This window comes from Vipera berus (genome assembly GCF_964194415.1).
Source record: "Vipera berus genome assembly, chromosome: 9".
Classification (NCBI taxonomy): Eukaryota; Metazoa; Chordata; class Lepidosauria; order Squamata; family Viperidae; genus Vipera; species Vipera berus.
The window spans coordinates 575,402-844,779 of NC_138212.1; the positions used below are offsets into that span (position 1 = coordinate 575,402).

Sequence of the window (269,378 nt, forward strand, 5' to 3'; positions counted from 1 at the left end):
GAGCCTTTCAGGGGTCTGCAGCAGCTGCCTCCCCCCCTCCATTTCTCAGGCACTTGGTAGTTGCTGCTGCTGTGCTCCCGCCAGGGCATGCACAGACTCCCCTACCCCCCCCCCCTCTTCGAGCAACCCTGGCAGGTCCACCTGTTGAAGGGCTCCTGTGGGAGAGATTGCAGTAGGCAGAGCTTGCAAGGGGGTCCTGGTGGGAGGCCAGACCCTCTGCCAACAGCAGGCTGGAGCTGAGCAACAGCTGAACAGTGAAGCCACAGCATGCCGGCCGGACTGTTTTTCCAGGGGTGATTTCCCCAAAGCTCAGTCCAGCTCCCTAGAGGCGGTTGTGGAAGAGACTACAAGAGGGGCAATGTAGGCACTTTGCCGATGCTCAGAGGCCTGGTCTCAAGGCTTTATGTGCTGAGCTGCAGCAGAGCTGTGTGGCATTTAGAGAGAGCCTGCACTGGTGTTATCCCTGAATGAAATCCCCAACTTTGTGCTCAGCTGCTGCACTTCCAAGAGCAGAAAAGCACTTGTCACATGGTCTGAGCGCTCTTGACAGACTCCTCTCCTCTGCCAAATAACAACAACACCACAACTCGCTTTTGTAGAAACAGCAAGCAGACAAACTGAAGGCACCAACACCTTGTTGTTCTTCCAGCTCAGCCTTTGAAGTCTGGCGGTAGAAGGAGGAGGAACAGGATCAGCCCCTCCTCCCCCCCCCCCGCAAGAGATGGCTCGGTGATTAATGCCATCCTCCGGTTTAATCACAGCCCAATCGCCATGAGAGACGTCTGTGCCAGCAGGGCCCTGCCCCACTTTCCGGAGGCTTTCTGAAAAGGGGGGGCAGGGTGCTGACAGCGAATCCCACTTTGCCCCTTTGGCTGGAGGCTCTGTGGCCTGGCTCAAGGTCAGTGAGGCCTCTTTTTTTAAAGAAAAAAAACACCAAATAAATCCAGCAGAGCATTTGGCAAAGCCTGTCACCAGATCCTGTTCAAAAGGGAACTCCTCGGCCATTTTGCTGTTGAGTCAGCCCTCTGCCCCCCACGCTCACTTCCTGGGGAAGGACAGGTGGAGAGGGGCTGTCACTGCTCATTATTTACAACTCCTAGGCAGGCTGCTGATAAGAGCAAAGCCCTCTTAGCACAACAGGCAGACTCAATGGCCATGGATGGAAACTCACCAAGCAGAAAAGCAACCTAGAGCTAAGGAGAACAATCAGTGGAACAGCCTGCTTCCAGAAGTTGTGGGTGCTCCAACACTGGAGGTTTCTAAGAAGAGACCAGACAGCCATTTGTCCAGAATATTATACAGTAAGGGTGTCCAAACTTGGCTAAGTCTTGTGGACTTCAACTCTCAAGATTCCGCAGCCAACTTTGGAATTCTGGGAGTTGAAGTCCACAAGTCTTAAGGTTCCAGAATTGGACACCCTTGATATGGGCTGTCCTGTTGAGCTGGGGTTAGATTAGAAGACCTCCGAGGTCCCTTCCAACTCCGTTATTCAGGAGTTCAAAAGGAGAGAAGCCCCCAGATGCTTTCCCCCCAGATCTCTGACTGCAGAGTGGGGGGGGGGCATGTCAAGAAGGCAGAGCAGCAGAGAGAAGCTGCTCGCCCCGTCTGGAGCCACGTTGTCCTCTCTCTCCGCCCCACAACTCCGAGTATCCCAGAAAGGGGTCCTCTACCTGCCGTATTCGCTTACCGGGCAGAGGTTTTAAGGTCTAAAAATATATAAAGTTATTGATCAAAATATCTCTGAGCAGCTGCAGACTCTGAAACAACTTTCTGGGCTCTGGACACCCCCCCCCATATACCTATAGCCTGTGCCAACTCCTGTGCCCCAAGGATATTAAGTCCTCAAGGCCACCTGGGTGTGGAGAGGAGAGTTTAGCCGGCTTTGGCCCATCTTCTCCAGATCCTGGGAACGGGCTTGCTCATTCTTCCCACAATCAGAGGGGCTCAGTCCTGACGTACGTGGGATGCACAGACCCGCTCCAGAACTGGCTTTAATGCAGGCAGCCAACTCAGGCTTGGGATCCCTTAGCAATGCACAGCCGACTTCGGCCATTGGCAGGTTAAAGAATGCACCAATCCGGTCTGCGTATTGCAGTCCGAATGATTATCTTGGACCATGAATAGGCCTTTCCTCTGAGATAGAGGCCTGGCTCCGGGCACAGCAGGCTCTCTCTGATGCTGCTGAGGATGCAGCTGCCTCTCCGAGCAATGACCGGACAGCTCCAGCCTCTGGCAGAAATGAACCGGTAGGGCCCGGTGTGCCAGACTCCAACTCCCATCATCCCCTAGATCAGCATGTCTCAACCTTGATAACTGGAAGAGATGTGGATGTCAACTCCCAGAAGCAGAAAGGAGCAGGCTGGGGAATTCTGGGAGTGAACATCCACACCTCTTTCAGCTGTCAAGGTGGAGAAACACTGCCTAAGTGGATGGGTTGGCAGGGGAGGATGGGAACTGGACCCACACGAAGTTGGGAAAGCAGTGGGGAAATCAGAACCGGCAAAGAGCATTGCTGGGGGCAAATGTTTTCAGCCTCCCCACAGCACCTCCTAGCCTGCAGAACCGGCTGGCCTTCTTACCGAAGAGCTCCTCCTTGTGTGGCCTCCTTGTGTGGCTGCGCACGGGGGACCCTCCCATCGACGGGAGCCGCACCTTCGACGGGTTCCTCCCTCCGCCCTTTCGCTTCAATGGTCTCCGAGCCGGCGCCCCTTAGACGGCCCGCCGTCCACTCCATCCTTCCCCTAAAGCCACGCCGGGGGACCTTCCGCAAGGAACTTTCCGGGCTCCAGACCGGGATGGGATGCGGGGGGGAGGGGGGTCTCGTCCCGCAGTAACGCCACTTGGAAGAACTGCCCGGCCCATTTCGGCCACTCGCGGGCCCGGCGTAGAGGTGCAGCGCCCTCTGGCGGCTGCTTGCAGAGCCGCAGGGCTTAGGCATAGCGGATCCGGGGGGCCGCCTTCGCCCCGGGATGAAGGCCCAGCGCAGAATCCCCCGGCTGGGGAGGGGGGGCTTCAGGCCTGCAGGGGGAAGCGTCAGAGCCTCTGGGCGGACGGGGTGTGGTTAGAGGCTCTGCCCCAGACAGAAAACACCCGGGGGACCAGGGCCTTAGTGGGCCGGAGGGGGGGGTCCTCCGCGCACTTTCTCCAGAGCCAGCCCGGCTGCTTCGGGGATGTTTCGCCTCTGGCCGATTTCTGAAGCCAGGCAAGTCTTCCTGAGCGAGGCAGCTGACCCGCCGGGAGGCCAGATGCGATGCGGAGAAGCCGAGAGGATTTGCTCAGAATTTACAGCCGGGAGCGCGGCGGCGGAGGGGGGGGGGTGGCTTGGCAGCGTCTCTGCAGCTTTCTCCTCGCCTGGCCAGCCCTCTGTCCTCCCCCACCCCGAATAAATGCCTTTATGAAAAGCGCTGACTGGCCGGCTCTGGCTCTCTGCTCTATTCGCGCCCCAGAGTCGCCCAGGGAAGCGTCCGAGCGGCCAGGAACGAAGGGAAGGCCGCGGGGGGGGGGTCGGGAGTCTTTAGGCGAGGGGAGCCCCGTGGATCCCGGCAGGAGGCCGCACCAGGCCCGCTTTTCCGGGTCTGAGGTTGAGTCGGGATGGGGGACCACCAGGGAATCCCCGGCTTTAAAGGATCCTAAGAGATCTCCTCCTCCTCGCGGTTGTGCCTGGCTTTGTTGGCCCGCCGGTTTGTTGGGTCCTGGCAGTTTGGTTTGCGCCTTCCCACAGGCAGCGCCTGGCCACCCGCGGTCCCCGGCTGTGGAGGCAGCGACGCGCTGCTCCCGCTGGGCCGATGCTCGGCGAGGGAGGGGGCCTGCACGGGACCCAGCTCCCCCTTTGCCTTTCCCTCTCCACCGTCTCTACTGCCTGCCAGTCTCGAGACTGACGTTGCGGGCCCCCGACCCCCCACCGCTCTAGAGCTCCCCCCCAGAGGAAGAGAGCAACTGGGCTGGCTTTGGGCCAGCGCAGCTTTTTATGAGCTAAGCAGGGAAGCGAGGCGCATTCCAAGCGCTCTCTCCTTATACAATATTAAAGCAATTGGAAGAGGCTGCCCCCCGCCCGCCGCCTTCCTTTCCTGCGACTCCCGACCGCGAGCAGCCTGGCAGCACCTGCCTGCCTGCCTCCCCTCCATCCTCCCCCTGGCTCTGTTGCAAAGCCCCCGCGCCCCTCCCCCCAACCAAGCAGTGTCGCTTTAGCTTCACCTTGAAAACCAAGGGCGGGGAACGAAGGCCAGGCCAGGACGGGGACCCTTTATGGGTGGGTGAGTGGGAATCTTCTCCTTGAGACCCCGAGGCACAACGGGAGGGAAAGAAACTTGACCGATGCTCAGAGGAGTTCCCGTTTCACCCCGCGGTCAGAGAGATTTAATTGCAGAAGTTTATTAAATACGAGCAGACCACAACCTTTGCCGTTAGACACACGTTCACAGGAGCGGAGCCGAGGCCTCTTGCCTTGCCTTCTCCCATCTCTTCGGGACGTTCTGCAAACTGGGTTCCTGAGCGCAGAGATCCAGTTTTGGCTCCGAAGATTACAGAGTGCAATTCCGGGGGATGGGGGGGGGGAGGACCATAGGCCAGGCCGAGGTCGCCAGGTGCGCCCGGCTTCTCCATCTCTTCCAATCACGCCCCTCCATTCCAGCCAAGGACCGGAGGGGGAGGGTGCCAGATGATGGCTTTTCCCTCCCTCGGCCAGAGAGACGGAGGATCTGCTTGGCACCGGGGCAGGGAGAGGGGGCAGGGAGAGGGGTCGGGTCATTGCTGGAGGCTCTTCAGCAGCCTCAAGGCCAGGTAAGGGGTGGGGGGTCCTTTCCACCAACATCTATCTTTCTGCGAAAGACCGGAGGGGCTGACCGGGCGAGGGAGCCGGCGCGGGGGGGGGGACGCAAGGCTCCTGCACGGAAAGCAGGCTGCGGCGTTCTTTAGGGGAAAAGCGGCGGGGGGGAGGGGGGCTTACAGAAATTGGGGAGAGCTGCTTTTTGGTTTCAAGAGAGGGGCCGCCCGCGTTGGCGGAGGGGCGTGGCGCCTCTGGGCATGTGCAGAACGCCTTCCAGTCGCGGCCCAGGTAAGCCGCGGCTCCGCTGGGCGGGGCAGGAGCGCCCTTCCTTCCCAGCGAGGCGCTGAGCCCGGTGCGGGCTGCGGAGGCTACCGGGGCGCGGCTAGCGGGTTGGGGCGCGCGGCGCTGGTTCTCTCCTCCTCGGCAGGGAGGAAGGTGAGGCAGCGGCGGGGCAGGCCTGGCCCGGGAGAATCGGGGTGCGCCTTCTTCGCCGCCGGAGCTGCCCTCTGGCTCCCCTGGGCGAAGGCGACGTCCGGGGAAGGGCGGGGGGGGGGTGAGTGGGTGCTGCGTGCTGTGGAGGGGAGGGAGGACGCACCTCCAGACGGCCGTGCTTAGGGGGCCTCCTGGGAGCGACCCAGACCTCCGTCCCATCTCTTCACAGAGCCGGCGGGCCGGCGCAGCAGGATCGGGCCGGCGCAGCTTCCCCCGGAGCTGCCTTTTCCAGCTGCGGAGAGGGGCGAGATGGGCCGGGCTGGGCCGAGCTCCGATCGGCGCTGAGCCGGCCCGCTTATCGGGGCATCCCACTTGGAAGCGTGGCGGGTCCTGCCGAGGCGGGTTTGGCGGAGAGGCCGCAGTGGAGAGCGGGGCTCTGCTTGTGTGTGAGGGACCCGCAAGGGGGAAACGGGAGCTTTGTGCAAAATATTCCCCCAGCAACAGAAGAGGATTGCAGCGAAGTTTATCTTTTCACTGGCTAAACAGGGCCCGAGATAGGAGCCGCTTCCAAATCTGTGAATGGAAATCCACGGGTTGTGGCAGCAGCTAAAGAAGAGAATATTTGTAGCTTCCTGATGAATTGTGGGGTCCTGGGGGCGCTCTGAGCTTGGCTGTTTTCTTGAACAAGTTTCACTATCACATTAGCACTGAAGATGTTCCCTAGTTGGGTCCTGAAATGTCTACAAGAAACAGTCAAGCTCAGAGAGTCCCAAGGACACCCCCCCCATCGTTATCCTTGAAGGAGTTTTTATACCAGACCTTGTTCTCAGAGAGAGGCGGGTGTGTGTGTGCGCGTGCATGGGCTGCCTCCGCTCAGGGCCAGCCCTGCAGCTGTTTCCAGAGGTGGGAGGAGGCTTCTGGAAAACATCCACAAACCAGCATCTTGCCCTGGTGGCTGCAGACATGGGAAGTGCCTCAGGTGGAGGTAACCCACGTGCCGCTCCGCTTGGCAGAGGCCACCTGAGAGAAATGGCCTTTTACCAACCACAGACTTGTCCTGGGGCACATGCACAGCTCTGTCAGACCTCCAAACTACCTATATATTTTTCTTTCTAAAAATCTTGCAAGAAAGCAAATTGAGGGCAAGCTGGAGAACATGATGGCAGGATCTAAAATAATGCAGGGGTAAATTTTGCTTTCTTGTGGCTGTGTATTGACTCTGTAAACCGCTTAGAGAGGGCGGTGAAGCCCTGTGAAGCGGTATATAAGTCTACGTGCTATTTCAAGTGCTGTTAGAACCCAGCCTGTCTAGGGCAGCAGCTCGATGGGAGGGTGAAATGAGGGCAAAGCAGGGGCTTCTGTAAGCAGCAGAGCTGACCAGTAAATATGGGCAGTACTCCTGCCCAGGTTGGATTCAGAGAGACCTAGAAAGGGGGTCGGATCCACGGCTCAGCCAGATGGTGCACGTTCAGCAGAAGGAAGTGGGCAGTGCTTGGGGTCTCTGAAGCAGCCGAGCAGCCAGTCCGGGTGCAGGACAGTCTCAGAAAGCCCTGCTGGCCGATGGGCTGCTGGCACCCTTTGCATGGCCAGGGCTGGGAGCCTCGATCCCGGCCAGAGGAGACTGTCAGGCGAAGGGAGGCGGGCGAGGATTCTTCCTTCCTCAGGCATGTGTGTGGCTGCAGACAGGCTCGGCCGAGGAGCGTGTTGCTGCCTGCTTTTTGGTGGTGGCATCCAGCTGGAGAGACTGGTTTGGGATTCAGCGGTGGATCCAGCAGGCAGCCTTCCCAAAGGCCTGGGCCAGGCAGGGCAGCCTCCCGGCCCCACCTGGCTCTAATCCAAGGGCTCTTGCATTCCCAACATGGAGGGCAGCCTTTTACCAGAGGCCAGAAACATCACATTTACAAATGGTGCCTTCTGCTTTGGTTGAATAAAAATCCTGATAGTTCTCCCCATCAACTTCTCTAGCTGATGTTCCTTCTGATTACTAGATCCTGGGTGAAAAAAAGATCAGGGTTTGCAGATCTGGAATACCTCAGAGTGTGCAGAGGGGTTGGATAACCTTTGTGTCTAGGATTAGGGCAGGGATCATCAACCTTGGCAACTTTAAGACTTCAACTCCCAGAATTCCCCAGCTAGTGCATGGGGAATTGAAGTCCACAGGTCTTAAAGTTGCCAAGTTTGGAGACCCCTGAATTGGAGGACACGCCCCCAACTTTGAGACGCAACTGCCAGAGAGGCTCCTCCTTTGCCTTCTAGGAGACCCCCAGGAGACGCCAGGAGCTCGGAGCCCTCCTTCCTTCGAACCAATGTGGTCCACCATGTCCATTATGGTGGGCCTGAATGACACCCAATCGGAGAGGATGTCGGGTGATGACATCATCCTCCAGACACGCCAGGTGATGAAGGGGCTGGAAGCCCTGCGCAGCGAGAACCGCAGCATCCACCTCCAGCTGCAGGAGGCTCTACTGAAGGAGCGGCAGCTGATGGACAAGAGGAAGGACCCCCTGGCAGCCGCGGACGCCCAGGCCCTGGAGCTGCTGGAGGAGAAGCAGGACCTCGTCTGCAGGAGCCTGGAAGGCATAGAGCTGGGCATTGCTGAAGGCCAGGTACACCAGGAGCCCCAAGGGAGGTAGCCAGGGGGCTGCTCGGCCAGCTATGACATCATGGAGGACAAGGAAGCTCCAGGAGCCCTTGGGGAGGGAGTTCCAGGGGGGAGGACTTTGAATAAGCCTGGCATGTGAAGCTAGCCGGGGCCATCCTGGCAGCCAGCTTCCACTGGAAAGGTTAAGCACATCCATTTGTCTTGGCCTTCCCTGTGTTGTGTAAGGTACTTTATAGGTTTATGAGTAGAGTAGAGAGCGGAGTAGAGTACAGAGTATAGAGCAGGCATGTCAAATGCTGGCCCACGAGCCGAATGTGTCACGTCAAAACCGCACCCATCCTATTGCCAGCAATGGGGGAAATGTCGCAATACGTTGCACATCACATGACGTCACGTGTTTGACATGACTGGCATAGAGTACATAGAATATAGAGTCGTGTGGCGAACCTATCGCATGTGTGCCACAGGTGGCACGCAGAGCCCTTTCTGTTGTCACGCGCACCGTCGCCCCAGTCCTAGGCTGAAGGCTGGGTTTTATAAAATCTTTTCGCTTTCGGCCTCCGCCAACGTGTGCAAAAAATAAAAATAAATGGCGATGTCCATTTTGCTCTATGAATTCATAGTGAGGTAATCCTAATCCTAAGTGGAATTTTTCCCCCAATGGGATTTTCCCATGTATTTTACCAGGAAACATAGATAGGGCAGCCTAGAAAGGTAAGTGCCCTCCTAACCACACCCAAGCACTCCGGGTTTGTTGGCGATGTCCATTTTCCTGTATGGGTTCAGGGCGACCTAACGCTAACCCTAAGTGGCATTTTCCTCCAGTGGGCCACGCCCACTTGGCACCCGATGATACATAAGTGGGTTTTAGGTCGCAGTCTGGGCACTCGGTCTCTGAACGGTTTGCCGTGATTGGTATAGCGTAGAGAGTAGAAAGGGAACTTGGGGGTCTTCTAGAACAAGCCCTCCGCTCGAGCAGGAGAACCTGCACCATCTCAGACAAGTGACTGTCCAGCCTCTTCTTAAAAACCTCCAGCGATGGAGCGCCCACAACCTCTGGAGGCAACTTCTGTTCCACCGGTTAACTGTCCTCGCTGTTAGGAAGTTTCTCCTTAGTTCCAGGTTGCTTCTCTCCTTGATGAGTTTCCATCTGCTGCTTCTTGTCCTGCCTTCTGCTGTGTTGGAAAATAAGACGACCCAATTCCAATATATTGGAATTCAATATAATGCAAACAGAAGCAATAGAACATACAGTATAACATTTATCAAAAAACTATATATAAAAATACTTTATCAAAATATAAAACTTCAATAAAAGTAGTTTATCAAAATATATAACTAATGTTATTGCCTTATTCTATTGTGCCCAAAGGGGCCGGAAGTCAATGCCTTTTTTCCGTTTCCCCTTTCTTCCCCTATTTTCCCATTATCTTCGTTTTTCTTAGTATTTCTGTAGTCATTTGTTCTGGTGCTGCCCTGCAGCCAGTCCCTGCTTTACTCCCTTGCAATTCTCCACAGCTCCCCCCCGTCTCCCGAGTGCAAAGGCTGCGGTTGCTGGAGCTGCCCCTCCCTCTCCCCAGATGCTGATTGCCCTCTCCTCCCACATCGGGGCGCTGGAGGCGGAGAAGCAGAAGCTGCGGGCCCAGGTGAGGCGCCTGGGCCAGGAGAACCTCTGGCTGCGGGAGGAGTTGGCCGGCACCCAGCTGCGGCTGCAGCACAGCGCAGAGGCCGTGGCTCAGCTGGAGGAGGAGAACAAGCACCTGCGCTTCCTGAACCAGCTCAAGCACCACCAGGCCCGGGAGGAGCAGGTGTGGCGGGGGAGGGGCTTTTCTCGGGCGGGGGGGGGAACTGCTTCGGGTGACCACGGCAGTTTGTGGATGAGGCACCTTCTGTGTTTCTCTGGATCGGGCTGCTTGCAGCGAATTCAAGTCCACAAAGAAATTTTGAAGGTTCCTATGAACCATTGACCTTGAATTAAATCTTCCGTCGGAATTATGTGGGTGCTCAGAGAGGGCACTCTGGCTCAGAATGATTGGAACCGTAGGAGGAGGCCGGGGGGGGGGAGGGCTTGATCCTGCATCCCTCGCTGCAAAGCCTCCAATTAGCAGAGAGTTTTCTAAAGGAAAATGGAGCGTGTGTTTGTGTGCGCGCGTGTCCTTCCTGCCTTCACTGACTTTCGCAGGTTCTTCTTGCAGGTGGAGACAGAGGAAGGCTTTCTCAGCACAGATGACGACCAAAGGCCAGGTGTGTTTCCTTCAGCGTCCTTTGCTTTCTCGGTCAGCCCCCAAGTGGAGCTCAGCCTGAGGAACTGCTGCCTGCCTGCCTGAGTGAGGCTGAAGCTTAAGCCCAGCACTGGGTTGCAAAGAGCCGCCGCCGTCTCCAAGAGCAGCACATTAACCTGCCCCAAAGCAGGCCAGGCGCTGGGCAGGGCCTGGGACGAGGGTGGGCTGGACCAGGAGGACGCCCGGCTTCTACCCAGCCTGGCCACCCAGGCTTTGTGTTCACCACCCAGCTGGGGTTTTGTCCTGCAGAGGGGCAGAGTCCGGGTGCCTCCGCTTTGGCAGCTCAGCAGGGCGGGTACGAGATCCCAGCACGCCTGCGGACGCTGCACAACCTGGTGATCCAGTATGCTTCTCAAGGGCGTTACGAGGTGGCTGTGCCGCTTTGCAAACAGGCCCTGGAGGACCTGGAGAAGAGCTCTGGGCACAACCACCCAGACGTGGCCACGATGCTCAATATCCTGGCTCTGGTCTACCGGTAAGATGGCCGAGGCGCCTGCCTCCCCTCCAGCAGCACAAGCAGAAAGACCGGAGGGGGGCCCCTCCAGGGGCCCTTTTGTTCTGACTGTCCTGTGGCTCTGCTGGTGGCCCCAAGTCCTCCGAGCTGCTTGCCCTGGCATCGCCTGCAGGTTGCACCCTGCCACCCCAACTGCCCTGCTTTTCCTCCTGCAGGGACCAGAACAAGTACAAGGAGGCCACCGAGCTGCTCAACGATGCCCTGGACATTCGCGAGCAGGCGCTGGGTGTGGAGCACCCTTCCGTGAGTGCCCGGGCTGTGTGGGGAGGGGACAGGGAGGGGGGTGGCACTGGCAGGGCTGCGCGGAGGCTCCGAGGAGGAGGAGGAGGGGTGCCCCCCCGGCTTGGTCCCAGGTAAGATGCCCCTGTTTCACCCTGGGCTCTGATTAAGCCGCCTTTGGTCCCTGCCAGGTGGCTGCCACCCTGAACAACCTGGCTGTGCTGTACGGCAAGCGAGGGAAGTACCGTGAGGCTGAGCCACTGTGCAAGAGAGCCCTGGAGATCCGAGAGAAGGTAGACACTGTTTGGAGAAGCGTCTGAAAGGCTGTTTCCTGGGCCTCTTGAAAGGGGCTATTTATTTACTTATTTGTTTATAAATAAAACTTATTGGCTGTCCATCTTGAAAGAAAGTAACTTTGGGTGGCTTACCATCATAAAAGTTAAAAATTATCTATCTAAAAACAGAAAATGTTAATACCACCCACCTCTACGGTCCAATTAAAGAGGGAGCAGGGAGGGCACCGGAGCCTCCACTTTCTGCCGGGGGAAATTCTGGGTGACCACCTGACAGATCCTTGGGGAGAGCCAGTGGGTCAAAGATTTAGATCTGGAGGGGGAGGAAGAGCCAGCAACTGAACTCTTCAAATCGGGCAGAAGCGTCCCTGGCACAGGCTGGAGCAGTGAGGGGGAGAAGGCCAGAAAGGGGGCAGGGGGGGTGTCTGAGGTTGTCCTGACAGCCAGAAGGTCTGCCTGAATACGGAGACAGTGGCTATAAACCAGGGGTCTCCAACCTTGGCCACATGTGGAGTTTAGCTCCCGGAACTCCCCAGCCAGCTATCCTGGGAGTTGAAAGTCCACCAGTCTTGATGTGGCCAAGGCTGAAGACGCTGCTGCAAACCAATTTGTGCCTTCTGGGACTGGAGGAGATGCAGTCCCAGAGAGGCAGGGGGCTCACCTTGCCCCAGGCAGCGCATCAGCTGGGCACCACTGCCCTGTCCCCCACAGGTGCTGGGCGCTGACCATCCAGATGTGGCCAAGCAGCTGAACAACCTGGCCCTCTTGTGCCAAAACCAGGGCAAGTTCGAAGAGGTGGAGCAGTATTACCAGCGGGCCCTTCGCATCTACCAGAGACAGCTGGGCCCCAGTGACGGCAACGTGGCCAAGACCAAGAATAACCTGGTAACTTTGGGGAGGCGGGGGTGGCTTGGAGCTGCCCCCCTGGAGTTGGAGGGCTACCGCTGGCTCTGCCTGGGTAAAATACGTTTAGGGTAGGGCAGCATGCCAATGACCAGGCTTTTATTGACAAATAAAATAGGACTGGCCCACTAAGCTGAGATCTGCTTCAACCATGGCATCACGATGGTCAGTTCTCTTCCAACACCCCCCACCGCCACCTCGCCTTCCTACCAACCAAACAGAATTAAAGGCATCCTAGCTTGAGCAGTGGCTTTTTTCCTGGTGTGCTTTGCCCTTTGGGTGGTGGCTGTTCTTTACTGATTGTTGCCGATTGGACCACCCGCCCCGGGGTCCACTGGTTGCGTATTGAGGAGGGGAGGTGCTCAACACCCCCCCCGCCTTGCTTGTTCCCTTCGGCCAGGCCTCGTGTTTCGTGAAACAGGGCAAGTTCCAGCAGGCTGAGCAGCTGTACAAGGAGATTCTTTCCCTGCAGGACCAGGCACTGAGCACCCCCAGGGACGGTAAGAGCTGAGCGCTGGGCAGCCCTTTCCGGGGGGGGGGGACAGGGAGGTGCCCGGGTCCTCAGCATCTGCACTCACCTCTTGAAACCCCCTCCCCTCCCCTGCCCTCCTTCAGATTATAGCTGGACAGGAGCTGGCCACACCTGGGAAGGGCAGGTGAGTCTTCGGGGGATTTCTCCTGCAAGTGGCTCTGGAGACCAAGCAAAGATCATCCCTTTGAAGGGATGAGGAGCGGGGGGGGGCGTGAAGGGGGAGCAAATCTTTTAAGCTGCTTCACCCTGGCACCGCTGCCTCCTCCAAGCCTCATCAGCTGAGCCTCCCCCAGCTGAGCCTCTAAAGAGTGAAGGAGGGCTCTGGCAGGCCGCGACTACCTCTGTTCCCACCTTGGACTGCAGGTGGTCAGAGGGGATGGGGAAGCCCCCCAGGTTTTGAGTCTTGCACCCCCTCTTTCGCTCTAGGAGGGGATGAGACGCAGCAGCTCCTTCTCTCGCTTCCGGGAGTCCCTCAAGCGCAGCAGTGAGAAGCTGGTCTCTAAGCTCCGGGGCCAGGCAATGGGGCAGCCCCAGGAAGCTGCGGCCCCCAGGTGAATCGGAGTGCCCAGAGGCCTCCACTGCAAGTCTGGGCTTTGGGAGGCTCATCCAGGCCGGCCGGGAAGAGCTTAACGGGGTCTCTCTCCCTCAGGATGACACGGGCCACATCCCTCAACCTGCTCCATGCGAAGGAGGGCGCAGCTGTCGCAGCCCCAAAGGTGAGTCAGGGGCCCGGAAGGACCACCACGCTCGGCAGCAGAGCCCCAGGGGCAGACCGGTAGTTCGCTGGGCAATGTGGTTCAGCTGTGTTCAGATCCAGCCGGGGTGCCCCAAACGCCAGGAGAAAAAGCAAGAATCGGCACAGGGAGCACTCGTGGCAGGAAATCACCGATTTCCCCAGCAGAGCCTAAAGGGGACCCCTCCTCTTTCCCTCCTGCAGCCCACCCGGAACCTGAGCACCAGCATCCAGGACCTCCCGCACCGCATCACCCACTAGGCCCACTGGCCTTCACTCTCCCTGGCCCAGGCCAGGCCTAACCTGGCACTCCCTGGACTGACCGCTGCACGCACGGAAGGTCCTCTTTGGGGGGCCCAGCGCCCCTCCCGATGCACAGAGGACTGTTTCTCAGGAATGGAGCAGCTGCTGCCCTCCCAAAGGATCACAAGTGGGGGGGGAAGCTTCTCCCCCCTCGCTATCGCCTTAAACTCCTTGGGGGCAGGAGCAGCAGCCTCTTCCCCCCACCACTATGGCTCTTGTGAAGCCAATCCTTATTCGGTTTATTTATGCACCTTACTTTTCCTTAAATAAAGTCTGCTGGAAATGAAGAATTACTCTTTACTTTAGAGGCAGCAGCAGGGGGTGTGTGTGTTCTGCAAACCTTCCTATGGTTCCCCCAACCCCCCAGTGGCTTTGAGTAAAAAGGATCAGATGCCTCCCCCAGTTCTCCCACTTCAAGGGGATTTTACCCCAGGACCAAAATACACACTTAGCCGCCTTTTATGTTAGAGAAGGGAGAGTTGCAGAACACACAAACGCACGCGCACACAAACACACAGAAGAAAATCACTTGCGTAGCAACACACTAATCCCCTTTATTAAAATCCTAGTCCAGAAATCTAGGATTAGTGGGGGGAGGGGGAGGGATGAGGGGCCCGGCCAGGCCAAAGGTGAAGGCCTTTGGGCAGCTTCTCTTTTCTGCCCCCCATGAGCTCCAGGGTGTGGCCGGCCGGCCGGGGCCCCTGCCCTGCAGAGCACGCTTGCTGGCCTCCTCCGGTGCTACTCCGCTCACACCTGGTGCGCGATCTCCTGCACCCTGCGCAGGGTCTCCTCCGACTGCAGCTGCTCCAAGGTGAGCAGGGACAGGCCCAGCTGGTCTTCCTGGGGAGACAGCAAGGGGGGAGGAGGGGAAGGGGTCAGGATGCCCATGCTGCCCTGCCAGGGCAACCGCAGACACCTCTGTGCCCAGTGCACTGGCAGCTGGTCAGCCTGCCGCTGGGCTGTGTGTGAAGTGTTTGTGGTTGAGCAGAGTGCAGTATTTCAAAACCATAGAATCATTAAAAAAACCCTAAAATAAATCAAAAACCACAGAACACCAAGAGTCGGATTTGAGTGAATGGATAACATCATCGTTTCAAAACCCTGTTTAGGATGCAAATGTTTCTCTTGTTTTCTAAAGGAGCTTTCTCCAGGGCTGTAGCAACTTCCCCCAGAATTCCCACGGCACTGGCACCAAGGCATTATGGGAATTGCAGCCCCCATAAAACACCCACCATTCCCTTGCCTGGCTGCTGGTGCCCAGAAAGTGAGGCTCTGCCCCCTTTTTGCCGAAGGGCACGATGGAAAGAGCAGAGCTGCCGTCCTGGGGAAGAGGGGGGGGGTCTCTATGGGACCGAGGTCCCCTTTCACAGCATGCAGCTGCCTCTGCACCCCTCCAGGCCGAAACTGGCAGCAGCTTCTTGTTATTTTAAGACAGAAAACTGAAACTTTGAGGCCCAGAGAGGCATATCAAAGCGGCCCTTCCTGCAAATGATGTGCCCCCCCAAGCCAAGAGAGCCTCTGCTGGGGGCCAGAGGGTGGGGGCCGGGCTCTCTGGGTTAGCAGGTCAGCCAGGGAGGAAAAGGAGAGGAGGCCACCGCCAAGATCCAAAGAATTTGCTGTGCCTGCATAACTTGCCTATTCCGGGGGTCTCTTAACTTGGCAATTTATGGACTCCAACTGCCGAATTTTGGAGAGCCCTACAGCTGGAGCCCGCCTCTTCCCACGGTGCCTCGCCTGCCCCGAGTCCGTCTCACCTTGCGGAAGGGCTGGGCCATCTGGCGCAGGAAGTGCTTGGCCACCTGAACGGCCTCATCCAGCGTCAGGTTGAGGTTGGCATCGGTGATGTGTTCCTGGATCCAGCGAGGCAGCTTCCCCCGTTTGTCCGCCCGGGCAAAGCGCTGCAGGGGAGACACGGGATCAGCCACTGCCCAGCTGTCCAGGCCACAGCCGAGAGGACGCCCCCTACTGGACTCACCTTGTCGGCGAAGATCATGAGACCATAGTCTGTCTTGCCGCGAATGGCGCGTCCGACGCACTGTGCCGCGTGCCGCATGGCATCAAACGTCAGGAAGTCGTTTTCACGGATCTGGAACTGGTTCCTCAGGTACTCCAGCCGGGCCTGAATTGGGAGGAGGGGCAGTGAGGGTCTCCTCCCTTTTCCCCACCCCCTCCCCAAGGAATCAGCCCAGAAGTGGGCATGCCACGCCAGCTGAGCCAGAAGCTTGCATCCTCCATCAGTAGCTTGTGAGAAATGGCCAAGGCAACAGCGGGTGGGAAAACATCCCATTTCTGTCCCACAGGAGCCCCCCCACCCAATTGAGGCAATGGGGGGGTGTCCCAGGTCTTCCCCCAAGAGGAAGTGAAGGCTCTGTTGCCAGCACCCCTGAGGGAATCGGCGCAGGATTCGCCCAAGCAGAGGCAGGGCCCACCTTCAGGATACGGCTCTGGGTGTAGACATAGGGAACGCCAAACATGATCACGGCCCTCCCGTAGTGGTGAACTGGGGAAGGGAGAAAGCAGATGGGGGGGAGGTCAACCCTGCACGTAAACACGTCCTTCCCCCAGTTTCAAGATCTTTGTGAATTTCAGGCAAGGCACAAACTCAGCCCCAGGCTGGCTTCTGCCTAAACAACAGAAGGGAAGGTCCGGATCCCCCTCAAAGCTTCTCGGGGGGGGGGGAGGGGAGGTTGAGGGCACTCACCAAAGTCGATCCCTTCGGAGACCTTTCCCCTGGCCACCGACAGCAGGATGGCTCCTCGGCCGTTCTCGCAGGCCTGGGGTGCAAACCAATCCTCTTATCACCCACAAGAAAAAGTCAACAAACTGACCTCCTCCAACAGGCAGCAACTCCCACCTCAGGACCAGGCTTGGAGGGAGAAAGACACGGGGGGGGGGGGGAGCTGCTCAACTGAGCCTTTCCCTCCTGGAGTAAGCCCCCCCCCAACCCTCACCTCCTGGTACTTCTCCAGGGCCACACTTGTCTCAGCTCCATCCTGCGTCTCGATAAAGATGAGCTTGTTCCGCTGAATGTTCTCTAAGATGCCCTGGAGGAGCCGGAGGGGAGAGGTGGAGGCCCAGTGGCAGAAAACCCAGCTGGCACGGCTGCCGGGAGAGACCCTGCAGCCCAGCCCAGCTCTCCAGTCTCCCCCCGCCCAGCCTTCTTAAGAGCACGCAGGGACAGCCAGACTCTATCTGAGCGACCGGCAGAATATGCCTGGCCTGTTTGGAATGGGGGGAGATCCAATTTTCATGTACAGGAAACACGGAATAAACTTTGAACCCTCTGAACTCAACTCCCGCTCCTGGTTCTTTGCGCCTGACACGGACACCAGTTCTTGGAGGAAGAAGCAAGAAGCAGCACAAAGGGAGGGAGCTGTGAGGCTGGAGTTCATCAGGGCAGAAGGGGGGGGGACCTTCCCCAAATCCACACGGCAGTCAGGCTGCCCCTCCGCTCTCTTCGCCAGCAAGCTTGACCGAGAAACCTGGTCTTGGACGCAACGCAACCCCCATTTTAGGAGACCTCGAGAGTTGAAATTTTTGGCAGAAGCCCCCCCCCAAGGCCCCGTTAAAAGCGGCCCCAAGCTCAGCCATCCGGGGGCCCAGCGGGCAGGGCCCGGCCGCAGCATCCTGGCATACCTGCTCATACCAGGAGGCCACAATGTTCTCCATGTACTGGTAGCTGGTGAAGAAGGCGACGATGCCATCAGGGACCACGGCCGACATCTCCAGGAGCAGGTTGCCATAGTTGCGGATCACGGCTGTTGGAGAAGCACATTCCCTTCAGGCTCCCAACTGGGGCCAGGAGGGGAGGCAAGGCGGGGGTCGCCCCCAGAAAATCCCAGGGGCCCCACCCCTCCCTTCAACTGCAAGCGGCCTCAGCACTGCCCTGCCCTGCAGCCGGGAAGGGAGGAGGCTCCAGGCTAGAGCTCTGCTGCCCCCTCCCATTCAAAGACCCTCACCAATGTCCTCGCGGGTTTCAAACTTGGAGCTGATGGCCACCTGGTCATTCCCTCGGCCCACAATCTGGAAGGGAAACCAATGAGAGGAAAGGGCCCGGGGCCCCCGGTCTCCCCAGCCAGGGCCAGGGGAACTGGTTGAGGAGAAGGGGCCTCAGAGCCCAGACTGGAAGGGAAGGGAAGGGGGACACAGTCTCTCTCCTCCGGGCCTCTGGCACTCACCATCGGGCAGAGGCAGGTCCGGGCAAGGGTCATGGTGAAAGTGGCCATGGTCACCGGGCGGAAGTCCAGGATTTGGGGGTAGATGTCAAGAGGGGAAAGGGTCTGAATGCAAGGGGGGGGAGAACAGCAGGTAAGGACAGCCGCTTCCCACACCTCCAGTCCCAGAGACGGGGGTCCTGCTGCCGCCCCCAAACGCTCCATCAAGCACTCACTCCTGAGGTGATGATGACCGTCTGGAAGCGCTCAAAGACAGGCTTGATGGCGATTGAGGCATCCATGCAGCTGGGAGAGAATTTATTTATCTATTTAGCATGCGGCAACTGGAGCAGAAAGCGACAGAGCGACGCGCGTCCTCCCAGCGCAGGCACCCAAAGTCTAGAACCGTGGCCAAGACCCCCAGAGACCCTCCACTCTCTTAAGGAGCGAAGGCAGAACCTTTCCCCCTCTACCAGCTCCGAAAGGAGACGTCCAGCGTGGCCTTCCTCTGAACCACAACACCCAGAATTCCCAGCCAGCCAGAGCTGGGAGCCACCCAGGGCGTCTCACCTGAAGTGCAGGATGGGGTTGAGGATGGTGGGGGTCCTGTCATCGAAGGGCTCAATGAGGATGGTAAACCCTGAGGCACAAAATGAGGAGACGCTGGTGGGGGACACAGAGCTGCCCCCCCCAGCCGAGAAGGCCCAGAGCAGCTGCCCGGCAGGATCGGAGAGGGCCAGCCTCAGCCAGCAGTGGACACCCAGATCCTCCGGGGAGCCATGAACCTCGTCCAGGGCTTTTTGAAGATCGTTTTAAAGATCCAAGCCTCTCCCCCCATTTCTGCTGTCTCTCGAGAGACACAATCCTCTGGGTCACAGTTGTCCCAAAGATGCTTTCTCCGTTCTTTTTTCCTTGAAAATGCTTTACTTCTCATCCAAGAAGCTTCTTCAGTTCCTATGAAGCTTCTTTAGAATTGAAGAAGTCTCCTGGATGAGAAGTGAAACCTTTTCAAGGAACAAAATCAAGAAAAGCCCAGTTGCCTTTTGCAAAAGCAACTTTGGGACACGTTTGTGTTGACACCAAAAGACTCCCAAAGGTTTGTCAAAGCAGGGTCGGCCTGCGCAGAAGCCGCAACGGTTTTCCTTCAGCAAAGATGGCTGCCTGCCTGTTTATTTTCCTCGTCCTCCGCTGGCCTGTCTACCAATTCCCAAAAGCAGACCTGTCGTTTCCCAGCGCTCCTTCTTGGCTGCCTTCCAGCTCCCTCCCACGCCTCGTCTTGCCAACTCCGAGGAGGTGACGTGCGCGTGAAGAAATCACAACAGCCAGGAGGCCGGCAGGCTGAGGGGCCGGGCGTGTGCGCCACAGTGGCCCTGCTTACCCTTGGAGTAGGTGCTGACCAAGGTGGCGAAGTTGGAGATGAGGGTGATGGGCGAGAAATCGGAGATGTCCGCGATCTCCAGCGTGCGAAGGAGGCAGCGCAGCCGCTCGGCGCAGAACCTACCCAAACCCAAGAACCGAGGTTGGTACGAGGACGCCCTGGAACAGCTGCCCGGGGGACCCTGGACCGCCTGCTGGACCTGGCCAGGCTCTCCCTCACGTCCCCCTTTTGCTCCTGGCCTTTCCCAGCAACATGGGTCTGGGGGCAGGGGAGGAGGGGAAGGGGGCCTCTCTTCTAGAAGGAGGCCCCGCCTGGGGAAACCTCCTCTCCTGGAGGCGGCGAGGGGCTCCCGCCTGCACTCACCGGAGGGGCTTGCGCTCGATGCAGACCTTCTCAAAGATGTCCTTCAGGAAGGAGGGGGGGCTCTCCTGGACCACGTGGTGGACACGCAGCCGGGACTTCAGGTACTCCAGGAGGCGCTTTAGGAAGGCCACAAAGTGCTCTGCTGTCCGGATGTTTCCCGGCACGGCCTCTGCGCAAAGGGAGGGCCAGTCAGGGCAGGGGCTCAAAGGCAGGCCTCAGGGCTGCCCCCACCACACCTGAGCCCCCCCTCACTGAAGAAGGCGGCCACGGGTTCAGAGAATACGAGCGCATCCTCCCTAAGCGGGAGCAACCAATGCCAAAGGGCAGAGCAGGGACAGCGCAGGCACTGGTGTCCTCTCCCACCCCAGGAAGCCCCAGGAGCATCCAAGCACCAGCCCCACCCCTCCCGCCCACAAAGGGGTCGATGTACCCTTGAGGATTTCGTCTGGCAGCACTGGGTTGGCCAAATAGACGTCTGTTTCCCGGGCAACGTTGGCCTCCCGCAGCCCCTGCACCAGCTGCTGGTACTCCTCCTTCAGCTTCTGCGCATCCGTTTCCTTGATCCTGGAAAGGGAGCAGGTGGGGAGGGAAGGCGAGAGGGCCGCAGGCTACAGGACTGGAACTCGGAGCCTGTCAACCGTCCCACTCAGTCATCTAGCAAAGAAAGACTCCCGGCCCACTGTTTTTGCCAAGAATATATTTTACTGAAGCTTAAGTGATTACAAAAGTAGAAAAGCTGAATTTGAGGTTTTCCCACACAAACAATACAAAGTAAATTTTCCTCCCCGCCATCTCCCTTTTGTCTGTAAACGCCCAATTAGGTGCTTGTTTAGGAAAGAGGCTCTTGGTCCCCAGCTCTGCATTCTGATGGCTGATCTTGGCTGGCTGAAGCTTCCCACAATTCAGCCAGCTCAGCTGCGCTTTCATCCCCCACCTTCTTCCTCCTTCTATTTCAATCTTTCCCTCCCCCCACTGCTGATGTCAGGCTGTCAGCTCATGGAGCTTGGATAGCAGAGGGGCAGCCGTGTCAGAGCCCCCTGGATGCGCCTACCCTACATGTCCGACTGAGAGACCACAGCGCCAGACCTGCTTCCGTCGCTGGAGGTTTTTAAGAAAAGACTGGACGAATAAGGATTTCCTGCCTGAGCAGGGAGTTGGACCAGAAGACCTCCAAGGTCTCTTCCAATGCTGTTATTCTGTGTCTTTACACACACACACTTTCAGGCACCATTTGCGTAAGCAGCACAGAATACCGGCCTTTGGGCAGAGCAGAAGGCCAGGAAGTGGAGGAGCGAATCCTTGCTCACTTTTGAATGGCAGCTTGGAGCGTGGCCACATTCCCTTGGCAGCGATCCAGGATCTTCCGTGTTATGTTGACCCCCATGGAGTCAATGCAGACGTTGTCTGTGGGTCAAGGAAAAGAAAAAGCAGGGTTTTCAAAGAAGCCAACTATAGCTGATGTCAATCACTTGCCTGGATGGGATACGGTTCAATGCGACCCACTTTTAATTTTATTTTTTAATCCCCCCCACAATCCGGGACACCCTTAGCAGTCACAGTAATTAAGGAAGGGGAAAAAAATTATGAACTAGGGGTAAAATTGCAACTAAACATGTATGTGGTTTCCTTACTAGCCGTTTGGCTGAGTTCCCATCCACCCAAATTAAACCAAGCACAAACTGAGTTAATCTCTAAAGCAGAGTTTCTCAACCTTCCCAACTTTAAGATAGCTGGCTGGGGAATTCTGGGATCTGAAGTTCACGCATCTTAAAAGTTGGAAAGGTTGAGAAACTCTGCTCTAAAGGAAGAAACTGGATCTCAACCTATTTTTCAGACAGCCCGACTCACCTCCTGAACCGCCCTTCTCATACATACCAATATTATGAGCCTCATCGAAAACCACCACTGATTTCTTGGCCAGCTCCTTGGAGACCACGTCCGCAATCTTGGGATCCAGGAGATAGTGGTAACTGTAGACCACAATATTGGCATGGAGGATCTGATCCACGTGGGGAGAGAAAGCAGAACAGAGCATGACCGTTCGTCTTGGGAAAGGAAGAACTTCAAAATCCCCAAATGCCAATTGGGGGGCTGGGCTTCTCCATCATGAAGGAAACACAAAGGTTTGTGGGCTGGGATTTATTTATGTACCAAGACGTTTCTACTCTCAAAGAAAAGATAAAAGGACTAATCCCAGTTGTTTGTGTCCAAATACAAGCAGTCCTTGATTTACGACAATTCAGCCCAAAATTTCTGTTGCTAAGCAGTGTTAAGTTTTGCCCCATTTTACGACCTTTCTTACCACAGTTGTTAAATGAATCGCTGCAGCTGTTAAGTTAGTAACATGGTTGTTAAGTGAATCTGGTTTTCCCATCGATTTTGCTTGTCAGAAGGTCACAAAAGGAAATCATGTGACCCCAGGACACTGCGACTGTTGTAAATATGAACCAGTTACCAAGTGTCCGAATTTTGATCACGTTACCACAGGGATGCTGCTACGGTCGTATGTGTGAAAAAGGGTCATAAGTCACTTTTTTCAGTGCCATTGTAACTTTGAATGGTCACTAAACAGTTGGAAGTCAAGGACTATCTGTATGCTTAACTACAAAATGGGTTAAAATGTACTTATTTCTTTTAGCTGCAAAGCTACCTAGGCACTGATTATACAGGGAAATTTCAGAATGAAACAATCGTACTGGGAGATTCAGAGGCAATCTGGATTCTGTGCTCAAAAGCACAGTGAAAAACGTATGAGAAACTTGCATTCATGATGCTGAATTTCCTACTGATATAACTGCTAGATTTAGCTCACTCTGGTCTTTCAGGGGCTTTGTGCCTCCCAATCTTATTCAGTCACCATGCAGCTTCTGATACTCGGCTAACTGACCATTTCAATCTCTACTGAAATTTTTGCAATAACAAGAAGCGGCAGCTTTCTCCTTTTGCGTGCTCAGGGTCTTCTCCCAACAGTAGCTAATCGAACCAAAGAGATCCCTATAAAGAAGAATAAATGGAGACCAAGCCCCTCTCCTTACTAGCACAGATGATTACCTAGTTTGGATCATGAAACATCTGCAAAAAAACCACCAAGCTCAGAGCACACCAAGGATCCTTCAAAGAGATCCCTTTTGCCCTAGAAAGAGGGGAGGGGGCTTGTGTCCACAAGCAAGGCCAGCCAGCCGTCTTACTGAGTAGCGGGCAAGGAAGTAGGGGCACCAGCCTTTCTGCTGACCGTAGGCCTTCAGGTCATCCAGGTTATAGACGCCGTAGGGAAGAGGCACCTGCCGTCCGTGGGCATCAAATTCCTGCAGGGAATCAGAGCTGAATGGTTTTCGGCTGCTCAGATTCTCAACAGAGATTTCTCACATCAAAGATACTTTGAGGAACAAATACCTTTGAACACACGTTTGCATAACTTTCCTGCCCAGTTTCCTGAAATTCCCCCCCCCCGAATGACAGATTAATGGTGAAAAGAGAAGGTCAGAATTGGCCCACCTCCCTTTTCAGTCTGGCCTCTTCCGCCCCTGGGAAGGAGGTCCAGGGCCCTACCCGGCCCTCCTGCCACCCAGGTCCCCCTCCCTAGGGCCCGGGGGCGCTTTGACTCTCTGCCCCACCCCATTGTGCACTTCACCCCTACCTCAAAGAAGCGGCAAGAGGGAACGCTGCCATCCTGCTGATGCTGAGCCCGGATATAGGAGGCAGTCAGGCTGAAGCACTTGCTGTCCACCTCCTTCCCAAAGCGCAGGCTGCTCACCTAAAGAAGGAAGGGGGGGAGGTCTGAGTGAAAGGGGCCTTCCCTGCTGCCAGGGCAGGCAGTGGCCGTGGCCCAGAGCGGCCAGCACTCTTAGCAAAGAGAGCGGACCCAGAGGAAGACGACCACCCAGCCATTCTCTCTCCTGCCACACATGATCGTAGTGAGGAGGCCCTGAGCAGTGCGTTTCGGCTGGAGGTCAGAACCACGTGTGCAATGACAGGGGGCCGCCCCAGATGCCGTCCTCCCCCCCCCCCGCCCTTCAGCCGGCAGAGGCACCTCCGGGTGGACACAGAGGTTCTTCCTGGAGCTGAGGGCCAGGCCCAGGAAGGGCAGCTTCTCCCCCGTCTGCTTCTGGTGGAAGTCCAGCAGTTTCCGAAGCTCCTCAATGACCTGGGGGGGGGAGAGAAGCCAGCAGCAGGCATGGGAGAGGCTCCCAGACACCCCCCCAACCCAGCTCCCTCCCTCCCTGCCCAGACCCCCCCCAGGAAAGCCCTCCTAGGCAGGCCTGCTTCCTGGCACTCCCCCCCCCCCCACGGGCATCTCTCCCGGCACCAGGGTGCCCGCCCCCCACCCGGGTACCTTCTCGATCTCCGGGACGGTCCTGGAGCAGTAAAGCAGCTTGGTCACCTCCAGCGGGTGAGCCTGGGGGAGAGGGCTGGCTTAGAGGGCTACGCTTGGGAGGGGGGCCGCCTGGAAGAAAAGCAGGCAGAGTCGGAGGGGGCCCGCCCAGCGCCCCCCCCGCGGGGCCCCTGCAGTCTTCCCGGGCTCCCCTTGGCAAAGAAGGGCCGCCCGCTGCGGGAGGGGCTTCGCAGCCCCACGCCCGCTACTCACGCGCTGGTAGGCCAGGATGAGCGCCAGGAGCGAGATGGTCTTCCCGGTGCCCGAGGGCATCTCCAGCACCCCGTGGCCCTGCGGGGGGGAGGGAGGGGGAGGTCAGTGCCCCCCGCCGCCGCCTCCACCCGAGGGCGGGCCGGAGGACGGGAAGGAGCCGGGAGGGGGCGGCGGCAGGCTCCGAGTTCCAGTCCTGTCGTCCTTTCCTCCCTCCCTCCCCCCCCGAAGAGGCGGCCGGGACCCACCTTGGCGTCCAGCGTCCGCTTCAGCTCCAGCATGTAGGAGTACTGCTCGGGGTAGATGTAGTCGTGGGGGAAGAGCACCAGCAGCCCGTCGATGTTCAGCCTGCGCGGAGGGAGCGGGCGGCGGAGGGTCCCAACGGGCACGTCTACCCAGCCGCCCCCGCAGCAAACCCGCCCCGGCCGGCCCCCTCCCCGCGCCCCCCGCCCGCCGCCCGAGTGGTATCTCCCGTTTGCCTCCCGCCGCCGCTTACTTCATGGTTTCGTCCGCGGCGTGAGCCGCGCTGCTGCGGAGTTCTCACTCCGGTCCTCTCAAAGGAAAACTCTTCCTTCGGTCGCCTCTCCGCTTCTCCTGTCGCTCTCGATCCTATTGGCTCACCACGCTCCCCGACGACGGCCCCGAGTGGCTGATCTGAAAAGAGCCCGCCCCCGGCCCCCATCAAACTTCCGGCCCCGCGTTCTCCCGCTCAGTGCGCAGGCGTCGGGAGCCACTCAAAAGATGATCGTTCGGCTTCCCTGCAATTTAGGCTGAAGAAGTCGAACCTAGAGAGCGTGGATTTAGCTTTCCGTAGGGCAGGGTTCTTCAAACGTAGCCCTTTTATGACTTCCGACCGAGGAATTCTGGGAGTTGAAGTCCACAAGTCATAAAAGGCCAAGCTTGAAGACCCCTGCCCTAGGCCGAAATCTTGTAGTGGCTTTGCGCTCCGGGGACCGTGAGCCTCCAAAGTGGTTGCAATTCCTCCTGCCTTCTTCACCTGTTGGATTGCCTTCCTTAATTGTATACCGTTTAGACGTGCTGGATTGTAATCACTACCCCCAAAACTCCCCTCCCCAGTTTCTTAGCCCGCAACTCAATCTGAAGTTTCCTGTATAAACGATCCAACGAGAGAACAGACTGTTGTTGTTGTTAGTTGCGAAGTCGTGTCCGACCCATCGCGACCCTATGGACAATGTTCCTCCAGGCCTTCCTGTCCTCTACCATCTTCTGGAGTCCATTTAAGCTCACGCCTACCGCTTCAGTGACTCCATCCAGCCACCTCATTCTCTGTCGTCCCCTTCTTCTATTGCCCTCAATCTTTCCCAGCATTAGGCTCTTCTCCAGTGAGTCCTTCCTTCTCATTAGATGGCCAAAGTATTTGAGTTTTAGCTTCAGGATCTGGCCTTCTAAAGAGCAGTCAGGGTTGATCTCCTCTAGGACTGACCAGTTTGATCGCCTTGCAGTCCAAGGGACTCGCAGGAGTCTTCTCCAGCACCATAGTTCAAAGGCTTCAATTCTTTGGCGCTCAGCCTTTCTTATGGTCCAGCTTTCACTGCCATACATTGCAACTGGGAAGACCATAGCCTTGACTATACGCACTTTTGTTGACAGGGTGATGTCTCTGCTTTTTAGTGTGCTGTCTAGATTTGCCATGGCTTTCCTCCCCAGGAGCAAGCGTCTTTTAATTTCTTGGCTACAGTCCCCATCTGCAGTGATCTTGGAGCCCAGGAAAATAAAATCTGTCACTACCTCCATTTCTTCCCCATCTATTTGCCAGGAATTGAGAGGGCCAGATGCCATGATCTTGGTTTTCTTAATGTTTAGTTTCAACCCACATTTTGCACTCTCCTTCTTCACTCGCAACAAGAGGCTCTTTAGTTCCTCTTCACTTTCTGCCATTAGAGTGGTATCATCTGCATATCTTAGGTTGTTGATGTTTCTTCCGGCAATCTTAATTCCAACTTTTGATTCATCTAGCCCTGCCTTTCTCATGATGTGCTCTGCATATAAGTTAAATAGGCAAGGCGACAGTATGCAGCCTTGCCGGACTCCTTTCCCAATTTTGAACCAATCAGTGGTTCCGTGTCCAGTTCTCACTGTTGCTTCTTGGCCTACATATAGGTTTCTCAAGAGACAAATAAGATGGTCTGGTATGCCCATCTCTTTAAGAACTTGCCACAGTTTGTTATGATCCACACAATCAAAGGCTTTAGCATAGTCAATGAAGCAGAAGTAGATGTTTTTCTGGAACTCTCTAGCTTTCTCCATGATCCAGCGTATGTTAGCAATTTGATCTCTAGTTCCTCTGCCTCTTCGAAATCCTGCCTGTACTTCTGGTAGTTCTCGATCCACATACTGCTGGAGTCTAGCTTGTAGGATTTTAAGCATAACTTTACTAGCATGAGAAATGAGTGCAATGGTGCGATAGTTTGAACATTCTTTGGCACTGCCTTTCTTTGGAATTGGAATGTAAACTGATCTTTTCCAATCCTGTGGCCACTGTTGAGTTTTCCAAATTTGCTGGCAAATTGAGTGTAGCACTTTTACTGCATCGTCTTTTAAGATTTTGAATAGCTCAGCTGGAATACTGTCACCTCCACTAGCTTTGTTGTTGCTCAGCTTTTCTAAGGCCCACTTCACTTCACATTCTAGGATGTCTGGCTCGAGGTCAGTGACCACCTCATTGTGATTATCAGGGACATTAAGCTCATTCTTTTATAGTTCTTCTGTGTAATTTTGCCACCTCTTCTTAATCTCTTCTGCCTCTGTTAGGTCCCTGCCATTTTGGTCCTTTATCATGCCCATTTTTGCATGGAACGTTCCCTTCATCTCTCCAATTTTCTTGAAAAGCTCTCTGGTCCTCCCTATTCTATTGTTTTTTTCTATTTCTTTGCATTGTTCATTTAAGAAGGCATTCTTATCTCTTCTAGCTATTCTTTGGAATTCTGCATTTAATTGGGCATATCTTTCTTTTTCTCCCTTGCCTTTCGCTTCCCTCCTTTCCTCAGCTATTTGCAAAGCTTCCTCAGACAGCCATTTTGCTTTCTTGCATTTCTTTTTCTTTGGGATGGTTTTGGTTGCTACCTGTTGTACAATGTTGCGAACCTCTGTCCATAGTTCTTCAGGCACTCTGTCTATCAGATCTAATTCCTTAAATCTATTTGTCACCTCTACTGTATATTCAACAGGGATATGATTTAATTCATACCTGACTGGCCTAGCGCTTTTCCCTACTTTCTTTAATTTAAGCCTAAACTTTGCAACAAGAAGCTCATGGTCTGAGCCACAGTCAGCTCCTGGTCTTGTTTTTACTGACTGTATAGAGCTTCTCCATCTTTGGCTGCAGAGCATATAGTCAATCTGATTTCTGTGTTGACCGTCTGGTGATGTCCATGTGTAAAGCCGTCTCTTGGGTTGTTGGAAAAGAGTGTTTGCTATGACCATCGTATTCTCTTGACAAAATTCTATCAGCCTGTGCCCTGCTTCATTTTGTACTCCAAGGCCAAACTTGCCTGTTATTCCACTTATCTTTTAGCTTCCTACTTTAGCATTCCAATCCCCCATGATGATAAGGACATCATTTTTGGGTGTTATTTCTATAAGGTGCTGTAAGGCTTCATAGAACCGGTCAATTTCATCCTCTTCAGCACTGGTGGTTGGGGCATAGACCTGGACTACTGTGATATTGAATGGTTTGCCTTGGATTCGAACTGAGATCATTCTGTCATTTTGAGGGTTGTATCCCAGTATTGCTTTTCCTACTTTTTTATTGACTATGAAGGCTACTCCATTTCTTCTGAGGGATTCTTGCCCGCAGTAGTATACCTGATGGTCATCTGAATTAAATTCACCCATTCCTTTCCATTTTAGTTCGCTGATACCTAAGATGTCGATGTTTAGTCTTGTCATCTCTTGTTTGACCACGTCCAGCTTTCCTTGATTCATGGATCTTACATTCCAGGTTCCTATGGAGAAAGAATCTTTACAGCATCGGACTTTCCTTTCACCACCAGACATATCCACAGCTGAGCGTCCTTTCGGCTTTGGCCCAGTCGCTTCATTCTTTCTGGCGCTACTAGTACTAGCCCTCTGCTCTTCCCCAGTAGCATATTGGACGCCTTCCGACCTGAGGGGCTCATCTTCCAGCGTCATATCGTTTTGCCTTTTGGTACTGTCCATAGGGTTTTCATGGCAAGATACTGGAGTGGGTTGCCATTTCCTTCTCCAGTGGATCACGTTTTGTCAGAACTCTCTGCTATGACCTGTCCGTCTTGGGTGGCCCTGCACGGCATAGCTCATAGCTTCATTGAATTACGCAAGCCCCTTCGCCACGACAAGGCAGTAATCCATGAAGGGGGAGAACAGACTAGAGTTGCTCTAAACTTTGGCTAATTGAAGCAACAAATAACTGACTCATGTTTCTGGCATTGAATCCCAAACTGACCAGCCAGCTCTAGATGTGACCTCACTGAGACCCCTCTTTATGGTCCAGCAGGTCCTGTTCACCCCTGGTGGGGGCATTTTGCTCTTTGCAAGGGAAGGCAGGGAGATGCAGAGGCCCCGGCTGCTGTAATTGGGGGGGGGATACTACAGGTGGGACTTTGGGCACCCGTTCCCTCAAGAGAAGCCTAGCATTATTGGTGCAGGGCCGTTTTAATAATAATAATAATAAGTTGAAAGGGACCTTGGAGGTCATCTAGTCCAACCCCCTGCTCAGGCAGGAAACCCTATACCATTTCAGACAAATGGCTGGCCAGTCACTTCTTAAAAACTTCCAGTGTTGGAGCATTCACCACTTCTGGAGGCAAGTTGTTGCACTGGTTAGCTGTTCTGTCAGGAAGTTTCTCCTTAGTTCAAGGTTGCTTCTCTTTGAATCAAAGTCACACAATTCATAATTGAATTTGTACGTCAGTCTGGCTTTTTCAAATCACAAGGAAGGTTTACCCTACCAGAGGTAGAGTTGTATGTTTTGGGTAACCTCTTGTGCTGGATTCACATGCACTAATCCAAAGTGAGATTTTGTTTTGTGGCTGAGAGCCGTGTGTCAACTTCTCCAAGGTGCTTTACTCAGTAACTAGTTTTGTGTGAACACAGGCAGAAAATGTCCTGTGAATGGCAGATGATATGCAACAGAAGCAAGCAACCAGGATAAGAACTAGCAGCCCCTTATTCTTACAACAATCAGTGGGGAGCAAAGGAAGACCGAGTGTCAGCCCAGTGGCTTCGGGCAGCAAGTAATGATTCATTTGATTGTTCAGCTTGGACAGCCTTCCCCATCAGACATAACTTGCTGAATCAACCAAGGCAGACGCTGCCAGCTCAAATACGATGACAGTGTTATCCTATCAGTCGAGACCAAATCTTGGCGATTCTGTGGTCCAGGTCTCTCCACATCTTCTGATCTTGCACTGCTCGAGTTCTTCTGTGCTCTGGCTGGTGTCAATTTTGATGGTGTCCAGTTACCGTGTTCTTTGTGGCCTGGTTTCCTTTTACCACTGACTCTTCCCAACATAAATGCTTTCTGAGTGAATGGTCAAAGTGAGATGAAGTTTCCTGGTTTTGCCTTCTAGTGGCATGTCTGGTGCTACGCGCTCCAGGACTTCCTTGTTGGACCCCTTTGTGTCCAAGGAAGGCTACCTCTGAAATCTTTACCCAGATCATCCAATTGGTGGGAGGACGGCATTCCATCCCACAGCCAGAGGTGTTCCTACCCCTTCCTTGCATTGAACATATCCACCACTTTTGTCCAGTTAGACCATTTTATTATGTAATGCTACATTTTCCAGCAGGGCTGCCAACAATCCCAGGAAGGGATCACCTGGACCCCCAGCGACGCCTCTTCCCTCCCTGGATCTGGGTCTGGCCAAGCCCCAACTGAAGCAGCCTTTCAGAGGCAGGACCTGCAGGCTACGGACCCCCAACCTGCATGGAGCTATTCCTGAAAGGCCCCACCCCCTTAAAGGCACAAAATCACCCTTCCCAGCGCCAACCAAAGGCACCCCAGAAGCATTGGGACAAGTCTTGGCATCCCGTCCCACATTAAGGTGCAGCATGAAAGGACGGGGCCCCTTGGTCAGGCAAAGCTCTCACGGAGGCCCCACGCTGGCTTGGCAGGCAGGCACAGAAACCAAGCTTTGGCACGCAAGTTGCAGCTTCTGCCCAGGTGGGCAAAAAGAAGGCACTGGGCAGGGGGCAGCATCCTCCCTCCCCACCCCCTATCTCATTCCAGTTGTAGAGGATGCACGAGCATGACTGCAACATCAGCAGCTGTGAAGAGGCCGTTGCTGCCCAGCTGCATGGCCTCTGTTGGCCCTCAGCAGGGCAGACAGACTCAGGGTCCCCCCACTGGCAGGGGGCAGCTCCCCCTGTTCCTGCCTCGGGGGTAGGAGTGGGATGCTTTGATTTACTCAGGTTAAGCAGCCGAGAGCATTTGCTTCTCCCCTGGTGAAACGTCAGCTGCAGCCTCAGGGAACCGGGTCCCTGGTGGGGTTCAACTTTAGACATGATTTTAAAAGGGGGGGGGTCAGGCTTCTACAAAGGGGAGGCCTTTCCGTTTCCGCAAAAGAGAAGCTGGCTGCTGCGGCATTAGCTGTCCTGGGCAAAGCTGTCCTAACCTTGAATCAAGATGCCAAGGGGAGCAGATCCCAGCCTTGGTGTCACTGGGGAGTTGTGCGGAGAGGTGAGAAGCCAGGATCACTTAACCCGTAGCAAAAGGACAAGGTGCTCGTCACCCCTGTGTGTCTTGGGTGTGGTGAGAAACAGCACATTTAGAGCAAATGTTCTCCTCCATCGAGCCTAGAGAGCCCGTGACTTTTAGTTCAGCTCCTGGGTGCCATTGGCCACCCCTCCCCCCTTTTGCACTCTGTCCTTGCACAGAGACAGCTCACTCTTTCTCCAGATTCCCAGAAAGAAGATGCAACAAGAGCCAGGGGTGCCCCATCTTTCTTCTTCCTTCACTGTGTTGGTGAGAGTAAAAAAAAAGACGCACCAACTCGGGGGGTGGGTTGGGGTGGAAGCACTGCTGTTCCCCCAAGGATGAAGTCAGGGAAGGCAAAGGCAAACTGTGCTGGTGGCTCCAGAGGAAAGTCAGCAAAACTGGGGCAGAGAACTGGAAGCCGAGCCCCCCTAGTGTAGCTGAGCCCCAGAGGCATTGGGCCAATTCCCCTGGTCAGCCTTTCTATGGGGAAAAGCCGTGTTGCTGCATGAGATGCCGTGGGAGACACCAACCCAAAGCTATCCTCCAGGTTGGGTGGGGGTGGGTGGGTTTCACACAGAGAAGAAAACAGCCAGGCGATTGGGGGAGGGGGATGTATGGCAGGGTCAAATGTCACCCCCTTCCCTTCATTTGTGCTCTTCTGAAAGCGGAGGGTGCCCAGCAGAATCAGGGAAGGAGCCCCCTCCCCTGTGCCAGGCCCCTCCACGTGTGCAGAGGCCAGTCCCACCGCCGGGCTCTTGCTCTCCACTCCGACAGCCTCAGTGGAGCTTTACGTCTTCCGCTGATGCGGCCTCACCCTGGGGAACAGCTGCGGAAGGAAGGGAGCCGTAAGGAACAGGGAAGGCCATGCCCGAGCAGCTAGCAAGACAAAGCCAGCAGCCCCGCATGGCTGGAAAGCAGGACAGCCCCGGCTGATCGGCCCTCGGGTCCTCCTGGGCTGCCCTGGCCTGGGCCCCTCCAGGCAAACCTTCCGGCCCTCGGAAGAGGAGACTCACCCCAAAGTAATTCTTGGGCACGTAGCCCTCCTGGCCGTAGAGAGAGGCCCACCACCAGTCCAGCTCCTCTGGGCCATCCCGGGCCAGCACGGTGACCGGCTCGCCCTCGCGGAAGGAAAGCTCATCGCTGAATTCGGCACTGTAGTCCCACAGGGCATAGACCACCCCATTATTCATCAGCCCCATATTCTGCTCCATATCTGCAGCAAGAGAGAAACACACACCCCCATGGCAAACAATGAAGAAACAGCCGCCCCTGGCCTTTACTGCCCCAGAAACGTCGGTGCCGCCAGTCGGCGCCACCTGAGAATCAAGGGAAAGCTGCTAAGTGGGTCGTGCTCGGCGTGCCTGTCCCTGAGCAGAACCGAAGGCCTTCCAGGACTCTCCTGCCTGCTTGGCAGGGCTTCCCAGTCAGCCGACCTTCTTTCCCCCACCTGCCAGGTAGCTGAAGCACTCGTTGTAGCCCTCGCGGTATGGGTCACACTTCTCAATGGCCAGGCTCCCGTCGCTGAACGTGGAGGCGAAGATGGCAGCCCCATGCTTCACCAGAGCGATGCAGATGGCCGTGTCGTTGCAAGAAGCTGCACAGTGCAGGGGTGTCCTGGAAGGCAAGGAGGCGGCTGGCTCAGGGAAGGGACGCATCGAGTTCAGGCCACAAGCGCACAGGGCGCTTCCCTCCCCACCAACCAGGAGCACCGCAGAGGCCGCCATCCTGCTTGCCGTCTCTTCCCTGGGACTCACCAGCCGTGGCTGTCTGGAGAATTGACGTTGGCCCCAATATTGATCAGGAAGTCCACGATGCTGTAGTTGGCCCCACAGATGGCGTTGTGCAGGGCGGTGATGCCCTCGTCGTTCGGCTGGCTCGGGTCGTTCAGCTGTGGCAGGAAAAGGCCGTCCGAGGCTCAGCATCCCGAATTGCGGAATGGCCTCACGAGCTCATGGGACAGATTCACCCAGAAACCCAGTCAAGTTCTACCTTGCCCCCCCTCCAAGTTTACTTAGCCCTCCCCCCTTTTGTTGCAAAATTCTTGGTGCTCCTTCAGGTTGGTGGGTTGCTGGCAGTGAGGATGTGACTGATGCTAATGAAATGTCTGCAAGGAAACCGCCAAGCTCAGAGAGCACCAGGGATTCCCCAGTCTCCCCTCCCCTCCCCTTTCCTTCTCCTCCACTCTGCAAACCTGGCTTCCGTCTAGCACTGATGATTTTGCCTAGTTTGGTAATGAAACATGTACGAGGAAACCGCCAAGCTCAGAGAGCACCGAGGACCCAGAGGGCAGCCCAGCTGTGGAGATTCACTTCTAGGGTTGCCCTGTTGCTCCAGCTCCCTGCTCTGGCCCCTCTCACCACAGCAGTCACAGTTTCTCGGCCTAACCTGCCTTGTACAGCTGCTGTTTGTTTAGAGAGGACCAGGAACCACGTGCCATAAGAACCACCGCAGCGCATGTTCGCTCAAGGGAAGGTGCCCCTGCGAGGCTGCCAGCCGCCAGCTCACCTCCTTCACTGCCTCCTTGACCACATCCAGCTCTCCGGTCAGGGCCGCATCCAGCAGCAGCACCAAGGGGTTGAGCCGCGCTTTCTTGGTCGTCCGTTTCCGGGGAGAAGAGACCTTGCGCAGCACCGAACGCTTCTCCTGCAGAGCAGCGGAAGGGGCGATGAAGGTTAACCGGCCACAAGCATTTTCCAAAGCCTGCACCAGAACAGCCCAACAGGTCAGGCCGAGCCCCCCCCCATCTGGCCAGATGTTCTGGGGGCCTCATGAGCAGAAGGTGGAGCCTTCGGCCTCCTCTCCATCTAGCACTGGAGTCCCAAGCAAGGAGCAACAGCCTTCAGGATTGCAAAGGGTGCCCTGCTGTGGTTGCCAGCTGGTCACTGCTGGCTGGCTGGGAGGAAGGCCTCCAATCCTCAGGGAACTGGGCAAATGGCTACCAAACTCTCTACTTACCGGGCTGGGCACTGGAGAGTGAGTGGCCGGACTCTCTGGAGCCGGTGGAGGGGTCATCGCAGGGCTGGGGGTAGCCGGGGACCCCTTCTGCTCCACAGCCTCAGGGACAGGCGAGAGGTCCCCCGGGAGCGGAGGGTCACCCATGGGCGCAGTCTCCTCCTTGCGGGGCGGGTGGTGGAACAGGCGGCTGATTATCTGCTGGTACTGCTTCTTGTGGGGGGGCAGCAGGGCAGGGCTGGGGTTCTGCTCCATGGACCCCCGCCGCTTCAGGGGCCGAGGCATCTCCGCCAGCACCCGGGCCACTTCCTCAAACTCGGGCACTTTCTGGGCCTCGGGCGGGAGGACCGGCTGCAGCCGGGTGGGGCTGAGGGGCCGGGCCAGGTCGTCCATCTCGGCCGGCTCGCTGCCTGGGAGGAGATTCTCCAGCTCGGCCTCCGCGTCGCTGGGCGTCAGGACGATGGGCACGATGCGCTCGGCTGGCCCCGCGGGGGCCCTGGGACTGCCACTGCCTGAAGGGGGCAAAGCCGAGCATGGGAAGGGAACTCTGCAAGCCCCCCCCCAGCAAAAGCATTATTGTACAGGGGGTCCTTGCCTTATGATGTCATGTTGCTAAACAAGATACTTGTGAAGTGAATTTTGCCTCATTTTACAACCTTTCTTGCCACAGTGGTTAAGTGAATCACTAGCAGCTGTTAACTTAGTATTGTGAAGTGAATCCGGCTTCCCCACCCCCTTGATTTGGCTTGTCAGGAGGTCGCAAAAGGGGATCACGTGACCCTGGGGCACTGCAACCGTCATAAATACGAGCCAGTTGCCAAGCATTAATTCTGATCACGTGATCCTGGGGATGCTGCAATGGTCAGAAGTGTGAATAATGGTCGTAAGTCACTTCTTTCAGTGCTGTTGTAACTTTGAACGGTCGCTAAATGAACGGTTGTAAGTGGGGGACTGCCTGTGTCCACATATTCAGAGGTAGCACTTTGGCCGAAGAGACTGAAGTCCGGCTCCCCGGGGCCCAGGATAAAGAAACAGGGCCATGCAAGCCCTTCGCCCCAACCTTTGGGACCCCCCCTAGGGGGTCACCGGCTGGCTTGCATCCACCAAGGGGGGCCCTCCCCGCTGCCCCTCCCTCCAGCCCACTCACTTTCGCTGCTGGGCCCCATCGTCCGGAGGGGGGGCTGCGGGGGGGCCGGCGGCGGTTGCAGCAGCAGCTTCTGCAAGGAGCGCAGGGCCAGTGGCGACCCCAGTGGCGACCCCACCGGCCCCGGGGGCAGCCCGAGTTTGCCACCTGCCGCGCCCGACTCCCAGAAGGCGTTCTGCAGCCGGAAGATCATGGAGAGGGGCAGCGGCCTGTGGCGCCTGGGGAGGCTGCCCCCCTGCAGGGCAGGCGGGGGGATGGGGATGCGGGAGGTGGGCTGCCAGTTGCGGGGCAGGGTGCCCGCTTGGTTGGCCACCAGGGAGCGGCGCAAGGAGCTGTCCGGGCGCCTCTCGCCAGCCAGGGCCGAGACCTTGTAGTTCCTGGGCAAGGTGGCGCTGTGCATCCCATAATGCTCCTCCTGCGGGAAGGAAGCCAAGGGAGACGGTCAGCTGCCACCCGCTGTCCCTCCTCCTCCTCCGCCGGCTTCTGTCTCTGCAGCTGCAAAGGCTTTGGCAGCCACAGGGACCCCGGCAGGAACACTGACCTTGCCCGGCCAGCCGCCATCTAGGCTGGACTCCTTCCAGGGAGCCGGTGGCAGCCCTGCCGCGTTCTGGCGAAGGCTTGCGTGCACATCCACTCCTGGGGGAAGAACGTCGTCAGTGTGACCGAGTCCCCCGCCTCTGGCCCCTCCCTCTGCCGGGGACTCTCCTGTTCCCAGCTGTTTTCCTGGCAGATCGGCCAGGCCGCTCCTGTCCTCAGCAAGAGGGATTGGGCCTCTGATGGACCCTCGCTGAGTAGAAGGTCACAGCCCTCAGCTGCCAGCGGGATCCCTCTGGCCCACCAGGCACCAACCCCCTTGGACTGGGATCCACCAGAGGGAGCCAGGTTTTGCTCCAGGATCCTCTGGGAAAATATGCCAGTGCAGAAGTGGGCAGAGCGGCCTCTGATGGACCTCATTGGAAAGACCTGGCATCTCCCCCCAATGAGTGCCAGGTCTGTTTCAGGGAGCTCTCCTCCCCCCCCGGGGCAAACTCACGCTCGTAACCAACAGGGTGAGGCGCCTTTTTCTCATATGCCACGTCCAGATCCGATTCATTCCAGCTTTTCGGCAGTCTCCTGCGGATCACCAGGTCGTCTGCGGAAAAGAAACAGCCAGGATGGTGTCAGAACTGCTTCTCCAGCTGCCTCTGTCTCAGACGAGGGGAGCAACTCTGGGAAAAGCCACTCCAGCCTTCGGGAGACACTCTTGGCCAGACCCCGGCAGAGCTGAGATTTTGGGGAGTGCCTGGACAGCTTCTTGGAGAAGAAAGTGGCCTCATGTTCTCTGCCAGCTCTGCTCATCTCCTTTGCTTCTAGGGCAGCTCCAGCACCCTCCAGCCCTCCAGGTGATGCAGGACTACAACTCCCAGCACCTGCTGCCAAGAGGTCCACGTGGCTTAGAAGGGGGGCGTGCCCAGTCCAACTAGAGATCCCCAGGTGGGAAGGCCCATTTTGCACCAGCTCTCGAATTAAATTCTGCTACTGCTATTTAAAAGCCAAGGCGTTTATCTTTCAAATCACCCAAATTAAAAACAGAAATAGGAGTGTGGGAGGGGGGCAGTTAAAACGGTGCTAAGGGAGACATATTTGTTATTAAAACCCTGAATGCTACAACGGAAATTCTGCAGATTTTCACGTTGTTTGGATTTCTTCTCATCGTGCGCCTAGTTTCCTTTTGTTATTCTGCTCATGTTTCAACAGCACAAAGAAGGGAATGGAACATAAAAGGAACACTGGCTACACACACACACACACACACACACACACAGAGCAGAAATCTGGCTGAGCCAAGGTGGTTTTCAGCATCCATCGAGCCCAAACACGTTTCAGCAGCTCTCATAAGAGCTGAAAACTTGATATTGGGAGCTCGGCTTCCTTGGCAGAGCACATTCCAGCCCCTTCATTTGACACACCCCATTCTCCGCGCCCTGAATGTAATCCATAATTACCCTCTTACGCACTTGGGAGAGACTGAACCAGGTTGCAACCAAGGTGCCGCACAGCTGCATGACAGCAAAACAATCCCAAAGGACCGAACGGCTCCGGCATGCACTTACCTTGTGCCCAGAAAGAGCCTGGCGCCGAAGGATACAGGCTGTGACTCTCGTAGGGGGGTGGCAGAGGGGGGCGTGGAGAGGGTCCTCGCTCTGGGAAGAAGGTTTGGGAGATGGAGCCTTCCCCAGGCAGCCGTGGAGAGCCAGCCCGGGCCCCCCACCCACCGGTGGCAGGAAATGGCCGGTAGTCAAACTGGTGCTCAGGAAGGCCGGCAGGTCGGAGGGAGTGGGGGGACCCGCCGTGGGCCCCGTGGCCAGATGGGCCCTCACAAGGGATAGCCATGACCTTGGGCCTGGAGGGTGCTGTGGGGCTCCACTCCACCTCCGGCTGCAGGAAGAAGGAAGGCCGTGGGGAGGAGGGGCGTCCCAGGGTGGGCTGGGGGGCCAGGAGCTGGCTGGGTGAGGAGCTGTAGGGGGACAAGCTGGGGGGGCCACTTGGCTCAGCAAGGTCCCAGGTGGGGCTCTTCCGCAGAGGCAGCCGGTGCAGGGGGGAGGCAGCCCGGGCCTCCATCTTCAACAGGTCTGGGGAGGAGCTGGAACTGTACCTGTCCACCACCTGCCAAGCAAAATGGGGAAAGAATCAGCCATCTTTCCTTCCTTCCAAGCAGGGTGAAGGCAGCCTCTGCCTGAAGGGGGCGCTTTGCAAGGTTCGCTACCATCGCCCTGGTGGTAGTGGGGATCCAAACCTGAATCACTGTCTTCCTGTTGATTCAAAGGATGGAAGGAGGGATCAGGACACCCTGGGGCTTCATTTCCGACTTCTCTGCCCCAGAACCTTTGGAGCAGATCCAGGAGCAGCAGCATCCTGGCCACACTTCCACCCCCTACCCCCCCCCCAAAAAAAAAGCCCTGCTTGGCACCAGATGTAGGTGCCCGGGGAGAGTCCGTGGCAGAGCTGCAGATTCCCAAGAATAATACCCCGTTCGCCTCCCAGGACCTCCGAGGGGCACCAAGTTAGCCTGGAGCCGCTTAACGGAGCCCCCTTGCCCAGAGGACGGCCTTGGCGTCTCCTTCCCCGCCTCACCAGGGATGGCACAGTGGGTGGCCCAGGATGGTCCGTCCAGAGCGACTCCAGTTGCTTGGAGAGCTCGTCCACTTTGGCCGCAGCCGTGTCCAGCTCCAGCTGCTTGAGGTCCATGTGCTTGCAGGCCAGGGCTGTGGGGAAGAACAGCAGATGAAGAGGGACAGGGCTCCCCTCCCAAGACCTTAGGAACAACCTCTGAGCGTGGTGGACCTCAACACCCATTACCCTTGGCCAGTGTAAGATGATAGGAATCAAAGTCCAAGGCAAGAGGTGGGGGGCAGGAGGTTAACCAAAGGCCCTGGCTTGGCCAGGTGCTCCAGCGAGGGGGTCCTTTTCTACTTCTCGAATTTAAGGCGAACAGCCTCTGCTTTCTCCAGCTCCTGGTGGTGCGGATGGCCGTGCGTCACAGCCAAAACTGGCCCCAGAAAGGATCCCTCTAGCTCAGGGCTGTCCAACCTTGGCCACTTCTAGACGTGTGGACTTCAACTCCCAGAATTCCCCAGCTATCAGAGTGGCAGGAGCCAAGGAAATGAGATGGCAGGTGACGGGGTTGGGTGGGAACTCTTCACCTTGCTTTGCCTCTTTTGAAAGCAGACCTCAAGAAGGGAGCATCTCCTTGGCCACTGCAGCAGGACAGAGAGTGGCCAACCGGTGGTCTGATGCAAAGCTGGACCCTTCGGAGGTTCATCTGAGGAAGCTTCACTGGCTCCCTAACAATATTTGCACTTTACGGAAGCAATCTAACCAGGTGTAAATATCCTGGATATCTGCTTATATTTGTACTATATTTGCATTTAAATTACGTGACGATTGGGACATGAGCCAGTTGGTTACTTCCTAGCCCCCGAGTGCTGAATTCAGGGGTGCCTGCTCTCTGCCAACTCGGGCTTCTACCCCTATTTTGCTCTGATAAACCTGCAGAACAGACAGAAACCATCTATAGGAACCTACGCAACTTTGGATAAGGGTTTCCTACCAAGAAGCTGGACTACAGTCCCCCTCATCCCCAGCAGCCACAGCCAAACAATGGGGATCCCTGCAAAGCAATGGATCGAGGCCCCTCTGGAAGGGGGCAGGAGGACCCTTTGCGGATGAGACATCAGCCCCAGAGACGCTCAGAGCAACCAAGGGCCGTTTAGCCAACAATTATAACCATCTCTGCATATACACAACACAGGCCCCGTGCACACACACAAGCTGCTTTTTGTTCACATTTCTGCCCACAGCTGCAAACTGGAGTTCAAGCTGGAAAAACTTTTCTTTCAAAAGGAGGTTTACCGACTACAGCCAGCCTTGGCAGAGATGCTCTCCTCCCAGTTCTGTCTGCTGTGACTAAGCCACGATCTGAGCCAGGGCACAAACTTGCCCTCTGAGGCACTCTCTTCTCCTTAAGCAGGAATTCCAGGACGGGGTCCCAAGGCCGAGATGCTGCTCCTGGCACCCCACGAGGCCTGGCGCACGTCGGCAGGGCTTCGGCTGAGGATTTCAATGCTCCAGGCCAGCCAGAGGCAGTTGGAAAACCCCCAAAGTGCTTTTCCAAAAGGCAACTGGTTTTGCTCCCCATCCAAGAAGTTTCTTCCAAGTCAGAACTCTAGGAAGTTCTGCTGCCTTTGGGACAAGCGTGACCCGGAGGACGGAGAATCTCCCCAGACAAGCAGTTGGCAGCATCTGCTTTGCAGAAGTGAGCCGGCTTGAGATGCAACTCTCCCTCTGGCCCACGGGAGGCCCCTATTTGACCTGCCAGTCAGTATTTTCAAAGCTCATTCCGCTACAGAGGAGGGCTGAGCGGCCCCTTACATGGAACAGCAAAGGCAGGCCGAGCTGTTTCTTCCCTTCCTCCTACAAGTTGTGCTTGGCTATCGTTTTGCAGCCCCATCAGAGAGAATGCAAAGAAATTTGGATTCAGGGTCCCAGTTCAAGCGGCCATCTCAGGCACAAAGGGGCCACCAACATAGCCACAGGGGCCTGGAAAGAAGCAAAGCCACAGTCTTTTGCAGTGACCAGCCCCATCGTCTGGGGGGTAAGGGGGGGCCTGACAGACTTCTCCAGGATATAGAGATCAGTGTTCCTCAACCTTGGTGACTTTAAGATGGGTGGACTTCAACTCCCAGAATTCCCCAGCCAGCTATAGCGTATAGATGCTTTCCAACTTTAAGATAGCTGGCTGGGGAATTCTGGGAGTTGAAGATGTTCTTGCTTTGACACATCCATCTTAAAGTCGCCAAGGTTGAGGAACACCGATTAGGGAATGTTTAGGAAACCTGCTGCTGTCAAAATTGGGCTCGGAGATGTCTCCTAAATGGAGATCAAACTTGGCTTTCTTCTCCTGGTCCATTCTGGAAGAACAAGGGGGAGAGGGGTCCGAGCAGAGCTGCCAGGCGTGGTCTCTGCCCCTTCCCAGGCTCTCTCTCAGCCACGCCTGTTCCCCTCTTGCCTCCACTGCAGACACCCCCCCAACTTACATTGGAAGGTGAGGTCCAGGAGCTCCTGAGTGCTGGCAAGGTCTTGGCTGGCCATGGCGAGTCACCTGGCCTTCCACTCCGGCAGCTGGCAGAGCTCTGAGGGTCTCAGTGACCTGGGAAGAGGAAGCATCCCCGTAAATGGCATCCAGCATGTCCCTTTGCCCCCCTGCCCCAGGCTGGCACCTCCGCCCCTACTCCTGGCACCCATGCCCTTGCCCAGAGCAGCTCTGCAGCTGCCGAGGAAGCAGCCTTCCCCGTCTCCTGCTAACAAGTTGGCACCGGTGCAGCTTTGCCCAGGGAGGGCTGAGCCCCTATTGCCACCCGCTGCCCTCCAGGCCTGCTTGACCCACAGCTGGAGATTTCCCACGGGGGAGCTATTTCTCCTCACCACAGCCCTGCCTTCTCCCAGCCTTGAGCCGCCAAGGAGGTCCCGTTCCGAGAAAAGGTGTTTTCCTTCCCCCTAACTATCTCCGCATCTCCAAGGCGAAATCTCTGTTGCAAGGGAGTCCGACTCCTCCAACTCTTAAGGAAGCTTCACACGTCTTTCTTTCTCAGCTCGAGTTTCTTTCCAACTCAGGGAAACAGTGAAGCAGAACTGCACCCACCCCCACCTCTGGGGCTCAGAAGGGGTGTGGGTCTCCTCACCCCCACCACGAAGACCCTTTTAAAACTTCACAGAGAGAGCCGCTTTTCAGGAAATGTCTGGAAGATGGAAGCCGCTTCCTTCTAACTGCAAATACACAGGGCCGGGCTGCCAATACAACATTTTAAGGCACCCCTAGAAGCTTTGAGCAGCTTTGAGTTGCCCGAGTTGAAAAAATTGTTTAGGCATCGGGTGGGAGACCACACAGGACCCCAAGTCTCCAGGCAAGGCTGGGAAGCGAAACCAAACACAGGAAAGCAAACAAGCCCCATATTGTTGCTAAGGAAATAACGCGGATGGATCGTAAGTCACCGGGCTTCAAGCTCGACTCCCCGGTGACTTCATCCCATGGAATTCTTGCAACCGGCCGATTTCACGGGCGAGATGACCAGGTAAGTCCATTCAAGGCCAGGTCACCTACTGGTCAAGCTGCCAATTATCCCCTTGGAAACAAGAGCAAAGACTAAAAATATTTACTCTGATTTGCATGCAGGTTGCAATCCGCCCTCAGAAGGCATAGGGTGCGACATCCTGTCGTTCTGCCAACCCAGCCCTGCGGGGCAGGTGCCAACCGTTGCCAAAAGTGCACTAAGGGCCCAGGATCCCCAGCGGGGATGCAGCGCACCAGGCTGAGTGGCAGGTGGGGCCAAGTGGAGCCCCCCCCCCGTGTGCCCTCCATCCCGCCCAGCTGCAGCTCCCCAAAGCCCCTTGGCAGCCCTGGAACAGTCATCCCAGTGAGCGGTGGACCTTTTTTTCAAGATCCCAAGCCTGGGATTACCAAGTGGGAAGGCAGAAGCTTTCTGCTCATGCTCTCTCACTTTGAAGGGGGGCTGCTGCTGAAAGAGGGAACCCCAAAGCTTAGCCGTGGTGGCGCAGTGGTCAGAGTGCAGTCCTTCAGACTACCCCTGCTGCTTGCCAGCTGACTGCGGTTCTGCAGTTCCATTCTCACCAGCTCAAAGTCGACTCACCCTTCTGTCCTTCTGAGGTTCGTGAAAGGAGGACGCAGATGGTTGGGGGCCATAAACCACTCAGAGAGGGCTGTAAAGCACTGTGAAGTGGTATTTTAGGGCTACTGCTATTGCCTACAGATCACTTTAAGGTGCCATATTCAGCTACAGGCCAAAGGATACTTTTCCATTTATTACTCTCAAGAACTGAAGACAAAGTGAGCAGTTTCTAAAGCAGGGGCATCCAACCTTGGCAACTTTAAGACTTGTGGACTTCATCTCTTTCTGTTTTTTAAGTTTATAAGCTAACCAACTTCCTGGTTTATTTACATTTTCAAAATCTTTTTCTGCAGATTTTTTTGTAGTTGATTCTAGCTTTCCAAATTTTCATCGGCAGCTTGGCGGGTCGAATCCCGAGTGCCACGTAGCAGGGTGAGCGCCTGTTACTTGTCCCAGCTTCTGCCAACCTAGCAGTTCGAAAGCACGTAAAAAATGCAAGTAGAAAAACAGGGACCACTCCGGTGGGAAGGTAACAGCGTTCCGTGCATCTTTGGCGTCTAGTCATGCCGGCCACATGACCACGGAGACGTCCTCGGACAAGCGCTGGCTCTTCGGCTTTGAAACGGAGATGAGCACCGGCCACTAGAGTCGGAAACGACTAGCACGCCTGTGCGGGGGAACCTTTACCTTATATTGCTGTCTTCTTTATTTTTCTTTGCCGTGTATGTTACAGCTATGCCTCTAAAATATGCTTTAACTGTATCCCATACATTTTGTAATGTTGTGTCTTCTTTTTTGTTTTCTCTGAAGAAGAACTCCATTTCTTTTTTTGCTAAATCTATAAATTCTCTTTCTTTTAGTATAGATTGATTTAAAGTCCATCTTGGTCTTTTTTGTATTCCTCTCCATGTCACTTTGACAGGGTTATGGTCTGCCCATGGGCCTCTTTCAGTCTCAATTTCCTGTATATTCATCCTCAATTCAGACGTCACCCAAATCATATCAATTCTTGACCAGGATTTTTGACTAATTTGAATAAAAAGTATATTGTAGTTTTTCTGGATTAATTTTCCTCCAAACATCTTGTATTCCAATTTCATCTGTCATAGCAAAAAATGTCCTAGGTAGTCTTTTTCTTCTTGTTTTCCCTGTTTTACTGCTTTTATACTCAATTGTCCCATCTACTATCGCACTGAACTCTCCTACTAAACAAATGTTTTGGTACTCCATTTCTATTATTTTTCTATGTAGGCTTTGGTAAAATTCTTCTTGGTTATTGTTTAGTGCGTAGATTGCTACTAACAATGTTTGGTTTTGGTGTAAATATATTTCTACCATCACAATTCCTCCTTCTTCATCCGAGTAGACCATTTTAGAGTCTATTGTCTCTTTAATATATACAGCAACACCTCTTTTTTTCTGATGCGCTTATGCATAGTTAAGCCTCCCAATTTTTGGGTATTCCAGCAGTTTATGATGTTGTTTTTTTATATGTCTCTTGCAAACAAATTATACCTATATTTAATTTCTGTAATTTCCCACAAATTTTATTTCTTTTTGATGGGGAATTTAGTCCATTTACATTCACTGGGAAAAAATCCATTTTCTTTTTCCATTTCCATTATTTATGTTTAGGTCTAGTCGATCTCGTAATCCTCTGTTCTCTGGCAGATCCTTCACCCTCTTGTTCAAATTTCTCTTTCTGTTCACCTGTTCGTGCAGTTACTTCTTGGATTGTCTCTTCCGTTTGTTTCTATCCCTTACTCTCGCACTCCATCTAGAATTGCTTGATTTCTTGCTTCGAAGTCTTCCACTTTCCAGATTGACTCCAGTCAATACCTTGTATTATTCCAGTTGATGAAAATGCCTTCAGGCATTAACCATCTAAAATTTATGCCTTTTGCAATCAGCTTTGTAGTTAAAAAGTGGTAATGTCTTTGAGTATCTCTTACTCTCTTAAGGGTCTGTTTTAAGACCACAATTTCTTTATTTTTGTATTGTAATGGTCCATCTCTCACTTTTCTCAATACTTCATCTCTTGTTGTTTTCTTTATGAATCTTACATGTACTTCTCTACCTAGTTTGTTTTTCCTTGCGTAGCTTGAATTCATTCGAAATATTTCATCGATCTCTATTTGCATCTCTGCTCTGTCTGCTTTCAAAGCTTCTGCCAGAAGCTCAATGATCACAACTGCTATGTTTTCTTGTCTGTCTTCAGGGATATTTTGAAATCTCAAATAGTGTTCCTCCTTCTCCATTTCCAAAATCTTGACTGCTCCCTCTAAATTTTGATTTGCTTGTTCTAATTTTTCATTTTCTTGTAATAATATTTCCATTTTTTATCAATATCACCTGATTTATTTTCCATTTTCTGAATTCTTTGTTCATTTTTGACAATCGTTTGATGCTGAGCTTCGAATTGTACCTTTATATCCAAGATTTCTTCGCTTAATTTCTCAAAATTATTTTCTGTCTCTTCATGGTTTCTTTGCATTTTCTCTTGAATCAGTTTTAGTGTAGCCTCCATTTCATTTGGGGCAGTGCTCATTTTCTCATGCTGCAACATTGTTTCAATAGATCCCTGGGTTGTTGGACTAGATTGTCCAACAGAGGGTGCAGAAGAGGTCTTCTTCATAAGTCTAGTAATGTTTGATGTACTCATTTTTCAGCCAACAATCTTAGAGTAAGATCCAAAATTTAAAAAGGAGCCAGCCGCTTTAGGCCAAATCCGCCTCCTCCAGCCAAGTCTCAGATGTAAAACATTCACTGTCTCCAAATAGTTCCTGTTTAGTTATAGCCAATGTCAACAAATATAGTTATGAGAACTCTTTTCCCTTGTAGTCTCACGCCAAGGCACTTTTGTTTAAAGCAGGTGTTGTTCAAGGTCAAATATTTCCAGATTTTTTTAGTGTTTAATAATTCTGTAGATTCTTCTTTTGCCACTAGATGTCCTCATACGCTCATGTATCAATGTCTGATTTTAGAAAACTTTCACAAAGTTTTCACAAAGTTTTTCTTTTAAAGTCCTTTGTAGGTTATTTACCCTTGAGGTTATATCTGGAAAATTTTCACCTCTGTAGGTTAAATAGTCAGTCCATCTTTGAATCAATCTAAGTTCAATTTGTATATATTCTTTAAATATTTTCCCCTTTTGTAGTTGCTCGCCGCTTTTAGATCTTAATTCTTCTGGGCTCTTTACTCTTTAGCTCTTTGCCATCAGGGGCTCAACGTCTTATAGTCCAAGAGAAAAAGGTAAAAACACTGGCTCATCCTTTTCCTTTTGGATTATAAGATGTTGAGCCCCTGATGGGGAAGAGCTAAAGAGTAAAGACCCCAGAAGGATCGGATGCAAAAGTGGCGAGCAATTACAAAAGGGGAGGATATTTAAAGAATACAAGAAAAACCTTTAAAAATTGAATTCAGATTGATTCAAAGAAGGACTGACTATTTAACCTACAGAGGTGAAAAATTTCCAGATATAATCTCATGGGTCCCCTTCATGGATTACTGCCTTGTCGTGGCAAAGGGGCTTGCGTAATTCAATGAAGCTATGAGCTATGCCGTGCAGGGCCACCCAAGATGGACAGGTCACAGCAGAGAGTTCTGACAAAACGTGATCCACTGGAGAAGGAAATGGCAACCCACTCCAGTATCTTTGCCATGAAAACCCCATGGACAGTACCAAAAGGACCTCCTGGAGGAACATTGTCCATGGGGTTGCGATGGGTCGGACACGACTTCGCAACTAACAACAACAATCTCAAGGGTAAATAACCTATAAAGGACTTTAAAAGAAAAACTTTGTGAAAATTTTCTAAAATCGGACAAATCTTTGGAAATATTTGACCTAGAACAACACCTGCTGTAAACAAAGTGCCTTGGCATGAGTCTACAATGAAAAGATTTCTCATAACCATATTTGTTGACTTTGGCTACAATTAAACAGGAACTATCTGGAGACAGTGAACGCTTTACATCTGAGACTTGACTGGAGGACGTAGATTTGGCCTAAAGTGACTGGCTCCTTCTTACATTTTGGATCTTACTCTAAGATTGTTGGCTGAAAAATGAGTACATCAAACATTACCAAACTTATGAAGAAGACTTCTTCTGCTGGAACATCTAGTCCAACAACCCAGGGATCTATTGAAACAATGTTGCAGCGTGAGAAAATAAGCACTGCCCAAAATGAAAAGGAGGCTACACTAAAACTGATTCAAGAGAAAATGCAAAGAAACCATGAAGAGACAGAAAATAATTTTGAGAAATTAAGCGAAGAAATCTTGGATATAAAGGTACAATTCGAAGCTCAGCATCAAACGATTGTCAAAAATGAACAAAGAATTCAGAAAATGGAAAATAAATCAGATGATATTGATAAAAAATGGAAATATTATTACAAGAAAATGAAAAATTAGAACAAGCAAATCAAAATTTAGAGGGAGCAGTCAAGATTTTGGAAATGGAGAAGGAGGAACACTATATGAGATTTCAAAATATCCCTGAAGACAGACAAGAAAACATAGCACTTGTGATCATTGAGCTTCTGGCAGAAGCTTTGAAAGCAGACAGAGCAGAGATGCAAATAGAGATCGATGAAATATTTCGAATGAATTCAAGCTACAAACTAGGTAGAGAAGTACATGTAAGATTCATAAAGAAAACAACAAGAGATGACGTATTGAGAAAAGTGAGAGATGGACCATTACAATACAAAAATAAAGAAATTGTGGTCTTAAAACAGACCCTTAAGAGAGTAAGAGATACTCAAAGACATTACCACTTTTTAACTACAAAGCTGATTGCAAAAGGCATAAATTTTAGATAGTTAATGCCTGAAGGCATTTTCATCAACTGGAATAATACAAGGTATCCACTAGATTAAATCTGGAAGGCAGAAGATTTCAAAGCAAGAAATCGAGCAGTTCTAGATGAAGGAATGCAACAATGACAAGAGGAGAGTAAAGAACAAAAACAAATGGAAGAGACAATCCAAGAAGTAACTACACGAACAGGAGAACAGAAAGAAATTTGAACAAGAGGGTGAAGGAACTGCCAGAGAACAGAGGATTACGAGATCGACTAGACCTAAACATAAATAATGGAAATGGAGAAAGAAAATGGATTTTTTTCAGTGAATGTAAATGGACTAAACTCCCCATCAAAAAGAAATATTTTTTTTAGGAAATTACAGAAAGATAGATATAATTTGTTTGCAAGAGACACATATAAAACAACATCATAAACTGCTGGAATACCCAAAAATTGGGAGGCTTTATTATGCATAAGCGAGTCTATTGTCTCTTTAATATATACAGCAACACCTCTTTTTTTCTGATGGCTTCCCCACTGACTTTGCTTGTCAGGTCTCAAAAAGGGATCGATCATTGGACGCTGCGGCCGTCATAAATATGAACCAGCTGTCAAATGTTTGAATTTTGATCACATGACCATAAATGGATGTGAAAAATGGTAATAAGGCACTTTTTTCAGTGCAGTTGTAACTTCGGTCAATAAAGTGTTGTAAGTCAAAGACTACCTGTTCTGCACACAAGCACACACATATACACACACACACAGAGTCTCTGGCAAGCACCCACAGCCACCTTCTCATCCCAAAGCCTGTTAGTTGCTTTTGAGAATTTGCCTCCTTGTCCGTCCATCCGTCCTCTGCTTTGGGAGCCTTCTTCCCAGGAGAGGCCTGGGGCTGCCCCCTCCCCTCCCTCTCGTGGGCAGATTAAAAAGCCCCTTCCGATTCAGAAAAACCTGGGGTCAAATTGCTTCGGCCAAAATGAATCAGCCTGGAAAAAGCTAAAATGACTTTAATCCTGATTTCTCAAACCCAGCAAGAAAAAATTGACTTTTTTCTCCATGTTGTCTCTGCATGTGCATCTGAATGGGATGGTTGCAGGGCCCATCCCAGTTTTTCCCAACCGGGCCCGGCACAACTGGTTAGACCGGAGTTTCTCAACCTCCGTCCTTTTAAGATGGGAGGAATTCAGCTAAGCTGCCTGGGGAATTCTGGGAGTTAAAAGTCCACCATCTTACAGCGGCTGGGGCTGAGTTAAAGTAATATCCATACCAGTCCAAACAGGCTCCAGTTGTGAGGAAAAGAAACAGCAGCTCATCTGGAAGGCAACAACTTGAAACAACAGAAGAGCAGCTGAGATCTCCAAACCAGTTTATTCTGAGTGGGAAGCATTGTGTAACCTTGCAATAGCAATTTCTGATTTGTCATATTTTGCAGGGAACAAGAAAGCCACCTATTAAGTTACCCAACCACATTTCTTCCTAATCCATTATTGACTTTACACATTAATATCTTTTTGTTTTCTTCTGGACCAAGAAACAACACAAAAGCGTCAGTTCAACGCGCCTGGCATTTGTGACCAGTCCTACAGAGTTGTTACACTTAAATCCGTTTTTAAAATGTTAAATGGATCTTTGGCTTGATTTCCAAAGTTAGCCCTCAAGTCTCAGATGGAGACCTTATTTATTATAAAGGCGTAAAGAGTCCTGCTTCATCAGGGCTGGCGCTGCTGCTTATGATTTGAAGCAGAATATGGAGTCCTCTTTTACCTGGCTGGCTACTCAGCATTAATCAGCTCTGTAAGTCACAGGATGCAGACAGCCATACATTAATAGCCTCATCAGCACTTGGTGCTGATTTCCTCCACATTGTAATTGCACGGGAAGAGAGCAAATCCCAACACGGGAAGGATTTTATCCAAAAGGTTAATAGGTTTCACTTCATTCTATCTGGGCAGCTTTTTGGCTCAACAGCTGGCACAGAAGATTGCTGCAAGAGGCACATGCAGCCTTCCAGAGGTTGCAGCCCCAACACACAGGAACAATGTTCAGGGATCCTGGGATCTGCAGTCCAGGAATATCCAGGAGCTACAGGGAACAGATACCTGATCTCCAGTCCCAGCTGAAAGAGCAAAAAGGACCGTTGGGAGTCCTGAGAGATTTTGGGAGACCAGGAATGGACTGGCACATGGCATCAGCAAGGGCACTCAGGTCCTGGTCAGGGACTTCACCCAACAGGATCTGGCAGTCTGACTGCTCCACAGGCCAGCTAGTAGCTTGCCCAGAATGTGCCCAGAATGCCACTTGTCTCAGCCAGTGGCCAATGCAGGAAGCAGCCTCATCTCTTCACAGCCGGGCACCTTCTGTGCCCATGAGCCTGATGGGAGGAACCTGCTCCACCCCAAGGCTTCCCACCCAGGGACAGACAGACAGACGTGTCTGGGAGCATGCCACACAGAGAGCCTGGAATAGCTGGAGACTGACGTGTTCATGCTTAGCCTGAAAAGGTCGCCCGATAAAGCAAGGCAGGTTTAGCAGATCGGCATTCTTCACTTGCTGGCTCATTCATCCTCTTTCAAGGTCCCCCCCCCGCCTTTAACAGAAGATGGGGTTTCCACCCCCCCAAAGGCTCTGAGAGAGTTGGAAAGTCTGAGCCAAGGGTGGAGGGGCCATCCAACAGCAGCCCCTGGCCAGGAGAGCGCTGGAACCTCCCTGAACAGGAGCAGGGTATCTGAATAGTGGGGATCAGTAAGAAGGGAAGACCTTTTAGTTGGTGCCCTCTCAGAGCCACAGCTGGAGGGGGCTGCACCAGGCCAGACCCTGGGTAGGACGGAGCCCCCAGGAGGCTTTCTCAGCGTGGGGAGGGGGAGGGCCCTCCACCTGACTTCTTCCAAGCAAACGGGGAGGGACCTGGGTGGGGCCTGGAGCCCACCTGGAAGGGGCGGGGGACAAGGTCGGTACCTCTTTACTCTCCTACTATCAGGTAGGAGATACAGGAGTACAGCCAGCCATACCAACAGGCTGAAGAACAGCTTCTATCCATGGGCTGTCAGGCTCTTGAACGGGAAATAACTTTATGTATGATTGACTTGCGAGGCCAGTGTGTTGTTGAATTAGCTCTGTAACAAGATGGTGTGTTTGGTGTCTCTTCTGAGTTGGGGGGGGGGGCACGAAGGGAGGCTCACCCAATTTCAATGTACACATGTTGTACTTTGGCAATAAAGGTTCATTCATTCTTTCAAGCGCCACACCAGGCAACTCCTGGGGCCGCCGGCCTGGCGATCGGCGGCGAGGGGGACCTGGCTCTCCGCACAGGGTCCGGCTGCAAAGCGCAGCCTTCGGGGGAAGAGAAGGAACCCCCCCCGCCCGCCGGGCGGGAGGGCGAGGCCCGTAACCCTCGGCCAGGGAGGGGCTGGCGCTGCCCTCGGGCCCGTCTGGAGGGCGGGGAGCGGGCTCCGGGAAAGGCGCCTTCACACGGTGCCGACATCCCGGCTTCCCGGGAAAGGCGCCAAGGCCACGCCCCCCCGTGCCGAGGACACCCCCCAAGACCCAGCCGCGCGAGGGGAGGGGGCGTCTCAGGGCCGGGCCTGCCCAGATGCTGCGGCGGCGGCGCTCCGGTCCCCGCCCGGAGCTTCTTGCCGCGGCGCCGGGAAGCGGGTCCCGCGCCGAAGCGGCCAAGGAGAGGAGCCGCAAGCCCCGAGCCGCGCCGCCTCCCTCCAGCCGGGCTGGAGCCTCGGGGCCGCCGGAGGGGCGCGGCGCTGCTTTCTCCACCGGAGCCCGGACAAGCCGCCGCGGCCCACCCCCCGCCCTCCGCCCTCCGCGGCCGGACAGCGGCGGCCCCGGTGAAGCCCTCTCGCGCCCCGCAGCCCCCCGCCAGCCCCCCCGTCTGCCGCCGCCGCCCCCGCCGCCAGCCTGCCCGCCACCCACCTGCGGCGGGGAGGTGAGCTCCGCCCGCGCTTGCCGGGACCCGCCGCCGCCGCCGCCGCCGCTGCTCCCGAGGGGCGCGAGGGGTCCGCTAGACTCGCCGCCGCCGCGCTTCTGCCCTCCGCCCGCCGGAGAGGCCCCGCCCCCGCCAGGTAGGCGCGCTGCACCCTGGGAGCTGCAGTCCGCGCCGCCTCCCGGAGTAGCGCCCGCCCGGCCAGGTGCCCCGGCGCCTCCCGCCGCCGCTTGGAAGCCGATCCGCAGGCCCCCGCCCGGCTTTCGCCTGGGCGATCAGCCGGGGGCCGCAGCCGCTCCTCGGGGGAGCCAGAGCGCCGCGGCCTCGGACCGGGCACGACGCAGAGGCGGGCTCGGCGACGGGCTCAGGCGCCGCACCTGGAGCGGGAATGGCGCGGCGCTACGACTCCTCGCGTGACGCAGGGCGTTGGAATGCCCCCCGCCCTGCCCCAGAGCGGAGCTGCGGCCTCTGAGCCGGTGCAGAGTGCGTGGCGGAGCCAGTTCGCCCCTCCCCCCGGGCTGCGTCTGCCTGGTGGGAAACGGGCCCGAAACCGCCACTAGGGGGCAACACGGGGATCCCCTGGTGGGAGAACGCTGTGTTTGGGGGCGGCTTTTTTGCAACTGCTTCTTCGGTTGAGAGCGATGGGTTCCGCCCAGTCTCCGCCGACGCCTTTATTGCTGGGATGCCAAGTAAAACGCCTGGTCCGAGTTAGTTCCGCTAATTCCTGCCTGTCGAGTCCGACGTTGCCGGGGCGTCTCTGGTCGCAATCGGGAACCACCGAAGCCCCCAGCAGTTCCTCTGAACGCAGCCCCGCCGAATCCCCGCAGCCCCTGGAGGCCACTGCCGGCGTCCAGTGTTCAAACATGCACCCACGTTCTCATGTGAACGCTTTAAAGGACCTAACGCCCCTAGGTGGAACCACGTGAACCGCTCTGAATGTCAGCAGCCGGCATAGCTCAGGACTCCCTCCCCCCCCCCGCCCCTGACTGAGCCAGACGTCTGTGCCGCCCTCTGGTGCAGGGGTCCCCAAACTGGGCGACTTTGTGGACTTCAGCTCCCAGAATTCCCCAGCCTGAGCAACTGAGCGACTTTGTGGATCAACTCCCAGAATTCCCCTGCCGGAGCAGGGATCCCCAAACTGGGCAACTTTAAGATGTGTGGACCATGCTGGCTGGGGAATTCTGGGAAGTTGGAGCCATGCTTTTGGAGACCCCTGCCCCAGAGCCCCGAGGCAGGGGTGGCCCTGGCTGTCTTTCAAGGACGCGTAGAGCTTCTGACGTTTCTCCACGTCCTCACCAGGAGGGACCTCCAGTAAAGCTTCTCACAAGATTGCTTCTCTTCACGGAGCAAGCTGCCCCTCTTCCAGGCTGGTGAGCACCCCATCAAATTGCTGCCATATTGACAGACCCTAAATAAGAAGAGGGGGCTTCCCTCCACATCTTCCAATTCTTGTACTAAGCTGCTCGCCCAGAACAGAGGTGTTCACCGGTGGGAGTTGAGATTGGGCTCCCCAGGTGCCCTCAGGTTTCAGGGAAACAGATGATTGTGCAGTCAGAGCCACAGCTGGATCGCAAACTACCTCCCGAGTACACAAACCAGGGCCTGGGTTCATGGACTAAACCTTGCAGAGGTGAACACATCAGGAGACAGATACATTGCCAATCTTACAGAATGGTGCCACCTGTTTTAAACAGATTAAAGCAACAAAGCCTCATTTAGTTTACTCCATTTATTCCAAGGCTCCGTGAAAGTCATGCAGATGGGGCTAAAAGACATAATTCCACATTCTTTAAAAGAAAATAAATGTTTTTCCCCAGCTCCCCTGATGAGGGGTCAGGAGATATCAAATCTTAATTTTAAAAATTGTGCATTACAAGGACAATTTTACTAAAAGCCATTAAAGCTGACACAAAATGGCAAACTGAGGGAGATGAGTTAGTTGGTCAGAGAGGCACCTGGCTTTCGGATGTAAGAAAAAAGACGCCAGATATTCAAACTCGATCGCTGAGTTATTGGTAAAGGAAGATGCCTTCGCTCTTCAGCTCTGGCCTTGCAGCCTGGGAGTGATGTGTTTTGCAGGCCCGGCTGTCACAGAAGTTTAGACGGATACAAAGCAACCTCTCCAGATGTTGGAGATGCCTCCCTTTCCCAGCCACCCCCAGCATCAGAAAGAGGAGAACAGGGACCCAGGGCTGTCCCCATCTGGCTTTTGCGGACCTCGGTGGGCTGTGAAGCTTCAAAGGGCTCCTGGAGTAAACAGCTGGTCAGACAAAGGGGAACTTGGCTCTCACTCCCCCTCTTCTGGGCTTCTGCAAAGGGGAAAAAAAAGAGTTCGGCTCGAGCGGCCATCTTGCCCTCCTGCCCCACCCTCCCAGCCTGCCCCAGGCCAATCTGAGCCAGGGGTTGGGCTAGAAGACCTCCAAGGTCCCTTACAACTCTGTTATTCTGTTAACCCCCAGCCCCACCCCACGTACCTCTTTCGGTCCGTCAGGTTCACCCTGCTTCCTGCGAGGCCTGGAAAGAGGAAATAACCCAGTTACAGTCTGCATAGCCAGCGGGCGCAGGACTTGACTCACGGCTGGGGGCTCCAGGAAGAGTGGAGAGGCAAAGAAGGCTGGCCTCTGAGGAGGCGCCTGCACAGGCCTGGAGCCCCCACTTCTCTCCTCCTGCTCAGAGACGCCTGCAGAGCCCCAGTGTGGAAAATGAGCCGGGTGACTTTGGGCTGTTCCCTCTCTCTCAGCCAAACCTGCCTCACAGGGTTGTTGTGGCGGGGAAAATAGGAGGAGGGTATCTTCGCCACCTTGAGTTATTTGTAAAAATAATAAAGGTGGGAGAAAGCAAGCAAGCAAGAAAAACGGAGGGAGGGGATGGTTGTGTGAACTAAGAACTACTTGTCATCTTCCACCTCCAGTAATTCTCCCCATTCCCCCACCCCTCTGACCAGCCACCCAGGACGGCCGCTCTTCGTCCCCCTTCCTCACCTGCATTCACAGGCTGTGTGCTCCGTGAATTTCATCACCTCCATTTTCGAAGACTGTGTGCGGGGATTCACCCGCATGATCTACCCGAGGGGAGAGACAGCCACTGTTCAGTTGCACCCCAGCAGCAGTCCAAGGCTGGGCACTGCTCTTCCCGGCTCCCGAGAGCTATCCTGACACACACACTCCGGTCGCGCTCAGCACAAACAGCCCCTGACCTGCAAATCGACGGTGTGCTTTCCCACAGGGGTGCACTTCAAGCTTTCGTCAGTGCAGCAGCCGCTGCATCGCAACACAGCCACACAGGAGGGCCTGAAGATGTCGGAAATTTCATTGGGGTACTCTTGAAGTATGGACACGAGCGTCTCCCTGGCCTGGCATGCGCTGCGCTCGTGCACTTCCAGAAAGGGCCTCACTGAGGAGGGGAGGAAGAGAGTCAGACGCTGCCTCGGGTTGGGGGGTAGGCAAGTGGGGGGCCGGGTAGTCCCTCCTCCAGCCGGGCCGGTCTCCCCTCCAGGCCCCTCACCCCTGGGGGAAATGCGTGCTGCAACCCTGCAACCTTTGCCCTGCCCAGGGAGCCTGTTCACACGTGCTCTGAGTGTGCAGGTGGCAGGCCCCGTGTCTGCCAGAGATCTTACCCAGAGGTTCTGGCCTAGGGACGGGGCAGAGGTGGGAGTCCCCTTTTCTGCCCCCAGCTCTTTTCAAGAGGCACCACCTGGGCACCACCCCCGTTTGCCAGATAAGATCTTAGAAGGGGAACTTGCCTTGTCCCTGCACTGTCCCTGATGGCCAGCCCTGCAAGAGAAAGGCCCAGTTAGCAAAGGGTCCGGCAGCATCACAGATGGTAGGAAAGCAAGGAAACCAGGAAGCGCCAAGGACAAGAATGCATCTGCACCCGAGCCACGGTTCTAGTCCTCCATCTGGGTGGCAGGATCAATGTTTTTCAAATTTAGCCGCTTTAATGTGGACTTCAATTCCCAGAACTCCCCAGTCAACCTGGAGTGGAAGTCCACACATCCCAAAGCTGGCATGGAATGTTTTAACCCTTGCCCAGTTGCCTTGTCATCGGCCGTTCCTGCCCAGTGGTCACAATGCAATGGCTAACTTTTGAAATCAAGAAGCTTCTATGCCACTGATGACCACCAGAGGGAGATGCAGCCGGGCACCTGTCTGGGTCTCCTGCAGGGGGCAGAGAGCAGGTCGCTCTTCGCCCCAGAAGCATCAAGCTGCTCTGTGGATTGTCATGGGAGTCAAGCCAGGTGCCACGCATGTTAGTGGAGAGGCTGCCACCGCTGCCAACCTGCTCCTTCCCCAGCAAGCCTGGACGTTCGCAGGGCACCATGCCATTGGAAGAGGAGCTCGGGGTCTGGACCTTTAAGGACCCGGCATTGTTCCTTGGGAAAGCTCCAGTGGCTGTGGGTCAGCCCTCAGAAGACCCCAGCTCCAAAGTCAGGACTGCCGTCGCTTTGCACCCTGCAGGGTGAGACACCTGAGCAATATCTCCCAGGCCCCTGAGCCTTTTCCATGCCCGTGGCAGATTGACCTGTGCCAGGAGCGCTTGGTTATGCCCTGCTGTGGTGCCCCTGTTCTCCTTGACCATCTCCTGTTTCCAGCACCATGGGCCACCACCTGGTTTCGAGGGAAGGGCCCGATTCTCTGCCTCTCCTTTCACAGGCAGCAGCAGAAGCACACTGAGCTCCCCCACTTTCAGGCCTCCCCCAAATTAAACCTGCCATCATCTGCATGTACAGCAGACCCCCCAACCCTGCTCTGCCCTCTGCCCAAGGTGACTTTGGAAGAAAGCTCCTGCTTGAATCCAGCACAGCCCCCTCTCCTTCCATGGAGCAAAGCAACTCAGGGCGCCATGCTTGACCCAGCTGTGAAGGACAGAAGTAATTTCTGCCTCCTGCCACAGCCTCTCCCACCCGCAACCCACTCCTTTGTGCCGCAGAGATGCACAGAACTCTGCAGGATCCTACAGAGGTAATTTAATTCTAAACTGCAACAGAGGATCATGAATTCTCCAACCTTAGAAGTTACTTTTATTGGTTACTCTGACTAAATAACAGATTTAATCTGTTTCCCCCACCCTCCTTGTCTGGCTGAAAACTGCCTGTGAGGAGTTGATCCCAGGCAAGATCCCCACCAGGGAACCCCACAGTTTCTCACCTGGATGCAGAAGAGGATGGCAACTGCCAGCAGGTACGCAGCCATGGTCTATCTCCTCCTGCCTTCACAGCTGCTCAGAAGGATGAGATGGGGTGAGATCTAACAGGACAAGAGAGGGGCAGAAGCCGGTGGACAGCAGCAGGCACAGAGTGGGCAGTCCGTTCCCCTGCGGTCTGATTTCTGAGCATGGAGAGCAAAGAGCAGCTATAAGAGGAACAGAGAGGGGCCAGCCCAAAGGTGGAGAAGGGGCAGAGAGGAGCAGCAGTGGGGCACAGCCTATAGGAAAGAAACACATACAGAGTGGAGTCACTCTCCACCTTCCCCCGGCCAGCCCCAAAAGTAGTGGGGACACAGCCAGACCCCTCCCTGAGCCAGTAGGGGAAGGGCAGGAGCCTTCATGGCAGAAAGGTGCCAATGTGGGTGGCACCCTTTGGTTTGATCCTGTGTGGCAAGGCCACATTATGCTTAGCCCAGATTCCTATGCTTCTTTATGGCTGCACACAAAACCTTGGCTCTGAACACGCAATGGGTCTTCCCCCCCAGGAACCCTGCAGATGTGCAGCCCCTCCACTGCCTCACCTGCTGGAATAAGCACTGGGGAGGGTCAGGGGGGCAGTAGCCATTTGCTTTGGGGACATCTCTCTGATGTCTTCAGCAGGACTAGGCAAAAAGCTGCAGGCCTGCCATTTTGCTCCTTCCCAATCAATTCCCATTCTAGGAAACTTTGCTGACCTTGCCTAGTATTAAGAATTTAATGCAATTTAAAACAGTCCTGCTGTTTTTAGTCTATTGTGGGAAGCGCTTTTGGTTTAAGAGGTACAATACAAATATTTCCAACAAATATAGTAATGCTGCCTTTTTCAGTAGAAACTGTGGAAACATAACTTTAATAACAGCCGAGACTTAGCCAGTACTTTAGGATCTATGTAGTTGCAGCGCAGGCTCAGCGTGCAGCCACGCCCTCCCCCCCACGAAAAGGGCCCCAAATTCTCTAGGGCCTCGGAGGGTGAATTCTAAGGCTGCCCACCTGTCAGGCCTCCAATGCAACTTGGAGGGTCCCGACAGGCCAGGCGAGTCTGCAGGTGTTACGCGACAGCCTCTCGGCCCCTGGGTGCAGCTGCCGGACGCTTCGGAGGCTGGCGCGACTCGCGGCTCCAGAGGGCCCGCCTTGGCTGGAGGCCCCGCTGGCGAGGAGCGCTGCGGTGGGAAACGCGGTCGCCTCGGGCGGGACTCAGAGCGGGCGGATGACGGAGCTGCAGGTTGCTTTGATCCACGAAGGGGGCCGGAGCCCCTCCCACCTTTGCGACGGACAAGAAAGCAGCCCCCCCGTCCCTCCCCCGGCTCCCCCGCGGAAAAGCGGCCTTCCTCCCTGGGGTGTTGGTACCTGCCTTCAGTCTGGGCAGAGTTCAGCTGCCGCTCGGCCCCCTCGGTACAGCCAGCCATACTTAGGAGGCCGGGAGGGGCGCCGCTTGAGCTCATTTAAACTTTAGAGCGAACGCTGCCCGCGAGGGGAAAAGAGCGCGACGTGGAGAGGCGCGCGTGGTCCGCTCGCTCCTTCCCTTCGCGCCCCAGAGCCGACTTCGACAATTGCACCCGGTGCCCTTCACCTCACGGACCCTTTAACCTGACAAGCGGGCAACCCCCCCCCCGCCCCAATAAGCGACGCTCGTGGGTAGCTCCCACGTAAACGTGTGGATTCCACCTAGTGGAGCCGCCCTGATGGCCGGCTGGCGGGTGGGATGGGGAGGGGTGGGGTGGGGTTGCCATGAAACTCCATTAGCTGCCCCAGAGGGGGAAAAGCCCCAAATATTGCAAAAGCTGCATATTCTGGTCTAAAGAAAACCGTTTCTCCGCCAGCAGGAATCTTGGCTTGGCTTCCTGAATCTAGCCAGTCTTCTCTTGTAGCCGCCCTGAGTTTTGCAACGTCCAGTGCCCCTTTTGAGAGGCACAGCTGGATGCAGCCAGAGGGAAGGGCTGCAAAGGGGGAAAGGAGGGGGTGGTCTGTGAGGAAGGGAGCGCAGGGAGCGTTTTGGCCCCCTGCCACTGTTTTTCAGACTTGGCAATTTTAAGTTGTGTGGACTCCCGGAATTCCCCAGCCAGCATCCACCATCCGTGTCACTGGGGTAATTCTTTTGGGTTCTCCGGGGTGCTAAGCGTTGACCCTGACTCAATGACCCATAATCCAGGGCGTTTGGGAATGAGTGATCTTGATGTGGATGTCAAGGCTGGCAAGGCTGCTGGGTGACCAGCCTTCTCCCCACTGATATCTCCTTCGACCCCCACCGTAGTGTCAGCGTCCCCCGCCCTGGAACAGGATTATGGCCGCTCTCCTGCCGCCTGACAAGGAAAGAGCGCCGTAGCCCCGGAATGCGGCGGCCTGACGGGAAAGGGCCCAAAGCGAAGCCAGGCCCTGCCCGTCCCCCGCCCTCCGGGTACACTGCCCCTGCCCAAGGAGGCTCTGCGCGGCATCAACGCTGCTACGTTGCTTGCTCTGCTTTTTTTAGCTTCCCGGACCAGCTGGGCGAGAGGCACCAACGCCAGCAGCCCCTCCTCGGCTGAGGCCGGCTTTTACCTCACCGGTGACTCAGCCTAGGCTGGGAGGCGTGTTCTCCGCGTCACTTGTGAATGTACCCTACGGGGCGGGAGGGGGGCGGAGAGACGTGCGCGCCTCCACGCTGAGATGCGCGAGAAGCCGGTGCGCGGCCGGCCGGCGCAAGGCGGGAGGGGCGGCGGCGGGATCGGTCCGGCGGGCCGCGGCTTCCCGGGCGAGCGCGCGCGAGGGGCGCAGGGCTAAGAATAGCGCGGCTGACGCGCGGCGCGCAAGAGGGAGCTGCGCCTGCCCCCGCGCTATTTTGAGAGCCGCCGCTCCCGAAATAGCATCCGCGGGAGCGGCGGCCCGAGCGGGATGACGCGGGCGCCGCGCAGCGACTGAATCAGAGGCCGTCGGGGTTCACGTGGCCCGGCCCGGCAGCTTCTGCCCCCCGCGGGCCGCGGGCGGCGCCCCGATCGCGGGTCGAGACTACCGAGGTCGCCGCAGCCGGAGCGGAGCCTCCGCGCTCTTTCCCCGCCGCCATCCGCGAGGAGGACCGGCCCTTTCCCTGCCTAGCCCGCCGCAGCCGCGCGGCCGGAGGGAAGCCGGGCTCGCGGGCGCCGGGTTGGGCTGCTCGCCCCCCCCCGCGATCCCCGTCGCCCTTCTGCAGCTGCTCCGACAGGCGCGCACCTCGAATGACCGGCGCCGTTTTGGCCGCCAGGGGGCGCTCGAGGGCGGCGCTCCTTCGACCCAGCGGAACGCCCGAAGAAAGGCGGCGGTCCCGGCGCCTTCCGGGGCTCGCCGAGGGGCAGCCCTGAGAGTCTCTTGCGGCTCATCTCCGAGCCCCTCAACCCCTCCCCTGCCTTGCCGGCCTTGGCTTGGCCCCTTCGGTCCCCCAGCTGCGAGCGCGAGCTCTGCTGGCGGATCATCCCGAAGGACCAGCAGAGGAATGACCGACTCTTCCTGCAGTCCGCAGGACTCGGCCTCAGGACACTCGCCCCCCCCCCCGCCCCAAAGTGCTGCCAAAAGTGGCCTGATGGAGGAGGCCCGTCCAGAGAAGGGCACAACACATAGGAAGGGTCCAAACCTCACTGCCTACTCAGAAGCAGCCTCAATAGAAAGGTTCGGGGTGTGTGTGTGCGTGCGTAATTGAGGGGAGCTCTGAGACCCAGAGAGCCAAAGGGTGGGTGGTCCCTTTGCAGGCAGCATCCCCCCTGCCCCCAGTTTGCTGCCAGCTAATTCCTCCATCGGAGCCTCTTCCATCTTAGCAACCTGGGTGCCTCTGGGTGACTGGCTCTCCAGCCCTCCCCCTCCCCACTGCCTTTTCAGGTCTGGCTGAGGATGAAGCTGCTGACCCCAGCCCCAGTTGGCTGCTTCCCTGAGCGGCCCATGCAGTCCTCCTGGGCCCAGTCCCCCCTCTCCAAGTGGTAGAAGGCCCACACCACAGGAGGCTAAATTGGCTGTTTTTCCCATTAGCATCCGCTCGGGTCTTTTCCAGAGGATTTGCTTCCTTCAGGAACTTGGGAGGAAATTCGGCCACAGCTCTAGAAAGCAGAAACTGATCCCTGGTGGGGGGGATGAAAGAGCCGTTTGCACACGCGGCACATTGCAGGTCCTGGAAGGAAAAGGGGCAGAGAGCAGGCGGGAGGTCTTTTGAATGCCCAGAAGGCATCTCTCGCCAACTGGGGTGTCTGGAGGGCCTCCATGGAAGGACCAGGCTACAGTGCCAGCCTGCTATCTGGTCCAAAGTCTCCTTCTCAAGACAATGCCTGGATAGGTGGCGTGGCTGGAATTTTGCTTCCTTGCAGCTTTAGCTGGCTTGAGTGAAGTTCGGTGACCACATGACTGGAAGGCCTTGGATTGGAGAAAGTTGTTCTGCCCACCTTCCTTTCCCCCCTTTTTTTTTTTGACTTTTCTCAGCTGCCCATTTGCTCTTTTTCTGCAACTTTTCAGCTACAGTGTCATCCTCCCTTACAGAGAAACTGCAGAATACCTGGAAATTTTAAGTAACCCACAAGGTGAGAAAGGGGTGCCGATTTGAAATCGCTTGTAAAATTCCCCCATTCCTGTAGCGATCCAGAGACACACTTCCGGGAATGCAGCGCTCTGAAGCAGTGCCAGGCTGAGGCCAGGAGTCTGTTTCTGGGGCCCAGGTGGTTCTCCGTGGAATGTTCATCCCTGCGCTGGAGCTTTTATGATTGGAATCATAAAATGCAGATAAAGGTAAAGGTTTCCCCTTTGCAGTCAACCGCAGGGGGCGGCTGGTCATCTCCGCTTCCTGGCCCAGGCAGCCAGCATTGTCCAAAGAGACTTTCCATGGTCACCTGGCCAGCATGATTGTATGCTGAGGCACATGGCTGGCATTTCTCTACTCACATATGCCTGCTTTCAAACTGCTAGGTGGGCATCTCACACACCCACACCGAGAAAGAGGGGGGGCAAAGAGAGAGAGAGAGAGAGGCAGAGAGAGGAAGCTGTAGGACAGGCATGGAAATGGGTGGGGGGTGGCAGGGTTGCCCCAAGGGAGAGGGTGTGTACCAGGCCAGGTTTTGACCCTGGGCAGGAAAAGAACCAGGGCAGGGAGAAAAACAGCTGTAAGGCCCACTGAGGCAAGAAAGGCAAAACAGGATGCCATGTAGTGGAGAATGTATCTGCCATGCAACCATTTATTATTTTATTTTTATTTATTTATTTAGCACAATTTTTAAATTGCCCAATAGCAGAAGCTGTCTGGGTGGTTTACTTTAAACACACCAAAGAAGAAACAAGACAACTTAAGCTGAAATATACTAATAACGTCAAATAAAAGGCAGAATAAACTACAAATTTAACTACAGCAAGGCAGATGTCAAACTCTAAAGTAAACCTGTCCAACTCGCAGTCCAGTCATTCGCAAGCGGCCCTGGACAGCTAGTAATGCGGTCCCACAAGGCCCAACACAATTCCTCTTCACTTGATGTGACCTCGGCAAGCCAAAATGTTGGGACAGCCACGATCTAAAGCAGTACCACTAGAATGAAAGGAAAAAGACTTGGAAACCCTTTTTGGAACTTTATGCACAAAAATTCTTCGATCCCCACAATGGAGAAATGGCTGCAGAGGTTGGCGAAGTGAGCAGAGAGGGCGAAACTGACCGCTTCGATTAAAGGAAAAAACAGTTTTCTTTCCACTTGGAGCCACTTCTGGACTTTGTGCTTCAGGTGGGAAAAAACCGAAGCTTTGATTTGGGGTTTTACCGATTAGACAGGTTTGTTGTTCTAGAAATGGCTGGTAGGTACTACTCTGTAAAGTAAAAAGTTGAGGTTGTATGTTATCTTATTCTACTACTGCATCAAAGGGAATTGGTAGTCAACGCCTTTTCCTACAATTTTCCCTCCCCTTCTTCCTTGTTTTTCCTACTATTTTCTTTTGTATTTTATATTACAAACTAATAAAAACAAATAAATGAGACAATGCCACTAGAATGCAACTTACTAGTTTTCCCTGGTGCCGAAATCATAGTTGAGCCCGTTTGGGGAGGGGATTCCAGCAGCCCCCCCCCCATTTTACTCTGCCCTCCTTCTGAGACCCACCTGCCCCTTTGCTTTCTCCCTCTCCCCCCCACCCTATTCTCAGCCCCTCCCAGCTGAGAGGCCCCATTTTGTCAGGAGCAAAACATCTGTCTCTTAGCAACCTGTTTTGGCTTCCAATTCTGGCTGTTGTTGTTTACTGAGGCCAGAGGCCAAATTCTTCTGGACAGGGTCCAGAGCCCGCAGCCCGGTGGGGAAAGGCTGGATTGCCTCTGCCAGCAGTTCCTGGCATGCAAGACAGGAGGGGAATGTTGGAATGCACAGCGCCCAGTCACCTTTCACACAGAAAAACTCAGCTGCGTCCCTTCCCTGACACACTTACCCCCAGATAAGGAATCCTGTTCCTGCCCTAGGCTGCAAATCTCTCTCTCCCTGCCTCTCTCTCTCTCACACACACACACAAATGAGATGCCCTCCCCAGCACCATTCCTGGATGTTGAGTGTTTTCACAAACCCTGTGAGCATTCTTTACGCACCAGCTGTTGCAATGATGTTTGTTTACACCACTGCAGTCATCCATGTTCCAAGGTTGACACATCTGGAAGACTTTGTGTGGTGGACCAAGCATCCTGCATCAGAATCAGAGGTGTGTGTGTGTTATGTGAAGAGCCAATTCAATACAATGGTCAATTTCGGTCTCTCTGAAAAAGGACAACTTTTTAGTTTTAGAGACCCACACTGCCAGAACAAAACCCAAACCCGGAACCAGGGGGCCCCAATCTGAGCCCCCAGAGGGCTGGCAGCATCTCCCTGGCCTCAGTCCTGCAGTTGCCCAGGATCTTCTGGCCAGAAGGTCTGCTTAACCTTAATGGCATGTCTCTCAACCGTAGCAGCTTGAAGAGGTGTGGACTTCAACTCCCAGAATTCCCCAGGCAGAAAAGCAAAGCTGGCAGGGGAATTCTGGGAGATGAAGTCCACACCTCCTCAAGCTGCCATGGTTAAACGCTCTTCTGGGTTTCAGTCCTCCTCAGTCATGAAAGCTCAAAGCCAGCCTCGGGCCAGAGCAGCCCACCCCACATAGAAGTGAACAAAAATTAGAGGACAGAGTGCGAAATACGCTGCCTTGCACTCCAGGAGGGAAGCAAGCTAGATATCTAACCAGGGATTGGGGCAAATTGTCATTTTCAAGGTAACATGAAAGGAAAATCATTAAAATTGTGGGGTGCTATCACATTATTAATTATAATTGTAAAAACCCTGACCCTAACCCTTAAGCCCCCATTTTTCTTGTGATTTTTTTTCAAGCTTTTCTCTGTTTGCATGAGGTTGGCACTGCCTATGGACAGAACCTTATTTTTCAAAATGTCAAGCAGCAAATCAGCTTTAAAACTCTCATTTTTTCACCTTCAAGAAAACTATAGGTAGTCCTCAATTTACAACTACAATTGAGACATTTGCTAAGGGAGTTTTACCTCATTTTATGACTTTTCTTGCCAAAGTTGTTAAGTGAATCATCACAGTTCCTAAGTAAGTGACAAGGTTAAGTGAATCTGGATTTTTCCCCATTGACTTTGCTTGTCAAAAGGTCGCAAAAGGGGATTGCGTGACTCCAGGACGCTGCAACGGTCGTAAATACGAAGCAGTTGCCAAGCGCCCGCATTTTAATTATTGAACCATGGAGATGCTGCAATGGTCATAAGTGTGAGAAACGGCTGTAAGTCACTTTTTTCAATGCCGTTGCTACTTGGGTCACTAAGTGAATTATTATTGTAAGTCGAAGACTGCCTGTATTCTTGTTACTTAATATTTACTTAAATAAATAAGGCAACTGAGCAATGAAAGGGAAAGAAGCCCTCGGCATAACGTTTCATAGGCAGGTCAGTCATTTTCTCTCCTGTACTGCTGTCCTGGGTCTCCTGACGTTGCTCTCTGCCAGATGGGGAGACTACAATTCCCAGGATGCTCAGCTGCAGCCGAGATTCCAACGGAGAGCCCCAGGGCCCGGAGGGTCCCCTCCCCCCGTGGCTGCCCGGGGCGAAGCCTCTTTTCACGGCCTCTTCAGCAACCAGAGTCAAGAAGCCGGTGGAGCGCAGCGCCCCGACGCGGAAGGGAGCGCGCAGCGGCCGCGCCGTCTGATCTCTCCCCGAAGCCCCCGGGCGCCGCCTGCCTTCTCACCGAGGGCGCCACGGGCCTTGTAGTAGGCCGCGGCAGTCGGAGCCCGGGCAGCGGCCAGCCCAGGCCGGACCTTTTCCTCCGAGCCGCCCCAAAGCAGGCCCAGCAGGCGCTTCGCGTGGTAACAAACCCTCGTCTGGCGGCCAGACCCGAAACGGCGCCGGGTGCTCGGAAAGGGTCCCCGCGTCTCCCGCCGAAAGCAGGTCGGAGGCGCCGGCAGGGCTTCTCCCACGCGGGCGGGCGGGCGGGGGCTCCCTCCTCCCTCCGTGGCACACGCGAAGGGCCCGCCCCGTTCTCACGACCAGGAATGCGGCCGGAACGGAGGAAGCGCAACAGGCGCCGCCCCCCGCTGGCTCCGCCCCTCCAGAGGCTGCCCGGGCTGGGGAGGCCCGCCCCCTTCGGGCCGTTGTCAGGGCAGCGGCGCCGTTGCCCGGAAACATCAACAAACGAAGGGTGACGTCAGCGGAGAATGGAACGCTGTTGCCGGGCAACGGCGGGTTGTTTGTTCTCGTCGGTCGCCCGCGTGGTCGGCGGAGCCGCGCGGGAGACCCCGGCGCGGACCACGAGGCCCCTCGCGCGCCCCACGCGCTGGACTACAAAGCCCATGGCACGCTCCCTGCCCCTCCCGGGATTTCTGCCCCCGCGCCTCCCCCGGCTGCGTTGTCTTCTTCCCCGGCTCGTTCCCGGAGGGCCGAGCTGTCTTCGCCGGCCTTGCCGGACAACGGAGTCGCAGGAAAGACCCCGCCACGACCGGCCCTCGCTTAAGGAGGCGACGGAAGAGCCCGGAAGAGCGTCCGCGGGCGGCGAGGACCTGAGCCCAGGCACGACCCTCCCCCGCCCCAGCCTTCCTTCCCCCCCTCGCCTGTCCCCGAAGGGCGCCCCCCCCGTCTCTCTCTGGCCTCTCTCCCGGGGCTGCCAGGCCCACCGGCCCCTCAGCACCAGCGGCTCAGCCAGGGGAGGAAGCTCGGTGGGTGGGCCGAGGGGCTCCGGGATCTGTCTGTCTTTTCTAATTTTCAAATCTGCCCCTCCCCTCCACAGAGGGTGGTGTAGAAATGAAAGACAACATTGAAAAGCTTACCTCTACCTATGGTGGGCATTTTCCAATGATGTCAGCAGGGATGGGAGTCCCGGTGGGTTTCTCTGAAGCCTCCCCCTCCTACTCTAAAGACCCCCCTATTGCAACTAGCCTTCCCAGCCCCCTCCTTTCCCACCACAGGTTAAACTGGTGGGGGTGGAGGGGGTGGCTATTATTACTGTTGTAAGTCCAGAGCCAATTCGTCCCTGTCCCATCGTCACAGGCCCCAGTGCAGCACACTCACACTCACACACACACTCTGCCTGCTGCCAGAGTTTTCCTTCCAGCTCATGTGACAGGCAGAAGCCGGAGAAACATGTGTGTTTGTATTTCAGCTGGAAAGGAAGGAAGGGGATTCTGAGACACAATGTGCAGCCAAAAACGGAGTGGTTGAATGCTTGCACATCTCCCACAGCACGGGAGGGTCCTGTCCAGCTGAAGCGCATGCCAGAGCCAGGAGAGAGAGGGGGGGAGAGAAGGCATCAATCTGACCAGGTATGGGGAGGAAACGGAAGCTTCCGTTTAGATTCCTAAAAGGACTTTCACTCCTTCCAAAGGTTGGCGGGCTAACTTAAGTTAAAAGTGCCAACAAAGCAGCACTAATACTGTATATAGAACAACAGAGCTGGAAGGGTCGTTTAGAGGTCTTCTAGTCCTACAGTATAACAGTGCAGACAAATGGCTGTTCAGTCTCTTCTTGGAAACCTCCAGGGATGGAGCATCCATAACCTCTGGAGGGAAACCGTCCCACTGGTTAATTGTTCTCACTGTCAGGAAGTTCCTCCTTAGTTCCAGGTTGCTTCTCTCCGTAATAAGTTTCCATCCGTTGCTTCTTGTTCTGCCTTCAGGTGATCCGGACAATAGGTTGACCCTTTGTGGCAGCCCCTCAATTATTGGAACACTGCCATCATTCTCCTCCGATCCTCCTTTTCACTAGACTAGACTTTTCATGTAGCCAGTTCCTGCAACTGTTCCTCCTGTTTTAGCCTCCCGCTGCCTATTTACCAGCAGCCCTCCTGTCTGAAGGACAAGCCACACTGAATTCAGTGGGAAGTTTTCCTTTGGAATCCTGCAAAACAAAAACAAACTTTCCCTTTTTTGCCTTGAAAGACTGTGCAGCTTTTAAATTGGAAGCACGCAGGCAGGAACTTGCCTTTTTGGAAAACAGCATGACTTTTAAAACACTTTATTAAAAATTACGGATGAAAGCAAGGTTCATCTGGCATCTTCTCTTGGTTTAACCTCAGAGCCAGGTGGAGCGTGGCGCAGCTGCAGCCAGGCAGGTTCATGGCATGGAAGAAGCTCGGCACCTGGTGGGGGGGGGACTAATTTCCCCCCCAGCATTCTGAGTGGCTGAGAAGATGCTCTCAGGGCTTTATCTGCTCCTCCAGGAACCTGGAGGCCTCTCTAAGAGGTTGACATTCACTTCAGCCACTGGTCCCCAAAGCCAGCTAGGGGACCTTGAGCCAGGCCGTCTCCCTCAACCTGGCCCACCACAACAGGGTTGTTGTGGTGGGGAAAATAGGAGCAGGAAGTGTGTCAGACATGTTTGCTGCCTTATTTGTAAGACTAATAAAGGTAAGATAGAAATAAATTTGTTGGACTACAAACTCCATGCTTCTAGGCAGGGGGGGAAGAGGAGAACCTATAGTGTGCCCCATATGATGGGTCTACCCACTGAAAAGAAGTGGGGTCCTGGGGTTCCCCACAGAGGTTGCCCAACTCAGCATTCTGCCTCCCACAGCTGCAGCCAAAAAAAAACTGATAAAGGAGGGGGGTCTCTCTTGCAGATTCCTTGATAAGCCATTCCACTCTGCTCCAAACATTCTTTTGCCTAACCCAGGTTTCTCAACCTTGGCAGCAGTCAAAGGTGTGGACTTCAACTCCCAGAATCCTCCAAACACTTCAACGACATTCTCAGCGTTGAAGTTCCCACAGCTGAGCTTCCAAGGTTGGGAAATGCTGCTGTAACCCTCGGATTGCTTCTGCCTCCAGAGCATGGAAAAGAGTGCGCAGCCATGCCTTAGACCTTTGGCCTGTCCGGTTTCCTCAAACATCCAGTAAAAGCATTCAGAAAACACAGGATTCCTGCCTTTAATTCTTTAAAAACCAGAATAGCCCCCCTTCTGGAAAGGGGCTCCCACAGTTTCTCATTTGTTGGTTGTACCCCATTCCTGTCCTACCTTCCCCTCTTCCTTGCTTTAACCACTAGCCCTCCTGGTCTTTTGTGAACAATCAATGGAAGGGCTTGCCTTCAGAAGTTGCAGGTGCTCCATCACTGAAGGTCTCCAAAAAAAGACAGGAGAGCCATTTGTCTAGAATGGTGTAGTCCCCTGCTTGAGCAGGGGGCTGGACTAGAAGACCTCCAAGGTCCCTTCCAGCTTTGCTATTCTGTTCTATGCGTTGTAGTTCCCCTTACTGCTTGCTGAGGTAAGGGTGCAACCACCAGCACACATCAACCACCCCTTCCTCCTTTCTACACCCCCTCAGTATGGAGGGTGGCAGGAATGGGGTGGGTGGGTGAGGGGGGGCACTCATGTCAGCCCTGCCCACTCCTCCGCAGAGCTCAGGCTCAGCCCAAAGCATGACTCAGCCCCCTGACATGCCTGCCACGTTCCTGGCCAGTGACATCAAAGTGCTGTGTCAGACCCCTTGTTGGGGTTCCACCCCCTCCTCCCTCCCTCCCTCCCCTCCCTCCCAGCTGGCCAGACCAGCCGGAATGCCTCTCTGCCCAGCAGTAGCAGCACCGCAGACTCTCCGAAAGCGGACTGTCTGTGAACTTGAGGTTCTTTGAGCGGAAACCTCAGAGCCCCCACCGTAGAGGGCACCCCCTCTGGCTTCTGGCCAGTGGTCAGCTGGTCTGGAGCAGGGGACGTGTGACAAACACATGAACCCCCAAGAAAGGGGCAGAGGGGCAGTAGGAGGAGAAGACAGCTTGGTTTGCATCACATTTGGGGGGAAGGAAAGAGGAGTTGTAGAGCATGTGCAAAGTTAGAGATTTGTTCCATTTTGTCAGTTTGAATTTGCAAAGCATGTTGGAAAGTTTAGTGCTCTGTGTCTTTGCAAGAGCCCTGCAGCTTAAGGAACCAAAGCTGAATTCCTGCCAGTGGTGAACACCCCAGACAAGGTGTTTTGAAAACTGGCTGTTTCTGTCCTCTGAGTCTGGGGTGTGTGTGTGTGTTTGTGTGTCTCCTCAGCCTCCTCCTCACTGGAGATTACTCATCAGAGGACATGCTGAGGTCGCTGAGCATCCTTCCCAGGTAATTAATAAAGATGTCCAGAGCAGCACTGGACCCAGTTGTGGCTTCTGAGCTTCTGCTCTGGAGCCTCTGGGTGTACAGGTGGAATTGGGGTTGTGGCACCCACCTGGTGCAGGGGAGCTACATATGCTTCACAGAGCGAGGAAGTGACAGGAGATGATAAAGCAGCCAGTAGACCAAAGGGTCTGCATCAACAACCAGTGAAGTCAGGATGGCAACCAGGACCCTAAAGCCCAATCTTTTTCACACACGAGTGTGGGCTGTGATCACATCATTGTGGGTGCCATATTGAATTGTTTTATACACACGCACCCTGTATAGGTTGTATAGGGTTTCCTGCTTGAGTTGGACTAGAAGACCTCCAAGGTCCCTTCCAACTCTATTCTGATTGATTGATTGACTGACTGACCTTGATTGATCAAGATCTAAAGAATCAGATCTGGTTAGTACTGGGATGGTTGCGAAGAATTCTGTATGTCAAGAGTGTCCAATTTGGGCAACTTTAAGACCTGTGGATTTCAACTCCCAGAATTCCCCAGCCAGTCTGGCTTGCAGTGTTGCATTACATTATTCATCATTTATTTTATTAATTAAATTTAAATGCTGTCCATCTCACTGTTACAGGAATTCTGAGCAGCTTTGTTGTTGTTAGTTGCGAAGTCGTGTCCGACTAATCGCGACCCTATGGACAACGTTCCTCCAGGCCTTCCTGTCTTCTACCATCTTCTGGAGTCCATTTAAGCTCACGCCTCCTGCTTCAGTGACTCCATCCAGCCACCTCATTCTCTGTCGTCCCCTTCTGCTCTTGCCCTCAATCTTTCCCAGCATTAGGCTCTTCTCCAGTGAGTCCTTCCTTCTCATTAGGTGGCCAAAGTATTTGAGTTTTAGCTTCAGGATCTGGCATTCTAAAGAGCAGTCAGGGTTGATCTCCTCTAGGACTGACTGGTTTGATCGCCTTGCAGTCCAAGGGACTTGCAGGAGTCTTCTCCAGCACCATAGTTCAAAGGCTTCAATTCTTTGGCGCTCAGCCTTTCTTATGGTCCAGCTTTCACTGCCATACATTGCAACTGGGAAGACCATAGCCTTGAGTATACGCACTTTTGTTGACAGGGTGATGTCTCTGCTTTTTAGTGTGCTGTCTAGATTTGCCATGGCTTTCCTCCCCAGGAGCAAGCGTCTTTTAATTTCTTGGCTACAGTCCCCATCTGCAGTGATCTTGGAGCCCAGAAAAATAAAATCTGTCACTACCTCCATTTCTTCCCCATCTATTTGCCAGGAATTGAGAGGGCCAGATGCCATGATCTTGGTTTTCTTAATGTTTAGTTTCAACCCAAGTTTTGCACTCTCCTTCACTCGCAACAAGAGGCTCTTTAGTTCCTCTTCACTTTCTGCCATTAGAGTGGTATCATCTGCATATCTTAGGTTGTTGATGTTTCTTCCGGCAATCTTAATTCCAACTTTTGATTCATCTAGCCCTGCCTTTCTCATGATGTGCTCTGCATATAAGTTAAATAGGCAAGGCAACAGTATACAGCCTTGCCGGACTCCTTTCCCAATTTTGAACCAATCAGTGGTTCCGTGTCCAGTTCTCACTGTTGCTTCTTGGCTTGCATATAGGTTTCTCAAGAGACAAATAAGATGGTCTGGTATGCCCATCTCTTTAAGGACTTGCCACAGTTTGTTATGATCCACACAATCAAAGGCTTTAGCATAGTCAATGAAGCAGAAGTAGATGTTTTTCTGGAACTCTCTAGTTTTCTCCATGATCCAGCGTATGTTAGCAATTTGATCTCTAGTTCCTCTGCCTCTTCGAAATCCTGCCTGTACTTCTGGTAGTTCTCGATCCACATACGGCTGGAGTCTAGCTTGTAGAATTTTAAGCATAACTTTACTAGCATGAGAAATGAGTGCAATGGTGCGATAGTTTGAACATTCTTTGGCACTGCCTTTCTTTGGAATTGGAATGTAAACTGATCTTTTCCAATCCTGTGGCCACTGTTGAGTTTTCCAAATTTGCTGGCAAATTGAGTGTAGCACTTTTACTGCATCGTCTTTTAAGATTTTGAATAGCTCAGCTGGAATACTGTCACCTCCACTAGCTTTGTTGTTGCTCAGCTGAGCAGCTTACAAAATGATAAAATGATAATTGTATCACCCAGGCAATTCTGGTGTATTTAATTTATTGCAGCTTGGTGACAGCCAACCAGTCACGACTGATTTATTAGGTAGATGCTAGTAGATTTTAAAAGGGACGCGGTGGCTCAGTGGGTTAGGACGCTGAGCTTGTCGATCGGAAGGTCGGCAGTTTGGCGGGTCGAATCCCGAGTGCCGCGTAACAGAGTGAGCGCCTGTTACTCGTCCCAGCTTCTGCCAACCTAGCAGTTCGAAAGCATGTAAAAATGCAAGTAGAAAAATAGGGACCACTACGGTGGGAAGGTAACAGCGTTCCGTGCGCCTTTGGCGTCTAGTCATGCCGGCCACATGACCACGGAGACGTCCTCGGACAAGCGCTGGCTCTTCGGCTTTGAAACGGAGATGAGCACCGGCCCCTAGAGTCGGAAACGACTAGCACGCATGTGCGGGGGAACCTTTACCTTTACCTTTACCTTTAGTAGATTTTAAAATCTCAAATTAGCCTATGCTTGGTCAGAAAGGAATTGCCACAGGGAGAAACGAGCCTGGCCAGCCGAGTTGAATGGGAGCAGTGACTGCCACACGATGTAAAACGTGAGAAATTCTAGCATTGCTCTTCCTGTCCTGATTAGTCCCACCTGGGATATTCTGTCCGGTTCTGGTTGCCATAATACAAAAGAGGATGCTGAGAACCTGGAAAACAGGCAGGGAAGTGCAACAAGGGACCGTCCAGGGCCTGGAGGTGAAATGCCGCAGAGTGGAACCTGGTCATGAAGGAAGAGAAGGTACGAGAGAGGCCGGAGAGTCTCTCTGAAGAAGGGAAGTGCGGGGAAGGCGGACAGATGTATTCTCATCCTGGTGGGGCTCCTGAAGGCAGGCCAGGTGGAAGCTTCACAGGAAGAGACCCAAGCTAGAATGGAGGAGCTGAAAGGGGGGAGGAGTCTGAAGCAGTGGGAGAGCTGCCCCTCTGAACTCCAGGCAGCTCCACCAGGGAGATTTTTCAAAGGAAAGTTCGGCGGCTATTTGCCCAGGACAGCGTGAGGATTCCTGCACAAAGCTGGATTCCCAAATCTTCCAAACCCAAGATTCTGTGACCCACTGCATCCCCAGCATGGAACCACGGACTACAACACCCAGATGTCCAGCTACAACAGCTAAATTTGAACTGCATTCAGGTGAGGAAAACTGACCCAGCTGAGGGGAGGCCCAGCATCCTTTCAAGGCACCGGGTGCCGTGTCCTGCCAGACTTACCTGGCACTACCTGAGAGCCCTTTCTGCAAATCTGGTGCTCCACCCCAAGACCTTGCCAAGCAGGGGTGCCCGTTTGGGCACCTCAGGTTTCCCTCCCATGGGGTCCTTTGGGGTGGGGTGGGGGGTGGCAGGGCAGGGCAAGAACCAGAATAGCCCAGCCTGGCCCATCTGATTGCTGGTGGGGCAGGCGGGCAAGAGCTTTATTTGGTCACCAGGCAAAATGTCCTGGTCCCACTTTGTCATTATTTGTGTCTGGCCTGCTGCTGGCCGGGCCTTGTGTGATCTGACTGTGGCGGCTGCCAGAGGCTCTGTGCTCTGTTCCTTCTGTGGTTATGAGCCAGGCTGGGTGGAATGCAAACAACCCACTGGATTAGAAAGTTTCTTGCCGCTGGGAACAAACGCCGCTCACACCCAGCCCCAGCCGAAACCGGAACAAGCTGTGTACCAGAGTGTAATGATGCCTTATTTTTAAAATGCCAGCCACCCTGAAAAATAAACTCTGTACATGTTTGATAATAGTTGCATCCCAAATGAGTGTTCCCTCTGACCTACTTTTCTACCCACCTCAGAGGCTGGAGGGAAGGGCACATATTTTGGGCACCTTCCTATCCAGATCCCCAAAGGCCACGCTCAAACGTGCCAGGATGGGGAAAGTGGAAAAGGAAAGCACTCTGTGTATGCCTAGCAGAACCTCTTACGGTTTAATACTTCTCTAGGGCCCCAGGAGATGCCTTGTTTAAGACTGTCAGAAGTCTGAAATCAGCCAGTGTGACCCCCATCGAAGAGTGGAGGAGACCATCAGAGCAGCTTTCCAGATTTACCTAGGAGTGAGTCCCCCCCCCCAAGCTTCTCAACTTCTGGGATTATACATTAACCAGCTGCTCAGAGGAAGCGGTTCTTGATCTAACAGATTACAAGGGCAAAGGTGAAGAGTTTACACTTAAACCCATTTGGTTCCTGCTATTCCCCCCCTCCCCGCCCACGGGAGCTCAGCCTGGAGCCCCCCCTCCTCCTGCCACAGGCTCTGTGGGCTGCGTGGGACTCGCAGATCCACCCAGCTCTTTCTGAGCACGACTGTGTCCTCAGAGCGCATTTGCAAGACTTGTTCTGAGAAGGACTGACTATTGGCTTGCTGCTAAATTTATACGCGGCTGCTCTACTTAGAGAAATGCCTCCATTCATGGCTGGCATTCGGCTTCCAGTGCCTCCCCCCTCCCCCCCCAAGCACTTCCCAGCCAATGCAGCAGGAATTTTATCTCAGATCATGACCCGTATTTCTGGAGGCCTGCAGTGTTTTCACTTGCTCTGCCCCAGTGCATTGAACATGTTCTCTGCCAGAGGACCATGGATTTCCTGTTTGCTACCGAATTGGGGACAAACACCTTGCTGGAACAGAGCGGCACGGATTGTTCCTCCCTGCTTACATTCGTGGACCCAGCAACCAAGGACAGCATTTGCATTCATTTAGACGTGCAGAAAACTGAATCAAGAGTAGGGCACTTGAGTGCTATTATTACAGACAGCGCAAAGGAGTGAATTCACACATTCGGCTGTCAGAGGTCCAGAAATGGGTCAATTCCACACTCATGCACACCCTGATGCCTGAAATGCATCAAACGTTCTGCAGTCAGCAGGTGCCATTCTGCACAGGGTGTCCATCGGACGGATGGGGAGAATTCCAGAGAAGCAAAGACAGATGCTTCTCTTCACCAAACTCAGCCCCGGTTTCTCCAAAGGTCCCAAAGCAGAAACTGCCCCTTGCAGGAATGTTTTGGGGGTGCCAAGCAGGTGCCCGGTCACCAGTCCAGGTCTTGCCATTCTGTCTCCCTCATGCAAAGATGGATATAAGCTTCAGACTTCTAAGAAGCTCAAAACTTTTTCAGAGTTTCTACCGCCAGTCTGGCTGATTGGTGGTAGCATTCAAATACTAATTCAGAGCCAAGGAAACCCAGATGATCCTGGCTCAGTAAATCCTCTGCAAGCAGTCCTGTAACCAGATGTTCTCCAAAGCATCGATCGGAAGATTACAGCTGACGGAGAGTCTCGGCTGGCCCACTCCACAGATTACAGAGGGAAAGAGGCAGCCAGGCTAGCATGGAGACCCACCTCATAAATCCTCTTCCAGATCAGCTGCAATATTGCTGTGGGGAGAAGGGCCAAGCCTTTCACCCAGAAGGAGAGAGGGCTGAGCCTTCCCCAAGCAAGGGTGGGGCTATCCTCTGCCTCTGTGCAGGGACTCCCTGACCCGGCAAGGTGGTTTCCCTTTTACTGAGCTCTGGGGCAGAGTCTGCCTTTCTGTGGCTCAGTTTTCATGACACTCCGAACCACCAAGAGTCAGCCGCGCTCTGTACAAAAGAGGTAGGTTAGGGGTCAGTGAGTTCTGCCAAGCCAAGGGTTTGAGTAAACTGATTTAGTTAAATGTGGATAAGACAGCTGCAGGTACCTCTTTCAACTACACTTCTCCCTTCTTATTTCACTGTAATGAAGTGTTTGTAAGCCACCGAGAGTTGCCTTGTAGTGAGATGGGCAGTTACCAAATTTAATAAACATTTACCAGGCAAAAAATGAACGCTCTCAGCCCCTGAGATTCAAAGCTCTCTCCCTTGCTCCATTCTGCCTGGCTCCAGACTGGGTAATGCACGTAGCCCGTGACACCCCCAGCCACAGGTGAGAGCAGGCTGGCTCTGTTCGAAGTGGAGGAGGGTGTGAACGTCTTATCTAAGCTCCAGAAAAGTCAGGTAAGGGTGGGGTTGTGCATAGACGCAAAGTGAAGTAAAGTTCCTGCCTTTCTTTCTAACTGCTCCCTCCTCAAACAGGCTCCACCAAACTGGAACATCTGCAAGGCAGAGAGAGGGTTTCCAGCCCTTCAAGACCCCCCCCCCCAAACATAAACTTTTCTTGGCTTTACAAGCTAGAGAGCTGCTGAGGGTTCGTGTGGGGGGTGGGGAGGTTCAGGGGTGTGTGGCAGCACTTTGCAACGCATCCATCTTCTTGGTAAGGTCAACCATGTCTTGCTCAATTAACCCAGTTCATGAGCTTGGGCAACACACTGACCCAGAAACTAGGCCCCACAGGCAGGGTTCAAACCCAGAGCCAGCTAAAGGGTACAGCCGGTGGCAGTTTCAGATGGCAGCTCCGTTAGAGTCATCTCTGTAAAGTGGCAGAGTGGTTGTTGGAAATGGTAATAAATCTGATTATGAATGAAACCACACCTGGAGATTAGGGGCTCTGGGACCCACAGCACAGCCGAATGCAGGCTCTCGCTCGGGTTAAATGACAATACAAAATAAAAATGCACACATTTTCGGCCTCAAGGTGCCAATCCTCCTTGCTGTGGTTGTGGGAATGTGGGCCATAAACACCCGAAAACCTCGCCTGGGGAAGAAAGCTTTAACACCCCAACTGTGGGCTGGGCGTGGACAGGGAAGCCGCTGTCCAAGACGTACGAAGGGCCCGTCCACCTTCCTTCGGGTACCGGGCTCCCTTGGGCGGAAAGACCGCCGTCCTTGCATCCCGGGGCAGCGAGCTCCCCACATTAACGGCCCTGCCGGGGTGCAGCATGCATTCTTGTCCCTGGCTGGGGCGGGGGGACCGTCGGGGCGGAGAAGCCAAGAGATTCCCCAACCCGGAGCCGTGCAGCGCTTGTCCGCGGCGGTCGGAGAAAGCTTTTCCTCTGCGCCGCTTCCCTGCCCGCCGCGGAGCTTTCATGCCGTTTCTAGAATATAGTAAAAGTTTCTATTAATACCCAACAAAAGCCGCGCGCGCTCAGGGGGCGGATCAGCGCGGCTTAGCAGAAAGGGATTCCCTCTGACGTATTGCTAAGGATACCAAACAAACACAGCACAAGACCAAATATGGTTAATTGCGTCACAGGAACACCCGCGGGGCGGAGCGGAGCGAGGGATCCCCTGCTCTGGCGCCTGAAAAAGCTTGAAAAAGACCCCCTTGCCGGAGCCGCCGAGAGACCCTCCTGGGCTGGAGGAGCCGCCGGGACCGCAGGCGGCCCGGGAGCCTGGTTTCGGCGACCCCAAAGGGTCTTTTCCTGGTGACGTGAGCAGGGACCCGCCCCCTTCCTTGTATAAATAAGCCCCAGTGTCGGGCGCGCTTCATTCATAAGATTTTGAACCGCGACGGAGACGGAGCCGCGAGGGACCCCGGCGGCGCTGGACTCCGCTTTTCGCCCGCGTCCCCGCGGCCGCCGCGATTAGAACCGAGGCGCCGGCTTTGAGGCCGCTACAGGAATCGGAGGCAGGAGCGCTCCTCCCGGGAACCGGCGGACTCGAGCGGACGCTGCCACCGGCGCTGCCTCGCCGCTGCAACACGTGGATCTAGGACCGGGCGAGCCCCCCCGCCGCTCGGGGCGCCTGCCCAGCGGCACTGACGGCCGCCGGAGGAGGAAGGAGAAGCACAGTCAGCCGGCTCCGCTCGGAGGCAACTTCGCCGGCCCGACCTCGCGGCGGCGGCGGCGGCGGCGGCGGCGGCACTCTCGGCCGGCCGCTCGCTCGCCGGCTGGCCCCGCTCGCCCCTCATCTTGGCTTCCAGACGACCCCCGCGCGGCCGCGGATTCCCGCCTGCGCCCCCGAGGGAAATGTATCAGGGCTTCCCCGGAGACTACGACTCCATCTCCCGGTGCAGCTCGTCCCCATCGGCCGAGTCCCAGTACCTGTCCTCGGTGGACTCCTTCGGGAGCCCGACGGCCGCCGCCGCCGCCTCCTCGCAGGTAAGGGGAGGGTCGCCCGGCTGCGGGTCTTGGGGGCTCCGCGGAGGGCGGGAGCAGCGCGGGTGGTCCGATCGGGGTGGCCTTTGCGACCCCCGCCTGTCCTTCGCTGCCCGCCCCCCGCCCCTCTCACGGGCAGACCTGGGGGGCCCGCTCGCTTTCCCCGCCTGCACGGCCCGTCGGGGCGGCTGTTCCCTGCGCGCGGAGCGTCTTTCCCGCCCGGGGCCTCCGGGCGCCGCCGCCCTCTGCCCCCAAGTCCTCCCCGCGGTCCGCATTCAACTCCATGCACGCGCGCCGGAGAAGAGGCGAGAACGCGAGCGAGGAAGGGGGGCGGGGTTGTGCGTAACGCGTGACGTACTGGAACGCTTCGTGCTGACGTGAGGCACGTACGGCGCGTTTTCCTCCCCCTCCTCCTCCCCAAGGCGCGCGGGTTATTTTGGAAGGCTGGCCCGCCCCCGTTGCTAAGGGGAGGAGCAGGGCTGAGGGCCGAGCGGATTGGCCGAGCGGCCTCCGGGCCGCGCCCCCTCCGACCCGCCCCCTCGCCGGCTGAGTTCTCCGCGGCTGCCCCGGCGGGTCCCCAGGAGGGTCGCGGGCGGAGGGCTTCTGCCATGCCCCCCCCCGCCCGGCGGCGCTCCGCCGAGCGCCGGACCTCCTGCCCGCTGGGGACGATGGGTCTCGAGGTGCCGCCCTGCCCGAGAGCGCGGCTGCCCCCGGGCTCCGCCCCCGCCCGGCTCGGGCCACCCCGGGGAGCCCCCGGGTCTGGGGAACGGAGCCCGCCGGGATGCCCGCCTCCCGGTCCGGGCGCGGAGGCTCGTGCCTCCCCGCGGGCTGATCTCGGCTGGCCAGCGGGCCAGGATGAAGCCCCCGCCAAGCAGCGCTCGGGGTCCGAATCAGCCCCCGCGGTCCCGGCCAGGGCTTGACAGAGCCGGCTTTCGGCTTCGGGAGCCCGCCCTGAACTCTGGTCCGCGGGGCTCCCCGGCTGAGGTTGCAGCTGTAGAGGGGCCGTCTCTGCGGACCGGCCTCCCCAGCCGCTGCCTTCTGGCTGGTGACATCCCCCCCAAGTTTGGGGCCCTGCATGCTGGACACCGGAGCAGTGCAAATGGGAGCCGCTTCGGGCGTGGGATGCCCGTGGAACCGCCCGGGGGGGAGGAGGCTGGTGCAGCCCGGGAAGTGCTCCCCGTCCTTCAAAGCAGACCCCCGTAATGAGCACGTGACCCCTTCGCTTCCCTCCAGGAGTGCAGCGGCCTTGGGGAAATGCCCGGATCTTTTGTGCCAACAGTGACTGCTATATCCACAAGCCAAGACCTTCAGTGGCTGGTGCAGCCTACCTTGATTTCCTCAATGGCCCAGTCTCAGCAGCAGCAGCAGCAGCAGCCTTCGGGGCCACCCCCACCCACAGTGGACCCCTATGACCTGCCCGGCCCCAGTTACGCTGCCCCAGGAATGGGTGCCTATGGGGCTGGCCCTTCGACTGCCCCCATGGCTGCGGCCACGCCACCTCGGTCCAGCAGGGCCCGGCCCCGAAGGACACGGGAAGAAACGGTGAGCTGCTTTTCCTTCCTTGGCCAGCAGATCGTAGCCTCTGTTCCTTTTGCTTGCTAAAAATTTGAGATCTCCCGGTGTCTTGAAGAGATTCCCAGTTTCTGAATTGTCTCCTTGGAAGTTGGGATGTCTTGGGGGGGAGGGGGGCTTAATATAGCTAGAAAAAGTAGGGCTTCCTGAGGAGTGTCCTCCAACACCCTAACAGTCCACTCACCACTGAGAATCCATTGTGAGTGTTTTCACAAAATGGGAATTGTGCGGAGTCGCTGCTGCTCACAAAAACACACGTTCACCTCAAGAAATACAGAACCCCTGGCAGGCAGCCCCCTTCCCCAATTCTATTCTCTAAGAAGGTCTTGGGAGGAAGATACGTGTAGGACAGCAATGGGTGTGCTGCAATTTGCTAAGCTCACATTCATTTTTGAAAAATTAAAAAAAAATCTGGAAAACGGAACTTCCTGGTGCGATGTGTTTGATGAGTTGCAAAGATCATCTCGATGATCCTTTCTGGCTTCAAATGCTACCAGGAAATCCAAAGGACAAGTTCTGCTGGCCCCACATTTGGGGCCAAGCAAAGCTAGTTCTGCTCACACTGAACCAAAAGCTGCATTAACCAACATTGGGCGAGTTACTTGCGGCTATACGGTGTCATTTTGATTTGACATGCCTTGAGGAGGAGATAGATGTGTTGAGCTGGGGAGGCACAGTGGTCAGAGTGCAGCACTGCAGGCTCTTCCTGCTCGCCGCACCGGCTCAAGGCTGACTCAGCCTTCCGTCCTTCCGAGGTTGGTAAAACGAGGACCCAGATTGTTAGGGGCAACAGGCTGACTCTGTAGATGGGGCTGTGAAAGCAGCGTGAAGCGGTAGATAAATCTAAGTGTTGTTGCTCTTGCTATCATAAGGCAAGTGTCTCCAACCTTGGCAACTTTAAGACTAGTGGACTTCAGTGCATGCAGAGTCCCCTCTTGTAAGGCACACAGACTCTTGAGTTTCATGGAAAAAAGCCATTTCATGGTACTCCCCCCCCGCCCCAATCTAGAGCATTATCGGTTTAGAAATATGCTACGTCTATTTAAATTACAGGTTTTATAAATCACCTTACCTAAAAGATTCTGGGTAGGTTACAAGGCATTAAGGTTATGAAAAGCAAGCCTAAGAATAAACCAATGTGATAAAAACCAGCCTTAACCATAAAACAAGCCTTGAAAACTGAACTGGGGTTGAAATAAATTTGCTTTAAAGACCTTCGAAACCCAAAGTGCTCCAGTAGGCAAGCGGCCCGGCTGTTTGGTTTGTTCCTTGCTACTCTCTCCCTCCCCCCTCCCCCTCCATCCGTCACAGAGGGTGAGGACGCAATTCCATCTGCCCCTCCGCCTTTTGGGGGTGTCTTTATCTTGCCCCCCAGTTGCAAGGAGGTGCCAGGCCCCCTGGGAAGCGGCTGGCCTTGTAACCCAGGCCGGTGCCTGATCTGTCTCTCCTCTCTGCTTGCACAGCTGAGCCCTGAGGAGGAAGAGAAGCGCCGGGTCCGCAGGGAGAGGAACAAGCTGGCGGCCGCCAAGTGCCGGAATCGACGCCGAGAACTGACCGACCGGCTCCAAGCGGTGAGTTTTGGTGTAAACAGGGTGGCTGAGTTAATGTTATCCTTGTTCTGGCCTTGTAAAGCCCCCCAGGAGGGAATCTGGCGTCTTGTCCCTGCTATGGCTGCATAGCGGCTGCCCCATGGGGTGCATGTTGTCAACTCCCCCCCCCCGTTTAATTAGGGCTCTGTGGGAGCCCCCTCCAGGCTGATCGTGTCCCCCAAATGTCCTTCCGACTCTTAAGTCAAAGGCTTCGGCCATTCGGACCTTGCTTAAGCAAGGATCCAGTCGTCGGGACAGATCTCTGGCCTTGAGTTACTTTACCTTGAGAGGACTTGCTCTGATCTGTTTTTAGGAGGAGGGATGCTTGATTTTGAATTGGAATCGCTCAATCTTTGATTCCAAGGGGGCAGGGGGGGGTCTGCGGGTTGCGGTCAAAAAATCAGTAATGCGGCCCCAAAGCTGCCATTGCAGCTGCCAGGAAGCCGGCAGAACTTCCTCTGTGCTGCTGCCGACGCCATCCTGACTTTTCTGGCCACACTTGGCAGGGTTTCCCGAAAATAAGGTTTGGGGGTGCTGCTGCTCCAGCAGCCCTCTGAAGTGCAATGCCCCAGGGCAGGGATGCTGCTGGGGCACCGCTCTGGGTCTTCCAGCCGCCTGCTTGGGGGTGGCCGAGGAAGGGGCCCGCTTGGACCTTTCCCTCCTCCTGCACCCACGGGCCGTTTGGGGAGAGGAGAAGGGAGAAGCTTCCTCTGCCTCTCTCAGCAAGATCCGATGGGGTCTGCTGTAGCAAGCCCACCCCAAGCCAAATCCACAAGCAAGGACCCCCGAAGCCCCGCGGAGGCCAGAGGTCTTCCCCTGGGAGGGACCCCAGTCCCTGCACCTTCGAGCAGGGGGCAGCCTGGAAGGTGGGGTTCGGGAGGGAGGTGCGGAAGGGTCCCAACAATTAATGCTTCCCTTGAGCTGGGTCTCCAACGGGCCTGGAAGGAGCAGGCAAGATGGCCACCAAGGAAGCGCTGCTCCGGGCCAACCCGGTTGCCCCCCTGCCCCGCCCCTCCAGTTTCTGGCTGCTCGAGCCCCGGCCTGACCGGTGCTGCCTCTTCCCCAGGAGACGGACCAGCTGGAGGAAGAGAAAGCCGAGCTGGAGTCGGAGATCGCGGAGCTGCAGAAGGAGCGGCAGCGGCTGGAATTCGTCCTCGTGGCTCACAAGGGTAGCTGCAAAATCCCCTACCAGGACATCACAGAACTGAGTGGGCAGCCCGGCCCCTCGGCAGAGGTCAGCGCCCTGGCCATGCCGGTCAAGGAGGACCCCTTTGGGCCCTCGGCCCCCTACTCCTCGGTGCCCCTGCACTACCAGCAGGTCCTGGGCGGACTCCCGGCTGCAGCCGCGGCCCCGGCGGAGGTAGCGTTTTCTAGTTCTTACTTTAGCCATGCTGAAGAGCTGAGTGAGCCGTACCCGGTTAACCCTTCCTATACGTCTTCGTTTGTGTTCACCTACCCAGAGGGAGCCACCTGCGGAGCCAGCCACCAGCGGAACGGCAGCAGCGACCACTCCCCGGACTCTCTGAACTCTCCCTCGCTCCTTGCTTTGTGACACTCAAACCCACAACTTGCGCCTTTGGGCCTAGCCTGCCAGCTCACCCACCCCTGCCAACGCCAGGCTGGGCAAAGGGGGCCAGAGCCCCAATGCGCCTGGGCGCACTGCCCAGGAGCCTCTAACCCGCTCTGCTGCAGCCGCGGCCTCCAGCCCTTGCGATGCGTTCTCATTCCCTCCTTGGGGGTGCAGCACCCGGTGGAGCCGATGGTTGTCCTTTGGCCCTCTCCTCGGCCGATGCCCACCTCGAGAGGAGAAAGGAGGACGTTGCTGGGCTGTGAGTTGGATCCCGCTTCTTGGAGGGCGCCCAGCCCACCTTTTCCCCTGGAAACAGGATTTGCCTTCTACTGAATTGGCTTGGTGGATCTGGACGATGCCGTTTCCCTCCACACTTCACCACTGTTGCTGTCAAAGGGGGCCATGCCAGGAGGCTGCCCTGCGGAGAGGAAAACTTCAGGGGGAAGACACCCCCCCGTGCTGCCCCCACCCAGTTCCCGTCTTCTTGTGGCTTTGTGAACTGTGTTAGCTGCATGGTTTTAAAACTGGTTACCGCTTTCGCAAGTCAACTTCGCATCCTAAGTGTTGGATCACCCAGGCTCTGTTTCTACATGATCTACTTCCTCTAGGATGAAAAAGCCACATTAAATGGCCAGTCAGGGCAGACTTTGTGTGGATTATTTGGGCACATTCCTGCTGAAAGCTTTTGTCATATTAAAGTGGGCCAAAATGTTGCAGCCTTGCTTCTTAATCGTCTGTGGACTTCTGCAAATTGTAAGACTGATTTTGGACATTGGATTCTCTGAGGTCCGGGTGATACGTCTTCGGTGGGCATTCGATTCTCCCTGAAACCTTCAGCCAAGCAGATTAACTGTGCCATCAAGTTAGTGTCAATTTTTAAAGATTTATTCCGGTTTCCAGTTTTGGAAATGGGAATGATGAGTGATATGAAAACACTTTATCTGGGAGGAAATGGTAAAATCCGAAACTTTCAAGAAGCCAAAGGAAAGGGGGTCCTGCAAAAAAAACCCCAAGTAGCTGAGATTTTTCTTGCAGTGCTGTGCTAGGCCCCAGGCGGTGCTTCCAGCGAGTCCATCCACCGTTGGGCTTGACCAGTGGGCTTTCTGCATTGCCTAGAAGGGATCCACTTCCTTTGGCCACCTCCCTCATTCCCTTCCTTTGAAGGGCCCTGGCTTCCGGGAGGGGCTGGAGGGGGTTACGCCTGGGTGACAAATACTGTGAAGAGACCTCTGCAAGTGGGTGCTTTCCCTGCAGTTGGGGACTGGGTTTATGTTTCCTGACCTTGGCCAGTTGCCCCTCGAACCCACTTAGAATGGTCAGCTGCAGCTGGTCTGCTTCCGGGTCTGTCTCTGCTGCTTTAGACTGGTCGTGTGGAGTGTGGCCCCTTCAATTGCTCCCCGCCTCCCCCTCCCCTGCCTTGGTCTAATCACACTGCTGCTTTTCCAGGCCTGTGGCATGTAGGCCGCTTCTCCTGGCCTGGGGGCTCTGGGGTCCCCCACCTCCTAGCTGTGCCAAATGCGCATCCTTTGAGAGCATCGGCCCTTCTGAGCAGCCCCTGAGCCTCCCACCCAGGGCTGCTTCCCGGTTTGTGCTGGGGGCCCTCAGCTGCTCTGCCTTCGTGGGGTGTTTTGTGCAGCCTGATCTGTCCTGTGCCTCTGGCGAACCCGCCTCCAGAGCGTTTCTGGACTGAGAAAGCTGCTGTGCTGCTTCTTGGCTCCTTAGAGCTCGCCATGATGCTATCTATACCGAATGTTTCCAAAACTTCTTCTTGTGACCAAGCTTTGGATGTTGTGATTTTTAAAATTATCTTATTTTTTTAACCTATGGACTTTTATTTAACCAACTTTTTTTAAAAAAAAGCCAAAACAGATCCTTGCTGGGGTTGGGGAAATATTTTTATTTTTAATTATTGTTATTTACCCCTTTGTGCTGTAATATTTTTTGGTGATGTATTTGATGAAGCAATCCGAGGGCCGGTAGAGGGATGGCAAAGTGAACCCCTGCTTTGGCCCTCCTGTCCTGCACTTAACTGGTCAGCAAAATAGCAAATAAAGACAGCTTTGGAAAAAAATGCACTTTTTATGATGAATATATGATCTATTTTTTCAAATTCATGTAAAGAAAAAAATGAGGTGCAATAAAAGATCTCAAGCCGTAGATCTGCCTGGCTTTCTCCACACTGAGACCGGATCGCCCGTTGCTGTCATGCTCGGCGTCCTGGGTGGTGGGCTTGGGTGGGGTTGATGAGAAGCCCTTGGCGGGGACTTTCTGGTGTCACCCCAAGATCCACAGAGGCTTCGTCACTCCTGTTAAAAACAAGCATGTTTATGGTCTGGTGGTGTCTTCTGCTAAGATTTGATCTCCTGGGATTGTTGAGGTAGAGTCCTGTTGCACATGGAGGCTCCACTTAGTGGTGAAAATCTATGGTGAATAAGCCCCCCTTGCATAAAGAAGGAGAGAGCCTCAGCTTCGTGTGACCTAATGGCCCTTGAGAAGTGGCCGGCTGCTGCCCCCACTGCCTCCTGCTGGTCTCCTGTGCCCTGCCGAGCCCGGGGCCCCCGGGGCCCCTGCCGGCCTCCCTCCCCTGAGCCAGCCCATCCTTCCCCCTCCTTGCTTTAGCTGCTGATCCTGGAGGAGGTGGCCGCTGGCCCTGCCTTGTCTGGCAGCAGCAGCAGCAGCAGCAGCAGCAGCCCTGCCAGTCTGGATCAACCTGCCCCCTCACAGCCTTTCACAAGTTCTAATACAGGCAGTCCTTACCTTACAACTGTTCATTTAGCGACCGTTCAGTTACAACAGCACCAAAAAAAGTGACTTACGTTCCGTTTTCACACAATCATTGCAGCACCCATTCAGGGTCACATGATCAAAATCCAGGCGCATGGCACCTGGCATGTACTTAAGGGGGACATGATCCCATTTTGCGACCTTCTGACAAGCAAAGTCAATGGGGAAGCCAGATTCACTTAATGACCGTGTCGCTAACTGAATTACAGTGATTCACCTAACGACTGTGGCAAGAAAGGTCATAAAAGGAGGCAAAACTCATAAGAACCATCTCCATTAGTAACAGAAATTCTGGGCTCAGTCGTGGTCGTAAGTGGAGGACTGCCTGGAGTTTCCAGCGGTGGCTGAGCTGTTGTGGTCCTTGGGCTCCCTCTGCTGGACACACTCCCAGCCAAGCTGGATGGAGACCGATTGTTGGGCCAGGTTATTCCGGAGCGCCAGCAACCTCGTGCCTTGTCCACGAGGGCCCCTCTCCCTGAAGGCCTCCCATCCGTGCCCTCATCACTGCTGTAACTGGCCCCCTCCACTTGGCTGGCCAGGGGCTCCTCTTTCCTCCCACCCTCCCAAGCATCAGGTCTTCTCCAGAGAGTTTGGTCTTCATGATGTAGTTAGGCGAAGATGTATTATTGTGGGCTTCTTCCTTTGCTAAATCTCGCTTTTCTTCCAGGAGATGCAGGTGGCACAGATTACATTTTCCCCTCCTGTATTTTCCCAACCACCACACTGGAAAGCAGGTTCACTGAGTGAGGGGCTGTCCCAGAACCCCCAGGATCAAGGGGTTATCCATTAGGGTCTTCCCACTCTAGTCTGACCCACGCCTCAAAGCGCTGGGGTGAACCAAGGAAGGCTGGTGGGCATGGGTGACGTATGGTTTCTACCCCCAATGGCAGTTGTTGTAGGCCAGGAATCTCCAAATCTGGCAACTTTTAAGACTGTGGACTTCAGCTCCCAGAACTCCCCCGCTGGCATAGCTGCAGTTGGAAAGAATTTTGGAGGTCATCTAGCCCAACCCCCTGCTCAGGCAGGACACCCTAAGTGGAATTTTCCTCCATTGCAATTTTACCATGTATTTTACCAGGACAGGATAGATAGGACAGGCTAGAAAAGTCAGTGCCCTCCTAAACCTACCCAAGCACTCCGAGTTTGTTAGCGATGTCCATTTTGCTCTCCAAGTTCATGGTGACGTAACCTATACTATTTCAGACAAATGGCTGTCCAGACTCTTCTTAAAGACTTCCAGTGTTGGAGCACCTACAAGCTCTGGAGGGAAGCTGTCCCACTGCTTAATTGTGCTCACTGTCAGGAAGTTCCTCCTTAGTTCCAGGTTGCTTCTCTCCTTGATGAGTTTCCATCTGTTGCTTCTTGTTCTGCCTTCGGGTGCTCTGGAGAAGAGGTTGACTCTTGACAGCGAATTGCACAGCCAGTGTCCAAATGGAGTCAGAGAAGCCGACACAAACTTGCAGCTTTAAATAAATACATATATTTTACAACTATATATATAGTGAACTAGATAGTCAGGCAAACAGGAGCATGATCAGGTAAATCAGGGGTGGGGAACAATGGTCCCTTTATGACTCCTAAAATTCCTCAGTCAGCATGGCTGGCTGGGGAATTCTGGGAGTTGAAGTCCACAAGTCTTAAAGTTGCCAAGGTTGGAGACCCCTGAACTAGACTTTATCACTTGGTATGGAGGAGCAAAAATAAAAAAAGGAATTTCAGCAAGGAGACACATTCACATACCCACAGTGCACGAGTGAAGACTCGGGAGACCAAGGGGTCATGCATACCCATTTTTTCTCACAAGTGTTTTTATTAAAGTGTAAATATCCAGGCAAAACGAACCAGCTGCACCCAACTCACCAGCTGACCAGCCAAGCCACAGCCCGGCCCATGATGAGAGGCAGTGGGCCACAGCTACAACATCTCACAGACGGGGGGGGGGTCCTGCCCAACCTCAAGCGGCTCCCCTTCCTCAAGAGGAAAGGATGCTCCAGGTTGGCTGGCCTCAACACAGGACCCAGGATGAATACTGCAGGCAGGAGGAGGAGAAGGAGGAAGTCTCCAGGACATGGAGGGAGAAAGGAGCATGGGACACTAGCCCCTCGGCACCTGGTTGACACTTCCTTGGCTGTAGGCCTGGGGGGGTCTCTTCCCTGAGCTGCTGCAACCACAGGGCTGAGATGCAAAGGGGCGATGGTCTTTTGCCCCCCCCCCCCTTGCAAGGGTTCCCCAATTTCTGGGAGGAGCTGAAGGAAAACCAGCAATTGCCCAGCCCCTCTAGGCCAAGGGGACTGGGAGAGGAAGGGTCACTACTGCAATGGCTGGGGAGGGGAATGGAAGAAGCAGCAGCAAGGGTGTGCGCTGTCGTTTGCATCTGTGTGCGCAGAGAAGAGAACCACCACCGAGAGCCCTCATTCTGCCTTCGCTTTTGCTGTCGGCAATTTGGCCAGCACCCTGGGGAGAAAAAGAGAAACTGAGCCAGACGGACAGAGGAGGACTCCACTTTCCGAAGCATTTTACCAAGTCTACCTTGAGTTAACAGGGTTGGAAGAAACCTTGGAGGTCTTCTAGTCCAACCCCCTGCTCAGGCAGGAGCCCCTGTGCCTGGAATATGCAACCCTGGAAACTTTAAGACCTGTGGACTTCAACTCCCAGAATTCCCTGGCTAGCACAGCTGACTGGGGGAATTCTGGGGGTTAAAATCCACAAGTCTTAAAGTTGCCAAGGTTGGACACCCCTGTCCTATGCCATTCTGGACAAACGGCTGTCCAGTCCCTTCTTAAAAGCCTTAACAGCTTCAGTTCAAGCCTGAGGGCAAAGCACACAGCACCCTATTCGGTCGAGCAACACATCAAAACGTCTTGGACCCTTTGGGGTCCATTGCCCCAGTGGTGGGATTCAGCCGGTTCGCACCAGTACGGCAGAACCGGTAGCTACTTTTTTGTTGTTCAGGCCCAGAATGGACTTCCAGAAGTAGCATCCACACAGAGAACTGGTTGTTCACCTATTTGAATCCCACCACTGCATTGCCCCTCTTTTTAAAATGTTTTCTTTCTAGATTGACATTCCAGTTTCCTTTATCCCAACAAAAAAGGCAGAAATAGCTATCTTCTGAGAAGTGTTTTGCAGGCCCACATACTGGATCCAAGGAAAAAATAATTTAAGAAAATTAAGCCCAGAGTCACTCAGCAGTGAAGTTGGCAGCACATACATTAATTAAATAAGTATTAGGTCAGCAATAAATGAAGCATGGAGCCCAAGAAGGCCTCCGGATGGCTCGTTCCCCACCCACCCTGCCCCATTCGATATGCTGGAATTTCCTGAACTTACTTTGCTCTGAGGCTGCTCAACTGGTTCCTCACCAGCCCTACGTACTGGTCGATCTGTGCCTGAATGGAGGGAGGAGGAGAAGCAGGGATGAGCCCCTCCCATAATAAGAACACGGAACTAGCTGTTGCTCTGCCCCCTCCTCGCACTTTTGAAAATCGCTCCTCGGGGTCAGGCCAATGCAGCATCTTATGGTCACGTGATCAAAATTCGGACGTTTGGCAGCTGACTCATATTTATGACGGTCTCAGCGTCTCAGGGGTGTGTGTGTCACATGATCAACTTTTGAGACCTTCTGATAAGCAAAGTCAGATTTGCTGAACAACCGGGTGACTAACTTAACAAGTGCAGTGATTCACTTAACAACTGTGACAAGAAAAGTTGTAAAATGGGGCAAGCAAGATGAGCAGCAGGAATGAATTCTGCTCTGGTCCTTTTTCAATGCCAGTTGTGAATTTCGGCACCTTCCCCCCCCCCAAGCCAGCTACTCACCTGATGCTGCCTGTAAAGCAGAGGGAAGGTAAATGCACTTATCACACCTGTGGGAGAAAAGGAGGGGGGTCAGTCTCTTATTCCTGCAGGGCCCCACCCGGGAAGCCCCTCTCCTCCCAGACTCTCTCCTTACCGAGGATAAGCAACGTCAGACCATTGAAGACGGCTCCCACGTAAGTCAGGACGTAGAACAGGAACGCAAACTGAAGAAAAGAGTGCTGGGAGTCAGAACCGGCTGAGAGCCCGGGAAGGAGAGGCAGAGGGTCCCATCCTGGCAGGGCTCTGGAAAGTTGGGTGCCCAGCCTGTGCCCGCCCCGTCAGGAGGAAGCCAGCTGGGCCAGAGTGAGGCACATGGCGCAGCCGGGTTTGGGGCACCTCCGTGCCGACTCCGGGCCTAACGAAGTCCATGGGGCAGAAGGGATGAATTCTGCCTGCATCTCTGTGACTGTTTATTGCATCTTCAAGATGTGAGGACTTCACGAGTCTTAAAGTGGCCAGGATAGAAAAATGCTGATTTATTGCATCTGTTGCAAGTCGATCTTAATGGAGGAACCGTCCTGTGCAATCTAGCTGGACATGGGATCCGTGGACCAATTGGGCCTGATCCCTCAAGATGACATCCTTGTGGCCTGCAAAGTTCTGGCAGAGGCTGGGGGGGGGCGGTGCTTGTCACAATGCTCAGCTGGAAAGGGGTTCCTTAGATGCCTGGGGCTCACCTTGAGGGACTCCACCGTGTCATCCACCAAGAAAAGGCGCTGAAGAGTCTTTGTGCCCCAGGTGACCCGATGCACCACCCGCTCGGTCAGTCGCTCCAGCTGTTCTTTGGACAGCCCGAAGTCTGCATCCAGCTGGGCCCTGGCAGGCAGGTAGGAGGGGGAAGGGAAGGGAGGGAGGCAGGGAGACCACTCAGCCGAACCCACGCCTGGCTGTCTCGCCTTCCCCCTCCAGACGGGGGTCCCTGGCAGCCCAAGAGCCGGGGAGACCAACCCCGTTGGCTGGATCGTCTGGGCTTACAACAGCAACCCCACTGCAGGGGAGGGCAAGGGGCCCACGTTTGCCCAATTCAAACCAGGAGAGGGCAGCTGTCTCGGTCGTGCCCCTCCAGCAGGAACCCCCGGAGGTCAGCCAGGCCACAAGACCTGAGCATCAAGACACCCCACTGGCAGACTCTCCCCTCGGTGCCCCTGGCCATCCCCCAAACCCTGCAAGCATCCCAGGGATCCCGGCCTACTCACTGGAAGGGGTGGTGCCCGTCTCCCCGGCGGACCAGCTGCAGCACCTTGCTGTATCCTCTGAGTGAGATGGTGATGCCAAGGGCAGCCAAGGAGAGGTAGGAGGCCACGCTGATGATGCTAAAGTGCATCAGGCAGAGCAGGGCCACCATCAGCGCCGTGAACGCCAAGGCCGATGTGCGGGTGTCCCGCCAGTACACCAAGTCGGCCACTGCAGGGGAGGCAGAATAAGAGTTGGAAGGGACCTTGGAGGTCTTCTAGTCCAACCCCCTGCTCAAGCAGGAGACCCTAGATCAGGGGGGTCCAACCTGGGAACTTTTAAGACTTGTGGATTTCAACTCGCAGAATTCCCCAGACAGCTATGCTGGCCAGGGAATTCTGGAAGTTGAAGTCCCCAAATCTTAAAGTTTCCAAGTCGGCCACCCTTATCCTATACCACTGAGGACAAATGGCCGTCCAATCTCTTCTTACAAACCTCCAGAGCACCCACAACTTCTGGAGGCAAGTCGTTCTGCTGGTTAATTGTTCTAACTGTCAGGACAAAGCACAACTGAGTTGCAGCCAGCCCTGGGAAAGTACAGTGGAGTCTTGATAGCAAGGTGGGCGGCAGGTGCATTTAAGAAATAATAAAATAATGATTTGCTTTCAAGGGAGACCGAACAAAACGTCCATGCTGCCAGTCCTCATGAACAATGCATAATGACTCAAGAGCTGATGCCACTAGGATCTACAACCTCAGACTTGGCACAGCAGCAAGCTTGCCATACCAATTTCTTCTCCCTCCCCCTATTAATGTACAGACTCCACCTTGAGCCCCACAGAACTGAATTTAGATCCACCAGAACCAGGAGACATTTGGACTTAGGAGATCTTCCGCAGGAACCGTCCTTGGAAACTCGTCTGCTCCTTTTGTCCCTGAGTGAGGCTCTGGGGCTTTTCTTTATGAGAACCGGCCCAGACTTCTTCCTTCAAGCCTTAAAACCTGATGGATATTTTGCAATGTCACATTCAGACAAGAAATGAAGAAAAGGCCAGTCAGGGTCCCAAACTGTGTGTCCTGGAAATGGTGGTGGGGGACGTTTTTGAATAAGAAGCCTATGAAGGTTGCCCCTCCACCCATGTTTAACGTTAAGCAAAATTTGCTTCATCCTAAAAACAAGAGCTGAGGGGCCCTGATGAAACAGGACGAGGTTGCTCTTTCTGCTTGGGCTTCCTGTCCTTTAAACATCTGGCCCCTTGTGGTCAACGGCACGAGGCTCCCCTGAAGGATGCCAGCTTAACCACCCGCTTCCCATTCCAGGAGGCAGGAGGGGGCAATCGTCTCCCTGACCCACACCGGTGCAGCTCCCTGGCTACAAAGACAGCTTGGAGGCCCCTCCCGTCTCCCCCCCAGGCTCTAAGTCCTCCACCATGTTCCAAAAAAGGAGATGCCGACGACCCCTCGCCCCACAGCCTCCCCCCCCCCCCGCCAGGCGTGGCTGCCCACGGCAAGCACTCTGCCTGGGTTGAGACAACCTGGCTGACTTTCCTTGCTGGGGCTTCCACCCTGGATGCAACCACTTGCAGATGCAGTCCAGGGCGGGCAAGAAGTGGGAGATTTATTTATTTTTATTTTTATTTTAATTCCATTTATATCCTGCCCTTCTCCGAAGACTCAGGGCGGCTTACAAGCTTAGCAGATGGGCATTTGGCTGGCATTTCCACCTTCTCTCTCACCCCCCCCCCCCCGAGAGGAGCCGCCGTCACTCCAAAGCTGGTCCCAGGCTTTCCTGCTCTGCAAAGATGGCGTGAAGGGACCCCACCCATCGGGGGGAGGAGGCAGGGAGGGCAAGACGCCCAGGGCCCTGGCAGCTGTCCCACACTCCCCCCCCCTTAACTGACAGGCCCAGATGCAGTCCAGTCGCTTAAGGAATCTGGGGAGGCATGGACAGTCCTGGGGGAGGGCTGACGGTCTGAAGCAGGCCCAACGTGGCAGTTTGGGGGCTCCTGGCATCTGTACCCTACAAGACTTATGTCCTGCTCCCCAATTTACATGGCACCCCTCCCTTCTCTTCCCCAAAAGGCTCCCTCCCTTCAGACAGGGTTCCCACTCAGTTAAAGCCCCCCTCCCAACAAGCTCAACCAGGATCCTCCCCCCACTCCAATTCCCCTGCCTGGCAATGCTCGGAGGGCATAATCCTAATGGGGGGGGACCCACCTGTGCTTGCCATGGCGATCCCCTTTTCTTGCAGTTCTGAGGCTCCTCGCTGCTCTGTGGAAACCTCCCTGAGCACCAGTTCTGGGCTGGAAGGGGGGGCTGCTTGGGGGGGGGCTGAGGAAGCGCAGGTGGGGGTTGCTATTTTTAGCTGACGAATCCCAGCTGCCTCGTCCCCTCTGGAGCCCCTGCCTGCTTCGCCTGGTCCTGCTGGATGGAGGCCACTTTGCAGGCTCCAGCCTTAAAGGGAGCGGCAGCCCACCCTCAGCGGTCTGGGGAGCCAGCAGCTTCGAGATGGGGTGCAGGATCCCCCCCAAAGAAGCAGGAAGGTGAGCAACAAGGGGCCGGGCACGCAGGGGTTGAGGGGCTCAAAGTGACCGATTCCGGCTGACCCTGCACGGCAAGAGTCTGGGAGCACAGGAAGTGAACCATCCCCCCCCCTTTAACCATTTGCACTAGCAACTAACTCGGGCCAGGCGTGCGATTGGGGGCTTCGCCTTGGTGCCCACATTCCAGCTAGCAAGGCTGCCTCAACGACTGTTTTCCAAAGCGGCTATTTCCATGTTTGACGAGGTATGAGAGCATGTCTTCCCTTGTCTCTGGTGTTCTGAGTTTGGGTGCTGTTATGCATGAAGCATGGCCTCGAGCATTTGAAGCTTGGGAAACAAAAGGCTGCCCTTTTCCAGATGCTAGCGAGATGGTCTTTGCGGACTCAGTGCTTGACCGAATCGCTTTTCAGCAGCCCCTTTACCCTGATTTGAGAGGCAGGGGCCTTCATTGCCACCCCTCCCCTGCTTTGGGAGAAGGACAACTCGGTGGGGATGCGTGCTTTAACTCAGGGGTCTCCAAGTTTGTGGACCTCAACTCCCAGAATGCCTCAGCCAGCCAAGCTGACAGAGAAGCAGCGCCTGCCCACAGCAACTCAGCAGGCCCCACGGAAGGCCACAAATTCTCTGGCTGAGGAAACATTAGTTCCTTTAATGTGTTTGAAGCAAAGCCAACAGGAAGCTTTGGACTGCAGCTACAATCATGCCCAGCCAGTGTGCCCACCACTGCAATTCAGAGTGGTAGCTAAGTCTGTATTAAAACAGCAGCACTAGCAACAGAGAGGTGGGTTTCTTCCTTAAAATCTTGCACTGTCGGCCACGGAGCGTCTTTTGCCAGACAGAGGGTCCTGGTGCTGGGGGGTGGCGAGGGGGGGCTCTTTAGCCTGGGCCGGCCCAGACTCCTCGTCCTTGCTCGGGGAGGCAGGGCAGAGTGGCGGAAGGCTCCACGGCTCCAATTCTGCTTGGCTCAGCTCTGGAGTTATTTATATGCCTTGCCTTGACGTGGCTGCTATCCCGGTCCGGGATCCACGCCAGGGGCCTGAATAAGGTCCTTTCCTGGGAGAAACAGCCCGACTAAGGCCAGCAAAGGCAGGAGGGCAGCCCAGGCCGCCCCTCCCCCGCAGGGCTTCAGGGGGACAACTGCGGCCAGGAAAAGGGGACCACGTGGCTCTGCAACTGTCACGTGAAGCAGTTGCCAGTTGGGTCTGAATTTCGAGCACGTGACCACGGGGATGCTGCAGCGGTCCAAAGCGTTCTCAGTGATGTTGTAACTTCAAATGGGCAGTAAATGAAAGGTTGTAAGTCGAGGACTATCTATATGGAAATGGCAGACTTCTACATAGCTCTGCAAAAGGCCCAGGTTGAACCTCTGGCAACTCCAGGCGGGTGGGGAAGCAGAAGAGACGTATGCCTCTTCCTCACAACCGCTCTTCCTCAACGCTGGATAGCCTAATCAAGTGACCTGTCTTCCCCATCCTGGCCCTGCTAGAGGAGCTTGACTTCTTCTCCCATCACCCTCTGCCAACATGCTGGCATTGCAATCTGACGTGCCTGCTGGAGATGGGGCAGCTGGGCAGACCCCGAGCAAAGACCAGAAGCCTGGGGGAGGGGTGCTCCTCTCACTCCTGCCCCCAAGGAATGCTGGTGCCAACCCAGCTCCAGAGCCTCTGAATGAGCAGAGCGACTGGTACGCCCAAACATCCAGGTGGGGTCAGCACTGCAACAAGGCGAAGCCCCCAATCGCACGCCTGGCCCTGAGTTAGTTGCTAGTACAAATGGCTAAAAGGGAGGGGGGGCTATTACTTCCTTGGGACCTTGTAGCTACCATAGAAAGTCTTTGGGGGGGGGCAACTGCTAGCCTGGCCAATCTAAATGCCCCTTTTCCCGTGCTAGTCAGCTCACCTAGGAAGTTCAGGATGTTCTCGGACTGGTCTGGTTCAACGTGGAGCTGCTCAGGATGGGGTTCCTGGCCGGGCCCCTCTTCCTCTTCCTCAGGTGGGGGTGGTTGGCAGAACTCTGCTGAGGTCAGTGCTCGGTCTTGGGGGGTGTCAGCACCACAGGAGGCGCCTGCTTCAGAGTGGGAGGCTAAGGCAGCAGGCTGAGAGGGGGTCTCCCTGGGGTCATCTGGAGCAGAGTTCAAACACCAGGAAAAGAGGTCAGGGCCCGAGATCTGCAGTAGGGCCCACCCCTTCGCCCTTCCCAGTCCGGCTGCCTTTCCTGGTCTCCCCCCAGGCGGCACTTTGATCTCACGCTTAGGAAATCTGCCCTCAGCACAACTTCGCAGGGAGCTGGATATTTTTCAAACTGAGAAATCCCTTAGCATTTCTGTGGCTCATAGGTTAGGATCTGCCGCTCTGGATGGGGGACAAACTCTGCCAGCCCTTCTCCTTAAATTCATCGGAATGAAGAGTGGGAAAGATGCTACGGAGCCCTCTTCACATCAGCCAGAAAGCATGCTTTGTTTTTCACGTTGAAAAAAAATAAACAGATCAACTCTCCACACGCTGAACAATGTTTGATTGATCGAATATTGCTGCGGAGGGATACGACTCTGAATCCTGCCGTGATGCTTTGACCGAAGAAATCCCACCCAGATTCCACCCTTTAGAAAATCTCTCACTCTTTGGCAAAGGGCTAGAGACAGAAAGAGGCCAGCCCCACTTTCTGTCTCTCAGGGCTGAATTGTGGCCCCTTGGGGCTCTCTGGCCCTTTTCTTGAAGAGGTTTCATGACCCAGCTGGGTGACGTCTTCCATGCTGGTTGGGTCATGAAACATCTGCAAGAAGATAAACCAAGCTCAGATAGCATTAAGGACTCCACAGCTGTCCTCCTCCCCCTCCCCCTCCCCCTCCTCCCCTTCCCCAAACCCCACTGCCTTCTGGGACTGGCGAAAGGCCTGCCAGGAGACAACCAAGCTCAGAGCGCACCAGGGACCCTCCAACGCGGCCCTTTCCCTGCAAAACCCAGGATGGCTGGCCAGGGAAGAATTCAGCCTCCACTGCCCTTCAGAGATGGTCCTTCCCTACCTGTTCCTGAGCAAGCCGTGCTGCTACCTCCTTCCGTCTCCACCGCTGGCGATGGGGGCGTGGGGCACGGAAATGCCTGTTCCTCCCCTCCGGCTGGGTCCAGGTCCCTGCCAGGGCCCACCCGGGAATCCCAATCCAACGGAAAGTCATCCAGTCCTGGGACACTGCCTGAAGGCAGGGCTCCCTCTACCTCCGGAGATGGGCAGAGGCTGGGAATGTTCTCCAAACTGTCCCCCAGGGCCGGCACAAAAGTTTCACAAGTCTCCGTGCGGGGCAGCAGAGCCCTTGTCCGGCGGGTCTGGGAGTCACGCCTGCCCCGATGCTCTGCTGCACTGGGGCTGCTGCCGGAGGGGGTGGCAATGGTGATGTAGGAGAAAGTCAGCTCCCGGGGGGTCCCCCACTCCACAGAGCCCTCCTCCTCCTCTTCCTCTGAAAACTCCCGCGCTGTCTGCAGTTCAGGGAAGTCGGACTCCTCGTTGGCTCCTGCAGGAGGAAAGGGCCTCGTCTGCAGTAGGGGAGGCTGCCCGGTCCTTTCCCTGGATCAGAGGGCGCAGGGAGCACGTGGAGTCACGCTGGGCCTGCAAATCCAGCCACAGGCCCCACGGGGCGAAGAGCAGCCCGCTCAGTGGGGCTTCCACCCCTGTGACTGGGTGCCACCTGCTCCCCACACCGGGTGACATGGCCACAAGCGCCAGGGCCGGATTTGGGCAGCCACTGCCTGGCATCATTGCACTTTGCATACTCACCATCTGTAGAGTCAGGTGTGGTAGAGGCAGTCGAAGGAGACTCTTCTGCAGGAAAGGAAGGAAAGGAGCCGTTCCTAGACATGCAGCCAAGTATTTATTTTATACCCCACCTTTGTTATTTTTATGGGCAGGGCGGTGCATATATCTAATGCTAGTTCTTCCTCCTGTTATCCCCACAACCACCACCCTGGGAGGTGAGTTGGGCCAAGAGCGTCTGGCCCAAGGTCACCCAGCCGGCTGTCATACCTAAGGTGGGACTAGAACTCCCCTCACTAGACCAAACTGGGTCTTCTGCAAGATCAGGGCATAGCCCGGCGCTCGGCCAGTCTTGGCCCTCTAAGAGACCAGAGAAGCAAGGAGGCCATCGCTGTAATTCTGGTCCATTAACAGCCTGTCTGGGTCATAAGTCTTGCAAATACCATTTCACAATTCAGGGTTTGATTGCTGCATGCCAGGTTGGGTCAGTTGTGTCTCCTGGCTGTGCTAAGACACAACAACAACAACACCTGATGCCTCCTCAACAGCTACACCCTGGATGGTCAGACTCCCCCCCCTCCCCCGTTCCTTCTGCTTCCATCACTGCTAGCAGAGGAAATATCAGGGAATGGCTGGTCAACAATCAAAGGCTTGGAAGCTGGCAAAGTCGGGGGGGGGGGGGGAAACAGGCTTACTTAGCTTTCACAGGGAGCCTCTGAGTCATTTTGAAAGTGGGATTATCCCAGAGGCCCAGGGTCTGGGATGGCCCTTTGGACAAAATGCACATTTCAACCTTCACTGGGTTACCTGTCTACCTGAGGCCCTCCTTTGCACCTACTCTGGCCAGGAGATTTGAGCGTCGCAGCGCAACATTTCTGGACCATAGGATGGACAAGGCCACCTGCATATTTGGCTACTGCTGTTTGTGGATGTTACCTACTCCATCCTGGTTTTGCGCCTTGTGAAAAGGGCTGTCAGTGTGCAAAACAGGGACTGACCTCTGGGGTCCCTAGATGTCCAAGGGGGGGTCAAAAGAGGGGCAACCTATCCAGGCCCCAGCGGCTCCAAGCCCCCCCCCCCACTGCCCACATGGCAAGAGAGATCAGCACAGAGGCAGGTGGGGGCGGAGGATCCAAGCCACAAAAGAGGCAAGGTTGCCCCGAGCGCAAGCCCACTACAGCCTTCCCTAAGAGAGCTGCACCTGGCCATCTTCCCTGCAGATAGACTGGGCAGAACCCCCCTCTGGCGCCGGCCTTCCTGCCTCCCCTTGGCCCGCGCTGCTCATCCAGCGGCCCATCCGGCCATTTTTCCTCCGGCCACTCGATGAGTCGGCCCAGCCCGCTCCCTGCCCCATCAGGCCACCCGCCAAACCCCGTCACAGAGACCCCCTGAAAAGCCCCCCTCCCTCCCCCCGCAGACCGCAGCGCTCCAGCCGGGGCGGGAAACGGCCGCCGGTCCCACCCAGAGCCTGGCAGCTGCGCCGGGCGGCATCCCAGCATCCACAGCCCGGAGGGTGGCGGTGCACGGGGGCGCCAGGTTGCAAAGGGAAGCCCCCGGCCGCCGGGCCTGAGGGCGGAGGCGCCGCCGGGCGGGGGGCGCTTCCGCGGGGGGGGGGCGGGGAGGGGGCCCGGCCCGGGCAACACCTACTGCAGTGGGCGAATCCCAGGACCTGCCCCATCGCCCCGGCAGCCGGCCGCCCCGAGGGCCATGCGGAGCGCCGCGGCGGTGAGCTCCGACCGCGCCGCCGCCGCTCATCTCCCCGGCAGCCCCATCCGGCCCGGGGAGCCAGCGGGACAGGCCCCGCGTGCCGGGCGGCGAGGGTCCCGCGAGGTCAGCCGCACGGCGGGCGAGGCGGCGGCGGCGGGGACAAAGGCGCGGCGGCGCGGCGGGCGGGCGGGCGGGGACGGCGCGCAGGGGGGGCGCTTGGGGCCGCCGGCTGGCCGAGCTGCGGAGGGTCGCTCGGGCCGCCTCGGAACCGCCGGGCCGCCCCCTGGACAGGTGCTGCTTCTGCCGGCCTCCCCTCCCTCCCTCCCTCCCTCGCCCGCCTGCCACTCAGCGCGCGGGCCCGCCCCCTTCGCTGCGTCTCCCGCGCCTGTGCGCCTCCCGCCCCCCCCCCCGCCCCCCCCGCGCGCTCCTCGCCGCCCCCGCCGCCGCCTGTCCTGCACCTGCTCGGGGCGAGCGGAGCCGTGCTGGGTGCCTGGGGGTCCCCGGCGCTCTCGACGGGCTGCGGGAGGCCGGCCGAGGAAGCCGGCGGGGCGCTAGGATCTGGCGCAAGCGGGAGCCCCGCCTGGTGGGCGCCCCGAGGGCCAGGAAGGAGTGGGGGGGGAGGACTTGGGGGCGCCCCTGCCTTTCCTCGCGGGCCAGGAGTTGTGGCTGCTCCAGCACGGGAAGTTTTTAAGAAGAGGCTGGACGGCCGCTTGTCTGAAATGGGTCTACGGTCTCCTGCTTGAGCAGGGGGTTGGACTAGAAGACCTCCGAGGTCCCTTCCAGCTCTTTATTCTGTCATTTCAATTAACTACAGTGACTCACTTAACAACTGTAGCAAAAAAGGTCGTATAATGCTCCCACCCTGCAGGCCTTCAGCAACCCTCAGTCGGCTTGTGGCCCCAGCAGGGGATTATCACACTGGAGGTAGTTCAATCCGAATAGAACTGGAAGGGACCTTGGAGGCCATCTAGTCCAACCCCCTGCTCAGGCAGGAAACCCTACACCATCCAGCCACAGCCTCTGGAGGGAAGCCGTCCCATTGGTGCTTTGGAAAATGGGTTGACCAATAGAAGATCCCACCCTGCACACCCTGTCCCCTCCCTCTGCATCTTTAATTATAATTATATTTTTATTGCTATTAGTTATTTCCCATATTTTACTGTTTTTGATGTTGCAAGCCGCCCAGACTCGCCTGTGGTGAGATGGGAGGGCCAAATAAACTTAATAGGTAAGTACCTGGGTGCACCTCGCTTAACAACTCTGCTCCCAGTTATGGTCGTAAGCTGAGGAGCGCCCGTGGCCTGCCTGCTTTCACAGGCCGCCCCTGGGCTGATGGGCTGGGTGGTCTTAGGTTGCCCTTGGGGTCCGGTCCGGAGATAGAGATGGCACAAAGCGAGGAGAAGCTGCTGCTGGATCGGAGGCCAATTTGCTGTCCAAATATTGTCAAGAGGCTCTAATGCCTCCTCAAGGCCTGGTCCTCTTGCCCCCACCCCACCCCGCCCCCGCCCGGGAATGCAAGAGGTTGGGTGGGAAGAGGCTTCAACTGCACCTTCCTATCAGGCCAGGGGGGCGGAGGCACCAGAAACAGACCCTGCCCGGCAGGCAGGCCCTCTTCCTGCCCCCTTCAGATGTTGCAGGCGGGGATCCAGGCAGAAGGCGAGGTAAGGAAGGGCAGGGGCTGCAGGGGGAGGGGGAGAGCGTAGTTTAGGCAGAGGTCCTGGCCATTTTCTTTTGCGTTATTTCTACCCTGGGAAGGAAGGCGTGTTGGGGGGGAGGGGTGACAGAGAGAGCAAACATCTTGAAAATCTTTCAGTGATTATTCGTGGCCTGGCCATTCCCAGAATGAATCTGGCTGCTTGTGGCTGCATTGTCGTGGCACAACAGTTCTTCCCTGGAGAGGCGATAATTGCCTTTTCCGGTGCTCCAGGTGACTTTTGCCACTCTCCTGACCTACGAGCTGCTTAGAAGGGGCACTGGGATTCATTCAAATATTCTAGAACTAATTAACAGAATAACAGAATTGGAAGGGGACCTTGGAGGTCTTCTAGTCCAACCCCCCCGTTCAGGCAAGAAACCTTATAATATTGCAGAGAAATTGGACAAATGTCCAGTCTCTTCTTAAAAGCCTCCAGTGATGAAGCAGCCACAACTTCTGGAGGCCAGAGTTTCCACTGATTAACTGTTCTCACTGTCAGGAAGTTCCTCCTTAGTTCCAGGTTGCTTCTGTCCTTGATGAGTTTCCCTCTGTTGCTTCTTGTCCTGCCTTCGGGGGCTTTGGAGAATAGATAGACGCCCTCCTCTTCTTTGGGGTGGCCCCTCAGATATTGGAAGATTGCTATCATGTCATCCTGAGACCTTCTCTAAATTATTCCTTTATAGGGGAAACAGCTTCTCAGTGGTTGTCCACAAGTCTTTTTACTCACCCATTGGCCCACGTAGCTTAGGATCTCCTTGCTCAGAGGAGGGAAAGGGTATCTGACAGCAAGGGGGAGAAGGCGATTTACACCCGGCCTTCTCCAGTTCAGCAGCAGGAGGAGAGGTGGGGGGTTTTTGCTAAAAAGTGTGTCTTAAAATCACAAGGCTGCCCAGCCACATTTATACATTTATTATATATCAATCTTTTTATTTATATATCAAACGCATGGCTGTCACTGCTGGGGTGTGACTTTCCTTTGAAGATGGGAAACTGAGCCAAGCCTTCCCTGGTCATAGAAGGGGACACCCTGCAGCCTTTGCAAACTGCCCTTAGCGCAGGCGCGAGCACAAAATGCTGGCTGCAGTCACAGTCACAAACAAACAAGTCCACGCCAGAATGTGGAGGTTCCTGCAGGGATGAACTCTGAAACCTCCTTATCTCCAAACAGCAACTTTTGTCCAAGGTTGCCCGGCTCTCCTGCCTTCACAAATACCTGAGGAATGTGTCCCTTTCCTGCAGCCCTTTGGACTGGCAGCTGAAGGAAAAGGGGTGTGTGTTATCCCCTAAAGGGCCTAAACAGTGCTATTGAAGATTGGGGAGTGGGGGGGGGAGTTTGCAGGCAGCACACAAGTATTGCTGCCAGCTGAAAAGGGGTCCAGAGCCAGCATCGGGAAGCGCATTCTGACAGTCAGGCTGTCTCTGGTCTCTGCTTAAAAAAGCCTCTCCCCACACAGACAGCAGTGAGCCAGCCGTGTGTGGCAGCAGCCAAAAACACTAATATAATCCTTGGTTGCATAAACAGAGGCATAGAATCAAAATCACATGAAGTATTAGTACCACTTCATAAAGCTTTAGTAAGGCCACATCTGGAATACCACATCCAGTTTTAGTCCCCCCATTACAAAAAAGATGTTGAGACTTTGGAAAAAGTACAAAGAAGGACAACTAAGATGATTAAAGGCCTGGAGACTAAAACATAGAAAACCAGTTGCAGGAATTCGATATGGCTAGTCTAGAGAAAAGAAGGACTAGGGGGGGATGTGATAGCAGTATTCTAGTATTTGAGGGGCTGCCACAAAGAAGAGGGGGGGCAGCCTGTTCTCCAAAGCAGCTGAAGGCAGGACAAGAAGCAACGGATGGAAACCAATCAAGGAGAGAAGCAGCCTGGAACTAAGGAAAAACTTCCTAACGGAGAACAATTAACCAGTGGAACAATTTGCCACCAGAAGTTGTGGGTGCTCCATCTCTGAAGGCCTTTAAGAAGAGACTGGACAGCCACGTGTCTGAAGTGGTACAGGGTTTCCTGCTATAGTAGAGAGTTGGACTAGAAGACCTCCAAGGTCCCTTCCAGTTCTATTCTGATTGATTCATTGAGAGACATATTTGTCTGCTGATACTTCAGGAGGGCCTGGGAGCCCCAAGCCTGGACGGCCAGCAGGTCACTTCTGCTGATGGTTTGAAGGGCAGGGGAGACCAGTGTGTGTGGGGGGCTGGGATCTTTGAAGAAACGGGGGCAACCTGGTCACATCTTCCCACCCAGAAGGAGACAGCAAACTTCATTGCTGTTGAAGCAACAAGGCCTTCTATTGGGGCAGCGGGGGGGTGGGGGGAACCCCCACATTACACTGAGCCAAAATGTGGCTCCCTTCATTGGATTAGCAGCTGAGTGCGGATCCCAGCCTGCTGAAGACACGGTGCCTAAGCCCACCAATCTTTCACTTGCTTGGGCTCACCACCTCCCCATTTCAATGGGGCTCCAGCTGTGGAACTTCCTGCTGGATTGTGTCCTGCATTTCGGCGTCTGTGTGATTTGTTTCTGAACTTCACCCTCCTTCCGCTTCTTCCTTCTCTCTCCCACCCTCCAGTTTCGTGCCCCAAGGAGTGAAGAAGGATGGGAAAAGTGGAAGACAGTGCCAGGCTCGTGCCCAGTGAGCGCCTGCCCTTGCTGGCCCAGGCGGCCCCCAGCGCCACCTACCTGAGCCAGCAGGAAGTGGCCGAGCAGGGCAGTGCCGCCCCCTGGCCCGGACTCCGCAAAGCCCTGATCAGCCTGCTGGGCATCTTCTTTGCCTGCCTGCTGCTCCTGGCCGTGGCCCTGCTCCTCTCCCTGCCCCGGCCTGGCCCACCCCTGGGCTGGTGGCAGAAGGCCGCCTTCTACCACCTGCCCCCCTCCTCCTTCCCGGACTCAGATGGCGATGGGTGGGGAGACCTGGCAGGTAAGGACAGGGAGGAGCGACTGCTGGGCAAATTGGTTCAAAGCAGTTGGTGCCCCTCAGTGCCCCCTTCTCTCCATGCAGGCGTCAGGCAGCAGCTGGACTGGTTGGTGGCCCTGCCCATCCAGGCCTTGGTGCTGGGCCCCGTCCTTGAAGGCAGAGGGGCCAACCTGAGCCAGATCGTTCCTGCCCACGGATCGCTGGCACAGCTGCAGGCTCTGGCGAGAGATGGGCGCAAGAGAGGTACTGGGCAGGGCTGCTGGGTGGGGCCGGAGACCAGTGCTGCTTTGCTCTCAGCGGCCCCAGATCCAAGGTACTATGAGGGGGTGGTCAGCTGCTGTGGTGAGCCTGGTGCCCCGAAAGAGGGGACTGTTTGGGGCCTGGCCTGGCCTGGCCAGCTCGGGTGGGACAGTCCCGGACAGACAGCATTTCTGGACAAATCAGATCCAGGCCAGATACTGGATAATATCTGGGGTTGAAGAAAGGGCTGATGGGCAGGATAAGGGAGGCTCACGAAAGAGACGGGGCAAAGCAACCCCCCTCCTCGTCTGCTATTCTCAATACGGGGGGCGGGGGTGTTTCCTTAAGAGATCCCCACAGCTGGATCAAGTAAAGTCCATTGAACTGATGCTGCCTGGGAGATTCTGGGAGTTCATGTCCACAGGAGGTTGCCCAGGTTGAAACACACTGATTCAGTGATTGCTCTGCTTCCCCAAAGGGCTGGCAAAGTTCCTCAGGAAAAACCCCAGGCAGTGACAAGACAAGGTCCTTTCCACTCTCCCGTCCTTCTTGTCTCTTGAGGTAGACTGCCTCTGACCTTGGATGCTCCATTTGGTTGTTTTCTTTATCCATGTATTTCCATTTATATGGCTGGTCAGGTCAACATGCTGACTTTGGGCAATGAACAGCAGTTGAAAACAAAAGAATTCCAATTTTTGGCTAAAAGCTGTGAATAAACATGTCCTTCATTTTGTCTGATACAGTTTACAATCAGTGATACAACTATTAACAGAATAACAGAGTTGGAAGGGACTTTGGAGGTCTAGTCCAACCCCCTGCTCAAGACCATTCCGAAATGGCTGTCCAACCTCTTCTTAAAAACTTCCAGTGTTGGAGCATTCACCACTTCTGGAGGCAGCTGGTTCCACTGGTTAATTATTCTCACTGTCAGGAAATCCTTCCTTCATTCTGGGTTGCTTCTCTCCTTGATGAGTTTCCATCCGTTGCTTCTTGTCCTGCCTTCGGGGGCTTTGGAGCATAACGTGACCCCTCTCTTCTTTGGGGCAGCCCCTCAAATACTGGAAGAAAGCTATCGTGTCACCCCTACTCCTTCTTTTCACCAGACCTATCCAATTCCGTTCTTCCTGTGTTTTAGCCTCCAGTCCTCTTTGTTGCAACCTAGGATTACATTGGCTTTTTTGGCTGCCGCCGCACACTGCTGGGTCATATTAGCACACCTTTCAGCAGTGATGGCTTCCAAAAATTAATTTTGGGTCGATGGCTGCTTTTTTTTGCCACCCGCATTTCTTCCTTCCTGACCACCCAGGAATCCGAATCCTGCTGGAACTTCCACCTTGGGAAGAAGAAGGGGACCCAACAGCTGAGAGCAATCAAACAGCGCAGCTCTTCAAGGTATCACTGGCATTTGAAGGCTCCCAAAGGTTCAGAGGTGGGCTAGGGGCAGGGGTGGCCTCCATTCTCCATGGCAGTCAACCATGGCTTGGAATCAGACTGAAGGGAACGACATCCTGGCTGCAGAGGGGCAAAGCCATCACTTTGGCTGGCTCAGTTCTGCACTTTTCAGCTTAAAGTTGTCCTTTTCCACGCCCTGGTTCTGTTCTCTGCTGAAGAGCATGCATCTTGCCCAGAAGTCAGTCTTACTCTATTCAGGGACTTCCAGCCAGGGACCCTTCTCTTTTGGGCCTTATCCTGCAGGAGGCCCTACAGTTTTGGCAGTCCAGAGGCGTGCACGGTTTTTTGGTGACCAAGGACCCTGCCTGGCGCCTCCTCAAGGTGAGTTTCACTACTGGAAATCAGCCTGAAATGCGGGCGACGTGTAGTAACAACCCTAAACTGTGCTGTGGCTTGTTTTGCTTGGCCATAACATCCTCTAGGAAGTCCCTGTCGCTCGTAACTGGATTTAGGGTTAATGTGATGTGTAATTCCTACCTACTGTGGCTTATTCAATGAACACCAAACAAAAACAGGTGTAGCACGGTGTATAAACTTAACTTGTATATGCATTTGTATTGTATATGTATGTGTTTGTCTGTATTTGTATTGTATATGCATGTTCTTGTTGCAATGCATAAACCTAACCTTCCTAGTATACAACAACTAACCAGCAATCAAATATCTGCACACCACAGGCAGAATCACTTCGTTTTATGTCTTTTTTCTCTCTGCTGCATTTGGGTGCTTCTGAACATGCCTTTATAGGACATAACATTTTATAGGATCCAAGAGACATCAGCCTGCTTGTTTTTACGCTACTTCTGTTTTTTCTTTCTGCAGTAAGGCAGAAAAAACATGGAAATAGCTGCACAGGGATCTCATGGGAATTCCTGGCTAGAAGTATCCCTTCTTGCAGTGACAGCAAACAAAACATAAACTTTAGTTTTTAAACTGTTTACATTTCATTTTATTGCTGAAACAATGGATTGGCGGGGGGGGGGAAGAAGCCGTTTCCAGGCGAGCTGTGCATGGTGATGGGAGGCTCTTGGCTGAATTTCTGTGCTGCAGGGAGATTGCATTTTCCTTGCTGCACGTGTGCACAAAGACAGAAAAGCAGACAGACAGACACCCCCCCCAACCCATGGTACCCCTCTAGATCTGGCCTCTTTGGTGTGGGGCTTGGGAGAGAAAGGGTAAACCTTCCCCAAAAAACTCTACTGAATGAATACAGATCACGCACCATTCTCTCAGGCTTCCTTCCCCACGATCCATCGTGACATGGAAAGGAAAAGGTGCCTCGGTTTTGTTTCAGAACTACAGATCGGAAAGATTTAAAAAGCCATACTGCTAAAATTGCAACCTGGAAGCTATCCTTATTTTTTAATTACTGTACTGTATCATTAAAGTACTCTGCTGTACTTTCATGTCAGCATTTTTTTAAAAAAATATTTTAATACTTAGCTGAGAGCGCACTTTAAGGGGAATGATGTATTGTTGTTTAATGGAGTTATAAAATGTGAATTGCTGCATATGTTAAGAGTGGAAATGGGACCACTTCACTGTCTGATGTTTTGCTGCTGCGATTAAAATCTGGAAGACTTCGAACTGCAGCCCCAAGGACAATGGGCCTTCAAACAAAGCCATGCTGATGTGCAGGAGGCCTCTTGGGAGAGGAAGCCCAGAGTCCCCAGACCAGGACACCTTAGTGATTCTATCTTAAACAGCCCAGGATTGGGGAGTGACGGATGTTTGTGAACTGTGATTGCAGGTCTTGAATGCCTGGGGCGCCCTTGATGACCGGAGGCAGAGTGATCCGCGGGAGGAGGGGTGAGCCAGTTGCATTTCCCGTATTTTGCAATTCCCCTTCATTCCAGCAGGGCGGGCACCTCTGGTGGCAGCAGCGAGGAGTGCAGGCGTGGGGTGCCAGGACAGAGTCCAGATTTTGCTCTTCCCCTGCAGGGCCCTCATCGTATGGGACCGGAGTGAGACCTGCAGCACTTCTCACAGGATGCCCAGCAGGGTCATCCTCACCTGCCACTTGCCGGGAACCCAGAAAAATCTGTCTGCTCAGGCACTGCTGTCACTGGCACAGGGATCCCTGCAGCTCCCGGGCACACCGTGGCCCAGCTGGGCAGTAAGGAAGGGATTTCTGGGCACACCTTGGGGGTCTGGCTGGTTCTGCTGCAAGCACACCAAAACACTGGAAGCCAAAGCTGTTTATAGGAACATGGGTGGAATCCACTTCTCGTCACCAACATGGTGCTCTGGCTGGGAAGGCACCGATCCAGGCGGGATCTGCTATGCCAGCAAGACCTTGGGAGCCACTGGAAAGAGGCGAGGCAGGGGAAGGGCATCTAGGCAGCTGGGCCCAGAGCAGGAGGACCCAAAGGACCAAGAGATGCTCCTTTTGTGTTTTCTTCCAGGTGCCCAGGGGACTCTCGCCTGTTGGGGGCTGGGAGAAAATCCTTGGGGTGCTGCTCTTCACCCTCCCAGGAGTGCCACTGGTGCAAGGGGGACCAAGATCACCACTCCCACTGGAGTTCGACTTGATGGTGAGAAAAGCCCCAGCCCCCCAAGGCCTGGCCAACCCTCAGCCTTTGCAACTGTGCCAAATAATAATCTCTCTTTGGTGGGGGGAGGAAGATCCACTTTTACCCCTCCAAAAACAGAGTTGGAAGGGACCTTGGATGTCTTCTGGTCCAGGAGTCTCCAACCTTGGCAATGCTGGCTGAGGAATTCTGGGAGTTAAAGCCCACACACTGTAAAGTTGCCAAGGTTGGAAAGCCCTGCTCCAATCCACCTTAGTCCAACTTCCTAAAAAGGCCCAAAATCACTGGGGGGAAACATGTATCAATATCAACATTATCTTGAATTAGGGGCAGCTTCAGCAGTAAAAGTGGACCAAAGCCCACTTCAACTAAACAGTGTCACTTGCCTTTGTATGAATTTAGCCATGTTTTAAACGCTGGTTAGGCAAACCGTATGTGGGGATACTATTTTCCTGGAAGAGTCATTATATTACTTTAGCCTCTGAAACCCAACTTCAGGAGAACTTGCCACTTTATTACTGGTTTTAAAAGTTTCTTTTTAATCTGAACTATTTTATGTCAGAAATATTTTTCTAATTGGCTCACAGTTTTGATTAGCTAGAGTGGAATTCGAAGCTTCATTCGTGGCCATGCAGTGGACACACAAGCCACCCACATAGATGGACGAGACAGGCCAAGGTGGCACTTTGCAAATCATGACATCACTGGGCATCTGATGTCACCCGATCACCCCACAGCCATTGCACCCAGGGAAGCCCACGGGCACAGGTTCAGGTTCCGGAGAGCAGAGGCCAGGCTGGCGGCCAGGGACAGGCCTACTCAGTGGCCCTCTGGAGGAGAATGGGGCTTTATTCCCATCGAAGGGCGTGTGGCTGGCTGGCGTTGGAGACATTCTCGGCACAAATGCGTACACCACTTCTAGGGAGGGGAGACTGCCTGAGCGCCACCAGCTGGGTACTTCAGTATCTGTGAGAGCCGAGCTTTGTTTTATATGACGGGGCAACCAGCTGTCCTCTGAATAAGAGCAACAGCACAGACTTGCATTCTGCTTCGTGGCGCTTTCCAGCAGGCCTTCCCAATGTCCGGGCTGCAGCCCGGCACAGATCCGTGGGCTGTTGGGAACCAGGCCGCACAGGCAGCAGGCGAGCAAGCAAAGCTTTATCTGGCGTGAGGGACCTAGGTTGCACGTGGAACCGTGCCCCCCTCTCCCCCCCCTCGGTCCTTGATGCCAGAATGGTTGTGGACCGCTGCTTTGCAGCCCTCCAAGGGGTTTACAGGGTCAGCATGTTGCCCCCAACAATCTGGGTCCTCATTTTATTGACTTTGGAAGCTAGAAAGCTGAGTTAACCTTGAGCTGATCAGGATCAAACTCGTGGCTATGGGCAGAGATAGCCTGCAATACTGCATTCTAACCACTGTGTTACCATGGAATAGCGACCAAAGGGAGGCTGTAGTTCCAGATGAACTCATGTGTTTTCTGGGACCGTTTCAGCTGCTGTGGTCTCTCTCTCTCTCCCCCTCCCTCCCCGTCAGGAAGGAGAGCCCCGCAGAGCCCCGCTGGCAGCCCTGTACCAGTCCCTCCTGGCATTGCACGCAAAGTCCTTCTCCTTACACAACACCGACTTCGCCCTGCTGCCCCTGCCCAGCCACGCCGAGGACCTGGTGGCTTTCCTCCGGCCGGGCGCCTGCTCCAGTGTCCTGGTCATCCTCAACCTGGGAAGACAGCCCACCCAACTCCGCCTGACGGAGCTTGGCTTCCCAGGGTGGGCCAAGGTGGTGCTCAGCACCCATGCCACACCCCAGGAAGAAGCCAAGGTGGAGATGGTCAGCCTGGTGCCCCAGCAGGCCCTCCTGCTCCAGGTGCCTCGAGGATACCAGCCGTGACGGGCAGCCACGGAACTCGGCCAACTGGCAGCTCACAGAATAAGAAAGGAACTGTTGCTGACCCCCAAACGCACCCTGTTGCGGGGTTAGGGGCAATGTATGTGATGCTCCTACCTGACTGGCTGCTGTACCTGCCTTCTGCAAATTAGTAAAGTTGCTCGACCTCACTAATTTTGAGGGATCTGCACAGAGTTGGTTCCAGGGAGGATGCGCTGTCCCCCACATGGGTACAGATGTGTGTTCTGTAAGTACGTGGGAATCAGCAGTGCACGAGGACTGGGGGTCTCGGCTGGCACAAAAAGGCCACCGAGCACTTACTGCTCTGGGATGCCAACGCCCTGGGCAGGCCTGGCTCCCCTCCCACAATCCAAACAGAGGACCGGAGGAGGCAGGTGCCAGCCCTGCCCCTGCATGGGACGGCTGGCTTTTGGGGCCTGGGGGCAGCTGAGCACAGCCAAAACAAAAGGACCTTCTGAGCTGAACATACAGATGAAAATAATTCAAGCCCCCCCCTTAAGAGGGTGCTCCCTGCCTCCCCCTCAGGAAATGTGCTGCGCTTGCAAAGGCAGAAAACCTGAGTGGAGAGAGCAGAGCAGGGCAGGGGCCCAACCGCGGGGGGGGGGGACACCAGCTGCGGCATCGGCAGAAGGGGGGGCACCTGGCTCCCCATCCGCGCCCCCAAGGACCAAGCAGCTGCTGCCTGACCAAACCCCAAAGCGGGGGGGGGGGCTGCAAGAGGGCCCCCAGGGTCAGCCCCTCTGAGGGTCCCGATGCCTTCTTGGATCCCGCAGGTGGGACGCTTCTCCCGGGCTCGGCCCGCTCAGCTTCGCCTGGCTGGAAAGGCGGGCGGGGGGGGGCAAAGTCGCCGGCGCGGTTTCGGGCGGGGGGCCGGGCTGCCTTTGGCGCGGCTCGGCGGCTACAGTCGCGTCTCCCCTAACAAAAGTCAGGCCCGCCCACGGGAGGCTACCGCGCGTCCCAAAGGAGCCCGTCCTACCTCGCAGGGTTGTTTTGCGGATTCAGAGCGGGCTCTGCGTGAAGCGGCTCACCGGGAGGGCGACCCCCCCGCCGCCCCCACGAGCGGTGCCCTTTTAAGCGCGCCGGCCTCGCCCCCTTTAAGCGGCGCCGCAGCGGCGCGTCGTGGGAAGCGGCGGGCGCGGGCAGGAGGGGGGCAGCGACCGGGCAAAGCCGCCGCCTGCAGATCAAAGCGGGCGGAGGCCGAGCGGGGCGCCCCGGCTGGCCTGCGGGCGCGTGCCTGCCCGGCTGCCGCCCCCGGCCGGTCTGGCTCTGCGCGGCGCGGGATCGGGGCCATGAGCCCCCGGGGGCGCCGGGCCGAGAGCGCCGCAGCAGCCGCCGCCGCGGGCGCAGGGGCGGGAGGAAGCGGCCGGCGGGCGCGGTCGGAGGGCTTCCCGGCGGGGGCAGCCTGAGCGCAGCCCGCGGCGACGGAGCGCGGAGGCCGCCCGGCCGAGGTGGGGGAGCAGCCCGGGCCGGCCCCACCCACGTCCCCACCCAGCCAGGTCTGGGAAGCGGAAGCGGCGGCGGCGGGAGAGCGGCGGCAGGAGCAGCGCCAGTCGCCCAGCAGCTGCCGAGGCTGCAGCGCCGCGCACAAAGCAGCAGACATGAGGTCGGTACCTGCCGGGCGGCCGCCTTTGTTGTCTGGGCCCGGCCCGGCCCGCCACCAGCGATGCGCGGCAGGCGGGTGGCGCTCCCGGCTCGTCTCCGCCCCGAAGCAGCGGCCAGTTTCGGACTGCGGCGGTCCCTCCGGCCCTGCCTGTCGGGGTGGGGGTGGGGGGCGGCGGGGCAGAGGGAGGGTCGCCTCCCCCGCCTCGCGGGCAGCTCCGACCTGGCTGAGGCTCCTGAAGTTGGCGAAGGGCTGATGGGGGGGCGCTCTCCTCGTCCCGGAAATGGGGCGACTGTTCCGCGTGGGGAAGGGGCTTCGCCGGGCGGAAAGGGGCGCCCACCCCCGGAATAGATCCTGCCCGCTTTCCGGAGTGGAGTGCGGGCTCCGCACGCCCCTTCCTCCGGAAGCGCGAAGTTGGGTAGCCCCTTCCCGCAGAGGCGAGGGGGAAGCGAGGGCTGCCCTCGTGCAATCCCGCCCCCTCCCCCCGCCAGAGGGACCTGGAAGCCCCGCGTGGCCGGCAGAATGGAGCCCCCCCCGCCAGCTGATGGGCGCCTTTGCAGTCTTGCCCTTTGGCCTCGCTTGTCGCCGCTTCTGCCCCACCCGCCGACCTGGTGGGGGGGACACCTGAGACTTGGGTGGGCTTTGGGAGCGTCGCCGCTGCGACCTGGTCGGGCACTTCGGAAGGATGAGGGGTGTCCAGCGGGGGGTGAGGGGGTGCGTGGGGCGGGCTGGGCCGGAGCGGAGGGGGGTCTTGCGAAGGGGCTGCGCGGGGGGTGGCAGGCTTAGTGGGGCGATCCACATCCCAGTTTCGACCCAGCTCGGACTCTCTGGTTATATGCCCCCCGCCCGAAGCTGCCTGGTGCTGCCCCCCAGTTAGTGCTCTCCCACCTGCTCCTCTGCAAATGGGGGAGGCACTGAACAGGGACCCCTGCCCGGCTGTGTTTCAGGGATGGGCCGAGGGGCCCTTTCCTCACCTGCGCGTGAGCCTACGAGGACTTGAGCATGTGCAGAGTGCTTCGGCCGGGCGCCTCTTGTGGCGAGCGGAGACCCAGGCGGCAGGCCGGCGCCCCTCCGCCTCGGGCGCTGCTTCCTGCCTGCCGTCTTAGTCATCGCGGGCAGCCCGGGAGCGCCCCCGCCCCCCCCCCAGCCCTTCCGCCGGGCGCTCCGAAGCTGCAGCTCCCGGGAAGAGGGTCTCTGGCTGGGTCTCCAGAAGGCGGATCGGTGTCGCACCCGTCGGAAGTCCAGCCAGAGGAGCCGCGGGCGAGGAAGCGCCGTCTTGATGCCCGGCCAGGTGGGCCTAGGAGGCGGCATCGCGCCGGGATTCACCTGGCCGGAAGAGCCGCGACCAGAAGCCCGGCGGGGCGGCCAGGAACCTCTGCAGTTGGGCGTAGCCCCCCCCGTCGCTAGGTTTGTCCTGTCGGCGGCACAGAGGCCCATTCAAGGTAGCCCCGGGTTTGGTTTGTGGCCAATGGTTGCTTGAGTTCCGGGAGCAATAAAGGCCCTGACACCCTTGTTTATTAGGGAAGGGTCTTTGGCAGGGAGAAAATGGGGCTTGGCTGCTCATTTTGCAGGGTGTTCCAGACGCATCTTTTCTGTTTAATGTAACCACACAATCCTATCAAATGGATCTCGGGCAGCTTTGGATTCCAGTTCCCATTATCCCCAGTAAGAAAGCCCACAGACATTCTTGTAGCCAGGGAATTGTGAAATTCAAGGGTCACTTGGAGAGTCCAGGTTTGGGATGGCTGACCTGCCCAACATCCTGGGTTTACACGCTTTTAGGAAGCCCCTAAGGCTAAGCCAGGCATGAGAGATAAATGAGCCCTTGCTCCTACTTATGTTGTTAGTTTGAAAGGTATACAATACCTGTACATGGAGGCTCTTATCAGCAATAGCTAGAGCTAGACAGTCACCTTTCGTGAATGTGCCTGCTCCCGTTCTTATTTGAGTGTTTCTCAGAAGGGAATCTTGATTTCATTCTGTTCGTGTGTTTGCGTGAGAGAGAAAAATACAGGTCTTGGTAGCCCTTGCAGTTAGTCTTCAATGGTTAACTTTGCTGGACAGTTTAGTAAGCTTGGTTCAAAGATCCGGGGGAAGCCAGCTGGATCATTTCTCCTGCTATGTCATAATGATTCCCTTGGTAGGAGCCATGCGGAACCAAATTTGTTACGACTTTTTCCTCTGGGTACTGAATAATTTTATTTTTAATCATGCTTTCATCCAAACAGGCATACAGGGTTTCCTTCTTCAGTGAAAAATGAGTGTGTTTTTATTGAAAGGTGTGCAGTGTCACATTTTGTGTTCATTCTCTTAACCAGGGATGTCCAACTTTGGCAACTTAAAGACCTGTGGACTTCAACTCCCAGAATTCCCCAGCCAGAGCTGGCTGGGAATCCTGGGAGTTGAAGTCCACAGGTCTTCAAGTTGCCAAGGCTGGATCTCCCTGCTCTAACTTTGTTTCCTAAGTTATTCCTGATTATGGATAGACCCACCTTCCTCATTCTTGTGGGGAGGGGGGTTAGGTGGGAGAGAGGGTAAGGGAAGGGGTGAGGCGACTGGAAAGACCCAACATGCAGGAACTTAGAAATAAGGCCGGGCTGGAGTTTCAGGAAAAGAAGAAATGGGTTATGCGCTCCTGCGTGTGAGGCATCCAGACTTAGTCCTTGTTGGAGCAGCCAGATCAGGGTATAAATAAAATAATTAAAATACTTTTCTGCAAACCTCTGTCGGGTTAGGATCCAGGCCAGCTCAGAGGCCTCTAGAAACACAAAAGAGGTTTTTGAAGCAGGCCCAGCAGGATCAGCATGATGACAGATACTACCCCCTGCCTTGCAGCCAGATTAGAGAGGGAAAGTTTTATTCTTTTCTACAGCTGCGGTCCTGAGGCAAAGGCAATAAGCTGCAAGCCTTTTAGAACTTGACAACTACCTGAGGATGGGTGGACTTCAAGTCCCAGAATTCCCCAGGCAGCAGTGAGGCTGGAAAGCAGAAGGGAGGGAGAGTCTTATGGCCACCCGCTTTGTTTCCACTGACTTTCTGACTTTCCGGAAAGAAAGCTCACTCAAAATTAGCAACCTAAAGCAGAAAATCTTGACCATTATCAAATCCACTTCCCTTCCCCCCTCTCCCCTGCCCCCTGGATCCAGCTGGTGACCCAAGGAGACATACCCTGGAACGGGGTGGGCAATGATGGCCTCTTTATGCTGGCTAGCTCAGGAATTCTGGGAGTTGAAGTCCACAGGTTGTAAAGAGACCGTAGTTGCCCATCCCTCTCCTGGAACCAGAGGCGTGTCCAGAAGTCTGAGAGAGCAAAGAAAATTGCCAAAGTCTCTTCCCTGACTGTAAAAAAAAAAGGGGGGGGAACAAGTAATAGAATCCTGGCTGACTGGGGAGGGGGGGACGGTGCAACTTTTGTGAGTAACCTGCACACACCTCTGTTTTGTGGTCTGCGTCAGAAGCAGAAGTTGTGGCTGTGAGCAGTTCCCCCCAGTGGCCTTGGGCCTTGCAGCAGCCCCTGCTGGTTAGACTTCTAGGGAAGGAGGACAGTTGTCCTGTGTCCCCCCCCCCACCCCGGCCCGGGTGCCTTTCTCGACAGCTGTTCTAGCTGCCTTGGTCTGCGCTGGAGGACTCTGCAGTAGTCTGCTTTTTATTTTGTTGTATTTATTTGTAACTTGCCTGTATTATTTTTTTATCAATCTCAAGGTGGTAAGCATATTCCACACACCTTCCTCCTCTTTTCCCCGCACAACAACCCTGTGAGGTGGGTTGGGCTGAAAGAGAGTAGCTGGGCCAACGCCAGCCAGCCAGCTTTCATACCTAAGGCGGGACTAGAACTCACCATCTCCTAGTGATTGGCCCAAAGTCACCCAGCCACTGTCTTGCGTCAGGCTGGACTAGAACTCACAGTCTCCAGGTGATCAATCCAGAGTCACCTAGCCAGCTTTCATGGCTAAGGTGAGACTAGAACTCACGGTCTCCTGCTGATCACCCCCAAATCATCCAGCCGGCTGTACTGTATAAGCTGGGATTAGAACTCGCCATCTCCCTGTTTCTAACTGAAGCCTTTACTACTTAGAGCACTTTCCTGTTTCCCCCCCCCCCCCCCCGCTCCTCTCTAGCAGCGTGGAAATAGGAGAGATTGCCCTGCGGCCTTTGGAAAGGGAAGAGGGGGTGGCATTAGTGGGGAGAAAAGCAAGCCCCGTTTGAGGGGGCTTTGGGGGTTCAGAAATTGATCCAAACTGAATTTTACCTGAGGTGTCCTCCTTAATGCTCTCTGAGCTTGGTTGGTTTCTCGTTTCATTACCCAGCTAGGCAACAGCGTCAGTGCTAGTGAGTTTTTGTTACTTTAAACCCAGCCTGGTTGTCAGTTCGGATTTTCCCTTCTGCCTTCTGTACTTTTCTGTTTGTAAAACCTCTGCAAGCAAGAGCTGGTCTGAGGGTCACTTCCGGCCGGCTGGGGTTTGATGTGCTGATTCTAGAGCCACCAAGCCTGCTCCTTCCCACAGCTCAGGAGGCTGGGCTTGCCAAATCCCCCCCTTTTTCTCTGTGGGTCTGCGTGTGTGAGATGGGGGGGGCACAGTTCAGTTTAACTTTTGGGTCTCCAGGGGGCCGGAGCTGGATGGTGAAGATTCAGCCCACGTTGGCCTACTTCAAAGCAGGCGCAGGGGTGAAAGCCGGGCCCTCAGATTAAGAGTGCTGGATTTGCTAAAATAGCAGGGCCTCAAACCCGAAGGAAGGTTTGCAATTGGCTGCTTCCGGCCCCAACAGAAGACTCAGCTACGCAGCTCTCATTTCAGAGCAGGGGTGTCCAACCATGGCCACTTTAAGACTTGGGGACTTCAACTCCCAGAATTCCCTAGGTGACAGGGAATTCTGGGAGTTGAAGTCCACAAGTCTTAAAAGTTGCCAAGGTTGGACACCCGTGTTCTAGGTGGCATCTGAGTGCATCCTGTACAGGCAGACACACACACACACACACACACACACACACACAGCGCCTTGTTTTGTCCTTTGCATGAGAGGGCAAAAGACCCAGGAAGCAAAGAGGTCTTATCAGAAACAGCAGACTTGGGGCTCCTCATTGGAACTTTCCTGTTTGGAGGTCCCCTTCCCAGGTTCAGAGAGCTCTTCCCCCCACCTCCCCCAGGAACGCCCCCCTCCCCGCCCAAGCTGGGTGGGAGGGAAGCAGGATTCCTGGGAGGGATTAATGCAGGAGAAATGGAAAGCAGCACGAAGGTCATTTCCATCTGCTCAGAATGCAGGAACTGGGGTTTTTTTGGGGGGGGGGGAGCTGGCTTCAGACCAGGGAAGTCAGTCAAAGCCCAGGAGGGTTTCCTAAGAAGGGGGGGGGCTTCAGCCACCCCTTCCTGAACTTGCTGTGGGGGCTCCTGCCCCACATGTTTTGCTGAGTCCTCAGCAGCTGATTGGACCTTACCTGCAAATGTCTTACCTGCCAGTTCAGAACAGGTGATCCTCGGCTTACGACCTTTTGTTTAGTGGCCATTCCAAGTTACAACAGCACTGAAAAGGGATTTATGGCCATTTTTCACACTTACGACTGTTACAGTCTCGTGATCACGTGATCAAAATTTGGATTCTTGGCAACTGGTTCGTATTTATGACGGTTGCGGTGTCCCAAGGACACATGATCACCTTTTGTGACCTTTGATGAGCAGAGTCAACGGGAAGCCAGATTTGCTTAACAACCATGTGACTAACTTAATGACTGTGATTCACTGAATGACCGTGGCAGGAAAGGTGGTAAAATGGGGCAGAACTCGCTTCACAACTGTCCTGCTTATCAACAGAAATGTTGAGTTCAGTTCACTCCCTGCAGTGAAGGGAGCCTGTCTGTCTGCAGAGCGGAGCCCCCTCCCCACCCGCCCGAGGGCTTCCGGGAGGCTCATTGTGACTTCGCTCGGCTTCTGTTGGTGATGTCTCCAAGTGGGTGGCAAGCAGGGAGGAGGTTCCAGCTGGGCAGGCCCAACCATGGTTGCCCCCAAAATGGGTCCCTCTCAAAGGTTGTAAGGGGGAGGGACCAACATCCTCCTCCTCCCCTCCCGGCTCCCTAGCTGGCCAGGAGTTCCCCTCTCCTCTTCCTCTTTGGGCGCCTCACTGGCAGCCCTTTCCCTGGACAGTCCTCTGCCTTCCTCCCCTCCCCCCCCTCAGAAGCCCAGGATTTCTCTCCCTCCAAGGAGGGGGGGTCCTGTCCAGCCCTTTCTCCAACTTGATTCAGAGGCAGAAGCTCTTCTGAGCTGTGTCATAATAAAGAGGCGGGGTGCTCCAAGACCCCTCCTCATTTCTTTCCTGGCTCCTTCTAGTTCCTCTCCCCCAAAGAATAGCAGCTGCTCTGTCCGGTCCCCTCCCCCCTTTTCCTAAAAAGTCCCAAGTTGAAGAAGCCGGAAAATGCCGCTCAGCAGGAAGTGACTCAGCTGAAGCCTCGGCGGGCGCTGGCTGGCTCAGAGGCCTGGAGGAGCCCTCTTGTGCCCCCCCCCGCCGACGCCTCCTGCTGCCCCCTTGCATTCCCCCCATCAGAACCCCCTGGGGCCCTCCGGGCATTCCACGCATACACGTGGACCCTTTGGGCAGGTGCTGGCGGGCCCCTCAGCTGCATCCCCTCTCTGCCCCACACTGGGGCATTTGGGGCCTGCTCTGAGGAAGGGGGAGCAAGGGTCCTGGCACTGACCTGAAGGACCCCCCCTGGGAAGTCTTGGGCTCTCGGGGTCTCCACACCACCATTGCCTCTTTCCACAGACCGGCTCCAGCTCCTCCGAAGGAGAAGGAGAAACACTCCACCCAGCTCAGGTGTGGTTGGGGGTGGGAGGGGAAGAGGGGCCCCCGCTCAGCACCCCAGGCCCCTCTGGCTGCAGCTGACACTTACACCTTTGGGGGGGCATTAGAGAAGGACTTCCTTTCACTGGCCCCGAGCCTGGGGGCCAGGAGGGAGTGGGCAACTCTGCCTCAAGAATCCTTGGGGTCGTGGCCTCCACCCGCAAGCCCGGCAACTGAGCTCCTGGCAGCATGGAATGGGCACGTTCCCTTCCCTCGGCAGGATCACGCTGGGCAAGTCAAAGGCCCCTCTGCCTGACCCCCCAAGGAAGACCCAGGCCCAGCAACCGGAGAAGCCCCCGGGCAGGTGAATGTGGTCTGGGGGGAGGAGTGGAGAGGCACACACCAGACAGCGGGCATGCTGGTGTGCCCACCTGTGGAAAGGGCCTCCTGGGGGTGGTGGGTGCACGTCTGCTGGGCTCCTGCACGGACCCTTTTCTGCAACCTTCCTTGTGCCCCCCTCTCCGTCTGCAACTCGAGTCCAGATTGTCTGTGAGAGGCTGAGGGCAAAGAGTGTCGGGGTCAGCCTGCTCCATGGCCGCCATTGGGGACAGGCAGGAGGTCTCCAGGCCCTTCCCAGCCCCCACCCCATTCCCTCATCCTCCATGGATCCGTCCAGGCCCTGCAACATACCCTTATAAGGCAGGGCTGTCGTGAGGCTGCTGTTTTCCTTGCCTCCACCTTCCGCCTGCATCCCTTCCCTCTTCCTGCGCCTTCAGGCTGCCTCTGCTCCCTTCCACACTCCCCAGGTGCCCCTGCCTTGTGCATCCTCACCTTCCTGCCTCCCCTCCCCAAGATGGGACATCCCCCCACCAAATCTCATGGGAGAGAGACTCTGCTTGCTTCCCTTCCAGCTAGCAGGCTGTATTGGGGGGGGCTGACCAGCTGTGTTGGGGGGGCCTCCAGGAGCAAAGTCCCAGGCAGACTGCATGTATAGGGTGTGTGTGTGTGGCTTGTGGCCCTCTGTCCTGAGACAGGCTGTAGCCTCCCTGGGGGCTGTGCTTGCTGGGGCTGGCAGGGGTTCTGCAGATGCAGAGGTGCCATTCTGCTCCGCTCCCCAAGATGAAGTGCCACTGTGGGTCACTTCTCATGCTTTTAGAAGGGAAGCAGAGGATGCTCCCCCCCCCAGCGGCCAGGATCCAGGTGCAACCCACCTGTCCTCCCCTCCCTTTCTCCTTCTGCAGGCCACCCTCCCCTTCTCTGTAGGAGATGGCCAGAGGGCAGCTGGGTGTTTGTGTGGTCATTTCTGGGCAGCGGCTCCTAGTTAAATATTTCTAGATGGACACATCCTCTCCCCCCCCATGGCTTGGGGGGGGCTTCTCCCGCAGGAGAGCGAGCCCCTCCCTGACCTTTGATCGCCTCTGCCCCATGCCCGCCCCTGGCCCAAAGGCAAGCATGCTTTTGCACAGCTTGCACCAGTGGGTGTTGGGGAGGGGCCTCTACCGCTGCTAGAAGTCCAGTGGGGAGGGGGAGCATTTCTCCAGCCTGGGGGCTTCTGCAAGTTTCTGCTGGGTGCAGATGGGAGGTGGTCTCAATATTGAGAGGGGGCAGCCTGTCTTGGACCAGATCAAGAGATCCACCCTACCCAGCTGCAGAAGGGGGTGGGGGCCATCTGGTCCCTGTTCCGTGGGTAGATCATGCCGTCCGTCCGAGGGGGAGGTTGGGACTTTTCCCCTTGTGCAACAACAGCCTGGAAGGAGCCTCGTTTGACACAACCTTTGGGTTTCCTTCCTTGCATCACTGCACTTGTGGCTAGATTGCGCTTGGACCAGGCAGTGCAAGAACCGAGGAGCATGGGGTGCGGGGCTGATCTGACCGGGGGAGGGGGCGGCATTGCTGAACTGCCATTGATAGGCAAATCCTGGCCCTTTTTTTTGGGCCTGTGGTGGATTCACACACATTCTGAGCTGGGCTTAGCTGAATATGCAGCAACAGCCCCAAAAGCTAATACAACCCTTGGTTCTGTAAACAGAGGCATAGGCTCAAAATCACGTGAATTATTAGTACCGTTTTATAAAACTTTTGATAAGACCACATCTGGAATCCTGCATCCAGTTTTGCTCATCGCGCTACAAAAAGGATGTTGAGACTTTGGAAAAAGTACAAAGAGCAACTAAGGCCCGGAGACAAAAAATATATGAAGAATGGTTGCAGGATTTGGATTTGGCCACTCTAGAGAAAAAAAGGACTGGGGGGACATGACAGCAGTGGTCCAGTATTTGAGGGGCTGCCACAAAGAAAAAGGGGTCAACATATTTTCTAAAGGATCTTAAGACAAGAAGCAATGGATCTAATCAAGGAGAGAAGCAACCTAGAACTAAGGAGAAATCTAACATTGAGAACAATTAACCAGTGGAACAGCTTGCCACCAAAAGTTGTGTGTGCTCTGACACTGGAGGCTTTTAAGAAGAGACCAGAGAGTCACCTGTCTGAGATGGTAGAGGGTCTCCTGCTTGAGCAGGGGGCTGGGCTAGAAGACCTCCAAGGTCCCTTCCAGCTCTATTCTGAATGGGATGAATGCATTCACACAGTCCCCCTAGCTTGGGGGACAAAACCATGGCTTACCCCAATAGGTGAAGGCAGTGATTCTGTGGATTCCATCCAGGTGCGTCCAGCTTCAGACACCTGTAGGTAGAACTACCTGGCAGGTTTAAGCAAGCCAGGGGCTTCTGGACCACATTATTCATGCCAGGCAGGCAATGTGTGTGCAGTGTGGGACGATGCATAATGCGCCGGGGCCTTGAGAGAGGAAAAGCAAGGAGCTGTGTGGGAGCTGCAGCCTCCCCTCCGGCTGCCAGAAACCTTCGCTCTCACCTGCCCTACTTCCCCTTCAGGTGTGCCAGCCTCTGTTCTTTCCCGGGGCACAGAAACTTGCTCAACCTTCCCTTGTAATGAAAGGCTGCTGCTGTTTTCAGGAAGCTGGTTTTTCTTAGTACCTCATTTTGCACGACCTCTTTAAAAAAAAAACCTTTGTGAATTGCTGCGATAGTTTTGGACAAATTGCTGTCTGCACCTGGTTCTTCTTTCCAGCAGGGCTGTCCAACCTTGGCCATGCGCTGGCTGAGAAATTCTGGGAGTTGAAGTCCACACGTCATAAAAGGGCCAAGTTTGAAGACCCCTGGCTTAGAGGAATGCTCCGCTGGGCTGCTGCCCTCTTTGCCAAACCAGGTTCAGAAGCTCCCTGGGGCCTTTGTGGCTTTAACCCTGCCCTTCCGGCCGGCAGGAGCAGCCCAGGAGCCACAGGAATCAATGTCTCTGGCCTCCCCACTTCCCTCCTCCTTTTCCAGCGAGGCAGCTGTTGGCAGCTGGGCTGGGCTCTGCCCCAACCTGCCTGGAAGTCTGGCTCTCCCAGTTCAGGGGAGGGAGGGGCGGCCTGGAGAGCAACTGCCTGGCAGGGGAAGAACTCACTGCTGGGGGTGGGGTGGGGGGCTTGGAATGTGTCAGGGAGAGGAATGTACCCTCCTGGGGGGGTCCTGCTTTGTTCTGGCTAGGGCTGATTTCCCTGGAGGCAGATGTGCACAGCTGGAATGCTGCTGCTGCTCCTCCTCCTCCTCCATGGGCAGCTGTGCCTATAACTGGCAGTTTAGAGTTCATCTGTGGGCATTTCTTTCTGCAAGGTTTCTTCCACACAGGCCTCCTTGCCTGGGCCTTCCGCTTTTCCTGTTTTGCAAGTTACTACAATTCCTCCAGGAACTCTGAGGAGAAATTAAGAACTCACTGCTTTCCCTTCCTTCCTTCCTTCCTTCCTTCCTTCCTTCCTTCCTTCCTCCATCCAAAGAAGGAAGAAGCTGGCAAAATTAGCCCCCTTCTTTATCTAAATTTCAGATGGGGGGGGGGGAAACAGGGGAGACAGGGCTGCAAACAATACAAATTGTTTGATAACATGCAAATACTTTTGCATACTTCACCCTTAATCCTTTTTTGCATGTAGACCACAAAGAGCCCCCTCCCTCTTTGACAATGGAAGATTTTGTGGGCGCTTTTCCTACCCGTGAATTGTTCTCATTCAGAGATGCTATATCTTCCTGGCCTGAAGGGTTTGAGTGGGTTAGAAATATGAAATGCAAATAAATAAAGGTAACCATCTGCAGCTGAGGAGGATTGGCTGGGTGGTGCAGAGCCCCCAAGAACCAACTGTGCAACTTCTGATGGGCGTATCGGGCAGTGCTGCACCAGGGCTTGGAGATGCCGGGAATCCCTCTCTGGCTCACCAGATGAAGTTAATTGGGGGTGGGGTGGGGGTGTTGAGGGGCCAGTGCTGTGGCCCCTCCAGTTCAGGTGTCCTGTACCTTCACCAAGGGGGCAGAGTGCATTTTCCCTGCTGGGGCCGAGAGGATTCCTGTGGGACAGTAATCCTGGATCCTAAAGGGGGAGGAAGCCCCTTTGCCCCCGACTGGCCCCTCTCTCCTCCCTTTAAAGTCCCTCTCTGCGGTTTTGCACCACAGCTGTAGCTCCAGGGCAAGACCTTGCAAAGCCCGCTGGCCAGCCTGAATGGGGTCTAGGCTGGGGGCAACTTTGTGTGTCCCTCTCAGTTCTGCCCTGGCAACAGCTGCCTCCAATTTTTGCCTTGTCTTTTTAACCTCTCTCCACGCTGCCCCACACAGTTTACATCAAGGGGGTTCAGTTTTGGCATCTTTAAGAGTTGAATGCACAGGCCTTAAAAGTTGCAAGGTTGGACACCCCTGGTCCACGCTTAAAGGTCAAGTGTAAATTTGTGAACACATCTAACACAAATGGAGGTGAGACAGGTGTTCTGAGACAGGCAGGCACCATTTATGGGAGCAGTGGGGCGGAATTCGGTGGTGGCGAAAGACTGCTGGGTGGGCGGTGTGACTTATGGAGCCCTCCTCTCTTTCTCCCCCCAGCGAGTCTGTGGTCTGCAGCACCCGTGCCACGGTCATGCTCTACGACGACGCCAATAAGAAATGGGTCCCGGCAGGAACTGGTGTCCAGGCCTGCAGCCGCATCCAGATTTACCATAGCCCTGCCAACAACACCTTCCGTGTGGTGGGCCGCAAGATGCAGCCGGACCAGCAGGTAACTCCTCCCCCATGTTTTTAAATATCCCCCCCCCAGGCTCAAACAGCCAAGGGCTGGTCTTGAGGCTGTAAAGCTTCCCCTGCTCACTAGTCTGAGCTTGTGTCCACATTGGTGGGACAAGGCCTTCGTATTTGGTGTGTGTGTGTGAGAGAGAGAGAGAGAGAGAGGGGGGGGGGACCCTCGGACGCTGCAACTGTCATAAATGTGAACCAGTTACCAAACACCTGAATTTTGATCACATGACCATGGGGGGATGCCGCAATGGTCGTAAGTGTGAAAAACAATCATGAGACCCTTTTTCAGGGCTGTTGTAACTTTGAATGTTCACTAAACAGACTGCTGTAGGTCGAGGACTAACTGCATCACGATCCATCGTTAATAAAAACCTGAATTCCCCCAATGGAGTAAAGTGTCGTGGGAACGCAGTCCTGAATCCAGGGCAGTGGAATTGCTCACATCCAGAGCTTTCCTCCACGCCTGAGCCCCCAGAACCTCTGCTGGGCCGTGGGAGGGGGGACAGGCAGGGGGGCTGCTGCCAGGAGGGGGGCTCTACCCGGGGCAGCCCCCCAGAGGCCGAGGGCCCCCTGAGCTCAGCCCGCTCTGCCCGTGCCTGCAGGTGGTCATCAACAGTCCCATCGTGAAGGGGCTGAAGTACAACCAGGCCACGCCCAACTTCCACCAGTGGCGTGATGCCCGCCAGGTCTGGGGGCTCAACTTCAGCAGCAAAGAGGATGCCAGCCAGTTTGCCAACGGCATGATGCATGCCCTGGAGACCCTGGATGCCGGTGAGGCCCGACAGGCCGAGTGGGGTGGGCACTGGGTTGGGGGCGGGGCGGGGGAGCTGAGCCAGGGGAAAACGCGGGGGTCCACAAGGGAAAGCAAGCCAAGCCCTTTCTGCGCCTCTTCCCGCAGGGTGGGCGCTGATGGTTTCCATGCCTGGGGGGGCAAAGTCAGATGGGTATCGGAGCTGGCAGGCGGTGGGGGGGGGAAAAGAGCTGAACTGCTGGTTGGACTCAAAGATGGGGTACAAACCTGTTTTTTGGTGGATTGTGTCTCCGCAGGAAACTCTGCACCCCCCCTGCGCCCCACCCAGAACGGACCCACTACAGATGAACTGGCAGAGCAGCAGAAAAGGTACAGGAAGCCTCTGCCAGGCTGAAGGGTTGTGGGGGGGGGAGAGAACCGGAGGTTCCTTGCAAGAAGGAGGAAGTTTCTGTTACTTCATCAAACATTTTCAGAGAGGAGCAAAGGGGAAGAAAAGGCTTATTGTTCTCACTTCACTCGGCCCAGAGTTTGAACAAGCCACACGCTTTAAAAAAACCAACACCTCTCCTTTCCCAGAGCGGAAGGTGCTGGGCCCCCTTTTGCCGTGGGGGGAGGAGGGCCCGCAGGAGACCCCCTGGCCCAGGCCTGGCTCCAAGCCAAACCTTGCACCCACAGAGTCTCCCTTTGGTGCCCGCTGTGCCTTCTTAGACGCCACAGGAATTGCCCAGAGCAGAAAGCAAGTGTGTGTGTGTGTGTGTGTGTGTGTGTGTAAAGGCCCTCCTTGGTCAGATTAGCAGCTAATCGGCTTGCAGGGCTCCCTGCTGGGGCAAATGCCCGCTGATTCGGATGTCCTCCGCCTCGTCCCCCTGGCAATGTGTGGCGTTCCCCTTTCCAGCCTCTTGCCCGAGCCGCCCGCCCCCCCACCGAAGTGAGTGCTGCTGCGGTGGGCTGAGAGGGACCCGTGGGGCCTGGGAGCAGGTGGCCTCCCCGGGGGCTGCCAGTGGGCACTGAGGCCTCTTCTGCCCTCTTGATCCCAGGCACCAACCCCAGCTGGAGAAGGAGCAGCCAGAGCAGGCAGAGCGGGAGCGACGAGGGCCCATTGGAGGTGGGTGCCAGGGCAGGAGGTGGGGGCATCATCCCCTTGCCTGCCCTCCCCCCCAAGGCTTTCAGGATGCAGAGAGGGGAAGCCCCTGTCAACTCTGCACGGGGGGGGGGGGGCTTAGGGCAGAGATCCCCAGCCTCGGCCACTTTAAGGCTTGTGGACTTCAAATCCCAGAATTCCTCAGCCAGAATTCTGGGAGTTGAAGTCCACAAGTCTTAAAGTGCCCAAGGTTGGGGATCTCTGCCTTAGATGACCTCCCCTTGGAGCGCCCAAAGAATTAACCGGTTGTGCCTCTCCCCCACTGGGTGCTTGGCAGAAGCAGGCACTAGTTGGGGAAGAGGGTCCTTGGCGCAGGGGGTGGGTGGGAGGGGGGCCAGGTGGGGGATTTTCTGTTCATTTCCAGCTTGTGGGAAGGGGGCAAGGCTGCCACAGCTGGGGGCTCCCATCCTCCTTTCTCTGTTTCTCTTGCTGCAGCCCCCCAGCTTGCCCCTCCAGCGGGGGGCCCTCCGCCACCCCCGGGACCACCTCCAGCCCCCCCTGGGCCACCACCAGGAGTTCCGGGGCCACCGCCAGGTGCCCACAGCGGCCCTCCCCCTCCTCCTGGGCCACCCCCTCCTCCGGGCCCACCGCCTGGCCCTCCGCCCTTAGGAGGGGGGCCACCCCCGGCCCCTCCCCTCCCTGCTTCCCTGGGCCCAGGTGGAGGGGCTGGACCACCCACCGGCTTGGCCGCGGCTCTGGCAGGAGCAAAGCTGAAGAAAACGGGCAGGGTGAGTTCTCCCATGTCCCCCGTGCTAGGGCCCCAGCAAGCCATGGAGGGAGAGCCGCGCCTCATCCTGTGATGGGGCAGCCCCTCAAGGCAGCTTTCCTGCGGGGGTCCTCTGGCAGTGGAGATTGCAGGCGGGGGGGCTGCGTGTGGGGGGGCATTGGTTTGGGGGAGCCCACCTCAGCCCCTCGTCTTCCCACTCCTGCAGGAGGAAGGAGCAAAGCCCGCACCTGGTGGAGGCGCCCCCCCCAGCGCTCCCGTGGGAGGGGGGCTGATGGAGGAAATGAGTGCCAAGTTAGCCAGGCGGTAAGTGGGCACAGCTCTGTGGGGAGGGGTGTCCATTGGGAGGACAGCTTGACTGTGGGGACTTCTCAGGTTGTGGGACTTTGCCCCCCAACCTGGCATCCAAAGGCTCTGTAGGAGATGGGGGGCACATTTTGCCCTCCCAGGGCTGAGAAATGGTTTTGTCCAGGGGGATCTGGAAGCCCCGGCTGTTGGTGTGCTCGTAGGTGCTGGGCAGGGTCCCCATTGTTGGTCTAGTAGACAGTATGGCAAGGGGGTCCCTTGTGAAAGTCATTGGCTGGCAGGCAGGGTGGGGAGGGGTCTTGAAGGGCAAGCTACCTGCTTCCAGGAAAAGTTATCTAATTTGCATCTTACTTTTGCAACCAAAATTATTGTGCCCCTGAAAGTCAGTGTTTCAGCTGCAGAGTCTGGGTGTCTTGGAGATTGTTGGGGTCTCCCGTACAGCTCATGGCCTGCAGGATGTCTTGCCCAGCCGGGTCTGCATCAACTTTGCAATGTGCTTTGGGCACGAGGCGTCCTGGCACTCCCCCCACCCCTCCCCTTTGGGGTCAATTTCGTTTTCCCCCTCCTCCCCACGCTTTTAAACACAAGCCCGGGGGTCTTGTCTGCCCACGGAGGGGCCGTGCAAAGAGAAAAGAAGCTTAGCATCTTTCTGTCTCTCTCCCCTCCCCCCCACCCCCAGAAGGAGAGTTGCAGAGCAAGGCGAGAAGGTCATTCCAAAAAAGGAGGAAGGCCCTTTGCAGGTGAGTCTGGGTGGGGCCCCCAAATGTACTTTCCCACCCTGATCCGTTGGAGGCCAAGCCCTGCCAGCTGCACGTTAGGTGGGCTGGAAGGGGGGGCAGAATTCAGTCCTTGCAGCCCCTGCCCCCCCAAAACACCGCCGAGCCCCTTTGCTCCTGTGGCTGGGCTGGCCCTGCCTCCCGTGGCTGCGGCATGCCAGGCGCCAATCACACGTCAAGCCAGACCAGCAAAACAACCCCCTCGTACCCCCACTTCCCGCCCTTGTGCTCTCCTGGTTGTGCTGCTCCTGCCAAAGGGGTCTTTGCGGGAAGGGGGAAGCAGGGAGGGCACTGGGGGCGAGTCCAGAGCGCCCTGACCTTGGCCTCACTTTTTTGCCCCCAGCAAGAAGACACTGATGCCACTGGAGCCAAGCCCACAGGTGGGTGAGGGGGGGGCTGGTGCAAGATGTTCCCAGAGAACCTCTCTGATCCCTGGGTTGCCCAAGAGGGTCCCTGCTGCCCCCCTGGATCAGCACAGGCAGGAGGAGACGAGCCAGCTTTCTTAACCTGGTTACTGAATCGGCCTATTTCCTGGGTTTGCTCAACCTGTTAAAATACACACTGAAGTACTGGAAAGATAGCTAGGATTAAAACTAGCTATCTTTGCCAGGTTGTGTGAATTAGTCACCATGTTTGCAACTGATTAAGTCAACACCCAAAAGGTCAGGTCTCCCCAGAGCATCATTTCAATGTGGGGCCTTCTGTCTGGATGGGAGGGTCTCTTTTTAAGGTCCCCCCCAAAAAAGTGGAATGTTTCCCCTCCTTTCCTCCCTCAAACAGCAGTTATGGATAATCTCTGCCTTCTTTCCTTCAAAAACACATTCTAGTCCTCATGAAAGGATCCCCCACGCTTTGATAGCTGTCATGTATGAGAAAAGGAGAGCAGGTGCATAGCAAGAAATAGCTGAAGGCAGCTGAACAAGTGAGCCAAGCTGCACGGAGGTTTTTAGTGCTGGAAAGAGGGCGAAGAGCTAGAAAGGATGTCGGGACGAGGCGGCTTCCCTTTCCGTTAGATCCTTGCGGTTAGCAAAATGGAAGAATCGCTTCCGAGGGAAGCCTCTCGATTGAAGCACAAATGGGGAAGATCTCACACCCAAAACACGCTCCCCACAGCCTTCCCCCTCTCTCATTACAGATGCCTTCCGGAGACCTTGGGAGAAGTCCAGTACAACCTTACCCAGGTGAGGGGCACCCCCTCCCCAGTTGCTCCTGACAGCCCTGCAGTGGGAGGGGCTCTTCTGCACACACCCCAGCCCAAGTTCCTCGCAAGCAGCCCCAGAGCGAACAGGGACAAGCTAAGCCTCCTTGTGCACGCGCAAGGACCCCCCCCGATCCTCCCCCCCCAGCCTGCAACTGAGTCTCTCTCTTCCCCCCATCAGGACAGCCGTGAGCCAGAAGACCACTGCGCCCCCCGCCACAGGTCGGCCACAGGTCGGCCACTTTAGGTATCAGGCAGGAGGGGCTGGGAAGAGCCAGATACATACAGCAGGGGAGGGCAGCTTGAGTGGTGGACTTCAACTCATGGCTGGCTCAGGAATTCTGGGAGTTGAAGTCCACCAGTCATCAAAGTGCTGCAGGTGCCCCCTTTGCCATACAGCAGATTTTCTGCAGAAGTTGGGGGCAGGAGCTTTTCCATTTGGGGGCCCCAAAGACCCCAGGATGCCCGTCATCCAGGCTGGTTGGACGTCAGGGGACTGTTGGCTGGAGGGGCTCCAGCTGGGAAGGCTGGGCTGCGGAGTCTCCCTTTGGTTTGCTCACGTCCTGAAAGGCCCAGCCTCGGGGCGAGAACAGGACCCTTCCTGTCCCTGCTGGCATCGGGCCGAGTCATCCCCAGGCCAGGGGGCAGGGAAGGGGGGCTGGAATGTCTCCAGCAAGCCAGAAAAAACATTTTCTCTCTTGCCCCAACCAGCCCCACCTGCAGGGTGAAAATGGTGCCAGGAAGAGGGTCCCAGCCCCTTCAGCCGCTTCCCCCCCAGGCTCCTTTTTCCCAGAGCCTGCTAGTTTGGGAGCGGCTGGTGCCCCCACATCTGGCTGCTTTTGCTTCTGGTTCTCTCTGGCTGTTCCTTCAACTTCTGGGTGGAAGAGAGCTCTCCTTCCCCCCCCCAGGATGAAGCCCCTCCCTTTCTGCTTCTTGGCCTTCAGCGTGGAGGTGCTTGCTGGAAGGGTGGGCATCTGTGCCCGTCTGCTTTAGACTCCTTCCTGGGTCTCCCACCCCTCCTGAAAGGGCCCCTCAGAAGGGCCGGCTCCATCTTCTGCCAGGTGAAGGTGGGCTGTAGCTCAGGGCGTCGTCTCCACCCAAGAAAGGAGACGGAGGGGTGTCCTGGGTGCTCCCTCAGCTGGGAGGTTTTCTTGCAGGCATTTCATGGCCCAACTAGGGAACATTATCCGTGCTACTGATGTTACCTAGTTTGGGTAATGAAACATTGCAAGAAAACAGCCACGTTGAGAGAGCACCGAGGACCACTCACTCAGCTCTGGGCAAACAAGCCATTTGTTGCCCCTGCCAATCCTGGACCCTCTACCTGGCTTGGAAGGTGTTGGAGAGGCCTTGGCGTTGGGGGTTCTCAGGAGGGGGGGCATCTGCAAAGATGGCCGGGTTCCTGATCCTGGCCTTCTCATCGTCCCAGGATGAAATCTGCTGGAGCGATGACGGCCGGAGAGCCCGCGGGTGGCGCAGGGGATGAATCCGAGCTGGAACGGGTGAAACAGGTAAGCCCACGCCCAGCCCTGGCGCCCTGGGCTGACGCTGCCCGAGACCCTTGTGCAGCCCGGTTCACACATGCTCCTTGCACAATTAGCCCCTTGCACCATGGGGGCTCCTGGGGGCTAGCAGGACCTGGTAGGGATGGGGGGGGAGACGTGGTCAGGAGAAGGGGGATCTCGGATAAGGGGCACTCGTGCCAGTCTGCCGGTGGGACCCTCCTGGTTTCAGTGCTGGAGAAATCCAGCCTTGCAGCTTCTCCCTGGCTTGCTTGTTGCAAGTCACGTGCACACAAACACACACGTTCCACACAGACACAGGTTCCTTTTCCTCAGTGTGCATCCTTTCCCCAGGAACTTCTGCAAGAGGTTCGGCGTGAACTACAGAAAGTCAAAGAGGAGATAATCCAAGGTGGGTTGGAGGGCAGCCAGAAGGCCCCCTTGAGGGTCAGCAAAGGGGAGGGCAAATCCTCACCTTCCCGGCCCAGTCCTGCGCCCCTCCACCCTCATCCTGGATGAGTGGGGCAGCTGCTCTGCCCCCATGGCCAAGCTGGAGCAGCAGGACAAGAACGGCCATGCGCTCTTTGTGTGGGAAAGCCCCACTGATGGGGGTGGGTGCCCCATAGATCGCGTCAGGGGAGAAACATTGAGGGATTTCCCCACCAGCTCTGCCTGGGGACGTTTTGGGGGGCTCCTGGGGTAGGGAAGGCTGACCCAGCTCTGCTGAATCGTCCGAAACTGACCCGAGTGTTTCTCCCCCCTCTCTCCGCAGCATTCATTGCAGAGCTTCGGAAGAGGGGGTCCCCTTAGCCCCCAGGCCCAGCCGGTGCCACCCGGAGTCAGCAGTCCAATTCTCCCTCTTGCGCAGAAGAGAATAAAACGGAAAATCACAAAGGCCCCCTCCTCACCTTTCCAGCCCCCTCACCAGACAAGCCCCCATGCACCCCCTTCCCTATTGGCTCCCACCGTGCAATTTTGGGGCGGGGGAGAGGGACAATCTGTGCTGTCTCCCACCCCAGGAAGGGCAGGACCCCCACCTGTGCCTTACCCAGAGCAATAGCAGGGCCCTCCTCCTGACCCCTCCCCAAGGAAGGAAGCGGGCTCTTTCCCTGGCGGAAGGGGCTCCCCTCTCCCCTCACTGGGCCAGCCCCAGTCCAGGAAGGGCCAGTCCCTCTGCCCCCCCCATTTTGGGCTCTCAGGCAAGAACTGTGGTTTCCTCCCCCACCCCAGAGGGGCCTGTGCCGCCCAGCCGGAGAAGGGGCTGGCAAAGGGCAGAGGGAAATGCCCCCTTCCTGCAGCTTGCAAGTTCTGCCCTCTCCTGGGAGCCTTTGAGCCCCTCCGTTTTCCTCCGGCAGAAGAGGCGCGATGGAGAGCCTGGTCCTGTGGCTGCAAATGGGGTGCCCTGTTGCAGCTGGCCGGGAAGCCTCGGCTGAGATGCCACTTGCCAGCCCAAGTTGGGAGCACTGCTCCTGCGGAGGGTGCCCCTCCTTCCAAAGATGGCGCTCTTCTGGGCAAGGGAAGGGCCCTGTCAGTCCCCCCCCCACGCTTCCCAAGACCCTTCCCGCATTCCATGTCTTCTGCTGGTTTCACTCGGTTTTGTAACCCTTTGATTTTATGCGATTTTATGCAAGGGGAGAGGGCACTTTTTAGGGTATTTTTTCTCAAAGGCCCCCACCCCTCTGGGTCTTTTTTTTAAACAAACAGGTTTTCACCCTTCTACCTCCTTCAGGCCATGGAGGGGAACAGGGCGGGTTCTTGGCTTTTCTACTGAGCTGTAATTTTTTGACTTTGTTTTTTGTCAAGCTGGATAGAATATTATATTTTGATTTTATTATTATTATTGTTATTACTGATCTGCTGGGTTTCTCTGCCCGACCTCTTTCCACCCTTCCGCCACACCGCACGCATCGCCTGCAGATGGGCACTAGGATCTCGGGCACGTCCACCAGACTTCTCTTACGAATAAACCTTTTCCTTTTTGTAAAGTTACAAAACGCTTTGGCATCTGCACGTTTCCTTTTGTTGAGCTCTGGGGAACAAGTGGCAGGAGGCGAGGGCAAAATTCCTCTGGGTTTAAGTTCTCTGTGAGGACTTGGAAAAGCCTAAACCGATCGGGCAGGACTGAGCAGCGTTTGGGGAGCGGTCGTGAGATGGAGGGCTGCATAAAAAGCCTGTGGCCTTGTTCACAATACAGGTATTCCTTGACGAGTGATCATAACAGAGCCTGGAGTTTCCATTGTTAAATCATGACGGTCATAAGTCAAGGCACCCACATGCCTGGGCCTGATTTTACAACTTATTTTGTGGTGGTGGTTCAGCAAACATGAGAATCTGTATAGATTCTTATTTCTGCCTCTTAAACCAGAGGTCTCCAAACCTGGCAACTTTTGAGAGTTGTGGACTTCGCTCCACAACCTGCCACCTGAATTTAAGAACAAGGCGCGATGATCAACGCTGATGGACAGTTGTGGTGATGAGTGTTGGCAATCCTCAACTTGCAACCATTCAGTGACTGAAGTTAAAATGACACTGAAAAAGTGGCTTCTGCCTAATCCTCACTTTTATGACTGTTGTAGCATCCTGTCACATGATCAAAATTCAAGCATTTGGAAACTGGCCTGCTGTATTGCAGTTGCAGCATCTGGGGATCACATGATCAAAATCTGCAACCTTCCCATAACCAGTCATTAGAGGAAGCCAGATTTCCTTAATTACACGATTTACTTAACAGCAGCGGCAAAAAAGCTTGTAAAATCAGATGCAACTCACTTAACCCTTCTTAGGGATGAAAATTCTAGTCCCAATTGTCATAAGTCCACCTGTACACCACCAAGATACCTGGAAGGCCATCTTTGCAAGAAGCCTATCTGGCAGCATTTCTTATGCTGATTAGGGAATTCCGGGAGTTGGTCCACACTTCTTAAAAGTTGTCACGATTGAGAAAACCCAGAGAAAACCCATCGGGTTGCTAAGAGTCAGCGTCGATGCTACATCATCAACCCACACGGCGTCCTCATTTGGCTTCCAAACACCCCATCTGCTTCCTCCCCGGCTCCAGCAACAGAAGACCTGGGGGGCTGCTTGTTCTCGGGAAAAGAGAAGCAGCTGCCACACACCCCCAGGCAGGGCAGTTCAATACTGGGGCTAAAACTGCTAAAAACCATGTCTTTGAGGGAAACTGAGGAGGGGGCCGGAGCCAATGTAGAACCTGAAGGAAGGAAACCTGATCCTCTTTCTTTTGCTTTTTTAATTGATCCAATATTTACATTCTAGGAAAATACCAGGCCATTCGGTTGGGGTGCACATCCCGGCACCCCAAATCCTAATCTTCCTGCATGCGAAGGAACGCCAAGTGCTCCCCCTGGCAGTCTGGATCCAGCCTGGGAGACCACCCAGGAAGTGCCCCACCCTCGCCGTCCTGAGGAGCGGCAGGCTACTTCTTGGGGGCGGTGGAGACCTCCACCAGCACCCGGTTCATCTCCCGCAGCCGGGCGTCCAAGGTCTCCACAGTCAAGCTGAGCTCCATCAGCTGCTCCTGCAGGCCCAGCAAGGTGCCGTTCAGCTCCTCCTCCTTCTTCTTGGCGTTGGTGCTCTGGCGCGAGTATTCCAGGAAGACGCACAGCCCCCCCACCCCAAAGACGATGGCCTCGCCCAGCAGCTCTGCGCCCAGTTCTGCAGCCGCCTCCTCGTTCAGCGGCTTGATGGCGGCGCCCCGGAAGCCCATGATCCGCATCTTGGCCCGCATCTCCACCCAGTGGTAGACTGCAAGAGAAGAGGGAAGGCCTGTGGGCACAGGGGAGCAGGGCCAGAGGCAAGCCGCGCCTTTTACCGGCAAGGATCGCCCGACCCAGCCTCGTCAAGGCCCTGGAGGTCAGCCGACGTGCAATGGAAGGTCCCGAAAGCCACCCGTCAGCGGGGAGGAAGAGGCCCCGGGGACCCCCTGCCACTAGCTAAGAGCAGTCAGCGCGGGCATCCGGAGGCTGGCAGGGAGCAAGGCAGAGTCCGCGGGGCCAGGGTCCCGGGTGGGCAGCGGCCTTGGCTGCGGGGGTCCCCCTCCTTCGGGACCGCCCCGCAGGCTGCGCGAACCGCAGCTCCGCCGGGCGAAGAGGAAGGGGGCAGTTGGAGGAGACCGCGGAGGGGCTGCCGCCTTCGCTCCGTCGCCCGGGCATCCCCAAGGTGTGGAGGGGGGGAGCGCCGGGAGAAGCGGGGCCACTTTCTTCTGCCACGGCGGCACGGAGGGGCCCAAACTCGGGCTAGGCAACTTGGGGAGACCCTAGTCGGACTGGCTGAACGTCCCTTAGCCAAAAGCCCAGCGTCCATTTGAAGAGCGCTCCGCCCCCCTGCCGGCCGCCCTTCCAGGTAGACTGCTCCGGGGGCTGGAGGCGCGACGCCCCGACCACGTGCCGCTGCAAAGTCACCTTCCTCGTTCGGCGCCTGCGCGCCCCGGCCGGCCCAACCCCCACCTTCCCCGTCACCCCATTGGCCGCCGCCGCCGCGGGCCCCGCCCCCTCCCGCTTCCCGTTGGCTGCAGACGCACGGCGGGCTGCTCCCGAGCGCTTACTCACGCTGCGCGGGGGGGCCGCAGATATACTGGCGGAAGAAGGGGCTGGCGCGCGCCCCGTCCTTAATGCGCGCCGCCAGGGGCTTCGAGAGCTGCCGGACGCCCAGGTAGAGCAGCTTGGCGATCGGGAAGGCGCCGGCCACCATCCTGGCGCTCCCAGCGGCCCCCGCGCGGAGCGGCCCGCCAACCACGAGCGCGTCGACGCCGGCACGCTCCGCGCGCCCCGCCCTCCGCGCTGGCCTCTGGCGTCAGCTCGCGTATGCAAATGCGCCTCATGAATACGCAAACGTTCCCTCCGAAGAAGGCGGGCGCGCGAGGGGCGGGGCCTCGCTTTCTCACGAATCAGTAAATTGCCGCGTCCTTCTAAGTGTCTAAGGCGGTGGGGGGGGAGCACGCCTCCCCCTTGCCCCTCCCTCGACTCCCGGGTCTGAGGGGAAGGGGTGCGGGCCCGCTTCCGGTGTAAGCCGTGGACGCCGGAGGAAGTCGGGCCGTTTGGTCGTTGGCCGGGGGACCATAGAGATACGAAGCGGAGCGACCCGCCCGCGGGCGCCCTCCTGGCCTCGCCCTCCTGTCTTTTCTGCTTCCGGGGGGACCCGAACCCTAACCCCCCCCCCGAAGCTCTGGGCTTGCGGTGGAGCCTCGGCGCCCGCTGAGCTCGGTGGGTTTTTTTGCAGCAACACGCGCGCACGGGCTGCCATCGTGCATTGAAACGGGCTGGTCTTCGGGTTCAGCTTCCGTTCATAAAGTGAGGGTATCTCGCCTTACCTGGCAGGAAACTGAACTTCTGGCTGAGTAACTCAACATGCTCAGGTAGCGAGGATGAAGGCGAGGGAGAGTAAACGAGGCGAGGAGATGGGTGCCCTGGGGCTCTCTCTCTCTCTCACACACACACACAGAGGAGACTGACCACATGCTCGTCCCTCCCACAGACACAGACCCCTGAAGGCAGATCACAGGGCTGTGGTTAGAGCAGAAAGGAGAGTCAGGGCACTCCAACGTTAAATCGCTTTTATTTGCCCTTTTAGGTGCTGCCACCTTCTTTGCCAGAAGAACTAATTGACACCCTGAGAGGGAGCAGCTGCCAAGGGAAACCAAGCGGAGAAAGAAACCCTCCTCTGGCAGGTTAGCTCCAGGACTTCAAACACGACTCCATTTGTTGGAAGGGTCTGGGGAATTTATAAAATCCCATGTGCGTCACAGTCCTTTTGGAGTAAAATGTCTATGGAGATTCTCAATCCCCTGGGTCATGTTTGTCCCAAAGGTGCTTTTCCAAAGGCAACTGGATCTTCTTGGGTTTTTTTCTTTGAAAATGTTTCACTTCTGAAGAACTGAAGAAGCTTCTTGGATGAGAAGTAAAATATTTTCAAGAAAAACCAAGAAAGTCCAGTTGCCATTTGCAAAAGCACCTTTGGGACGTGCTAGAGTTAAAGTTGAACTGAGACGTTTCAGGTCCCAACCCTGGGAAAGTCAAAGGGGCCGACCTTCCCCCGCTCCGCCCCTCAGACCGGCCACTGCGTCCTCTGATCGACATTCCAGCAGCTGGAGGATCCAGCCAAGAGAGAGAGAAAGCTAAATAAACAGCACCAGAAAAAGTCTGCAGTTCTGACATTCACTCTCAGAACATCTGGGGAGATGCTGCAACATTGGAAATTTCGGGCAGGAGGGTAAACCCTCCTTCACTAGCAGTCATGCTGCCGCCTCCTTGTCCCAACCGGAGTGGGCATATTTTAGGCTATCAGACCCCAAGACAAAGCATGGCTGAGACTGACAGATGCCTCTTGCTCTGGAGAGCCATGTCCACTGGCCTCACCTTTGGCCCCTTGAGTTTATTCCCAGGAAGCCTCTCGGTCCAGTGGCGCTTGGTAAGGCTAAGATTAGTCTGTTCTCATCTTGGAATGTTACTGATGGTAATCTTTCTTTGTCATACATTCCTGGAACAGAGTCATCCACAGGGTAGCTTGCCAGAAATCCACATTGATTTTGGATTGAGGGAATTTTTGGAAGCAGCTGACATGTCTTATATCTTGTCCCATACCAAGAGCTGATCCACATTGTAATACTACATATATGCAGTAAATTTAGCTATTCTGGGGGGGATACTACTCTTACATCATCTCTGCTGACATAAATTAATGTCTGTCCCACGCTGATTCATAAACATGCGTTGAAGGGATAATTAAAGTCCACCCCTTCTTCATTTCTTAAATAATCCAGCTGTGAATGTAACAGGGAGCCGACTTCTCAGGCAAACTGGAAGAGGGGGCCCCACCCAGCAAGAAGCCTACAGATACGATTGTCTTTCTGCACAATCAGGAGTGCTTCATCTCCTCTTTCAGGAACTGGTACCCACTGAGAGCTGCCCTCTTCTGGAAGGAAGGCAGAGTCCTCCCCCTCTTCCCTTTGGGTGACGGATCAGGCCAGGCTGAGACTTAATTATGTGACAACCAATCATGGACTCTGAAAATGTTCCATTAATGACCCTTCCAGAAACTCCCTGTGTTCGGCTTCCTGTCCTAACTAGGAGATGGGAAACTATAACCAGCTAAGGAGAAACAGACGCGGGTTAATGTTTTCTTCTTCTGATGTTTGAAGGGGCCCTGGGGAAGCATCTGAGAACTGCTGGCTCTGGCTTGCGCTCCTTTCGGCTACTCTTGTTTAAAGAAGCAGGCATAAATTGGGCAAGGGAGAAAAAGCAGGAAGTTCCCAGCTTTGTTGCACAGGAACCCCTGCGCTGCCACTCAGGGCTCAAACATTATTGCTGCTGCTTCTCTGGATAAGAGAATTTATCCGTTATCTTTAGAAACCTTTACCTGTTGCTGTCCCGATGCCTTAGGGTGTCAGCTTCCAAAATCACAAACAGCCCTTTGACCTGGTTGTCTGAAAATTGAATGGAGGAAGAGGAAGGCTAGCCTAATGGAACGGCTGGTTTTGGAGCCGTGCGAAAATGACGGAGGTGAAGACCAGAGCGAGCCAGTGCAAGGATACGGTGGCTCCTTTCTCATATAAGGGGAACTTGTAGAAGAGAGTGACAATAGGGTCAGGGTGTTTTTTTACACCCTTAAATGGTAAATTGTTGGATGTCGTGTCACATGGTGTCACATAGCGCACATAGTAGGCCGATGGGAATCAGCACAGTTTTACTGCTTGTGTCTGTGATGGGAGTTTACAGGGAACATCTGGCTGGCCTCAGCATGTGAAATTTGATGGAGCTTCGGCCGTATCCCTGGGTCCCATTTTTATGGGATACAATATGGTATTGTTGGCTGCACAGGGGACCCCCTGCTGTGCTGCCTGACCGTATGAGGGGGAAATTGCTCTCCCTGCTGTAGTATGGACGATAAAGAAATACATGTGAAGTGCTTTGGATGCTTGGAAGTGTTGTAAGAATGCCAGGTTTTGTTATCAATGGACTTAAGTGTGGAACATGTGACAGAAACATGCACGGACTCAGGACTGCTTTTAAATTGTTGTAATATTATTACTGGCTCTTCAAGACTCCGTTCCTTGCGTCCTCGAGATGCTGCATGGCAGAGCACCTGGTGCTTCCCCAGGAATATTCACTGCTTAAAAGTCAGGATCTTCATGGGGAGATCTTCGTCTCCCCTCCCCAATCCGCCGGCCTGTGCGGAGGGCGGCAGCGGGAAGGCCAAGGGCTGCCGGCAGAAGATGCTCTTCTTGGTGGAAAGAGGAGTGTCGAGGGTGAGCGAGGCACTGGCCATCTCCTGGGGCTTGGAGCTGGTGAGGAAGCGCAGCAAGGTGGAGAGGGCCTTGGCCACGTCGCTTCGGGCACCTTCGTTGGCAAAGCAGTAGAGGATGGGATCCGCCACACAGTTCAGGCTGGTGAAAGCCAGCGAGGTGTGGTAAGCCACGAACACCTTCTCCTCAAAGCTGCAGTCGCATGGCCTGCTCAGGTAGACAGTGCTGCGGGACAGCAGGATGAGGTGGTAGGGAGCGAAGCAGAAGAGGAGGATGGCGATCAGGCTGAGCGAGAGGCGCTTGATCTTTGCCTTCTCCTGCTTCTCGGTAGAGACGTTGCCGCGCACGGCCCGCAGGATCCCCTGGTAGGAGAAGAGCATCAGCATCCAGGGGAAGAGGAAGCCGATGAAGACCCGGTAGAGGTTCATCCAGGCCACCCACTCCTCCATGGGGTACTTCTCGAAGCAGAAGGTGTGGTTGTAGCGATCGTGGAAGAGCTCGTTGTGAAACAGCGGGGCTGAGTTGGCCCCGATCTCGATGGTCCACACCACCAGGCTGACGGTCACCGCGGTCTTGACCCTCCGGAACTTGGCAAAGCGCAGGGGGTGTGCCACGGCCAGGTAGCGGTCCACCGAGATGCAGCAGAGGAAGGCAATGCTGATGTAGATGTTGGTGTAGAAGATGAACCCAAACAGCTTGCAGGATTCCTGCCCGTGGATCCAGTTGTCGTAGTGGAGGAAGTAGTCGATCCAGAGGGGCAGCGTGGCAATGTAGAGCAGGTCCGCGATGGACAGGTTCATCAGGTAGACGCCCAGCTCGTTCTTCTGCCTGACCTGCAGGTAGGCCGCCCAGAGCGCCATGCAGTTGGTGGGCAGCCCCACCGTGATGACGATGATGTACAGGGTGGGCGGGAAGAGGTGGTCCACCCTGGAGTCCACGGGGCAGCTCCAGCTGGCTTGGCTCGCGTTGCACATCCTGGAGCCCAGCTCAGCAGCGAAGTTCGCGTGACTGGAGGCGGTGTGTCCGCAGGACCAGGCGGGCCGCCGAAAGGAAGTTCCTGAAGCTGCCATGAGGATGGGGCTCCATCATCGCCCTCTAAAGGGTGCCAATTACCTTTTGCTGCCGTCCCTCTGATCTCGGGGGGGGGGGGGTTGGGCTACCACCCAGTGGCCTTTCCTAGCTTTTCAGACCTGGGGGAGAGAACGAGAGACGGGTTGCCGCTTGCGTCTTTTGTGGTTTGGTTCAGAGCACAAGTCACAGAGAAATTATACGACGCAGGTTTTGGGCCAGAGAGCAGAGAACGGCAGGAATCTTGCCAGAGCCTGGGCTTGTACAAGAAAAACATACGGTGCTTTCCTGGATGTTGAGCCTTAAAATAATAATAACGTTATTGTGAGGAGCCATCAAGTCCAGCCCTTGCTGGTTCACTGCAGGAACTGAAACTTTTCTGACAATGGCTGCTCAGCGTCTGCCTGAACACAAACTGCATCCCCTTTAGAGGAGACCCGAACCTGCCTCGGTCACGCTCTGAGGGAGCCTGTCTTCATGTTTGTTTGGGATGGGAAAGAAAATGTGAGTTCCTACTCCGTGGTATCCTATCCGCCCCCAAATTCTCTTTTCTCAAGGCTGAACAGGGGGGGTCCTGGGTGCTCTCTGAGCTTGCGGCTTTTCTTTCAGACGTTTCATTACCCAACTAGGTAACATCATCGAGTGTGTTCCTTGTTCATACACTGTAGCTTGCCCTGTCTGTGTTGGTTGGGGTATGTTGGTAGTGAAATGTCTCCATGAAAACCACCAAGCTGAGAGACCACCAAGGAGACACACACACACACACACACACACACACATCAACCTGGAGCTAAAAAGGCTCACTTCTGAAGGCTAAATATGTCCTCGGTGTCTTCTGGCAGAACACGAATTCCAACCCTGATGTTACATGCATACATACATACATGCCTTTGAAAAATGGTTGTGCAGCTTCTGTTGAGAGCTGGGAAGCCAAGAATTTCTCGGGGCAGGGAAAGGGACCTCTGGGTCCTCCGGAACCTCTGAGAATAGGGCGGTCATTGTCCTAGACTAGAGTGTCTCAAGATTCTTCCCTATTTTTATAGCAATAAACAAACATGCGTGTGCCCTACTCCTGCCTCGGAAAGCACATCCCTTCTTCCATCAAGACCGAATCCCAGGCCAGCATCCCCAACACTCAACATCCGCAACCGTCAGCATAGCAATTCTGGGAAGCAGGGACCATGTAGAGGGGGCGCCCTCCCCTTTCTTGTCGATATAAGCTCACCCATTGGGAAAGGGGTGACACGTGTGGGAGAGGCCCATGAGCTGGTGTGGCACATTGGGAAGAGGAAGCACCCGAGGAAATAGAGCTGCAGTTGAAATGCAGGGTCCTAAGGAGATTTTTTAAAGTCTCAACCACTTTTTCTTGTAATCAGAGAAAAGAACAACTAGGATGATTAAAATCCTGGAGACTATGAGGAACGGTTGCAGGAACTGGGTTTGGCCAGGCTAGAGAAAAGGACTAGCAGGGACTTGATAGCAGGGACCCAGTGTTTGAGGGGCTGTCACGGAGAAGAGGAGGGGGTCAGCTTATTCTCCAAAGCCCCCGAAGGCAGAAGAAGAAGCAACCGGATGGACACTCGTCAAGGAGAGAAGCAGCCTGGAACTAAGGAGAAACTTCCTGACAGTGAGGACGATTGACCAGCGGAAGGGCTTGCCTCCAGAAGTTGTGGAGGCTTCGTCACTGGAGGTTTTTAAGAAGAGACCGAACAGCCGTTTGTCTGAAATGTTATAGCATCTCCCGCTTGAGCAGTGGGTTGGACTAGAAGACCTCCAAGGTCCCTTCCAGCTGTACTCTCTGTTCTGAAGATCAGTGTAGGGAGGAGCTCCTGGATCTATCTATCTCTTTCCCTGGCACCCCAGCCGTCCTTGTGGCTCATGCCACGTGGCACTTCTTTGTTATTCTCACTCAGGCCAGGTATTTTTCTGTTTTGCCTCTTCAGTGAGCACACCTGCCTTATCTAAACGCCATTTGATGACCAAGGCTCTAACTCTGAAAGCAGAATTACAGCACCTTCTTCTTAGAGTGTGTGCTGGGGGGGGGTGGGTTTCCCTGCTTTCCATACTGAGTTGGACAGGCTCAAAGAGGTCTTGGAAGACCACCGAGCTTTCCGTGAGGGGGTCAGTCTGTGGGGGGTGGAGGACGTTTGAAGTCCTCTGCCTAGACTAGAGCTTTAAAAGTGGAAAAGTGCAGACGGAGACTCTGTCAGGGCAGCTGCCAAGTCCTTGTGTGGTGTTGCTGCACACCAATCCAGAGAGAAGCCAGCGGCAGGATTAATGCTGGTTTTTCCTAAAGCCAGCCGTCTCCCTACTCCCTGCTGATCGTTCACACGTGTACAGCTGAAATCCGCACCCGTGTGGGCAGCCCCTCTGTTTTAGGGGTCTTCATGTACATGGCGCCAAGTCTGCTGCCGTTAAGCCATTTCTCAAGGAATGGCAGGTTGATTCTAGGCAGAAAAGTCTCCTGAAAAATTAATATTGACCTTTTGGGGATGCTTAATCCTTCTGGCTGGAACTGAAGGTCACAAGGACCCCCCTCCCTGCTAAGAGGGTTCCCGGAGGCCCCCCTGCCGGGCTCCAAAGGGCAGAGAATAACACAGAGACAGGCTGGTGCGGCCACAGCAAGATTCCTGCCAGCCCAGCCAGGATGTGGGAAGCAGAACCACACTCCCCATCATCCTCAAATTAAACGTTATGCCAATTCCAAGCCACACCTGCCAGGGTCCCTGGGCACCAGTCCTCCCCTGCCCTTCAACCACGTTTCCTTCACCAGGGATGTTTTTGGATGTGAGTAAATACAGCTTCAGCCCGTTGAGAGCAAACAAGGAACAAAATCGCTCAGAGGCGGTGCAGGCATTTTAATGCACGTTGGAGAGAGGTTAGTGGACCGGAAACCTTCACCAAAGGGGAAAAAGGACAGATCCCACAAGAAGCAGCGGATGGAAAGAAGCAACCTAGAAATAAGGAGAGACTTCCTCACACTGGGAACAATTAACCAGTGGAACAACCTGCCTCCAGAAGTTGTGGGTGCTCCAACACTGGAAGGTTTTAAAAAGAGATTGGACAACCCGTACAGGGTCTTCTGCCTGAGCAGGGGGGTTGGACTAGAAGACCTCCAAGGTCCCTTCCACCTCTGTTATTCTGTTAATACGATCTCCATCCGCTTCCTTCCTTCGACTTCTGTGATCCTCGGAGAAGAGAGCACGACGGGGCACACTGAGAAGGGGCTGCCCTCGTGCAAGGAAGAATGGCGGCTGGGGCGAGACGGATGGATGCTGGGCTGGGGAGACGATGCCAGAGGAAGAGAAGGACCTTTTCCAGACCGGGGGAATGCAGCCGATCCTCAAAACCATTTAGCTTTCGAAGAGGAAAGGGAAAGGAAAGTTCCACTTCCACCAGCAAGTCAGCTGCTCGCCATCAGTGGCCAGGACCTGGCCGTGGGAAGAGCTTTTTGCGCCACCCCAGGAGAAACAGCCGCAGGGCCAGGAGAGGTCAGGCGGAGGTGGGGCACCAGCCGGCAAAGACCTGTTGTGGGCACATCCAGGCGAGAAGCCAGCATTACCCAGGACCTGCAGGAGCCTTTGGGTACTGTTAGCAGGGCGTGCTGAGTAAACTCTGTGTGTGTGTGTGTGTGTGTGTGTGTGTGTGTGTGTCCCCTGTAAGTTTGGCGGAAAAGTCCAGCAGCTCAAATCCTGCTGCCAAGAGGTAACTTCTGTTTGTCAAAGCAGTAAAAACGAGGTCAGGGTAGATAAGAAATGAGCCTTGCAGATCCTTAAATTTTCCTCAACGTCTGTAATTGCCCAGCCCCGCCCAAAAGACTTGGGCTCAGCACATTCTCCACTTTGGGCTGCTGTGGAAGGGAAGGGAGATCAAAAGGCCTTCTATGGAAATCGTACTTCTGGTAGGAACCCTTTGGCTTTTCTGAACAGTGAACAAGCGGAACGGAACGACTTGACTCCAGACACTGGAGGTTTTTAAGAAGAGACTGGACAACCGCTTCTCTGAAATAGTGAAGTATAAGGGTAGTATAGCTGGCTCGGGAAATCTGGGAGTTGAAGTCCACAAGTCTTAAAGTTCCAAGGTTGGACACCCCTGATCTAGGGTCTTGAGCTTGAGCAAGGGGTTGGATGAGAAGACCGCCAAAGTCCCTTCCAATTCTGTTATTTTGTTAATTAATCAGTGAAAAAAACGCCTTCAGAACTTATGGATGCTTCATCACTGGAGGTTGCCGAGAAGAAACCGGGCAACCATTTATCTAGAATGGTATAGGGTCTCCCGCTTGAGCAGGTGCTGGACTGGAAGACCTCTGAGGTCCCTTCCAACTATGTTATTCTGCTATTCTGCCAAACAGCAGCCTCTTTGGTGGGTAATCCAAAGCAACCGGAGGCTAAAACCCAGGAATTGACCCCAAGCAAGCAGCCACCTCAGCCCTCTTTGCTCTCTGCTCTCAGCCACCATGAAGCGGACAAGAAGCTAAGCGGAGAGAGTTCATCACTGTCCTGGGGTGCTTGTCGGGGGGAGGGGGGGCTGAGTGCAGGAAAGGGCAGACCCAGCCCTAAGGAAGATGCTGCCATTGTGTAACCAGGTGGCTTGGCTAAAGGCACCCACCGGAGTCCAGGCTGACCACAGTGGGTTGACACAGGACGCCCACCTGGCGAGGTTAGAGGCCTCCCCAAACTGGGACAAGACAGCCGTAGCACAAGGAATGTGCAAACAGAGAGTCCTGCTTCCCCCTCACACTGTTCACACACGCTGGTGTCAGCATAACCACAAGCTATATACAGGTAGTCCCTAATTACAACCATTCAGAAAAATGTGACTTACGACCGGTTTTCCCACCTAGGACCGCTGCAGTCAAGATTCAGGCGCTTGGCAACTGGTTCATACTTACGACGGTTGCAGCGTCCCAGAGTCACGTGATCCCCTTTTGCCACCTTCTGATTAGCAAAGTCAGTGGGGAAGCCAGATTCACTTAGCAACCGTGTGACTAAACAATTGCAATGATTCGCTTAAGAACTCTGACAAGAAAGGTGATAAAATGGTGCAAAACTCACTTAGCGAGTGAAAATTTTGGACTCAGAGTTGTGATCGAACGTCGAGAACGGCCTGTCTATGCAGCATCTCCTGGAAGGACAGTCCTTATTCGGAGGGTCGAGCCAGGGACTCAACGTCATGGGGTTAGTACAATCCACCCAATTTTAAAAAGGAATTGGAGCCGTTTGTTAACAATGAATTAAATTCTGGCTCGGCGCCTGTTATGCCAGGAGCCACACACTGCTGCAGCAGAAGGTCTGCCCTCCAGGCAGAACAAGGGGAGAAAGGGAAGGGGGGGCAGGAGCGGTGTCCCTCCTCAAGGACATTGTCTTCTTCTATTACTGGCCCAAATGAGATTAAGAATACAATTCTGGACCCCGGTTCCCACCTGCTTCTGAATGGGCTAAGCAGCTGGCAGACGGCCTCTGTTGCCCGGAAGGAACGTGGCCAGCCTTGCCCCTGACCTGCCATCCTTACAAATGTGGTCACCGCTCATCGGAGGCAGGCAGGGCAGAAATTCAAGCCAGGAAATGGGTTTAGAACAATGCAGAAGACCTTCCTCTCTGGCTGGAGAAATGGTAGCCAGCTCAAAAAGATGGAAGTCTTGGAGTGCAGAGGCTGGCTAGAAGGCAGATGCGACTATGGGAGTCCTCGTAACGGCCATAAGATTTGCAGAAGATTTCAAACCGTGGCAACTTTAATTCTGCCAGCGCAGAATTCTGAGAGTTCAAGTCCTCAAGTTGCCAAGGTTGGAGACCTCTGCTCTAGTCCAGGGCTGGCTGGGGAATTCTGGGAATTGAAGTCCACAAGTCTTAAAGTTGCCAAGGTTGGAGAGCTCTGTATTTGAGGAGCACAGAAAGAAGCAGCATGCTTTTCTTGAATGTCTGGTGGCTTCTCTGGAGGGACACAAAGGCTGCCCTGGTTGCGTAACACACACCACCCGATCAGTTAAAAACCCAGCAGCTTCCTTAATTGCTCCACTTCTCCAAGGAAGCTCAACCTGCGTGAACCATCTGTTTACTCTGTGGTTCAATGTGCTTTGCAAATTCAACAAGAAATAATAATAAAAAAACAACTTCAAGCTAAGTGTCCTGTAAAAAGGCAATTTGGACTTTATGAATTCATTCCCATTTGAGACTTTCCATGTCGACGTCCGAGACCACAGGGCGTGCGGGAGAAGCAGGGGGAGAAACTGGACAGAGAGCCGCCTCAGTTCCTGGAGAGTCAGAAATGAAACGCAGGCGGGCGAGGCGCTTCCTCTGTTCCTAGGCGCCCAGCCGGTAATCCTTAGACAGCTTTGCATGTTCTGCCCCGTTAAACACGCCGGGTTCCTCCCAGACAGCTTCTTCCAGCCAGTGGATATATTAGGGGGGGGAAAGTGGGTGGGAAACACTGGCGAAGGGAAAATCGGGGCGTGTGGAGATGTTGAGACTCCGGAAAGGGTGCAGAGAAGGTTTCTGAGCAGAGGCTGGAATGCGATTGGTCAGGAATGGCCCAGGCTCTCCTTTTGAGCAGGAGGTTGGACTAGTTTGGCCCTTTCCAACACTTATTTTGTAATGGAGGAGAGCACGTCTGGATGGTGGTGGCCTCTGCGCAACGAACAAACGAAGCGCTTTATCTCTGGACGTGGAGAGAGGGATGGCTCTCCTTCGGGAGGGGGGGAGACCCCCAAGCCCAAGGACACTACTTCGCGGCTGGAGGGCCTGCGGGGTGCCCTCCTCTCCTCCAGCCCATCAGGTGCCTCCCTCTGCCCTCCACCTGCCAGCAACAGTCAGTGCTCGGCCCCCAATTCGACCATTCTGCCGCCTCCTATTTATATCCCAGAAATGCAGGTGTTTCTGAAGCAGCTGCTGTACGGACAGACAGAAGAGCCCAAATGTTCCCCTGGGATCTCAGCAGTGTGCCCAGGATGGGTGTGGGTGCTGTGGGGCTTTGCTGCTGCTTCGTCAGAGAGGTGAAGATTGCCCGTCTTGGGCTGGAGGGCCCCCACTGCAGCTGGGGTCTTTCTTCGGAGCTGCCCTACTTTCAGGGCAGGAGCCTCGTCCAGGTTCTCCTCAGTCCAGGTGGGAGACGATGTTTGGATAACCGGATGGAAATGCAGAAATGCATTAAAAAAATGCCCTACAGTTCCATTTCTTAGGCAGCTCTTAAGAGGCTCTTGGGAAGGGAAGACAATGTATTTTCAGTTTCAAAGTCAGGCACAGAACGAGCTCACATTCGTACAAATCTGGACAGCCAGTTCCGAATTGCTTTTATTGGTGCCTTTTGTCTTTTGAGCGGAGGAGAAGCTGCACAGGGTTCACGGGAGAGCAGCCCCCGGCCAAGACGTGAGCGGCAGAAGAGGCAGCTTGGTTGCTGCTCCCCGTTTCCCAGATCCCACAATCCCCAGCAAGCCGCCAGTCCCCTGCGTCAGGGCTTTTCATCCCCCGGAGGTGTTTGGGCGGGTCTGAGGAGCAGCTCCCGGCTAATCCACGGTCTGGGTAAATAACCACGTCTAGGCGTTCGTGCAGGCCTGAGCTTGACCGGGCGGCTGGGCCGGCGGTGCTCCTCTTGGGGGCAGGGAAGCGGCTTGATGAACCGCTTTTGTTAATCGGTGGGCTAATGGTTCCTGGTCTGCTCTGCTGCTGGCTGACGGGTGGAAGATGGGAGCTTAGGCTCCAGCCCAGGGGGCAGCCTTCCTCTTCTGCCCAGAAAGGGAAGGGAGGCGTAGATAATATAAGATGAGCCCCTTCGAATCTCTTACTCTGTGCAACTCACGTAAGATTGCCAAACCGTCTGAGAACATGAAGGTGGCCAAGAGTTGCTACAGGTCTCGCTACTACGTGCAGGGGAACTGAGGCAGCCTTTCAGCCACTAAGCACAGTGCCTCCTTTAGCTAAACCCAAGGCATTGGAGTGTGCCCACTCCCGTCCCTCCAGGCCTGGGCGTCAGATCCCTGGGCCACGTTTTGCCTCCGTGGCTGGCAGCAGCTCAGCCTTCTCCAAGGCCGGGATCCTTCAGCAAACATTCACACCCGAGGTTTACTCACATCTGTTCAAGCTGAGTGACTTGTCTTTGCACAAAACGCTGGGCTTCCTTGGTCTCAACCACGGTTAGATGTTTGTGTGTTGCTACTGATGCCTCTGAGCCAGTTAGTCTATGATTTGCTCACAGGGCATGTCCAGTGACTGGGCTAATACTGTAACCAAGTTAACTGCAAAGGAGAATATTTGTAGCTGAGGCTTGCAAGGGGACCTGGTGGTGTGTGAGCTGGGTGGTTTTCTTGCAGGCGTTTCATTACCCAACTAGGTAATGTCATCAGTGCTAGAAGGGAGTGGAGGGGAGCTCTGTGGGGTCCTTGCTGCTCTCTGAGCTGGGTGGTTTTCTTGCAGGCGTTTCGTTACCCAATTAGGTAACACCCTCAGTGCTAGTCCTGCACTAGACCCCTCAAGTTGACTGTGTTGTGTGAACACTTGAGAGTCCAGGCATCCTTGGCCTGAGTTGCATATGATCTCCAGCCGTGGCTGGCTCCGTGGAGTTTTCATTGATTTCACCCGAAATAGGAGCAGTCTGGAAACCTCAGGTCAGCTCCTTCGTGGGGATATGACTGGGCAAGGCAGGTGGAGGAGAGGCGTCCGGCCCTGAGCCCTGGAGCCACGCCAGGCGATCAGTTAGAGGAACACACAAATAGCCATCTTTGGGGCGGCGGAGAGTTTTAATCCTGCGCCCGGGTCATTCTGACAGTTTTTTTTTAATCTGCCCTCTGCAGCTAAAACGATTATGTAGCCCTCTTGCCTTCCGGTTGCATCTCAGCCACGGTTTGGAAGCCTCCACGTCTCCTGCTAGATCCCCTAACGGCTCTCTCATTAGTACTATCAAAAAGGATTATTAGCATGAAATCCTTGCCTAGCCTGTTTCTCCATATAAAAGCCTCATCCAGCAGGTTAAATCATATTTTGAAAAGGTCAAGTGTAAACACAATACAAAATACGTAAGTAAGTTCAAATGGTGAATAAAACAACAGTAAGGTAGCTCTAGTAGGTAAAAACCTTAGCTAGAAAGATAATAAGAACCAAACACCACTTGGAATAAAGACCCCAGAAGGCCCATAAAGAGAGGCCAAAGACGGGTCTCCAAACTAGGCATCGTTAAGACTTGTGGACTTCAGCTCCGGGCTGGCTGGGGAATTCTGGGAGTTGAAGTCACAAGTCTTAAAGATGCCTAGTTTGGAGACCCCTGTCTTAAAGGAACTTCCCAGAAGTGGGTCCACTCCAGAAAAGTTCCGACTCAAGACTCCACCACCCCGTGGGTGGCGTTAAGAGCCAGGCTCCCCTCCTCGCCCAGGTCACCTTCCCCCCCCATGTCCGGCCCGGCAGGCACACGGGAGGCGGCCCGGCTTGAACTAGGCAGGAAGCAACGGCTGCTCCTCTCCCACCCGCCATGTGCTCTGTGATTTCAAAATTGCATTCGGACTGATTTCATTATCGCCAGAAACTCCATTGTTTGTTGGGGATATCGGGGCAATTTCGTTATCCGCGCAGCGAGTCAGTAAAGATGAAAATAGAAATACGTTTGGGAGGGTCAGAGGAGTAGGGGGGCTGCCTCCCTGCTCCTTCCGCTGGAAGTATCCCCTTTCTCCTCCCTGCATTGTCTCCCGAATTGCATGGGAAGGCCGGGTGGGAGTCTGTGTTGACTCACGGGCAGCTTGGGGGCAAGAGCCACAACGAAAAGCCAGCCACGGGGCGGGGGGGGGGGTGGCGGGCATTGCCTATGTTGTGCTGGAGCTTCTTGGCTGAAACCCACCCCATTTCCTGGCCTGGGGGACCCCGGGAGGGAGCTTCCTGATTGGAATTGGGAGTCCAGGCAGGCTTGGGGTGCCAGTCATCTGCCCGAACTTGAGTGGACGGTTTGCAGGAGGGAGGACCGAGGTCCAGAACGGGGGCTGGATCCAGCTGCTGCTTTGGTGATCCTACTAACCTCAGATGTTGAGGGAACCCAAAGTCAGAGGGGGACTGAACCCCCTCTCTGCCACGTGGGGCATCTCCCTCGTGTCCTTCTCTTGCTGGGTTCCCAAAGAGGGCCGGGGACCCCAGAGACCCCTGTGGAGAGCCAGGGCTGTCAAAGGGCTCCTCTTGCACAACACAAAAACTGCCCTTGGCCAGCTGCGCCTGTGCAGCCACCATTTCTTTCCTGACTGCCACGGATCCGCTAGCAGGGGTCTCCAACCTCGACCACTTTAAGACTTGTGGACTGCAAAGTCGCGTGGTCACAAGCGGTTGTAGCCTGGAGCTGTCCAGCCCCCTGCTGTGCTGACATCCCGTGTATGCTTAAGAGCATACACTACATGGACCAACTCCCAGAGTTCCCCAGCCAGCACAGCTGTAGGCTGGGGAATTCTGGGAGTTGAAGTCCACAAGTCTTACAGTGACCTACAAGCTGGGAGGGTCTTCTCTCTGCTCAGGGAGGTCTTGTATGCCCCCCACCCTTGCCACTGCCCCCCTCCCCGCAATTGCCTGAAAAACACTGCTGGAGCATCTGGAATCTTAGCCAGGTTGCAGGGCCTTTTTGCAGCCAGCCTCTGGGAATATGCAGAGTGTGTTTCCTCTGTGCTGAGCACGCAAATTGCCCTGCTGGAGTTGTTACCTGGGCGGAGGGCAAAACTTGCCAGGCAGGCTGGGGTCCCGGGACCTCCTCTGTATTTATTCAGGCAGGATCCAGGAATCCCTTTCCGAGAGGGAAATGCTCCCTCCCAACCCCCGCCCGGGGCACGGGGCACGCTGGATCCCTGGGGCAGCAGCCTCCATCAGAGGCCCGTTGAGAGAGTAAGATCGAGCCCGCCCCCTCCAACGGCTTGGTCTCCCGACCCCTGCTGGCTTTCAAATAGTGAAAGAAAAGCACTTGGTATATGCTCAGAGGCGCTCTTTAGCCTCGCTTGGCACGGCACGGCTCGGCTCCCACAAAGCCACCCGGAAGGGCTTCCCTTTACTCCGGGGAAAGCGCCCTCTTGGCCCCCTCCTCCGGCAAGCAACAGACCCCATTTGCCCCCGCCTCCCCCCGTCCCGGCAGCGGATGCTCACGGTTGAGACTTCCCCGGGAAGGTCGCCGCCGCCGCCGCCTCCTCCAGCGGCGGGGTCGGGGGGCTTCTCCCGGGCGGCGCCGCTGAGAAGGGGGCGCGGGACAGCCGCTCACGCCGCCGGCGAGGCATCTTGCCCGGCTTCCATCGGGACCTCCGCTCGCCGCCCGGTTCAGCCCGGAGTGAGCGGCGGCGGTTGCCCGGAGACTTTCTCGGCGCGGCGCCTTCCGCGGAGCCGGCCTCTCGGGGCGGGGAGCCGCTTAACCCGCTCGCTGCCGGCTCCCCGTAGGGGCTGCGGAGACGGGGGGCTCCGAGGTGGGGGAGGGGGGCGAACCCGGAGGTTGAAGGTCCGCTTGGGGCTGGCGGCGGGGGGAGAGGAGCCTGGAGGACCCTCCCCGCAGCGCTCCCGCCTCCCGACGATCTTGTGAGCCCGACCAGGCTCTGCCCCTCCCTGCTCAGCCCCGCTGGCCGCCCACCGCAGACGGGGCAGAGGAAGGCAAGGCTGGCCCGGGAGCCGAGGCAGCGCCCCCCCATCGCCGGGATGGTCCTGTGCTGCTCAGGAGCGCTTCTTCCCCTGCGAGGGTTCAGCCTGCCGCCTTCCCCGGAGAAGGACCCCCTTGGGCGGCAACAGCTGGTCTGGCGTGGGGGGGAGCCGGAGTGCCCCCCCCCGTCCATTATTTGCTCCTTTAGCCCAAGGGATTCGGGTGGGAAGAGCCCCTGAGCTGGGAGCTCCGCTCTGCGCCCCAATTCCTTCCTGGCCTTTGAGCTGAGGGGCCCCGTCTTGTGAGGGCGCTGTAGGGGCTCGGCCCTCACCCACCTTCCCCAGGCCTGGAAAGCAGCTGCTTCTCAGGGAAGCCATTCAGACGTTCCCTGGCTAACGAGCATCTGCAGCCCCCCCCCCCCAGGAGCCACTACAGTGCTGTGGCTGCCAAAGAGATGCAGGACAAAAAGGGCAGGAGGGTCAGCCTGGGTTGTGCAGGAAGGGTGGTCCTGCTGCCTGCAGGTGCTCTTGGACAGCCCCCCCCCAATCAGCAAAGGACAGGAAGGGCCTCCTTCCATGATGAGCCACTTCCTGCCTCATCCTCCTTCCTCCCTTCCCAAAATAAGGCCGCCTTCCTTTCCAGCACCCTGCTCCAGTACCCACCTCTCTCCTTCCTCCGGCTGGACGTCCCTTGGGTGGAGAGCCTCCCTCCTTGGCCCCTGAACCCCCAAGAGACTCACGAGGGCCCCGTGTTGCAGGCCTGAAAAAGAAGCCCCCTGACAGAGGAGCAGGGCCCGGAAAGGCAAAGGGGCCGGGTGGTGAAGCGGGAGATAATCCTGTTTGGGTGCCCTAATATTTTAATAGCAGAGCGGCCCGGAAGACTTACCTGCGCCTATTTAAAGATTCCCCGTGATCCAGCCTGCTAAGCCCTCGAAGGGCAGCAGAATGAAAACCCCACGGGAGATCAACAAGACAAGCACACCTTTTTCCTGCCTTAGGCATGCACACACACACACACAGGCACACACACAAACACAGAGAGAGCTTCTGCATTTATATCCCAGACTTTATTTGTATTCAAGAGTTTTGCTTCCCATCCATATAAAGGAAGACCTCCGCCCCACCCTCATTTTAAGAACCTCTTTAAGAACTTGTGAGGCAGGTCAAGCTGGGAGACGTTTCAGCCCAGGTTTGCTTAGCCCGTGTCCGAGGATGGTGCTGGTGGCTCCCTCAGCCACAGCTGGCAAGTCGATCCAGTTTTTCACTTGCGCAATAGGCCCAAATCACAAGCAGCCACAGAGCTGGGTGCCTGGCACAGACTAGGTCCGCCTGGGATGGTCTGGTGGGCTTTGTGCTCGAGGCGGGGGCAGCGGCCTCTGAGCTTCCTCCGCTTGGTCCGGGGGAATCCTTTCCTGGCTTCTGACCCGCAGGAGAGGGCAGGGCCTCCCGCCATTGCCAAAGGAGCCGAATGAGGGGAGATTCCAGTCTTCTTCTTGAGTTGGCCAATAAAGCCGCTCTTACCGGCCAGGTTAGGAACACTTGCCGTGAGCCTCTCGGGTGGTCTGGAAACACACCTGAGGCCTGATTCTGCTTTGGGGTGCAGTTGCAAGTTGTAGCCCGACAAGGCCAGAGGTCTTGGGGTGGAGGCGCGCTGATCATGCATAACAGCCAAGGTTTTGCCGAAACTCCGCCAATCTCCTGGAGGGATTCTTCTCAAGACCTTGGGACCCAGCAACTGTGGGTCAAGAAAGCCATGTACATCAGGACAGTTCAGGCCCTTTTGTGGAGGAGGAGAAGGAGGAGGAACTCTGAGCATACTCGGAGAGCTTCTTCAAGACCCTGCCACTCATCTTAGCTGGGGCCAAAGACAAGCCGTCCCACCCCAAAACCCCATCTCGGCGTGGCTCTGTTCCAGCCCAGGATTGTCCTGGCAGCCAACGCTAAGCCCTGACTAAGCCAGGATTTGAGGCTGGCCTCTTCAGGCAAGCGCAAGGTGAGAGCAGCCCAGCCGCAGGACCTGAGCCAGCTCCGCTGGGAGGCTGCCTTCAGAAGCTGCTCATTAATAAGTCAGAGGATAGCAAAAATAAGAGAGCGGGACAGCTCGTCAAGATCCCAGAGCAGCGAGAGAGCGGATTTGGCACCTGGCACGAAAACTTCAACCGCAGCAAAGAAAGCCAGGGACGCTGGGAGGGGGTGGAAGGGACGGAGACGCCCAGAAGGCTCCCAGCAGAGGCCGCAGACAGGAGGGCTAAGCTGGCCGTTCCCCTCCACACACACACCTTCCAAGCAGCCAGGCCCTCCCTGGTGGGAAGGGTCCCCTCTTCCCTGAAATGAAGGCAAAGGTTTTGGGGGTGGGTGAGTGGGAGAGCCTGCCTCTTTGGAGAGGAAGTCCCACGGGTGGGGGGGGCGTCCCTGTGGCCCGTTGCCTCACCTATTGGGGGCCCTCGGGCTTCCTAAACAGCAGAGCCTCTTCTGGTCCTCCAGCATCAGAGCAGTCCTGGGACTCTCTGAGAGCGCTCTAGTCTGGGGGAGCAGCGGACAATCCATCCCAGAAGCCTCCAGTCCAAAACACCGTGGGGCTCCTTCAGCGTGGGGACAGCCAGCCGGAGACGCAGGCAGATCAGTTTCTTTGTGCCCAAAGGTGCCAGCCCGCTCGCTCGCCCTTGCAGGTGCCCCCCCCGCAGGAAATGCAGATCCCAAAATCTGATTTTCAGAGATAGGATACCCCAAGGTGCTTTTTTCCAAAGGCAACTGGACTTTCTTGGTTCTTTTTTCCTTGAAAACGTTTCGCTTCTCATCCAAGAAGTTTCTTCACCATTAGGTGGCTCTTCAGAACCGGAGAAGCTTCTTGGATGAAAAGTGAAACGTTTTCAAGGAGAAAAGAACCAAGAAACTCCAGTTGCCTTTGGAAAAAAAGCACCTTTGGGACAACCCTGACCAGGAGGATGGAGAATCTCCATGGATGCAAAGACGAGATACAGGTAGTCCTCGACTTACGACTACAGTTGAGCCCAAAATTTATGTTGCTAGGACAGCAATTTGTTGCAGCTTTTGCCCCATTTTACAGCTTTTCTTGCCTCAGTTGTTAAGTGAATCCCTGTAGTTAAATTAGTAACCCGGTCATTAAGTGGATCTGGCTTCCCCACTGACTTTGGGGATCACAAAAGGGGATTGCGTGACTCCCAGAGACTTTAACCATCATAAATGTGAGTCAGTTGCCCAGCCTCCGAATGTAAACCACGTGACCCGGGGGTGCTGCACGGTCACAAGGGTGAAAAACGGTCCTAAGTCTCACTGTAACTGGAGCGGTCACTAAGCAAGCTGCTATAGGTCGGGGGCTGCTGCGGACTCAGTTTCAGCCAGGGCAGGACCTCTGCAGGACACAGGAGTCTGGTCTCCCGAGGTCAGCCCCCTCCAGCTCTGGGGTTTCCAACCTGGTATCCGGTGCAGCCACCATGCTGCTGGGCAAGTCTAGCTGTGGGTGATGGGAGATGTAGTCCAAGCGCCTGGGAGCTGGGGAAAGACAAACCTTCTGGCTGCAAAATCTCGGTCAGAGGGAAGATGATTTTTCCCAGCCTCGCTTGAACTCCTCACCCAGGAGTTGGTGGAAAGAGCGGAGCTGCAGTGCAGGCCTTCTCTGCTGAGCTTCGGCCCCAGTAAACTGGCCTATAACTCCGCCAAGGGCCCCCATAAAGCCCCAGGGGCCGCTGGCTCAGGGTTCAACGAACTTCCAGGCGAGAAGGTCAAGGCACGCCTGCAGCCCCACCTTTGCCTTAAAGTAAGAGTAACCTGCTTGCCTTGCTCTGGAAATGCCGGGGAGGGGGGTCGCTGTGAAAGGGGGAGCTGGAGAGGAAGCCAGGTTGCCTTTTGGGTCCAGGTAAAGAGGGTAAAGGGTGTGGATTTTTTCCCTTGGGCGGTAATTCTAGGAAATTTGAAATGTCAGCAAGGAGGAACGCCAAACAGACAAATGTGGTTTTGTTTTACTGCAGTGTTTATCCATCTCAAGAGTGTGGACTTCAACTCCCAGAATTCCCCAGACAGCAGGTCCACGTGTCTTAAAGTTGCCAGCAGGCTGGGGAATCCTGGGAGTTGGAAGTCCACAAGTCTTAAAGTTGCCAAAGTTGGAGAGCCCTGCTTTAAACATTGCAACCAAAGCTGAGCTTAGAATTACGTTTAAAAGCAGTTTTCCAAGGAACCAAACACTCCTCTCTTCTAGTTTTGTAAACCAATTGGGAAACCAGGAGGTGGGCTGAAGATGAACTCGCTCTACTTTACTTATTTTGAATGGCAGTTAAATCGGTCAGCTGGTTCCACGTCACAGTTGCTTGGGAAAGCACAAGGCCAGTAGCCACCCGGAAAGGACGGGAGGGAAGGGGCAGCGATCCCTTCCCACTGCAAACTTTTTAAAACTTTCTCCCCCTGCCCCCCCCCGTCAGCTGCCCAGAGGGCACTTGTGTGGTGCCACTTACGGGCCTGGAGGGCCTTCCAGCAAGTCCCTCCCTGCCTGCTGCCGCAGCTTGCAGTCAGTCAGAAGGAGCTGGATCCAGTGTTTGGGTGAGATCCGGTTCTCTGCAGCTGATTTATGCAGTGACCTTTGCCTCTCCTGAGAGTTTTCCCCTTTTAATGAGAGACTAGCAGAAAAGACACCCCCGAGTGAGCAGGACAGTTGTGGCCCTGGCACGGACTGCCAGCCAGAAAGCACTCCCCTGCCAGGCGGGCAGTTTTAGTGCGACATGTTGGTCTGTCGGAGGAAGCACTAACTTAGGACAGCATTTCTCAACCATGGCTACTTCTAGGCTGAAGTTCGGACTGAACAGATTGAAGCCTGGACTTCAACTCCCAGAATTCCCCAATCGGCATTCTGACTGGGGAATGCTCCACCTATCGGGCACATGGTGAGGTTCTAAATCCCTCCCGTTTGCTTTCTTTCCATCTCAGGCCCCTGAAGCGCCGTCTTGCCAATATCAAATAATAGACTAAGGGAATAACAGGTCTTCTCGCCCAGCCCCCTGCCCTCTCTTGAGCTGCATCAAAGCAGAAGAGGAGGAGGAGGAGCAGGGCAGGTCCTCGCTCGGCACAGTCTGTTCACCTCCTCTTGGAGCTGCGTTTGCAGAGCAGCCTCCACCATATGTTTGGTTGCAACCTTCGGTCAGGAGCTGCCGCGATGAGCCTTCGTGCGCTTGTCACTTCCCGGTGAAGTTTGCTTAAGGTTCAAAAGTTGCCCCTGACAATGACATTTGTGCACCAGAGGCAACCTGTGTTCTTCTACCTCTTTTTATTGGATTGTATTCTTATTACACACTTCCTAGGCTCCCCCAGTACCTTTTCTTTGGAAAATACAGAAGACAGTCACGCTATGGTCACGCTAAGTCCCCCTGCCCCACAACTGATGGTGCCGCTGGCCCGCAAACCCCCTCGGCCACATGGCCCAAACCAGGAGAAGGCCCAGTGCCGAAGACCCCTCACCCGGGCTGAAACTGTGGCTCTGCTGACCCACAAAAGCCTCCTCAGCTTCTCCCCCAGCATTTCCTGAATGCTCTTGGCTTCTTCTGTACAGAAAATGTGTCCCCCCCCCCAGCCCCGCATCTCCCCTGCCCAAGGGCCCTTGCCCCCCTTCTGCATTGGCCTCTCCCCCACTTCGCCTCCCAGCCTTCCTCCTCCTGGGCTTCTGCCCTCCTCAGGCCTGCTGGATTCCACCCTGTGGCACATCCCCAGGCTGCTCAGGCGAGTGAGGGGGAGGCCTGTTCCGGAAAGCAGGGAATGGTGGGGGGGGATGGGGGGGCAGCTCCTGGCTCAGGTGCCTTTGAGCCGGCTGGGAGTCCCTGCAGGCGAAGGAGGGGAGGGTTAAGCGAGGGCAAGGAAGGCCGTGGAGCCCCTCCTGCTTTCTCCAGAGGCCAGCATGGGGGTCCTCAACTTGCGACCACAGTTGAGCCCAAAATTGCTTTGGCTAGGTGAGACATTTGTTAAGTGAGTTTTGCCCCATTTTACGACCTTTCTCATCAGAGTTGCTAAGTGAACCGCTGCAATTGTTAAGTCAGTCACATGGTTGTTAAGTGAATCCGGTTTCCCCATTGACTCTGCTTGCCGGAAGGTTACAAAAGGGGACACCGCAGCCGTCACAAATGTGAACCAGTTGCCAAGTGTCTGAATTTCCATCACGTGACTGTGGGGACATTGCATCGGCCGTAAGTTTGAAAAATGGTCCTAAGTCGCTTTTTTTGATACTGTTGTAACTTTGAACCGTCACTAAATCATTGCAAGTTGAGGACTACCCGTAAGTTCCCTTGGACTGGGGAAGCTGGAGTGGTCTGGCCAGGGGTGGGGGATTAGGGGGTGGGAGGCAGGCTGAAGAAAGGAAAGGGGAGAGGGATGCCAGGAGGGGATCCTTGTGTGACTAAGCCCCTTTCCTTATGCAGAAATTGGACCTTGCAAAGAGCACACAGGGCAGTCACCAGCCTCTGTGTGTGTGTGTGTGTGTGTGTGTGTGTGTGTTCACAATGCTGCCATCACAAAAAGAGTGAACTAAGTAGCCTGAGGATGCAAGAGAATTCGAAGCTTGGCTTTGCTGTCTATGCTCCTGCCTGAATTCCCCCCCCCATGGCGGATCAACGCTGGGGGCAAAGCTAACGTCCTCCCACTTGGGCTGAGTATCCCAGGACGGGGGTCTCCAACCTTGACCATTTTAAGACTCAGCCGGCAAAGGAATTGTGGGAGTTAAAGACCGTGGCAAGTCTTAAAGTCTTAAAGTTGTTAAGGGTGGAGACCCGTCCCAGGAAACATCCCAGGGCTTCCATCTCATCTGGGATCAAGCCGGTGGGCTGCCTCACCTGTGCCACACAGCATTATTTTTCCTTGGGAGGAGGACGGGGGGGGGGGGGGAGAGGGGCAGAGACCCTATCCCTCTTTGGCCCAGCAAAATAGCTTTTGCCCACCCTCCAAGCGCTAGATTCTGACCGAGTAGCTGGCCCCCTTTCCCCCCCCCAGGGGGAACCCAGGAACCCAACTGGCTTACATTCATAGTGCAAACGTGCATCTGAGGAGTCGGAAAGGAAACAGGGGGGGGGACTTCAGCCTGCCAGGATCTCTTGAACCTGAGGCCAAGAGACCCCTGGCTGGGGGGTGATATTTGTGCCCCCCCACTCTTCCTCACATTCTCAGGCTGTGCAACCTTCTGCCTTTAAATATAGATATATAGAGATCGATCTAGATATATATTATCATTATTCATATAGGGATTTCTGTAAATATAGCTGCCCGCAATCTCTCTAACTGCCTCTTTCCGCCTCCCTGGCCTCGGCCATTAGCCCCCCTTCCCCTTCCCCTGAGCATTAAACCCTCCCCAAAGTGTTTAACAGGATGCAACCTCCCCACCCTTCCCCTGCCTTTGCACTCGCTGCCCCCCTAGCCCCACCACTGAGGCAGCCCCACTGGCCACCTCCCCCCCTCCCTACACGAGGCGCCACTGGAGGACACTGGTGTCCACCCCACCGGTGGAAAGCAGCAGGCTGTCGTCGTGGAGGAAGGCAATGTTGGTGACGTGGCTGCTGTGGCCGCTGTAGGTGTGGCTGGGGGCCTGGGGAAAGAGAAGGGGGTCAGAGGGCAAGGAGGCTGCTCTGCGGCTGGCCGAGCATCCCTAGAGCCTGCTTGGCTGTGGGAAAAGTGGCAGCCAGCTGGCCTTGTGCCCCCCCCCCCGGCAGCGCAGCCTGTTCCCCAAAGGCCACAAATGGGCACCTCCCTCTGGCTGGGGCTTTGTGCCCACCTCCCCCTGGCCGAGAAGGGTTTCAAATCCCAGCGCATCTCGGAGGCTCCCGGCCGGCATGGCTGCTTACCCGCGGCTGGCAACAGGGGTAGGAGAACAAGTGCACTTTGCCAAAGTCATCAGCCGATGCCAGGAGCTTGCCCTCGTGGGAGCGGCACACGGCGTTGATGTCGGTGCCATCTGCCCCCTCTGGCCAGATCCCTACAGGGGCAGGAGAAACGGTTAGCAGGGGGCCGAAGCTTTTTGGCCACTCAGCCTCCTCTTGACTCCCTCAGCCCACCCTGGGAAATGGAACTGCTCCGGTGGGGCCTTCAACAGCACCCAGCAGGTGGGGCAGAAGGGGGGGGCTTTCCGTCTGTGCCTCTGGGTGAAGCGGGGGTCCCAACACGGGAGGCGTTGGCTGCATTTGAAGCCAAATCCCCACCTGGCTGGATTTCTGAAGTTCAAAGTCCTTAGAAGATGCTGGAGGGCAGCGCATCCCCTGTTGCCAAGGACACGTAGGCCTTTGCTGCCCCCTGCTGGCCCAGGCACAGACACCCTCCTGGCACTTACCAAACACCCCGAAGCCCAGAACGCAGGTGGCCGTAGCCCATTCCAGGTTGCGCACAGCCTCAGCGCTGGTGATTTGCCGGCAGGTGGAGGGATCCCCTGGGACGGGAAGGAAGAAGGCAAGTCTAGAGCTGCATGTAGCCCCAGCATAGCTGGCTGAGGAATTCTGGGAGTTGGAGTCCATAAGTCGTAAAGTTGCCCAGGTTGGAGAGCCCTGCGCTAAGGGACAACTGAGGCTGGTGCCAGTTGGCTCAAGAAGAGGCCACTAAGGGAGGGGCTCGGTGCAAGCTCCAAGATGCCAGAGGCCGCCCCACCGCTCTCTAAGGCCAATGCAAGTAGAACAATCTGGCTGGGCCTTAATAGGGCTGTGCTGGTGGAGGGGGGGGGAATCCTTCGAGTGCCAAGACAGCATCTAGACTAGCAGACCTCCAAAGTCCCCCCCCCCCGTTATTCTGAAACTGGGCCAAAGGCCGCCCTCTTCTTCCAACTGGTTCAAACTGAAGGGGGGGACACACACCAAACCCTGACAAGGGCACGGCAGTGACGACAAGCCACTCGGGGTGGGGTGGGGGAGATGGGCAGCTTCCAAATTTGATAAATAAACCAAATGGAATAAACGATGGTCCCTCTTCAGGCCCAGAATACTCACAATAGAGAATCTCATAATCCCCTGAATTGGTGACCAGGCAGCTGCTGTCCAAGGCCCAGTCGAGATGGGTGATGAAGCTGGAGTGGCCCTGGGGCAAGAAGGACATTCAGAGAATATCCTCGCCTCAGCGCCCTCCTTTTATTTTGGACTTTCAGGAGAATCTGCAACTCGCGGCTGCTCCGTGACTCGGCAGGAGAGGCTTGGCCGTCTGGGGCTGCCCAGCTGAGCCCCGGTTGAAAGGAGCGCCAGCCTCCCGGAAGACCCCACTGGGAAAGGCCCCTTCCCCCCGGCAGCCTCCACTCACCGAGCATTTGCCGAGCCGGCCAAACTTCCTGCCACCCTCGGACACCAGGTAGATGTAGACAAAGTTATCGTGGGAACCCAAAGCCAGATACTTTCCGTCTGCAAAGCGAAAAAGGAGCAGGGAGGGGGCAATGGAGTGGAGAAAATGTGGGGCATAATTTCTTTCTTTCTTTCTTTCTTTCTTTCTTTTCTTTCCTTTCTTTCTTTCTTTCTTTCTTTCTTTCTTTCTTTCTTTCTTTCTTTTCTTTCTTTTTTTCTTTCTTTCTTTTCTTTCTTTCTCTCTCTCTTTCTTTCTTTTCTTTCTTTCTCTCTCTCTCTCTTTCTTTCCTTCCTTCCTTTCTCTTTCTTTTTCTTTCTTTCTTTCTCTTTCTTTCTTTCCTCTCTCTCTCTCTCTCTCTCTTTCATTTCTGTTTCCTATTTCTAAACCACCCATCTCTCTCAAACACCCCCTGCGGCATCTAGGGCTCAGACCCCAAGAAATCACCTTCAATCTTTTGTGTCCTTTCTACAGGACATGGGGGGCCCTGGACTGCCTCCTCCTCGGCAAACCCACACCCGATGCCACACCTGGCCTTTGCAAATTCTCCTAATCCCTGCCTGTACGTAGCCCGCCCTTTTCCAACCTGGGGAAAAGCTGACCACAGAGATGGGCTCCCCTCCATCCGTGTGAATGGCCACCAGGTCCCGGGTCTCCGTGTCCAGCACTAGCCACCTAATGGGAAGCAGAATTGGGGGGGGGAATGTTACATTAGGCCAGAACCCTGCAGGGGCTGCAGGTGCGAGTCTCTCTGTCTGTCTGTCTGCTCCTTTGCACCTTCCCCCATTATCAAGGCAGAGGAAGCATACAAGGAGATTAAAAAGTGAGCAGATTTTATTAAAGGAGGACAGAGTCTCCACCATGCTAGGGGCACAAAGTTTGGGGTGCTTGAGTCTTTCTGAACCGAGAGGCCCCCAGCAGTTGGGCCCAGGGAAGATCCTGCCCCTTCTGACATTCCCGAGACCGCTCCCCATTCCTCTTCAAGCAGCTATCCAAGATACCCAGGAGCCCCCAGAAGGGCAGCATTGAAGGGAGGGGGCCCCAGAGAGGGTCTTCCACCCTCCCCACCCCACCAGGACTCCCTGTGCCCATTACCTGCCCGTGACAGTGCCCACCACCAGTACCGAACCATTGGGGTGGAAGCTGGCCGAGCGAGCTGCATCCTGGAAGAGGGAACAGCCTTCAGACGGCGCCCTTGGGGCCCCGGAGGTGGTCTTCATGGCCCCAGCAGTCCCCGCAGAAGACCCTGTGCTCACCTCAATTCCCTTGCTCCACAGAGGCTGGTGGGTGTCCACACTCCACAGGTGGACCTGCTTGTCCTGCCCACAGGTCAGGAACTGGTCCACGGTGGGGTGGGTGGCCAGGCCCCAAAGCTCTTCGGTGTGTCCCTAGTAGGAAGGGGGGGAGGTCAGCTGGCCTCTCCATGAGGGTACCCCAGGTGCCAGGGCCCTCCCGGCACAGCCCACTACCTGCACCAGGAGAGAGAAGCCGGTCGACAAGGACCCATGGAGCACAGAGTTGCGAGTGGTACCCACAAAGAGGGAGTCGCCCTTCCCTTCAGCAATGGTGCGCACTGGTCCAAAGCCATCTGGGACCTGCAGAGTGTTGCAGAGTTGGAAGGGACCTTGGAGGTCTTCTAGTCTGACCACCTAATCCAGGGATCTTCAAACTTGGCCCTTTTATGACTTGTGGACTTTAACTCCCAGAATTCCTTAGCCAGCGTGCCTGGCTGAGGAATTCTGGGAGTTGAAGTCCACAAGTCATAAAAGGGCCAGGTTTGAAGACCCCTGCCCAAATCTATCGGGAAACCCTATTTCTAGGAAACTCCAGTGACAGACAGACAGACACACAACCCTGAGGAAGATCCGGAGAGACCCAGAGCATGTTCACAACCCACAGACAGGGAGCGATGTGAATTGGGCTCCTTAAGTAGGGATAAAATATAATAAACCTATTTTGGCTTGGAAAGATGCTCCTATGGAGAGTGAGCACTTTCCTCTCTTTTACTACTAAAAGCCGAGCATTTTTTTGACCCTGCTGGTCATTTATTTTAGGGGTTTGGTCTCACCTCGTTCTCCTGCAGCTTCTGATAATCCCGTCCCCAAAGCACCACCCGGCGATCTCGGCCGCCCCCTGTGAGGATGGTCCCATTCCGCAGCACACAGAGGCCAAAGATGCCCCCTTCGTGGGCACCGGGCACCGCATGGCAGATCCGGTTCCCCCCTGCCGGTGAAGGACAATAGTGGCACAGAGCAGGCATTTAGGCACAGCCCGCCCACCCGCCCGCCCAGTGCACCAGTGTGGGAATCTGCCTCCTGTCCCATAAGCAGGGCATCTTGGTTTTATAGCAGGGGTCTCCAAACTTGGGAACTTTAAGACCTGTGGACTTTAACTCCCAGAGTCCACACATCTTAAAAGTTCCCAAGACTGGAGAGCCCTGCTATAAGCCATAGGGGTTGAGTCTTCATCATCTTGACCTGGGGAGACCATGAAACCAGCAGATTTGCTTTGGAGCAACAGTAGTCTGGCTTGCATGATTTAATAGCTAATTCCCATGCTGTGGGTTGCATAAACCAAGCCAGCAGGGATTTTTAATCAACAAACCCTGCGTTATGCAAAGTCAGTACTCCTGGCCAGGGCTGCCCAATAGCATTTGCGGAGTAAGAAGGGAGCCTTGCCCACTGACCAACAGACCTTTTCCCCAGATGTAAAGGTTGCCCCCAGAGTCGCCGGTCACCGTGTCCCCATTTTCTGTAAAGGCCACGCAGAGGACATACTTGGGCTTCTCGTGTTTCTGCCGAGAAAGGGAGTGGGGGGGAGGGAGAGAAGAAAGGGAGGAGTCCCCAAAGGGACATTTCAGAGTCGTTCCCCCCCCCCCCCGAATATCTCCATTCACCCACTGCTGAATTGCACCTGGTGCTGGGCTTGTGGCTGCAATTGAGCCCACACTTTCTGTGGCTAAGCCAGACAGTGGTTAAGAGAGTTTGGCCTCATTGTACGACCTTGCTTGCCATGGTTGTTAATCACTGCTGTTGCTAAGTTAGCAACACGGTTATTAAGTGAATCTGGCTTCCCCCTTGACTTTGCTTGTCAGAAGGTTGCAAAAGGGGATCACACACACACACACACCGATGCTGCGACCGTCATAAATGTGAGTCAGTTGCCAAGCATCTGAATTTTGATCATGTGACCACAGGGATGCTGCAATGATCATTAAGTGTCATCAGACACTTTTTTCAGTACTGTTGCCACTAAACAAAGTGTTGTAAGTTGAGGACCGCATATAATATGTTTGAAACAAAATGTGTAAAGCCTGAGTCTCAGCTTCTCACCCCACTTCTGATGGGAGGGAAATGGAAGGCAAGAGGGAAGCCCACAAGGGGGGGGGCTGGTCGGGGCCTGCATTTCCCAGAGTTCTGTGATCCAGCAGAACTCGGAACCTGCAATTAGTACAGCAAAGTGTCTGCTTATTTCTGGACATCGGTAAGCTTTCTGGCACGAGGCCCATGGACACCAGCGGACAAGGACCTGGGCAATGGGGCTGAGGGCAGGGAAGCCACCCCAACGCTGCCCCCCCAGCGCCCCCCTTCTTCTCTTGCTCTCACCTCAAAGATGCCCTGCCTTTTGCTGAGGCTGCCACCTTCCAGGGTCCAGAAGTGGATATGGGATTTTCCACAGGTGATGAGGAGTGTGGGCTCCGTGGGGTGGAACGTGGCGGCCAGAACAGACTCATTGGAACACTTGGGAAGGGAGGGAGGAAGGAAGGAGAGAGAGAGAGAGAGTCAGTTGTGAAACACGGGTGCCGGATTTGGTGCAAGGAATGGAAACGAGCAAGACGGCTACCTTCACGTCAGCCAGTTTCTGCTCCTTCTGCCAGTCCCAGACGGAGAGCACGTGGTCGTTGGAGTCATCCACGGCACACAGGAGGCCACCCCCGTTCTGGGCAGAGGAAAGAGAGGGCCAGTTGGGCAGGGAGGCAGCTGCCCCCCAAGAGTCGCTCAGCCTGGGCGGGTCGTTCCTTGCACAGGTTGAAGGGGAGATTGATTCCATTTTGCTCCGTTGGGTGGAGGGGTCATTTAATGCAGGGGTCTCCAAACTTGGCAACTTTAATACTTGTGGATTTCAACTCCCAGAATTCCCCAACCAGCCATGCTGGCAGCCAAATACCCCATGTTGACTGGCTGGGGGATTCTGGGAGTTGAAGTCCACAAGTCTTAAAGTGGTTGAGGTTGAGAAACGCTGCTCCCAACCAAGGACAGCCCATGTTCTGATCTGGCCGCAACGTGGTGTGTGTGTGTCCCAGGAGGTCCCTTTGGGGCCACAGAAGGAAATTGCGCTCCCGAAGCTGGCAGGACGGGGTCTCACGCACAGACTTGGAGAATCCCACACAGGTGACTGCTCGGTCAAAAGGTCCAGGGCCCAGGACGTGGAGGGTGTTGAGGCTCACGGAATCCCAGATGCGCACTTGGGGCGGCAACGCCTGTGGGAGACGCACGGAGACGCACCTTGAGACAAAAAGCATTTCCTCCGAGAACACAGACTCGGCTTGTGCAGCTCGTTGCCAATGGATGCAACGTTAGCCACAGGGGGAAAAAGGAAGGCGAGCGGAACAGGTTCCCGAAAAGGTCCACTGACTGCCTACTTGCCATGCCAGGAAGAAACAATAAAGTGCTGTGGGCCAGGTGGCCTGCAGGCTGTGAACACCCAGGAAATGCAGGGGAAAGTTGCCGGGCGATGCCCACTTCAAATGCTCCCATTTTGTGCGCTTCTGACTTTTCTGCACCAAACGCCCAGAGCAGCTGATGCAGAGATGCAACTTAACAGCCGCCATTTTTCAGACGGCATCAATTCAGCTCTAAACTGGAGGGAGTTTTCTCTGGCCAGTCTCTCTCTCTCTCTAACTGTAGTCCCCCTCCCCAAATGGACAGCCTTTCCTTAGGTCACCTCCCTCACCTTGCCGTCCTTCGATGTCCCGGCCACCTGTCCGGTTGCTACAGTCACCATGTCCGGATGCACAGTCAAACTAAGGGAGACAGCAAAGGGCCCAAGTTACAGGGGTGCAGGACACCCCAAAGGGCAGCTCCTCCTCTGGTTTACTAGGACCGGGGCCCACCGTTCCTATTGCACTCTTTTCCCCGGGGTAAAGTGCCTTCCCGCCTCCTTACATTTCTTCAGCCAGCTATCATTTCTCCAAACCATTCTCTAATTCTGGCAAGGTGCCAATGCCCTCCCCTAACCTGGTGGTGCCTCTTTCCCTCCCCGCTGCTTGTGTCCGGCTCCCCAGAGAATGGGGCGGGGCAAGGCAGCCATCCTCCCACGGGCCCTTCCTACCACTTGATATCGTCGGTGTGGCCCAGGTAGTGGCGCTGTCGCTGCTCTTCCACATTATAAAGGACGGCCACGGCAGCCACGAAATAGACAATCTCCCCCGTGGGCAGCAGGAAAAGGTTGGCCCGGCAGTCACGGCCCCGATACCCGTACCTGGAGCGATGGCCACGGGTCAAGGGACAATGCAAGGGGCCTTTGCCAGGAGGCCTGGAGCCAGAGTTTGGGGCCCAGCCGCCCTCTGCCCCGGGGGACCCAGCCATGAGCAGGATACACCCAGTCCAGCTTCAGCTTCTTGTGCGGCAGCTCCAGCTTGGCGTCCAGGCTGTAGGTGGCCACCACGGCATCGGGGACAAACATGGGGATGGGGCGTCCCCGCAGGAACATTTTCACGTAACCATCCTCTGCAGGGGAGAAGGGGAGGAGGAGGGGGCAAGGTCAGGTAGGGCAGCTGGCTGGATCCTCGTTTGATCCCATCCCAAAGGCCAGGTAAACTCCCAGCTCTCAGGATGGCCCACCCTGCCCCATGGGTGGCCCCGAGATAGGGCAAGTGGGGGCCTCATCCGGGACCCCAAAGGGGTGCCCTGAAATAGGAGGGCCAACGCCAGCTTTAGGACCTCTTTAGGACTGGTCCGCATCCCACTTTTTGCAAAGCTTCTGACCGGAGGGGAAATGCAGAGACTCCCTCCTGTGGGTTTTCTTCCCCTGGGCTGCCCCCACTTTGCCCCCAGGGAAATAAGCTGGACCTTCCCCTCTCACCACCATCTATCACAGCTGCATCCACTCACCAGCGTTGAAGGTGGCTTCTTTTGGTTTGCTAGGAGGAGAGAGAAAGAGACTTGACTGGGAAGGAATAGGAAGGGGGGGGGAGATGGGGAGGGGAAATAAGCCCACACATCTAATTGCAGTTAGCTGACCCTGGATGACCCTTCAGCCACCCACAACCTCCCCCAAAGGGAGACAGACCACTTCCCCCCCCACACACACACCCACAAAGATGCCCAGATACTCACCTGAAAGAGGGTCCTCACATCTTAGGGGTCCTCCTTCTTCCTGCCCCTCTTATTCCCAAGTCCTGGACCTCTCCAGATATTGAGGCATCGCCGCGTCTTCCCTGCCCTGCCCCCAGCCCCAAGTGACCCATCGGGAGACCCTAGCCCCATTGCAGGAGAAGCCAGCTTGAGTCCAACACAGCATGGGGTGCGATGTGAACGCCGCCCAAGCACCGCGGTGAGGAAGCAGCTCCGGCCCGGGGCGGCTGCTGGGGCGGCCGCAAGAGACCAGGGCAAGTCGGAAAAGGAGTAGCGCTTTGAGCCTTCGGGCTACGAGAGACCCCCGCCGGTGGCAGGGACAGAAATCAGGCACCACCTGTGGCGGGGGTTTAGACTGGGGGGGCGGGAGCCGAGTGCCGCAAATGAAGGCCGCAAAGATCACACAGAACAAGAGAAGCGTCGGAGCCCCCCCCCGCCCAAGAGGGTCTCCACCCACTTCACACACACACCGCTCGCGGTTAAAGCAATCTCGCTGGCCGGGCCGGTTCGCTTAGCAAACCCGAAAGTCCGGGGAGGCAGGGCAGAGTTGCCCCCCCCCGTCGACTTTTGCAGAAAGTTTAGCGGGCGCTTCACTGAGAAGCTCCTTGGGAGCTGCTCCCCCGCCCGCGGGCACAAAGGGGGGCCTCTGTGTTCCCGGGGCGGCCTCGGGGGGGACGCAGCGAGGCTCCTGCACCTGCCAACCGCCCCCTGCCCCCCCCCGTTCCGCGCCTTCCCGGCAGCCACGAGCGGCCTCGAGGAAGCCGCGACCCCGCCGGGTGGCGGGTTGGCGGCGACCGAGGCGCCGAGTACGGGGAAAGCGCCCGCCGCTCTCTCGGGACCCGGCCCGGCCTCGGCTCCGGCCGCGGGGCAGCCCTCCCTCCCCGGGCTCTCCCCACCGGCCGGCCCTCCCGCCGCCACCCGGAAGGCGAGCGCCGCGGCGGCCGGCTCTCCGGGGCCGGGGGCTCTTCGGCAGCGGCAGCGCGGAGCCCGCTGCGCCCGGCGCTCCCTTCCCCGGCGTGCTGCCCCCCGCAGCCGCCCTACCTGGGACTCTGGCTCCGGGCCGCCTTCCGCATGCTGGGCGCTCCGCTCCGCTCTGGCTCCGGCGGGCAGGCGGCGCTGCTTCACGGCCAGGCGCGCGCGGGGCGGCTCCGCCCGGGGGAGCGACGAGGCACCCGCGGGGCGTCGCTGCCGGGAAAGGAGCGGGCCCGGGAGCCGCCCTCGCGTTGCCCGAAGGGACCCTACGGGGCCTGGCCCGGCCGGGCTCGGGGCCGAAGCAAGGTCACACCGAGCCCCGTCCCCGCTCCCGAAGCCGGGTCTGGATTGGAGTTCTTCCCGAAGGTCTTGCCAGACCCGAACGCAGAGCAGCCTCAGATGCGGGAGAGGGCGGGAAGAAGGGGCGCTGGTCTTTCTGTCCAAAAATGGCCAGAGGGCTTAGAAATCAGCTGCATTATCTCCCCAGGCCCAGGCTGCCCTGCCCTATTAATGGGTGGGTTTCCCCTGTTGAAATTGGGGGGGTGTCCCTAACATAGGCCGGATTCACAGCGTGGGTGGCTGAATTTGGCTGCTGCTTGGTGGGGTTGCATATGTTGCATGCAGGTAATCAACATCAGAGAGGAATGATCTTTCTGCTTAAGGCACCCTAGTTTCTCTCTTTTTGCTTATCTAATTTTCTGCATAGTTTCCTGGCGTGCAAGGTTGCCAGATGTTATGGCTGCAGATAACTCTCCTTGGCCTCGGCTGGCTAAAGGAACTGCGGCTGGGGCAGGCCTGGCCAAGTCTGATTAAATGGGCCAGCAAAGGAGAATATTTGTAGCCCAGGGTTGAAAGGAGGGCTCTCTGAGCTTGGTGGTTTCCTTGCAGTCCTCCCATTACACAAACTAGGGGAGGCCAGCAGTGCTGGCAGGGAGGGAGTTGTTTAACTTAGTACTGATGGTGTTATCTAGTTTGTGCAATGAAACGTCTGCAAGGAAAGCACCAAGCTCAGAGAGCACCCTCGGAGATTCTGAACTGACCGATCCTGGCTAGCTTCATAGCTCAGAATACTCTTCTCTGCATTGCAACATTGGTTTGGCAGCGGGGTGGTGGTGGTGGCAGGCGCGCAGTGGGGGTTGGTGTGGGCATCTGCCCGAGTGGCCAGTTCAGACATACCCATCGCGTTTGCCGCTGCAGGAGCTGCTGGAGGAAGTGGTGCGGCTCCTCTGGTCCTTGAAAGTCTCGCGCTTGAGCGAGGCAGGGCGCTCCGGCGAGGGGCAGCTACTATGCCCGCTGTAGGAGAGAGAGCCTGAGCGAGAGAGCCAGACAAGGCGCGGCGGGGGGGGCAGCGGGGTGAGTGAGCCGGCTGGGAAACGGGCGATGGAGAAGAAGAAAGCAGGGCGGAAGCAGATGCAGGCAAGAGGCTGAGAAGCGCCTTCCGAATCGGAGGGCTGAATCTGCGGAAGAGGCCCTGAAATTTTCCCTAGCAGCAGCCGAAGCAGCCAAAGGTGGAAGCAGCAAGCCAGGAGAGAGAGAGAGAGATGTGGGGCCCTTCACTTGGGTGCCTGACCCTCCTGCACTTGGAGGGCTGGAAGAGGAAAGCTTTGCAGAGCTATTTTTGGTTGCAAGGGGTCAGACCACGAAGGACTGGTCCCTTTCCTCCCCCTGGCCAGGGAGCCTATTACAGAAGAGACCCCCTGCAGACCTCCCCTTTCTCCCTGGGGGGCTGGAAGCGGGGGGGAGGGGGGTAAGGACAGTGCTCTGGAAGACAGGCCTGGGGGGGGGGGCTGATGGATCTGGTTGACCCTGGCCAGTCAAGCAAAGGGGGAGAGCCGAGGCAGATCCCTGAACCTAGACAAAGGCCTGCCTGCCCCCCAACTTAATGAGCACCCTCGGGGTTCACCAGCTGCCCTTGGGGGACTCAGCCTCACGTAGGTCTTGCGCTGTAAGAGAGACGAGGGAAGGTTCCCCAGCTACCGGGCCCCTCTGCGCCCCCCTGGAGGGGTTAGCATCACAGCAGAAGCGGGGGGCGGTGCAGGAAGCAGAGCAGCAGCAGCAGGGGGGGGTGAAATGGGGGTCAGGAGCTATGTCATGATCCCATGGAGAGTCAAGAGGCATCCCTTGAGCCCCTAACTGTTCCCCCCCCACTCTACCACATATGGTATGAAGAGAGAGGTAAATGTATGATTTGCTACCCCCCTCCCCACCATCCTGGAAAAACAAGATTTATCCCAAGATCTAACTAGCGCCACTATGGGTGGCCAATATAAAATGTTATTCTTTAAAATCACTAATTTTACTGCTTCTCTTAGTGCTGTGTTTCTCAACCTTGGCCCCTTTAAGTGGGTGGGCTTTGCTGGCTGTGGATTTCTGGGACTTGAAGTCCACCCATCTTAAAGGGGCCAAGGTTGGAAAGTCCGTCTTTTCAGGAAGCACAGCATCTTCTAGTACTAAACAGACACCCTTTATAACCATTACAAACCATTTCAGATAAAAAAAAGTATTTTTACAGGCCTGTTCAAAAGAATCGACTCTGCCTCTGAATTCTAACTCTTGAGACGGGCCTTTGGGGGCCTTTGAGGAATGTAGTTTTAGGCAACTGTCTGGCTGACACCCCCACCACCCCCACCATTAGGAAAAACTGCTAAGGGAAGAGGATCTTGCGGTTTCATTCATTGAGAACTAGCAGCTTGAATGTTTATTCTACTGTTCGCCCTCTTCCCTCATTTTTAGTGAGCAGGGACCCGGAAGCAAATCTCTCCGTCAAGTCTAAGTCTTTCAAGGAAAATAACCCCTACGTTTTCTCAGCTGCGCAGAAAAATTCAGCGGGAATGTTTGTTTGTGCTCTGCCCTTCCCCAGAGTCGGAGGCGCTGGAAGCACACCAGGCTGTCTCTAAGATACGGCCAGGCTGGGCGAGTCGCCCGCATGACTCGTGGAAAACCTTCTGGCTTTTCCTGACTTCCCAGGAGCTTTGGGCAAGCCTGCTCCGCTCTCCCAGAAGGCTTAAATCTCATCGAATTGGAAAAAAGAGAGGAATTTTCCTTAGCCTTGCTCACCTGCCTAGGAAACCTAAACTGCATTCCTGAACCACAACTCATCTTTCTTGATTTTTTTTCTTAGAAAAAGAGTACAGGAAATCCTCGACTTATAACAGTTCATTTAGCGACCGTTCTCAGTTACAACAGCACTGAAAAAGGTGAGTCATGACTGTTTTTCACACTTACAAGCATTATAGCATTCCCCCAAGTCACGTGATCAAAATTCAGACACCTGGCAACTGACTCATATTTATGACGGTGGCCGTGTCCTGGGGTCATGTGACCCCCTTTTGTGACCTTTAACAAGCAGAGTCAATGGGGGAAGTCAGATTCAATTAACAATCTTGTTGCTAACTGAACAACTGCAGTGAGTCGCTTAACAACTGTGGCAAGGAAAGTCGTGAAATGGGGAGAAACTCAGGTAGCAACTCTCTCGCTTAGCAACATAAATTTTGGGCTCAATTGTGATAAGTCGAGGACCGCCTGTGCTGCCCGCGAGGGGGACTGTGGAGGAACTAGAACCCTGAGCCCAGGGAGGCCGCATGGCATTTGGCGCCTTGCGACTCTGCTCCGTTGCCTTCTACTTTCCTCAGCAGGGAACGGGGGAAGTCCCGATTCTGCGTGGGCTGAACCTCCATGCATTTCTGTCCTTGGGGGGAATGTGCACCCTTCAGGACGTTTTTCAAAACTGGAAAAACATTTTAAAACTTTTCTCAGTTCAACCACCAGGGAGGCAGCCCTAAGAAGAGCCAGAGAGGGGGCATCTCCAGGTTTTAAATTCCTTCTGATACTAGAGATCCCTTTTTGATTTAAGTGCAAAAGACCACCAGGCGTCTAAAATGCAGCAGCAACCATCATCCCGAGAGCTGTGGGTGCGATTCCGCGGGCCCTCCCCACTTCCTAAAAGGGGCAGCGCCCCCTGGCGGACCAGCGCATCACCTTTTTCCAGGAAGGAGTTCCCTCTTGGGGGACGAGGGGGAGGTGGCGTAACCTCTCCTGTGCGGGACGACCCCATTGCTCAGGGCGGGCCTGGAGGGCAGCCCCCGCAGCAGCTGGTAAACTGCAGGAGAGACAGGACAGGGGTCAGATGGGGACCTCGCCTCCCTGATCTCCTGCCTCGGGTTCAGACCCCCAGCCCCGGTTGCCCTGCACTCCACTGTGGCCGGACCTCTGGACACCCCGGGATCTGCAGGGGCCCAATCTGCAGCCCCTCCATGGCCCGGATACCTTTGTCGGGTCTCCGCTTGGAGAGGTTGAGCCCGTTCTCCTCGCAGGTGCTCAGGCGCCGCAGGACGTCGGCCAAGGCCGCCTTCAGCACCTGGATCTCGTCCTCCTGCAGCTGCAGGCGCTGCTCCAGGTAGGAGATGCGGTCGTCCACCTCCATGCCGCTGAGCCCAGAGAGGTTGTCATCTGGGGAAGCAAAGGCCGTTAGGAGCAAGGAGCCTCCAGGACAGACACCCCCCCATAAGCCTCTCCCAGCGGCTCTTTCATTTCCCCCCTTCCCTTTTTGCCCCTCGGGGCGGGGGGGGACAGTGGGTCCTCCTTCCCAATTGTCCTCCCAAGGACTGGCAAGGGTCTTTCTCCTCAGGCAATTTAAGCCAGGCGGTCCAGGCTGAGACAGATTCCTAAAGGATTTGGAAGACCATCACATTTTTTGTGTTCAGCGATGTGCAAGGCCTGCCCACGCCAACCCCCCTCCAGATAAATATGGCCTTATTGGCGAAGGGAGGGAAAGGGGACCATGGGCTCCCTCGTGGGAACAGGCCATGGGGTGGGAAGGGGGCTTCCCTTGTCAATCGCGAGTCAGAGGCAGTGGGACTGGCGCTTGGCCCACCTGCTGCCTCCTTGGTTCACTGGCATTTCCACAGCAGGGAGGAGGCCCACTCAGAGCTGCCCGGGAGTGGCTTGTGCCCACCTGCCCACCCACAAAGCTGTTGCCAACTCCACCCCAGAGGAGCGCACACATCAGCGGCAGGACCAGCAGCCTTCAGCCGGGGGGGGGGGGGGAGGGCTCTTTCTTGATCTCTTCTGCAGTGATGGGCCCAGTGCCCCTCCCGCCCGCCTGCCCATTGCTGCCGCCTGCCTGGCACTGCCAGCCCCTCCCTCCACCTGCCCACAGCATCCCTGCCGCTTCCACACCCAATCAGAGGCTGGTCTTGCAGCCAGGCAGAGTAGCAGCCAGGATGGATGGGCAGACGGGTGGAAGAGGCAGCGGTTGGCCAGAGATGCTGCTGGGGGAGGGGGGGCGCTTGTTGTCGAGCGGCTCCAAGTGAGGCAGGAGCGCAGCTCTGCTGGGTTGGGGTTATCCACGCCTCCCCATCCCCCGGTCTGGGCCTGCCCCCTTTGCTGGCTGGCCTACCTCCCAGGGCTGTGAGGAGGAGGCTGCATTCGTCCCCAAGTGCCCCTCAGTAATCCCTGGAGGCTGACGCACGTGCCGGAAGAGCAAACGCCCTCTGAGCATGCAAAAAAGGCAGGTGGTCGCAGGGGGAGGGGGGACACAAGCCCAGGATCCGGGCAGGGGGGCAGACTGCGCCTCCTGCCCTTCCCAGCCCGCGGCTCTTCCCTGGGGCGACTCGGAATTTTCGGCACGGCCGTTGCGGCCGCTATGATGGCTCGCCCCCCGCCCCGCCTCGCCCCTCCGGGCCTTTCTGAAAACCCAGGAGGGGGGTCGGCGGGGCGGGGCTGCCCCTTCAGGCGCGGAGGTCCCCACCTGCCTGCGGGGGACGGGCGGTGGCGTCTCCCTGGGCGCTGGGCAGCCTTCCCCCCCCCCGGCTCCGCCCTGCCCCGCGCCTTGCCCTCCTCGCCCAGGATGCGAGACCCCCGCCCGCCAGAGCCTCCGGGGGGCTCTTTTGCCCGGGCGGGAAGGGTCGGGGCCGGGCCCCTCCCCAGGGGTCCCCGAGCGGGGCCGGGCGGGGGGCCGACTGCGGAAGCGGGGCTGCAGCAGAAGCCGCGGCGGCCGCTGCAGAGGCGCCTCCACTCACCGTTGCAGAACTGCAGCAGCAAGGAGGTGTCGTAGAGGAGCCCGCAGGCGGGGATCCCCTCGGCCATGCCGGCCCCGCGACTCCCCCCCCCCGCCAGGGCCCCCGCCCGCTCCACCCCGGGCTGCTCTCCCGCGCCCGTCCTCCCTCTGCGGTCCCCTGCCCGCCTGCCTCCCGTTGCTATGGCAACCCACCTCTCTCCTGCATCCTGCTGGCCGGGGATGCCCACGGCGAAGACCCCCCGGCTCGGCTCCCCTCTTTGCGCGTCCCCGTCCAACCAGCCGAGCGCCCACCCGCCGACCCGCAGGCACAGGGCAGCCCTACCTTCGGCTCCTTCCGAGCCCCACCCACCAGCCGCGGAGCTCCTCCCGCTTCGCTTCCCCGGCTTCACCCCTCGAGCCCCTCGCAGCTTCTCTGCACTCAAGGGCTCCCCGCCCCCCCCCCCCGAAATCTGCAGAGTGCTCGTCCTGCCAAGCCCCATCTTGACCATGTGAGAAGGACTTGCAACTTCGGCCCTTCTGCGCTCTGGCTCGGCTCCCTCTCTGCGTCCCAGGCTTCCTGCTCTCCTCCACTGCTGCTCCTTCCCTCTCTCTTCCCCTCCTCCTTTCCTGACAGTTTCATTCCAGCACTTGCTGTAGTCCTTCCTGCCCTGCAGACTCTCAACCCAAACCATTTTTTTCCTTTCCTCTCCTCTCCTTTCCTTTCCTTTCCTTTCCTTTCCTTTCCTTTCCTTTCCTTCCCTTCCCTTCCCTTCCCTTCCCTTTCCTCCATTCAGAGCAGCACAAACCTTTCTCCATTCTGTCTCTTCTCTCCCCACCCCTCAATCTGATTTTTTTCCACTATTCTCTAAACCCCAGGAGGCAAAATTCTGAAGCCAATCCAGGGGCGCACAAGCCTTTCCGAGCATGTGCAGAGTGCCCACCACTGAGAACTGTTTTGCCTTAGTCCAGGCAGGTATCTATTTGTTTCTCCTGGTTCGGTCCCTGGGTGTACTTCTAATGCTATATTTATATGCTGTACAAAATGCAGGACATCCAACGTAAAGCGCTTCCTGACTGGCATTTGGGAACCTCCTGCCACAAACAGTGAGGATAACTGGAGTCAGGAACGATAGAGAGGAAGGGCACCGGTGTCAGTAAAACCAGTGCAGATATTCCTAAATATGTGAGCCGAATATCATCAGGGGATTTATAGGAATGACATAATAGGGAATTGTAGGCAGGACAACCAATCAACCTTGCAGCTTAGCCCCTTTTTAAGCGAGTGATGCACTTCTATTTTTATTTCTCTGTCATCTTGGCATGACGGGGCTTAAGTGCTTCCTTTGCGTTTCTCTCCGGCTGCCCCCAAAACAGATGTGGAGGGGATAAATATTTCATGGCCATCGGCGATTGAGGATCCTGCTTCCATTCCAGGCCTCCGCTCTTCTCTGCAGCGGACCCCTCCCCCCTGCAGCAACCCAGATTCTTCCTGCTTCCAAGGCAGGCGACTTCAACCGCCACTGAGCCGGAGGGCTCCTGCGCTCTCTTCCCGGAGCTTCTGCTGGGTCTCCACGGGCCTGGTGGTGCTTTTATCCCAAGGGTTGACGGGGCTGCCAGAGTGGGCCTTTGTGACACCCCCCCCCCCGCCCTTGGAATAGAGAGGGGTTCTAGGTTCCAGGGGGTCCCTCCTTCTGGGCAGAGCCAGCTTCTGCCGGGCTGTCCCCACCCTCCCTCCCAGGAAAGGAAGCGCGGGAGCCCAGAACCTGTGCTCTCCTCTCAGCCTTGGACGCTCCCTGTTAGGGCAGGAAAGTGAACCTGAGGGCTTGGAGGGGCCGCATGGATTTTTAATGTTAAATACTGGAGGAGTTCACTTGAAAATAGTTCTTCAGGGGGGTCTTCGGCTCCTACAGCTCCCCACCGCTTGAGGGTCTCTGTGGTGCCAAGTCAGGAGAAGGGTGGTCCTTTTCATTCTTCTCCAAGGAGACCTGGGGGTCTGCTAGCCCCACAGCCACCTGGCTTGCCGAGGCCTCTTGCATGAGGGCCCTCAGCTTGAGTGTTGGCACTTTGAGGGTCACACATTTGAGCACCCTGCGCACAATTGTTCCTTGGCTGGTGAGGTTCTCCGGGTACTGGGTCCAGGCGGCTTCGCCAGGTTGCCAGTGATAGATGGCATCGTGGGTTCTGGAGGTACAAACTCCGCCAATCACGTAAATCTTCCCTTGGAAGAAAGTGGCACCGGCAAAGGCAAGTGGCACAGGCAGGGGAGGGATGGCGACCTCTTTGCTTATGGTGCCAGCTTCCTGCATGAAGAAACATTTTGAGGTGCAAGGAAGAAGTTGGCTGAACCTCCGGTTCGGGTACGGTTGGGTGACCTTCCTGGAAAAGAAGCCCCCAATGACACAGATCCCAGCCTCTGTGGGGATAGCAGCTGCCCCGTGCAGACTAAACTCAAGCGGCACCTGCGCCCATGTATCCAGGTGGGTGTCGTAGATAAGGATGCCCTTGTAGACCACCTCATCGGAGTCAGCGTCGCCGCCGATTAAGTAGAGCTTGTTTTTATACGGCGCAGAGGCAGAAAAGCGCAGAATGATGGGCAGGCTGGCAATGGAGGTCCACACCTGCTGGGCCACATCAAAGCTCTCGGCCGAGGCGAGGGGGCCGGCATCGTTCCAGCCGCTCAAGGCAAAAAGCTTCTGCTTGCAGGTTAAGAACATGTGGACGGAGCGTGGCGTTGACATGGCGGGGAGCTGGGTCCAGCAGTCGGCCAGAGAGTTGTACTCGTGCAGTGCGCAGGAATAGGAGCCATCAGCATGCTTTCCTCCGGAGATGTAGAGCCTGTGGTCCAGCACGGAGCAGCCCGGGAGGGCCACCAGTTCCAGGGCTGGCAGCTTCGTCCTGGATCCGGTGGTTGGATTCAGGCACTCCATGTAGCAGTCCATGTCTTCGCTGACCGAGAGGATGTCCCTCAAACGGGGCACTTTGATGCAGACAATCTTCTCCTGGTACATGCCCTGGCGGAGCCCCCCGCTCGCCTGCAGCCTCCCTGCTCCGTCCAAGTCCTGCCAGTGGACCTCCAGCTGCTGACCCAGCTGTTCTGTCTCCGCCTGCACCTGGGCGACCTCCTCCCGGGTCAGGAGTGGGAAGCGGACGCACCTGAGCAGCGTCTCCAGCACCGGAAGCCGCTGGCTGGGCTCAGCCCTCGCCCACCGCTGCGCAGCCCGGAAGACCTCCATCTCTGAGGCCACCACCAGGTGGTCTGAGGAGAGGAGGCGGGTCAGGGCCCTCAGGTCGAGCTGCAGGAGGTCCTGGTGTTCAAAGAGGAGGCCAAAGTGGAGGCCCAGGTAGCGCAGCGCCCCGTGCAGCAAGGTGGGCTGGTTGTGATCGTGGCCCAGCATGTAAAGGCGAAGGCAGTTCTCCGGGGAAATCCCCTCCATCAGGAATCTGCTGGGGCGGGGGAATGGAAAGAAAGATCGCTGGAGAAGATGGCAGGAGAACACCTCCCTCCCCCCCACCCCTGAATCTGGGAGGAGATCAAAGAGCAGGATGAGCTGGGCTACCTGCTGATGAGTGTCAGCGCTGGGCTGAGCTGGAGCCGGCTGGCCGCGATGAAGAGGTCCTCGGCGCTTCCGGGGCTGAAAGCCAGCTCCCCCGAGTAGAGGTAGCCCAAGAGATTCTGGAGGACGGAGGGGTCCATGTCCTCCAGAAGGACCTCCCCGTCCCGGGACTCCTTGAAGCCGCTTGTGAAGACGGCCTGGAAGTAGGGGCTGATGGAGGCCAAGAGGGCCCTGCGGGAGAACAGAGACGGTCGGCTTAGCCCTGGGCCGCCCTGCCCCTCTCTTCGAGCCCTGCCCAGCCAGGGGGCACCAAGACGCACCTGTTGCAAGGGAACCTCTTCCCTCCGGCGATCAGAGTGGCATCACAGAGTTCTGGCTGTTGATGCAGATGCTTCAGACCTGGGGGGCAGAGGGGAGGAGCAAAAAGGGAGGGAGATGAGCTCCTTCTGACTGATCACCAGAACAGCAAAGAGAATTTTGTGTGTGGGGGGGGGGAAGAATCTCTTTATTTCAAGGGGGAGGAAGAGCAGTTCGTGACAAAACAGGTGCTCCGAGCCTTTGCTCTCCTCCTTCCCTGTCGATAGGAAATTCAGAAGGATTTCCCACTGTTGGGCCGGGGGCTGCTAGGCCTGGGGGAGTGGAAGGGCGGGGGGGAAAAGGCAGGATGAAAGCAGGAGCTCCCAGGTGGGGAGGGGGTTCCCTTCTGTTCTGCCCGATCCCCTCTGCTGTTTGGGAAATTTAAGGTCATTAAGTTTAATGACCTCAGAGAGAAGGACATTGAAAGGGCACCCCAGTTTATGGCTCCTTCTGGCTGCTCCGCTGGTCATTTCCTACCTCCATAGCCGAGATCGGCCACCCGAAACCCACCTTGGCTGAAACAAGTTTTGAGAGACACGGCCGCCTCTGGCTGTCTGTCGTTGGCTCCGTCTTCTGCCGGATCCATTATGGCCCAAGTCTGGAGCACCGACTCCCAGGAGGCTGCCCTCTCTCTGGCCCCTGTTGGTTTTCAGTTGCCCCAGAGGGTCCCCCTGACCCACCTCCTCCTGCCCCCTCAAGAGCCCGAGAGCCCCCTGCAGAAAAGGTCCTGGGGTCTCCAAGGTAGCCCCCACCTCACAATGGGGGCCAAAACATCCTGAACCCCAACCCGTGGCATCTTGGTCAGAATCCTGATGGGGACCGCGAGGGTTGAGGCTCCCTCTGGCTTCCCCTTACGCCCCTTTGGGAAGTCGGACAATGGAGGTGCTGGAATCCCCTTCCCAGGTTGGCCTCCAACTTTGTCCTCTGGAAAAGGGCTGTTTTGTGACAGCCCCTATGATGCCCCCCCCCCCAAGCTGATGTGTTTTCTCTTTCCCTTCATGGGGATTAAGTGCAGGGCTGCTTATTTGTGTAATTCCTTGCACAACTACACTGGGGAATATTTTTTGTCCTTGTGTTTGATTCAGTCAGAAAAGAAAGATCCATTGTTAATGAAAGCACGCTTTATTAAAGCCATAGAGAAGCAAAGCCGGATCTGAAATGTTGTGCCCAAAGCATCTGCTTAACTCTTCCCTTCTCCCCTGGTTATCTGACTTTCTGATTACACCCAAACAAATTGTTTGGCTAACAGCCTCTGGCTTGGCAGGCTGGAGGGTCTCACATTCCCTTCCATGACCTTGGAACGGCCAGCAGCTTCCACTGGATTCCCCTCATCCCAGCCGCCCCTCTACCTCACTGCCGCTCCATACATTTATTCCTGGACGGGGTGAAGGGCGGGAGCTATGGGCACATTTTCCCCTGCTTGATCCAAAAAGGTATTGATGTGGTAACTTTTGCTTTGATAAGTGTGGACAACCAGCACTGAGAGGAAGTGGAACAGTAGAACAGAAGGCTGTGGGATTCTGGGAGTTGAAGTCCACAAGTCTTAAAGCTGCCAGGGTTGGATACCCCTGAAGTAGACAGATGCTGCTACAGAGCGATGTTGCCACATATCCAAGACAGAAGGGAAATCCCCTACCCAGAGGGGGCAGGGGGGCAGGAAGAGGAACTCCGATCCTACCACCCCCACCTTGCAAGTCAGCTTCACCCCTGAATTTCAAAGCAGCAATTTACGTCCTTCCTCCAGATCTCCCTGAAGTATATTGCATTATGCAAGAATGATTGAAAACCTTCCAACGGTTTATTTTACAGTTATATTCAGGAATATTCCTGGGGTTCCTCATACTCATTTTTCGCCAGGTCAGAAATACGATTTCAGAGGCAAAAATGGGAAGATTGAGAGGAAGCGAGCCCAGGCTCCAGGGATTCTGGAGACTCCGAGGAAAACTGGATTACGACGGAAGAGTTTGTCACCCGGGCACCGTAGTGCCCTGCCCAGAACCGCGTGTCTTTCCCTCTGTGTCTAAAACGTACGTAGCGGACTCCGCGGCCGTATCTCCTGAATGTGTGGGTTACCTGGAGAGACAGAGAAATGAAGAGACAGAGGCTCAGCCATCTCTTGGACTCAGGAGAAGAGTTTTATGAAGCAGAAGCTTCTTCATTTGTCATTTATTGACATTTTTTAGAATACTTTATTTACAATTTTAATCATTCATAGCAGGAGCTGTGGTGGTGCAGTGGTAGAATGCAGCATTCCAGGCACACCTGCCCACTGCCAGGAGTTGGATCCTGGCGGGGCTCAAGGTTGATACAGCCTTCCATCTGTGAGCCACTTAGAGGGGGCTGTAAAGCACTGTGAAGCGGTATATAAGTCTAAGTGGTGCTGCTATTTATTTGTTGTGATCTTATTGCCATTGTTTAGAAAAGCGTATTTAACGTGATCTCACCCAGCTACTTGCACTTTGGGGTGCAGCCTTTCTGAAAACTGGGGTAGCCTGTGAACTTGTTACAAGATCTCCTTAAAGTGCCACGGGCCCCCATCCAGGAACACGGCGTTTCTGATTCTGAGTTGCTTTACAATCTAGTTGGTCCTCGATGTACGACCTCAACTGAGCCCAAAATTTCCATTGCTAAGTGAGGCAGTTGTTGAGTGACTTTTGCCCCATTTTGCTGCCTTTTTTGTCACAGTTGTTACAAGAATCACTGCAGTTGTAAAGTGAATCATGCAGTCATTAAACAAATCTAGCTTCCCCCACTGACTTTGTGCATCAGGTCCTAAAAGGGGAATCACGTGATCCCGGGACAGCGTAACTGTCAAAACGAGGTGCTTCTTACCAAATGCCTGAGTTTTGATTACGTGACCGTGAGGATGCTACAACTGTCATGAGTGAAAAAGGGTCACGTCACTTTTTCAGTGCTGTTGTAACTTCGAACAATTATTAAATGAATGCTTTAATAATTAAATCAAGGACTGCCTGCAGTATAATACCTATGAACATTTTAATTGATTCTGCTTGAATGTCGCTGTTTGCTTGGTCTTCTTTTTCTTTTAAAACCCCCCTCACCTATTTGTGCAACCCCTAGATACAAAATCTGTATTCTTCTTTCCTGGCTATTTTAAGACACTTTAATTCCCAGCACTTAGTAAAATGTGCGTAAGAGAAGGAGAAAGAGAAGAAGAGGAAGAAAACAGCAATGAGCCCACGGGCAGTGACTTTCGGCAACCAAGCAAGAGAGGCTTGAAGCCAATGTGGCAAGCAGCACCTTGTGGTAGGCGGCGTCATTCCCGTTAGGGATGGGATCTGGTTTGGCTTCAAAAAGATCAATCTTCTTTCTTTTATTAGCTGCCAAGAGGGCAACAGAGAGCTCATATACACAGCCGCTGTCCTGACAGCCACCCCACCTGCAAGAATCAGGGAGATGAAATGACAACGCTTAAGGGACAAGCGTGCAGAACCAGAAGCACTGGAAACCTCCTGTGGGTGTTCAATGTCCACAATAGCAACCGGCCTGTCCAGCCTTTGGACACTCATACCTGACCACACATACCGATGTTCCTCCTTTCCTCTGAAATGGAAAGACTGAGGTCGTCTAATCTAACCCCTCTTCTATCAGGAGACCCCATGCCCTTCTGGACAAATAGTTGTCCAATCTCTTCTTAAAAACCTCTAGTGTTGGAGCACCCACAACTTCTGGAGACAAGTTGTAAGGAAGTTTCTCCTTAGTTCCAGGTTGCTTCTCTTCTTAATAAGTTTCCACTCATTGCTTCACGTCCTGCCTTCAGGTGCTTTGGAGAATAGTTTGACCCGCTCTTTTTTGTGGAAGCCCTTCAAATACTGGAGCATTGCTAGTGTGTCACTCTAGTCTTTATTACACTAGACAATTCAGATACAGCCACCCGAGGACCAAAGAGCCCTGTGCTGTTTCTCTCTTCGGGCACCCAAGGAGCCAGGAGGGAACAACACTCACCAGTCAGTGATGACAATATCAGGCTGGTAAGTGTCCAGCAGATCCTGCCAGAAACCCTCCTTCAGCAAATCGATCACCTGCTCCTTCTGACACCACCTTGATTGAGAAAAGAGGGTGGAGAAGAGAGGCAGAGGTGAAAGGCCTGTCTGACCTGGAGCCAGAGCTCACTCAACAACGCAGAGCCCTGAAAAACAGGTAGTTCTCAACCTATAACAGCTCGTCTGGTCTGGTGGCCTAGTGGCAAAGACGCTTGCCTCACTTAAATATCTGCTGCAAACTTGGATTAGGCATCAGGAAGGGCATCCGGCTAGTAAATGCTCGGCTCCATCTAGTCGTCCTGACTCCACCCCGATACAGGGGATTGCAGGGCCATAAAAAGGGAGGCTTTTTAAAGTGGCCGTTCAAAATTACAACAGCAGTGGAAAAAAAGAGACTTATGAGGAGTTTTCACACAACTGTTGCAGCATCCCGAGAGACATATGATCAACATTCAGATGCTCGGCAACTGAGGCATATTTATGACAGTCTCAGCATCATGTGCTCATCTTTCGCAACTTCTGACAAGCAGGGCCAATGGGGAAGCCAGACTTGCTTAAGGAACATGCAATTCACTTAACACTTCTTGTGAAAAGAAAAGTCATAAATTGGGCCAAAGCTTAATTAACTGTCTGGCTTAGCAGTAAGAAATTTGGGGCTCGGTTGTGGCCTTAAGGACTACCTGAAGCAGAGGACGATGTTCATCCTGATGGGAAACCTCCACAGGATTCTTCCCAAGCGACCCAGGAAGGGAGAAATCTGGCACTCACCGAAAGGAGGAGGCAAAGCAGGTCTGGGCCTCGGCGCCTTCCAGGGGTCGCCAGTTGTTTACCACGCTCCACCCATCATTCCATTCAGGAAATTCGCAGTGGACAGCCCAGTGTCGGAACTGCTCTACAGGCACAGAGGGAGGCTTTTGGAGGCAAAGCAAAGCTTGGCACCTTCTTTCTGCTCGCTTCCCAGCTGGCTACAGCGACTTCTGGAGCGAGGCTTGCGCAGCACGTGCTGGGGGAGACCCTGCCGTCGAGGCGACCCCAAAGGGAAGGAGCCTGCGGGGCACCGACCGACCCCGAAGCGGCGATCCGCAAGCAAAGCGAGGCGCCCCGGGAAGCCCAGAAGTGAGGGGCGGCGCCCGAGATGCAGCTGGGGCCGCTTCCTTCTGCCTCCTCCGAGCGACGGGGCGGCCGGGCTGCCTACCTGTCCCGCAGGGATTTCGGACGAGGTTCCTGCCCAGCGGCCGCAGGACGCCCAGGCGGCTCCAGCGCAGGCGGGGACAGCGGCGGGCGGCCTCCAGGGCGGCGCGCATCGAGGGCTCCCTTCGCCACTGCAGCTGCCAGGCGGCCGGGCCGTCCACCAGGTCCCTCCAGCGGCGGCAGACCAGCCGGCAGCGCGTGGCCAGCGTCTCGGGCGGCAGCCAGCTCAGGATCAGCGCCAGCACTTCGTTGGGCAGGCGCGCCTCCTCTTCCGCCACCTTCGCCTCCCCGGCCCGGGCCGTCGCGGCGCCCATCGTCGCGGTCCCGGGCTGGCCTCCGGGGCGGCCGCTGCGCTTGCTTCCCGGGACGCGCCGTCGAGACATTTCCGGGACTTTCAGCTCGCTCCGCGGCGATTCTTCCAGCTAGCGCGGTCCGCGACGCCCTCATGGGCGGACGCCGCGCGATTGGACAGCGGCTGGCCAATGAACCCCGGCCTCTTGTTCGTGGAACGCCCCGGCGGGGGAGGCGGCGCAGTTTTTCGGATCCCGCCGGGTCCCTGTGCCCGACAGCTACAGGACTCTGCTGGTCGCTGCTGCGGGGTCTCCGCGTTCTGCGCCCGGTGCGTTACTTACGGCAGCCTCGGAGCGACGGCTCTCCCCAGAAGGCTCCGCGTCCCCGGTTGGCAGAGCCCCCTCCCCCCCCCGGCTAAGCGATGCCCTGCCCGGACGTGGGTGCGGCGCGTGGACGGGGAGGCCGAGCCCCGGGACGGTCCGCTGCTGTCGTGGAGCGGCTCCGCCGTGTCCAGCCCACCCCGGGTTTTGCCTCCGGCTTCTCTGATCGTTTCCCAAACTTGGCCGCTTCCAGCTGACTGGACTTCAACTCCCAGAATGCCCTCGTGGCTTCTCCCCCGCGGCCCCTCCGCCCGGCAGCTGCTGTTCCGGTGCCCCGTTTGCAGCCTGCCCGCCCGGCTCGGCCTTCGCGGGGAAGAGCCCGCGCGGGAGGGGCTGCTCTGAGCCGCCGGCTCCTCCGCGCTCCCGGTCCGCTCCAGCCGGGCGACGGAGACTGGCAGCCCGTCCGGTGGGCGAGGGCGGCTCCTTCCCGCGCCGAGTTTTGGGCAGGCTCGGGTGCTGCTGCGCGGCGGGGTCCCTAAAGCGACGCGGAGGGGCGCGATTAGGCGGGCGACCTGCAGGCTGGGCCCGGTTCCAGACCCTGGGAGTGGGTGGGAGAGCCCCCGTCCCGAGCTCCAGGCGGGGTCTGCGGGCGCTGGGAGCCCTCGGAGCCTTCCAGGAATTGGAGGCGGCGGGCGGATTGCACGACCGCGTCTTGTGACTTGCAGGGCCGGCGTGACTCCGACGGGCCATCGCTTGCTCGGCGGGGCCGTTGGCGGCGGGAGCATGAGGCGAGGGGCGCGGCTGCTGGGCTTCCTCTGCCTGTGGCTGCCCCAGCTGCGGTGCGAGGGGCCTGTCCAGCCCGAGCAGGTGCACCTGTCTTATCCAGGTGAGCTTTGGTAGGAGACCTGCCTTCCTTCAGGTGTGCTGAAGTGCAAGTCGTGGGTGGTGGGTGGGCTGCCAGCCCGCCTGGGCACAGCGGGATTCAATGTCCAGTGGGCATTAACCTTTAACTTAACTTAAACCGGGACTTGGTTGGAGCCTGCTTGGTACAGTTCTTTGCCAACTCGGTTACCAACTTCCTGTGTAGGAAGACCTTTGCTCTGCATATTTATCCACCAGCCTTTTTTCCTTTGCCACTTTATTTAAAGAAGGAGCCATTTTCCCCTCCTTCAACGGTCCTTGCCTTGCTGCTTTTGCTGCAGGAGACCCCACCTCCATGGTGGTCACCTGGACAACCTTTGACCCAGCCGAGTCCCTTGTAGTCTTTGGCCAGGCTCCAGGGAAGAACCTCCCTCACAGGGCCAGCGGAAATGCGACACGCTTTGTGGATGGCGGCCGCCTGGGCCGCACCATGTTCATTCATCGAGTCACCCTCCGCGGCCTTCTTCCGGGACAGAACTACCGTAAGGGTTTGGGGCATCTCGTTCTTGGCAGGGCGCTGCAGAGAGCACCCCCGCTTCTGCCTGGGACAGCACCTCATGGATTGCACGGTCAATATAGGTGGCCACCAAGAGAAGCCCCGGTGATCTGAGGGGGGACACAACTAGTCATCTTACACCAATTTTTTTAGTGACTGTTCAAACTGATAACAGCACTGAAAAAAGTGACTTATGACAGTTACAATCTTTGCAGTATCCCTGTGGTCACATGATCAAAATTCAGGTTTGGCAACTGGCTTGTATTTATGACAGTTGCAGCGTCCCAGGGTCCCCTTTTGCGACCTTCTGACCGTCAAAGTCAATGGGGAGGCCAGATTCACTTAACAACTTCAGTGTTTCACTTAAGAACTGCTGGCAAGAAAGGTCATAAAATAGGGCAAATTCACTTGACAATGTCTCAGATAGCAAGAGAAATTTTGGGCTCAATTGTGGTTACAAGTCGAGTACAACCTGTACCCTAGAAGCCATAGCATGCTCTCATGAGGGGGGAGGAGGTGTCCAGCTGCCACCCATAGCCTAGGTCTCGCAGGCCTTCCGTTTCCTTATTGCTTTATTTTTCTGCCTGGCCGACCTCCTGAACTGCCTCTGGCTTGATAGAGGAGATCTCACTTCCTCAAAGCCTGTTGGAGAAATAGGCAAAATATTTCTTGAAGCAGCAACTCTTGCTGGCAGCTTAGGAGGCAGAGTGCCAAGGCCCCCAGGTGGGAAGGAACTGACCTACCTCCTTGCAAGCCCCTTTCCTGTGGTGCTCTGTAGAGAACTGCCCTGGTTCCTGAAATGCCAGGGGCCCCAAAGTCCTGGTTGGGACCCCAAGAGCTGGAGACCCCCATTGGCGCAGCGGGTGAAGGAGGGGAGGGTGCTGCGGAGCACGCAAGGGTCAGCAACCGGAAGGGCTGGGCTGCCCGGTCAGGCCCTGGGTCTGGAGACCTCCCTCTGCTTCTCTGTCCTTGCAGTCTATCGCTGTGGGAGCCCGTGGGGCTGGAGCCGGCCCTATGGCTTCCGAGCATTGCCGAATGGCAGCAGCTGGAGCCCCCGATTCGCCATTTTTGGAGACATGGGCTTGGAAAACCCCCAGTCCTTGCCCCGGTTGCAGAGGGAGGCTCAGCAGGGCTGGTACGACGCTGTGCTTCACATAGGTAAGCTGAGTGGCTGTCCAGCTCTTCCCTCTTCCCTTCCTTTGACCGTGTCACCTTTGATGGTGACCCTCTTCCCCCCCCCAGGAGATTTTGCCTACGACCTGCACTCGGTAAGACATCTGGGAGCACCTCTGGCTGGAAAGGAAGACGCCTGGCTTGAAAACTCAGTCACTAGGCTGGACCCAGTGAGGCTGTTCCAAGAGGGCCGCATGGATGTGCCCATGGTGGGCAGAGGTGGGAGAACTCTGCTCCCGGGCACTGGCCCAATTCCAACCTCTGTCTGTTCTGCCCCTGCAGGACAACGCCCTCGTTGGAGATGCCTTCATGCGGAAAATCGAGGCAGTGGCTGCCTTTGTGCCATATATGACGTGCCCAGGAAACCACGAGGAGATGTAGTGAGTGGGGTTGCAGGCTGGTTCTGGTAGCCTAGCTGTACCTTTCTGGGTGGCACTCCCTCTCCGGGACGTCCAGGGTTTGCTGGAGGGGATCGTGAGGTCTGAAGAATGAAGGGAGAGGGTAACGTGTTTGTGGCTGCCCACCCTTCAGCCTTCTCCCTCCCTCCCTCTCCCTTGCAGCAATTTCTCCAACTACCGGTCCCGCTTCAGCATGCCCGGAGACACCGAGAGCCTCTGGTACAGGTGCGTCCCTGGGCTGCAAGGACACAAGGGCAAGACAGCCGAGACCCTCTTCCTCCCCAGCCCTCCAGTTGCTTTCATGGGGGAAAAGGAGGCCTGCAGGTGCTCCTGCCTCGTATGGCCATAGTATTAATGTCAGTCACACAAGACCGGTTCACCCATGAAGGTCCAATTACACTGCTTTATTGGTAAAAGCCTTTGCACAGGAATCTTCTCAACCAATGGTCAGCACCTGCTTGGAGTTAGATAAGGGTCCACACAACTCAAGGCAGGTTGGACTTAGTTCGCTTGCGGCTATGTAGGGATTCTAGGCTGATGCCTCTTTTAACTGTCCTAAGTTTTGCTTTTCCTTGTCCTACACACAACTACCCCGTAGGGAGGCTGAGACACAATTCCCGGTCCGAAGCCCCACAAGGAGAATCTCCAGCTGAAGATTCTGGCTCTCCCTGTCCCCAGTCCGTCACCTCCCCTGCTCCACCAGATTCCCTGTCTGGTCCTAGTGGCACCTGAGGCAAATCTGAGTGGAGGGCCTGGGCCTTGGGACCCCCATGGAGATGTCTCCCCAGCTTTTGGAGGAGGGGGCTCCTTTTTCCCGCTTGTCCTCCTACACTTAGTGGCTGCCTGTCTTGGTTCCTTCTAGCTGGGATGTGGGCCCTGCTCACCTCATTGCCTTCTCCACGGAGGTGTATTTCTACCTGGACTACGGGGAGCAGCTGGTGGCCAAGCAGTTCCAGTGGCTGGAGAGGGAGCTCCAGGTAGGCTGGACCCAGTTTGGGTGGGCAGAGCCAGTTTGTGCCAGGTACACATGAGCCTCTGGCTTTGTTCCTCTTGGAGGCAGGAGGCAAACCGGCCTGCGCGGCGTGGGGAGCGTCCCTGGATTATCACCATGGGGCACCGGCCCATGTACTGCTCCAACAACGACAAGGATGACTGCACCCAGTACGAGAGCACCGTAAGTGGCCAGGGAGAAGCCAGCTTGAGCCCCTGGCTTTCCTGACAAACATTTGTGGCTGCCCAACTTTACATTTAGCTGACCCCAGGCAGCTCACAGACATTGGGGAGTCTCTCTGCGCCTCCAGTGGGCCAGCCTCACCTGGGCCCGGGCCCCGACCCTTTCAGCCAGGAGGATAAGGCGGCAGTGCGACGGTGCTTCATTGTAAAATAAAGCCGTGAAGGCTTGAGGGCTTCTTGCCTTCCCAGGTTCGCAAAGGGCTGAAGCCGTACCGTTACGGGCTGGAGGACCTTTTCTTCAAGTACGGTGAGTCTTTCCAGCAGCCCCTGCACTCTACAGCCGAATGCACATACCCAGGTGGTCCTCGACTTACAACAGTCCATTTAGTGAGCGTTCAAAGTTACAACAGCACCAAAAAAAGTGACTTAGGACTGTTTTTCAGACTTACAACCCCTGGTCACGTGAGCAAAACTGAGGCGCCTGGCAACTGGTTCATATTTTCAGCGCCTGGTGTGTCCCGGGGTCACATGATCCCCTTTTGCGACCTGACAAGCAAAGTCAATGGGGGGAAGCCAGATTAGCAATCGTGTTACTCAGTCATCAACCACAGTGATTCAGTTAACAACTGTGGCAAGAAAGGTCGCAAAATGGGGCAAAACTAATTTGGGACTCAAATTAAGTCGTGTAAAAAGGGGCGAAGCTTTGATCGCGCAGTTGCAACTGCCATCTTGACAAGGTGAGCCCCGTCCTTCCATGCACAATTTGCTAAGGACAGATGGCTTCTGAGGCTGCAGGCAGAGGGGATCTGCCTTTGCTGCCCAGCACTGAGAGGAAGCCAGCAGGAAGGAGGGCTACATCCTGATGCAAGCCCACCCCGAGACCGCTCGCCTGCCCCTGCCCACTTGGGCTACCCTGACTCCGCCTTCCTTCACTGCTTCTCTTTTTCCAGGGGTAGATTTGATGCTGTGGGCTCACGAGCATTCCTACGAACGGCTCTGGCCCCTCTACGACTTCAAGGTGAGGCCAGCTTGGGGGGGGGGCAGGGGGCATCAGAATGGGCTGCCTTCCTTCTCCACTGCCCAGGGCAGCAGCTGAATTCTTTGCCTTCTGAGCTGGCCTGCAGCCCCTCGGGCCCCGACTCCCTGGGGTGAGCCGGGGGGCTCCCCCTGATTTTACGCCCCGCAGTGCCTGTCTCTGTGCCTGCCCCTTTTGTGGGGACGGAGAGCCACAAAGCAGCAAGAGGGACCAAGCGGCCCCAGTCCGCAGGTGGCCCCAACACAGAGAAGTGGCCCCACCATCTCTGGGCAGAGCAGAAGGGCAGGTCTGGCCCCCGGTGTCGCAATTTATTCTTTCTCTATCTTTTTTTCTTCTCGTTCCTCGTTCAGGTTTACAATGGGAGCACCACAGCCCCCTATACCAATCCCAGCGCCCCCGTCCACATTATCACGGGATCAGCTGTAAGTTTGCAAACAGGCAACATTAAATGTGAACTAACAATGGTGCATCTCTGAGCGTATACAGAGTTCTTTTCCTAAGAAGCTGCCTTTTTCCTGTGGAGTGTTTGGTGAAGTGGTCGAGTGGGAGTGGAGAGACATCATAAAATGGGCAAAACTCACTTAACGGCAGAAATTTGGGGGTCAATTGTGGTCATCAAGTCAAGGACTACCTATATGTGGGAGCACAGGGTGGAGAGAGCCTAGGGAGGGGAAGGGGAGGGCTGGCCTTAGGGCTGCACTCTGGGCCGGTGGGCATCAGAGGCAGAGCCATAGGCCCGTCAATCTCCTCCTCCCCCTCCCAGGGTTGCGTAGAGCAGCTGGACCCCTTCATCCCAGACCCGCGAGACTGGAGTGCTGTGCGGATTGAGGACTACGGCTACACCCGTATGCAGATCGTCAACAAGACCCACCTCTGGCTGGAGCAGGTCTCAGATGACCAGGTGGGAGCTTCAGCAGCCCCAAATCCTGGATTCGCACCATTGCTCTGTCTGGCTTGAGCTTCCATCTCTGTCAGGAGCAGCTCGTCCCCAGGTGTGCTTTGGGATGTGAATTTCCCGAGTCTCGTACCTGGCTGACAAGCAGCCTTGCCCCATCTGAGCTGGTCTTGAGCTGCAGCCCCAAGCCTTGCGTGGGAGATGCTTCAGGCAGAGCTCAGGATGGCAAGACCCCTCTCCCCTTCCTCTGTGGTAGCCAGACTTAGCTCGTCGTCAGATCCCATCTCCTTTTCCAGAGATTCCTCCAGGCGTGACCCTTTGCCTTTGGTTTCCAGAATGGGAAGGTCGTGGATAAGATTTGGCTGATTAAAGACCGGCCTGGCCCCGGGGCCTGGCACTGACCTGCACTGGAAGGTCTGGGAAGGCATCGCAGCGCCCTTCTGGTCCAGACAGCTGGCCAGGATCTCACCTTCTGAGCTCCAGCAGCTTCAACTGCAATCTGGCACTGTGTTCTCTGGCTCGAATGTGAAGCAGTTTGCATGACCTCAAATGTGACCCCGGCTACAGAGGGGGTCAAAAAGTCAAGATGGAGACCTTGACCTATGGAGAAAAAATGGGACTTTCAGTGATGTGGCTGCAGCTGCCGTCTTGATGGCCCCCTGCACTTACCTGTCTGCCCTTCCTTAATTTAGGGTTAGCTTGAGAGAGAAATAATGTTTTCATGTCCTTAGTGCAAACTGTCCCTACTTAAACACCGATAGGAATTGATTTGCTGCCTGCAGGGCTCACATCTTCTACTGCAAAACATTCAAATCTCTCTTGCTCTTTAATCCACTTCTTGCTGTCTCTTCCTCTCAGACAGCTGTTTTAATACTGTTAGAATTGAGGGCTCCCATCATTATCAGCTAATGGCAAATCATGCATTGTAGCCCAAAGCTCTGGAGATGGCAGACTGGCCCAGAGCAATAAGGAGTTATGGGTATCCACAAATTTATGGGATGCTGGTCTTTACTGTAGCATTAAAGATGAGAAGCACAGCTTGATTTTTTTCAGCTAATACTGTAATTACTCAAATAAAAGTCAGAAATAGAGAGAAGAAAAAAGGTGTTTATTTTTAAACCAGATGGTTATTTTTTATAAATTTCTGCCTGGATTGATGTACTGGTAGGATGGAATTTGCAATTTGGAAAACAGTAGTGGTTCTTAATGGAAACAGGTAATTGGCGGAAGGAGCAGGGCTGGCTCATGCAGGGCACAGCCTCGGTGAAAGACACAAACGGGCATTTCTTACAAAACCTTGCAAAGGCTTTTGGCTGGGGGGTGGAGGGAGGGAAGGGCAGCTGGCGGTTCTTCCAAAGGGTGCAGCCAGGCAGGAATCCTGAGCCAGCCCTGCCCGAGAGCTAAAGCGGGTGGGGGTGGGGGGTGGATTGTGTGTGTGAGTGTTTTCCTACTTGCTGATCGGATGGGAGACCACGCAGAGCCGGAGGCTGAGAAGAGCGGGAAGGAGCCCGGCCAAACCTCGTCCGTTGCTGCCCAGCAGACCGGGCCAGCTGGGCGGGAGATGCCCGTTTTACCTCTGGGAGTTGCCACTCGGACCCGGGACGTTCGGCAGGATCGGGCCGCACCGAGTGTGAGGAGCAGCTCAAGGACGGCTGGACTCAGCGGTGGCTGCCGGGAAAGCAATCGAGTCTCCCGTCCCGCGGCAGTCTACCCCAGGGCTCGCCAGCCTTGGGAACGGTAAGACTTGCGGACCCAACTCCCAGAATTCCCCGGCAATCGCGACCGCAGCAAAACGGCGGAAGCGCCTCTTCACGCGCAACCATTCGCCCTCTCTCGCCCCGCCCCTCTCCCTCTCGACCAATAGCAGGTGGCCTCCTAGGGCGCCCTCCGGCACGGCGTTGCCTCATCAGGAGGAACCCTCCTCCTTCCGGCCGCCTCGAGGGGCGGGGCACTCTGTCGCCAGGCGACGGGGAGGCGCTTGTCCCCGGATGTTGCCCGGCCGCGGTTTGGCCGCCTCCCAAAATGGCGTCGTCGTTGTCGTCGTCGTGAACCGCACCGGGGCCGGCCTGCGCGGCGGCAACGGCGGCAGCTATTAAGCACCGACCGGCGGCGCCACCGAGGGGGAGGCGGGACAGCAGACGGGTGAGCTATCGCGGGGGTGGGCGGTTGGGGGTCCTTCGGTGGGGCAGCCCCTCGCCTCAGGTCGCCTTCAGGGGCCTCCCGCAGGCTCGGCCGAAGCAGGCGCCCCTTTGGGGGGGGCAGTGGGGCCTCGCCGGCTGAGTCAGTCCCACCTCTTCGCGTTTGGCACGGTTAAAAGGCAGGGGGTGGATGGGGGACCACGCGGAGATGCCCGAGCTGTGCAGACCGCCCTGGGAAGCCTCGCCTGGGCTATTATCCTTGGGGGGCTTTGGGTGTGAAGCCTCCAGAGGGGCTTGAAGAGTTTTGGGCTGTGGGAGAAGCTGCTTTTTGGTGCAGGTAGTCCTCGACTTACAACCATTCGTTTAGTGACCGTTCTACGTTACAGCGGCCCTGTCAAAAATGACATATGACCATTTTTCACACTTATGGCCATTGCAGCATCCATTCGTGGTCACGTGTTCAAAATTCAGATGCATGGGCAACTGACTCGTACTTATGACGGTCGATGTGTCCCAGGCTCCCCTTTTGCGACCTTCTGACCAGCAGAGTCGATGGGGAAGACAGATTCGGTCAACAACTGTGTTGCTAACTTAACAACTGCAGTGATTCCCTTAACAACTGTGGCAGGAAAGGTTGTAATACGGGGCAAAACTCAAAACAGTTGTCTTGCTTAGCAACAAAACGTTGAGCTCAGTTGCGGTCGTAAGTCGAGGATTACGTGTATTGCCTCTGACCAGGTGCGGCATGGAGGGAGGTGAGCCAGGCAGGTGGTTGCGCCTTTTCCCCTCACCTGGGGATTCCTGCGGAGCCGGCTTTTCTCACCTCGGAGCCCCAGGCAGGCTCAGGGTTTCCCTTCCCTCAGCCGGGCTTTGCCTCAGCCACTCTCTGGGCCTTCAGCCAGGGCGGCGGAAACCCTCCTTGTGCTAAGTTTCCTTTTCCTTTTGGGTTGTCGTTTCTGCCATCTTCGTTTTTTTTAAAAAAAAAATCAACAGTTTATTTCATTTCATTTCATTTCATTTCATTTATTTGATTTCTATACCGCCCTTCTCCCTAGGGACTCAGGGCGGTTCACAGGGCATATATAAATAGCTATACAAAAATTAAAAGAGAATTAAACCATGCCCAATTAAAATACAACAATGATAAAATAATAAAAACCAATTAAAAAACCCATATTCCCCCATCAGGCCAGACCAGCTAATTCAAATAAGTGGGTCTTCAACCCGCGACGGAAGGATCGGAGGTCCGATGCCATCCGGAGCTCAACCGGCAGTTGGTTCCATAATGCCGGAGCACCCACAGAGAAGGCCCTCCCCCTGGGGGCCACCAGTCGACATTCCCTGACCGGAGGCACCCTGAGGAGGCCCTCTCTGTGGGCACGCACAGGGCGGAGGGGAGTTGACGCCGGCAGCAGGTGGTCCTCGAGGTATCCCGGACCCATGCCATGTAAGGACTTAAAGATCATAACCAAGACCTTGAACCTCACCCGGAAGACAACTGGTAACCAATGCAGCTCGCGGAGCAAAGGTGTAACATGGGAGTACCGGGAAACTCCCAAGACAACTCTCGCGGCCGCATTCTGTACCAGTTGGAGCCTCCAAGTAGTCTTCAAGGGAAGCCCCATGTAGAGAGCATTACAATAGTCTAGGCGAGAGGTCACGAGCGCATGAGTGACCGTACACAGGGCATCCCGGTCCAGATAGGGCCGCAACTGGCGCACCAGGCGAACCTGGGCGAAAGCCCCCCTAGTCACGGCCACTATATGATCTTCCAGAGTAAGTCGTGAATCTAGGAGGACTCCCAAGTTGCGAGCCCTATCCACGGGGGGTAAGAGCTCACCCCCCATAGAAAGCGATGGAACATTTTGAATGTCCCAGGATGCCGGAATGTACAGCCACTTTATAAACTCTACTGAGAGTAAGATGGCGTACACTATAAATTCACATTATTTAAATTTAATTAATTAAATGGTTGCCGGAATTGGATATGCCTAGTCTAGTGGAAAGAACGACTGGGGTGGCATGACAATATTTGAAGGGCTGCCACAAAGAAGAAGAGGTCAACCCATTTTCCAAAGCACCTGAAGACAGGACAAGAAGTCACGGCTGGAAGATTATCAAAGAGATATCAAACCTAGAACTAAGGAAAAATTTCCTCATATTTAGAACAATTAACCAGTGGAACAACTTGCCCTCAGAACATGTGGGTGCTCTAACACTGGAGGTATTTAAGAAGACCTTGGACAAGCATTTGTCTGAAATGGTCTAGGGCACAGGTGTCAAACTCGCCGAGTCACATGGTGTGTCACAATGTATCATGACTTTTTTTGCATTGCCGGAGCTGGGGTGGGCACAGCCTCCATATGATGCAACTGGCCGGCAGTTTGACACCCCTGGTATAGGGTCTCTTGCTTGTGCAGGGGTTGGACTAGAAGACCTCCCAAGGTCCCTTCCAGCTCAGTTATTCTGTATTTAAATTTTCACAGGTGGATAATTGGGGGTGGGGGAGTAGACCAGTCCCTTTGATTCTAGGTGAGCTAAGTGTGCTTTTACAAAATGTCCCCCACTGCCTCTTTAGTTTTAAGCCAGCCGATAAGATCATCAGCCTGTAAGCCTCTTTCAAGAATTTAGTTTTGGCTCACAGGTTTGAAGTGAATCTCTCATATTTATAATCTGCAAACTCAATTTCTAATTGTTTCTGACTATTAATGCCTAGATAGTCGTGCCTCTCTGTACATCAGAGAAATTTTAGGGCTGGAGAAGCTCAACTTCTACAGTTTACAAGCGTTAAGTGTGAAAAAAAACCCTCTACTAAAGTGATTATGGGGTGTAGTTAGCTGGTATTTCATTTTGCATAAACTATACTATCCCAGAAAAAGACCTGTCTGAATCTTTCAAACTCTGCTTTGCAGCTTTTTGTTGAAGGCTCTGCTTGCTGTTTAAAGTAAATTTTTCTAGATCTGAGAATGCTCTGGCAGATAAAAGTCTTGGAAAATTTAGAACATGAATGGAGGAGGTGATCTGTTTCAGGATGAGTCCAGAGTAAGATTTTGGCACCTGTAAGTGGGACACGCCCTGCTCCTTACATTGGTGTAGGCTCCGTATATCAATATAAGCTCCATATATTGGTGTGGTATATTAGTCTAGGCTCACTTTCATATTTAAGGATCATTTGTCTGCTTGAGGTTGTGATTGTAACTTCTGTACGTTCTGTAATAAGGAATTTCAGGATATTTTGGTCATATACCGATGTTTGTGAAATTGTTCTTAATTCTATGCTCCAAAGAGGCCAGTACCATTTTTTTTCTTATTATATACAAGGTGATTCAGTCATTTTGTTTATAAAGATCAAAGGCAAGTTTTGTCTTGTTTCTCAGCACTTTCCGCCTCTGATTTATGCCTTGAACATGACACCAAAAATGCAGAGGTTTGTATCCCAGGATAATTGATTTACTGATAGACTCAGAATCTTTCAGAAAATGAGCAGTCTGTCTAAAGACTGGTCTCCGGTTGTTGTCCTTATTTTGATGAGATGATTCTTCTGAGTCCCATTACAAACTTGGAATCACTTCAAAAGAAACCAGGATCTCTCTTCAAGCAAACAAGGAAAAGAAAGCCAAAGAAGCAGAAGATTAAACAGTTACTATATTTGGAATGTTTCGAGAGGTACCGTTGCCAGCTTGTGCTTACTGCATTTATATACGGAAGAACACTCAGTTGCCACTTTATTTGTTTCTCTTAGAAATAAGAGTTCTTTCCTGTTAAAAGTTACAAACATGTTGCTTCATTTTTTACAAAAGGGTTAGAATTCTTGGTCCAGTGGTCAAACGTGTTTCGAAGGAGACTTTTCCAGAAATCTTCAGGTTCAGATTTAGGGAGCGTGATTTTTATAGCCTGGAAAAATGCTTCCAGGGTGAAAAGGTCAATACAGGACATTTTGAAAGCCAAGAAGGATATACTTTTCTTTTGCCAATGAAAACATTAGTTAATCCAAGCTATGTCCTTAAAAAATGCTCAACTTCTGATAGCAGAGCAGACCTGTTAGTTGCCTAAATATATTGCTCTTTAAGTCTTGTGGGTGAGAATTTGAAAAACACTCTGGAACATAATTCAGTGGTAAGGCAGAGATACCTACATGGGGTATGTCAAATATTACCACATGTTTTGCTTTGGATTAGAATTTTTTTTCCTGAAGTATTTTCTAAATGCCTTTGTTTTGCATTTCTCTACAAAGACTAGAAATTGTTTTTAAAAATCTTTCCGAAGAGGATTCCTGCTCTTTGATCATAATAACCAAGTCCCTTCTCCGTCTTGGGCCAGCCAGAAGATGGCAAGCAGGAGCTTTCTTGCTGCCTTATTCCAAATCCAGGGAAGTGGTTGATTATGTAAGGCAGTCAAAACCCATTCCCTCTGAATGGCGGAATGTGATGTTGAGGCTTTTTCAATTAATGAAAGAGCAAGCAAGGAGGTAAGCCTGCTAAGGGGCATACAATTATTTGTGCCCTAAATAAAGTTGGATATTAATACAAAATTTTTTATTTCAGTAAGTATTAATTCTCTGTTCTAGTATTTCTCAACCTTGCCAGGTTGAAGTCCACACGTCTTCAAATTACCAAGGTTGAGAACTCCCAGAATCCCCAGCTATGCTGGCTGGAGAATTCTGGGAGTTGAAGTCCATACATCTTCAAACTGCCAAGGTTGAAAAACACTGCTTTATTCTGTTTAAATAAATCCACCATTCCTAATAGTAAAATTACCTAAATCAAAAACCTAAGACTATTTCTGATTATAGCAGGGGTGTCAAATAGGCCGGATGTGTCGTGCCGAAACTGTGCCCACCCCATTGCCACCAATGGAAAAAAAGTTGTGATACATCAGGACACATCACGTGACGTTGCAAGTTTGACACCCCTGGATTATTGGCTTTAAAAATAATATGCTGTTGTATATAAAGGCAGGGGCAAATAGTAGAAATTGTAGATTGCCATTAACTTTTTTTTTGTTAAATTGGAGGGGACAGGGCAATTTTTGCACGTGGGTGTGTTTTGAGATATACTGTGTGTTATTTCCACATGTATGATAGTAATACATTGGCTACAGTGATTGGCATTCTGGATTTGACTGCAGGGATCTTTAAAAAGGGACAATATGAGGCTGATCCAAGAAGGAGCATTTAACGGAACAGCAATCAAGGTAGATTTAACTTCAGGTCTGATGACCCTCGGACTGCTGGCTAAAAGATTACAGGCAGGGCAATATAATCCATCTGGGGAGGTTCCAGGTGTGTGTGTGGGGGGTCTTTTCTGCCTGCTGCCCCCTCAATCCTTCCATTGTGAAGCCACATCCAGCGCCCCTCTTGTTCTCTCGGGTTCTATATTACCAACAGAAGTGAAATAAGAGAAGAGAGCTGAGTTTTTTGAGGAAAAATCCCCATGATAGATGTCGGAAAACAAACTGATGGAGAAATGTGACGCTGTATTCTATGTGCCAATTTTTTCCAAACCTTTCTGAAGCGTCTCGATTTTTCTCACTTGTATGAAAAAATGTTAAAGCCTGAGTGGAAGAAAGAGAAACAAAAGGTATTTTAAGCCTGAGTGGAGAGTCTCTCTCTTTTTCTTTCTTTCTTTTTTTTTGCAGTCTTACTGTTCTAAATTTGACAATTTGTGGAGCATGGAAAGAATAAAATTGCCTGCTCCTCCTATATATCTATAATGATATATTTGGAACTAAGCCAGGGGCATAAGAAAAATATACTTTGTTCTAGGGGTTGCAGGCTTGGGATAATGCTGCTAGAATTTTTCTTGCATCCAAAATACTGGGCTTCCTCCTTGAAACTCCAGTCCAAAAAAAGAACTTTTTTGTAAAAAAAAAGGCTGTGGTAAGGAATCTTATCCCCCAATCAAATTCAAATGTAAACTGATGTGTGACAGAAGTCTCAGTGGCCTCTGCCTCTTGGTTATGTCGTTCATGGGGTAGGTGGCATTTTAGATTTTATTTTATTTTTTTGCCTATATGTCAGACATGTTGGCAGGGGCATGCCCGAGCGACCTTTTAGGTCACTGCTTTGCCTGGAAGGAGCACAGGACAAAATGCTTGGGAACCTCGCTGGCTGAGGAATTATGGGATTTGAAGTCCACAGGTCATAAAAGGGCCATCATTCCCCACCCCTGTTGCGAACAATCCACGAACTGGTTAAGAAGGGAAGCTGCGTCCTTGGGAGAAGTGAAGAGGAGCAGAGAGCCAGGTGGGCCTTCCGCCTCTTCGCACCTGCTTTACCAAGGGAGCGACCAGCGAGCTGGCACTTCCCAGGTGCAGGTGCCCGTTGAAGCTGGACTGGAGCCACGGCTGCTGAGTGGAAAATTCATTAATAACAGCGGGAGCTTCTCCTGGGACAAAGTAAAGCCTGCTTAAACAATTTTAAGTAATGGCTCTGCTCCGTGCTAATGAAAATTAGCAGCAAGGCAGTGAGTTCTGTCCCATTTTGCTTCTCTTCCACCCACCCCATCATCCCACATGTGTGTTTAGGGGAGAGAATACTCTGTAATTCTAGTAATGATGTAAAGAAGTAATTAAGGGTCTTGCTCAGTTAGCTTGCAGTTTAATTACCACCAGAGTAATTATTTGGCAAAGCAGTGTTGCTGCTGCCACCAGTCCTTTGACAGGATGACTCTCAACTGGGAGGTCTGCGTAAAAACTGGGGGAGGACCCTGGTCTGAAAGGTCCAACCTGGGTGCAGCTTTTGAGGGGCCTAAACGATCTGGGGAGGACCCTGGAAGGCTTCAGAACATTTCGGGGGACAGCAGGCTGAGACTCCTTCATGGGGTCGAGCTGCATTTAAGGGTCCCTGTTTTCATTTGGGTTTAAGGTGGCACCTGGCGATTTCTGAGGACCCCCCTAGTCAGATCTTGACCGAAACAGCTTTGGAGGAGACTGCGGCATCGTCCTCAGGCAGCAAGTGAAAGTGGTCTGGATCAGTGTTGGGGTTTTGGGGGAGGCCGCTGCCTAAAACCTCAGCCGCTATTGTTCAGCTTAAGGTGAACTGGACTAAATGGGCCACTGGTCTTAAGTCTATTTCTCCACCACCTCAGTTTTCCCACTGCTGTGATACGGGCTGCATGCCAATCACTGCTTGGGGTGCGATACAGATGTGAGCGGTTTACTTATTCTTTTCTGTTGGAATTTTTGGTTCCATTTCTGGAATTGAGACCCATTGGCTGAGGAAGTGGAACTCTAGGCTACGAGGTACAAGCTCTGTGAGACGAGTGGGTGAATCGTATTGGAAAGCTTAAAAAGTGTTGCATACTCCAGCCGGTGTGTCTGTGCCTTTCATGCTTCCGACTGGGGAAATCTTGGATCCCTCTGCATTCCTGGCGTGCCTGCCTTATCCCCTCTCTCTCCAGGGCCCGTCTTCTCCAGGCACTGCCTGCAGCCGAATTAACCAGGCCTGCTTGCATCTCCCAGGGCGGCTGGTTTCCTGCAGCTTGGCTGGGTGGGTGCCGATGGCCCATCTTGGCCTCCCAGGGAAGGGAAGTGCAGGGAGAGTTGAAGGCAGGAGGGTCCCTGGACGTGAGACGTGCCTGAGTGTGCAGCACGTCTCCGATCTGTGCTGTTTGTTTGCATCTCCTGTGAAGCGGTTTCGTGATTCTTTCTGTGGCTGCTTTGTTATTTCCCAGGGGCCCCGGCAACTTTAGTGGAGCTGGCTTTCTGGGTCAGATGAGGATGGAGACGAAGAGGGATTGAGCTGGGGACTTTGAGGAAAGCTGCCCGAAGGGTGTAGCTCTAGCAGTTGTAGCCATCCCCCTGCCCCATCATGTGGAAGGATGGCATGCCAGGGATGACCCCTGTACGAGGAAGGCGCTGCTGCGGTGGTTGTGATTGTTGTGATTGTGATACTTCGTGCCAGGAACACTTGTGGCTGTCAAGTGTATCTTTGTGATAAGGAGTGAAGTTGGTTAGGAAGATCTGCAAAGCTTCACTCTCTGCTGATTAACATGGGGGGGGTGGTTAATCTCTTAGCTTCTCCTGGCCTCTGGCTGCTTTCCCCTTACCCATATTTCAGGGAGGCTACTTAGAAACAGTGAGGCGTAGAAGGAGGCTGCATAAAATTAAGGACACATGGAGGAAACCAGGAAGTGCATGGAAATAATTCTACTGGGATAAATATAAATTGGATTTCAGTCATGGTCTTGAGGACAGAATCTGTTAGAAAGTTGTAAAGTAAACAGGCTTTACAGCTCTTGTAAACTGTAGACATCCTTTCCCCCCCCCCCCAAAAAAAAAAGCCTTTGGAGAATTGTGCGTATGAGAATTATGTGTGTGTTGAAAAGACTGAAATGTAAGGAAAGGCTGATCTTGATTATATCACTTTCACTTGTATTTTAAATTAATTATTTGCTTTACCCCAGAACAGGTTTTTCAGGAGGGATTTTGAGACCTTCTAGAGAAGGGTCCACAAATGGGTGATGGGTTTTATGTTTCAAAATTGTTAGAATCACATTCTTGTTTGAAACATATCCTGTTTCCCCTTGCTTTATCTAATAGAGCAAGGGCCTCCAAACTTGGCAACTTTAAGACTTGTGGACTTCAACTCCCAGAATTCTTCAGCCAGCATGGAAAAGGTGACTCAAGGTAGTTCATGGAGACACAAATAACAATACAACTTGTGAAAACCCACAGCTTGAGTTCAGAGGTATTTCCTGGACTCCATTTTATTTTTATGTTAGAATCAAACTTGCTATGCAGATGTCCATCTTGACAACCGTCGTGTTTGACTGGCTATAATAGGGCTGGCCTACTAGAAGCAATGATTGTACAGCAAAGTAGGCAGGGAGATTTCTTGAAAGTACGTCAGTCTTAGGAGGTCTGTGAATAATGTGGGGGAAAAGGACATTTTCTGATTCCCCCCCCCCCACCCGTCTCTTTCTGGGCCTTGCAATTACTTCATTGTCAGGTAAGATGGCTTTGCTTCTGTGATTGATGAAATACTATCACATAGCAAGAGAAAATAACTGAAAATGTCTCAGGTTCCGTTTCACAGTCATAAAAGCTTTGAAAACTGTAGCGATCTGGCTGATATCTTTTTGAGTACAGAATCTTCCCTGGGAGGTAAGCAGGAGAAGTAGACCTTCATCCTGGGCTTTCCTGTGCATCGTCCAATATACAGGTAGACTTTTAAAAAGAGAATTAACGCTAGCTGTAAGCTCTGCTGCCAGATTGCATTACCGTCATCATTACCTCAAATTCCTTTTGGAGGCCGCTGGATTATCGGCAAGGGAAGAGGAATTTTCAGCCACTTTGTGACTGCTTGAATACTTTGACCTCACTGTCACTGGGGATGGCGCTGCCATTTACAGGGGCAGGTAGAGGTGAAACATTTTGTCCGTCTGACTCTGGATGGCTTTGAATGCGGGCTGAAGTAAACGTTATCCCCAAAATACAGTGTTTCCCAACCTTGGCCACTTGAAGACGTGTGGACTGAATCCTCCAGAAAGCTGAGTTAGCATTTTGGACAGGGTGATGTGCAGGCGTTTTTCTGAGATTGTTCCTTTCTTTGAGGCAATTGTAGGTTAGCAGACAGATCTGCTTGGCCACACAACAGAAGCTGCGGAATTCAACAGCTGATAATCACTTCCCAGGATTTTATTCATCTATTTTATTAAATTTATTTGCTGCCCATCTCGCCACAAGGTGACTCTCTTTGCAAATATTTTGCAGATGTTTTGTCACTTCTGCTGTTTTGCAGAGCAGCCAGGAACTTGGATCTTTTTTTGCCTTTGCAGTTGGAGAGCTAATTTACCCATTTTCAGACTGTAATGAATACAATTCCTGGAAAATCATAGCACAATATATTTAATCTCACCTCGTAATTTAAAGAGACTAGATTTATACAACAATCCTTGCCCTGAATTTCCAGTTATCTCTGGTGATTTAGTCCTGGTGTTCTGGGGTCAAGTCATGCAGAAGTGATTGGTAACATGTAAAAAACTGTTCTCCCCTCCAGGCTGAGGTTCTCCTGGGAGGGCTGGCTTCTTTTAAAGGGGGGGGGGAGGCCCTTTGGGGCTGCCTGGGCAGAGGGGGAGGACAACTTGGCCTGGGCCTTTAAGCAACTTGTCCCCTCCCCTCTGGATTGCCTATTTTAGGGTGAATGTCTCTGGAGAGTCTCCGTCATGCGGGTCGTGGTTGCCCCAAAGATGCTTTTTCAAGAAGCAACTGGACTTCCTTGGTTTTTTCCTTGAAGATGTTTTGCTTCTCCTCCAAGAAGCTTCTTCTGTCAAGTTTCCTAACATCGAATGTTATTGCTTGACATCTTCAGTTACGGAGTTGCTAGATTAGATTCCTGCCTTCTGGGATGCCCACATGGCCCCTGGTCACTTGGAATTGCCCCTTTGCGAGGATCCAGCCCAATTGGCTGCCTGCTCTCCATCTTCTGGGATATGGCCAAGCTTCATCCTTCCCCTAATCCTCCTCCTCCTCCTCCCCCCCTCTTTGATGGGTAACCATCAGCTGCTGCCCATTGGCTGTTTTGGTTTCAAACACTGCCGCCTCATTGGCTGCAGGCTGAAATCTCAGGAGTGGGCGTGACGGCTTTTTAACCCTTTTCTCTTCTGCTGGGATTACAGGCAGGAGTGCCAAAACTCTCCAGGAAAACAATCACAAAGAAATCAAACGGCCCGCTTATGAGGGAGGGGGCGTCCTGGGGAAGGGGGAGACTTTTAAAACTCTTTTGGGGCTTGGCTGTCCACTGGCACAAGAGAATGTACAACAAGCCCTAGGAGGAAGAAATTGGGAGACACCCCCCCTGTCCCTCCCTCTTCAGGCTTTGGCACAGTTTTATTCCTTTGAGACTGGAAAGCATTGAATTGTGTCTGTTCTGAAAAGACTGCCAAAATAATATTCAATATTAAATAATATGAAATAAATAATAAATAATTAAACTAATATTAAATATTAAAAATGTGTTTGTTAAATTCCACATATAATAAAGCATTGTCTTTTATATTTAGCATGATCTAAATATCATTAAAGGGACGCGGTGGGTTAGGACAGGGGTGTCAAACTCAATTTCACTGAGGGCCGCATCAGCATTGCACTTGCCCTCAAGGGGCCGGGTGGGTATGGCCAGGGTGGGCGTGGCCTACTGGGTAGGCGTGGCTAGAGTACGTATGGCCTACTGCGTGGGCATGGTTCGCATCAAGGGTGCCTATGGGGGCCTGGGCAGGAGTAGGACAGATCTGAGGGTCTCTGGCAGAAGGAGGGTCTCTGGGCCAGGGCCAAGGCAGTGGGGGCCGTTCCTTCACTGTTTCCAGGATGGCTTCGAGGGCCACATAAAACCACTTCGCGGGCCGGATCCGGCCCCCGGGCCTTGTGTTTGACATGTCTGGGTTAGGATGTTGAGCCTGTCGATCTGAAGGTCGGCAGTTCGGCGGGTCGAATCCCGAGTGCCGCGTAACAGAGTGAGTACCTGTTACTCGTCCCAGCTTCTGCCAACCTAGCAGTTCGAAAGCACGTAAAAATGCAAGTAGAAAAATAGGGGCCACTATGGTGGGAAGGTAACAGCCTTTGGCATCTAGTCATGCCGGCCACATGACCACGGAGATGTCCTCGGACAAGCGCCGGCTCTTCGGCTTTGAAACAGAGACGAGCACCGGCCCCTAGAGTCGGAAACGACTAGCACGCCTGTGCGGGGGAACCTTTACCTTTACCTTTTTAAATATCATTAAAGAGAGTAAGACAGTTTAATTTAAACAAATACTGGGTTTTAAAAAATATATATACTTTCTTACTCTTTTTAGTCATATTTCAGGAATCTCCTGTCAAAACAGAAATTGTGGCCATTCCGAAATTTCGACTGCATGTTAGGTTATATTCTGGATGAAAGTCCGGCAGATGTGCATTTCTGGAAGTCTTTGTCAAGAAGAAATGGGAACTTTTCCCTTGGAGGATGAGGCTCCCCTGGCTAAAGTCTGCTTTTCTCTCTTCCCTGCCCCGCTCCCTCCCTGGCCCGAGACTCCGGGGCGAGCCCTGGTTTCACCAGAGCCTGTGTCACAGGCAAGGAGTGTCGTTTGTGTGCTTCTGTGTGTGTGTGTGTGTGCGGGAGAGATTTTAAAACTATCTCCGTGTGTGTGTGTGTGTGTGTGCGCGCGTGCGCTTTCTTGAGATGGGATGGTAGGAAACAAAGAAGTTGGGGGCAATCGGGTAGCTTTTCCTTTGCAAAATAACAGCGGGTGGGAAAAACAAAATGGCTCTACACAGAAATGAGAGGCGGCTTATGTCACTTCGGTCACATCTGTAGTAGAGTAATAGGAACTTTTGAGCATGTGTGGAGAACTCCCCCCATCACGACCATATTCCAAAAGGTATCTGCGTTCCAGATGTTTGAACAAATTCAGCCTGAAGGGCTTCAGGTCTGAAGACCTTCAGAGAGCGGGCAACTGAGGGCTCTCCTCCTCTCTGTGGGTGCCTGCGTTCCTCAGCCACCGGGGGGCGCTCTTTTCCTTTCCCCTCGCCAAGCAGGCCGTTGTGGGCCGGGCTTTGGGGTTGCAAGGCAGCGGAGGAAGGGAAGGAGTGTCCCCGCCTGGGTTGAGGATCTGTTGCTCAGCCTAGCCAGCTGACTCAGAGCAGAGAAGCAGGAGGGGGGAGACTTCCCCCTACCTCTCCCTTCTGCCCCCCCAGCCCCCCAGTGAGTTCCCTTGGCAGGAAGTGCAGCGATGCAAGAGGTGAGTGAATGGGTGGCCCCCAGTTGTTCCCCTTTCCCCACGCCGCCTGGTAGGGGGAGGTCCTTCCCGAAGTGGGGGCTCTTCCCCTTTGCCCCGTTCTTTCTCTCCCCCCCCACTTCCGCCTCCAGCCTTCGGCTTAAAAATAGGAGGGCCCTGGGCTGGGATTGGCTGGGCTGCCGCCCCTTGGAAGGCCCAGCGTGCCTCTCCTTAGGCACTGGGGGCACGGGCAGAGGGCACGCCCTTCTTTCACCCTTCTTTCGGCGTAGCGTCACGTCAACTGAACTTTACCGTCTGCAGAAATCGTCCACCTAAATACTCTAGGGGGCAAAAGACTCTCTTAAAACAGCTCCTGCTTCTTCTCGGGGGTTTATCTCTTTGTGCCTCTTGAAGTGGAGTTCTAAGAGTGGGAGGGAACAGAAGACCAGAACAAAGAGCTAAGGGGTAATTACGGCTTCCTTGGCCAGCTTGCCTGGCGCATCTGCCTTTGGGGACCCAGAGTGGGCAGAGGGGGGTGCTGGCCTTTGAGTGAGAACTTCTGCCTTCGCTGAACCGCCAGGAGAAGGAAAGCTGGTGGGCAGCAGGGACCCTGTCTGCATCTGCAGCTACCCAGACGGTCATCAGTATATCGCAGGTGCAAGACGGTGATGAGGAAATTTGAGGAAGGGGCCGTAGAGGTAAGGAACAAAGAAGTTGATCAAGAGTAGGGAGACCTGGCTGAGGAGGAAGGACCAGATCCTGCTTCTTCCCTCCTTCGCAGTTCAGGAAACCGCCTGATCAATACATTTTTCCTAGGCCGCTATTGGCTGTTAGTTGTGGCTGCCGATAAGCCGAGGGCTTAATAAAGTTGAGTGGCACCTGTGGTCTGGCTTGCACATTTCACTGAGTCACCATGTGGTTTGTTTTGTTTCTAACTGTGTTTGATACATAAATTAATTTGTTTTGCTTACGTTTTCTGCCATCATGCCGCTGTCTTAAAACCCCCGCTTATCATTAGGATTTAGAATGAGTTGTACTGACAGAATGGGTGATGTGTTCCTGGAGTTTTGAATTTCTTTCTTTTTTTTTTAAAATCACACCTGATGTTTTACAGTGAAGCAGCTTATAAAGCAATTACAGATAAATCCCCGGCAGCTTAAAGATCCTGTCATAATCAATTTGTTTCTGAAATTCAGCCTTTTTTTTTTTAAGCGGAGCTCTCTGGAAGCTTTTGAAACAGCTGGAATGCATTCGTAGTAGAATCTCCCAAATGGAGTATGCCGGGGACTGTGCTCAGCAAGCCATTAGTTTACAAATCATAGGAGAGTGGATCTCCCCTCCAAAAAGTTTGCTGACTAAAGTTGAAGAGACAGGAGGCGGTTGTGGAGGAATTTGTGTGTCTGTGTGCTTGTAAGCATGGTTGGGAAATAGTACAGGGTGAGTTTTGAGGAGAGGATCAGGAGGAACTAAGAAACCTGGGCAGGTGTTATATTAGGCACTGGGCATAAGAAGAGGGGGAAGGAGGCCGGGCCTGAGTGAGGAAGGGCAAGGCCGGTTCTGCTTGCCCGGGAAAGCTGCAGAGCCCCCCAGGAAGAGAGAACCAGGCTACCCTTCGATTTCATGCTAGGAGTGCCTTGCTCAGCTCCTGAGGTTAAAAAAGGCTTTGCGAGATCATGGTGGTTCTGGGCCCCAGCTGTTTATAATTTAATTTGCAGGTTTGTTTCCTGCCTAGCAAGGGCTGGCTCTTCCCTTGCCACCTCCTCTGCCCCCTCCCCTCCCGGGACCGTGGCGCACAGAGGGCCCTGCCCCAGCGGAGCCCCAGAGGGAATTTCCATTCTGAGAGGCTCTTTATTACTGCCAGAGACCCCCGTCACGTTGGCTGGAGGATTTGCCCCTCTTTGGCGCAGGGTAGACTCCACCTTCCAAAGGGCAGCCCTCTGCGCATGAAGCAGAGAGGAGAGAGCAGTTCAAAGGAAAATTGGTCGGAGGCCGGTCAGCAGGACGGGCATTTTGGCTAGAGCCAGGACTTCTGAGAGATGAGATGGGTGTGTGTGTGTGTGTGTCTTAAATGTCACAGGGCTTCTGCCCCTTTGCTGGAGAAATTCGTAGGGGAGACAAATAAACATTGCTCAGCTTCTAAGTTCTTCGATTTCTTTTCCCAACAGTGCCTTAGTTGTACCCAGGTCCTCCCGCGCAGGGGGTCTCCAAACCTGGCAACTTTAAACTTGTGGGTTTCAGCTGCCGGATGCTGGCTGGGGAATTCTGGGAGTTGAAGTTGCCAGGTTTGGAGACCCCTGCTCCAGAGGAAAGAAGACCCTTTGCTGGGGGGCAGCGTTGAGTGTTTTGCCTGCCTGTCACCGGGAAAGCAAGAGAGATCCTAGCAGATGAGTTGGTAGATGACAGTGGTTGGAGTCTGGGTCCTACCACTTACTAGAGGTTGGAGAGACTACTTTGTGGGAATACTTTTCATGCACCGTGCCTCTTGACTTTGCCTTAATGATTTGCCTATTCTGATAGGCAAGAGTTCCAACTTCCTACACACACATACACACACAAAGCCAAACACACCCTCGGATTTTGAAACAAACATGTTTTGTCAGTCTTCTGGCTCATTCCATTTTGGTTTCTTTCTTTTTCCTGGTCAGGTTATATTTATCTGGTTATTCTTCCAGCCAGTGGCAAGATCTTAACTGCTGGGTGTACACTTGGTGGATGTGGGTGTGCTCGGCTCTTGTGTTTATCCAAGCTTGTGAAAAAGTGTTGGTTATGGCTGACTAATCAAACAAGGCAGGCTGATAAGGGGAGTTTGACCTGGGGAAAGGCTGTTGGCTGCGACCAGCCGGGGTGGGAAGGGCAGTTGGCAGAGGCTGGCTCTGGTTTAAAAGGGGCCTCTTTAGATGGAGGAGGGAGACGTGTCCTAGCCCTGGCCTCTCTGCCTGGTTAGCGTTCTCAGGATATTTCAGAATAGAATAGAGCTAGACGGGACCTCGGAGGCCTTCTAGTCCAACCCCCTGCTCAAGCAGGAGACCCTATGCCACTTCAAACAGGTGGCTGTCCGGTCTCTTGCTGAAAACCTCCAGTGAGGGAGCACCTACAACTTCTGGAGGCAAGGAGTTCCACGGATTGTTTTCACTGTCGGGAAATTTCTCCTTAGCCCCAGGTTGCTTCTCTCCTTGACTAGCTTCCGTCTGCTGCTTCTTGTCCTGCCTTCTGGTGGGGTGATCTGGGACATCCCAGAGCAGAAGAGAATCTGTCAGGAGCTGCACAGTCTCCCATCTATGGGGATTAAGTATCTGCCCCTCCCCACTGTTTGGGACAAGACAGAAAAAAGATCCCACTGCTTTAATCGGTTCCTAGACTCCAAGGGGTCTTTCCAGACCTCTTCAGGATTGTGGACTTCTGTTTGATCTTGTCCCTGCTCTTCTGCATTGCTGGGAGGAGAGGGTGGAAATAGGGTTCTTCCGGTATTTCTTCACTGCGTGCACGACAAAATGAGATTTTGGTCTCCTGGTGAAGGCACCAGCTAGAAATCAGGGGGCTGGGAGTTCTAGTTCTGCCTCAGGCATTAAAGCCAGCTGGTGACTTCTCTCTCAGTCCAGCCCATCCCACAGGGTTTGACAGGTTGAAGAACTGCCCATCTCCCTCACAGAGATGGGTGGTTTGCCATCTTGAGTTATTTGTAACAATAAAAACAGGTGGCATCAAAACAATTGTGCCACAAGGATCCAACCTTGGCCACTTTTAAGACTTGTGGACTTCAACTCTCAGAATTCTGGGCGTTTAAGTTGCCGAGGTTGGACACCCCTAACTTGTGCTATAAAATAATACTTTTTTGGCAAATAATTCAGCCAGACAAATTCATATTTTAAATGAATTGATTCCTCTGTTGTCCAGGCAGCCAACAGAATATTATCTTTTGAATCAGGAATTCAGCATTGCCATGGTTTGCTTGGCAATAGAAAGACAAATTAAGGAAACTTTTCTGATATTGAGGTCTGTCAGGGGGCTTCGCTCCCGGTCCCCTTACTCAGAGTGGCACTGCCTTCCAAAGCTGGGAGACCAGACTGACCCTGACTGGCATCCTTTCAAGTGAGAATCTGGGGCTCGGTCACAACAGCCCCCTTTTGAGGTTTGATCTTGATCAGTTTTATTGTTTGCCAGACTGATTTGCTTCCTTGATTGCATCCTGTTCTGAGGTCACTAGATACAGAGTGACTTCTAAATACTTAAGTACATAAGAAAACAAGTGAGGAGACAGATGAGGACTATTTATTATTTATCAGATGGCACGTTCATATCACGTTTCAATAGGTAAAGATACAAAACATGAAATAGAAAGTCTAAATATTATAAATGTATGTCTAGATTACAGATATAACTTTTTGCTTCATTTGTCACAGCCAGGAAATCGGCAACGTCTTCACTCAAGTCTCTGACACCGTACGTTGGATAGTTTGTGGATAGTTTGCTTTTCGGACCCGTAGTCACAATTTAGTGATGATATTTTGCCCCCCTTACATCAGTAGACCTTCCAGGACTGAGCTACACCACCCGGATGTGAGTTCTCCACGTGGCTGGATAGTGAGACAGAGGGCATATAAATTAAATAAATAAATAAATGACTCCCTTTTCAGTCAGAGGGGGAATTGGTCTAGCACTGGTATGGTTCTCCACTTTTGACCGTCTTGCACCCAACCTTTTCTAGGAAGCGTTTCAAGAAAGAAAATTAGGCAATTCTTATTTGATGTGGTGTGAACCTGGGGGGGGGAGGGTCAGTCCTCCTCCACCTTACTATGAACTCTTGGTGCTCCAGCGCTGGAGCCTTTCAAGAAGAGGCTGGACAGCCTTTTGCCTGAAATGGTAGAGAGTTTCCTGCCTGAACGGGGGGGGGGGGGGTTTGGACTAGAAGACCTCAAAGGTCCCTTCCGTTACTCTTTATTTCTGAAAAGTCATCAGGAATTGATCTCAACCCAAAGGAAGTTTCGCCTTTGTACACAACAGGTTAACACTTTTGTGATCAGGTAGGAATATGCTGTGAGTGTACATATCATCCCAGAAGCTTTCTTACCATGCCAGTGTGTTAATAACAGTGGCCGGCAAGATCTCCATTGCTCTTCCACCGTTAATTCTTCCTTGGTCATGGGCATTCATGAGTCCGGTAACTTGCGGCTCACAAAATGGATTTTTAATTGTGGAGTGAAGCAGATTCACCAGCTTCTTACAAAGAGGATAGGAGTATTTGTAATAAAAGCACCCCGAGTCACTTGATTGTCAGCATCGTTTGACAGCTATGTAAATATGGATGAATGAATAAATAAATAGTGAATATTCAGCCACTGCCATCCCAAGCGGGGGAAGCATCCTTCTCCCTGTTGTGGAGTGATGCTCAAACATTTTGTGGATTGTCGTGAGATTTGCCAACAAGGCTTGTATGCATTTTTTACTGTTGTGCTGCCCTCAGTAATGTTTTATGGAGTAAAGTTTAGATGCAACATTAAGTCTGAATATTAATTCGGTGAGCCACAACGGCCACATCAGGAAGGCAAAATCCCTTTGCACTAGTACATTGCAGGGATGTCTGAGAGAGAGGAGGAGATGGATATGTGCGGGACACCCACACACCCACACACACCCATATCCACAAAATGTACAATGGGAAGGAGGACTGCCATTGCATTCTTGGTGGTTGAAACTCAGTCTGGAAAAGTTGGTCATTGGAGCAAACGCGTTCTCAAACTGGGAGCGTTTGGTCCTCTGGGAGTAGCCGGGAAAGAGTTTGAGCCAGAAATGTGGAGAAGTTCCCCAGCCAATCGACTGGGGTGAAGGGAGGGAGCAGCCACACCCTTTCATTAAAGGGAGGATGGGCCTAAAAGTCATAAAGAGGAGGGGATGTGCCAAGGTGCTTCCTTTTAGCTGCCCCAGCCTGTGGACAAAGGCAGACACGGGGCCACGATGAAGTCTCCCGAGGACGAGTGCGCCTGTAAGTCTCCCGTCTTCACACCTTTCTGGAGCATGGACTTTGAGAACCCTGTTCTGCTGGCTTTGCCAGGATCCCCTTAAGTGTACCACCTTCCTCACTTACTAGAGCCCGAAAGGGGGAGGTGGGGCTCCTTTGTCCCAGCACAGCTGTTGTGTTTGTGTGCCTTGTCGTCTGAATCCACTCTTGGATCAACTTTCTCACTTTGGAGAGGAAAGCAGACGTGAGTCTGGCGATGGTTTTGCTGCAGGGTTGTCTGTGCAGCAGCTCTCGGGCTGAGCGTCTGCCAGTACTGGAGACGACGTGGCTTTTGTTCCCGTCTGGCAAGCGTGGCTTGGGCGATGGGAAAGGCGTGGAAAAGGCAAGCAGGGCTCCCGGGAAATGCAAGCTCAGCCTTTGGAAATCGAGTTGGGGCTGTCTGGAAAACTCCATTTGGGGGGAGCCTCTGCTCATCTCTGCCGGACCAGTGCAGGCCAGAGACAGAGGAGGTTCCCCTTAATTGAGCAATCCAGGAAGCCACAGGGCTGTGCCCCGATAGTGGGCGGTCCGTCATTTTTCATTTGACTAGATAAATGGTCAATTGCTAGCAACAAAGAAGGGGGTTGTTGGTAAAGCTTGTCTGCTTCCTGATGTTCTTTATCCTAGAAGCCACCCAGAGTCGCTTTGGGTAGGGAGATGGCGGGGCATAAATTTAATAAGTAAATAGAACTGCTTGCCAGAGAGATGATGGACTGGAATTCACCAATTTTTTTGAATGTGGCAAAATTGGAGGCCCACTGACGAGGTTTTGTTTCAGACACTTGAGAAGTTTGAAACAGCTCCTTCCCTCGGTGCATCGTGTGAAGTAAACCTGTTTGCCCCTTGGCTTAATGCGCATCCTGTTTTCCAGAGGTGGAGTCTGGCTTTGCTTTGGATGCTGGTGAATGTTCATTTACCTGTTTACTGTTGGTCGGCCTCTTCATTTATGAGTCTCAGGCCTGCAGAGTCGAGCATTTTAGGGGCACTTGTTGCTGCTGCTTCTACCATACAGATGAGCAAACAAAGAATGTGAGCTTCTGATGATCCTGTGGGGCTGGAGGTGGTTCTGGGGTCCTCAGATCATGAACATCGGTCATTTCACTCCTCCTGTATAAAACATTTTGGCCAGAAAAAGCCAGAATCTGGAAACCTTCTATTTTCTTACTTCTCTTCCAAAATCACCTCCTGCCTCTTGTAGTGAAAAGGTTGCCTGGAAAGTTTATACGGGCAGAGTCCAAACACAGTAGACCTCTGGAGAGCCTGTCTCTTCCGTTCTGAACAACTGCACTTTAAAGCATAGCTTTTTGAACTTTTTTTTTCACTGCCCAATTCTCAGTGATGCTGGGCATTTCACAGAGAAGAAAACACAGGAGCGTATAAAGAAAGAACAAATTATGTCAAAAGCTGGGCAACAGCTAGATTACAACGAAAACGCATTCCCACGAGCCAGAAGCGGACTTAAACCAAAGGCCTGGGCGCGATGTTTCTGGAATGGGGTGCTCCTGTTCCCACTTAGACATCCGGGAAGGAAGAAGGAGGAAGACCCCGAGGCTGCTGGCTCTCCCAGCAAGCCGTGCTCTTAAGGCAGGTCCGTGTGATCCCATTAAAGTGCCATCCCTACCTCCGTAGGAGAAGAACCGTTTGCTTTCCAGCTGCCTTCCTGGCCTGCTCAGCAAGTCGTTGCAGTTCACCAGGGTTCCCGTGAATTCTGACCGATCTGCGCCTGCCCCTCTCTCTCCCTCTGAACAGTGCCATTTTTACTCAAAGGGTAGCTTTAGTTCCAGCACTTTGCAGCTGTAGCGGTCTGATTCAGAAACACCCTTGCATTCCGACTCTCGGATAGTTATGACTGGCTCCTTGGGAAATGGCGGAAGGGATTTTGGAACGTCACAGCGTCACGCTCCACGTTGCACTTGGGGGCTTTTCATCTCCTTTTGGGGTTAAGAGGATCGAACTCTTCTGCAATGATTTGAGGCGTCCCACACTTCCTTTTGTTCCCAAAGAAAACCTCCTGCTTTCACGTACCATTGTGATAAAAGAAACTGATTTGTATCTGTGCACGAAACTCAAGTCTTTTAGGTTGCATTTCATTCCTGGCTGTGTTTCTCTTGGTTGCTTCTTGGGATCAATTGTGCTGCAAAACTGATCTCCTGGGAAGGTCAGGAGTTGAAGCTTTTTGTGCTGGTGTGCCCTTCCACCTTTGCGCTGGGAAATCTGAGCGGACTGGCCAGAAATCAAAGCCCCGCTGGAACACTCCGAGGGGTGGAGGAGGAACACCAGCAGCCCCTTCCGTCTGCTTTAAGGGTAGGCAGGGTAGGAGCAGGAAAGTTGGCTGGCTCAGGAATTCTGGGAGTTGAAGTCCACAGGTCGTGGCCAGGATTTTCCCTCCCTATCAAGGCACCTGGTTGTCCCCAAATCTTTTTCTCCAGTCTTGAGGTGAATACCGTATTAGTGTTTTGTTTTATTTTATTTTGCGTCATTACAATGGTCTTTTACTGGGCATTTTTTAAGAGTGTGTGACACCGCCACCCCTTCCCAGGAAACCAAAAGGACGCCCAGTGTAATTACTGCTCATTGTGTCTCGAGCTAAAAGGGGGAAAGATAAAAAGTTAGTCATAAAAACAAAGCAGGTCCCTGCTGGACTGGATCCCTGGCCTGTCAATCCCAGCAGCTTATTGTCTCAGCGACTCACCAGCAACTGCCCAAGGAAGAGCCCTGGTGCCCCAGCAGGTGGCCTTCGGAGGCAGTCCCACTGCCGGTTCTTATGACTTTCGTGAATTGGTCCAGCCTGGTTTTTGAAGCCAGCCAAGCTGGTGGTCATGAATCTCAAAGTTTGATTACGCATTTGTGTGGGAAGAAAATTCATAGAATCCTAGGGCTGGAAGGGACTTCGGAGGTCTTCTAGTCCAACCCCCTACTTGAGTCAAGTGGCTGTCGAGTCTCTTCTTGTAAACCTCCAGTGATGGAGCATCCACCACCCCAGGAGGCAAGCTGTTCCATTGATTAGCTGTTCTCACTGCCATAAAACCCCTCCTGTCTGCTGTGCTGATGCTTCCAGGATTCCTTTTGCATTGGCTGAGGGCTGGGTCTGCTCACAGCAGCCTCTGGCTGGGCTGGGATCCCAACCCGCCTGAGGGCCGGGGGTGTCCAGGTTCGCTTTCTGCAGCCAAAGGAATGGCCGTGCCCTTTTTAAGAGGAACGTCTTAGCTTATGGCCCACTAGACCCGGTAGGAATTTTTCTTTAGGAATTTTTCTTTAGGAATGCAGTTCGTGTCATACAACACATGTTACCCTCTTGCTGAGTGCATTTGGTTTGTCAGATTAACCGCTAGGCCTTTGAGCTGCTTGTCTGCAGAGCAGGTTGGAAAGCTAGAGAGAACCAGCCAGGCAATAATGCCTAATGGCCTCTTTGATTAGCAGTGGAAGTCTACATTCCTTTGGGTTTCCCTTCCACTCGCGTGTGGGCTGCTGCCGAAGCAGTTAAAGAGATCATCACCCTGGATAGAAGTGACATGGCCAAAGTCGAAATATTTTTGCGCTCCTCAATTTCTCACTGTTGTTTCTTCCTTCTGTATCATTCATTTCCTGGTATAAACAAGCTACTTTATATAAACTAGAGAAGCCCTCTTTGGACCCACTGCCCAGCTTCTTTTCTAATGCTAATTTTACGCTTCCCGAGAAACCTAATCTCCTAAATCTCCACCCTTGAGTTTAGCCCTGACAAAAATGGCGACAGGATTCACTGCTGCTCCTTTTTTGAATGGCTGCCTAGTTTGGCTTGGCCTCCTTCCCTGCCTTGGTCAAGAGAGCCCTGCTGGCCCAGTTGGGCAAAGGGGGGGGGATGTTTTGCTGGGAAAAGGACTGGTCCAACCGGATTGGCAAGGCACGCCGCAGAGTGCTGAGCCTCTGGATTGCAGCTGATCCCAGGAACGCCTTTGGGATCTTCAAGGCTGGAATTTGGATGAGATCAACTCAGACTTCCCAAGAGGAGGAAGCCACTAGATTCCTGTCCCCGGCTCTTTCTCCTTTGTCCCCTCTGGAGCTGGACCATTTGCATGAAAACAGTTTCTCTGGGGAGCATGGTAGATGAGGGAGAACCTGGGGGCCAGAAGACCAGGTGGGGAGGGCTGTGGAGTAGTGGAGGAGGGGGAAAATCACATGTCTTGAGAATGGGGGTTGTCTGGGTGTCTATTTGTGTGTGTGTGTGTGTGTGTGTGTGTGTGTGTGTGTGTGGCTGGCTGGCTTTCTCTGGTGTTGCTGAGCTTGGAAAACAGGGTCATAAAGTTCAGCAGCCAAAGCCCCTCCAGCCAAGCCATGTTTCTAAGAAGCACAACGGCACAAGAGATGCCAGCAGCCCTTATTCACCTTCCCTCTTTCAAGCCAGCCTTTCCCGGTCTGAGCTTCCCCAGTTGTCCCCCATTCTCAGTCCAGTCCAGCCACACAGAGGAAGCTGGTGAGGCTGATGGAGCAGTTGCACTTGGTTGAGACCCCTGCATGCCGGATTAGGGAAGCTGCTCAGCTGTGCCTTTCGTGGCCATTTCGGAGGTTTGAATCGGCCTCTGGTTGATCCCGCAGCCGAACCCCGTGTGGTCCATATGCTCATCCAATCTGCCTAGCAGGGGTCTCTCGGTCAGGGGTTAACAGGAGGGACTGGCGCCTTGAGCTCCCAGCAGGGCAGGAGTATTGATCGCTCCTCCTGAAAGGGGATCTACCCTGCTGCTGACACGCTCACGATGGAGCCACCGACCTTTGGGGGGGGGCTGCCTCGTGGGAACACGGGGTGGGGGAGGCTAGGCTCTGGAGGTACCGATTCACAAGAAGATTTATCCCACTGACATTTTTTTGAAAAACTCTTTTTTCTAGGTCTGCTAGCCAACATCACCATGTTCACCAAAAAGAAGAAACGCATTGAGATCTCGGCCCCCTCCAACTTCGAGCACCGGGTCCACACGGGCTACGACCAGCAGGAGCAGAAGTTCACGGGGCTGCCCAGGCAATGGCAGGGCATCATCGAGGAGTCGGCCAAGCGGCCGAAGCCACTGGTGGACCCCGCGTACATCACGGCCGTCCAGCCCGGCTCTCAGAAGGTGGGTGGCGCCTGCTTTGGGCTCTCCGAGGGCTGCGACAGGGGAGACGGGACAGTGCGTGGAGGAGGGGAGTTCGGTTTCAGAGGAGCTCGTGCAGCGGCCCAGAGGGGCTTTTTCAAGAGGCAACTGGCCTCTCTGTGTCTTTTCTCTTGGAAGATGTTTCGCTTCTCCTCCAGGAAGCTTCTTCAGTTCTGACCGAATGGCGGGGTTCCTGAGTTGCCCCACCCTTCATTCGGAACTGAAGAAGCTTCTTGGATGAGAAGCGAAACGCAGAGAGGCCAGTTGCGTTCCTTCGGGACAGCCGTGACGTGGAGGACTGAGACTTTCCCCAGACGTACGGGGATGCGATCGGTTCAAGGCCGAGACTTAAATTAGCTTTGCTCAGGGCGTCATTCTCATGTTGAACCGAGACCCAAAGGGACCAGGGCCACAGATCTGGAGTTCTCGCCGTGTCATCCGAGAACTGAGAGCATAAACAGAGCTTTGGTTGTCCCTGAACTGCCGCTTTGCTTCGGGCAGAGTTCCCGAGAAGGTGGATTCGGTTTTCACAAGCAATAAGATACGGTCTGCCGTGTAGCAAACGTGCGCTTCTCCAGGGCCTGCCTCTTTTCAGAACATAAGACGCTGCAGCTCTGAGGCTGGGCAGGTTGGGCTCTTGAGCTGGCCCCGGAGACCAAGGCAGCAGCCGTTCAGAGGCAGCCTGGCTCTTAGCTCAGGGTCGGGAAGTGGGAATCTCTCCTTTGCGCTGAGTTAGGGTGAGGGTGGGAAGGCGAGCCGGCCGGGACGGATCCTGAAAGCAAAGCTGAGGATCAGCCGGAGGTGAAACTGCCGAGTCCGTCAGGGCGAAGGGGCTGCTGATCGGCTTTCCCGGGGCGCACAAGGGAAGGGATGGACACACAGGCCGTCCTCGACCTACGACCACAATTGAGCCCAAAATTTCCTTTGCTAAGCAAAGTTATTAAATGAGTTTTGCCCCATTTTACGACCTTCCGTGCCACAGTTGTTAAGTGAATCCGTGCAGCGGTTAAGTTAGTAACACAGTTGTGAAGTGAATCTGGCCTCCCCCTGGACTTTGCTGGCCAGAAGGTTGCAAAAGGCGATCACGTGACCCCAGGACACAGCAACGATCACAAGTGTGAACGGTTGCCAAGTGCCTGAATTTTGATGACGTGATCTTGCAGCGGTCATAAGTGTGAAAAATGGTCCTAATTCACTTTTTTCAGTGCCGTTGTAACTTTGAACGGCCACTAAACGAACGGTTGTAAGTCAAGGACTATCTGTTCTCCCCCAGATCTCTCCCCTTTGCCAGGCTGGCCTTAGCCACGTGGAGAGAGATCCTGGGATGGAAAGAGCCGGGCAGGGGATGGCAGAGCGTGGATGTAATTGCTCGAGGGCCAGGCGGACTCCAGGCCTGGCCGAATGAGGTTTGGGGCAGGGTGCATCTCTGGGCGGAAGGATTGTCAGCTCTCAAGTTTCAGCCGGCTTGGCGACCCAAACAGGAGCAAACGTATAATTCTGGGGAGAGAAGTAGACCTCAGTTGCAGGCTTGGTTGAAAAATACGCACACTGTGTTTGGGAAACGGGCCAGATTGTTCCAACTCTAAACGTTCAAATGTGAACTAGGTCAGGCGGCCCCTGCACCCACCCACCCACCACCCACCCCCGTTTGTGGGCTTGTGGTGCCCCAGACCCCGCCCTGAACGGTGCCAGGCCCCGCCCCTGAGGAGAGGAGGGGCTTCGGAGTTTCAGCCTCCTCCTAGTGGGAGCAGAGTGACTCAGCCGGGCCCGAGGAAAGCCGGGTGCCAGGAAGTTGGGCAACAGTGGTTGTTCCGGTCCTGCTGCGCCCCCCCCCATGTGGCATCTTCTCCGTCTCAAAAGGAAGGCTGTGGTGGCAGTAAACCTTGGAACCCAAAAGGCCCAGCTTGGAACCTTGATCCCAGCCCTTCCTCCCTCGACCCCACCCGGCACGGGGGGGGCGGGGGGGGAGGCTGCTCAGTTCCCTCGGCAGGGAACCTTGCATAGAACCGGAGACCGGGGTTTGGTGTAATGTGTCAAAACACGGCCTGTTGGAGAGATCAGGCCGACTCTTCCCTGTTGTCTCAGGCGGCAACGGAGCCTTTTGCAGGCTTTGGCTGTTTCTGTTGGCGGCAGGATGAAGAATTCTCCGGGAGGGCGAGGTGGGGAGAGGCCCTCCCGCACGTGGGCTGCAGCTGGAAAGGTCTCTTGGCTGAGCTGCAGCAGGCTTTCCACTTACTAAGGAGACGCTTCGGAAATTCATTTGGAGCCACAAATTGCACGTGGTTCACTGGCCATTTCCAGGAATCCCCTGAGAAGTGCAGAGCTGTTGCTGGGTACAGCGTCTGTTAGATGATTAGTGCCAGCCATTGGCAGTTTCCCAAAAGGGTCATCAGATGGAGGCAAAGAGGCTTCTTTGCTTCCACTGATGAGCCAAGGGTCTCAGACCCGACAGCCCCATTGGCGAGAGAGTTTTATGGTCAGGGAGGGACCAAGACCCCCCATAAATACCTCTGCACGAGGGGCTGCTCTTTGTTCTAGTTTCTAAGTTCTATTCTCCAGTTCTATCTCTACTCCTAACCTCTAGTTTAGTCATGTAATGCTAGCTTGTTTTGTTTTATTTTATTTCTCTCTCACATGCAGGCATGAATGTTTTCATGCCAAGTATTTCTTTCTCTTTGATCTATCATGAATAAAGCTAATATGATTGCATCTCTGCGTGATGCCTTTGCTTGGAAGCTCTTTTAACGATTCACTCGTGAGAACACCTCACAGCGTCTCCCTTTCCCTGTTTGCTCTTGTGGTTAAGGGGGGGAAGAGGGGGGGTCCTTCAGGGTCTCCTCCTCCGTTGGTCTTGCACAATGTGGCCAAGAGAAAGAAGGGCTGCGTCTAGATCCGAGGAAGCCTCTGCCTGGCTTCCTGCAACGTCTGATGCCTCGTCTGCAGGGCTGGAGGGGGGGAGGCGGGAGAGCCTTCAACACCCCCCCTCCGGGCCCTGGACCTAGGTCTCTTTCTCCCGGGACCTGCATTGGGCACAGGGGCCCCCATTTGCCTCCATGCGGTTGATTGGTGCCGTTTATTCAAGCTCTGATTAGGAGTACAGCTAGTCCTCGACTTACAACAGTTTGTTTAGTGACTGTTCAAAGTTACAACAGCACTGAAAAAAGTGGCTTACGGCCGTTTTTCACACCATTGCAGCATCCGCAGGGTCTGGTGGTCAAGATTCAGACACCTGGCAACTGGTTCCCATTTGTGAGGGTCGCAGGGTCCCGGAGTCACGTGACCCCCGTTTGAGACCTTCTGACACGCAAAAGTGGTGGGGAAGCCAGATTCACTTCATAACCGTGTGACTAAATGACTGCAGTGATTCACTTAACAACTCTGGCAAGAAAGGTTGTAAAATGGGGCAAAATTCCCTTATCAACTTTCTCACTTAGCCACAAAACGTTTAGGCTCAGTAGTGGTCGTAAGTCGAGGACTGCCTGGGGCTTCTTTGGCCGAGCTGAATAGCTGTTTCCCCAGCAGCCAGGTCTCCTCGCCTGTCCCCACTGGCCGCCTGGAAGCCTCGGCTCGCTCTCTCCAGCTGAACTGGACAGCCGGCTTCTGGCCCTTGTGGAGCTCTGCATTGCCTGGGCTGTGGCTAAAGAGCAGCCCTTGACCATCCAGGAGGGGTGAAGAGGGAGGGAGACAGAAGCACACCACTCCTTGTGTGCGTTTATTTTTTGCCTTCCGTTATTTTCCCTGGCCTCTATTTCTGGGGGGAGCAGCCATCTCTGTCCTTCTGGAGTGAGGGGTCTCCAAACTGGGCAACTTTAAGACTTGTGGACTTGGACTCTCAGAATTCCTCAGCCAGCCCTGCTTAACGTCTTGAGGTTGCCCCGTCTGGGGAGCCCTGGGCTAAAGCAAACTGGGAAGAAAATGAAGTGGAGACCTTCTCAGGAGCTCCGTTGGTTCCCGGGTGTCTTTAATCATTAGGGAAGCATTTGAGGGCAGCCTGAGACCGAGAGAGCAGGGAATGCCTGATCTGGCAGCTTCTTTCTTCCAAAGTGTTTTAGAGACCGAATGCATTTTAGATCGGGAGCATCTTACTTACTTGTGCTGTAATCAGAGGACTCGGCTGCAGAGCCAGGAGGCCAAAGACGGCCTCCCCACTGAAATTCGGGGAGTTACTGGGTGACCTGGGGGGGGGGGGAGGAAGGTTGGTGTAAGGCTGCCTTTCAGGCATTGCCTTCCAAATCCAGCGCTCCAGTCATTCATCATTTCAGCACTCAGATGGTTTTTTAAAAGTGTCTCAGCACGGATGGATGGCGTGCGGTCCCAGGAGGAAGGGAGAGAGCAGCTCCGTAAAGATCCCGTGTGCAAGTCCTCCCCCCTCCCCTCCCTCTCCCCACCAGGCCTGCCGCTGGGTGCTTCTTGTGCCAAAGCTGGAATCGTCTTGGGCCATCCTCAAGCATTCATCAAGCGTCTTATTTTGTCTTTATGTTGCTTACCTTATTTTCTTTTCTGTTTGTGTATCCCCCCTCCCCCCATAACGGCCTGGTCCATGTTCCATTCCATGTGCGTAAGACCATCGTGCGCGGAAACAAAACGTCCAAGGACGGTTCCCTGGCCTGGCTGCTCGATGAGTTTGAGAACATGTCGGTCTCGCGCTCCAACTCGCTGCGCAGGGACAGCCCTCCTTTCCCGGCTCGGCATGACCGGTTTTACCAGGAGAATGGCCTGGGAGAGGCGCTGGGCAGGCCCCGCCATCACCTGCCCCAGCACCCTCCCCACACGGAGGATGATGGCGAGGGCAGCGAGAGCAGAGAGCCCAAGGAGCGGAACCGCCACGGGCCCAGGAATGACGTGGACCCGAGCAGGGAAAGGACTGCCGCCCCACTCTCCCGTGGGCACGAACCTCCCCACAAGCCGCACCAGCAGTCCGGCTACCCCCGGCCTCCTGAGCACCCGAAGCCCCGAGCGCCCGAGCGGGACAAGAAGAGGGAGCCCCCCGCCGAGCACGTGGTCAAGAGGGAGCGGACGGAGGGGCCCGACAAGAGACCCAAGTCCACCTACACTGGTGAGGTCAGCCCACAGCCCCCCCGGGAAAAACGGCCGCTCTCTGGGCCCAATATCCGGACCCCGAATATCCCCGTCTCGGAAGGGGTGATGAAGACCGCGCAGCAGACCGGACGGCCTTTTAACACCTACCCCCGCGCAGACACCGATCTTGTCCGCGGCACTCAGGTAAAACCTCTCGGGGCCCTTGTGGGACTGGCCAGCCCGGATCGATCCTCTGGAGGAGCCGTTCTCGTGACGTCCGAGTTCGTCCACACTTGCAAAGGCCACGTTTTGCCCCCAGCATAGCTTAGCTGGCTGGCCGAGCGGTAAAGCTTGCGCTCCTCCTTTGCCTCAGGAGGAGCAGCCTGGTAGCCAGCGCAGAGCCCGCTCCTCCTCCTCCTCCTCCTCCTCCTCCTCCTTCTCCTCCTCCATGCTCCGTTCTGCACCTCTTCTGGATTCTCTCCTCACCTTCCTCTGCCCAGCAGTTCTCCCTCGCCTTCTGCCTTCCATCAGCGGCAGCCTCGCCTTTTCCGGGTGCTCTCCTTCCTTGCCCCCACTAACCGGTCACTCCTCTGTTGTCCATCTTGCCGTCTGCTTGGTCTCCTCTCCTCTCCATGCAAATAACCGTCTGAGGACACGCTCTTCTCCTGTGTGGCAACCTCTGTCTTCATACAAACTGCAGCTGCGCAACCACCCCTGGTATCGTGGAAGCCATCAAACTGCTTTCTCTTCTGCCTCTGCTGCCCAACTCTTTCCTCTTCCTTCTCTTACGACAGGACCGGAAATGAGACGTCAAACTCAGTTTCCCCGCAACGAGTGTGCCCGCCCCGGTTTCAGTCTAGGGAGGCTCCTTCTGCAGGAAGCTGAGCGAGGGGAGCACAGGGGCCTAAATGGGCCCTTGCTGTGGCTCGTCCTTTGGAAGGGCCCAACCCTCAGCTTAGCTGAATGGACTCCCCGAGTCCACTCCTGGGCCTCTGCGCTGAAAGGGACATTTTGACAAGCTGGCTTTTTAGGAGAGACGGCTGACCCTGAGGAAGAGGTAAGGCTGTCAGGGTGGGAGAAGAAGCAGCACAGAGCCGAGCTATCCCCAGATCTCCTTGTGGCCATAGGAAGGGAGTGCGCCGATGACCCTCTGGAGCAGCAGTCCCCAATCTTTGGGCACCAGGGACCAGTTCCGCGGAGAGAGGTTTTTCCGTGGTTTTGTGTGCTGCCTGCATCTCGCGGATGGGGCTTTGTTTGTTTGTGCGGACCGGTTGCTGGTCCACGGACCGGGGGTGGGGGACCCCTGCTCTCGAGCAGGGCTCGCCAACCTGGGCAACTTTACGACTTGTGGGCTTCAACTCCCAGAACGACTTGTGGGCTTCAACTCCCAGAACGACTTGTGGGCTTCAGCTCCCAGAATTCCCCAGCCGGCATGCTGGCTGGGGAATTCTGGGAGTCGAAGTCCACAAGTCGTTCTGGGACGTGAAGCCCACAAGCTGTAAAGTTGCCAAGGCTGGCGAGCCCTGCTCTGCTCCGTGGACATTCTGCCAGCTAGTCAGGTCCCCCTCTTCCGAGGAACAGCTTCTAGCACACTCACCTGCCCAAAGACAGCACCTGTGCTTTGCAAATGAGCAGGGCGGCAAGAAGCCACGTCAGTCGAGACCAAACAAGGGATTGGTCCTGGGTGCCTTCTGCTTGTAGGCTTCGAGAGTTTTCCTTCTTCAAGAGTTGGGGAAAAACCCGCGGGATCCTCTCTCTCTCTCTCTCTCTCTCTCTCTCTCTCTCTCTCTCTCTGTGGGGATACAGACGGATCCAGTCCAAGCGCTGCTTTCTAGGCCTGCAGTCACCGGGGCTTCCCCTTCTCTCTCTAGGCAGAGCATCGGCCGGGCAAGGCCCCAGAAGCAGCCTCCAACGGACCGGTGAGCGGGAAGAGCGGCCCCTCCAGGCCCCCCCCTTCGGGCCCAACCCGATCCAGAAATCTGGAGCCATCGCCTCTGGGACTGTCCCAACACGCTTCGGACCCCCACTTGACCCACGTGCCGTCACCGCCAGCCCCCCAACCTCCGCAGCCCCCTGCGGCCCCCAACCCTCCGGCTCCTCAGCAGCCCTGCTCCCCGCAGCGGGAGCCCCAGCGGGTCTCCCACGAACAGTTCCGAGCTGCCTTGCAGATGGTGGTTGATCCCGGCGACCCCAGGACCTACCTGGACAACTTCATCAAGATCGGCGAGGGCTCCACGGGCATCGTCTGCATCGCCACCGTCAAGAGTTCCGGGAAGCTGGTGGCGGTCAAGAAGATGGACCTGCGCAAGCAGCAGAGGCGGGAGCTGCTCTTCAACGAGGTGAATTGAATTGAGTTGACCCAAAGGTGCTTTTCCAAAAGGCAGTCGGACCTTCTGGGTTTCTCCTCTTGAAGCCGTTTCACTTCTCGTCCAAGAAGCTTCTTCCGTTCTGACTGAATGGGGTGGAAAGCCAGAAATGGTGAAAACCTCACCATTCAGTCAGAACGGAAGAACCTTCTTGGACGAGAAGCGAAAGGTCTTCAAGGGGGAAAAACCAAGTTGCCTCTTGAAAAAGCACCTTTGGGACAACCCTGACCTGGATGGGTGAGAATCTCCAGAGACATGGATTCAGTTGAATTGAATATTTAATTTGGCCAAGTGTGGTTGGACACTCGAAGAATTTGAAGCTCTCGGTGTGCGTGCAAAGCAACGGAGTAATATTAATCATCATCATAATGACCCCAGTGAAGGACGTGGCCTTTTGCCAAGGCTGGGGCAAAGGTAGCCCCAAGCCGGCCCGCTTCTGCCTGGGCAGCTGGGCTGGGCGAACCCTGTGGCCCTCCCGGGCTGCCGCCAGGGAGTTTGGGTTAAAGGTCTCGCCTGCCTGGGGTCAGCAGCCCCTCTCTGCATCCCCCCCCTCCCACAGAAAGCGGCTCCTTCTTACCTGCCTTCCCCCCCCCCAGGTTGTGATCATGAGGGACTACCAGCACGAGAATGTGGTGGAGATGTACAACAGCTACCTGGTGGGCGACGAGCTCTGGGTGGTCATGGAGTTCCTGGAGGGTGGCGCTTTGACCGACATCGTCACACACACCAGGTAGGGGGCACCGGGGGAGGGGCGGCTGCCCCCCTCAGGAGAGAAGCTCTGGGTCTGCCACTCTGGGACTTGGCCACTTCCTTCCCGTCCAAGAAGCGGATTCTTGCTCCCTTCAAAGGAGACGTGCCCACCAGTAGTGTTCTAATACAGGCAAATCCTCGACTTACAATGGCTCATTTAGTGAGCGTGGCACTGAAAAGGTGACTTATGTCTGTTTTTCACACGACCATTGCAACATCTCCTCCCACCCCCCAATGGTCGTGCGATTCACACAATCAAAATTCAGATGCTTGGCAACTGCAAGGTCCTGGGATCAGGTTGATCCTCTTTTGAGACCTTGTGACAAGCAGAGCCAATGGGGGAAGCCAGATTCGCTTAACAACCGTGTTCCTCAGTTAACAACTGAGGCGATTCACTTAACAACTGTGGCAAGAAAAGGCATAAAATGGGGCAAAACTCACTCAACTCACTTAGCAACAAAAAATGTGAGCTGAATTGTGGCTGTAAGCCGAGGACTGCCTGTATCTTAATCCATCTTTGACCTGGGGTAGAAAACGTGTGTGTGTGTGGTGGTGTTGTCTTAATGCACCTTTTTTAATGTCTTGGTTTTTGTGTGGGGGGGGTTGTTTCTTTAACAAACGTTGGCATTTTGTGTTTTAACTTTTTTTTTAATAAGACGAAAATGGAAAGAAAAGAAGGATAAGTGCTGTGTTTTCTTCTGCTTGAAGGATGAACGAGGAGCAGATTGCAGCCGTTTGCCTCTCCGTGCTGAAGGCTCTCTCCGTGCTGCACGCCCAGGGCGTCGTCCACCGGGACATCAAGAGCGACTCCATCCTGCTCACCCATGATGGACGGGTGAGCCGCCCAACCCCAGGCCTCTGCCTCCTAGAAAGCCCAAAGGATCAGCCCGCCTCTTCCTCTTCCCTTGCTTTTTGCTCCCCAAACCAGCTGGCCTTTTAGCAGCCCAAATTCCCTAAAAGCCACATGCAAATCCTAGGGAGAAAATCCTGGGCTCTGTAGCGCACCATGCGCGCGCGCACACACCCCCTCTCCATTGGGGATCCTAAATCAAATAGAACAGCATTTCTGCCAGCATTGAGAAAATAGAAATTAGGTGGCTTGTGCCTTTGTGTGTGGATCAGCCTGGTGCATGGAGCCTCCCTTGTTGGAGACCGAAAGTCCGTGCCCAACATGGGCTCAGTCCAGGCTGCAGATCTTTGTGTCTGGGGAATCCCAGTAAAGCTAAGCAAGCAGCTGCACCCTCCTTCACAAGGCTGGAGGCGCATCTTGCGGAGTTGTTGCCGGTCTCCGCGTCTGGCCTCCTCTTGAAGGAAAGCCCCTCTCCATCCAGGCCGTGGGGGGTGGATCCTTGCTGCTTCTCCACCAGCAAGGAAGAAAAACCGAGGCCCTGGAGATTGTCTGCGGTTGTCCTCTGCATGGAGGTAGTCCTCAATTTACGACAGTTCATTTAATGACCATTCAAAGTTACAACAGCACTGGAAAAAGTGATTTGTGACCGCCTCCCCTGCCCTTCCTTCAGGTCAAGCTCTCCGACTTCGGATTCTGTGCGCAAGTCAACAAAGAGGTGCCGAGGCGCAAGTCGCTGGTGGGGACCCCTTACTGGATGGCCCCGGAGCTCATCTCTCGGCTGCCCTACGGGCCGGAGGTGGGTAAGGCAGGGAAGGCCCGACAGGTCTCCTCCTCTGCCGGAGGGGTTTTTTGGGGGGGGGGCCTTTGGAGACAGTACTGTGGTAGCTGAGCTAGGTGGAGCGTAGATGTCCATTTGTAGAGGGGAGCCCCAGATGCTGCCGGAGACCACAAAAGTTTCCCTCCCAGACCCTAGAGCTTCAGACCAATCGAGTGTTTCTGGACGGCTTCCACCTTCGGGCTTCCACCTAACGGGGGCTTTGGTCAGTGGTGCGTGGGTGAGACGGAGCTTCCGATAAGAGGGTCCTGCACGCTGGAAGGTCCATCTGAGGAAGAGGAATATTGCTGCTGGAGAGAGAATGGAGCCCCCCTCCCTCAGCCACGCCTGGAGAATGCAGTTTACCCCATGGCTCCGAAGGAAAAGAGGAAATGTGGGGATCAGAGGGGTTCGGGTGCCCCTCCCTGCCCTCCCTCCCATGGCCCTTCCGCTCTTGCAGGTGGACATCTGGTCCCTGGGGGTGATGGTGATCGAGATGGTGGACGGGGAGCCCCCCTATTTCAATGAGCCCCCTCTGAAGGCCATGAAGATGATCCGGGACAACCTGCCCCCCAAACTTAAGAATCTGCACAAGGTAAGCTCCCTCCTGCTCTCTGCCTCGCCCAGCTGGGCAAGAGGACAGCTTCTGGGGGGGGGTTTTCCAACTTCTCCCCCCCCCCCCCGATTGCCGTGTCCTGCCACTTTTGGCTCAGGCACATCATCCAAGGGTAGTTTCTGGTGCCAGTTGTTCAGGCCAGTGGTGGTCATTCTGTTGCCCTTTTCATCGGCCTGGTCTGGGCTGAATGGGGGTCAGTTCAGGGTGGGCAACTAGGGTGATTTTGCGGCCTGTGGATGTCGACTCCCAGGACTCCTGAGCCACGTAACTGGCTGCCCGCTGCCCACCCCTGTGCCGGCTGGTTTCTAGGTCAGGACCCGGCAGGAGCTTCTCTGGCCCAGGACGGAGAGAGGGGCTGGGTCCGTCCCGTGTTGGGAAGGGGCTTCCTCTTCTGCTCTTTCTCGCCCGGCAGGCCTCCCCTTCCTTGAAGGGCTTCCTGGACCGCTTGCTGGTCAGAGACCCAGCCCAAAGAGCCACGGCCAGCGAGCTCCTCAAGCACCCCTTCGTCGGCAAAGCCGGCCCCCCCTCTTGCATCGTGCCCCTGATGCGGCAGAACCGGATGAGATGAGCCAGCCGGACTCCTTCGTGAAGAGAGAACAGGCCGGGGAAAGAGCCAGTCCCGCAAAGCCGCCAGAGACCTGTGCGCCAGGAGGGGCTCTGGGACCCCATCAAGCCTCGCTTCCTGAGGGGGGGTGCCCCCCCAGTTGGTGAGGGCAGGAGTTCGGCAAGTAGTCGGGACCCTTCCTGGAGGACTCCTCTTGGTCAAGCGATGGCACGGCTCCCAAAATGGACCCTGCGGGCCCATCTCTACCAGGGCTGCTCTGCGTCACCCTATTGTACTACTGAATTGAGGAGGGGCTTTGTCGGGACGGGGTGGGGGTGAAAAAAGGTGGCAACGTTTCTCTTGCTGGTCTCTTAAATCCCTCTCAGCGGAGCCCAGAGAAAGTGGGCCGTGCGCCAAAGGCACCCCCAGGGGAGGGGGAAGCCCCCCAGGCAGAAACCCTTAAGCCCCGCTCACCTCCTTCAGAGAGCGGGAGAGCCTGGGGCTGCTTTTCCTTGCCGCAATTCTTGGGGGGGCTCCCGAATCCCAGAGAGGGCGATGTGGCTCCCGAGGGCCCTGGCGGTTGGGCCTGGGACTCCTTCGGAGGGGCCAGCCACGGTGTGTGTGGGGGGGGCGTGCTTCAGAGCCAGGCTTGTCCCGGGGGCTCGGCAATGGGGCTGGCGCTGCAGAGCGGCATTTGGGGTCAGGGGTGCTCTTGGGGGAGTGGCAGGAAAAGACCACACAGCCAGCCCCGCCCTTCCTCTTCCTCAGAGCGTGCCCCAGAGCGCAAGGCGAGAGGCTTGGTCAGGGACTGGCCCTGATGCCCAAAGGCTGGCCTGAGTCCTCCCCCTTGCCCAGCTTCTGGCCCCCAAAGACCCAGGCGGCATCCCTGGGCGAGACCCCCGGGAGGCTCCCTCCTCTGGGGCTGTTGGCGCCCTGCCCCAGTTCCCTTGCCCACTCTCGCCCTTCCGGGCTCTGCTCTCCCCATCTTGCCAAACCGGCGGCGGGTAGGCGGGCGTCCTTCCAGCCTGGATCCGAAGTGCTGAGGCTGCCCCCTGTTCTGCCAGGTGGGTGGGAGGGGGAAAGGGGGCTGAGTGGCAGTGGGCCTCTGTGGGGGGGCATGCTGGGTGGCTTTCCTTGCCTGCTGGGAGAGGAGGAGCCTCTGGGCAGAAACAGGCCCAGCTGACCGAAAAGGGGAGCAGGGCTGTCCCCTGCTTGGGGGGGGGGTCCCTTCATCCTGGAGCTGAGCGGTTTGGGAAGAGCTGTGGCAAAAGGCAGCCCCCCCCTTGGCCCTCAGCAGGTGGCCTTGCCCCTTGGTGGCCTGGCTCAGGCCAGAGTGGCAGGGAGGCCTGGCAGCAGGCAAGGCAGTGCCCGCCCTGGGCCTGGCTGAGTGGAGGGATGCTGTCCTCTTGGGCCCCGGGGCACAGATGGGGGGGGCTCTTTGGGGCCTCCAGGCACCTGAAGTGTTACTTGCTGGAAGCCCCGGGGGGGGGGTTGCCTGGCTGTGTTTCAAGTGGGGGGGGAAGAGGGGAGCTGCTGCCCTTCCCCCTGCTGCTCTTCCTTGCAGGCTGGGAACAGTGTGAGCTTCTCTGCATGCAGACAGTATTGAGGGAGGGGTGCTTGGGGGGGTCCTGCCTGCCTGGATTTGGAGTCCCAAGGGTGCCTCTCAGGCATCCTCTTTGCGGTGGGGGTCCTTTGAGGCTGGTGTCTCCAAAGGTCCGCCCTCCCTCCCTCGGCTCAGATGCCCAGGATCGGGTGCTGCAGGCCTGGCCTTTGCCCTGCTGCCCCTTGAGAACCCCCCCCAGCACTCCCAACATGCTTCCTCTTCAGCTAAGAGCAGACTGCCCCAAGAGATTGCCAGGTGTGCGTGTGTGTGTGTGTGTGTGTGTGTGTGTGTGTGTTCCACTTCTCCAGGCAGTGTACCTCTGGAGCCAGCTGGTGGGGTGAGAAAGGCTCCTCTGGGCCCTCGGGATGGGCTCCCTCCCTCCCTGACTCCTTCCCCGCCTGTGGTCTTTGCTGACGTCTGGGGTCTCTTCCTCTCTCGCCTCCATCCTCTGGCAGGGGGGCTCCGATCAGCCCCCCAGGGAGTTGAAGAGTGTGAAATGGGTCTTTGGTGCTAGCATTCCTGACTCAAAAGACAACCCAGATGCCTTATCTTGGATTCCTCCTCCGTCTCTGGGGAGGGGGGTCAGCCTCCCCACATCTTTCCCTTCTCAGTATTCCACATCCGCCAGAGGTCCGGAGGGGGCTCGCTTTCCCCCTCCCATGCCTATCGCTCCCTTTCCTCTGCTTGGGATAGCCGGTTGCTGCCTTTACTTCAGGAATCCTTTTTTTACCTGCAGTTTTCTTTCGGACAGCCTGGCACCTCAAGGATTATTTCACTTTTCCTGCAGGGAAAAAGACTTAAAATCTCAGCTGAATCTGCCAGGCCAAGCAGGGGGGATTCCTGGGGTGATACTCCTCCTCCTCCTCCTCCTCCTGCTTCCACACCCCGTGACACAACACTACATTCCCTCCCCCCCCCATTTTCTGAAATAAAGGACTGGAATTTTAAACGAGGTCGGGAGGACCTGGCTTCAAATGCCCCCCCCCTCCCCGTCTCCTGGTTGCTTGAAGAATTTTATAACGAGGCCTCCAGCAGAAATGTTTTTCCCTCTCTAAAAGAATGACTACTGATTCATTTTGTGGGTTTTGTTACTTTTTTAAAGAAATTATTTATATTGGGTTTTATTTGCTTTTTTCTCCCCCTTTGGTAACTCAACGATATTTGTGTTGAAACAATTTTTTTTAATTGCTTTGGGGAAAAAACCTGTTTAATTCTAGTAAGTTTCAGCCACGAACGGTCTTGTATAAAGAGTGGATTTTGTGTCAAAGTGGTGCTTGTGAACCTTTCTTCCCTAAAATACAGCGTTAAGTTTGGGTGGGACAGTCCACCTTTCATAGTTAAAGAAGGGCACTTTGCTATTTCCTTTAAGCTTAATTCCCTCATTTTTTAAAAAAAGCTTGCTGGGACGTTTAAGAAAAAGCTACAGAAGAAGCAAACTCACGGGGTCCATATCTACCTAGAAGGAATTCCTTCCGTGATTTGGATTTTTGGCATCTACAGAATAAACATAGGTGGGGGGAAAATTGAGGGGAGGGCATCATGGGGTGCCCTGAGCAAGCCATCTTCTGATTCAATATCCCCACAAGCCGAGGAGAAAAAAGCTTGAATAACAAACACCCGGGCTTTTAACAAAAGGCATTTCTGGAGGAAAGAATCCGGGGACTGCTGGAAAGGAGCTGCGGCTGCTGGGTGTTCTTGTGCGGCTCCAAATGGCAAGGACTCCCAAATGTCTCCCCACAGAGGGACTGAAGGATACGTTGCCCAAGCCCCAAGGGCGCTCTTGGGGGGCCAAGTGATGGGATGTCACAGGAGGGTCAGGTTCTTTAGCCAAAATGCAATTGTAGTAAATTCCATTTTGGGTACCTATTTCTGTCTTTGCGACCTTGCCTTCCCTGAACCTTGAGGGGCAAAATCTGCATTCGTTCCCTTTTTTCTGTTCAGCAAACCCGTGTGAGTTCTGAACGAAGCCCCTTTTCTTGAGCATCGCTGGCCTCAATAAAGCGGCACCTTCCAGGGCAAGGAGACCATCCTGGCTTCCTCCAAGTGCCTGCCGGTGGTGGATTCAGGAATTCCCCCGGGGGGGGGGGGAGAGACCTGCTCCAGGCGTTTTGTCATTCCGTCTCTTGTTGGGCCTGCCAGCTTTGGGGTGGAGGAGGAACACTGTAAATTTCCCTAATTAATTGGCAATCATAATCCTTGCATGTTTGCAAAGTCATTCTGCGTCTCTTAGGCCTCCCGTCACTACTAATTAGCGTGGTGTTTTCTGGCTGATTTCCTCCGGGATGGGAAGAAAACGACACTGGCTCTAATCCCCCTTTTCTCTGAGAGGGATGTCCTCGGTGGCTTTCTGCTGGAAAGGAATGCCGGTTGAATGCAGAGGGGCTTCCCCTCGTGGAAGAAGTGGGAAAGGGTCCTGCCCTTCCTGCTATTGTGCGCAGCCAGCCGGTTTGACCCGGGGCCATTGGGAGCTTTCCCCCCCCTCAGCTAGCCACAAGACACCCCCCCAAGACCCTCCCTCTCCATCCATGCACAGCAGTTTGGTGCTCTTGGCAGTACCTGCATTCCCCCCCCCCCCCGTTACCTGCTCCGTGAGATCCGCTGGGGCTGTGGGGCTGATGGTTCAGCCTAGGGCAGGGGTAGGCAACCTTGGCTCTTTGATGACTCGTGGACTTCAATGGCTGGCTCAGGAATTCTGGGAGTTGAAGTCCACGAGTCATCAAAGAGCCAAGGTTGCCTACCCCGGCCTAGGGCAACCAGCAGGCTCGCCCCCCCTTGCGCTGAGGTGCTTGCTGGAACACGTGGTAGAAAAACGGCAGCCAATTTGTGAACTTGGCATATAACTAGCCACTGTGTCCGATACACCTGCTTTCTGGTAAATGAGTTGAGAATTGCAATCTGGAATCCCTCCCCCCAAATTTATGACCTTTTACTGTGCAAGCGGTGTGTTTTAGGGCTCATGTCTTGAGGGGGCAGATGGAAATGGTTGGTGGTCCCTCACTTTGGTTGAGCCGGCTGTGATTACAGAGCGAAGAGAAGTGAGGAACCCTACCTACAGCCTTTTCTTTTTCCTCCCAAAAATTTGGAGGAAGGGGCAACTGAAGCCCGTTTCTTGGTGGGCACACCTGCATTCTCGCCCACGGCTGCCCAAAGCCCTTTCCAGTGAATGGGGGGGCTCCCAGAGGTCTGACTGACCATCCCCCCAACCTCTGCTGACCTTGAGTGGCAAAAACACCCGACACATTTTTGAGAATCAGTTGCTTTGCTTTTAATGAGGTTTCCGAGGTGCAACCATAAAGGCTGAGCTGAGGCGGGAGGGCCACCTGCTCCGAGAGGGTCTTGGGAAGAGGGGCCTTTGAGGCGGGAGGGAGGAGAGCGAAGGGCTGCGTGGAAGAGCTTGAGGCATCCGCTGGAAATCTTTCCCGCCAGGTGGCAGACCTGGCGGTGCTCAAAGTGGACGAACAGGAGCTCCTTGGCCGACCAAAGGCACGTGCCGCCACTGTTAAGGGGGCCGCGGGAGAGGGGAAAAAATCACCTCCTGGTTCTGTTTTCCGGCCGCCTCAGGATGCTCGGCCACGGGAGGCTCTGGCTGGCCAAGGTCTTCAGCTGAGCTGCGGCTGTTGCTACGGGAGGTGGGGAGATGGCGTCCACACCTTTTGGACCCTCAGATGTGGGGGGCTCTGTGGGTCACCGGAGCGAGGATGGGCAGGACGGTGGCAGCTCCCTTCCTGGCTCGTCCCGACTCAGTTGCACTTGCAGTAGTAAGCGGAGATTGAGTTGTCCCAGTTGCCAAAGAGGCCCCTCTTGTATTCCTGAAGGCGTGGGTACGCTCCGGTTTTGAACTTCCGCGTGCTGCCACCCTTGCCCTTCCTGTACCAGACGGTCAGCTCGCAGCGCTGGCCCACCACCAGCGAGGAGATCTTGTTGTTGAAAGCCGTGGGCATGTACGGCTGGTCTTCGCCCGCCAGGGCCATCAGGACGCTCCCACCGCAGCAGAGGTCGTAGTAGGGGCTGTCGTCCGTGTACATCTGGGAACAGACCTTGGTGCCGTTCGGGTGCGGGTTTGTGAGCTCGCTGGGGGCCGGGCACTGGGCCTGGCTGGTGGCAACGAGCAGCGGAAGGAGGAGGGCGCTGAGCAAAGCCTTCATCGTAGCCAGAGTATCCAGTCCTTAGGCCAGAAGGCAGCTTTATAGAGCTGTGCCCCCTCTGGGCAAAAGATCAGCCCACGGAAAATGGGCCCAGCTCCAAGGTCGCCGCAGGGAACAGGCCAGCTGGAGGCCCAGCTTCAAAGGCAGCCTTGGCAGCTCAAGGAGATCCGCCAGGTGCCAAGGACACCTCAGGCCAACCTGGCAGTGGGCTCTGCAGCCCCTCATGGCCCCTAAAGGTAAAGGTAAAGGTTCCCCTGCACATGCGTGCTAGTCGTTTCCGACTCTAGGGGCCGGTGCTCATCTCCGTTTCAAAGCCGAAGAGCCAGTGCTTGTCCGAGGACGTCTCCGTGGTCATGTGGCCGGCATGACTAGACGCCAAAGGCGCACGGAACGCTGTTACCTTCCCACCGTAGTGGTCCCCATTTTTCTACTTGCATTTTTACGTGCTTTCGAACTGCTAGGTTGGCAGAAGCTGGGACGAGTAACAGGCGCTCACTCTGGATTCGACCCGCCAAACTGCCGACCTTCTGATCGACAAGCTCAGCGTCCCCAGATCTACTAAAGCTGGCCTCCCTTGGGGGGGGGGGTCTGAGGGTCCCCGTGCAGCTGGACCCTTCCTCCTTTTGTGACCTGGATTGCGTGAAGGGCTGCCGGCTGCCCTCTCCTTGCGGAGCTGGCCCCAGGGAGGAACTTTATCCCCTCCAGGGCCCAATCTGACCTTGCCAGCTGGGCACATCCCTCCCCTTCTCTCAGCTGCTGACTCTCCCAGGGCCCAGCTGCGGCTTTCTCGGCAGAGGGACCCACCTCCTTCAGCGTCCTCCCCCATGGCTCCCCACCCCATTTTGAAGCTCATGGGGGAGCGGGGGGGGGGAAGGGAGCGGTCACTTGCAGCCCCAATTCTCGGGGCTTCTTCTGCAGCAACGCAGCTCCGCTCCACAAGCTCTGGGTGGCATCTGCCCCTCCCCAGCGGAGCCCAGCAAAGGGCCACTTTGGGCAAGCCGGCTCCAGGGGGAAGCCCCTCCCGTCCCCGCCAGGCGCCTGGCCTGGGCGCTTCTCGCGAGGGGCTCGGCTCAGAATCTGCTGCGGGAGCACCCAGCGAGCGGTCGGGCTGGACTGCCACGAAGCCCCGGGGCTCTCGAGTGGGGAGCGGGGACGGGGGCCGGATCCGCTCGGGGCTTTGGGCAGCACCGAGTGGGGCTCTGGCCAGGGATGATGGGCGGAGTAGTCCGAAGCAGCGCGCCAGAAGGGAAGGCCACCATCTTGGCGCAAAGTGCCGAACGTCAGGAGCAAGGCGAGGCTGGGGAAGAAAAGCGACGCTTCTTCGCCACTAAGAGGAAAAAAAGCGAGAAAAAGCAGAAATCGACCCAAAAGAAAAAGCAAATTAACCAGAATAGTCGGAAGGGTCAATTACGGGGGGGCGGAGTTGGGTCCCCACTTTGCCCCGCCTTTCTTCATCGCGATTGGTTTACAGTCACTTTCTCGCCGAACTTCCGAGGGCGTTTGCTCCGCCTCTTTTTGCGTCATTTTTCATCACAGACTCCCGCCCTCGCCTTTCCTAATATACATGCAGGGCCCAGAATCCTTTGCGGCCACCGATTCGGGAAAATACCAGGAGAAAAGCGGATAATTTCTCCCAAAAACGTCACAGAAAGAGACGCGCATCTAAAACTTTGTCGCGATGCTTCTTTTGATTCCTCAATCCGTGTCTGGGCAGGCTCACTCTCATGTGAGAAAGTGTCTAGCAAGAGGGCGGCTGTGCCGGCAACGTTTCTCTGTAGCTTTGCGCAGTGGCAGTATCGTAGCCAATGAGGTTTATCCGAGGCGCGATTATTGCTAATTGAAAACTTTTCCCAATACCCCGCCTTGACGACTTGAAATATAGTCGGCAATGGCAATTTTTGACGGTCTCTACGGAGACTGACATTTCTTGGTTTCTAAAAGTAGGAAAGAGCGGCGCCTGAGGCCTGCATCAATATGAGGTGGGAGCTGGCGACCGTGAGCGACTCCTTTCTTTCTGCCTTCCTTGTTTTCTCTACGTCTCCGGGCTACGCAATGCGCTACGTTCCGGCGCGCATTTGGAACCGGGGCGAGAGCTTTGTAAGAGAACCGAACAGCGGGACCTCTCTGCATACGCTCGAATGCGAGCTGTTTCCCATCCTTTTCGTTTGGCTTCCTTTGAACCCGGATGACGAGTTCAGACTCGCACGTGCGAATGGCCTTGTGGCTTTCAACTCCCAGAATTCCTCAGCTGCTTTTAGCCACCCCCACTGGGCTTAAAGAGTGAGGAGAGAGGGGAATAGAACGGAGCTGTGGGGTCCTTGGGACTCTCTGAGGTTGGTTGTTGCCGACATTTCATTACCAAACTAGGTAACATCATCAGCCTTAGGTTAACACCTCACTCTCCTCTAGTGCTGATGCTGCCTACTTTGGTAATGAAACCAAGAAAAGCACCAAGACCATAGAGTAGGGGTCCCCAACCCCCGCTCCATGGACCGGTACGGGGCTGCGGAATGCCAGCAACCCATCCGTGGGATGCAGGCAGCACAAAACCAGGTATTCTCGGGTCCACGGAAAAACCTTTCTCCATGGAACCGTTCCTTGGTGGCCAAAAGGTTGGGGACCTCTTCCGTAGAGCACCAAGGACCCTACAACCCTCTTCCTTCCCTGACACCCCCCCCACCACCACCACCACTCCCTTCTAGCACTGGTGATGTTCCCTAGTAGTTGGGTCATGGGATGTCTGCAAGAAACCCAGCTCGGAGAGCACCAAGCACGCCACAGTTCACCATTGAGCTACAAATATTTTTTTCTATTGATAGAAAGGAACAGTAGACGTGTTTATCTCATTTACTATATTTGTGACCCACCTGTGGGCAAAGAAAACATGCCCTCCAGCCCCCCCCCCCCCCCCCGGGGCTGGTTGTGGTTTGGCATTGCAGATGTAGAAGTTTATAAATGTTGAACTTGCTTTGCAAGTAGGGAAGCTAATAGATTTTTTGTTTGTTTCTGACAAGCTTCGGTTACTCTGTTGAAAGCACCTGCTCAGTAAGGCAGAGTCACAAATTGCCTTTATTGCCAGGAACAGAAAAACACGACAGCTTTGCAGGGCTGCAAAAAATGGAAGCAACCTGCAGGAGTGCTGGAGAAAGCTTTAATGATTCCCCCCCCCCCATGTTTTGTTCAGGATAACCTGGGTGATTTGCAGAAAGTTTTTCCCTCTCCCGAGGGCTGTCTGACCATACACAGCATTGTGTCGGGTCTGCTTTTGTTCTGCTTCAATCCTAGCTGGGTGTTTGACTGTTGTCCTCGCCTTGAGCCATCATGAGGAGCATCGGAGCAAGCAAAGCAGCCAGAAGGGAAAGGGCTGTTGGATCTGCAGTCTGTGAACCGCTTGGCTGCTGTTGGGTGCAAATGTTTCTCCCCCTGCTTTAAAGTCCAAAAGGTTTGGGAGCAACTTGCAAGAGAGAAATGGCGACTTCCATGCGTTAAAAATGTAAAGCAACGGGAAAATTGCTAAGCACATTGATTTGTGCTTTAGATTGTAAGCCGCCCTGAGTCTTCGGAGAAGGGCGGGATATAAATGGGATTAAAAAAAAAAAGGTGGTGCCCTCTGGAGCGGATAGGATAGCCTGGGGTTTCTCAGTCTTGGCAGCTTTAAGATGGGTGGACTTCAACTCCCAGATTTCCCCAGCACAGCCCATCTTCAAGTTGATTAGCATGCTGGCTGGGGAATTCTGGGAGTTGAAGTCCACCCATTTTCAAGCTCCCATGGGTGAGGAACAATTTTTCTACTTATCCTTTAATCTGAGTCTAAGAAGTCTCTGGTACTTTCACTTCTCAGCTTGTGATACTGAAAGGGAAAAGGCGGGGAAGCCATTGAACCGAAAGCTACTGCAGCTGCGCAAGGACTCTTGAAACCATGCTGCCCGGCTCTCCTACTGAGCCTCCGTAGCCTTCAAGGGGCAGGTAGACCCAGGAGTGCAGAACTTTTTATTTCCATAGTGTGTCCTGCTACCCCTGGCCAAAAATAAATCTCAGTGCAAATCCCATAACACGGATTTTTGTCTGACGTGAAAAAAGGAAGGGCTATTTTTAAAAGACAGTCTACCACACGGGAAGCATTTTTTTTAAAAAAGTATGTGGTAAAACAGATCATAGGATGGCAGAAAATGTTTCTCTCTCTCTCTCTCTCTCTCACACACACACACACACACACACACACCAGTTCTTACTGGCAACTGATTCATACTTATGACGACTTTCTGACAAGCAAAGTCAATGGGGGAATCCAGGTTCACTTATCAACCAGGTGACTAATTTAAGAACTGCAGTGATTCCCTTAACAAATGTGGGAAAAGTCGTAAAATGAGGCCAAACTCACTTAACAAATTTCTCACTTAGCAAATTAAGTTTTGGGATCAATTGTGGTCATAAGTTGAGGATCACCTGTATTTTGCACTTCTCTTTGGCTGGATCTGAAGCTGTTTCCTTTGTTGGTTCTCCTGTGGCAAGGAGATGCCACGTGGGGCTCAGAACCCTAACCCCCTCCCCGCCCTTCAGCTTTCTAACCCTGAGTGTTTTGACAGCAGATGGGAAGACTTAATTTATTTAAATGGAAAAAAGTGAAGGTGTTTAATTGAATTACATATATGTGTGGGGGAGGGGAGTGAAGTTTCTAATCCTATCAATGCATCATTAGCTCCTGGGTGATTAATGCTGACAAGTTAAAATAATTATCAGCAGCCTTTGCTTGCAGGCAGAATTTGCAGCTGTTGGGCAGAAACGAAACCGGTAATGATGCCAGATCCATGCCGGGCGGAATCTCGTGGCTTTTTGGCAGAAAGACGGCCCTTTGCCAAGAGATTCCTAGAGGGATGGTGAGCGGAGAGCCAACGATGGATGCCATGGGTGGATTGAGAGTGAGCAGTGGGGGTGCTGCAGAAGGAAGGGAGGAGAAGGATCTGGCGGGTGGTCAAAAAAGTCAGGAGGGCAGCTCTGCCAATGGAACCTGTAGCACTTCCAGAAAGCCCCCTTGCCAGTAGCGGGCAGCTGCTCTCCTCCCTCCCTCCCTCCCATGATGGTTTTAAGACACTAAAAAAACAAGGTAGGTGTTAACTCTGTTGGCAAGGTATAAAATTTAATAAATAGGATTGGATTGTCTATACAAATAACAAATAACAGATAAATTATCATTTCAACGGTAGCACACAGTCATTTTCTTTGGACCATCAGCCACATTCTTATCACCTCACACTTTATAAGGAAATAATGGCTTGTGAAACCAAATTAAGGGTACAGTGATAACAATATTTTAAATCCTTTTGGTGCCAGAGCAGAAAGCTTTCTCCCTTTCAAGGCTGCTGCCAAATGCTCATTGCTGGCTGCTTCCTGGCCTTCTGTTTCTTGAGAGCAATTCTCTTTTAAGTGGGTTTCTTAGCCAAAGCTGCCCCTTCGAATTACTTTGATGCTGAATCCGGATCCTCTCCAGCTGCTGATATCTCCAGAATAATTCCCTTCACACGGCTGGCGCTTCCAACAGAGGTCAGCCTTGCTTATGAGCTGAGCTCACTTATAGATCCCTTTTGAAATTATTTTGAAATGATAACCAGTCTGGGCAGAAGGGGAGGCATGAATAAATAACATTCTTCTTATTTCATGAATACCGCTCACTTTAAATAATGGGTCTCCCCCCCCCTTCCCTCCCACCCCAAACATGATAATTTCAGGTCCAGGAAGATTAAAATAAATTACATAAATATAGCAGCCCTTTTGCAACACTGGGCTATCACAGTTTTCCACCAGGCACTTGAGCGACTTCTTCTCCTGCCAGGGGAGAAGAGCCAAGGTGAGGCAAGAGGTTGCCTGGGTGCACAGAAGATTCGCCCGGAAGCTTCCGCACCAGGCGGTGAGCCTCACATGCTTGGAAAAATGCAGCATTTAGCTAGAGGTGGCTCTTTGAGGCGAGTAGAAGGACATAAATAAGACAAGTAATCCCTGAAAAGCCTGCTTGGGGATCCAAAGCGCTGCTCTGGATCATTTTGAGGTTAAGACTTCCTCCACCCTGGTGCCCTTCAGACACGTGGGATGACAGCTCCCATCATCCCCAAGGCCTCTGCAGGTCACCGTGTTGAGGAAAGCCTGCGACATACAGAGCAGTCTGCAGCTCCCCTGATCCTGGTTCTTCGGAAGGCAATTGGGCAGGACAGAAATGTCATTTACGGAGGAGTCGGTGTGGTTTTTGGCTGTTCTGATCTGGGGAGCCTTTGCTGGGCACAGCTGGCGGGCACAACGGCACCTGCAGGATCTAGCCTAGGTGGGTGGTGGCACGGAAGTGATGGTGGTGGCGGAAGTGGTGCTGGAGCTGGACAATGTCCTCTTCCAGGAGACGCACAATGTTGAGGCCCACCGCTGCCTCCAGACACTTCGGGGACTGCTGGAAGGAAGGAAATGGGCAGAGATAATAAACCATCTGCACCCAAATGCCGTTTCAGCCAAGTGACACTCTGCCTTCAAATACAGAGCCTCTGCAGGTAGCAGATCTGTAAAGGTGCCCAACCCACTTCAGAATTTAAGGTGACTGAATAAATTTGTGAGAGGCACCCATTCCATTAGACCAGGGGTCTTCGGACATGGCAACTTTAAGACTTGTGGGTTTCAATGCCCAGAATTCCCTAACCAGGATGCGTGGACCTCAAGTCCCACAATTCATGCTGGCTGAGGAATTCTGGGCGTTGAAGGCCACAAGTCTTAAAGTTGCCAGGTCTGGAGACTCTGCATTAGGCCGCTGGTTTTCAAACTTGACCCCTTTAAGATGTGTGGACTTCCAATTACAGAATTCCCCAGCCGGCATGAAATGTGAAAGTAGAAGTCCGCACATCCTGGCTGAGAAATTCTGGGTGTCCACAAGTCTTAAAGTTACCAAGTTTGAAAAACGCTGGATTAGACTCTGGGAGACTGAAAAAATCCAGAAAACAGTAAAAGAAATTAAATTCATCTAGGCAGGTAAGCTGGACTGAAAGAGCCAAAACGACAAGCCACAGGCAAAGACTAAGGGCCCTTGCAGGTACCCCAGCAAATACATTCACCGAAACCAAGGAAGCTGTTTGCTGGCCCAGGCAACAATCTGACTGCCAAAGTATCTTATTGATACTTATACAGGTGTGCATTTAGGAGGGTGTGTATTATCTGTGCACTAAGCTCAGTTCTGCAGCTCCTTGCCTGCCCAACCGAGAGAGGATGCTCCGAGGCAGTCGGGCACCTGCATGGCTCACCTGGACGCTGCTGTGGTTGAATCTCTGGATTGCTGCCTGGAACTGCTGGAGGTGGCTGGACTTCTGCCCATGGGGAGGTTTGTGCCTGATCTGAAGGAAAGAGGAAAGGAGTGAGCCAGGGCTGTCTTTCCCCGTCCCCCCCCCCCGGTGTGGGAGGGGAGGGGGAGGGGCCCTCTCCGCAGGGCTGCACTTACGCAGGGGGCCAGAGCGTCCTTGAGTGGCTGTAGGAACTCCAGAATCTTGGAGGCGAGTTTGGAGAAGGGTGGCTCGCTGAGGTTCTGCAACACGGGCACGACCAGGGCCAGCTCTGCTTCCACGGCCTCCAGCTTTTCCCATTTCTACCAAGAAATATAATAATCTATTATTTGGGAATGGAGGTAACCACAGCTGAGCCCAAACTTTTTGTTGCTAAGTGAGACAAGAAAAGAAGCAAGCTCAGAGAGCACCAAGGACCCCTCGTGCCCAAACCACGCAATTCCAAGTCCTTGGGAGGCAACAAAATCTTATTATTTTTTACACTTGGGATATGGACCAAAGAGATCCACAGAGAACGTCCTCCCCGTGCCCCAAATCCTGGCCTGGGGGTCGGGCTGCCCCGATGCCATCCTTTGCTGGCATCTGTGCCCAGCTGCTGCTCTCCTTCCTGCTGCTTGGCTGGTGTCTGGGCTGCCCCAGGTCACTTACGCTTCTCAAGTGGTGCATTTTCCCCCGGGGGAAGCGGAGGTGGTGGCGGGTGCAGTTTTTCCAGGGTTCGCCCCCTTTGAACCTCTCGTCCTCCTGGAATTGGGAAGGGTTAAAATGTCAGAGAGAAGAAGCTGCAGGGCTGCCCTGGAAGCTCCCAGCCTGGGGGAGGTCTTGGGGGGGGGCGTGTGGCTGGCAGGCCTTCTCTGTCTGGCCTTTTGCCCTGGCCGGTGGGGCTGCTGCCCAGCCAGGGAACGGCTCTGGGCTGCAGGGCGCTAGGTGGACCAGTCACAACGGTTGTCTTTGCAGGACCTTTCTAACCAGGGGACCAATACATTTTATAAATAAAAATAAACCACCTTCAGTGATTGTCAACGCCCAGGGCGGGGAGGGTCTCCCCAGTTGTCTGTCCCTCAGGGTCCATTCCTCTCGGGGCTCCACGGGGGCTCTGTCCAGGGTCTTCCCCCCAACCCCTCAGCCTGCAAAAGGGCCCCTCCCAAGAGCTTCCAGCTTTCTGAACCCTGACACCCCCCCATCCTCCCCAGCCTGAAGACGGCCCTCCTTATCTGCAGCTCTAGAGGGCGACTTACGTATCGGTTCCTGAGTTGCCTAAAGGCGTCCGAATGCTCTGGGATCTGGGGGAAATGGCAGGATCTGACCGGCCGACTTTGGACCCAGGGGGCTTCCAGCAGGATCACCAGGGCCAAGGGAATCAGCAGCCACTTCTTGGGACCTGAAGCAGAGGGGCAGTTACAGGATGGGCAGCTCACTTCTCCGAAGCCAAACCACTCCCTACTACTGAAACTCGCCTTCAACCGCCCAAAGCGGAGCATCTCAGGGCATCCATCCCTGAACCAGGATACCTCAAGTGGGCCAACCTACAGAAGGCATCCGAACTCTGGGACCCACGGCTGGAATTGGAATTGGGCAAAATTGGGGCTGATTCTGGGCTGATGCACCATCCTGCCGTAACCATCACCACCAAGGCTTCCTGCCAGATTCCCGCAAGTCCAAGACCAGCAAACAGGTACGTGGCTGCTACTCGGTGGGGGAGGGAGTGAGGGGTGCGTGTGAGAGGTGCATTGGGGTCAGGGAGGGGCTTGGGGTGCACGAGAGGTGTGGCAAGGGTCAGGGAGGGCATGGCAGGAGGCGGGTTAGGGCTATGAGGTGTGAGGCACAAGGCAGGTATTGCAAGGGTTGGGGGGGACTGTGTAGGACCGCCAAAAAGAAGACTCGCTAATCCAGGGTCTTTTAAATCTTTGGAAAAAGCTCTGAAGGGGGCTGGCTCAGGAATTCTGGGAACTGAAGTCCACAGGTTGTAAAGGGGCTATAGTTGCCCATGCTTGTTTTAGAAGGACTGATGGATGCTGGTAACCCTTTTCTAATGAACGGGAGGAGGAACTTTCTGGAAGTTTTCCTCCCATCAGACTGGTGCATGGAAGGAAGTGATGCCAATACAAATTCTGAGGATATGCCAACTTTCAAATGCTACAGTCATCCCTCGCGTCGTTCAAAGATGCTAATAATGCCACAGGGCTGATTGTTGATTGCATAAAATGCTGAACGGCTACAACCTGGAAATTAATTCTAACATCTAAATGAAGCCTCCATATTCATCAGTCTACCTTCAGTACTAAACCTACAAAGAGAGGCAACCACGGGGTTTTACAACCCCTTGGAAGCTTCCTGTTCGGTAGGGCTTCTTGTCCACCCTTCATGTAGTTTAAATGGGTCAACATATCTCCATTCTTTTGCAGATGAGCCCTAAACAGCTTGTGTGTAAGGTGTATATGTGCACCCACACTGTCGCGAACATAAAGCCTTCGCAAAATGTCCCAACACTTAGCAGCAGACTCCTCACCACGAATATGGACAAGCTGCCATTCATTCAGTGTCAGTCCAATAATGCAAAGTGCCTTTCCGTTGTTACGTTTAAACTCGTCTATCTTCTTTGCATCATCCTCATTGTCTGGATTCCAATGAGTAGTATCTGGTGGGTTATTAACTACAGTCCATAGTCCTTCCTTGCGCAAAAGCAAGCAACATTTTGTGGACCAGGAAACGTAGTTTGTCCCATCCAACCGGGTTATCCAGGAGATGCCAGTTGACTGTTCTTGTGCCATTATTACACCAGATAGCTAACACAAACTCAGCTATGATACTGTGTGTACTAACTCTCAGTACAGGCCTGGGCCCATAACCAGTGTTAGGAATTATTGTGCAGAGGTCTCCTTGTGCTACCAAGGAGTTGCACAGACAAGGAAGGGTACTGAGAGCAGTAAGAGTCACACAGTAACCACAAGAGTACACTGAGTTGTGAAAGCAAAAAGTACTTTACTTTTGAGGTGGTGTAAAAAACAAAAAATGCACTGTCAAAAATAAACAGTCTAGGTCATACACAATAGTAACAGTCCAAGGAGTATTTCAAATACAAAGTCTTCTTACCGGTCCAGAGGTCAATACACAGTTCAGGTTTATCACAGTAGTAAACCAACAGTACAGCAAAGCAGTAATAGTAGAGAAAGCAGTGAATTCAGATAGAGAGAAGCTACGTCCCTAGCTCCCTCTTATGGCCACGAGAACACTTACACACCCATTGGCCAATTAACATCTTAAAGTCACAACATCATGGTTTATATATTTTCAAACCCAACTATGTAGGCTATCACCGGTGATATGCCTAACAATAACCATCACTCAAAAGAGACAATAAAGAGGCTAAGAAGGAAACAAAAAGACCAGAACGTGTCCTCTCTAGCAATTAAGCCCCAATAAGCAGGGATTAACACCAGAAAAACAATCAGGTGGAAGACAATACTTTGATCAAAGCACTACCAAGAAGAAAACCACCCCCACCAGCCCTGTGAGGACGAACTGCTGTACACAGAGGGAGCAAGTCTCCCGCTCCTCATACTGGTGATGTTACTTAGCTGGGTAATGAAACGTTTGCAAAAGAAAAACAAAACAAACCCAACCTCAGGAATCACCGACGACCCTGCAGAGCAGCCCAGAGCTACAGAGATTCTCTTCTCGGAAAGGCAAAAGGCCTTGACGCCCAGCCCTCACCCCCTCGCCCCAGAGCCATTTGTCACTGCTTAGGGCTCCCATTATCTCTCTGTAAGTACATTTGCATTGGGAAGTTGGGCAATTGGCCAATTAGAATGCCCGACCCAGGAGGACGTGGGGGGGGAGGCAGCAGGGAACGGTCCCTGGGGGGTGGCAGGATCGGAACACCTGCCCTCCCTCAGGTCCCAAATCCCTCTGCGGGATTCTCCGCCTAATTTTGATCATTTATCACGAAGGAGAGAAGCGACTGTATCCTTCTGCTCCCAGTTGCTGGAGTGTCCAGAGAGTTTTAACCCCAAAGTCAAGGTGAGGGTTACAATTCTGGGCCTCAACCTTTGACTTAACAACAGTTCATTGAGTGACTGCACTGAAAAAAGTGACAGATGACCATTTTTCTCATGACTGTTGCAGCATCCCCACGGTCACATGACCCAAATTCAGACACTTGGCAACTGTTTTGTATTTATGACGGTCGCAGCGTCCCAGGGTCACGTGATCCCCTTTGGCGACCTTCTGACCGGCGAAGTCAATGGGGAGGCCAGATTCCCTTCACAGCCGTGTGACTGAGTTAACAACTGCACCGATTCACTTAACAACTGGGGCAAGGAAGGTCGTACAATAGGGCAAAACACACAACAAATGTCACGCTTAACCACAGAAATTTTGGGTTCACTGCCTGTATTAGGTTCAGTTAGAAAATCATGGCCATCGCCTTCGCTGTTGGACCCCACCCTGGAAGCCCCCTTGTGCAGCGGCCCTCCCCAATCTGACCCCCTTTCAGTGGCTCCGTCCTCAACTCCCATAGTTTCCTCGGGCTTATGGGAGTTTTAGTTGAACGCATCTGGAAGACACCAGCTTGGAAAAGGACGTTTCGTTCAAATGAAAGGCAGTTCTTGTGAAGAGCGGATAAATAAACCCTAATTTAAAGAGTTACACACTGTTCTTATTAAACTTACTAAGCGGATTTTAGATCTCTAGAATTCCCAGTGCTACCTGCTCTTTGCTGCAGAAAGAGAGAGAAGAATTTCCTGCCATTTGGGGGGCCCTTCGGCCAACGGCACGGGCCGCCCTCTCCGGCCGCTGGAGGGTCACATCCAGTTGGCCGGGGCTCCGGCCTTGCCGAGTGTGTTCCAAGCACGGATGTCCAAGCCAAGGAAGGAGCAGGCTCTGGGACCCACCACACCTTGACATGACCTCCTTGAGCCCCTGCACAACCCGAAGTCCAGGACTTCCTGAGGTCCACCTCCACCTTCCCCAGACCTCCAGGAATTTGCGCCCACCATCCTGGCTGCAAAGGGGACCTCCAGAAAGCGGCTGCAGACTCACCTGCCCCTAAGGATGAGCTCCCGTGGTGAAGGGAGAAGGCTTCTGTGCTCAGGTCCATGCTCTTCTCGTCGGGTGGCCAAAATCCCAGCTAAGAACACCTGAGTCTGTCCTGGGCCTTCCATGTCTCCTCTTTTTATAGCACCCATCTTTTTTCAGTTTTCAGTTGGATACTGAAAATAAGCCAGTCCTGCAGGTGACGTTTGGAAAACAAGCCAGAGAAAATGAAAGTGAGCGATCTGGACGGGATTCCCAGGTGAGGTCATAGCTGGAGGAAGCCCTTTTGTTTTACAGAAGGTGGAGCCAACGGGAGGTGTGCCAGGTATGCAAGACGGCCCTGGCGTTTCCGCCCTTCTCTTCGCAAAAATGTGAAACTCCGGAGCCAGTTTGAGCAAGGCCGATGAAGCTTCAGGCAGGCCGAGGAGGGGGAGGATTGGACCTTGGCCAGCGGTGGAGGCCACCCAGCACGGAGGCCCCTTGCCTGCCCACTCTCCGGGCCAGGCTTCCAGCCCTGGCCGAGAGGGAAGCAAGAATCAATCAATCCGAATAGAGCTGGAAGGGACCTCAGAGGTCTTCTAGTCCAACCCCCTGCTCAAGCAGGAGACCCTATCCCATTTCAAGTAGGTGGTTGTCCACGCTCTTCTTAAAAAACTTCAGTGAGGAAGCACCCACAACTTCTAGAGGCAAGTAGTTCCATTGGTTAATTATCCTCACTGTTAGGAAGTTTCTCCTTAATTCCAGGTTGCTTCTCTCCTTGATGAGTTTCTATCCGTTGTTTCTGTCTTGCCTTCTGGTAGACTTCAGGGAACGTCTTCCAGGTCCCCTGCAGGCCAGCAAGCCCCCTGCCTTCTCCTGAGCGTGCTGGGCCTTTAAACTGCTCCCCCTCACCCAAGCAGTAGAACAGAACATAATAACAGAGATGGACCTTGGAGGTCTAGTCCAGTTCTATTGCTTGGGTTGGGGGAAAACAGTTTAAAGGCCCAGCACCCCTAGGAGAAGGGGTTGGTCATTGGGGGCCTTCAGGGGACTTGGGAAGAAGCAGCCCAGCTGCTCCTGCGCTGCCCACTTGGGGGTTAGACCAGCTGTCCCTTGGGCTCCCAGCACCCTCCAGCCTTTCCAGATGGGCAAGGGCTGGTTGGTGCACCCCTTCTTCACCCTGACGCCATTCCTGTTCTTCAGGGATTGTTTTGAGAAAAAAGATACGGCTGTAATGGGTAGCGGACATTGTGCCCTAGTAGTTGGCACCCTCCTTGGGAGTCATAATGGGTGGGAGGAGCCACTGGCGGGTCTGGTCTCTGGGCCCAGGTGATAAGCTTGCCCATCCTCTGCTGGGGAGATCAGCTTCCAGGGTGCCCCCCTGCAATTTGGGGAGGTGAGTTGAGGGCCAAATGCTTGAGGAAGGGGACAAAATGGCCCCAAAGAAGCATTAGTGATGTAATGTAACAGAGGTGATGTAACAGTCTACGTCTACGCTGGCTTGGACGTGTCGTGAGAATGGCTGATGGTCAGATTCCAAAAGACCACCTGTATGGAGAACTAGTGCAGGGACAGCACCCCAGAGGGAGACCAAAGCTGCGATATAAGGACATCTGCAAGAGGGATCTAAAGGCCTTGGGGATGGACATTAGCAGCTGGGAAACCTTGACCTCTGATCGCTCAGCCTGGAGGCTAAAGACGCAGCGTGGCCTTCTCCAATTCAAAGAGACACCTGTGCGGCAGGCGGAGGCACAGAGGCACAGAGGCACAGAGGCACAGAGGCAGCCCCGGAACCAGCGAAACCTGGGGCTGGACAGGGGACAGATTGTATCTGCCTGCCGTGTGGAAGGGACTGCCACTCTCGCATTGGCCTTTTTAGCCACACCAGACGCTGCTTTAGGACCTCTTCCCAGAGCACGATACCATCGTCTCTCCAGACTGAAGGATGCCAATGCATGCAACGTCCAATGACGTAACAGTGATGTAACAGAAATGTCCAACCTTGGGAACTTTAAGACTTGTGGACTTCAACTGTCAGAATTCCCCAGCCAGCTTCTGGGAGTTGAAGTCCACAAGTCTTAAAGTTCCCAAGGTTGCAAAATGTGATCATCTCCACATAATTTACTGCCTGTTGCTGTTTCCTCCAAAGGAGCCCCAGCAAATACCTGGGTGAAGGGCTGAGTCCCACCTTCCTCCTCCTCCTCCTCCTGTTTCCAGGATTCCTCAGGAAGGGAGACTCCATGATCGACAAAGTCATCTCGAAAGGATTTCGGAATGCCGTTCGGATGTACCTTCCCAACGACAAGGCACCCAGCCAATTGGCAGGGGTCCCACCAGCCTCACCTGTTGGGACACGGAGGTAAGGTAAGGTGGGCTCCTCCTGGCATGCAGGACTTCACCTGTGGAATTAATGGATTCCAGACTTCTATTTTAAGCCGAGGATGGACAGCGGCCCATCCAGAGGGCACCTTCCCCAGGTGGCAGTGTGGCCTGGATCGCCATTAAGGGTCTTTCCAGCTGCCCTTCATTAAGCGCACGGGGCATCCAGTAAATGGGTACTGGTGGATCCATCAGGACGGGAAGAAAAGTAAGCGATCTGTAAGGATCTTTCGGGTAATCCTCAACATATGCCCTCAACTGAGCCCCAAAATTCTGTTGCTAAGCGAAACATTTTGTTAAGTGAGTTTTGCCCCATTGTATGACCTCTCTTGCCACAGTTGTTAAGTGAATCACAGCGGTCGTTAAGTTAGTAACACAGTTGTTAAGTGAATCTGGTTTCCCCACTGACTGATCACACGACCCTGGTATCCTGTGATGGTCATAAAAATGAGTCTGTTGCCAAGTGGCTGAATTTTGACCACGGGGATGCTGTGACGGTCGTTAAGTGTGAAAAACGGCCATGAGTTATTTTTTCAGTGCCGTTGCAGCTTTGAAAGATCACTAAATGAACCATTGTAAACCAAGGGTTACCTGCAGTAGTACCAACCATGGAGGGCGGGGCCCCTTCTTCCAGGGTGACCCCATTTCACCCGGACCAAGCGAGGCAGGTCAAAGCCAGGGCTTTGGCAGAAGGGGGGCTGATGGCCTCGAGAAGGGGCCTGGCACCTCCTCTGCCCAGGCACCCAAGGGGTTGGCCTGGGTAGAGGTCAAATCAACCATGTTTCCCATGCTGGCCTGGGGAATTGAGGTGGGGGGCTGGGACCATGAAAGGCATCCCGTACCTGTGCAGCCCTGGAGGCAGAGAGGCAGTCGGGGAGTCCTCCTACAATTGTTGAGCACCTTTTGGGATCCAGGAAGAAGGGCTCCAAAGGGATCCCTGTCTGTGGGGGGGGGAAGACCCCTCCCCCTCCCACTTCCTCTGTCCTGGTGGGCATGTTGGACCACCCTGTCTGCCTGCTTCCCTTCCGCTTTCTCCCCCTGAACCAGGAAGGGCCCGGGGATGGGCCGGAGGCAGGATCCGTCCACTCCTGTCCCCACCAAAAGCACCTTAGGGGCCTCTTCGGGAGAAGCGTTTTGTGGGCGGACCTGTCCGGATGTGGGCCGGGGGCCAGTTGTTGGATCAGCTGCCCCCCCCCTGGCTGATGTAGACACCCCTGTGGCCGGTGGGGCCCCCACTCCAGGTGCCTTTCAACCACCATTTTGAGGTTTGTACATTGGCGTTCCCAGTTCGGTTGCCTCCGCCTCTTCCTTCCAGGGCAAACCTCTTAGAGATGCCCACCACGGAGTCACTCAGCCCCCCCCCAAGATTAAGCGGAGCGGTTGATCTGCTAGTGCCGTCCCTCCCTAAACGGCATCGATCCTGGAGCTGTTTGCAGGGAAGCTGGGAGAGGGAAAGCTGACCTGAACTCCAGCTGAAGGAGAAAAAGCAGAGGAAAAAAAATCCAGCTTTATTTCCACTCAGCAGAATTGCCTCTCGGCCTCTGGCAAGCGGTTTCGGTGAAGCCACATCTGGACATTGCTGGACATTTGATTCCCTTTGCGAAACGAGCAGTTGGGGCATACAGGTGGTCCTTGACTTATGACCACAATAGAATCCAAAATTTCTGTTGCTAAGTGAGACAGTTGTGAGTTTTGCCCCATTTTACGACCTTGCTTGCCACAGTTGTTAAGTGAATCACTGCAGATGTTAAGCTAGTCACACAATTGGTAAGTGAATCTGGCTTCCCCATTGACGTTGCTTGTCCGAAGGTCGCAAAAGGGGATCATGTGATCCTGGGACGCTCTGACTGTCATAGATGTGAATCAGTTGCCGGACCTCTGAATGGGAATCACGTGGCCACAGGGATTCTGTAATGGTCGTAAGTGTGGAAAACGGTCGTAAGTCCCTTTTTTCAATGCTGTTGTAACTTCGAACGGTCGTTAAATAAATCGTTGTAAGTTGAGGACTGCCAGTGCAGCTTTTTTCTCCTTTGGGAAACATTGTGCCATTTCCCCCCCTGCTTTCTAGAATATTTTCTTCCTGGTTTCCCGTCCTCCTTTCCCTCCCTCCTGGCTGCTCCGTGCCCCCCTTTGATGCCAGCTCTTTGGTCTGGAGAGGGACCAAACCCTCTTGGCCCGTCTGGTCATGACTCATCCAGTAGCTGACCGGTCATGTAAACAAAGCCTCTCTGGAGCTGTCCAGAAAGGTCACTTTCTGCTGGACAGGAGGCCCCCCTCCCCCTCCGCCCTGTCTTTGGCCTTCCTAATAGTCCGAGTCCCGTGGCCAGAGCAGACGCAAGGCCAGCTGAAGGCAAAGCTGCTCCATGGAGAATTGTCCACAGTTAACCCGTTGAAGCCCAGGCGCCTGAAAGTGGCCACTCACTAAAATGAAAGCATCCCTGCCTCTTGCGGGCTTCTTGTCAGGAAAAGGGCCGAGCCGAGAGCGGAGCTGGCCGGCATCTCTCTTCCGCACCTGCTGGGACTCTCCGCCTCCACACAGCCCCTGGTTTATTTTCACTTTCATTCCTTTTCTGTTCTTATTTTGACATTTGTAAATCATTTCCTTTCCGTGTTATTGTTGCAAGGTGCCCAGAGTAGCCCCACGCTGAAACGGGCAGGCGGCAAATAGATGAATAGAGTCCTGGCGGTTTATTATTATTATTATTTAAGGCCCCCGGCAGCCCCTGCAATCTCCCCATTCAAGTAATGGGAAGAGCTGGGTTCAAATCCTTGTGCCGCCCTGAAAATTGCTGGGTGGCCTTAGAGCGTTCCCCCTCTTTCAGATTGCTGCCTCACAGGATCGTTGTGCAGATAAGCTGGCGGCCTCTCCTGCTGCTGCCAGGTTGTGAAGGCTGCTCTCTGCCACGAAGCCTTCGGGTGTCCTGCCACCGGTGCTGAGAATCACTCTCCTGTGTTTGGCATCCAGAAGGGGCCAAGAAAAGGGCTGCCAGGGCCTCGTGCGGCATGGTGCCACGACACCAAGGCTGCGACTGGGCGGTGGCAGCTGGAGGGTGGCAGCTGCGACGAGAAACCCCCCCCCTTCCCAGTGCTCTTCCAGCCTCTCCCAGCTGCCTCCGCTAAGTGCAAAGCTTTTAACGCTCTTTGACTTTCCTGATGGGAGCTGCACACTTTCCCCCCCTCAAGGTCTCTGATTTATGCCAGCCACAACTTGGCAAGCAGAGCCAGCAGGGAAGGGGAGAGAAGGCAGAAAGGCCGGGATGGGCCACAATCTGCTCTGGGCTGTTCCTGCATCCAGCCCCCCCCCCCGATCTTTGGGTTAATTTATTTATTTTATTTTATTTATTTAGATTTATATACCGCCCTTTCCCGAAGGACTCAGGGCGGTTTACAGGGCATTTAAAAGAAAATCAATACAAACGTTAAAACAAATTTAAAAAGATTAAATAAAACCCTGAGAAAAATAAAAAACCCAGTTAAAATTAAAATTAAAAAATTCTCAGCCTGGGCCAGAGAGCTCGAAGAGCCAGGTCTTCAGGTCCCGGCGGAATGAACGGAGGTCGGGGGCATTCCTAAGCTCCGTGGGCAGCTGGTTCCACAGGGCAGGCGCACCCACTGAGAAGGCCCTACCCCTGGGTGTTAATGTGGCTGACCAGCTCCTAAATCTTTTCAGAGCCTGTTTTCCAGATTGCTGAAAGGGAAGCCGCTCCAGAGAGGCCAGGTGTGGCACCGCCAGGCTTTATTTATTTATTAGCTGCCCATCTTATTGCACAGCAACTCTGAGTGGCTTACAACACTAAAATTGTATAAAACCCAGTAATATAAATACAATACTAAAAAAAAGCAACCTAGCTTAAAAAATGGGGAGGGAGGGAGGATGATGAGAAGGGGGGTGTTGTTAGTCTATCAACCATCCCCAGTGTGAGGCCCCCTCTGTTGGAGTCCGGGAAGCCTGAGCGGGGATTGGGGGGCTGCCAGAGGCTGCCAGCTGCTTCTGCTTGGCTCTGCGGTTCCTCTGGCTGGCTGCCGTCCCCAAAGTTCTGCCGGTCAGTGGCCGGAGGTGGGATGCAGCGAAGGGGAGGCCCTGGCTGCTGAGGGCACCCAGGCCGACCGAGGCAGAATGTCCCTTGGGCGAAGGGCCCTGTTGTCTTGGCAGATGTTCTGGCGTGCCCTGGCAGCTGGGAAAGTCGGCCTTTCAGGGCCCCAGAAAAGGGACCCCAAATTGCAGTTTCCAAGAGAGGGGAGGCCCCAAAGCAGCCTGTCAAGGAAGGCAGCAACCCGGGTCAATCCTGGTTGTGAAAAGGGCAAACTCAGCTGCCAAGGCAGGGGTTGGGGTGACCTGGGGTTCCTTTAGCCTTCCTGTCCTCTGCTTCTCCCCTCCCCATTCCAGCCCCCCATTACTATAGCTGAGGGGGGCCCTCCAGTGCAGCCACTTAATCAGGGCCCCCAGCCTCTCCGTGGCAGCCCCTGGGCTGCTAAGGGAGACTGAGGAGACATTAGTGACCCCGTGGCCCAGATTAATCCTGCCTGGGGAGGCTTGGCGGATGGGCCAGGCTGAGTTTGCAGAGGAAAGGGGGACAAACAGGGACCCTCCGTGGCCAGGCAAGGGGGGGGTCTCCCTTGGCAATGTAACGAGGGGCTCCAGCCCCAAATTGAGGGATTGAAGGGGGGGTGTCTGAGTCTCATCCAAGGAAGCTGACGGGCTCTGATACCCATGGATAATTTACAGATCAGAAGGGGCCGCAAAGCTGCCCGCCATTTCCTTCCCCCACTTTACTGGAGGCTTTCACCGTCTTCCTAGAAAATGCAATTCGCTCATGGGGATCCTTGCCACTGAAAGGAGGAGCGCTGGCAAGGGTGGGCTTCGCGGGGGAGAGGTGGGGGGCCGGGATGTGCACATGTGTGCAAGCGTGCATCTCTCTCTCTCTCTCTCTCTCTCTCCCCCCTGGGTTGAGTCTGTGCGGATAAAAGAACTAAGCTTGGTATCGGAGTAGCACCAAATGGAGCGTGCCAAGTGCTTCGCCGCCTCCAGGATGGCTCACCTGTTCTGTACTTGGTTGGCAAGTCTGGGCAGGGTTTTGAGAGCCTTGTGGGGTCGCTCAAGGACCCCCCCCCCAAAAAACATTGCTGGCTTCTTGACTATTCAGGCAGGACCAGGCCTTGCTGGGAGCGAATTTACTGCTTGCCAATAAGTCATAAGGACTAGGAATCTGATTTCTGGGGCAGTTGTTTAAAGGGCCCCTGAATTGGGTTAGTTAGAGCATAGAATCATGGGGTCGGGACCTTGGAGGTCTTCTAGACCAACCCCCTGCCCAGCCAGTTCCTAAAAGAGTCGTTGCACGGGGCAATTCAAGGAGGGCCAGAGGCCTGTGGCGAGCAGCCTCTTCCGGTGGCCGCTTGGCAAAGCCTGTCCTTGGCAGCCTTCCCTCCAGCGCGGGCCAAGGATTCCCCCGTCACCCAGCTCGGCATCCGGTGAGGTCCTCAAAACTGCTCCAGCTGCCCTGCTGCTTGCGAGTGTGAAAGGAAAAGTTACCAAGAGGTGCTGCTTCTTGGAAGCAGAGCCATTTCAGTGGAAATCCAGCCAGCCCCTCCCTGTGATGGCACGCAGGAGGCGTCTTCCGGAGGGCGTTGGGATCAGTCCAGAGCTTTAGGAGGTTTTTGAGCAGTTTTTTCCTCGAATTGTTGTTTTATGATGATGTTTTCATTTTATGTGGATTTTATTTCTACTGTGGATATTTAAGCTGTTCTCCCCCTCCCCCCATTGTGTTAAGTGCTGAGATTCTGATTGAAACAGGATGCAAACGTAATAAATAAATAAAGGCTGCCTGGTGAGACCATGAGACCCCCACTGGAAATCCAGATTGTCCAGGGATTAGCTGCAAATGTTTTATGATTGTCTCAAAGGGATTTTTCTCCACCTGCGGTATGCAAAACCCCCAAATGTTGAAGTGGGCAGCTTTGGGGAAGACTGCAGACACAGGGGGTACTGTTCTGCCCCCAGGCCTTCCCAGAGAAATCCCCCCCTCACTGTGCCCCCCCCTCCTCAGTGAGGATGCCCTTCACAAGGCCGGGGCGGCGTTCCCATCATGGGACTGGTGGCATGCAGGACACCCCCAGGCTGAGTCCGGAGGGGGCCTCCTGGTGCCCCCATCAGAAGTACAGGGGGCCCTTGACTGGCAACTGCTGTTGTAAAATGAATCCACGGTCGTTAAGCAAACCCGCTGTTTGCTATGGGGCATTTTTGCTGAAAACAGGAAGTACCGGTAAATGCTAGTTTGGGGCAAAAATGTTGTAAATTGTGGTCACATGACCATGGTACATTGCAAATGGCCATCAATGCAGTCACATGAAGCTGTCTGTCATAACTTTGGAACCAGATCATTTTGGGGGGGTGGGCACCCTGCCAGGTGGGTTGAGTTCACACAGTTTGCACTCCCGGGAGAATTTAAATCTGTTGGGAGGCCCTTCCACACCTTTTGGCAGGTGGGTGTCTGTCACTCTGCCGGTGCCAGGAAGGACCCCAGACTTCCCTTCCGGGTCTGCCGAGGAGCACTTGGTGCTGGCTGGCTGGGCTTCCCTGGGGTGCGTGGCTTGCTCACCTGCCTGCCAGCCCCCAACGTCCCTCACTTGGGGGTTGCCGCTGTTAACAAGGCTGCTTGCCTGTTTTCTCTGATTTGACAAGTGGGGGAGGTCTGTCCACGGCTGCCAAGAGGGGGAGTTCCTGGGAGGTGCAGAATTCAATTTATATGCAAATGTACCTGCCAAAAATTTTAAAAAGTAAAGAATTAGTGGGGTTTGCCTGACGGGATCGGCTGGAATGTAAAGGGACAGAACACGTGTAGGTGGAGATGGGGAGAAATGGGGGTGAGTGGGGGCAACAGCAGCCTTCCTCAGCTCAGTTGGTTGTCTGAAATCTCACCGGGGGGGGGGGGGGACGTTGGAGCCCCAGGAGCTAAAACAGCAGAACAAGAGAAACTCCCATGTGGGGCTGAGCGAAGCGCCGATTTCCTTCCACACCGTTAGGGGCTGTCTTCAATCAAATAACGTTTTGCCTATCGTGTGAACCTGGCTTCCCAAATGCCTTTTTCCACCAACCCCGCTGAGCTTCCTTCTGTTTGCCTCCTTTAGCGGCATCTGGCCAGTGTTGCATCTAGAGGACTGCCCCCGCCCCCTGAAAATGGGGAAGATGCCTCTCTCCTCTTTTAAGATCGATTCCCATGGCCCCAAAGGAGCAACTGCCCTTTTGCAGGGGTCAAAGGAGGGGAGCAGTGGGGAGGGGGAGGGAGGGGGAGGGACCCTCCTTGAGTCCGTGGCTGTTTTTCCTTTTATTTTCACCTTCATTGATTTAGCTGCCTTTCCTTGACACTTTTGCTTTAAGTGCTGTTTTTAAAACATGGAAATGGAATGAATGAATACAAATGAGTCTGTGGTCTCCTCTAAAAGGGGGGGAGGGCTCGACTAAGCTGGCCGCAGCTTCCCTTGATGGGAATGCAGGAGGGAGGGGCCATCTCTGACGCACCAGGCAGCCAGGGTGGGTGGGCAGCAGGGATTAGAGGTGGCCCAGAGCTGCACCTGTTGGGTTGCATCCAAGACGCTGCTGCGGGCCTCAGCTTATGCTGGGGTGGGGGTGGGCAAACGCTCATTCTTTCCCCCCAGACCCACCTATAGCCAGAGGCTGTGCCCCACAGGTGAGCCCCCCCCCGCCCTTCCCCGCCACCGCCAGAATCTGAAATGGTGCCCTTTGGCTGTATTTCCAAGGAATCTGGGTGCTTATTAGTTTCCATCAGCTTCGCCCAAGTCTATTAACATCCAATTACACAGCCAGAAGGACAAGGCTGAGGGCTCCTGCCGCAAACCTTGGCTGGGGCTGCAGGCCTGGGTCCCCCCTACCTGGAAGAAAAGGCAGGTGGAGGAAGCAGGCTCAGCCCACAGACTCTCTCCTTCCCTCCCATCACTCTGGGGGTCCCCTCTGCACAGCCATGCGGCTTTCGGCCTCCCTCCCCTCACAGTTCTAAGTATCTCTGGGGGGGGGTCAGGCAGTTGCCCCCTCCCTTTGGGGAGATGCAGCCAGAGAAGCAGGGGCAGGTTCCCAGGTAAACCCCCCTGTGATTTGGCTGCTGTTGAGGGCTCTGCTTCCCCCTCCTCTCCTGCGATTAGAGGGGAGGGGAGGCCTCTTTCCTCCCCCCCTCCCTTGTAGGGTCTGTCTTCAAAATGCCTCTAGCATCTTCAGGCACAGCCAACAACGGGGGGGGGGGGCGGCATCTGGAAGCCTTCTCAGCTCTGGCAGACAGCTGGGCAGCAGGTGGACCCCTCAGGTGGACCCTCCTCTGCTCTGCCTTTAAGTTTGGGACCGAAAGGGGGGTCCACGCTGGGCACCCGGTTGCCCTTTCCTTTGGACTGGGGGTGGGCAATTGATTTTCCCAAGGGGTCGCTTGGGAAGCTGTGAATCTTGTGGAAGGCTGAACCAAACACAGCTGTGGAGGTGGGCAAGCACTCACGCATGCCCTCGCGCGCACACACACACACACACGTAAATTGAAAAAAATATATAGCAGTTGCCTTTGAAATAAAAGCTATGCGGTTGTGTTGCGTGCATTGCTAGATTTACCTTTGAGTCCTAATTTCCAGTTTTCCTCCCCTGGGGCCGTGGACAGGGGTTGCCGGAGGGCCGGAAGTGGCCTGGGGGGGCCGTAAAATGCCCAGGTCTGCCCAGAGAATTGTGTGATGAGTAGGGCAGAGGTGGTCCTTGGGGTCTAACCTTCCTTAGTAAAGGCAGTTCTCGACTTACAACTGTTCATTTAGCAGCCATTCAAGGTTGCATCGCTGAGAAATGACTCAGGGCCAGCAGGTCTTGTGCTTAGCCCCGTTGCAGGATCCTCACTCGGGCCCTGCAGCAGCTGGCAGGCATTGAAGACAGTCGCAGTGTCCCGGGATCACGTGATCCCCATTTGCAACCTTCCCAGCTGGCCTCCGATCAGCAAAGGCAATGGGGGAGCTGGATTCGCTTAAAGCATGCAGGATTCACTTAAGAACCGTGGCAAAAAAAGGTCCTAAATTCAGGTGCGACCCACTTAACAACTGCCTGACTTAGCAAAGGAAATTCCGCTCCCAGTTTCGGTCCTAAGCCGAGAACCAGCTGTGCTGTATTTTACAAGCCGGAGGACCCGCATACGTAAGCTCCCCCCCATTGATCAATAAGCCGCCATGTCCTGGCACAGCCAGCGGCCTGCAGCAGGCGCAGGAGATGCCCAGGACCGGGAGGGAAGCGAAGGGGGCAGCTGCCCTGGGCTCTTTGGGGTCTGGGGTCTTGCCTCTTGCCGAGAGAAGGGGTGGAACGGCTGAGCCACCGAACCGGCTGGCCCCCTGCGTGTGCCTGGACCTCTTCTGGAAGAGTCCTTCCTGGGGTGAAGGGGCCCCCCAAAAGGCACCCTGAAACTCTTACATAAAGAGCCTGGTAAAGAAAGGTCCGGCTGGCCTCCGATGTGCTCCGCCGTGACCCCGTGACCATCGTCCCGTTCAGGAATCAGGAATCGGTTGCTCTGCTTGGCTGGGCACTTTGTTTAATTCAAGGCTCCTCCAGCACAAGGCGGCCGGGGGTGGGGGTGGGGGTGAGGGGGCGAGTCGGGTGGTGGTGAAGGGAGGAAACTGCCGTCTTCCTGCCCAAAATGGATCACGAAAGGCCAAAGGCCTGAGCTGGGGTGGGGGGCTGTTTCCTCATTGCTGGCCAATGGATCTGGTGCCTGCCTCCCCCACCCCCACCCCACCCATGAGTGCCCCCTTGGAGCAAACCGGGAGCAGAGACGTTGCCGGGCAGCTCCTGAACCCGCTCCTGTGGCGGGTCCAGTTCTGCAAATAAAGAATAACCAAGAAATGCCAGGTTGAATCGGTGGGGGGTGGGGGTGGGGAATGCAATGCTGTCACATGCCCCCTCCCCTCCCTCCCCCCTTCTGGCCAGGGAAGTAATTGCTAAGTTCTAAAGGGACCCTCCTCCCCCTCCCAATTTAATATCAGCAGCTGCATCACGGGGAGGAGGAGGAGGAGGCAGAAAAGGGATTAATAAGTTAAGCTGCAAGGGAGAGGCAATGGAGGCATTGAGATTGGAAAGCTGGCCTGGGAAATGGTTTTGCAGGGCGAGTGTGTGTTTGTGTGTGTGTGTGTGTGTCTTGCTGGCGGGTGCCGGCTGACTGGTTCTGAGGGACCCAGATAATCCTGCACGGAGCGTGTCTGATTAGGAGATGGCTGGTCAGGGGCGTCATTGCACACGGCCTGCCTCAAGTCTTCCATGGTGGGTTTCTTTTGCCCTGTCCCCCCTTCCCCCCCCCAGTTCTCCAATCCCAAGGGAGAACCAGTGCAGTGGGGAAGGAAAGCCAAGGCACTTTGTACATGCTCAGGGGGACCATCGTTGACTTGGCACCATGCAGTTTTAGCCCTGCAGCTGTAAAGCCCCACACTGTGGAGGTGCTGTACCTGACCTCGATTTATGACCACAATTGAGCCAACATTCCTGTTGCTAAGCGAGACAATTGTTAAGTGAGTTTGCCCCACCTGCCTTGCCACAGTTAAATGAATCTGATTTTGACTTCGCTTGTCAGAAGGTTGCAAAAGGGGATCACATGACCCCCCCGGATGCGGCGAGCGTCATAAATAGGAGCCAGTTGCCACGTGTCCCCATTTTGATCATGTGACCATGGAGATGCCGCAACCGTTGTGTGAACAACAGTCATAAGTCATTTTTTTCAGTGCCGCTGCAACTTTGAACAGTCACTAAACGAACTGTTGTAACTCGGGCACTCTCTGTATAAGGGCTTCTGCAGCCCTGCGTTTCTCCTTCCTCTCAACCCTCCTCAGACGGGCTCTCTGCAGGCCCATCCACGAACCACACCACGCGTGTCTTCCAAAGGGGAAATGGTGAATTTTCTTTTTTTATGGGGTTAATATCCAGCACATCCTCAGGTGAGAAGCCTTGCTAGTAAGTTGGCATTTTAATATTAGAAGGGGCAGCTCCTGGGACCCTTCCTGCAGGAAGAAAGACGACTTGGGGGGATCCCAGGCCTGCCAAGTTTTAATCCTTTGGCTTTTGTCCCTCACCGCTCCGAGGGCAACGGACAGATTATTATAGACTTGAGTGTAGCTGCCAACGGGTGATGTGGATATGATTTCTAAGGATTTCGGTGCTGTCGAAAGCTAAACAAACTGCTTGGGTGTTGTGTGTGTGTGTGTATGTGTGAGAAAAGAGTGAGGGCGTAAAAAAACGGCCCTCTTAAATCTGAGTCATATATACAGGGTAATCCTAGTGTTAAATCTGCATTTCCCCCCTATTTATTTGTCTTATCTCCAATTCACACATTTGCATGCGAGCGTTCCCTTCTCTCAAACGGCCTTAATTTACAAAGCGACACAATCGCTCCTGTGGAAGGGTGTGTGTGTGTGTGTGTGTGTGACGGCGGTTCTTATAAAACACAAAACAACAAGGGGGCGTGGGGAAATAAGTCACATTTTAATTCCTGCCACCCGACCAAAATTAGCATCGCCTTTGCCTGCCGGCCTTGAAACATCTGCCCGACATCAAGGAGGCCGCGAACGTGGCTTCCCCGGATCTCAGCTCGCAGCCCCGGAATCTCTTCTCCCGCGGCTCCGGGGAGGGGTGGATCGGGCTCTTTGGCCGGCCCGGGTCGCTCCTGCAGGCTGCCTCTGATCTCGTGATAGAAAGTTTCCAAGTTGCTCTCGCGGCCCTTTCCCTGTTTCCCCGCCGCCTAAATCAGGAAACCGCACTCCCGTTTTTCCGAGTCAGCCGGCGAAGCGGGACCCTCGGCCGGGTCCGCAACCGGAGCGCAGAAATCCGGGGCGGGGGTGGGGAAAGGAGGCCGCCCCTTCCCCCGCGGGGAACCGGCACCTAACGGGAGGCTCCGCTATGTCGGGCTTTGCACATGCTCAGAGAACGTCGCCGCCGGGTCCGGCTGAAGCTCTGGCCGAGCGCCGGCCGGGTCGGGCTACGGGCCGCAGGGAAAGGTGGGGACGGCTCTCGAGGCGGCCGCGCTGCCCCTTCCAGGATGCCCGGCCGAGCAGCCGAAACGGGCCTCCTGGCTTGGGCGGGGGTCCCTCTGCAGCTCCGCCCCCGTACGGCCCCCTCCTCTCGCTTGAGGGCAGCGGCGGGCGGGCGGGGGGCAGAGCGAGGGGCGGCTCGAGCGGGCGAGCCCAGCTGCACGGGGCGGGGGGCGCCTTGCCAGCCCCGGGAGCGCTGCAGGCCCTTCGCGGGCAAACTCTGCCGCCGCAGCGGAGGCGGGCGGGCGGGCGGGGCCTCGCAGCGGGAGGGGCCGCAGGGAGCGCGCCTCGCCCGCCCCCCCCCCGCCGCCTCCGCGCATCCGAGGCTCCGGTCAGCTGCGCCCGCGAGGCCGCTTCCCGCGAGGGGAGGGACCGCGATCGCCGGCAGCCCCGCCTCCCGGGCCCGGCGGCGGCGGCGGCGGGGAGGGGCGCTCGGGGCGCTCGGGGCGGGGGAGGCGCCGTCCGCTCCTCGGGCTGCCGCGGGCCGCTTGGATCCTCCGCCCGAGCCGCGGCCCGGCCCGCCGCAGCTGCCCGCCGACCGTCCGCTGCGCCGCGCCCGGTCGGGCGCCGATGGCCGCGCCGCTCTCCCCGCTGGGGCCGGCGGGCTGCGGGGGCCGGGCGGAGGCCGCTCCCGGCCGGGCCTGGCCCGAGGGGCGGCTAGGCGTCGGGCCGGCCTGAGCATCCAGGTAAGCCGGGCTCGGCTCTGGGGGAGGGGCGCAGGCGGGGGCCTCGGGCGGGGCAGACGGGGCTGAGGAGGAGGGGGGAGGGCCAGGGGCTCCCGAGCACGTGCAGAGCGCTTGTCCCGCACCGGGAGCCCCTGTTGGCCGGAAATCATTGACCCCCCCGGATGCTTCGGTGAGAGGCGCGTTCGAGGTGTGGGGCGTGCCTCTGAGCATAGGCAGAGCGCCCGTCCCTTGCTGGGTCTTGCCCGAGCGGCGGGCTTCGGGCTCCTCGGTCGCCCGGGAGGGAAGGGACCCCCTTGAGCCCCTCCGCTGGAGCCGCCCCCTCCCCGCGCTTTTTTGGGGTGGGGGAGTGAACGTCACGTGCTCGGGGACAGACCGATCCTTGTTCATGCAGTATTAAGATGGTTCCGGCGCTGCGCGTCTGGGGGTCTCGCGCCGATCCTCGGATCTCACCCGCAGAGCGAGGCTCTCCCCGGCCACGGTTCCCCGGGAAAGGGAGGCGACTGCGATGCCCGCAACGCCCCCTCCTCTGCCGGGTGCCCCGGAATCTGAGGGGCTTTGGGGGACAGCCAGCTCAGGGGGAGACCCTCCCTCTTCCTGGCATCGGATCCCGCATCCCCCGGCCTGCTGGGTGAGTCAGGGCTGCCCCGGCTGGCATCGTGGCACCAGCGGGCAGCCTGGCTGGCACGCCCGACTTCTTCAGCCAGGAGGACAAAGAGAAGCAGCAAAATCCAGCCTCTCTCTCTCTGTCTGTCAGGATCTGTCAGTGGTGCCTGGATGAAGGTCCTCTTTCCGCTCCAGAAGGCCACCCTGTTCAGCAGCCCCCACTGAATGGGGACGGAAGACCCCCTGAGACCTTCTTCCTTAAAGACATGGGAAGACAGTGGGCCAGAAAGCGGGGGAGGACGGCTATCTGAATTTAAGGGGGGGGAATCATCTTTACATGGAGGAAAAATAATAGAGGGCCTCTCGGAAGGTCTTCTGCTTATTTGGACTCCAAACTGTCTCCTGACTGTATTCCCCACCCCCCAAATGGCCTGGCCTTGTTTTGCTTGGCTGGGCCTTTGGAATCAATTCCACAACAACAAACAAGCCTGGAGGTTTGCAATCCTAATGCATCGTGCAAACGATGTAAATTAGTGACAGATTGCATGCATTAATTGGGGCAATGCAAATCTGAACTTTTTTGAATTGGAAGAAAAAAAAATCGAACAAGTGTGGGGACTTGGGTTGCTGGTTCAGGAATTCCCAGGCCTCCATTTTTTTTCCCCAGGGAGATCAAAGGCTCTGCTTACTTTGGGGCTTTGAGGGCTGCTTTTACAGGGGTCTCTGAGATTAAAGATGATCTTGTTTTGTTTTCTTTCTTCTTGTTCAGAAACCTTTGTAATACAGAGGAGTGAACCTCTAAGATGGGTGTCCAACCTGGGTGACTCTAAGGCTTGTGGACTTCAACTCCCAGAATTCCCCAGCCAGCTATGCAATCTGTCTCTAACTTACATGGTTTGCATGGTGCTTTAGGGTTGCCTAGCTGACTGGGGAATTCTGGGAGTTGAAGTCCACAAGCCTTAGAGTCACCCAGGCTGAGAAACTGCTCTAGAGAGAAGCCAAGGAGAAGAACAACCAAGTTTCACCTTTGGGAGGGTCTCCCATTGTGCAATTAATCCAAAGCTGGTGGGGAGGGGAATGTCGCTGCCCCCAGCCCCCTGCTCTTTGTGCGAGTCATCGGATCCTGGATGCTGGCGGTATTCCGACAGTCATTCTCCTGGTGGATGAGGTGGGGGGGGTCAGGAACACAGGCCTCTCCCCTGCGCTGTAGGAGGGGTCCACTTGGATTCAGAGCAGGGAACAGGAGGCTGCATTTCATGTCCCTTGGACTCAGCTTTGTGGCTCTCCAGCTGTTGAGTGGACTTCCCTTCTCCTGCTCTTCACTGGACTTGCCAAGGATGATGGAAGCTGGAGTTTGTCCCACCTAGAGGACTAGCACCATCCCCTACTGAAAGCCGCTGGGCTTTTCAGCTCCTGATCTTAAAATCCTGCTTCCACGCCTCGTTTAGTTCAATAGAACAGAAATATGAACTGCTCAACAAACATTCCTTTGAATGTTTGGAGGTCTTTGAGTTGCCAACTTCGGAGCCTTCTGCCCTACGTCGCGGCGTGGAGGTTTCAAAGCAGGGCACTTGGCAAAGCCGGGGCAGGTTCTGCACACATCCCTGAACAGCCCTCGACTTGGGGCTTCAGTGGAGCCACCGGAGTAAATGGAGGAGACGGACAGCATGAATGTAGAGCCCCCCCCCAAAAAAAAATGCCCTCAAGAAGAGCAAAATGAAGCAATTTGATAGTCTGGCCTCTTTCGTATGTTATCATAGAGAGATCCAGCCTAGAACTAAGGAGAAATTTCCCGGCAGTGAGGACAATTAACCAGAGGAACGACCTGCCTCCAGAAGCTGCGGGCACTCCGTCACGGGAGGCTTTTAAGAAGAGACTGGACAGCCAGCTGTCTGGAATGGTATAGGGTCTCCTGCTTGAGTAGGGGGTAGGACTAGAAGACCTCTAAGGTCCCCTCCGACTCTGTTATTCTGATGCCCTTGTCCTGGGCTGCTGAAAGTTTGCCTGTCCCAGATGTTTGCAGGAGGGTGTGAAAAACGCCTCCGCAACTCCCCAGTCTGCCTTTCCAGCAATTTACTTTTCCTCTCCTTCCAGCTTAAGGCTTCTTGGGGGCTTCACGTCACTTTCTCTATTAGTAAGACAAATTGCTGCACAGTGCACGCTGGAGCACTGCAACTTAGTTCCAGGATTCAGCTGTGTGTAAATAAGAACTGGAAGAAGCTAATTCCGAAAGAAGGGAGGCCCCGAAGCTTGAAAATGCAGCCGAAGCATCACTGGATTTGCAAACGCCGTTGAGTTCCTTCATTCCAGGAAGGCGTCTAAACTTGCTTTTTCTGCAAATGTACTTGACACATTCTCAGAGGCCTTCCTAGCTTCCTTATTCTAGGGGCAGTACAGTGTAGTGGTGAGAAACATCCTGTTCTGAATGTTTCCTTCAAAACTTTAAGTAACTTAGAGCACTTCAGCATTTTTTTTCTCCTCAAAATCAGTGCAGATAGTCCTCGACTTATGACTATAACTGAGCCCAAAATTTCTGTTGCTAAGCAAGACAGTTGTTAAGTGAGTTTTGCCCCATTTTACAATCGTTCTTGCCACATTTGTTAAGTGAATCCGGCTTCCCCCGCTGACTTTGTTTGTCCGAAGGTTGCAAAAGGGGATCGTTGCAACCGTCGTAAATATGAGTCGGTTGCCAAGCGTCTGAATTTACATCACGTGACCATGGGGATGCTGCAACGGTCGTAAGCGTGAAAAATGATCAGTCATTTTTTATTGCCATTGTAACTTTGAATGGTCACTAAATGAACTGTTGTAAGTTGAGGAGTGTCTGTAAAAAGAATTTTGGACGCCTCGCAGTTCCAAACTGAAGCCATTCAAGAACACGCAAAGCGGTTTGAACATTTAAAAAACTTGCTTATTGATACAGCTAGCTGAGCTCAGCTTTTAATCATCAATTTGACCAGCCGAATTGTAAAACGATTAATCTGCTGTTTCCAGCAATGAGAATGCTAATTGCTAATTTAATTTGTAGAGGGGCCCTCCTATTTTTCTTCTGGAACTGCATTTTTCAAAGCCAGCTGCTGCTGCAGCTCACAGTTACAGGCAGGATTTCTAATTGACACCATTGCCTCCATTAAAACTTACTCTAGGATCCATATTGAGTTTTGACAATGTGCCCAAATGCTGAAATATTTAATAAGAGGCTGAAAACTATAGGCAATAAGCCACTATAAATGACCTGATTAGTTAATATCCCTATTGCAATCGTTCTAATTTGCAGCCAGCATTAGCGGCTGGAGAAGGCTGAGGGACATTCACTGCCCAGCTCCTATTAAGCCCTAAATCAGGGGTGTCCAAGCTTGGCAAATTTAAGATTTGTGGAGCCCCGCCTTAGGTGCTGATTCTGACAACCCACGGAAATCTCTGGTCGGACGTGTCCCATCCTTTCTGATGCCGCAATAAATAAATTGAACCGAGGCCTCTGCACCCACTGTCATCTTAGAAAGGTAGCGGGCTAGAGCATCCCCATTTGCCTCCCAGATATGTAGGTACTACATCCCCCATCGTTCCCAGTCTTAACAGAATAACAGAGTGGGAAATGACCTTGCAGGTCTTCTAGCTGGCTGGGGAATTTTGGGAGTTGAAGTCCATAAGTTTTAAAGTGGGGAATTTTGGGAGTTGAAGTCCATAATTCTTAAAGTGAGGAATCCTGGGAGCTGAAGTCCACAAATCTTAAAAATGGCCAGATTTGGAGACTCCTGAGCCAGAGGATTCATCATTTATGACCTGGACTTCTGGCAGTCAGGCTCACGGCCTCCTTGCCTTTTCTGCTGTCAAGGAATGTTGCCATGCTGTTACACGGAAAAGATTAACGGCATTCTCATCAACTTCCATGCTGGGCAGGTGAGTGGGTAGCCGCTGTTGGTTCTCCAAGCGTTTGGCATTTTCTCAGCTTGGCTACCCAGGCCTGGATTTTTTGCAAACTGAGGGAGGTCTTAGCTAACACTTGGGACACCCCCCCCCCATTTGCTTTGCTGTGAGAAGTGACAAAAGAGAAGCCTGAACACAGCTGAATTTCTACAAGCTGTTTTCTCCTTTGTATACCTAGAGGTTTCTGGCAGAGTGGGCATATTCAGATCTTGAGTTTATTAGCTGGGGAGGGTTTCCCCCCCCCTTCTCACCTTTTCTGGCTCCGTTATTGTTTAAATGGCAGAGAGAGAAAGTGACTGGCGTCAGGCAGAGATTGAGAAGACCCCAAGGGGCTGCCCTGTAGAAATGAGCTCCTCCTACTCCCCCTCCCCAGAATTTCCAATATAATGTCTAAGAGTGGCAGGAAAAAAAAGGGGGGGTTACAAGTGGAAGAATCCACTAAATGATCTTCTATTCCGTTTCTTAGTTATGGATTTGGGGGGGCTTATCTTTTGGAAAAAGAGAAATCGATATAGCTTTATGTGGAGATTTAAGATTAATTAAGTTGATATTTACTACATTCCTCTCCTGTGTTTGCTCACTAAGTATTTGATCATGAAATATTCATTTTCTTGCTGGGTGTTAAACAATGATGCTGGATGGCAAGGTTTTGTCTTTATGGTAATTTTTCTCCTTCTGCATCCCTGGGCATCAGCCGGGTCATCTCAGGTGACCCGGGAATTGTTTTCTTTGGGATATTTGCAAGGAGAAGAGAAAGCAAGATTGGATTTTATAGGGGGAATAGATAGTGCACCCCAGAAAATAATAATAATAATAATAATAATAATAATAATAATAATAATAATAATAATAATAATAATAATAATAATAGTAGTAGTAGTAGTAGTAGTAGTAGTAGTAATAATAATAGTAATAGTAATAATAATAATAACTGGTGAGATCATAAAATAGAGAAAGTCATAGAAAATGATAAAGTTAAACTGCTCTGGGACTTCAGAATTCAAACCGACAAGCAGCTGCAACATAACACCCCGGACTTAACAATTGTTGATAAGAAAGTCAAAAAAGTCTGGATAGTGGACAGGGCAGTGCCTGGAGACAGCAGAATAGAGGAGAAAGAACTGGAGAAGATAACAAAATACAAAGACCTACAAATAGAAATAGAAAGACTGTGGCAAAGGCAAGCAAGGGTGGCACCAATAGTCATAGGGGCCTTGGGTGCCATCCCAAAACAACTGGAGCACCACTGGAACACCATCATCGGCATTGACAAATGCGCCATCAGTCAATTGCAAAAGGCGGCCTTACTAGGAACTGCTTCCATCCTGTGACGAGATCTGTAACGCCATCAAACATCCACATCTGCCTATCCCAGGTCCTTGGTAAGGACTCAGTAGGTAGACAAAAATGCCAAATCCAGTCTGAACATCTGGCTGACTGTGCGATGATCAATAATAGTAATAGTAATATAATAATAATAATAATAATAATAATAATAATAATAATAATAATAATAATATAAAATAAACCAAGGGATATCTTAGAAGAGTGGTTGTCTACAGAGTTCCTCTCTGTTGGGACTACGTGCCCCATCGTTCGGAGTCTGGAAGAGGCCTGAGCAGAGAGGAGGGCTGAGCGGTCGTCTCAAGCTCCTTGGGCCCCTCTTTCTCGAGAGAGAGGCGCTTTCACTTCATCTGTTACTGTGATGGTGGCATGAGAAAGAGGAAGGAGATGGCAAAGCCCGAACACGCAGCTTTGCCAGGGCAAAACACCGACTGCCAGTTTGCTCCCCGAATCAGAGGAATCTGATGCAGCTGGTCCTTGTCTATAACAGTTTGCTTAGTGACCATTTGAAGTCACAACGGCACTGAAAAAAGGGACTTCTGACCATTTTTCACACTTCTGACCGCTGCAGCCTCCCCCGGTCGCATGATCAGAATTTGGATGCTTGGCAACTGGCGTGTACTTAGGATTGTATTGGGGTCACGTGACCTTTTGCGACCTTCTGACAAGCAAAATCAGCGGGGAGGCCAGATTCACAACCCTGTGACTAACTGAACAACTGCAGTGATTCACTTAACAACTGTGGCAAGGAAGGTTGTAAAATGGGGCAAAACTCACTTAACAACCGTCTCGCTTAGCAACAGAAAATTTGGGTTCCATTGTGGTCCTAAACTGAGGACTCCCTGTATTTCTGTATTTTATACCTTGATGAAATAATGTTTTTTTTAAAAGGATGCTCGCCTCTGGGGTGGTTGGGGGGGGGTGTTTTTCCCCCTGCCAAGAAAATCCAGGAGAAGGAGACCTCAGTAAAATGCAGGCCCCGGGGTCTGCTCTGGCGCCTTTTAAAAATTAAAAAAGATGCCGGATGCTGAGAAGAGGGGGTCCTGCAAATTTACTCCAGGTTTAACCCACCGTGAGGCCAAACGGGGCCCAGGCTGCAAGGCCCCCCAAGCGAGGCACCGGCAGCCTTTGGGCTCTCTGCCGCCTTGTCAAAGACGTTGTTTATCCTTTGGCTGAAACAGGCGGAGCTTTAGGGATGGACAGAGTGCGGGGGAAATGGATGAAAAGCACCATCGATAAATGTGAATCTTAATCCAATTTGTCATTCGGCAGGGTCGGTTTTGAGCGAGGAAAAGGCACCCCGAGGTGTATAACTCTGCACATGGTCCAGGAAGAGTGAAATGCCCCCCCTTTCCATAATTCAGGACCGTGGCAAGGGATGTAGTCCCTACATATCTGGGAGGCAAATGGGAATGCTGTAGCCCGCTACCTTTCTAAGATGACAGTGGGTGCAGAGGCCTCGGTTCAATTTATTTATTGCGGCATCAGAAAGGATGGGACACGTCCGACCAGAGATTTCCGTGGGTTGTCCGAATCAGCACCTAAGGCGGGGGTGTCCAAGCTTGACCACTTTAAGACCTGTGGCTGGGGAATTCTGGGAGTTGAAGTCCACAGGTCTTGAAGTGGGGAATTCTGGGAACAGAATCCAGAAAATTTATAGTGTACAAATTTGGAGACTCCTGAGCTGGAGGCTTCATCGGTGGAGACCTGGACTTCAGCCATCAGCGGTCACTTCCCCCTCTTTCTGATCTTCTGGAGGAGCCCGTGGAGCCCCCTAACCTCTCTCCATCCTTTGCCTTGCAGCCCCCTCCCTGACCAGCAGCATGGAGGGCCTCCTGCTGTGCCTTCTGGTGCTCCTGGCCCAGCTGGCCCTGGCGCAGGTGTGTCCCAAGCGCTGCGTCTGCCAGAACCTCTCACCCTCCTTGGCCATCCTGTGCACCAAGACCGGCCTCCTCTTTGTGCCCACCGTGATTGACAGGCACACGGTGGAGCTGCGCCTGACGGACAACTTCATCACCGTCATCCGCCGGAAGGACTTCTCCAACATGACCAGCCTGGTGCACCTCACCCTCTCCCGCAACACCATCAGCCAGATCCTGCCCTACGCCTTCGCCGACCTGCGCAGCCTGCGCGCGCTGCACCTGGACAACAACCGGCTGCTTCTGCTTGGGGGCGAGCAGCTGAAGGGGCTGCCCAACCTGCGCCATCTCATCCTCAGCAACAACCAGCTGCAGGACATCTCCCCTGTGGCCTTCGACGACTTTGTGGGCACCTTGGAGGACCTGGACCTCTCCTACAATAACCTGGCGCAGGTCCCCTGGGACACCATCCACCGTCTGCACAACGTCAACACCCTCAGCCTGGACCACAACCTGATTGACTTCGTGCCTGAGGGGGTCTTCAGCAACCTCCTCAAGCTGGCCCGCCTGGACATGACCTCCAACAAGCTGAAGAAGATCCCGCCGGACCCCCTCTTCCTGCGCATCCCGGTCTACGCCAAGTCCAAGGGCTCCCCGCCCTCCTCCTTGGTGCTCAGCCTGGGGGGCAACCCCCTGCACTGCAACTGCGAGCTGCTCTGGCTGCGCAGGCTGGCCAGGGAGGACGACCTGGAGACCTGCGCCTCGCCCCCCGACCTGCTGGGCAAGTACTTTTGGACCATCCCCGAGGAGGAGTTCATTTGCGAGCCGCCCGTCATCACACGTCACACGGGCCGCTTGGTGGTCATGGAGGGCGAGGGGGCGGTCCTTCGCTGCCGCGGGGTGGGCGACCCAGAGCCCTCCATCCACTGGGTCTCCCCGGAAGGCAAAGTGGTGGCCAACACTTCGCGGACCGCCTCCTACGACAACGGCACCCTGGAGATCCTGATTGCGGCCGTCCAGGACACGGGGGTCTTCACCTGCATCGCCTCCAATGCTGCTGGCGAAGCCACCACGTCCGTGGAGCTGGTGGTCAACCTGCTGCCATTGCTCTCCAACGCCACCACCCCCAAGGTGCCTGAGGCCGTGGGGCCTTCGGACATCCTCACCTCAGCCATGGCCACTCTGCCTCTGGGCGCCAACGACACGGGGGCCTCTCAGGACAAGGGCGTGGTGGTCACAGAAATCTCCTCCTCTTCCGCCCTGATCCGCTGGTATCCCCAGTGGCACATCCCCGGCATCCGCATGTACCAGATCCAGTACAACAGCTCCTCAGATGACACCTTGGTGTACAGGTGAGCCGGGCCGTCAGTGGCAGCGCTTGGGAGTCCTTCAGGTGGGGGGAGGACCATGTGCCGCCAGGGGGCAGTAAGCGCTGGGCAGGCCCTCCAGGGCTGGGAGGGAAGGAATGGCCAGGCCGGCTCCGAGTGACCGGATGGACCGGATGGACCACCACCAGGAGTTGTGGGGGCTCCAGCACTGGGGATTTTCAAGAAGAGACGGGGCAGCCACTTGTGGACTTCAACTCCCAGAATTCCCCAGCCAGGTTCACTTAACAGCTGTGTTCCTAGCTGAACAACTGCAGCGATTCACTTAACAACTGTGGCAAGAAAGGGGTAAAATGGGGCGAAACTCAGCCAATGTCTCAGTTAACAACAGAATTTTTGGGCTCAATTGTGGTCGTAAATCGAGAACTAGCTGTATAAGGTATGTAGACAGGAGAAAATATTTAACTAAGATAAAACCATAAAAAATCAGCATATTATGTCGCAATAGAGTTGCAGTGAGGTAGATAGTCTACGCCATTTTTCACTGTGAGCACACTGGCCCACCTTAAGAATGAAATTTCAGTTTGATATCCAAGGTCCGGGAGGGGATGATGGGTCCCCGGTGCCCTGGGCCAGCTTGGAGGGGAGCCTGGCTGAATTGCTCCAGCCTCTCCGCTTCTTTCCCCTCCCTTCTTGAAGGTCAGATTCCTCCCCGCCTGGCTAGGAATGCAGACCTGGCAGTGGAACGCTGGGGGGATCCCAGAGGAGCAACTCTCAGCCGCCCGCCTCCAAAGGCAGGATAATTAAGGCCAAAGAAGGAATTTGCATGATTTTTTTCTTTAAAATAAAGAAACTAGGCTGTGGCACCAGCTTCCCCTTCTTCCTGAATGCCGGGGAGGGATGGGGTGGCTGGCGTGGCAGGGTGTGTGTGTGTGTGTGTGTGTGTGTGTGTGTTTAACAGGATGCAAAATGTTGTTTCCTTTCTAAGGTGCTGAGTAAACATGACTAGGAATCTAGCATTTTTGAGAGATTTGCAGAATCCCTGCCGATCTCCAAACAGCCGGATCAGATTCCACCCCCTGGCTGGGGTGATTCCTTCCTTTCTGGAGAACTCAGACCTGCTGCGTTTCAGGGATAAAATTTCAATTAAATTTCCAAAGATGTTTAGGAGTTCCCAGCCAGTCTGAGCAAAGCTCTTTCCTGTGATTTGCTTCCATTGGGAAGGTTCATGTCTGGAACCCGGAGCCGGAGGGGGCCTGAGGGATGATCCCTTAACCTTGGGCATTGCTAGTGACCCACATTCCCTGCTCTGCCCCCCCCCCCAAGTGTACTGGACCACAGCTCCCATCTCCTCCAGCCCAATATGGGGTGGAGTCTTCAGCTGCCAGCCACGGGGAGTGACAGTCCCTGCCAGGTTAGTGCGAGACAAGGCCGAGTGGTGGGGCACTGCAACCGTCGTAAGTACGAGTCAGTTGCTAAGCCTTGGACTTTTGATCACGTGACCATGGGGACACTGTGACAGTTGTAAGTGTGAAAAAGGGCTGTAATTCACCTAATCAGCAAATATGTACTGTGGGACTATAGGAAGGACTGTGCCCTTCCCTCTGCTGTGGGCAAGGAGGCAGTGGGGGGGCATGCTGCCACCCCCTCACCCCATCCTGCTTCCCTTTACTGAATCTTATGCCTCGTTTTGCACCATCTACCCCTTCTGAGAAGAGGGTCAGGCTAGATGCCCCAGGCAGGGAAGGAGCCCCTGGACCCAGCGGGCAGGGGGAGCACAGGACCCCCTGGGGGGAGGGGCTGGCATTGGAAGAAGAGGGGGGCTGAAAGATTCAAGACCCTCTCTCTGCCCCCTCCCTGGGGCTTTTCTTCCTCGTCTTCGCCCCCTCCAAGCATCCCCCCCCCGCTGCATTGCTCTCCCGCTTTGCAAAGAGGTGGGGAAGCTCTCTGGGGGAGCAGGGTCTTCTGGGTCCCCCCACCTCTGGCAGTGGGCCCAGCATCCACTGCCTGCTGGCCGGAAAGGAAACGAATGCGGGCTGACCTACTTAGGATGCAGAATTGGGTTTCAGCAGCCTTGGTGCGTGCGTGCGTGAGAGCCAGCACGGGGGGGGGCTGGGGGGCTGGGGAGGGTGAACTCCCTGCTGCCTGTTGTGAGTCAGCTGGGGGTGGGGAGGGGGCAGTGCGCGGAGGGGCCGGCCCTGCAGGCAGGAGAGCTTTTCGAATCCAGCTTGGGCTCAGCATCTATTGATCCCAGCCGCCCCAGGCAGGGGAAGGGGGGGGGCGTCCTTCGGGCTCTTTGCAATGTCACCAAGGCTGGAGGGGGGCCCTCCCGAAAGAGGCGAAGGGACAGCAAGAGAGGATTCTGGGATCTTGGGGTGGCGTGGGTCTCTGGGTTTCTGAGGGCTGCCCACGCCATCTGCACCGGTCCCGCCTGGCTCTGCCTGAGGAGGGGGGGGCTCAAGGACAAAGGTGGGGGGGACGTTGCCATGCAGGGCTCATTTTCCTGAGCTGAGGATTGTGAGAACCGATGCAAAAGGGCAGGCATGCTGGTCAGGTGGTTCTGCAGCGTCTCTGTGACTTTGCCTGGGGGGGGTGCCCTGCTCAGAAACAGAGGTGGTGGTGGGGGGTAAAGAACAGATAACGGGGGGGGGTGTTACGAGGCTCCTGGGCTGCCTTGCTCAGGAAGAGCACTGTCTGGCCCCACTGATTTGGGGGGCAGAGTTTGAGGGAAGCGCCTTCCTTTTCAAGAACTGGGGAGGGGGGGGCTTAAGGACAGGGTGTCCGACAAACAGAGGCGTTTTTTCTTTCTGAGTCACAAACCAAGCCGGGGTTGTTTTAGAGCTGGTCCTTGATTTACGACCACATTGGAGCCCCAAATTTCTGTTGCTAAGGTTGTTAAGCGAATTTTGCCCCATTTTACAACCTTCCTTTCACTGCAGTTCTTAAATTAGTAAACCCGGTCAAGTGCTTCTGGTTCCCCCCTTGACTTGGCTGGTCAGAAGGGCGCGAAAGGGGGTCACGTCATCACACTGCGACCGTTGCCCAGGGACGCTGCAAGTCGTAAGGGTGAAAAACGGTCAGAATTCATTTTTTCAGTGCCCGTTGTAACTCCGGACGGTCACTAAACGAACTGCCTAAGTCGAGGACCACCTGTGTTCTTCCTGCTGCATCCACTGTGCTGGATTGTCTCGCAGCCCCCAAAGCAAGAAAGA

At 54.8% G+C, this 269,378-nt stretch overlaps 18 protein-coding genes and 1 long non-coding RNA gene across 44 annotated transcripts in view; 8 read left to right on the plus strand and 11 right to left on the minus strand.

Annotated features, from left to right (window-relative positions):
• Positions 1 to 5,102: 5,102 nt before the first annotated feature.
• KLC3 (kinesin light chain 3) lies at positions 5,103 to 13,850 on the plus strand. The gene is made up of 13 exons (XM_081334536.1): positions 5,103 to 5,200; positions 7,454 to 7,803; positions 9,380 to 9,607; positions 9,995 to 10,043; positions 10,331 to 10,556; positions 10,751 to 10,838; positions 11,006 to 11,107; positions 11,819 to 11,992; positions 12,411 to 12,510; positions 12,626 to 12,666; positions 12,969 to 13,093; positions 13,192 to 13,258; positions 13,480 to 13,850. Exons 2-13 carry the CDS (start codon positions 7,504 to 7,506, stop codon positions 13,534 to 13,536), a joined length of 1,557 nt encoding a protein of 518 aa, XP_081190662.1. The 5' UTR covers positions 5,103 to 5,200; positions 7,454 to 7,503; the 3' UTR covers positions 13,537 to 13,850.
• A 257-nt stretch (positions 13,851 to 14,107) lies between these two features.
• ERCC2 (ERCC excision repair 2, TFIIH core complex helicase subunit) lies at positions 14,108 to 24,752 on the minus strand. Of its 2 annotated transcripts, XM_081334535.1 has the most exons (23): positions 24,552 to 24,690; positions 24,304 to 24,403; positions 24,059 to 24,136; positions 23,807 to 23,869; positions 23,504 to 23,617; positions 23,111 to 23,227; positions 22,662 to 22,778; positions 21,349 to 21,472; positions 20,781 to 20,877; positions 19,904 to 20,037; positions 19,474 to 19,642; positions 19,111 to 19,229; positions 18,303 to 18,372; positions 17,969 to 18,038; positions 17,757 to 17,858; positions 17,538 to 17,601; positions 17,215 to 17,336; positions 16,530 to 16,622; positions 16,280 to 16,352; positions 16,008 to 16,078; positions 15,554 to 15,697; positions 15,333 to 15,476; positions 14,108 to 14,418 (listed from the first exon to the last, which is right to left on the minus strand). In XM_081334535.1, the coding sequence occupies exons 1-23, from the start codon at positions 24,554 to 24,556 to the stop codon at positions 14,326 to 14,328; spliced, it is 2,283 nt and encodes a 760-aa protein (XP_081190661.1). In that variant the 5' UTR covers positions 24,557 to 24,690; the 3' UTR covers positions 14,108 to 14,325. The 2 variants fall into 2 exon arrangements, with proteins under 2 accessions (XP_081190661.1, XP_081190660.1); XM_081334534.1 differs by lacking the exon at positions 24,304 to 24,403 and having other exon boundaries at positions 24,552 to 24,752.
• A 6,245-nt stretch (positions 24,753 to 30,997) lies between these two features.
• PPP1R13L (protein phosphatase 1 regulatory subunit 13 like) lies at positions 30,998 to 50,878 on the minus strand. 4 transcript variants are annotated; one of them, XM_081335052.1, is made up of 13 exons: positions 50,751 to 50,878; positions 40,425 to 40,537; positions 37,963 to 38,093; positions 36,942 to 37,494; positions 35,882 to 35,980; positions 35,390 to 35,484; positions 34,852 to 35,263; positions 33,708 to 34,216; positions 33,258 to 33,395; positions 32,507 to 32,640; positions 32,200 to 32,366; positions 31,766 to 31,965; positions 30,998 to 31,578 (listed from the first exon to the last, which is right to left on the minus strand). In XM_081335052.1, the coding sequence occupies exons 2-13, from the start codon at positions 40,477 to 40,479 to the stop codon at positions 31,540 to 31,542; spliced, it is 2,532 nt and encodes an 843-aa protein (XP_081191178.1). In that variant the 5' UTR covers positions 40,480 to 40,537; positions 50,751 to 50,878; the 3' UTR covers positions 30,998 to 31,539. The 4 variants fall into 4 exon arrangements, with proteins under 4 accessions (XP_081191178.1, XP_081191180.1, XP_081191181.1 ...); XM_081335054.1 differs by lacking the exon at positions 50,751 to 50,878 and adding an exon at positions 49,785 to 50,390; XM_081335055.1 differs by lacking the exon at positions 50,751 to 50,878 and adding an exon at positions 48,097 to 49,513.
• A 1,596-nt stretch (positions 50,879 to 52,474) lies between these two features.
• LOC308672322 (snake venom vascular endothelial growth factor toxin vammin) lies at positions 52,475 to 56,158 on the minus strand. 2 transcript variants are annotated; one of them, XM_081335137.1, is made up of 6 exons: positions 55,908 to 56,158; positions 54,499 to 54,533; positions 53,957 to 54,149; positions 53,742 to 53,821; positions 53,235 to 53,274; positions 52,475 to 53,069 (listed from the first exon to the last, which is right to left on the minus strand). In XM_081335137.1, the coding sequence occupies exons 1-6, from the start codon at positions 55,950 to 55,952 to the stop codon at positions 53,025 to 53,027; spliced, it is 438 nt and encodes a 145-aa protein (XP_081191263.1). In that variant the 5' UTR covers positions 55,953 to 56,158; the 3' UTR covers positions 52,475 to 53,024. The 2 variants fall into 2 exon arrangements, with proteins under 2 accessions (XP_081191263.1, XP_081191262.1); XM_081335136.1 differs by having other exon boundaries at positions 53,957 to 54,153; positions 54,503 to 54,533; positions 55,908 to 56,150.
• Positions 56,159 to 76,426: 20,268 nt separating this feature from the next.
• On the plus strand, positions 76,427 to 83,435 carry FOSB (FosB proto-oncogene, AP-1 transcription factor subunit; the record flags this gene model as incomplete). Of its 2 annotated transcripts, XM_081335417.1 has the most annotated exons (5): positions 76,427 to 76,558; positions 77,789 to 78,097; positions 79,591 to 79,698; positions 80,783 to 81,076; positions 81,177 to 83,435. In XM_081335417.1, 5 exons carry the CDS (start codon positions 76,427 to 76,429, stop codon positions 81,240 to 81,242), a joined length of 909 nt encoding a protein of 302 aa, XP_081191543.1. In that variant the 3' UTR covers positions 81,243 to 83,435. The 2 variants fall into 2 exon arrangements, with proteins under 2 accessions (XP_081191543.1, XP_081191542.1); XM_081335416.1 differs by having other exon boundaries at positions 80,783 to 83,435.
• Positions 83,436 to 85,854: 2,419 nt separating this feature from the next.
• On the minus strand, positions 85,855 to 97,130 carry RTN2 (reticulon 2). The gene is made up of 10 exons (XM_081335380.1): positions 97,036 to 97,130; positions 95,413 to 95,457; positions 94,667 to 95,149; positions 93,544 to 93,765; positions 89,125 to 89,332; positions 88,606 to 88,744; positions 88,023 to 88,092; positions 87,890 to 87,936; positions 87,401 to 87,459; positions 85,855 to 86,524 (listed from the first exon to the last, which is right to left on the minus strand). Exons 1-10 carry the CDS (start codon positions 97,064 to 97,066, stop codon positions 86,482 to 86,484), a joined length of 1,347 nt encoding a protein of 448 aa, XP_081191506.1. The 5' UTR covers positions 97,067 to 97,130; the 3' UTR covers positions 85,855 to 86,481.
• Positions 97,131 to 101,396: 4,266 nt separating this feature from the next.
• LOC308671970 (amino acid transporter heavy chain SLC3A2-like) lies at positions 101,397 to 107,870 on the plus strand. The gene is made up of 8 exons (XM_081334507.1): positions 101,397 to 101,724; positions 101,806 to 101,964; positions 103,268 to 103,353; positions 103,657 to 103,734; positions 105,164 to 105,222; positions 105,355 to 105,529; positions 105,819 to 105,947; positions 107,478 to 107,870. The coding sequence occupies exons 1-8, from the start codon at positions 101,403 to 101,405 to the stop codon at positions 107,826 to 107,828; spliced, it is 1,359 nt and encodes a 452-aa protein (XP_081190633.1). The 5' UTR covers positions 101,397 to 101,402; the 3' UTR covers positions 107,829 to 107,870.
• Positions 107,871 to 109,160: 1,290 nt separating this feature from the next.
• VASP (vasodilator stimulated phosphoprotein) lies at positions 109,161 to 129,739 on the plus strand. 2 transcript variants are annotated; one of them, XM_081335381.1, is made up of 13 exons: positions 109,161 to 109,449; positions 121,140 to 121,311; positions 121,931 to 122,099; positions 122,376 to 122,448; positions 123,117 to 123,184; positions 123,656 to 123,948; positions 124,153 to 124,250; positions 124,930 to 124,990; positions 125,370 to 125,406; positions 126,162 to 126,207; positions 127,654 to 127,735; positions 128,081 to 128,138; positions 128,499 to 129,739. In XM_081335381.1, the coding sequence occupies exons 1-13, from the start codon at positions 109,445 to 109,447 to the stop codon at positions 128,534 to 128,536; spliced, it is 1,200 nt and encodes a 399-aa protein (XP_081191507.1). In that variant the 5' UTR covers positions 109,161 to 109,444; the 3' UTR covers positions 128,537 to 129,739. The 2 variants fall into 2 exon arrangements, with proteins under 2 accessions (XP_081191507.1, XP_081191508.1); XM_081335382.1 differs by lacking the exon at positions 109,161 to 109,449 and adding an exon at positions 110,602 to 110,888.
• Positions 129,740 to 130,531: 792 nt separating this feature from the next.
• Positions 130,532 to 132,504, minus strand: OPA3 (outer mitochondrial membrane lipid metabolism regulator OPA3). Its single transcript, XM_081334697.1, has 2 exons — positions 132,292 to 132,504; positions 130,532 to 131,488 (listed from the first exon to the last, which is right to left on the minus strand). The coding sequence occupies exons 1-2, from the start codon at positions 132,431 to 132,433 to the stop codon at positions 131,160 to 131,162; spliced, it is 471 nt and encodes a 156-aa protein (XP_081190823.1). The 5' UTR covers positions 132,434 to 132,504; the 3' UTR covers positions 130,532 to 131,159.
• On the plus strand, positions 132,240 to 157,914 carry LOC308672087. Of its 3 annotated transcripts, none has more exons than XR_014027340.1 (3): positions 132,240 to 132,394; positions 133,313 to 133,409; positions 157,731 to 157,914. It is a non-coding gene; the product is annotated as an uncharacterized lncRNA (long non-coding RNA). The 3 variants fall into 3 exon arrangements; XR_014027341.1 differs by lacking the exon at positions 132,240 to 132,394 and adding an exon at positions 132,694 to 132,945; XR_014027342.1 differs by lacking the exon at positions 132,240 to 132,394 and adding an exon at positions 132,960 to 133,097.
• GPR4 (G protein-coupled receptor 4) lies at positions 135,844 to 137,254 on the minus strand. The gene has a single exon (XM_081335116.1). The coding sequence runs from the start codon at positions 137,051 to 137,053 to the stop codon at positions 135,845 to 135,847; it is 1,209 nt and encodes a 402-aa protein (XP_081191242.1). The 5' UTR covers positions 137,054 to 137,254; the 3' UTR covers position 135,844.
• EML2 (EMAP like 2) lies at positions 150,240 to 166,558 on the minus strand. Of its 4 annotated transcripts, XM_081334684.1 has the most exons (20): positions 165,313 to 165,865; positions 164,029 to 164,057; positions 163,515 to 163,644; positions 163,247 to 163,396; positions 162,869 to 162,938; positions 162,285 to 162,395; positions 161,759 to 161,854; positions 161,521 to 161,655; positions 160,610 to 160,709; positions 159,984 to 160,138; positions 159,385 to 159,510; positions 159,172 to 159,303; positions 159,011 to 159,078; positions 158,502 to 158,590; positions 157,880 to 157,977; positions 157,576 to 157,663; positions 156,930 to 157,025; positions 156,448 to 156,578; positions 156,107 to 156,191; positions 150,240 to 150,395 (listed from the first exon to the last, which is right to left on the minus strand). In XM_081334684.1, the coding sequence occupies exons 1-20, from the start codon at positions 165,342 to 165,344 to the stop codon at positions 150,379 to 150,381; spliced, it is 1,938 nt and encodes a 645-aa protein (XP_081190810.1). In that variant the 5' UTR covers positions 165,345 to 165,865; the 3' UTR covers positions 150,240 to 150,378. The 4 variants fall into 4 exon arrangements, with proteins under 4 accessions (XP_081190810.1, XP_081190812.1, XP_081190809.1 ...); XM_081334686.1 differs by lacking the exons at positions 150,240 to 150,395; positions 165,313 to 165,865 and adding an exon at positions 166,420 to 166,558 and having other exon boundaries at positions 153,875 to 156,191; XM_081334683.1 differs by lacking the exon at positions 150,240 to 150,395 and having other exon boundaries at positions 153,875 to 156,191; positions 165,313 to 165,861.
• A 6,456-nt stretch (positions 166,559 to 173,014) lies between these two features.
• On the minus strand, positions 173,015 to 175,465 carry LOC308672081 (kelch-like protein 6). The gene is made up of 3 exons (XM_081334687.1): positions 175,116 to 175,465; positions 174,799 to 175,026; positions 173,015 to 174,682 (listed from the first exon to the last, which is right to left on the minus strand). The coding sequence occupies exons 2-3, from the start codon at positions 174,933 to 174,935 to the stop codon at positions 173,146 to 173,148; spliced, it is 1,674 nt and encodes a 557-aa protein (XP_081190813.1). The 5' UTR covers positions 174,936 to 175,026; positions 175,116 to 175,465; the 3' UTR covers positions 173,015 to 173,145.
• Positions 175,466 to 176,079: 614 nt separating this feature from the next.
• LOC308672085 (F-box only protein 27-like) lies at positions 176,080 to 180,922 on the minus strand. The gene is made up of 5 exons (XM_081334696.1): positions 180,352 to 180,922; positions 179,925 to 180,048; positions 179,119 to 179,214; positions 178,414 to 178,552; positions 176,080 to 177,225 (listed from the first exon to the last, which is right to left on the minus strand). Exons 1-5 carry the CDS (start codon positions 180,728 to 180,730, stop codon positions 177,025 to 177,027), a joined length of 939 nt encoding a protein of 312 aa, XP_081190822.1. The 5' UTR covers positions 180,731 to 180,922; the 3' UTR covers positions 176,080 to 177,024.
• A 13-nt stretch (positions 180,923 to 180,935) lies between these two features.
• On the plus strand, positions 180,936 to 188,169 carry ACP7 (acid phosphatase 7, tartrate resistant (putative)). Of its 7 annotated transcripts, XM_081334694.1 has the most exons (14): positions 180,999 to 181,424; positions 181,684 to 181,844; positions 182,161 to 182,361; positions 183,351 to 183,533; positions 183,618 to 183,643; positions 183,831 to 183,928; positions 184,109 to 184,171; positions 184,809 to 184,923; positions 185,007 to 185,120; positions 185,369 to 185,426; positions 186,070 to 186,137; positions 186,506 to 186,577; positions 186,919 to 187,056; positions 187,386 to 188,169. In XM_081334694.1, exons 2-14 carry the CDS (start codon positions 181,742 to 181,744, stop codon positions 187,449 to 187,451), a joined length of 1,305 nt encoding a protein of 434 aa, XP_081190820.1. In that variant the 5' UTR covers positions 180,999 to 181,424; positions 181,684 to 181,741; the 3' UTR covers positions 187,452 to 188,169. The 7 variants fall into 7 exon arrangements, 6 of the variants coding, with proteins under 6 accessions (XP_081190816.1, XP_081190818.1, XP_081190817.1 ...); XM_081334690.1 differs by lacking the exon at positions 180,999 to 181,424 and adding an exon at positions 180,936 to 180,966 and having other exon boundaries at positions 183,618 to 183,928; positions 184,809 to 185,120; XR_014027339.1 differs by lacking the exon at positions 187,386 to 188,169 and having other exon boundaries at positions 180,988 to 181,424; positions 183,618 to 183,928; positions 185,003 to 185,120; positions 186,919 to 187,017.
• A 12-nt stretch (positions 188,170 to 188,181) lies between these two features.
• Positions 188,182 to 226,809, plus strand: PAK4 (p21 (RAC1) activated kinase 4). Of its 7 annotated transcripts, none has more exons than XM_081334679.1 (9): positions 188,182 to 188,787; positions 212,739 to 212,962; positions 217,544 to 218,203; positions 219,871 to 220,338; positions 220,962 to 221,095; positions 221,824 to 221,950; positions 222,636 to 222,761; positions 223,240 to 223,374; positions 223,808 to 226,809. In XM_081334679.1, the coding sequence occupies exons 2-9, from the start codon at positions 212,759 to 212,761 to the stop codon at positions 223,961 to 223,963; spliced, it is 2,010 nt and encodes a 669-aa protein (XP_081190805.1). In that variant the 5' UTR covers positions 188,182 to 188,787; positions 212,739 to 212,758; the 3' UTR covers positions 223,964 to 226,809. The 7 variants fall into 7 exon arrangements, with proteins under 7 accessions (XP_081190805.1, XP_081190803.1, XP_081190807.1 ...); XM_081334677.1 differs by lacking the exon at positions 188,182 to 188,787 and adding an exon at positions 189,028 to 189,192; XM_081334681.1 differs by lacking the exon at positions 188,182 to 188,787 and adding an exon at positions 201,792 to 201,904.
• A 1,992-nt stretch (positions 226,810 to 228,801) lies between these two features.
• Positions 228,802 to 230,204, minus strand: SYCN (syncollin). The gene has a single exon (XM_081334935.1). It carries the CDS (start codon positions 229,685 to 229,687, stop codon positions 229,283 to 229,285), a length of 405 nt encoding a protein of 134 aa, XP_081191061.1. The 5' UTR covers positions 229,688 to 230,204; the 3' UTR covers positions 228,802 to 229,282.
• Positions 230,205 to 235,991: 5,787 nt separating this feature from the next.
• LOC308671834 (interferon lambda-3-like) lies at positions 235,992 to 242,089 on the minus strand (the record flags this gene model as incomplete). The annotated part of the gene is made up of 6 exons (XM_081334317.1): positions 235,992 to 236,120; positions 236,959 to 237,048; positions 237,153 to 237,296; positions 237,643 to 237,735; positions 238,230 to 238,372; positions 242,032 to 242,089. The coding sequence occupies 6 exons, from the start codon at positions 242,087 to 242,089 to the stop codon at positions 235,992 to 235,994; spliced, it is 657 nt and encodes a 218-aa protein (XP_081190443.1).
• A 14,943-nt stretch (positions 242,090 to 257,032) lies between these two features.
• LOC308672027 (leucine-rich repeat and fibronectin type III domain-containing protein 1-like protein) overlaps positions 257,033 to 269,378 on the plus strand; it is a 16,461-nt gene continuing 4,115 nt past the window's right edge. Inside the window, exons 1-2 of one of the 2 annotated variants that reach the window (XM_081334561.1) lie at positions 257,033 to 257,108; positions 264,786 to 266,193. In XM_081334561.1, coding sequence (XP_081190687.1) covers positions 264,806 to 266,193 — 1,388 coding nt within the window. In that variant the 5' untranslated portion in view covers positions 257,033 to 257,108; positions 264,786 to 264,805. Of the gene's footprint in view, positions 257,109 to 259,874; positions 260,053 to 264,785; positions 266,194 to 269,378 lie in introns of those variants that run through there. The other variant, XM_081334562.1, reaches the window with a different exon arrangement.

What these genes read in the sequence shown, in the direction of transcription:
- KLC3 (XM_081334536.1), top strand. Translation starts at nt 7,504, where the DNA reads ATGTGGTCCACCATGTCCATTATGGTGGGCCTGAATGACACCCAATCG. An exon ending in ACCAGGCCCGGGAGGAGCAG is followed by an intron (nt 9,608 to 9,994) that starts GTGTGGCGGGGG and finishes TTCTTCTTGCAG; the next exon opens with GTGGAGACAGAGGAAGGCTT. An exon ending in CAGCTGTCGCAGCCCCAAAG is followed by an intron (nt 13,259 to 13,479) that starts GTGAGTCAGGGG and finishes TCCCTCCTGCAG; the next exon opens with CCCACCCGGAACCTGAGCAC.
- ERCC2 (XM_081334534.1), bottom strand. Translation starts at nt 24,737, where the DNA reads ATGGGGGCCGGGGGCGGGCTCTTTTCAGATCAGCCACTCGGGGCCGTC. An exon ending in ACCTCTGTGTCCACCCGGAG is followed by an intron (nt 23,228 to 23,503) that starts GTGCCTCTGCCG and finishes TTCCTTCTTTAG; the next exon opens with GTGAGCAGCCTGCGCTTTGG. An exon ending in CTCCAAGCTGCCATTCAAAA is followed by an intron (nt 20,038 to 20,780) that starts GTGAGCAAGGAT and finishes CTCCCTTTCCAG; the next exon opens with GATCAAGGAAACGGATGCGC.
- PPP1R13L (XM_081335052.1), bottom strand. Translation starts at nt 40,479, where the DNA reads ATGGCCAGCCAAGACCTTGCCAGCACTCAGGAGCTCCTGGACCTCACC. An exon ending in CACCCACTGTGCCATCCCTG is followed by an intron (nt 37,495 to 37,962) that starts GTGAGGCGGGGA and finishes TTTGCTTGGCAG; the next exon opens with GTGGTGGACAGGTACAGTTC. An exon ending in TCACCCTGTTGGTTACGAGC is followed by an intron (nt 35,485 to 35,881) that starts GTGAGTTTGCCC and finishes TTCTTCCCCCAG; the next exon opens with GAGTGGATGTGCACGCAAGC.
- LOC308672322 (XM_081335137.1), bottom strand. Translation starts at nt 55,952, where the DNA reads ATGGCTGCGTACCTGCTGGCAGTTGCCATCCTCTTCTGCATCCAG. An exon ending in CCATCCTCTTCTGCATCCAG is followed by an intron (nt 54,534 to 55,907) that starts GTGAGAAACTGT and finishes TTTCTCTTGCAG; the next exon opens with GGCTGGCCATCAGGGACAGT. An exon ending in ACAGTGCAGGGACAAGGCAA is followed by an intron (nt 54,150 to 54,498) that starts GTTCCCCTTCTA and finishes CTCCTCAGTGAG; the next exon opens with GCCCTTTCTGGAAGTGCACG.
- RTN2 (XM_081335380.1), bottom strand. Translation starts at nt 97,066, where the DNA reads ATGGGGCAGGTCCTGGGATTCGCCCACTGCA. An exon ending in CACACCTGACTCTACAGATG is followed by an intron (nt 95,150 to 95,412) that starts GTGAGTATGCAA and finishes TTCCTCCTGCAG; the next exon opens with GAGCCAACGAGGAGTCCGAC. An exon ending in GAACATCCTGAACTTCCTAG is followed by an intron (nt 89,333 to 93,543) that starts GTGAGCTGACTA and finishes CCTCCCCTGCAG; the next exon opens with TGGCCGACTTGGTGTACTGG.
- LOC308671970 (XM_081334507.1), top strand. Translation starts at nt 101,403, where the DNA reads ATGGGAAAAGTGGAAGACAGTGCCAGGCTCGTGCCCAGTGAGCGCCTG. An exon ending in AGTGATCCGCGGGAGGAGGG is followed by an intron (nt 105,223 to 105,354) that starts GTGAGCCAGTTG and finishes CTTCCCCTGCAG; the next exon opens with GGCCCTCATCGTATGGGACC. An exon ending in CACCGTGGCCCAGCTGGGCA is followed by an intron (nt 105,530 to 105,818) that starts GTAAGGAAGGGA and finishes GTTTTCTTCCAG; the next exon opens with GTGCCCAGGGGACTCTCGCC.
- VASP (XM_081335381.1), top strand. An exon ending in GCGACGAGGGCCCATTGGAG is followed by an intron (nt 123,185 to 123,655) that starts GTGGGTGCCAGG and finishes CTCTTGCTGCAG; the next exon opens with CCCCCCAGCTTGCCCCTCCA. An exon ending in TCCAGTACAACCTTACCCAG is followed by an intron (nt 126,208 to 127,653) that starts GTGAGGGGCACC and finishes TCATCGTCCCAG; the next exon opens with GATGAAATCTGCTGGAGCGA.
- OPA3 (XM_081334697.1), bottom strand. Translation starts at nt 132,433, where the DNA reads ATGGTGGCCGGCGCCTTCCCGATCGCCAAGCTGCTCTACCTGGGCGTC. An exon ending in CTGCGGCCCCCCCGCGCAGC is followed by an intron (nt 131,489 to 132,291) that starts GTGAGTAAGCGC and finishes CTTCTCTTGCAG; the next exon opens with TCTACCACTGGGTGGAGATG.
- GPR4 (XM_081335116.1), bottom strand. Translation starts at nt 137,053, where the DNA reads ATGGCAGCTTCAGGAACTTCCTTTCGGCGGCCCGCCTGGTCCTGCGGA.
- EML2 (XM_081334683.1), bottom strand. Translation starts at nt 165,344, where the DNA reads ATGCGGAAGGCGGCCCGGAGCCAGAGTCCCAG. An exon ending in GCCCGGAGCCAGAGTCCCAG is followed by an intron (nt 164,058 to 165,312) that starts GTAGGGCGGCTG and finishes CTCTCCTCCTAG; the next exon opens with CAAACCAAAAGAAGCCACCT. An exon ending in TGTGGTCAGCTTTTCCCCAG is followed by an intron (nt 157,978 to 158,501) that starts GTTGGAAAAGGG and finishes TTCGCTTTGCAG; the next exon opens with ACGGAAAGTATCTGGCTTTG.
- LOC308672081 (XM_081334687.1), bottom strand. Translation starts at nt 174,935, where the DNA reads ATGGACCCCTCCGTCCTCCAGAATCTCTTGGGCTACCTCTACTCGGGG. An exon ending in GCGCTGACACTCATCAGCAG is followed by an intron (nt 174,683 to 174,798) that starts GTAGCCCAGCTC and finishes CCGCCCCAGCAG; the next exon opens with ATTCCTGATGGAGGGGATTT.
- LOC308672085 (XM_081334696.1), bottom strand. Translation starts at nt 180,730, where the DNA reads ATGTCTCGACGGCGCGTCCCGGGAAGCAAGCGCAGCGGCCGCCCCGGA. An exon ending in TGCTTTGCCTCCTCCTTTCG is followed by an intron (nt 179,215 to 179,924) that starts GTGAGTGCCAGA and finishes TTCTCAATCAAG; the next exon opens with GTGGTGTCAGAAGGAGCAGG. An exon ending in ATGACGCCGCCTACCACAAG is followed by an intron (nt 177,226 to 178,413) that starts GTGCTGCTTGCC and finishes CTGTCTCTCCAG; the next exon opens with GTAACCCACACATTCAGGAG.
- ACP7 (XM_081334690.1), top strand. Translation starts at nt 181,742, where the DNA reads ATGAGGCGAGGGGCGCGGCTGCTGGGCTTCCTCTGCCTGTGGCTGCCC. An exon ending in GGTGCACCTGTCTTATCCAG is followed by an intron (nt 181,845 to 182,160) that starts GTGAGCTTTGGT and finishes CTTTTGCTGCAG; the next exon opens with GAGACCCCACCTCCATGGTG. An exon ending in ACATTATCACGGGATCAGCT is followed by an intron (nt 186,578 to 186,918) that starts GTAAGTTTGCAA and finishes TCCCCCTCCCAG; the next exon opens with GGTTGCGTAGAGCAGCTGGA.
- PAK4 (XM_081334679.1), top strand. Translation starts at nt 212,759, where the DNA reads ATGTTCACCAAAAAGAAGAAACGCATTGAGATCTCGGCCCCCTCCAAC. An exon ending in GACATCGTCACACACACCAG is followed by an intron (nt 221,096 to 221,823) that starts GTAGGGGGCACC and finishes TTCTGCTTGAAG; the next exon opens with GATGAACGAGGAGCAGATTG. An exon ending in TGCTCACCCATGATGGACGG is followed by an intron (nt 221,951 to 222,635) that starts GTGAGCCGCCCA and finishes CCCTTCCTTCAG; the next exon opens with GTCAAGCTCTCCGACTTCGG.
- SYCN (XM_081334935.1), bottom strand. Translation starts at nt 229,687, where the DNA reads ATGAAGGCTTTGCTCAGCGCCCTCCTCCTTCCGCTGCTCGTTGCCACC.